The 285960-nt window shown below is 41.4% G+C and overlaps 20 protein-coding genes, 1 long non-coding RNA gene and 1 other non-coding gene across 28 annotated transcripts; 10 read left to right on the top strand and 12 right to left on the bottom strand.

The window, feature by feature from the left end:
- Positions 1–826: 826 nt before the first annotated feature.
- On the bottom strand, positions 827–114051 carry npas1 (neuronal PAS domain protein 1). Of its 2 annotated transcripts, XM_072463691.1 has the most exons (14): positions 114032–114051; positions 33183–33317; positions 32843–32998; positions 25659–25826; positions 24169–24407; positions 17108–17175; positions 15534–15623; positions 7697–7871; positions 6867–6985; positions 5829–6025; positions 5509–5615; positions 4945–5092; positions 3332–3444; positions 827–2443 (listed from the first exon to the last, which is right to left on the bottom strand). In XM_072463691.1, exons 4-14 carry the CDS (start codon positions 25751–25753, stop codon positions 1416–1418), a joined length of 2379 nt encoding a protein of 792 aa, XP_072319792.1. In that variant the 5' UTR covers positions 25754–25826; positions 32843–32998; positions 33183–33317; positions 114032–114051; the 3' UTR covers positions 827–1415. The 2 variants fall into 2 exon arrangements, with proteins under 2 accessions (XP_072319792.1, XP_072319786.1); XM_072463685.1 differs by lacking the exon at positions 114032–114051 and having other exon boundaries at positions 33183–33547.
- Positions 57043–64143, bottom strand: LOC140371044 (uncharacterized). The gene is made up of 3 exons (XR_011928422.1): positions 64040–64143; positions 57510–57762; positions 57043–57428 (listed from the first exon to the last, which is right to left on the bottom strand). It is a non-coding gene; the product is annotated as an uncharacterized lncRNA (long non-coding RNA).
- Positions 65473–113965, bottom strand: arhgap35a (Rho GTPase activating protein 35a). Its single transcript, XM_072463657.1, has 7 exons — positions 113892–113965; positions 79435–83260; positions 76466–76604; positions 71539–71616; positions 70257–70388; positions 69065–69170; positions 65473–68543 (listed from the first exon to the last, which is right to left on the bottom strand). Exons 2-7 carry the CDS (start codon positions 83152–83154, stop codon positions 68045–68047), a joined length of 4674 nt encoding a protein of 1557 aa, XP_072319758.1. The 5' UTR covers positions 83155–83260; positions 113892–113965; the 3' UTR covers positions 65473–68044.
- A 3601-nt stretch (positions 114052–117652) lies between the features above and the next one.
- ap2s1 (adaptor related protein complex 2 subunit sigma 1) lies at positions 117653–121600 on the top strand. The gene is made up of 5 exons (XM_072463530.1): positions 117653–117828; positions 118334–118483; positions 118845–118958; positions 119650–119709; positions 120485–121600. The coding sequence occupies exons 1-5, from the start codon at positions 117826–117828 to the stop codon at positions 120584–120586; spliced, it is 429 nt and encodes a 142-aa protein (XP_072319631.1). The 5' UTR covers positions 117653–117825; the 3' UTR covers positions 120587–121600.
- A 431-nt stretch (positions 121601–122031) lies between these two features.
- rab4b (RAB4B, member RAS oncogene family) lies at positions 122032–125847 on the bottom strand. Of its 2 annotated transcripts, XR_011930140.1 has the most exons (8): positions 125710–125847; positions 124750–124830; positions 124511–124625; positions 124378–124440; positions 123731–123885; positions 123566–123661; positions 123230–123398; positions 122032–123146 (listed from the first exon to the last, which is right to left on the bottom strand). XR_011930140.1 is itself a non-coding variant. In XM_072463545.1 (7 exons), the coding sequence occupies exons 1-7, from the start codon at positions 125723–125725 to the stop codon at positions 123283–123285; spliced, it is 642 nt and encodes a 213-aa protein (XP_072319646.1). In that variant the 5' UTR covers positions 125726–125740; the 3' UTR covers positions 123187–123282. The 2 variants fall into 2 exon arrangements, 1 of the variants encoding a protein (XP_072319646.1); XM_072463545.1 differs by lacking the exon at positions 122032–123146 and having other exon boundaries at positions 123187–123398; positions 125710–125740.
- A 25856-nt stretch (positions 125848–151703) lies between these two features.
- Positions 151704–157293, bottom strand: rhoub (ras homolog family member Ub). The gene is made up of 3 exons (XM_072463584.1): positions 157030–157293; positions 155469–155527; positions 151704–153255 (listed from the first exon to the last, which is right to left on the bottom strand). Exons 1-3 carry the CDS (start codon positions 157247–157249, stop codon positions 152800–152802), a joined length of 735 nt encoding a protein of 244 aa, XP_072319685.1. The 5' UTR covers positions 157250–157293; the 3' UTR covers positions 151704–152799.
- A 721-nt stretch (positions 157294–158014) lies between these two features.
- Positions 158015–165830, bottom strand: rtn2a (reticulon 2a). Of its 3 annotated transcripts, none has more exons than XM_072463564.1 (10): positions 165562–165830; positions 164931–164984; positions 164168–164731; positions 163771–163971; positions 161210–161417; positions 160990–161128; positions 160106–160175; positions 159595–159641; positions 159462–159520; positions 158015–159349 (listed from the first exon to the last, which is right to left on the bottom strand). In XM_072463564.1, exons 1-10 carry the CDS (start codon positions 165590–165592, stop codon positions 159274–159276), a joined length of 1449 nt encoding a protein of 482 aa, XP_072319665.1. In that variant the 5' UTR covers positions 165593–165830; the 3' UTR covers positions 158015–159273. The 3 variants fall into 3 exon arrangements, with proteins under 3 accessions (XP_072319665.1, XP_072319658.1, XP_072319674.1); XM_072463557.1 differs by having other exon boundaries at positions 163771–163974; XM_072463573.1 differs by lacking the exons at positions 163771–163971; positions 164168–164731; positions 164931–164984; positions 165562–165830 and adding an exon at positions 162782–162956.
- Positions 165831–166799: 969 nt separating this feature from the next.
- ppm1na (protein phosphatase, Mg2+/Mn2+ dependent, 1Na (putative)) lies at positions 166800–169641 on the top strand. The gene is made up of 6 exons (XM_072463596.1): positions 166800–167515; positions 167659–168230; positions 168953–169070; positions 169169–169283; positions 169364–169427; positions 169496–169641. The coding sequence occupies exons 1-6, from the start codon at positions 167110–167112 to the stop codon at positions 169526–169528; spliced, it is 1308 nt and encodes a 435-aa protein (XP_072319697.1). The 5' UTR covers positions 166800–167109; the 3' UTR covers positions 169529–169641.
- Positions 169642–171089: 1448 nt separating this feature from the next.
- On the top strand, positions 171090–173515 carry LOC140377974 (amino acid transporter heavy chain SLC3A2). The gene is made up of 9 exons (XM_072463607.1): positions 171090–171469; positions 171613–171780; positions 171836–171933; positions 172011–172088; positions 172166–172218; positions 172285–172486; positions 172553–172664; positions 172908–172972; positions 173042–173515. Exons 1-9 carry the CDS (start codon positions 171094–171096, stop codon positions 173405–173407), a joined length of 1518 nt encoding a protein of 505 aa, XP_072319708.1. The 5' UTR covers positions 171090–171093; the 3' UTR covers positions 173408–173515.
- A 629-nt stretch (positions 173516–174144) lies between these two features.
- On the bottom strand, positions 174145–188327 carry ptgir (prostaglandin I2 receptor). The gene is made up of 2 exons (XM_072463617.1): positions 187339–188327; positions 174145–174773 (listed from the first exon to the last, which is right to left on the bottom strand). The coding sequence occupies exons 1-2, from the start codon at positions 188164–188166 to the stop codon at positions 174507–174509; spliced, it is 1095 nt and encodes a 364-aa protein (XP_072319718.1). The 5' UTR covers positions 188167–188327; the 3' UTR covers positions 174145–174506.
- Positions 188328–198366: 10039 nt separating this feature from the next.
- On the bottom strand, positions 198367–202449 carry calm3a (calmodulin 3a (phosphorylase kinase, delta)). Its single transcript, XM_072463628.1, has 6 exons — positions 202273–202449; positions 201062–201092; positions 200785–200928; positions 200491–200597; positions 200254–200389; positions 198367–199888 (listed from the first exon to the last, which is right to left on the bottom strand). Exons 1-6 carry the CDS (start codon positions 202273–202275, stop codon positions 199860–199862), a joined length of 450 nt encoding a protein of 149 aa, XP_072319729.1. The 5' UTR covers positions 202276–202449; the 3' UTR covers positions 198367–199859.
- LOC140369565 (potassium channel subfamily K member 13) lies at positions 202434–204901 on the bottom strand. Its single transcript, XM_072456943.1, has 3 exons — positions 204565–204901; positions 203412–203953; positions 202434–202505 (listed from the first exon to the last, which is right to left on the bottom strand). The coding sequence occupies exons 1-3, from the start codon at positions 204899–204901 to the stop codon at positions 202434–202436; spliced, it is 951 nt and encodes a 316-aa protein (XP_072313044.1).
- A 1597-nt stretch (positions 204902–206498) lies between these two features.
- Positions 206499–207700, top strand: gemin7 (gem (nuclear organelle) associated protein 7). 2 transcript variants are annotated; one of them, XM_072458347.1, is made up of 3 exons: positions 206499–206582; positions 207162–207596; positions 207635–207652. In XM_072458347.1, the coding sequence occupies exon 2, from the start codon at positions 207175–207177 to the stop codon at positions 207565–207567; it is 393 nt and encodes a 130-aa protein (XP_072314448.1). In that variant the 5' UTR covers positions 206499–206582; positions 207162–207174; the 3' UTR covers positions 207568–207596; positions 207635–207652. The 2 variants fall into 2 exon arrangements, with proteins under 2 accessions (XP_072314448.1, XP_072314439.1); XM_072458338.1 differs by having other exon boundaries at positions 207162–207700.
- Positions 207701–219519: 11819 nt separating this feature from the next.
- bmp16 (bone morphogenetic protein 16) lies at positions 219520–226359 on the top strand. Its single transcript, XM_072463638.1, has 3 exons — positions 219520–219877; positions 223408–223745; positions 224185–226359. The coding sequence occupies exons 2-3, from the start codon at positions 223415–223417 to the stop codon at positions 225204–225206; spliced, it is 1353 nt and encodes a 450-aa protein (XP_072319739.1). The 5' UTR covers positions 219520–219877; positions 223408–223414; the 3' UTR covers positions 225207–226359.
- Positions 226360–236049: 9690 nt separating this feature from the next.
- ppp1r37 (protein phosphatase 1, regulatory subunit 37) lies at positions 236050–252396 on the top strand. Of its 2 annotated transcripts, XM_072463668.1 has the most exons (13): positions 236119–237674; positions 242698–242795; positions 245313–245358; positions 245434–245534; positions 246094–246213; positions 246572–246722; positions 246792–246947; positions 247055–247167; positions 247633–247774; positions 247849–248015; positions 249336–250680; positions 250759–250844; positions 251184–252396. In XM_072463668.1, exons 1-12 carry the CDS (start codon positions 236942–236944, stop codon positions 250833–250835), a joined length of 3249 nt encoding a protein of 1082 aa, XP_072319769.1. In that variant the 5' UTR covers positions 236119–236941; the 3' UTR covers positions 250836–250844; positions 251184–252396. The 2 variants fall into 2 exon arrangements, with proteins under 2 accessions (XP_072319776.1, XP_072319769.1); XM_072463675.1 differs by lacking the exon at positions 251184–252396 and having other exon boundaries at positions 236050–237674; positions 250759–250845.
- A 3014-nt stretch (positions 252397–255410) lies between these two features.
- Positions 255411–256481, top strand: LOC140371066 (transcription initiation factor TFIID subunit 9-like). Its single transcript, XM_072458359.1, has one exon. The coding sequence runs from the start codon at positions 255426–255428 to the stop codon at positions 256464–256466; it is 1041 nt and encodes a 346-aa protein (XP_072314460.1). The 5' UTR covers positions 255411–255425; the 3' UTR covers positions 256467–256481.
- Positions 256482–258977: 2496 nt separating this feature from the next.
- Positions 258978–261545, top strand: LOC140371075 (proton-coupled zinc antiporter SLC30A1). The gene is made up of 6 exons (XM_072458370.1): positions 258978–259196; positions 259707–260189; positions 260380–260559; positions 260641–260882; positions 260964–261148; positions 261239–261545. The coding sequence occupies exons 2-6, from the start codon at positions 259715–259717 to the stop codon at positions 261447–261449; spliced, it is 1293 nt and encodes a 430-aa protein (XP_072314471.1). The 5' UTR covers positions 258978–259196; positions 259707–259714; the 3' UTR covers positions 261450–261545.
- A 1953-nt stretch (positions 261546–263498) lies between these two features.
- trnastop-uca (transfer RNA opal suppressor (anticodon UCA)) lies at positions 263499–263585 on the top strand. The gene has a single exon. It is a non-coding gene; the product is annotated as a tRNA-Sec (tRNA).
- A 288-nt stretch (positions 263586–263873) lies between these two features.
- Positions 263874–265989, top strand: mrpl28 (mitochondrial ribosomal protein L28). Its single transcript, XM_072463646.1, has 6 exons — positions 263874–263989; positions 264397–264712; positions 264805–264957; positions 265030–265164; positions 265550–265636; positions 265728–265989. The coding sequence occupies exons 2-6, from the start codon at positions 264428–264430 to the stop codon at positions 265821–265823; spliced, it is 756 nt and encodes a 251-aa protein (XP_072319747.1). The 5' UTR covers positions 263874–263989; positions 264397–264427; the 3' UTR covers positions 265824–265989.
- Positions 265990–266896: 907 nt separating this feature from the next.
- Positions 266897–271482, bottom strand: relb (v-rel avian reticuloendotheliosis viral oncogene homolog B). Its single transcript, XM_072463703.1, has 12 exons — positions 271400–271482; positions 271090–271176; positions 270998–271018; positions 270771–270922; positions 269474–269716; positions 269062–269228; positions 268893–268984; positions 268687–268818; positions 268506–268610; positions 268175–268390; positions 268010–268081; positions 266897–267898 (listed from the first exon to the last, which is right to left on the bottom strand). The coding sequence occupies exons 1-12, from the start codon at positions 271419–271421 to the stop codon at positions 267465–267467; spliced, it is 1743 nt and encodes a 580-aa protein (XP_072319804.1). The 5' UTR covers positions 271422–271482; the 3' UTR covers positions 266897–267464.
- Positions 271483–272424: 942 nt separating this feature from the next.
- Positions 272425–281623, bottom strand: clptm1 (CLPTM1 regulator of GABA type A receptor forward trafficking). The gene is made up of 14 exons (XM_072463716.1): positions 281531–281623; positions 278378–278508; positions 276768–276891; positions 276517–276675; positions 275894–276011; positions 275705–275790; positions 275480–275600; positions 275160–275404; positions 274404–274497; positions 274147–274337; positions 273957–274052; positions 273746–273881; positions 273408–273575; positions 272425–273107 (listed from the first exon to the last, which is right to left on the bottom strand). The coding sequence occupies exons 1-14, from the start codon at positions 281582–281584 to the stop codon at positions 272710–272712; spliced, it is 2121 nt and encodes a 706-aa protein (XP_072319817.1). The 5' UTR covers positions 281585–281623; the 3' UTR covers positions 272425–272709.
- Positions 281624–282592: 969 nt separating this feature from the next.
- tbcb (tubulin folding cofactor B) lies at positions 282593–285733 on the bottom strand. Its single transcript, XM_072458381.1, has 7 exons — positions 285717–285733; positions 285356–285502; positions 285140–285283; positions 284480–284576; positions 283206–283397; positions 282843–282915; positions 282593–282754 (listed from the first exon to the last, which is right to left on the bottom strand). The coding sequence occupies exons 2-7, from the start codon at positions 285473–285475 to the stop codon at positions 282640–282642; spliced, it is 741 nt and encodes a 246-aa protein (XP_072314482.1). The 5' UTR covers positions 285476–285502; positions 285717–285733; the 3' UTR covers positions 282593–282639.
- Positions 285734–285960: the final 227 nt, after the last annotated feature.

Raw genomic sequence — 285960 nt, forward strand, 5'->3', positions numbered from 1 at the left:
ATCAGGGTTTTTCATTTAAAAGTGCCACAGAGTAACAATTCAATGAATTAAAAATAATCACATTAATGTTACTGTTAATATTATTACAGATCCTTTTAAATGTTAAATTTCTGTATCTACGTTGTTGCTGTAATGTGAAAGCAATTCAGAATTAAACAAACACATCTAAATACTATTTATATTATTTTCTGTCCAAACTTGCAGGAGACTGAAATGTTCAGAAACCCTGATCATAATTGTCAATAAGTAGATTTTATGACCTTTGGTGGTCACTACATCATGACTGCATGTTTATTAGTTTTTTTGTGTTTACTTTTTCACATAAATGACTTCTCTGTCACAGCAGTGGACACATTATGTCTGTTTAAACAGGGTCATATCCAGTGTGTCAAGATCTGAAGTGCTTTTAGTTCATAACACAACACATTTTAGTAAGTGCTCAGAAACACAGCTTTAAAATGATAATAACAGTATCTAGAACGATCTCCCTCTTAGAAAAAAAAAAAACAAAACAGATTTTTTTTGCCCAGAGAGAATAGTAAAAAGTTATTGGGCGAAATTGTGCATCCGTTAAAACAAAGTTATTTTTTTTCTATCTTCAACGTTCTCATTCATTAAGTAAAAACAAACAAACAAACAAACAAACATAAAAACATCGACAAGAATATGGCTTTCTTACACAAACACTTTTGCTTCATTTTACAGAATATACTATCATGAGTATTTAGATCAAAAGAATAAAACAAACAATCAAACTGTTTTCTGACAGCATTGCATTTCTTCCCATAGATTATGGAATGTATGGAACCATGTTATTTATATTCAAGTCCCTCAAAATGTGCTTTAGTTATGGCTGGTTAATGACTACATTATTTTTTGTTCTTTTCCTTATGAATATTTGTACAAAACAAGGGTTATATTTTAATTTACTTTTAGTAAACAGTATTGTCAAATTCTTACCTTGATCTCAAGAGATGATTGGTTGAATACTGCAATAATAAAAACATTCAAAGTCTATTTCGTCTTCCTTTGTGACGTGTCCATTTTAGAGTTAAATGAGTCATTGAGGCGATACTGACGTGATACTGACGTGATACTGACGTGATACTGACGTGTGAGTTGAGGGTCTTTATGGTTCTTTTCTATTTACATTATGGCTTCTCTGAGTGGAAGAGACACAGAATCAACACTAGTAATTATTGTAGCTTGAGTAGTGTAAGGGACATTCAGTCATACGTTTGCTCGGAGAGTCTCACACTTGGATTCCCTATGGCAGCCACTTGTCCGTCACTTTCGATTGTGGTTATTCAGCCGATCATCCAATTAGTAAAATCCTTTGAGGTTTAATGTCTGTTTGCGGCCCATCCTGCCTTTTTAAGGTCAGCACGTCTTTGTCTCTTGTATATTTAGTGGTCTCAATCCTCCTCGGAGCCCGCGGCCCCTCTCAGTCCGTTCATACAGAAGGGCAGTCCAGAGGAGAAGGGGCTGTCAGACGGGGAGAACCCGCTGAAAGGTGGCAGCCCTGCAAGCCTCTGCAGGTGGGGGAAGAAGGACGGAGGAGGCCCTTTGTGATGGTCCGAGCGAAGCTGCAGCCCGTCGTGCGCTGTGCTGTGGTGGTGGGACGGGGGCAGCTCAGGAGGGGCATACCGGATAGTGCTGGGGGCATAGAGACTCTGCGGACCCTGCGGCCCTAGAGCTAAGGGGTGAAAGAGCACACGCCCGGCCGCTGCTCCACCTGCCGCTAGTCTCTGCAACAAGTCAAAGTCTGGGCCCCCAGCACTACCGCGGCAAATGGACCCTCTGTCCTCTCGGGGAGATGACACAGACATTGGAGGGGACAGGGTGGGGGACGGGGGAGTGAACAAACTTTTAGCGGGGGCTTCGCTGCTGGACGAGGAGTCTGGGACGGGCGTGGTGGGGCTGTCTCCGTTCAGGCTGTTCGAGGGGGTGCTGTGTGGCGGCTGCGAAGGGTGCGAGGGGTGCGAGGTGGAGTTCCAGCGGGCGTTCAGACCCTCGTGTTCTGTCTTGATGCTGGGGCTGCCAGGCAGAGTGGCAGGAGTCACCACGCTCTTGAGCTGCTGGATGACTGCCCGGCCGTTGTGCGTCCGCCCCCCAGAGTTTCCCCCTCGTCCAGCGCTCTCTCCTGCCCTGCTGTGTTTACTGCCCCCTCTGCTCTCCTCCTTGAGCCTGTCGCTGTCCCATTCGGCCTCATCGTCCTCTTCCCCCTCGCTCTCACTGGCCAGGTCGGACGAGGCGGACACGCTCTCCTCGGCCTGCCGGACATCTTCTAATCGGCGTCGACTCTCTGGGGGAGCCCCCTCGGGCTCGGGCCTCAGCAGACGCTTCCTCCGCTCTTCTGCCTGGACTGCAGCGACAGGGAACTTTTCCCTGCTTTTACTTTCTGTGTCATTCTTTGCTGTTGGACCTTTAGCTGGCTGCGCACCTTAGGAGAAGATAATCGCAATTAGTCTTTCAGTATTGTATCTGGAAACATCTTTGTCCTAGTTTAGACCTTATTCAGTCCTAGATTATTGGTCGGTCTTTGGTTTAGACTTTAGATCTTGTTTAGTTTTAGTAGATTTATTTCTGTTTTGACCTCTGTATTAAACAATTTCCAGTAATAAGGTAATATATAGCTGTCAAATATTCAAATCTGCAGTACAACCACAACTCAACCTGGGATGTCATACACTGTTGACAAACCGTATCATTATTAGGGCTGTAGCTGTTTTGTTGATTAATCAATGGAAACAAAGTTGACCAATTATTTTAATGGTATTTAAAGGATTTATATGGACCAAAGCAAAAAAGAGAAGGTTTGGAATGAGTTAACTGAAGATGAACATGTCTTGAAAAGTGCACTTTTGTGTCAAATATGTGGTCGCGATAGTTTAGAAAGTTTTTACTCATTTCTCACCCCTTTTTTGTCAACTAATTGATGCACAGGGAAAATCTTAAGTCAAACTAGAAAGTCTTTATTTACATCCCTAATACATTTTTAAAATGTTTTTTTTTTTTTTAACTCTGCTTAAATTCGTCTTGCAATTATCTGTTATTTGGTTGACAGAGAAACCCATATATTATTTGAGCATGTTCACTTCATACGTGGGCAAACTGATAAAAATCACATAAATACTCCTTCATTTTTGTTTTACAAGGCGTTCGGTTGGTTCATATTTCCTCCCGGTTAGATCAAGGTCAGTATAGAGCTGATGGGCTCATTTGAGTTAATTACAGCTCCTACTTGAAAAGCATAATATTTCTTGCGATGTTGTTCAAAACGCCGGAGCATCAGCGCACGTACATCACTGTGGGCATCGGCGTTACTTACTTCGGGCCTGTGGGGAGCTGTCAGTGGGAGAGGAGCTAACGCGAAGCCGCTCAGCCCGAACGCTCTCCGGTAGCTGCAGCAAATCAAGGGGCGTGTCAGGCAACTCTGTCCGACTGCAAAAAAAATAAAGTGGGACGTTGTCGGGTGAGTAAAATGCAGGGATAGAACAACTTTGTATATGCCCAAATGAACACACGCCACTTAAAGCACTTAAAGCTTTCAAAAAACTAGCTCTGCCGGGAGTTGAGTGAATACTTAAATGGAAACAACACATAATCAGTCTAATAACCGCCTCCAATAGCCAATCTGACTCACAGCCTTCGAACCTGAAAGGCAAACAACCGTTCTCTTAACAACAGCGTGATAGGCAAACCCCGCAGACATGGACAATGAGCGCCGCACGCACCGCACGCGCCGCGCTCCTCTCAGCAGCCCACCTATACACAGTTAATCCTCCGACAAGAAGGAGGCAGTGGGACAAGTTAATGAGTTCTTGTAATTACAGCGCTAATTAACTAAAACACTATTCAAAGCCCAAAATTCTGACATCCATTTGTAGTAATTATATAGCTTTAGTCCAATTAGCGTTGAAATTCAGCCTCTTGCTTTATCCCACTCATGGCCTGTTCGGTGCGTGTGGGTTTATGTGGGTTTTGAGTATTGGGAGTGGACGTTTTCTCGTGGATACTCAAAAGACTCAAGTAAAACTGTTCAAGAGCTGACAAAATATTGAACTGTTTTGACGTAACATTGGATTTTATATCATTTGACTGGTAAAACATTAATAATTTGCATGTTTTGGTCAACGGTATATCAGAAATCATATATGCAAAGAACGCAAATGTTCAATTATTTTATTTATATGGAATGGATTTTTGGGAGTTTTTGACCATGTAGTAATTGTACTCGCTCGTCATTCGCGTCATTCATGTGTCAGTAATCCTGTGATATTCTGTATTTGTGTCTAGAGTGCTCAATCAGTGCTTTCACCTACCCCCTAGCTCCTCCCACTCCTCTGTACTTAAGACTCCATATATGTAGAGGCGAAAAGTGTTGCGTAACACTTTTTAAACCCTTTTTTCTAGAAATACTAAATGAAAATCTGCTTTAAACAGTGAAATGCCACTGTGAAGGAGCGGGTTTATACAAAATATAAAACAAAAATTGACATTATGCTCTGGTTATTTGTGTATATATGTTATAGTTAAACTAAATACAAGGAAAGGGAATATGTCTACTTTCATCTTGTAACATTTTTAATCCTGTATAATCATCATTACTTCAAAATAACATTACAAAAAATGGTATGTAAAAATTCATATTCGAGGCACTATGTATTAAAAAAGTTATTTGAGTAAATGTAACTCATCATTCCTCCCAATTAATTAAATACAGTAGATGTTCAATGACTGAAATAATGGCCCAAAGCATTAGTTAATGCAACAAGACTTGAATTAAAATGCTTTTGAATAGTTTCTTTTAAGTCAGAAGAGTGAACGTCTTCTTGTAATCCCACTCAGTTTCATCATCTATCCCTTCAAAGGATCTGGCTGCTCAGTATGGGGCCGGTATATTAAAAGTGCAGGGCGTCACTTTGATGAAGCCGGACTGACCTGAGAACGACGTTGACCCAGATGACGTTGCGCTCATGGGGGGCTTTGTGATTGATGGACACCGTGGCAGTGGACTGAATCCACAAGTAGCCCCCTCGCCTCTGCAGCCAGCGATAGTAATTTGTAACCACCTGGCCTTTCCTCAGCACTGGAAGAGACAAGAGAGTTCACCATGAGGCCAGCAGAGGGCGGCATTTCCAACATAACGCATGATACACTAGACTGGACCGGTCAGCTGGAGACCAATCAAGGACATGATTTACGCAGAGTAAAAAACACCACAGGTAACCAAAAATGACATGTAAAATTATAAAGTTATAAAAAGGAGCAGAAACTGTGCAGATAAAAAACAAAACACAACCAGTAAAACTATTACTTCATCTATGAATGGAATTTCCCCATGTGGGACAATAAAGGATTATCTTATCTTATCTTATGAATAGGCCTATTACTATTATCTTTATTACTATTATTCATACTACTATTGCTCTAGATTAGTAATATAAGTAAGTGCAGAAGTATAAGTTGCGCATCAGTATATTTAGACTTAGACTGAATACTTACAGTCCTCGTGGCTCTGTCGTAGGTTTTCTAAGTCTTCTACATAGACAAAGTGGTAACACGTATGACCCACGACTTCTGCCGGAGTGAGATCCATATACTCGGAGATTCTGCAGCCCAAAAGAAAAAGGGAAGCAACAAAAACACATTTGTTTACTAAACCGAAACAGATGTGTCCATACAAACCACCACATGGCCGAGTGCACTGCCAACTGCTCATGAAAATACATGAAAACAAAAATGCATGACTTGCGGCATTTTTACTCTAACTGATACGAGATGCTTGGGATTTTCCTCACACTCGCTCTGTGGCGCCAACGTACCGGTTTTCACAATATGTGATCTGCAGGTCCATGTTGACTCGGAAGACGAACATGTGACTCTCCATACGCACTTCGTTGAGCGTGGACGGGGGGAGGGTGTGCGCCAACGCCACCAGACCCAGCGGGCGCCTCACGTGCCGCGACGAGCCAGGGACCAAAGACGGACGACAGCGGATCCGGCCGGTCACGTGGATCACCTGCAACGCGGCGAGGGAGTATTCGTTAACGTGCCGATACATTTGAACGGGTTTGTGTCGTGATGTATGGAAAACACTGACGAAGTGAAAAAACGATTGATTAGTTGTGATTGTGACTTAAGGAGTTTTGTGACCAGAGACCAGAGACCGTGCAATTCATCACATTTCAATTAGAATCTTGATTACTGCTCAAATCAATGACAAAAATGGTGTCTTTCGAAATGACGTGACGTAAAGTGTCCAGTTACGTGTCAAGTCACTCGCAGATCGTACGATCTGTAGAGTACGTTTATTTCCATCTCTTCAATTGAGGTGCGCTTTAAATGCCCCGCCCTCTCTCAAAGCAAATACAGTCATTGTTCGATTTGTCCTGATGATTTAAAAAAAACGTGATTCATATTATTTCCCTACGACAAACTAGTTTATATTTTGGCGTCTTCTTGTCAAACTATTGGAATTTCTAATAACATAATCCATTCGCCTGTCGTTACTTATTACATCTACATAAACAAAAATGGGGACGGAGGGGGAAAGTGATGATAAAACAAGCATAACACAAATTCAGATTTTAAAGGCAAACAGACTGCTCAGGTTGAACAGCTCTGGGTGCAGTAAAGGGGCTGTTGTGTGCAGCAGTCCAGTGTGAAATAAGGTCATAGTCATAAAACACGTTGAAACTCGGCACCTCAAGAGGGCCGTTAAACACCGGCAGTGAAAACACGGCGACACAAATCTCATCATCACGTTACTGTGCGGGGAACAAGCAGGTGAGCGACTGAGGGAAATATGCACCGTGACGAATGCGGTGGATAAAGTCATTTGGTAAATCTCATATTCAGACCTTGTATCCGGATGATTTTACATGCAGGCCTCTTTTGGTCAGGGTGGACTTCATTCGGATGAAGAAGCCACGGTCGGGCGGGTCATCGGCCGAGTGCGAGTGAGGACTCAATGGAGCTGCTGCTGTGGAAGGAAGGAGGAAATGTCAAAAAATCTCCAAATGTGCCTTCAGCGGCGCATTATTGAGTCGTGGAGCAGGATTACAAAGAGTACTGAAGTTGGCTTTTGTGCACAGTGTTTTAATGTGAACTGAATAAGTATATTGTGACTCAATAACACTTTGCAACAACATTATGTATTCAGTTATCAGTAGAGATGTCAGGATTATTTGGTTAATTGATAAACGGGTTTATTCAGGTCACAATATAAAGGTAAAACATAATAATCTTGACAATTTTAGTGGCAAATTAAGTATATTTCATTCAATCTATAGTATAAATAAACATCTAAATGTAAAGTACATTTTATTTGGACGTTTTTGTCACTTTATTTTGTCATTCAGGAAGTTTGGGTTCATGAAGCTGGTCCATTTACACATGTAACACAATGGAAATAAAATGAAATTAAACATTTCTCTGTTGTCTGAGTAATCGTGAAAACTTATTAAATTGTGCTGTTTTTTCACACAATAATTGTAACAAACACAGTTATCAGGCCTGAAATAAAATCATAAAAAGGCATATACATATTTTCTGGGAGGGAATAATATCATAATCTAATGAACTCCTCCCCTTTCAAAGTGATTAGTATGTTTACAGCATTATGACATTGACACACACATGCTTTGTCACATGCTTTGTCTGTTTGCATGCTTTTGCCTATGATCCGTACCAGGTTCAGGGGTCCCGGCTAAAGAGGAGGTGGACGCAGAGCTGGAGGCACTCTCGGGGGCCGTGTGGCAGCCCGCCTCCGCCCGCAGATGAGGCCTGATCCCCAGACGCTCGGCCATCTCCACGTGGTCCGCCGGGTGGATGTAGTCGAACACACTGCTGCCGGTCAGCTCCACCTGAAGCACAAACACACGCGGATGTTCACACAGGGAGAAAAAAATCAATGCGTGTTATGACAGAAAAATGAAAAGCGCTGCTCTGGGTTACAACTCAACAAGCACTGTGGAGGTTGTAAGACATTCCCGCAAACACTGACGCACGCACACGCATTTAAGTCCAGTCTCGGGGGCCAAGAAGTGGCTACAGTATTACACAAATAAAACCAGGGCAGATAGAAATCAATTGTATTTGCTGATTAAAAACAGGTGAACTCCAAGTATCTCCAAAGGTCACATTACTATTCTTGCTGTTCCCTCCCTGCTCTTTTCATTCAGTTACCGTGGCAGTCTATCCCAGCAGGCATTAGGGCAGAGCGCAACACCTCATACAGCTCTATATGATCCCATCATCATAATGCATCATTGTCAAATCTCTAATCATTTAAAGGTAATAATAGTGGCGCTCTTGCATAGCATCCATAAAGGCGGCACAATCAGAGCAGGTGTGATTCCATCTGAAGTGGTATAGATGAGTGCGAGGAGCCCAAACCGGGGGAGGGGTGCGCGGCTTCCATTACATCTGTGAATGGCGGCGCGGGACCGTGCTTGTGCGTGCCAATACTATTCCATCTGATAAAGCCGTGGTTGCAGCAGCCTCACACCCTTGTCTGTAGGACACAGCCATTTATTACCGGATTAGAGCCATTTACTGCAGGCTTTATGGGAGCTTCAGCAGGCCTTCAAGGACATCACGGCGAGCAGGGGGAAACAGGGCAGGTGGGAGCGGCTGGACGAATCGGAGACACGGGTGATGAGGGGCGCAGATAGAGAAAATCCCACTGACTGAGGGAGGATAAGTGATGGCAGCAGGTTTCTCTGGCTCGACATGTCCAGTGAATAACTTATGGCTCTTTAATTGGAGCCGACTCCACTGGTAGTGCTGTTATACTGCTGCGCTAAACATTATACATTTAAACATGAAAAAAACATTATTATTAAACATAATAATAAATATATGAACATAAATATCTCAAAATATTTCATATTCTTTGGAAAGTTTTATCTGTTTTTTGATTGCGTTAACAGAGGCGCAGACAACAATTGTGGGGTGAAAATCAAACTTCATGTGTACAGTATTTATTAGGGCTGGACGTTCCTGTGACAATATGCTATTTGGTAAACTTATTACTATTATTATTTCCCCAACCATTTCTCCTATTGATCAATCTCTGTACAACTCTGAGTGACCGTTGCATTTAACCAACCGCGATAAAGAAACCTTCTAAATATAAAAGTTTACATGACAAAAATCTAAATTGTGATCCAGCTTTTTATCATTTTACCCACTTTTAGTAAATATGACGGTGTATGTAAACTAAAACTACACTTCTATTCATGATTGGCATTCACGGTTAAGATAAAAAGTCATTAAAAGTTCATGACCTTTTATCCAAACCAACACAACAGCTTAACTTTTCTGGAACAAAATCATTAAGTTTACTCCACTAATGTCTTCTTTTTCACCCTGATGATGCTATCTTTTAAGCGCCCGGGCCTCGGCGCAGAGACTGGGGCCTGTAATTACACTAGGTGCGACTATCTCTTCAGCATTCCTTTTGATTCTGACATCAAAACTGACTCGTTCATTAATGCGTAAAAATGAAGCGTTTGCATTTACACATGGAGAGGCTGGAGTTTTGACAAGCAAATGGTCCTGGTTTGATTTCACTGAATAAATCTTGCTTTGGGCATCTTTTTGCCACTTATTACATCAAGAAACACGCTGTTTTTTATTTTTATCTTACAGTAGATGAGGGAAAGTGCTAGCAGGGTTATGAATAAAGATCTGACTGCAAAGTGGCCTCCAATATTTTTGATCTTGGAGTGGACATCTAGAAAGAGATCTTGTCGACCACAAAAACACTCAAAGTCAAGTTTAGAATTGTGTCATATTGCCAGATTCTAACACCTTTAACTGTGTCCTTGATCCGCGGTGTAATTGTCAGTACAGAATCATGTCTGCTTTAATGCAATGGCACTGGAACACGTTAATATTACAAGCATGCGCTACTAATAATATTTATGCCTTTCTAAAGTACCTTTCAATTTCGTCATTTTAAAATGTTGCCAATTAATCTAATTGGTTGCGAAATGCTCAGTATACTCACTTTTCTGTGTCTGTTGGTCGAATAACCTTGCCCCATCTTTGTCTTATGCATGTTGTTGTCATCATGTATTTCAAAATGAGTTGGATAAATACATTATTACATTTCAATGGGTGTTTTTTAAATGTTATTTGTTTTATTAAACAAAGCGAAACTGTCCCTCCCCTTTTTTTCTTCACAAGATTCTCACCACAACTTTTGTTTTGAAACATGAGCAAAATGTGAATTGCTTGTGACTTGATTTAAAAGTGTTTATTTAATTGAAAATGTTAGTTTTACGATTATTGTGAGAAAAACACGATTTAACGATTATTCATGATTACTGAGACCGAAGGTGAAACCTTATTTGCTTCTATTCCCATTGTGTAACACGTTTCTATTCCTCAGGTTTGTGAGCAGCTTAGAGAGAAACTTCCTGAATGACAAAATAAAGTGAATGAGACAAAAAGATTATTATTATTATTATTTTTTTTTTTCATGATTTAATTAAAAAGACTTAATTTTGCTTCTAAAATGGTCTCAATCATTATCTTTTGATTCTTACGATTATACTGTGACTTGAATAATCACAATAATCTTGACTTCCCTAAACGTGAAGAAATAAAAAATAAACATTACACAAAAATGAAGCGACCAATGCTTGTTTTTGGGCAAAAGAATTCAGCGTTTTCCGAAACTTAAGTTCAACATCACTCCATCACGGGAAAGAGGCAGGCATCGGGAAAAGATGAGAGACAAATGAGGGGAAGAGAAGAAGACGGAGCGACTCGGAGGACGAGTCAGACATAAAAAACAGGTATAGGAGGGAGACGCGCCCAGATCATTCAGATGGGGCTATGTGACCAGACTGCCACTGTTTGTGTGAGAACTTGTCTGTCTGAAGGTATATGTGCACGTGCGGTGGACGTATGGGGAGAGGGAGCGGGGGGGCGGCAGCGTGCGGGGGGGGGGGGGGGGGGGGGGGGGGGGCAGAGACATGATATAAATAATAGCAGGGGGCTTTAATATGTATGAGGCATCCGGGCAGTGGTCCACAACACAGTCTGTGAGCCCTCAGCCCCTCACTGACTGATGGGAGAGGAGAGGAAGAGAGGGGGGCGAGCAAGGGGGCTGCATACTAACCATTCCCAGATCAATTCTGCCCTCCCTCAATCCACCATCCGTCCTCCCTTCTCTTTACCCCATTTATTCCCTTTTTTTGTCTTTTATTTCTCGGTGTAGTCGCGCCCCTTATACCTACACTTTACTTCCTCATCCATAGTGTCTGCTCGGCCCGCAATATTCTTCATATTCTCCAGTCACCTCGACACAATGGCCCGTTTGACTCTGTGCCCCGGCTCTAGCCCCATCTATTACGGCGCGGGATGAATGGACTTGAGACAAATTGTTGAATTTGAATATAATTGAGTTGGATGAACTAACTGAATCCTCTGATCTTGATGAATGAAGAATTTTCCTGAATGTTTAAATCTTATAAATCTAAGAGTCATCTTTCTAAATGTCTCACAAAGCTCTCTCCATGCTCATTACTATTTCACCTCATTACCATCCAAAAAACATGCTCAACCTTTACAGGGCACTAAATTGACATTCAATATACAACAAAAATAGTAGTCATGAGGAGTGAAGAAATGCCCTTTTATCCCTCATAGGTAGAATATGTGATTGTGTGTATTTCACCAAAACCCTTGAAATGTATTCATTTTGTCATGCCACTCCCTATTCCTCTCCCTCCTTCCCATATATGATATTTTATTTCATGTCTCTATCAAAGAAAGGAGTCAAATCCATAAAACATTTCATTAAAATGATTTAGACAGATATAGCCCCTCCGTTATGATTATAAAAATGTCTTAAGTTAATATGAGTTAATTAATGCTTGGTCTGTGCTTCATTGATTTCTATGACTGTATTTCCGAACACCTGTCTCTACGGAACAGAAAAGCGATGCGCGAGGGCACCGGGGAGCCAGCGTCCGGCTGTGCCCTTGGTCAAGGTGCTTGACCTGAGCTAAGCCGGCTAAGCAGCCCCCTGTCACGGGAGAGAGCGTTGTGTGAGCGGGGCGCGGGGGTCAGACGGGGAGGGGCAGTGCGTCCTCTACAACAAACCACCAGTTACACCCGGCGTTTGTTTGTCTGTCCTCTCTCCCTCATGTCCTCCTCTCTCCTGTGCTTCTTTGTTCTTCTGTGTTCATAGACATGCATTCCTCTGCACCCTGTCCAAAGCCTCTGACTGAGAGCGCCTGTTCATAAACCTCCCTGTCCCACCTGCACTCGTCTCCTCCTGAAAGTAAAGCTGCCATTGTATGTTCAAGGTTTGGAGTGTAATCTTCGATCATAAATAATTTCATTAGAATGCTGATGGCTTAGGCCTGTTTGAGTAGATGTGATGGGTTAGGCCATCTGCTGTGCTGATAAGAACAGCTCTGTTTTATTAGCATCTCCAGCAAAGCCGCGGCTGTCTTGTTTACCTAGGCAATCCCAAGGCGAATTTGGCTCCTACTGCACATTTAAACTCTATTTACACACTCGCGCTGCCACGCTCGTCTCTTTACCACTGTCTCTCTTTCTGCAGCACATTCCGTTTCTCTTTTTTCTGGTAATTGTCTGTCTGCTTCTCTCTGTTCCACACACTTTTGTTGTGACCACCTTTTACAAGTGGCTCTCAACTTTCTCTTCTTCTCTGGTGAACTTTACTTTGATTGTTTGTTGGCTTTTTGTATGTTGAATTGTATACAGTACAGGACACCTTGTTTCTTATTGTAGCATGACATCACTAAGCATGGACACCCAAACTCTTCAGTATTGTATCATTGTAGTGTGTGACTTAATTACGAGCATTACATATGGCTCTTGAGGTGTGTGGTGTAGGGTTTGTCTTTTAGTCTGGGAAAAAAGTTTCTTCCATCATCTTTTATTGTCTTTCATTCATAAAAATAATGTTGTGTTTACATTTGAAGCAACAATGGGTTTTAGGCAAGATGCACACAGCAAAAACTAACAATTAATCTTTCTGTCACGATAATTACTGCATCTTTTCTTTCCTATTATGGAACACATTTTTTTAATATAATAATTGAATAGGGTTGAATAATTAACATAAACGATAAATGGTATAAAAAACAAATTTGTTAATTCTACTCTATGTACTTCAGCTCATGATTTTAACGACATGTTAATTTGGTCTAGAGTTTACTGGGATTTTTCTGCCTTAAAGTTATTGTGTCAGTGGCATTAAGTGGTTTCAATACTATTATTTATTGTGAGACTTACAACGTATTGCACAACTTTGTTAATGTGACAGGCCTACATAGTAAAGGCAATCTAGGTCACAAATTCAGCTAATGCACAGGACTATCAGTGGGAGGAAACCAGAGCATCCAAAGAAAACCAATTTTCTATTGAATTCCTTTAGATTAATTTAGCCCGCAGTTAAGTTAAGGTAAATACAACCAAGTGCTGCAAATGAATTGTTCTAAGATTTGTTTGTGGGGAAAAGCTTGAAATTCTTCAATTAAAAACAATTGTCCAGTTCATGTTTCGACAACTTGATTCTTCGCACTTGTACTTGCTCTTTCTGTAAACCATCTTATCACACCTTCTCTCTCTCTTTCTCTCTGTGCCTGTCTCTATCTATCTTCCCTTCCCCCTTGGTGTTTTTTCCCCTCCCTACAATCAATGTGGCTTTTAAGATGCCTATCGATTTGTTCCCCTAGACAGGCCCAGTGCGCTGGGGCGACACTTTGATTGCTGGGCCAGTAATTACTGTTATTATTTATGCATCTGGGCAAAATGGCAGGACTTAACATTCACAGTACAAGAGGCCACAGGCAATCAACAGAGGTGAGCACCTGGAGAGCACTGAGCGGGTGAGGGACAGCACTCGAGACGGGAGCGCTGAGCAGGCACACGCTGTCCGGCCGAGAGCGGGAGAGAGCACCACTCACACTTAAGAGGCTTTCTGAGGTAGTTAGGAACAAGCAAGTTTATAGGATGAAACTAGCAACAAGGCATTAACAAATATGCGATTACAGATAACGAATGAGTGCAAAGTTTGTAAACCGAAGTAGCAATTATGATGAATGAATGAATGAATGAATGAAAAAAGCTCTCAATAACAACCATTGTGTGTATACAACAATGAAAACACTTAATTTTCAGTAGATTAATTGATATTGACTGTGAGCAAAGTTTTTACTGACTTCTGGGAAAGTCATTCTAGATACACTCAGACTGTCCTGTTCACACCGTTCCTCTAATGTTTCAAATTTGTGATTGTGCGTGATCCTGGTGTGGGACGTTCCCGCTCTGAGCTACATTCTCAAGGTCTATTATCTTTTGTCACAACAGTTAGAAATGAATGTATCCGATCTGAACTGTATGAATGATGTGTTGAAAGAATTAGAGCTGTAAAATTGTTGCTTCAGCCTACTCCTTTTTGAGGTTAGGATTAAGGTTAAGGTTTAAATTTGTCTTCTGCATTTGACCCGTCCTTCAATGCTACAGGGGCAAACTGTCAGGAGCCGTGGTCGCACCCGGGAACCCAGCTCCAGATATTATACTAGGCTTGGGCAAGACTACCATAGCTGGAAGATTTGGGGCTCTGTGTGTAATGTTAATGTAATTATAATGAAATGTAATATAAAACTGGCCAAATAAACTTAATTTTCCTTCAAAAGAATTCCCAACTCAATAATTTGATACCATGATGTATTAGTAAGAATATATATTTTCAATATTTTGCTAGACTTAATATTTAAATCATATCAGCTTTAGGCGCGGACGCACAGATAAAAGAGATAAAAGACCTGAAGGGACTTAGTGCAATACTTTTTTTAATCATTGTGTGTGTATTGTGCATTTATGGTTTTGCAAAGTCATACTGTTGTGAGGATGTATATTTCTTTAAACATAATGGTGCATTGAAAGTAATAGTAGTAGTATAATAGTAATATGTCAGTGTTATAACATTAACCGCATCATGAGCTGTCAATCGATGGTCTTGTGATTCTTAGACATTGACATTTCATCAATGTCAATGTCAAAGTTTATTATTATTATTATTATTTAAGCCCAAAGTGTAATAAAACAGTAGTGACACATACAATATTCTACAGTTGAAGTGAATTCTGAGGCACTTCTGGGAAAGTCCAGTCTGTTTGGCAGATGTGAGGCTTTCCTTTGACCCTGGAGCTCGTGGTGAAGTATGAACAAGTGTCAGTTACATCGAGCCAACTCCCAACTTCACACAGGGGCAGTGACTTGAGTCTTGACCTGCGCCTCATAGACTCCGACTGACGGGACTCAAACTTAATCGTGTGTGAAGCTTTACATTTTTTGAGCACTTGGTCTTCATACCATGACTCGACAATGGTTAACATATCCTATTTTGTCTTTTAAAACATCACCACCAACTATTTGAGAACCAGTGGACAGACTGCGTGTGAAAATATATAAATATGTCTTCCCAAAGAGCTAAAGACATGTGTATTGTCTGTATATAGGGTCTTTCTTACCTGCGAGAGGCCCAGGTAGATGGAAACGGTCTCTGAGATGTAAAGAAAACGTCCCTCCTGGCTGACCACGAACACAAAGCCATCCAGAGACTGTATCCACGCACACACACACGCACACGCACACGCACGCACACACACACACACGCACGCACACGCATACGCACGCACGCACGCACACACACACACACACACACACACGCACACACACACACACACACACACACGCGCACACACACACGCACGCACACGCACACGCACGCACACACACACACGCACGCACACGCACACGCACACACACACGCACACGCACGCACACACACACACACACACACGCACGCACACACACACACACACGCACACACACACACACACACACACACACACGCACACGCACACACACAAGCGCCGGCATGAAGGCAAACAGAAACAAGACAGACAAATTAGAGCAATTAGTGTGTATCGAACAAATTACAATGAGCCAGAGAACAAACATCCCGTCACCCCTCGGCCTCCTCTCTCAATTCACAAGTGCATTTCCCCCCCCCCCTTTTCTCTTGCTCTCTTTTCCTCTCGCTCTCTCATATGCATAAACAGACAAGTCCCATTGACGCAGACTTCTTCTACAACAGCTGTCTACAAGAGCAATGCACAGTCAAAAAAATGCCACACGGAAAACAAACAGAGGCATGTGAAAAAGGCGACCCATAGCCCAGAGCTGTTTCAATCAGATGTAATAAAGTGGAGCTTAGACGTACACAGACTTCCAGACACTGGTTTGGACCAAAGTCATTACTGCCCGCACTGATTCTAATGAGAAGTGAAAGGTATACAGCCAGCCCATTAGGAGGAGGACTGCATCTGAGAATAATATTAATCGTCATAACAAGCGTACACATACACACTGTCTGCCACTTCCGTCCGTCCAGAAGAATGATTGCTATTTTGGTGCTTAAAATGGTATTGGTAATTTATGCCACTGACACATCCACTATGCAAATGAGTGGCCGTGGTCTGGGGTGTCGCGCATGTGTCGCGGTGCGAGGGGCGGGGGGGGGGGAACCAGCCCAGCCTGAACGTCGGAGAACTAAAGTGCAATTATCGGGCTATTACAGATGCAGGCGGTTGGGAAGGAATCATACAGTTTCTGCGGAGCGTTAATTTGATTTCTATCAGTGCGGTGGTCCTGAACTCTCTCCTGTCCTCTTTTAAATATGCCAAAACATCAGACATATGTAAGAGCTTAGGTTTTACTTTTATTCTAACATAATGCAACGTTTTGCCCAATCCAAAGGGTAATCTACAAATGGTATATTTTTGTCTTGACAGCCCATACAGTAGTTCCTCTCCCACCGTTTGAAAAAAAACCCTTCTGAATATATTTATCTGTCAGAGAAAGAGGATGCATTCTTTGGCAGCCAACAATATGACAGAGTTTGACATTTGTTAGCATCCAGGTGTCTGACGGAAAATCTACCAAGAGGTACAGGAGACAAACAAAAGCTGAAGTTATGTTGGAACCAGGCATCCTTGGAAAATGTGAAATAGCATTGTATCAGAGGTAATAGGGCACTTACCTGAAGAAGGTGTGCTCCTAAGTGCAGTTCAAACATATCAGTGGCCAGAGAGTGAGATGATCGTCTTACTGTGGAGAGAAAAAATGAAACGTGAACAGGTTCATTAACCGGTATTCAACAATCTACAAAGGTTATTGTCAAGGAAGTTGTAAAGAATGAGTAAGAGCGTCTATAATTTGCTGTATCACTGGACAGTTGTACAAGATTGTGATAAATACAATATCTGAAGTAATTATTTCACAAAAATAATCACTCCGAGCCAGTTTAACAAAGTGTTTATAAAATGAAGGGGATGTTAAGTAAAACCTGCACATGTCTGAATAACGTTAACTTTATCTTGGCTTTGATAAAAAGCCAAAAACCACAACAGTTTGTGTGAAAAGAAATGAGCATAAGGGGCAGGCTATGTGACGCACAGTGCTCAATCTCCAACAGACACGCAAACACACACACAAGCGCAGCATCGAGCGTCTGCATCGCCACTCTTAATGCATCCCAAACACAAGCTATCAGAGCTGCTTCAGTGCCAAAGTGGTGCTGTTTACCAAGGCAATTACAATACAAATAGAGTTGGAGGTGGTTAGGTAGGAGAGAAAGGAGGGGGGTAGATGTGAGAAGAGCAGAAAGGGTAAGCTAGGGAAAATGAGAAAACACTAAGGAAGGCGAGAGTGATCACTTTCTTCAAGCCAAGGGGAGCACAGGGCCACGCTGACGTGGAAGATTAATTTAGCAATCAGCTGTACTTACTGTTTTATGTCAAAAAGAATATGTGACACTGGGTGTATGTGTGCGACTGCTAGAGGGAGCATATGGGAGAACTAATCTCTCTCCAACAGGGCGCTTTTTTTTTTAGCCCAATGTTCCCCATCTGAAGACAAACTATGTGTGTGTATAAACACAGCAAAATATCACTGCGCGCGTCTGTGTGCATTTGTGCACATTCTGTGCATTACTTTAGGATCATCTGCAGCAGTGTGTGTGTGTCGCTGCAAGGCTGAGGGAAATCAATACACGTTATGACAGGAAAATGAAAGCGCTGCTCTGGGTTACAACTGAACACAGAGGTAGGGTCCACACAGATGGGATACACGCACGCACACATAGTGGTATATATTTAGAAATACATATATATATATATATATATATATATATATATATATACACACACATATATATTTATATATATATATATAAACACACATATATATTTATATATATACCGGCCGTTTGCCTGTGATGTGTGTTTGTTGAATAGAAAAGGAAGGCATTCCATTAGAGCACACACATACACACACTTTAAGAATACACACAGCAATGAATTCTCATGCACAGACTTCACAGTGGCAACATGCCCCCGATTAAACAACACACACACATAAATACAGAGCTGCTGGACAAAGCCACTGTGGCATTGTGAGATTGGGGTCCCCCTGTGTGACAGAGTGTGAATATAAATAAGGCCAGTCCATTCAGGCCTATGAAAGAGGCTCTGGTGCTGGGACCCTTCAGCTTTAGCCAGTCGCTGCCCAGAGGCGGGGGAGGGGAAGCCTCTCTGCTGCCTGTCCGCTCCCTGTGGGCCAGGGGTACACCACATCTCTACCCCTGCAGGCATATGAGGATGTACGTTTGTGCATATCCCTCCCCTAAAAGAGCTGCACACACAGTGAGTGTGTGAAGTTCCCCTGGAGGAGCTGAGGTGACGCTGGGCGATCAGTAGTGCTGAGTAGTGTCACGCTGGTGGTGACATGAAGCCGGGGAGGGATGACAGATGAGTCTACACGCACACACACAAATACACAGAGGACCATTTATTAAAGACTGTCAGGGTACAATAGGGCTGGCCAGGAAACCATAACACTGGACCTGTGTGCGTGTGCACGGATGTGTGCACGTGAGAGAGAGAGGCTCACACTCCCAGAACAAAGATCCCTCTGTAGTGGAACTGTGAACCTCCGCTCTGTTTGTTAGGTGTGAGGACATGGGCACCTTCACATATACTACACACAACACATAATACTTTCACTCAAGCAAATATTTAGTTAGCAATAATCATTTAGTCAGTAAAAGCATATTTTTTTTTGTAAAGTCAGCCACTGCTGGGGGCCATTGAAGCACTTGAGTTTTTCAGGTTCCTATAGGTTCAGTGGCGGAGAGCAGTGCAGTACACATCTCTTACATAATTAGTCCAGGTTTGATCACAATCTGCAAGAAACTGCGTTATCAGGACCAAGGCCAGAGGCAGTGCCATCCGCCCCAGTGTTAGATCCAGTTAGATCTAAATGATGCACTTTACAGAGTTACATCAAGTACATATGTTTTATGGCTAGAGCAGTAAATACATTTCTCACTACAAGATTTCTTTTAAAGAATTTGCTTTAACATGTAAGTTTAAAAACAAATTGCTACAGCCCCAGAGTGGACTTCACAGTGCACCTGAGATCTTGGTTGCTCTTTCCTTTCAAATTCCCACTTCATTAGCTTCCTGGGACTTGCTGCAAGGTTTAATTTCATTGAGGGAATAGGAGAGCGGACGGGACAGGGTGTGATCAGACACGTTAATTAGAGTCTGACTCGCAGGTCAATTCACAGGGTCTCCCTCAGCGCGCCAATGTGAAGAAAAGATAGAAATTTCATTTGAATGATTTTCATTATACCTCTGTCTAATACATAATTTACTCCCAGCAAAGTCCAGCAGTAATGGCTGCCTCAACACACAGCTATACCACACCACCATCAACGTGACACACACACATTTTTCGTTCCACCCCCACAGTTCAACCTTTTTAACCAGGTTAGGGTGTTTCCATGGGAACCAAACAAGCACAGGACCCCATTTCTCCCACAAGCCTCCTCTTTTTGTTTCCTTATCCGTCTTTGTGCCACTAGTTTGGCCGAACCGCTAGAGTCTGATCACCAGCCAACTTGTTTACTACAATTCAAATGGACTGTTTCATGGACACGCAGAAATGGTGACCTAATCGCAGCGTCCTTCTCTGTGGACATTATCATCTCCTCTCTGACATCCATCCCTCCTTCTGTCTTGGCTCTATCTATCCTTCTGTCTCTCCATTCGTGGTCGAACATAATTTGAGTGCAATTAACTTCCCTTAAAAGCTTCAGCTCTGGTTTAAGCGGTTTGAATTAGCGAGGAGGGGCGCGCTGAGGACAACATGAAGAGGTAGGGACAGGCTGAATGTGGTCGGGGCAGAATCAAAGTCACTGTCAGCTGAGGCAGCGTGGAGGAGAGAGGTGTGTTTGACCTCACTAACACAGACAGTAAAACACTAGAGCGGCTCCTGCTGCTGCTGCCGCCACCACTGACATGTCATTGTACTGTACTGAGGAAAACACTCATAGGGCTTTTCCAAATGTCTACATTCATATTTCATACATGGATCAAGTCTCCAATGGACAAACATAATACTTATGATGTATTTTTTTGGTCTGAATGTTTGGTTCTTCTATGTTTAGTTATTGATTTGTTGCTGAAATGTATTGAAGTTGAATTGCTTCAAAATATTGTATTCATGTTTTTCAGATGATGTTACTTTTTTCTTATTTTTTATATGTTTAGTAGATCACAGGTAAGTGCAATGCTAATATTCTCTCACAGTAAAGCAAAGATAACAACAATCGCATATAGCCACAACGTTTCTCACAACGTCCTTACATTTTAGGCAAGTTGTGTGTGAGAAGTTATTACTTTGAGTCGAGTTCTTTGCATTATCTTCCTCATTAATTCAATCACGAAGGTCAAATAAGACAGAAGAATGGTCTTTTTACGACACATTTTAAATGTCTGTTGCTGAAATAGTTACAATTCCCCAAAGCAAAATGGACTCACTATAGAGATGTTTTGAAATAGAAATTATTTCCAATAAAAGGTTGTGCAAATATCTACAACATACACACACCTGAAACCGGAATGAACTCGAAGGGTCATTTGGCGTTTCCTTTTTCCACCCTTTTTTCCTTATTCATTTGCTCCCACCTTCCATAATCTGTCTCTCTCTCTCCTTCTCTCTGTCTCCTCTTCTCTCTCCCTTCTCTCTCTCTCTCTCTCTCTCTCTCTCTCTCTCTCTTTCCCTCTGTGAAGGTCATGCAATTGATTTTCTTCTGTCTATTCATTTTTCAAGACTGGCTTTGAAACGTGGGAAGCAGACAAAAGCCACACGGATCCCTCCCCTTTTTTCCTCTATCAATCCCTCTCCTCTGGCGAGCCATCGTCCATCCAAAATAAAAAAAAATAAAAAGTTAAGTGAGGAGGAATGCACGCCCCGCCCATCTCCCTTGTATCATCTCTTTTCTCTCTCTTTCCTTCCGCTTTAAATTCTCTCTCGGACAAATCTCTGACCACATTCCACTAACGGAATTAAAGCCATGCATCACACTTACTGCCCTGCCAATGCATTGTGGGTAGACTTGTTCAAACAGATGTCCAAATTAGCATTGTGTTTCCAGACTTGGACCTGGTGCGATTATTTGACCTGTTAGTACAAAGTAAAATAATTGCTTTAATGTTTAAGCACATAAACATAAGCAAAGATTGTGTGTCGCTGCAACATGTTGCGACTTATTGTCTCGGGCAGGTGGCATACAATTTTCCATGACCTTCGTGTAGATGAGACACGTGCATTAATCGTTCACATTTGTACAACAAGTGCTGCTCATTGTAGTCCGCTGCACATTTGTCTTTCTATTCCATTCGGAGTTGGAGACGCAGGGATGAACGGATGCTCAGGCACACCTGCTTTCTCTACACACCACCTATTTTTGCTCTCAAGGCCACGAGCGAACCTAGAATACATAAGGAAAACAATTTGCTGCAAGAAGATCGCATCCATGGTCACGGCAGTGAGGGGAGTTGACATACAGGACCGGCTCATTGTTTGTTTGTGCACAGACTATCAATAAATACATCTGTATACACATCCTGTTGCATACATACCAGTAATACATAACTGCTGTTGAAATACTTTTATTGATGGTGAAGAGGTAGAATTTTATTTGTAGTTAGCTCTAGATATTAATGATAAATTATCAATACAATTTAATAAACATATAAATACATATAAATTTAAAGTCTTGGTCAGAAAAAAAATATAGCTATGAACTGTTGAGACACCAAAATGAAAATGTTGAACGTTATCTATCTTATCTTTAGTTATCTTTATATAGTTTAATAGTTCCAGCAGAGGGGTATCTATATATGCATTATGTATGTAGCGGATTTGTAAACATAAAGTGATTTGCATAACACATAGTATTATAGAAAAAAGTATTATTGAAACGAGGGACAACCTTCCACAGATCTCCTCATGTGAGACAAGAACTGGCAGCCGCTGCACACAAAAACAGCTCTAATTGTACTGTAGCGGTGCCGTTTCCCCCCAGTAATAGTTGCAATTAGACAGACTGTTATAATTACACTGTCCTTGTTATGTAGTTAATTTCTGTCATTACAAACCACACCAATATTTCCTCTTTGTGTGGCTCTCATTCACTGGCATACAACACATTCAAACACATCAATGGAAGGCTTTGGGAGATGATGACACACATCATTCAAACAAGCCAAGTGTACCAGCCGAGCTTATTATGGTCACTCAAAATTGTCCTTGTCTGACCTCTGTGTTGTGGCATGGCACGTCTGTATGTGCAGGACTAAACTACTGTGACATAAAACAAGAATGAAAGCAGAACAGCTGTTGGTGTTGTTTCTTAGGGTGTTGATTCTAAGGCTGTACTGTTGGTTGCAGGTTTTTAGGCTAAATTAAAACTTGTCATCTTTGATTTCAATGTATTCATTTGAACTTGTTTATGCAAAACAGGCAGAGGAAAATGTTACAAAGGGTTAGAAACAGCATAGCCTTTTTCTGGTCCAATTCCTGGAAAAAATGGTGATCCAACTTCTAAATCTATTACAAAAATGTGTATCACTGTAGGCTAGCCACTAAATAACAAAGAAGTGGCAATAAGAAGAAATGCCATGTCTCAGCCTGCTTCAAGTCGTCGATCATTGTCCCTGTCCTCCAGAAGCCCCGGATCACTGGACTTAATGACTACAGGCCTGTGGCGCTGACGTCTGTAGTCATGAAGTCATTTGAACGCCTTGTCTTGCCCCACCTCAAGTCCTTCACCTCCTCACTACTGGACCCCCTGCAGTTCACCTACAGAGTCTGTAGACGACGCCATCAACCTGGCTCTCCACCTGGGAACCAATGCCAGGATCCTGTTTGTGGACTTCAGCTCTGCATTCAACACAATCCTCCCTGCTCTGCTCCAGAACAAGCTCTCCCAGCTCTACGTGTCTGACTCCACCTGCAGGTGGAGCACTGACTTCCTAACGGATCTGAGGCAGTGCGGGGCACAGGGGCTGTGTATTTCTCCCCTGCTCTTCTACCTGTACACAAAGTACTGCACCTCCGGCCAAGTTTGCGGATGACACCACCCTCATCGGGTTCATCTCAGGTGGGGATGATGTCTACAGGAGGGAAATGGACCGGCTGGTGTCCTGGTGTCCAATGCCCAGAAGACAGTGGAGATTATCGTGGACTTCAGGAAAGCCACAGCCTCCCGGCCCCCCCTCACCATCACAGACTCCCCCATCACCACCGTGGACTCTTTCCGCTTCCTCGGCACCATCGAGTGGGAGCCCACCATCAGCTCCCTCATCAAGAAGGCCCAGCAGAGGATGTACTTCCTGCGGCAGCTGAGGAAAACCAAGCTGCCAGAGGAGATGATGGTGCAGTTCTACACGGCCATCATCAAGTCCATCCTCACCTCCTCCCTCCTCCCCTCATCCTCACCTCCTCCCTCCTCCCCTCCTCCATCACCGCTCTGGGACGCGCAGGTTGGATCACAGCCGACCCTTCTCACCCTGGTGTATTATGGGTAAATTCACAAGTTCACATGCTAACCAAACAGAAGACACATGCCTCTGGAGGACATAAACATTGGAACATGACTTGGATGACGTGGATGCCTAACCGTGCCCAGATCAAACCAAGGCAAGGCGCCTCGGCTTTGGGATACAGCTATGGTGAATATTTCAGGCTCACCTTTGCTGCAGTTACTATCGCCTTCCAGAAGAGGGCTCCAGGGCGGGTCTCCCTGGCTGGCAAAGGTGCGCATGTGCAAATAGCTGATGGTAAGCCGGATGACAGAGGCCTTGTCCAGTTGGCTGGTGATGGCACCTGGCAATGGCAGCATTTTGGCCAGCTCAAAGAACTCAAAGTTCTCTTTGCCTCGCCGCGAACGAGCTGCATTACGAGACTTCTCTTTTCGCAGGTTCTGGAGACTAAAAACAGAGTGGAGAAAAAAATATTAAGGGCACAAAAATTATGGTAAAACTGATAAAGAACATGGAGCATAGGAGACCACGTGGATCAAATGGTAGAAGAAATGTCTGCATCAGCACAGTGTAAAGTGGTTAAGGGTATCTCATAATTTCCATTTACTGCCCACCTGTTGATTGATTCATAGTCTGTATAAATGACCTGAGTATCAGTCATGAAAAACTCATTTCATAAATACATATAATGGTAATGGTCCCTGCAATTCATGTGAAACAATCTCCATTCTACTCACACTCTGGCACAATGGCCTGGTAATTACAGGCAAACTCCTTTCTTCTGCTGAGCCCAGTCCTAATAATGCCATTTGCTCCAAAATCTATACGTGAACACGCGCACAATATTTCTATCTCTCCCTCTCTCCCCTGTCCCTGTTCGCTGTGCCTCATCTGGTCCCGGGCTGCTGAGCGGAGGCTGTGATTGAGGGATCAATAGGGGAGGGAGGGGCTGTGTGACGGGGAGTGGAGGGCGGGGGGGGGGGGGGGGGGTCCGGGCTCAGGTAGCCTGTCTCTCTGATTGGATATTGACTCTCCTCAATAGGGCCTGAGTGGTGGAATTATGTTGTCACAGCCACTTCACAATTTGTGCCGGTGCCGCGCAGGAAGAAAGTGTGTGCGTGTATGTGCAACCGGGTGAGAGGCTGTGGAGGCAGACGACTGGGCAGTTGTCCCTGGTGTTCATGTTGTTGATTCTTGTCATAAAAAGGCCACCAGCTGAGCAAGCGTCAATGCGAGCCACTATAACACATATGCTCATAACTTAATCAGAGCTCAGTGCATGTATTCTGTCTTCTGTGTGTGCTCCTCCGTGTGTCGTGTTGCTGCCAGACCCTGTAACATCTCATTATTATACCGCCTCGACCCCAGCCACCCAGAGCAATCAATATACACACATTGATTCTGCTTAGTTTTTATATCCGCCTGTAAATGACTGCCCATTAATAATTCCGGCCAAATTTACTTAATCTCCCGCTAAGGGGAGGGTATTCGCCGCTCTGACAGGATTGGCAGCGGGGCAACAAAGCGGGTTATATGTTGCACCGATGAGAGCAATCCTGGCGCGGGTGAATTGTGTATTACTGATGGAGTTCTTCCACGGCTTGTCTGGTTGTACGGCGCATGGATTTTACCTTGTGCACATTAATTCATGGGCATGCACGCCAGCTTAGACAATGTCAGCAGTGTGTGAGACCTCACCATGGAAGGGTGGGAGGCTTGGCCAGAAGTCCTTGTAGGAAATCCCACTCCACGCTCACGCACTTCCCCTCGCTAACAAATGGCATGGTCGCCATCCTTCTCCCAATTACTCGCCAACGCCTGTGTTAACGAAGGCTCTGATTGGCTGGGAATGAGACGGAATCAAACCTGGAAAATAAAAAAAAACTTTGCGTTAATACTGTATATTCCATATTATTTAGAGAAAGCTAAACATTTTTGCAACAAACAGCTGTTATATTGTATGTGACTATAAGTAAAAAGAAAACGGCAAACAATAATCAACATTTCATTCCTCAGAAATAATTAATTTTTCACACTGATATTTAAACCACATAAAAAAACGACAAAAAAAAAACAATGAAAACTTCTCTGGGCCCGACATTTAACCCCCATTTCAGTGTGCAGGTTAAAAAAAAAGTCAGATTATTAACTGAAACAACAAAGATGAAGGCTTGTGTATTTTGTGATAAAAGTTTGTGCTCTAATTGACTCTTGGCACTGATCATCTGTGAGAAAAAGGAAATAATGGTGCCACTGATTCATGATATATAATTTGAAATCATAACTTGAATCCAATCATAGAAAAAAGACCTCCCCATCTATAGTCAATGCCTGGTGGCCTCTTATTGCACGCTAATGTACCAGATCATGCCAATACTCTCCAATCACTGCCTCGACTCTGTGTTGACATTTAAAGGGCTATTGTGGCCCAGAGCACCCCAGTGTCATGCCCTTGGGCCCGGAATGCCCTCTGCCTCTCACTCTTTAACTCTCTCTATCTTTGGCCTCAGCTGGGTCAGCACAATGAAGTCGGTGGAGTTTTGGCAGGGCAGGGGAAATGGATTATACTGTATGTGGACCCTGACCTTGGCTAAGAGGGGTCAGGAGGAGATCAGCAGGTCTGGCACATATCATTTCACAAATCGGTCTAAAACAACACGTAATGTATGCAAAAAACTTGTTGGATCGGTTTCAAAGACAGGGAAGTCAATGGAGGCTGCAGCAGAGCGGGGAAAAGCCGTGATGGGGTCATTCATGTACCTTTGGATTTATGTATTTGAGGATTAAAGCACATTTTCACTCTTCCTTTGGAACATGGTCTGAGGTTGGGGATAAAGACTGACCCAAGCTGACACATTTAAGCTTGTGTATTTTCACTGGGTCATCCAATGAGTGGTTAGAATACACAGTCTGTGTTAACTGGCAACGTAGAACTGGAACTAGATTGGGCAGATTATTGAAATAATCCTGATAACTATGAATTTAGTTTAGACAATATGCACATTGAATATTGTTCATAATAAAAAGAACCTACCGAAAAGAGATTATTAGAAATTAAAATTGTGTAAACTTCTAAACAAGTGTACAAAGTGATAGTTCTGCACCTTTGTGGGTAATTCAAACTTAATTAAAAATTAGTCTGATACTTAAACGTCAATAATACATTTGAAGATTATATTTTAACACATTTCTGGTGACATAATACTGACTGATTATTATCGGTCATATATATTGCGGTATTCATCTTGTCAATATAGTCCACCCATAAATGAAATTAACTATTAAAGGTAAATAAATAAACTGGCCTAGCTATTGCTAAATTTCCTTTACTGTACTGTTTTCTTTATCTGTGTGAACTGCATTATCCTCACACACAAATATCGAGCCTAAAAAGGCTGAAAAATGTCCACAATAATGCCCAAGTTGGTGGTATCTCCATGCATACACCTGTCAAAGCACATGTATGAATGAATTGCCAACTGTTAGAGCTTGACAAAATGTGCTGTTTGCCAGAAAGCAAATAGTCTGTGACCGAATCATATCACATTTTCTTGCACGGATTGCCAATCTGTTCATGGCAAGAAGACATAACTCATAAGTGATTTATTCTGCTCATCCGGTGGCAAACTTCTTCATACTTTGTGTCTAACGTAAAGAAAAAGGAAGAGTATTTCTCAACAAGCTTGAGCATGCAGTGCTGACAGTCTGTTCTGGACACGTACTAAAGAGGAGATGGGGCAGAGCAAAGGGCGCTGCACCTCTGTCTAACAACTTCACCTTTGTCACCTTTTCCAGCTCACCGGGATAACTGCACAACATTTTAAATGAGGGCCCATACAGTACAGGGGATCACAGAGTGTGAGGGGAATCATCTTCTGTCAAATTCTCCCTGTCCCGAAGACACTCTCCCACCCACAGCCGTATGTTTATCTCTTAATTGACCCTATCTGAGCTTATCTAATCTATCCCCCCATCTTTGTGTCTCCGATATCTCTTCATCTCGAGCAGCGCCTCCCTCTATCAGGGCACACACAGGGGCGTAATGGACAGGGGCCTACACAGTAATTATTCAATCAGCTTCATAACCTTGTCACAGGTTGGCCGCTCCGTTAATGCACTCACCCAAATAGACCCAACCACTTTGACTGCTAATGCTCTCACTGGCGACCGGCACAGATGCATGTCAAAAGTGTCAGAAGATGAAGAATGCCCCAATCAAAAGAAGGTTTGGTTTGGGGATGAACACAAATGATCAACCTGTTTGCTGCATGGTCGCAGGTGTTCTCAATGTGTTGCTGCAGTATTGCATATTTATGACTGTGCTGTATGTAGATAAGTGGGACCCTTAGCCTATAGGGCCGTGCTCTCTTGGCTGGGGCTCAGCAGCAGCAGAGGAGGACACTGCAGCGCATACTCAGGCGATACACGCCGTGCGTGCACTCTCTCTCTGGCTGCTCGCTTGGCTCGTGCTCTGTTTATTTTCTGCAGGGACGTTTAATTAGGGCCTCCAGCTGTCAGAGGTTCGTTAGTGCGCCCCTCCTCTTGGCGAACCCGCCCCTCCCCATGGGGAGTCAGGGGCATCAGGCAAATGAACACATTTAAGTCAAACGGCACGCAGATAGACAATAGGCTGGGTGCTGTGCCACCAGCTCCCCAAGGTAGAGACATGCTTGTTTTATGCCTCATCTCCTCAACCCCTGGGGCCCAATACAGAGGCTGGTCCAGACTGTCAATGCGGTCACAGAGGTACACTCATAGGACATGACATCACATCTATGCTACCGTCATGCTAAGTGAAAGTCCAGCTAACTTTTAAAACACAAAACACCTCACTTTTGATTAAAGTAGGATCAAAGAAAGGCATCAGAACACTTAGCATAGACATAGAGTTGGCCATGGTTATCAAAGAGTTTATATAGCCTCATGTTGGCTATTTGGCAATGTTTACTCTGATGATATTCTATGAATTTTCTGACAGTTCTACACAGAGCAGCATCTTTAATTATCTCTGACCAGAGGTAAAAGCAGGAGAGCGCTGATACAACGCCAATCTAAGTTATTCCTGAGAATAATATTTTATCAAACAGGCAGCGTTCAATATCAGGGAAGATGTAGAAAACATGGCTTGAAATAACACGCACAGAATATCTAATGTGGCTAGTTTTCTATCTGGCCTTTCATGTTGTTGAGTAGTTGTAAATGAGTGTCTGGAGCGTCCGGGGAGATGAAGTTTGGTATTCTGGTTGGAGGGCTGAAAACTACTTATCATGCATTACGGCCCTGGTCAGACCTCAGGATTTGGAAGTCAAAAGACTTTAATGTACAATTTTTCAGCCGCTGATCAATCGACAGCTGCTGGACATGAAGATCTCTCTCGCTCTAGCGTTCTATATTCCATATTCTGGCGCACTCGGCATTCTGCTTCCGTATAGGAGCGCCGGCTGCGGTTGACCTTGTCGACTCTGGATCATTCCCAACCCAAGGTTCTCTCCAAGTCTCAAGGGCCTTGGTAACCCCCCACCACCAGCACTGCACATATACTCACTGCCTCCACGCATAACCCTCTCCACGCTCCTCCCTGGCCCCCGCGTGGGTCATTAATTATCTAATGGAATCAATACGCCGTCAGATTGGACCGGCATGACCCCGCCCGCCCCCAGGTACCACCATGTTGATGAAGCGGAAGAGCTAAAGAAATGGCCAGCAAAACTGTGGGAGTGGGCACCGTTGCCGCGTGGACCTTCACTAAACTGAAGGAATAAAGAGATCCGTGATAAATAAATGATTAGTGGGAGATGGCCAGTGGATGGGGGATGGAGGGAGCATAAGAGGAGGAAAAGATTTGAGAGAACCGGACAGTGGAGGGGAAGAAAACAGCAAAGATACTCATAAAAAAGGAGAGAGAAAGAGATTTGCTAATGTTCCTTGGTAATCAATACCTGCTTCCCCCTCCTCTTTTATTACAAGAGCCTTTGGTGAAGTGTGCTTTGATGTGCGCTCCTCACGGGCGTGGATCTGCAAAGAACGCAATCCATGTCTGTCATAATTACCTTCCACCTTGGCCACTGTCCGCACAAAAGAAACTTCACCTACACTGTATAAAACATGAAGCTATGGACGATGAAAAATGTATTCTCTACGGGATGGGTAACTACACTTATCCTGATTTGAAGTAGTGCTTTCTGAATGGCAACACGATTAATAAACTGCAACAATGCGCTTTGAGGTGAGGACAAAAGCACTGTAATTACTGAACAGGGAAGCAAGCAATTACTAGCAAAAATAAATGAATCAAAACAATCACTCTTTTCAAAATGCGCATATGACAAATTAGTAAATAGTTCAAATATTTTTTTTTTTTATTTTTTTGAATGCGAAATTGCACTTGAAGTTAGAAGAAGAATCAAAAGACAACAGAAAATACATTTGAAAAAAAACATCAAATTTAACAAAAAATTTAAGCCAAACAAGACAAGGAAAGAAACACACAACATTCACAACTATATGTTTATATTTTTGGCACCCAACACTGTTCCAAAAATTCCAAAAGTTGCTTGTGAACTCAAAAATCGACAACAGAAAGCAGGCAGAAACGTCTAAATTTGGCTGTACGACCTATAAGACTGAAGATGGTAAATCCACTCCCGCAGGCTGGGACCACATCAGCGCTGACCTCCAAATAACCACAGGCCAGAGCGCAGCACACAGGGTCAGAGACTGCCTCCCATACAAACGCTGCAACCAACATGAGCCAGGAGAAGAAAGCACAATCCAAACAGCAGCGGAGCGATGTCCACATGCTAATGCAGACACATCAATTAGCATGGGGCAGAAGTCAGAGTTCAGACCAGTGTCAAACTGTTGATAAAGAGTTGTACAAGTTGTGTAGGTGTCAGTGGTGCGGACGGGGGGGGGAGCAGAGACAAATACTAAAATTCCCACTCAATGCTCCCAGCTATGACTTTTCCCCCCCAAATACACTGCCACAATTAGACAGATTTCGCTTGATGTGGCGGCACGAAGTGAAAAACAGGGACGGCTCCAAAACGGAAAGTTAAAAGAGGCGGCGAGATGCCTATACATGACATGCACATTGGCGAGCCGCGTCCATCTCGGCGTTTGCCTGCGGATGTGAGCGGGCGAGCCGATCCCTTCAGGCCAGAGTATGAATGACAGCGGGGGTTATGTAAGGAGCCACGCGGGGCAGGAGTGGACAGTCCGAGCGGAGATCAGGTCAGCAGAGTGTGACACTAAACACATCTTCCTGACACTGCACTGACACCTTCTGTGGCTGTCTGTCAGCACGACTCGCAGCAACGCACTGAGACGCACGCCGGCATAGACACCACAGGCATGAGCGCGGCCCGGCAACTGTCTGTCAATGCTGAGGCAGAGGCAGCACAAGAGGGACATGTCTACCTGCGGACCTGTCACTGGCTCAGTAACGCGCCTGTCGGCTCCAGTCTGCTAAATGCTCTTCATTTATTTACTGCGCTTTTGATAGCCGTCGTTTTGCGCCGCGGCGATTTGAAGAAAGTTTACCCTGGAGAATATTATCTTTCATTGTTTTCGATCACAATTAGCTGAAGTCACGTTGTGGGATACGAGGAAAACTATCCAATAAGTTTCAGTGATCTAAAACTACTGTCCGTTTATGAAATCGACAGTATCAAAGTAAGCAAAGTAACACAATAGAAAGCATTGACATTGTGTAAAAATTGGACATGTAAATTTAGGAATTTGAGTTATTCATCACAATTTCCAAAGGCATCTGTAAAACCCCTATGGTATTTATTCTGCAACAAACATTTAAAACCCACAAATCCTCCTAATTTAAAGTCATTATTTTGATTGAACATAAATACAATCCTTGATGTCACCTAAAGACTATAATAAAATCACTTGTATTTGAGGTACAGAGAAAAGACAGTAAACCAAATCAACACAAACCATAGAGTAAAACACAAATAAATGTTGAATTCCAGACCATAAAGATTCAACAGCTCTAACATCCCACTAAACTGAGCATTTATCACAGAATGACTTGTGCAAGGCTCTCACTTTGACTGGAACCGCCAAAGCTCCAGACACTGAAATTTCAGATCTGGGAGCCTGAAATTCACTGGTTTGATGTTGTTATTTACTTTTTCGCACGGCGCTCGACACTGTTCGTTCGTCACAGTCGTTTTGCCGATTGGGACCACCTGCTGAAACGCGCCCGCAGGCACCAGCACTACCGAGGTACTAAACTGTGACCAATTGTGCGAGTGCAGGTGGAGGAAACGCACACACCACATCTCATTTATCCCCGAGTAGAGAGGAGCCATTATTATTAAAGTCAAGCAGCGCGCGAGCATAAAGGCACTTAATTATTTGGCTTATCTGAAAACGCAAAGATTGGAACTTTTCGCCGAGAAAATGTTAATCGGAAAAATTCAGAAGCGGACGGCGGATGAAAGGTGCAAAGCTGTCATGCGGGGATGAAAGGGTGCTTTAATCAGAGAAATTATGTGAAATTAGCTTAAATCAAATAATTAGAACACGCACTATAACTAATGCTACAGCGCTGTAGGCACATTTGCAGATTTTTGCAGATTTGTATAAAAACGTAATAGCTCGAGACTCTCAGAACTGAATTTAAATACTTACAAACGTGATAAAAAAATGAACAAAATCTGGAATTGTGCATCTGTCTCAAGGGCAATGCTCAGTCATAACTAATTAACTTGTATAAACTTTTGCATCTCAAAACACACAAGCATCAACACACTACTGAGGGAAAAAAGCAGTCATCGAAAATCTGATGGGACAGCGTAGTGTGGCACTTCTGTCTGAAGTGAGCGCGACATAAATACTTGTCAAATCTCACTATCTCCACTCACCTGTCTGGCATTTCTTTCCAGACTGCCACTGTTGCTCTTATCCACTTTCCCAGGTTCTTGCTCTGGTCTCTTCAAAGTGCCCCTCGCTCTGTCCCGTCCGCCTTCTCCGGCGCAAACTCTTCAGCAGAGACCCCCACTTCAGCGCCGTCTCTGATCCTAAAAACAGCAAACAAACACTGGACGGATGGACAGAGGAGGCGGCGGTGGAGTGGACCGCCCTTTTCGCTTCACACTTTCACAATGTCCGTCGCGAGGGGCACATGGCAGCAGGCTCCCGGCGGCGAGCCGAGTGTGTTGTTATTGATGTGTGTGTGTGTTTTTTTTCTCTCTCAAGACTCACTTCTCCGACACTGCTCTTCGGAGATGGACTCGGTTTAGGACCCCGGCAGTGTGTGAATCCTCTCTCTCCTCCTCTCCTCTCCTGCTCGCTCCAGCCGGCATCGCACGCCCCAGCTCTCCTCTCTCCTCGTCTCTCCTCTCGCTCGCGCACTCTCTCTCTCTCTCTCTTCCCGCACATTCACCGCTCTCCTCGCCGCGCTCTTTTCATTTCCTCTTGGGAAAGCCACCGCGCGCACCGGTTGTCTGTGCCTTCAGCTGCTCCCTCTCAGTCACTAGTAAATATAAAAGGCATGCTTGTACAGCCCCTCCGCCTCAGTCTCCCTGTGCCTCTTTACGTCCCTCCCTAACGCCGCTGCTGTGTCTCATGCTTTTTCGTTTACCCCCCCTCCACAACTGCCCCCCCCCCTTCCCTTTCCCCTCCCACCCCCCAACCTCCCCTTCTTCCGTCCCTCTCCAGTTTTCCTTTCTCACTGTCAAAGCTGCCTTTCAAATGCTGATTAGCAGCCAGAGCCAAAGGAGGAGGGAGAGCGGATGACTGGAACAAGTGGGAGATTCCATCACACTCACATGTGTAGTAAACTCCTGTCACAGATTCACTACACACATGTTTGTTTTCCGGAGGGCGCCGCGTCGGGATGGGTTATTCTGGAGCAACCTGACGCACACAGAGCAGGAGAAAGTGTAATCAGTGTCCTTCAAATTACATATACACAAAACCACAACAATACAGCTGTGAGCCTTTTAGCCGTTTAGTTGATTAATTGGTTGATGTTGTTGTAGTCGACCAAAATTCATATTAGTCCACTAATTACTTTATTGTGACTTATAAGGATGTATATGAACCACAGCAGAAAGGAGAAGGAATGGAGTGTTGGCTTTACAAATATGCAATTAGCAAGAATTTCTTTTATCGGTCGGTGCACGTTAAGTGAAATATATGGTCGGATCATGGAGATAATTTTGAAAGCTTTTGCCAATTCCACGCCTCATTTACTCCACTAATCAATGAGCCTTTAGTCGACCAAGGATTTCTTTAGTCGATAACAGCCCTCGTTAGAAGGATACACACAGTGTGTTTAAACTTGATCTCGAAGCATTTCTGGTGAAACGTTCTTAAATTGTCTTTGCTTGATATTTTAGGATAGCTGCCAAATCAAATCTACTGACAATGGAAAAACTAAAATATGCTTAAAATAGGACACCTTTAATTAGTAAAACAAAAAGTAAAAGCGAACGTAAAACCAGCAGTGGTGCGTTTTAGAGTATGGATACATTTTTATCTAAACAAGTTTGAACTTTGAGTATAAACAGTAGTGGACAGTTGTTTGCATGTGTGTTAATTCATTGTATTAATTCTACCTTAAAATAGCAATGTAATGTGTATGTTGTGTTGCCATAAACCAGACTTGGTTGAAGTGTAACTGTTATAGAGACAGTCAATGTTTCTGTCAGGCGCCTGAGAGGCTTCAGTGCAACAAGTGCATCAATTGTAAGTACTGTTTATTCATATAGCTTCCTAGATAGATCCTGGCAGATGCTGTCTAATGACAGATGAAAATTCAGTTAAATGTGATCATCACATGCATGGGGAGTCCTTGCCTTGGCATCTGAGCCTCGCCCTATTGTAATCAGTGATACATTGCGATTCTCTGCAGCCTGGTTGTATAGCTGCCATATATATGTTCCACAGCATATCTGCTCACACATCCACATGTGTATATGTGAACAAATAATCACACTCAGACTCACTCAAGTCCCCCCTCCTGTGTTCGTTCCCCTTGCCCTCAAACACTACTCAGAATATTGATACATCAGCCCTCCTCCCTTTTCTCTCCTCCATCACTCACTTTTGCAACTGAATACTGATAGGCTGTCTACTCCGTGGTCTGAGTTTCAAATCTCTCCCTCACTTGCACTGCCTCTTAGAACGCCCGCCACAGAAAGGCAACATAAAGGCGGAAATAACACAAGTTAATGCACTGAGGTAGACATAAATTCACTTAAGGACCATTTCAGATTATGTCAAGCTAAAAATGGGCTTAACATTGTGGGAAGGAGGGAAGTGCGGCGGAGGAGGGAGGCCATTGGCAGCGTGTTGCCAGCGGAAACTGTCCGAGTGGCTGGCAGGGGAAACCAGGGAACGGTCCGGGTCGCAACAAAAGGAGAGGGACGTGTGAAAAGTTCAGGCAAATGAAGATGCATTCAGTATTTTCCGCGCGGCTCCCACCCTCCCTGCTCATTGTTGGCAGTGTGGGCTCTGGCGCGGCTGAAAGGGGGAGAGCCAAGTGAATAAGGTTGTCAAAGTGTCCCGGAGAGCCCCCTTCAGAGACAGGCACACACTCAACAGCTTGAAACAGCTGAGAGGAGGGGAGACAACACACAGAAAATGCCTGTTTTTCTGGGGGACAGCGGAGGGGCCTTCCTGTATATTTTTTGAGTTTAAGAGTGCGAAGGAGGCTGAGGCGTATATGAATGCCGGTCTCTTTGGAGCGTCTCTCTGTCTGCATCAGAAGCGGAGCGCGCCAGAGACACTGGGAGAGGCGCTGTGTGATTTTGTCCTCCAAGTCTTCCCCAGGCGTCCTTGAAGGAGACTGACTGAGTGTGCGTGAGAGAGGAGCTCATAGGCTTAGACTTCACCACCGCGGCTTGCCTGGCGGAGCACTACTACAGGTGTTCTCTTTCAGAAATCGGGGTAGTCTGGGAAGTAGCAATCCGAGCGGGTGGGAGCGCGGAGGAAGCCGGACGAACGGGAACGCTAATGGAGAGGAGGCGAAATCCTTAGTCAGTGTTTGTGGCTTGGCTCTGGCGGGTACACGCTGTGGAGCGGAGTGTGACGGGCGAGCCAGCAGTCACACCCACATCTGACCTTGTTTCTCCACCTGTCTACACATGACAACAGAGCAGACAGGCCGCTGGAGGGATGCAAAAGAGAATTTCCCCCCCAAAAGATATTTGGAAAACTCAGGCAGAAGGGAAATAATGTGTCACAATAAATAATATTCACTCGTGTTCAGTAGATTATGACCATGGATCCTTTTATGTGCCTTCCATCCATCTATTCAGGTGCATGATAGATGTGGAAATTAGTGTCATTGAGTTAAAAACAAAAAATATGATGACAGTTTGTTACTTACTATAAATGAACAAGAGTTAATATTGAAAAGTAATGACTAATTGGAAAAGATGGACCTGAACACTAGCAAAAGACAGCATATGATACAATTAATTAAACTATTATTATTCTGTTTAAAATTACACTTAACACTATTGTAAAGTCTAAAAGTGCTTTTATTCGCAATGTGGTGTTGAAATAGGTGTGTAACCACATCAGCGTCGTAGGGTTAAATCCCAGCTTTGACCACTTGCTGAATGTCTCTACCTTCTCTCCACCTTCGGGCCCGAACAATCTTAAAAGAAAGAAAATAAATAGATTGGCATTGAGCATCGTGCCTTTTCCTTAGTATCAGATCCAGTTTGAGATTTGGGTTTTGAGACAACACGTGCTGTTAGTAGTGTACATCGATGTTGAGGTGTTACTTAAATATATCTCCCTCATTTCCAAAATACCTAGAAACCAACTAATAATGCTGTGAAATAAAACTAAAGATAAAGGCCAACACTGGTCCTGGGTTTATTCTTGGACTGATGCTGAGCATGTTCATTATCTCTAATGAAAAGATATCTTGAGAAAGTATCAAAGCAACAGGCTAGTATAAATCTAACCTTTATTAGCCGTTTCCTCCAAATACTCTCCACATTTGAAGAGGTCAGTAATATTAAACGACAGATACAGTGTTATGTTTGAGGATGAACATATTGACAAGGCATCTACAAGCAGCAGGCACGTTGTTTCTCTTCCTCAGGTGGTGGAGACAGGCAGGCTCTTTACAGCTAAAACTCTCCCGTCTGTGCAGTGAATAGGAATGAAGTTATTCTGCTGAAATGTTTCCCGAAATAACGCTTTGTGCATCAGACGTAATATACATATTGAAATGTTTTATTAACATGCAGAGGGTGAATGTAAAGAGTGCTCAGGCAGAAAGCATCCACAAAGGGTGAGTGAGAAAGACTTTCTACAGCCTTAAGTCCGGTTTAGGTCTAATCACACATAAATACAGTAATTATTCTGTAATGTGTTTCAACAGGGCCAGAACTCTATAGTTAGATTATGAGCTGGGAGTAAATGTTAAAAGAAAAGAGAAAATACAAAACAAAAGTTTGTATTCGTAGAGCTTATTACAACACAATGTGATTAAAGTGTTTTCCACTGTACAATTTTAAGTACTGAAGGTGACATTAAAATTAATTACAAATTCCAGTTGAAATTGACCCTAAAGTCTATACTTACTTTTAATAGTGACTTTTTAGTGGAGGGTCTGAAAAAAGTTTGTGAACTTACAAACATCATGACAAGCACCCTCCACCAAAAGGTTACAAAGTGCACCTTTAACTGCAATAACGTAAAGTGCACCTTTAACTGCAGTAAGTCCACCAGGAAAACTCAGAGGAAGTTCTTGTTCTATATGACTGTCCTAACATCAACCTGCCATGTGAGTACAGATGGAAACTAGAATTTATGGCTAAATCTGGCATATTTGTGATTATGTTACTTCATGTGCAAATAAACAAATAAATAAATACATTCTTCACTACCACATTACTAACAATACAATTCACATTCGAAAAGCTAATTATTTTCCTTGTGTATTAGATTTCCCCCCCCAGTATTAATACTTGAATCTAGTCTCTATACTATATCTAGAATTATTTTTCATTTTGGGTCATTTTTTTATTTTGTATTCGTTTAAACAAATATAATTACTCAAGCAGATTTTTCAAGTATTAAGTTACTTTCCATCCTTGAAAAGTAGATCCAGTGGCATTTAGCCCGTAGCAATTCAACTTGGCAGTGAAACGCTTTATCCTCCGACGCCCTACAGCAGCTCACATAGATGATAAGTGTAAAAGGCTGTTTAAAGATAACTGCCATAGAGTAGATAATATTCTAAATCTTTCAGACAATAACTCTTTGAGGGCATGTGGCCATTAAGGAGTCATTTGGTCTTTTGTTGAGTATGCTGCTCCATATTTCATTGAGATGCATATCGGTCTTTCCACTGTCTGCCCGCGCTGCTATTCTCTATTCAACAGTGACCCATTGCTCCCTGCCATACAATCCTTCACCTTTCTGGGCTTAAAAGTAATTACCACTTTAATTTGCTGTCCGCTTTTGTGCATGCCGGAGTGGACGTAACTGACTGCGGAGCTGAGGCTGGTGTGTCAGCTGACATGTATGTGGACGGTTTTACTCCAGGCCAGAGACAATAAGGCAATTAATTGAGAAAAGAGAAAACATAACAGGGTTTTTTGAATGATTCTAATACAAAGGAAGTCAATTACTTTTTTCTGCTTTCAAAACTAGTCAAATTATCGATTTCACTTTGCCTTTTTACTGTTTTTACTGACAGCAAAAGACTTAAAATAATACAGTCTATATTGCAAAATTAAACCTATAGTGCTCACATTTGAGTTCAATCCCAAAATATTTAGGGTGACTTTTTAGCTGTCCAGGAGATAACAGTTGAAATAAAGCTGTTTAGGTAAATTCTGGTACTTTTCCAGAATGTAAATTAATGTAAATTGTCACTGTTAAATAAACAAATTCAAAATAAAAACATGTGTCACTCATCCACAGGTTACACCAGATTAGTAACGAGTTTAAAATTAATGAAATATAACCAGTGAAAGTGTAAAATGTTCATCAATTCAAGTTCTCCTCTGTACCTTTCCTCAATCTCTCTGGTTTTTAATAATACTTGACAGAACTCCACTATTGCAACTTTAGTGAAAAATCTCAAAAACCAGAAGAGAACTAACAAACAACAACCACATTTGTAAAGGTGAACTGGATTACTAGATAGAACTGTAATTATGTGTTCATGTTTATATCAAATACACATTACAGTCGAAATGAGTACTAATATTAATGTTTGTGGTCATTGAAGGCTTTTGCTCTCACCGCACTCCCCTCGCGCATGATCTCTATTAATATGTTAATATTTGTAATATATAAATGGGTTTGTTTACGTTTGAGCACATTTGAATGCATTGAAATGTATATTTATGTGTCTGTGTTTACGACGCTCCTCCCTTTGGTCCAATTACTCTAGAACCAAACCCCATGTGCTTCCTAAAATCCCTCACCCCTCTCACCTCACGGTCCCAGTGGCCTCTCGACGCACACCCCCACCTCTGTGCCAGCGCCGACAGATTGTCCATCACAACACACGGGACCCCTCAAAGGACCTCTGGCACACCGTCCCGCTGCTAACTCATGCCTCCCTCGCTGCTACCCCTCCCGTCCTCCTTCATTTACCCCTTTCCCCCCCCTCCGCCCGCCGCCCCACCCCTGTGCTTCTGCCCTCCCCAGTCCCAGGTGAGCTGACGACACAAGGCGAGCAGAAACACCAGTCGAATATTAATGGTTTGATCTGAATATTAATAAAGCATGAATCTTAATGATGATAAAAACAAAGAGCCTCACACACACATGATCAAGGATACACACACACACACACACGCACGCACGGACACGCACACGGCCCGGGTGCGTGGCTTCAGTATCTGTCCTGCACAGTGTAGATTAGTTAAAACAAGGCCTTATCCTCCGAGCTGCTGCTGTTAAAATGCTGAGCGTCACATTGAAGACAAATGTGTTGTCTCAACCCCCCCGCTCAGTAAATGAAGACACCTCTCCTTTCCCACGTCCTTCTCCTCCTCTATCTCCTCCTGTTGCGCTCTTGATTTTCTTTTTATCTCTTCCTGCTCGTTTACCCCCCTTCTCTTCCAGATCACACTTGCCCCCCCCCTCCACTCTGCTTATTCTCTCTGCGTGGCTTTCTCACTAGATTACCCAACGTCTTTTCTCCCGCGCAGCCTCACCTACTCGATATTCCAGCCTTGTTCTCTTGCAGTCTCCAGCACAACTTTCTGACCCACTTCCTCTCTCCTCCCTGGCCTCCTGATCAAAGCCTGCAGGACGGCATCGCCTTGGGCAGCGGAAAGGGAGCGCGCACCAGCAATGAGGGGATGAAGGGATAGCAGCTGAAAGAGGGAGAGAGGAAGAGACAGATAGAGAGGGGATAGAGAGTGGGAACAGAAGGATCACAAGGACGGGGAGAGGAGCCAGGTGCCCTCTCAGCCCAAGGACAAAAGCTCTTCCCCGGCTGATCACACAGACGCCCCGGCCTGTCAGAGCCGTCACTCCCGCTCACCGACGCCACGTGTGACGACAGGGATGACATTAATGTGTTGTGTTTTAAAAAAAAAAAAAAAACTGTTTTGTATTTGCGCCCCGGTATCGTAAATTACCCCAAAACAAGTCAGCTTTACAAGTGATGGCCATTAAAATTCAGCAGGATTTGTTATAAATTACACTTTCAGATTACATGTTGTCCCGCCTTGTTATTCTGTTTGGAATTCATGTCGCACAGGTGAGTGGTGCCAATGTGGATGGAGATGGCAGCAGGTGTCAGTCGGGGTACGAACTTACTGTCCATCATGGGTGTCATCTCATCACTTTATTTTATTTATTCGAAAATAAATTACTTAAACTCCAGACCAAGTTTTTGGCCTTGCGGTTTTGGCAATACTTGCATTTACTATATTTAATTCCATGTCTTTATTTGAATGAGGTGACCTCTTAACCCTGTAAGAATTTAGCCCAGAAACCAGAGACCCCCGGACAGAATAGGCCAGTGTGGCACTGTGACAGAAAATGCACATATTTTTGTATAAAACCTGCTTTACTTTTGGACATTTGTTTTAGTTTGAGATGGGCAGTAATAATTAGAGAGCGGCAATATTTCAAACAAAAAGTGACTTTTGTGGGAAACGTTATGGACCATTGGCAGATAATAGACAGATTTGAACACATTTATATTTCTACAAGAAAGACTAAAACAGGACCAAAACAGGGAGAAACCAAGACTAAATTAAGACTAAACCAGGGAGTAAACAGGAACAAAACCAGTACTAATAACATAACACATATTACAATCTGAATCTAAAGTCCCATTCTCACGTAATTCCCAGTAAATGTCCAGATTGCCAGAACACTCAGCTCCGAACCGCATTCACACATGCTTCAGTCCCAGAACATTGCCAGGTTTGCTCTGTTCACACTTAACCTGGCATTTGTCTCAGTGGCCCTGTCCCAATACTTGCTCACTTCAAATGTAACGAGCCACTAAAGTGTGCAGGGTGTCCCAATTCTAAGAATATTTTGATCCGCACTTCACCGCTGCCTTCTCTCCGCACTTCCAGCAAGTGTGGAGCAATCCGGACTTCAGGCGAGTACATTCCCCACAATGCCATTGTCATTTTTTCAAAGCGGCGCATCGCTTCTGCCTCAGCAACTTAGCAGCGAGGAAACAATCAAAAGGAACTGTCTTGACAGTTAAACTGATGATATTTTAACTGCGACTGTCCAGCAACAACACTGTTAAAACGTTAAGCCTGTTCTCATTTGTTTGTGGATTCAACAAAAGATCCAAACTAAACTGAGCTGAGGCTTTGTGATTAATTCAACTCTGTTTAACAACACTAACAACTGCTTTATGCTAGGGTCCTTACCTGCCCAGCCAAATGAAAATGGCATGATGTTTTTGAGTTCACAAACTTTTTCCGACCCTTTTCCGACCCACTTATCTCACCTTTAAAAGTGAGATAAGTATACACTTAAGTATAACTGGGATTTGTAATTGATTTTCATGTCACCTTTAGTACTTAAAATGTAATAGTTGTTTGAACTGGAAAACACTTTGATCACATTGTGTAGTAATAAGCTCTACGAATACAATTTGAATTAAGTTCTGAACTTCTGTTTTTGTATTTTCTCTTTTATTTTGATATTTACCACATTCACAATGCTCTGAAGTGCAGATTGTACAAATTCTCATGTTTATCTCCCTGTGCTCTTGTGCACTTACACACTTCATGCACTTTCAGAAAATGCACACTTCACTCAAGTGTGAAGTGCGTAGTACAAGTATCGTGGCAGGGCTACTGTGGTCTATCACTACACCAATGTGCTGCACCATTTAAATTAAAGGGAAATGGACAGCGTAACCTGGGAAACCAAGCTCGTGACCAAAGAAACAAGCAGTGGTACTGGCAGTTTTCTGGCTTTATCACACATACCAGGCTTATGCTTTAGTCCTGGGAATTTACCAGGGAAATTGCCAGATCAAAAATGCAGGGAATTCAGACCTGGCTTCATTCACACATGTCCCTAACCCTAACCCTGCACGTGTGAATCTGGATACTCCAAAAAGTAATGCTATATTCATTTGGTCACCCACATGTACCTTTAGTGCATTAACTGTTGGTCAGCCAACTCAAAAATATACTTGACCTTGAGCTCACCACCTTCAACCTGAATATGTTGAATTGTAGAGAACCACCTACCCATAATTGATCAGCCAAGGCCAATAACTGAAAACGTATTCCTCACCGCTGTGCCAGTGCTCAAGTCTGCTTCAGGAGAGAAGGCCGTTTCAAATACAGTCGCCAAACACAGCTGACTACATAAGAGTTCATAGATTTTTAACAGCGCCGTCTGGCCTTGGTCTTGGTAGAGTTGTCTGCGAGGTGGTGAATCTAAGGTTTGTCTATCCCAGCGGCCATGTCTGCGGGCAGTCGGGGCAGAGAAACAGCAGCCCATTTGTACGCAGCGAGCGAGGTGGCGTGTACCTTAACATTCCCCGCGCATCCCGACAAAGAGCACTAATTATAAATAAATTAGGGACACGACACGGTGTGCCACAGGGGGACGAGCTGGAGCCGTCGCCGAATAGAGAGACTGATAGAGAGGGAAGAGGCGGCGGCGTAAAAGAGAAACAGCGGCGGGAGGGTGGGGGGGGGGGTGGGGGGGGGGGTGGGGGGGTGGGGAGGTGGCAGACAGGGAGAGATTTGGCAATGACACAGAGGAGCAAGTGGGAGAAGAAAGTAGATAAGAAAATAGAGGAATGGAGCATGAGAGGCCTGGGGATGGAGCAGGGAGAGGCGGGTGTACAAGGCTCAAACCTCAATATATAGCCTCCACGTCTATACATCCACAACCAACAAGCCAGCAAGATTCTCCAGAGATGACGGCAGCAGAGCAATATGTCTGAGTATAGATAGTAAATGGTGGCGGGGAAATTAACCGACGAAATGAAACCGGAAAAAGAAGTACAATCGAACGGAATTTCCCCGCGAGAGAGAAAATGAACGGCCTCTGTCAGAACATTCGCGCTGTTTTACAAGTAAATAATGGTTGCATGATGGAGGGAATTGATCAATAATCTTAATGCAGGGATTTCGGTTGGACTGTAGCTAGCCGCCGCCGCCACTCGTGCTTATCGTAGATGACTTGTCAACCAGGCAAGTGCGTATGGAGTGTGTGTGTGTGTGTGTGTGTGTGTGAGAGAGGAGACGGTGCGTTTCTCTTTCCGTGGGCACTTGGGTTGGTGTGTTTACAAGCCGGTGTGCAGTGTTTGTTGTGCGGCGTGGGTTTGTTGTGCGGCGTGTGTTGATGCGCACGTGCGGTGGGGGAGAAGAAGAAGCGCTATCTAAATGGATCGCACTTCAGAACTGTGCCACCATTTTTCACAAGACGGGCGGGACGGACGGACTGACAGACAGAGGGGAAAAACGGGAGAGGCAGGACGGGCTCGAATCAAGGTTACGTCCCGCCCTGAGAACTGATGAGCGACGCCGCGGACGGGAAAAATAGCCGCGGCGGGGTGTTTTCTGTGATGTGAAACGTCTAGAGCGATAGAAGCTAACGGCAACAACGCCGCTCGATCATTGACATTGTAAAAGCCCCAAACTCCAGACTGACTCGAGCTTAAAGGGTCAAAGGTCAGCTGCCGGTGACACAGACAGAGAGAGGTCAAACCCGCGGCCCCGGATTGACCTTGTGACACGGCGCGGCCCCCGACGTCGCCATGACAACTGAGCCGCTGACAAACATGATGTCAGACTCGCGGCCGGGGTCAAGTGCGTCGGGAAAAGGTCAACTCAAAACTGATCTGAGGTAACAGACGCAAATAAGTAGTTTAAGTTCATCCAGTTCTTTCTATAGTTGGTCATACATGTGGACTATTGGTAAAAACATAGAGGAGCTTCCTGTTCAGTCGCGCACATGTTTCCATATTACACTTATACTTGGATTGTGTGTGCATTTGTTGGTCTTTGTCTAGTTTTCTATTTTATTTTCTCAGCAAACACATTGTCCATACTGTTGTCTCACTGTATAGCATAAGCTCTACATATCTACTAAAGTGATCAAAACAAAATGAAAAATTATTAGAGTTTGGAATGTTGCAATATCAAGTTTTACGGTTATAATTATTGTGAGGAGAAAGATCATAGTTTAAGAATTATTCACGATTATTGACATTCTCAACAGCAAAAGCCGTAGTTTTCCTTCATTCACAATGTGTATTTACGCTATAATGTAACCATGGGACCAGCTTTATCTGATCCATAAAGTATAATGGAGATTACTTAATTTTTTTTTCCGAATATGGTCACAATTTTAAATATTCACGATTGTCGAATTAACATCCCAAGCTGCAACTAATGGTTGTTTTATTAATTAATACATATGTGGTTTATTATTTTTTCTACAATTAATCAATTAGTCAACATGTTTTTCACTAAATTGTGCCCAGATAAATATAAAGTGATGTTCTTTGAGGCCATCCTAATAAACTATAATGTTTACAGACAAACATTGTTTTTCATAAATAACCCTGACATGTTTCTTGGTACATTTATTTCTTTTCTGAGCCATAACAAACCTCTTTTCTTGGCCCTTTTTACAGTCTAAGACCAGATAACAATTATTTGTTTAATAATTTAGTTAGTTTAGTTAGATTGGTAATGGTGATTAGAGCAAACTAATAAAAGTCGTGATAATTAAGGCATGTCAGATGTGGCCCCAGTTGCCATCAGAGAATGCTAAAGACTAAAGGTCGTCTGGCCGCTGGACTGATCAACACAGCTAACCCTGACCTCATAAACACAGTCTAAAGCGTCACTCCTCTGTTGCAGTTGAGCATGAAAGCTGTCCATTATCAAAGTGTGTAAAGTTGGTGTTTGGAGGAGAGAGGAGGCAGAGGAAAGGTAAAGAGGCAGGGAAGACAAGAGAGGAGCAGCTTGTTGCATTAGCATTCTGACTGCACAGGGGCTGTCTGTTTGCCTCTGGCAGCGGCACAGAGAGGGGGACACTGTGCGCATCCTCACTCAGCTCGTCTATCTCTGCCTCTGTCACTGTCTATCTCTCCACCTGTCTCCCTCTCCTCTACACTGCGCTCTGTCTGAGGTCTTCCACAATACATACTTCACCCCCAAGTCTGCTCATATTTCCCAATCACTCTGTCTACAGCTGTCATCAGATTGTTTATGTTTCTTTTGCTAATTTCTGCCTGGCGGCGGTCTCTCTTCACCTCAGAGACCTCTCACAGTCCTTCACTCTCCACAGAAGAAAGCCATATCTTCTGGGAGCCAAGACCACGGAGTCTTTCAGCAAGGAAAATATCATAATATATCATAACATATGCGCAAACCTTCACTGAACTATCCATGTCTTAAACAATGACAGTAAACATTTAATCCTGTTTTATTTTCCAATCGTTTGTGGGTTTATTTTGGAAAAAGCTCAAAAGTGTTCTGAACACATTTTCTACAACAAGTATGGTTGTGTCAGATGCAATGTAGCTGAAAGGCACCTTCACAGTAACTGAAAACAACCATCTTGAACAAAATGTCCCTTTTTCTTTCAGTTATTTTGCATTAAATATTAATAACTCTAAACATTTGCTGATTGACTTTTCTACAACTCAAGGTCTGTCTCTGAAACTCAGAGGAGGTGTAATGCCTTGACAAGAGGTCAGGACTATGACCTAAATGTGTCATTGAAAAGTGTTGAAAAATGCTTTCATACACAAAACTCTGCTTTTAGCATATTCAATTAAAATGCTAAATAATACCAAAGAGTTGGCGCTAATCTGAGATTTAATTTGAAATGCCCAGTGAAGCTGAGTCACACACAGGTCTAAATGTATTCAGGTCACAGTCATTGGACGCCAGTCAAGAGCAAAGAGTTGGCCCCTCCCTCTGTTGCCATGGTGATTTTAATAAACACCAGCCTTGGCCAGTGCGGGCATGAAGATACATAAAAAGCAGTCCATTACAGAGTATCACTTTCACTTTCAATTATTCATTGAATGCATTAAAGGTTATATTTTGAATTAATTATTCAATATAGTTTCTGCTGTAAATGAATACAAGTGGAGGAATGGAAGCACAGCCAACAAGCAAAACATGTCTTTACTTTTAATGCAACAGCCTTTAACAATTTACAGTCTGATTTCAGACTAGTTCACCCAAGGTCTCTGATTTCACAATCTTTTAGAACATATGAAAAACGACATACCATAAACAGTATTTTGAAGATAAAAGGACACACAAGATTTGTTCATTAATAAATAAGACTGGATACATATTGTTACAGACAAACCAGCACACACATTATTGATAAAAAACCTTATATATGGGGTCATATGCCTCCTTGGGTTACAATATTTACTCAAAATCAGAGCTTTAGAGGCGGCTGTCTGAATGCCATTCACAAAACACACCTGTCAGAAAGCATTTTCAACTCAACCCAGTGTAATATATACCATGAATAAATAAAAACAAAAAAGCACAGCCATTTGTCTCAAATAGTACAATAGAGACTTTGGGTTTGTCAGTTAACTGTGAAAGCAGTCGCAGCTTTTAGGAACATCTACTTTTGTCAGCTTTTTCTCCCTGACACTTTAACTCGCCGACTGCACTGCACCGTGAACAGAAGAAGACTTTCCTCCTGAAGCGTGAGCGCCGACTCTTCCACTGACGCTTTTAGAATGTGCACACAGCCTGGTACTGATATAAACTGTCCCATTGACTTTAATGAATGTAAATATGAAGTCATAATTATCAAAATCTAACTTCCAGCTCTATTTTCTAAAGTTCACTCAATGTGCTTGATTAAAGCCCCAGTATGTAACATTTTAGCTGAAAAATATGGAATCATGCAAATAGCATGCCACCTTTACTTAAAACTACAATTTCATTGTCAAACTGTTGTGGCCCAGAGTATTTTTGGGGCAATTTGTCAAATGTGTTTATTTATTACCTGGTTGTTAGCATTTATGCTAATTCCAGCACTAATCGCTATGTCAATAAACTATGCAAAACAGTGCTACAGGTGCTACGCTTCCAAAAGGAGCTCTGCTGTTCCTCATGTGGTCCAGCGCTCGTCAGTCGCCAAAACAGCCCTGTTTTTGTAACTCGAACTCTCCCATTGAAAATGAATTATAGCCAATGTATGGAACGGTACCAGCCTTTAGAATGCAGGCAGTCTGTTTACAAGGTGTTTCCAGAGCAACACTGTATGTGAGCATGCTTTTAATGTATAGGCCTGTCACAAGTGCAGGCCAAACGTGGTCAGTATCAAGTAAGAGCAAATACAGTCCACCTTTACTCCCGACCAAGTGTTGAATAATACTTAGACTAAACACTTCAATTAAAAGTATGTTTTTATTATACTTAGCACCTACTTAAATAAAACACACATTGAATTACAAACACAATCTCACAATCGGACTAGAAAACCACAAAAACAAATGCAGGATCAGATGTAAACATCTAATGATAAGTATTCTGTATAATAATCTAGATGATTATTCGGCTTTATTGGATTAGCTTTGATTATAATGGAGGCTAAGTAAATCATAGGAGGCCAGTGAAAGCCAACTCCGTACCACAGCAACTGAGACCAAAAGCATTCAAACAAATTAATAGTCCATTAAACAAAGCAAGAAAACCAGGGCCTGTGTGCCTTAAAAGCACATTAGCATTTGAAGGGAGCAGAGTCATTTATCTGCTGCTGGACGGTAGGCACAGGCACAAACTCCAGGGCGAGCCTCATGTTTATGTTTTTATATACAAGTGACATCCGGTCGAGGTCTTAATCCCCCAAAGTACTGTAAGTGATGGTCTCACCTAACCCTGACGCCATCAATTGCTGCCTTTCCTATTCCTACATGTTGTCACCGAGACTCATCCTTCTCATTTAAAAGCTACTGTATCTCCCTGTTTTCAATTAATCTACCGGTTTGCACTGTTTGTCCTTCCACTTTCCTTCCTGGTCCTGCAACCGAGCATCCATCTTGTTTTGCTCCTGCCCTGCCCCCCTTCTCTCCTCTCCCTCTGGCCTATAGGTGCCGCTCGGGTATTCCCAAAGTCATCTGCAATCAGACATCTTCAATGGATTAATTACACTGTCCTCAGCCAGGCTTGATTGAGCATCTAACATCTAACAGCCCACCTTCCTCCACCCACTTATACAACACAGCGGTCTTAAACGCTACGCCTTTTCATTGCTTTCATGCCGTTGGCCTCTGCTTTTCCCCCGGATCTTTCTCTACTTTTAACTCCAGACATCACCCCGACCTCCTGCTCCCTGGAATGACCACGGTGCGCGCTCCTTGTCTTTTCCAGATGTAGAATCCCTCTAATTGGACATCGATTGGAAGAGGGCCTCGCCATGATCTCTTTGGAATACCGGGATCACCTTAACCAATGTTGATGTGTGCAACCTAAGTATAAAACAATGAGACGTTTTATACATATATGTGTGTGTATAGAAGTAGAGCATGAAATAGTTACAAATTGGAAGACGTAATGTTAAATTGTAATAAGGTATTCACGGGACAGCACAGCGACAATAGATTAAGAACGTATAAGGCATATGAGTCTTTTCAAAATATTTAAGAAATCACAGTTTATGGCGCTGTTGTGCATTAATAAAGAGGAAAACTGAAACTGCAAAAAATTGCCTAAATGTCACCTAAAATACGTTTGTGATGTAGCAAACAAAAATCTGCAAAATACTTAAAAGCTACAGTTAAAAATACAGATTAGAAGGTGTTTTTTTCTACATGTGGCCGTTGTCTTTCAACCATTTGGACTCCTATTGGTTGCACTTCATACATACAAATATTATGACCAGGTTAAAGAAGATATTGTATTATCTTCAAATGCGTTTGGTGATTTCTTCTTCTTTTTTTCCCTTTTTTTAGCTTTGAATGACAAACGATTATCACAGTCATGTTGATGATTCTTGTTTTAATCGAGTTTTCGGAAAATTGAGCTGTGGCGCGAGTGTAATTAGCACAGCGGGAGCCCTGAGTTCATGCTGTACTTATGAATACACATCAACATCCTGTATGTAGTATTTGTAAAAATCAAGAAATAAATGGAAGTTACAGATACAACAACAATTTCAACAGGCACACACCCAAACTGTAGCTTTGCATGAATCTGAACGCCTGATTTTCTCATTACATATTGCAAATAAAATCATATTTGCTAATGATTGCCACAGTCTCAACCTTTTAGGAACCACAGAGTACATAATAGTTTGTATAGCTGAGCAGCAGCAGAGGAAACGTGCACATCTGTTAACACTCTTTACTTAAACATAAACGCAGTGTATTCTTCACTGTCCTACTCCGCATCAATCACGGGTCCCTGAACATAACCCCAAAAGCCGAGCGCTGCTTTGAGTCATTCTAAAATCATGATGGATGACAACTTCCCAAAGCAATCCCTCTGTGTGCCAGCATCATTTAACTAAAGGCATCGCGCTGCTCCAGCCAATTGCGTTCCTCGTTCTGCCGCTCCAGCGTGCCGGGCCTGCCTTTCACATCCCCCTATAGGAGACGTACCAGGGCCGCCCCGGAAGAATGAGCCTTCCCCAAAGTTTCTGACGCCGAATCCGTATTGTTTTTTTCCTCCCACTAGTCGCGGCGTTGAGATTTGAAGAGGTTAAGCTGACCTCGGGCTGCTGCTTTGGAGCGGGCTTACCCTGGAGTGCGAGATGACAAAACATTTAGTCCGATCTCACTCGCGGCTCACTGACAGGCCGAAACAAAAGAACAGCCTCGGAGGAATTTAAAATCATTGAATGAATGTCAATTAATTTCACAGGACCGCGTTGGAATTGATTAGAATATAAAACGATCTTTCTTGAAAGCAGAGGGGAATTGATGTCCAAGGCCTTCAAACATAAGACAGAAAAATGACAAAATGAAAGAAAGACGGCTCATTTGGCGCGTCTCCGGGGTGTGCGTGCGTGTGTGTGTGTTCAGGTGTGTAAAGTGTGTGTTTGTGAACTCAGCGGTTTGTTGCACGCTTGGCTAGCAGGCTGTGTGTAAAGTAATTAACATGATAGCCTCCCTCTCAGCCTGATAGCCCGTTCCCTGCAGCGAGGTCGTTGGGCAGACACCGGCGCACACACCTGTCTCACGCACACAGCGCCTCGCCGTGCAAACTGACGAACATGTTTAACCCACATTCTCTGCTACAGACACTAATACTGCCAGCCTAGGGGGGTAACGTCACTTATATACAACACAGAGCTGTCAGACAATTCAAACTGATCTGACAAATTATGCATAAACGAGGGGAAAGAAAAGGCATCAAAAACAAAAAGAATCTATATGTCAACGGCCTAAGGGTTTTGTATATGAACTAAAATAATGTGTTAGTGTGTAAGCAGTGGTACAACGTGATTGACATAAACAATTATCAGGAAAAAAATGTGAAAAACCACCGGGGAAGTAAGAAATAAAAAGCAATGGAAAAGGGATAAAAATCGCAATGATTGTCCTGTTTTCTATCCAAACTCTATTACAACAGACATACATTTTGTACAATATTAAATGAGAACTATAACAGTAAGTGTTTTTAGAAGATCTTAAATGTATTATAGTATTTCAATTAGTGGTAATATATCTGAAAGGCAACAAACAGATGAAGCCAATAGTTTTTCTATTACACAGTCAAAAAGCATCATCTTTCTTCGGATTCTAGGTGAAATAGAGACATGATCGAAAGTGACAGCAGATCTGAGATTTCTCACCACTGAGGAAACCATATGGTGATACAATATGGCACATAATCAACATGAGGACAGACCGAGTTGTGTTTCATTTGATCAAATCATTCCACTTAAAATGAGGTAATTCTTCAACCTGATAAGTAACAAAGTGAAGTAATGAGACCACTGGTGGCTGACACATGCTGACAAAATCCTTTCATTATTCTCCAATACAAGCACTGGTTTTATCCGCAGCCTCGCCGAGACCTTTCCTGTGGTTGTCTAATCCTGAGACAGTGGACCCAAACACCCCCCTCTGCCGCACACAGAGCCTCATTTGCTGGAGGATTAGAGCGAGGGCACAGGGGTCAGAGAGTAGCCACCCAGCAGCCCCTAAAAAAGCACAAATGCACGTCCTACAGAGACCAACACACACATTAGCATAGTGTGGACGAGACACTGCTATAAAGTCCCAGCATAACAGCATTATGCATTCACATACTGTAGGTGCGAAGGCGGCGCGAGGCAGACACGCACCAAAACACAGACACACATTTGCATGAACATGTGTGGAACAAAACAAACTGACCTTAACTCCAACTCAAAGAAATACTAATACATTTTGTGACTTTACAGATCAGGGTCAAAGAACTTCACAGGAGGAGAAAGTTAGCTGGTAAAGGTGCTCTGAGTAGAGAGACAGGTTAACAGAGCGAGTGATTGTGAGTGAAAAGAGACATGGTTCTGAAAAGTTCTAAAGGGCCTGCGGAGAGTTTAAATGCTCTCCTCCCTCGATTACTCCCTCTCTCCTAACACTTTCTCTCATGCCTTTCATGAATTAAAAGCACGGCCGGTCTGTGGGGAGAAGCATAGTTAATTCTGATCAGATCTCCTCCTCCCCCCTTCCCGCCTCTTCCCTCCTTCCTCCCTCCTTCCCTCGACGACGGTTGCCGTGCAGTCTGACAGACGGAGATGGGATCTGACAGTAAACAGGCGTGTGGATGCCCGGTACGTGATTGACACGTAGGCATGTCGGTGGGGGCCCGCCCCCCTCCTAATCCTGCCCTGTCAGCTCTAATTGGGAAGGTGGGGCTCTATGTCACCAAGGTGACTGATTGACAGGACCTCAGCTTTGCATAGATATGAGGGAAAGGTGGAGAAGTTCACGCATGGCATAACACTGTTAACTCTACTATACTGCTAATAGAGATATGAGATGGGCGGGTGATGGGCCCAGAGCAGGTGAGCTCTCATGAACATGACTGAGCACACAAATAAACCCACAACAATAACCAGGAACAAAATAGACATGCATACAAGATGTCTGAACGCAGAGTGCATCTCCAAACACACTGCAGCTTCAGCTCGCTCTGATGAAGTGCAGAGGTGTTCTGTGGCCCTGGAGCAGTGATACGGGAGGCACCAGGAGCACCTCCCTCTTATGGGGCCAATGAACCAATGGACAAGAGTCAGACAAGGTGCAATAACGCTCTGACCTGTCAAACTGCTCTGTCTGAGCTAATTAAACCACAACCTATAGCGAGATTTGCATATACATGTGTCCACTAGATACTTGTGATTCTCCATAAAGAGTTCTCTGTTCTGAAGGTCAGGTCTCAAAAGAGCACAAGAACGAATGGACAATCACTGGACAAAAGACTACACACACCAGATCTGCAGGGGCAGCCCGAGAATATTCATAACTTCAAATTATTCTTCCACTTTAAACTATAGCATTGTTGGTAAAGTGTAATTATGTGTGTTGAATTAAATCTTTTGCTCCAGGCATTCAGACAAAGTATCATTAAAATGCTAAGTAACTGCATTTTCCTCTCCAAGTTTTTTATTATAGATGTTTTTTTGCAGATAAATAAAATCAGGGCTACAACTCACAGCAGATTACATTTTTTACAGCTTTATACCTTTTTTGGAAGCTTGGACTGTTCATAATTCAATCATTGGATTCATGACTACTGCGTAATAATTTTGATGAATAACATAATCATTGTTATGAATAATTATAAAATGTTAAACAACCTTTAACACTGTAATAAATGTAGATGTAACTTTTCACATAATTATGGTATTAACCACAGTTCAAGCTACAAGTGTTTTTTTGCTTAGAAATATCTTGAAAAGCATGAGAGACAAGACAGAAGACGCTTTTCTGAGCCCTGGTCCCAAAAACCTGTTCCCTTTGGAGCGGCCCGGGCCCGGGCCCGCTTCTGTTAATGTGGGATTGTGTTTTCATGCTCAGGTCCCGGCTCGCAGCGGGACATAACCTTAACATAACTAATGTTTTCTTGATAAATTTAATTGAAATCAAACCTGGATTATTCTTCATCTTCATAACGTTGATCTTGGCGATGCACAAAAAGACATTTAGTAATTCCATGTACAGTAAGTTCCGGGTTATTGCCAACTTTTTTTGCATTTATTTGACTTCTTTGTGCCATAATTTGGCCTATTTGACAATAAAAACATTCTTGACTATCATATAATTTAGTCCCAAACTAAATATTGCACAATCCTTTCCCTGCAGTATTGTGTTTAAGCACTCTGCAACTATTTGAAATAATTTCAGTATACAGAATATATTTCATATTTTTGGTGCTGGACAGGATTTCCATGGTAACACTGAGGGGCCTAACTAATTCTGACTTGGCTTTGAGTGTTCAGAAGTTTGGAATAACAACACTTACTTTGCAAAGGACAAACGGAGTAAACAGGTATGTACACCTGTCTCCTCCTGCTCTCCCTCCAGTGCACTGCACCTCACTGTACGAGCTGCACAAGTGCCATCTGCGGCTGCTAAAGACACTAATGCTGCTCATGTGAGATTGCAGCTTGCAGTGAAACTCGCATTTACATCACACGGTCTTCCGTGCGTGTAAAGAGGTGTCCCACGTGTAAATCATACACGTGATATTAGATGACTGAGCCCTCATCCTGGTTTATAGACAGACGCTCCAGGAAACTAACTATAACAGGGCATAATTTGTATTGACATTTCTTCTCTCCTCACAACACAAACTTACTTATTTAGTATATCCTAAAAAGAACAGAGTGGTGGCTGCGTTCTGGGGTAAGCGTCCATCAGATCCTTGTGAGCACCAGAGGTGCGCAGCGTGGCTTTGGACCCTTGACCCAAACCTGGCCCGACAAGACAACAGAGTGGGGAAATTCTGGTCTTATCTCCACCTCTGCTTGTTATATAGGTCAATAATGCACATGCCTGACTCTTTGGTGCTTGAAGCCTCGTATGCAGTAACCCCAGTAGCCTACTTGCATACAGTTTTAACAATCCTACTTTCAAACTGTTCGGGTGCTATATTTTAGGATCAGACACAAAATCCATACTCTTGAAAGCTTTGAGGGCTTGTCCGGTCCAGAGGGCTTGTGGTCAAGGAAGCTTACATGTAAATAACCAAAAAAGTTTGTTGTTTATCGCTGTTTTTAATAATTTTCAACCCTTTTCATTTTCAATTTTAGTCATGTTTTTCATGACTCTCTAACAGCCAATGGAAATCCATGGATAGGACCTAATTTCACTGTTCCTGAATAGTTTTAGTTTGGTCTTGATCAATATCAGAACCAGTCCAAGACCCCCTGGTAACATTAAAGAAGGACCTTTTAATTTGTGTTCAAAATCCTAGTCCTTGCTGTCTGGTGGTGGAGTGGTTAAAGCAACAACACATATGCCAGACTCTGTGTGTGCAGCCTCAGTGTTGTGAGATCAATTCCCATAAATGTAACATGAATTTGTCTCTTTTATAGCACGCGATGGCTGATGTTGGCGTCTCTTTTAAAGGCTTCTCTGCCGCAGACTTTACATACTGTTACTGTATATTCAAGCCTGGATTTATTTCAGTAGTTTTAAGTGTGTGTGCATACCAACTACATTTCTGTGTGCACGCTTCTGATTGACAGCTGCCACTGACCTGTGCCAGTCAGAGTGCCATGCTGCAGGGCGGTGGGGTCGATCGCTACGGAGACGACCTTCGCCCTCATCTGCATCCTGCCTTCATTAGCGGAGCCAGGCAAGGAGAATAACAACCCAATAAATTAATAAAGAGAAAGAGAGAGAAAGGGGGAGGGAGGGCCGAGGTGCGAACGGCAGGAGCAAGGGTAAATCGTAAGGAAGCAGGGAGGAGGAGACCGACCAGAGGAAAAGCCAAGATAGATTCACACACGGGAGAGAAGAGGTGTGGAGATGGAGTCAACGGCGATAGTAGAAAAACATAAGGGTAAAAGATGGACAGAAGGTTTAGCTCTGGGGCTGTAGTCGACTTAAGACATTCTCAGGACTAAAGACACGCCTGGTGCTCGCATACTGTCAAGTAGCTCTATGATTCCTGACACAAACCACACTCACAACACCATAAACTCATGTGATTTCATGAGAAACACAACAAAACAATGTACACATAAAGTCACAAAAGGGAGATGTTTCTAAAAAAATTGTAATATCTCAATAGTTGTTTTGAAGATATGCAAAATTGTAATATCCATTATATTCTCTATAATTGAAACTGGTAAAAATGACCAAGAAAAGCTATAGAAATTATTAAGTTATATTTCTGCCCTTTTGTGGTCACGTTTTATGCAATAGGCACATTATGGCACATTTTTTATGCATTGTTAAAATACTGTCTGGCTATTGTTATCGAGATGATACACAAATATTAAGATAAAAAGTACATGAAAAAAATGGATATTTACCGGTACATGTATAAGTAAAGTACATGTAGAATAGATATTTACCGGTACGTGTATAAGCAAAGTACACGTAAAATAGATATTTACCGGTACATGTATAAGTAAAGTACATGTAAAATAGATATTTACCGGTACATGTATAAGTAGAATAAACTGACAATTCACTCCCACAACCTTATACCGATCCCAGTAAAATTATTTATTATTACTCATTAAAAAAAAAAAAAAAAACGAAGCAACTAAAAGTCTACAGCCGTATTAAGCTCAAATCCAAATTCTTGCAAATAAATCCACCAAATGCATCCATAAACAGTTTTGACAAATGCATCTCAGGGGCTGTCATTGTGGCTGGGAGCCCTGCCCAAACAAAACTGATACATTACCATCTGCACGGGTTCTTAAATGCCAGGATGTACAGGGATGCTCTAACCAGCCCGCGGAGCCACATATCGATGGGGCCAAATGTTCCAGATTTTCCTCCCTCTGTATTCATGAACTTGGAGCGAGGCTTGGCGTTCCAACCGCACAGTGAGTCAGTTAATAAAGAATGAGGTTTAATTGTGCTGGCTACATGATACTACGTACAAAGACTTTAGGCCGGGGAGGGTACCTGTGTGATACGAGCACGTCCAGAGAAAAACACACGCAGTCCGAGGAAAGCTGTGTAAATAAATGATGAACAAGGATGTTACGTGAAGATAGACTGTTGGTTTGGAGCTGTCCCTGGAGGGGACTGGAAATGATGCTTCCTCATGCTTTGCAGACTTGTACTACATACCTCCTGCATGACTGTGTGTGCCTTCATCAGCAACAGAATGTGATTGTATTCTTAGTGGAAATACTATATCGATATAAGACATGCAGTTCATGCTTTCACCTTTAAATTTGAATTGTAGACTTTTGGATCTTGATGGGATTGTCTGCAATTACATATATATCTCATAACCATTCTATGCCCTCTTTAGCATTACTAAAATATGTATACATACTTCAGATTTATTTCCCCAAATGCCACAATTGTAAAATACTTGAATGTAAAAGTTCTATGTGTAAATACATTGCGTTTAGCGTATTGATGTGGAGAGACGTTGAGAGGGCGCTTACAGTTGAAGCGTGCCAACAGCAGTCAGTGAACTGCATTTGCAAAGCCAATGGTGCCATGATATGGGCCAGGCCCGTGTGCGAGAAGCGTCTCCCTGAATGAGCTGCTCGGCCTGCTCAGGGTCGGGGAGCGTGAGCGCGTAAGATTGAGGCCTGCTGCGCTGAGGAGGAAATTCTCAGGGCGATCGATGCCGAGGATTAGGGCCGGCTTTGGGGGCTCAGAGGCCTGGATCTGAGCAGTATTCTCAGCGGGGCCCTTGGGAGCGCCGCTGAGCAGAGCTGAAGGGCTAGAGGAGAGAGGGGAGACGGGGCTAACCTGAAACTGTCAGGAGGCTTCACACAGGGTTGGCCAGCCTGGGAATAGGAGGGCGCTCTGGTCCCCGCTGACATTCTAAATGACGCCTGAGTCTGCCACCCACTTGGACAAAGCCACACTGACCACTGGAGCTGAGGGGCCAACACAAGAATAAGTGCTCTGTTGCACATTAAACAACGGGAAGAAAGTTGGCGAAACCATGCTGTACTTACTTTTGATTCCAGACTGCCAAACGGCTAGTTGTCTTTGGAGTTGATGAGCCACACAACAAAAGGCTGGCTGCGCGTGTGTGTGTGTTTCTGATGCTCGTGATTGGTCAGCTCGCCGCTCTCCCCCGGGTGCACGCGGCTGGATCCATGATTCATTTTGCAATGAGGGGAAGAGGGAAAAAAACAGGAGCGCGCATGTGAGAGAAGAAACAGCCAAGACCACTGGGAAATTATACGGTGGAGCAGCGTGGTGGATCTGGAATTAAACGGCATAATTAATCAAGCAAAAAAACAAGCACGTTGCTCATACATTTATTATTTGCATTTTTTCCACTTCAGGAGATGTAATCAGCAGATATATGTCGGGGGCCTGAGCTGTTTCATCGTGACTGCAAGGCCGAGCTCCAAGCACCGGCGCTGACCCTAAGAGTGTGAAGTGTGATGTGAGCTGTGTTTTCCACACCGAGCACCGACTAAAACAGTGGCACAGCAGCAGAATAAGGTGCACAATCCTTCCTGTTCTCTGAGGACTTGTTTAAGGCGCTGTTAGGTAAACAACACTGACACATCTGACCATTACCATTAAGGCAATTTACTTAAAGTGCACAGGTTTTTTTCTTTTTCTAATTATGTCTTTGGTCCATTGATTTACATCGTGATTTACAAAAAGTTGAAGGGGAAAAGTAGAAAATTACAAGAAGTCGTGCTGAGTTCTAAAGCGGAATCCCTCTATGTCAGCGTGGGGCAAAAGGTGTCCAAAATACTCCAATTTGTGTTGACTTTCGGGTTTTCCTGCTAAATTGGCACAACACAAAAACGTATATAATCTGATTTAGTAATTGCTTATGTGATGTGAAGTATTACACTGGTTTCAAGACGTTTCCTACTGGTTACAAGTTCATTTGAAACAAGAAAATACATTTGCCCATGAAGTAAGTAAAACAGTCTTACTCCAGTGCCAAATAATTAGAAGAAATATATTTAAACACGTAAAAAAAATCTGGGTCCAATGAGTAAATACATCTTTACAGAGGAAAAAATTATATTAATATCCTGAGCCTGATATATCAAGTCATTAGAACTTATCTAGACATATTTTTGCAGTGACATTATCCTGATGTCGAAAGTACATTTGTGTGAAGGAGAGGTTCTGTAGGTCTTTCCTTCTGCTGCTGTCAGACTCTACAACAAACACTGTTAGCCCTGAACATGTGTAAGTGTCATACCCATGTGCAATATTGACTTAATCATGTGCAATATTGACTTAATCATGTGCAATACTGACTTAATCATGTGCAATACTGTCATACTCATGTACAATACTGACTTAATCATGTGCAATACTGACTTAATCATGTGCAATATTGACTTAATCATGTGAAATACTGACTTAATCATGTGCAATACTGACTTAACCATGTGCAATACTGTCATACCCATGTACAATACTGACTTAATCATGTGCAATACTGACTTAATCATGTGCAATACTGTCATACTCATGTACAATATTGACTTAATCATGTGCAATACTGACTTAATCATGTGCAATTCTGTCATATTCATGTACAATACTGACTTAATCATGTACAATACTGACTTAATCATGTGCAATACTGACTTAATCATGTGCAATACTGACTTATTCATGTGCAATACTGACTTAACCATGTGCAATACTGTCATACCCATGTACAATACTGACTTAATCATGTGCAATATTGACTTAATCATGTGCAATACTGACTTAATCACGTGCAATTACCGTCATACTCATACGCAATAACGTCATATTCATGTGCACATAACTGCTGTAAATAAGAGTGTTTACTTTTGCCAATATTATTAGGCCCGAGCGCCACAAGCTGGCGAGAGGCCTATTAATCTCGTAAGGCCGTGCGAAGCACGGCTGCGAAAGTGCGCACGTAGTGCGCACGAAATCGAGCGCGAAGCGCTCGCCCACTTCCAAACACTCACTAACGCACTCCTTCACTCATGCACGCCCCGTGCATACTAATTAGTAGTAGGAAAATGGAACATTACCGTTGTAAACGGGCGAAGCCCGTGCAAAAGTGCGCACTAAACGAGCACTTTACATTGAGATGACGACCGCGAAGCGGTCGTCATCCCCATATAAAGCACTCATTTGCGCTAAGTAGCTCACGAATACGTTCCCCATCTCTTGCATGTTCCGTGCATATAAGCATGTAATGCAAAAATTTAACATTATTACTGTATAGAGGGCCAAAAACACAAAGTGGGCGGAGCCCACTCAAAATTAACGAAAGTACCCGTCAGTGACCAGGGACCCACACCATGAGGTAGGAAAGCGCGAGAGCTTTCCGAAAATGTATAGTTTATGACATTTGAAAAATGGGAAACATTGTTTTCGCATCGGAATATTATTCTTTCTTCTTCTTCTTCTTCTTCTTCTTCTTCTTCTTCTCGGGACCAACTCCCCTATTTTTCACCCAGTGAACATTGACGAAAAGTCACAAAAATGTTCACACCTCTAAAAATCGTGCCTCTCTACATTCTGGCTATTTCCCTTTTCTAAAATAAAAAAAGATTGGCGCGTCAGCGCCCCCAAATGTACCAAAAATGCATTGAGAGATGGGAAATGACCCAAAAAAAATCTGATCGTAGAATCATGAAATTTGGCGCAGAGGTAGATGGTGACAAGAGAAGTAAAAAATATTATTACGGCAACGCCGTCCGCCCAACCAAATGTCGGCCATATTGCTTCAAAAATGGCTAAACATGACTTCGGAGTTTTTCCAAACGTCGTACTTTTACGAACTCCTCCCAGGGCGTTGGCCCTAAAAAGCTGAAATTTGGTGAAAATGCTACTGAGGAGTGGGACATCAAAAGTTATCCAAATTACATTGATACCTCTCACGGTCTCTGTGCAGCGAAGCCGCAAACTGTAGCTAGAATTTCAGAAATCTCCCATATTTAAAATTTCTGCCGTTTGCGCAGATAAAGTCCGAATTGCGTCAAATTAGAATCAGTTGTTAAACTCTTTGCCCTAAACCTACTTGAAGTGAAATAAATTCATTTGGCGCCACAGCGCCCCCTACAGATTTTATATGTTTAGTTTTGCGAAATTATATGAAATTTGACACACAACTCAATTTTAGCATCCCCATCAAAAAAGTCAATGAGACCCATGTCATAATTGTTATGGCGTTGCCGTAACGATGACCGAAACCTTTCATGTTATTCCAATGGGGAAATCGCCAGAACATGTTTACACTTTAGACTTTCACAAACTCCTCTCAGGGCGTCAGCCCTATTAACCTGAAATTTGGTGAGACTCATCTTCAGGACCATCAAAAGTTATCCACATTTTCATTCAAAGAGTCACGGTGTCTGTGCGGCAAAGCTGCACATTTTGCCAAGAATTCAAAATAAAATAGCTTTTTGATGGTAAAACAAAGGGGAGAAGATGTGACAGCGTCACAGATTCAGCAGTAGGCGTAATAAAAGGACAATTGGGGCGCGTTAGCGCCCCCTCCTCTTGCGGCGTGGCGTCGGTGTGGCGGCGGCGTGGCGAGGGCCGATCATTGCCGCTTGCGGCTATATTTATCATTATTATTTATCTTTATTTTTCCTTTCTACTCTTTATTAAGAATATGAGAAGTTTTGTCTTTAAGATTTTTGTTTATAAGAGTTGCTCTATTAAGAGTGTTTTTTTAAAGCTTCCTATAAGTTATCTGTTCTTTTACTTCTGTATCTACTTGCGTTGCAACACCAACATTTCCCCATTGTGTGGACAAATAAATGCTTATCTTATCTACATTTAAAATCTTCAGCTGTTACAATTGAATATTTTTTTGGGTGTGAAACAAACTTGATACTAAAGCTTTGAAATTGATTGAAGGTGTGATGGCACTTTAAAACCTCAGATTGTCCCTCCACGTCATCCATGTTATAATACACGGCCCTCGACCTTAAACTGGACGTCCTGCTCTATGTTTCCAACACTTTACTCACAAGGAACACATTTTAAACACTTATTCAGCTAAATTAACGTGTTTTCATCCGTCAAATCATACTATTATGCAAATTAGATTCGCTTTGGGCCTTGTTTATTTTGTGGTTGCTAGGTAACAGTTATGGACAAACCTCACATCTGCTGCTCATGTACCAGCCAGAAAGTACATCTCTAAACATCATAAAAGTGGTCAAACTAAGAAAAACAAGGTAAAATGTTGAGTCAAATCTTAAAGTTAACTAGTATGCGACGTTAACTAAGTAAATCTCGTCATATGCACTTTAAAGGTCACAGGAGGTCATCGTGCGCTCGTCAGTTCATCGCTATTTGACTGCCACGGTGCACGAGTGTGACAACTGTTTCCCTATCAGAAGCTGTTTTCTTTCTGGCGGAGCGGAGTGTGGTTTGGGCACAGATGATTTGGCTTATTTAAAGCTCTGTTAGGCGTCACATGGGGCGTGTACGTCTCATCTATCACGTCTAGGCCTCATTAAAAGATGATGAATGCCTCTGATCGTCGCGTAAGCTACATTAACTTAGCGTTCACGTCTTAAGTCACTTTTATAAATGAGAGTATTGTGGTTACATTGTTGTGTTGATGAAGACCAAGAACTTAGAGTTATTGTTAAGATGGAAATACTGTAAAATTAATGAAACAGTATTTTGGCAAACCTAACTAAACAGCATAATATTACAGGCTTCTATAACTAAGCTTACCCTCATTGTGTGAGGGAGAGGTTTCGCAGGTCTTTCCTTCCTGCTGCTGTCGGACTGTATAACAAACACTGCTAGCCCTGAACATGTGCAATACTTGACTGACTTAATCATGTGCAATATCGTCATATTCATGTGCAATACCGTCATATTCATGTGCAATTACACAAGCAATTAAGGTCATATTCATGTGCATATAACTGATGTAAATACGAGTGTTCACTTACCATTAGTATTAGTATTATTTAGTCTTATGCTAGCTATGTTTACTTTACTTTATCTTATTATTTACTTTATCTTATTAGTTTTGTTAATAAGAGTTTTGTTAATAAGAGTTTTTTGTTTTGTTTATAAGAGTTCTTCTATTAAGAGTGTTTTTAAACTTCCTATAAGTTACCTGTCCTTTCCCCCTTTATCTACTGCAACGTAACACCGAAATTTCCCCATGTGTGGACAATAAAGGATTATATTATCTTATCTTATCTTAAAATGGCCCCACTGGACAATATGGGCTACTACCTATTTGGTCTTTGTATGTTTTGCGTATGTTCCTAGATAGTTCAAAATCTAAGCAATTGCTGCTGATATTCCTTTACACTGAAGTCAAACTTATTTATTTATTTTTATCAACATGACACTAAATATAAAACATATTGCATACACTAAAATGTATCCATGTTCTTTTCGAAGCAAAGGCAGCGACATGTTTTACTTTGGACATCATTTCCATAAGCCTTTTGAGCATGTATGCACGCTCCGTCGTACTCCTGTGGGATCGTAGGCCACATTACTTTCTCTTATCGACACACCGTATGTCTGCCTCTGATTTGTGCTGCTGTGTAGAAGTGGAACTGACTTTATCTTATCCTGGAGGTGGAGATTCACAAGGCTTACAGAAAAGGGCCTACATATGTTAATGCTGTGATGCTGGTGGATTTGTCACGTGATGCTGGCTATAATGTCCACAAGCTAAATATGTCTGTTTGTTTGTTTGTTTGTTTGTTTGTTTGATTTGGTCACTCTGGGGAAGACTTCCTATTCGCAAGTGTATTGTAATTAAATGATTTGCTCGTAGGGGTCGTGGGGCTCTCTTCTGTTTAGGGTGATGGCATAGGTCTGTTTCTAATGCATGGCCCCAGGGCGCGGGAAAACGCAAGAAAGTGGTAATTACAAGACGTGAAGATGATTTTTTCACGCGCGTCTCTCCTGGTCGTGCCCGAGCCCACACAGCCATTATGCACAAATACATCCGGCGGGACGGTTTGAAACGTATCACTTTTCATGCTGGTCAATATGGCTTGTTCCTGGAGCGCCGTCATCAATCGCCTGTATCAATATGGAAATGGCGCGATGACCCAGACATTAATCAATGGGCTCCTCGCTCGGGGAGGCCGGGGCCACCTCAAAGCATCAATGAGACAGATCGGCCCGCAGTCAGGCTCGGACAGTGCGTATTGATAAGAGCGTTTCCACCTGTAGCGGCACGCGCGCGCTCACAAACACTCACGCACGCTGACGCACGCGCGCTCACATACGCACGCGCTCTCTGGCCACATCTGAATTCAATCCCCGCCGCCGCAGCTGCGAGCGCCGAAGCTCCGAGCCCAGAAAGACACGGCTGAGCGGAGATACGTGCCTCGACTCATCATAAGACCACTCTCTTATTCCCCATATATGTCCCCTTTCCTCCCTCCTTTCCTCCCTCCTTCCCTCCCTCCTTCCCCCGCCGTCTACCTCGCAACTTTGAGGCCTAAACAAGCAGCTCACGTACGCCGCTACAAGGACTTCAAATTAACTTCTTTGTCTTTATTCTGAGACTTACTTTACTTTACACTCTCTGGAGTTTAGTCGAACCTATTTCTTTCCTCCAACTTCAAAACCGAGAGGGGAGAGGGGCTTGACATCAGTGCGGAAGTCTTCACACGCCGCTGTCTCACCGCGCGCGGGATTAGCGCGAGTCTCAGCGCGCGAGCCCATCCAAATCCTAATCAATTACATCAGCCGCTGCTGCAATCCTGGAGCCGGGGCAAGCAGACCTCCTAGTGGCCACACGCACGCACTGCAAGAAATAAGACTGACATTCCTGGATGTATTTATTTTAAGTGAATGAAAAACGTCTCAATCTAATTAAAATATTTTAATTTGATGGACTAGGTACTTATGTCACATTCTGCCAAACTACAGAATAATATTGTATGGAAATTAACCACAGCCATATTGACTTGAGTCTGAGGAATAGACAAATTATTGAGTCTCCAATAGGTCGCTGATAACTATTAGATTAAATTCAACACATGACACATAGGCCTTTATTGCCTTACTTAAGATAAGATAAGTTAGGCCTTTATTGTCCACACTTCAGCCTCAATGTTCACAAAAGACAAATTCTTAATAGATCAGATGCAAAACCTCTATTATGTCATAAACAACCAGGAATAATATGCTCCCATCTCTGTCATACACTTTTTTTTCCACCCTGCCTTTCCTAATCCTCCCATGTCAAGCATCTTTGGCCGTGTCCATATTTGGCTTCCGCACAAACCCCTTGTTCTCTTCCCCATGTGACACATTTTAAAGGTTAGAGTTCAAGGGTCGTGTGTTCTGTGTGCACACGGGCTTGCCCTTTTCTCTCCCAATCATCCTCCCTCTCTTCCTGCGCCATGCACCACAAAGGTCATGGCCATGGATTTCCTTTGGTTTGACTCAATGAAAAGGTCGGCCGAGGGCACCAGGAAATGGCACCGAGGCCTTGGTGCAGCCCGCTCTGGGATCAAGGTCTTACATTACCAGAAATGGCCCCCCAGACCACTTTCACCAAATCAGTCTAGGGATGGGCTCAAGAGTCAACATGACCTCATCAGGACCGCCCAGGGGATGTGGTCACAGATGTAAGCGTACAATCAGCCAGAATAATCATCACATTGTCTGGAAAACCTAAATATTCACTGCACTTGAAATCCATATATGATGATCTTCAAGTGCACGCTTTCTACTCTTTATGTGCAACAACGTGCAAGCAATGTGTTAATAGTAAACAGTATGCATTTATAGTAAATATTATTTACATCAAAAATCTGGAATTTTTATATAGGCAAATCATCAAACAGTAAAACATTTGTGTGCTGTGCATGATTCTCCTTATGATGCGGACACTGAAGTTAACATTTGAGAATAATATTGCAGCATCTAACCACAGTGAACTGGCTGGTGATCAATTGTGAGAATCCGTACATTCAACAGAAGAGTCAGGAAGCATTATTTACAAGATTTGTTTTATTAACTATAATACAGATCACATAAGGCCTTGCTGTATACACCATTCCCACACTGCGACAAATTATCAAACTCAGCAATAAGAACACGTTTTGTAAATGCTTTTTTTTTTTTTTTTTAACTTTACAGTACTTCATTTTTTTTCCTTTTCTTTAACCCACATCATTTCATGTTTTATCATCTCTTAAATAGAGTGGTGGAGCCCACAGGAAGATTCATGCACTATATCGGGCTGCCCTCTCAATTTTTCACAAACAAATTGATAAAAAGCTTTGTATTTTCTAAAATGAAAAAACAAAAACAAAAAAAAAAAACATAAAAAGAAACATTTCTCTATCACCACTGACTAAAGGGCAACAGTGTTAGACCCCCTAAGATACCATTAAACAACCATTTGACTGTAGACTTTTGAGTCATTTTAACTTGACAGACATCGGTCGCCATTGTTTCAAAAAGAAAAAAGAAAAATGCTGAACCAAGTCACATTGTATTTTTCTCTCCTTTTGCCATCGTCTTACCCCAAAGACAGTTCAGTATCCATTTACCTTTCACCCCATTTCCCACGCTTTGCTGTGTGTCCCCCTTAAATGTCTTTGATTTTCACACTTCCTGGATATGTCTTTTAACTGCATACCAAGAATGCTACAGGTTCATTAGGGATCTAGCAGCCGTTTAGAGAGCTACAGCCATGGCATTCCTCAAACACACATCTCACATACATTCACGCCAACTGAAGATTGAGTTTTATGCAGGAAAAAGACCTTGAATGAGACTGGATTGGTTAGAAGTTTAAATTGGGCAAAATGAGACATCCAGTCAGACTGTAGAACTAACTTGGAAATGTATTTAAATTGTTTTGTTCAATTGGAATATTTGATTCACTGACGTACCATTAAGAAAACGTCTGCACAGTAGTATCTTCTCATGCCTAATCTCACTGGTTTCTATGGAAACAGCAGTTTGGGCAGAGGAATGGCCCATTCCGGTCATGCAGACACATGAATGAAAGGATGGATGAATGAATCAATGGTCTGTCTGTTCCTCCAACTGTCTCTTGGACAAGGAGCGCTTAGGCCTGAGGGGAAGTAGTGGCATGGCAGCAACAGATGAGGCTTAGTGGTTAAGTTCATCAGGAATGCACGTCTTAAATGTCCAATCAAAATGATGACGGTTGACATAAAATATACTCATTTCAGTAAATATTTAAAGTGGGTTTGAATGTTATGTTCAAAACTATCAATTAATGTTCACAGGCAACTAGGAGTACAATTGGAAAATCTTATTTATTCCCCCAAAAAATCTGAATCTCCTTATTTTTATTTATTTATTTCTCTAATCAACAGGCATGTCAACTTGCCTGCCATCCAAGGAAAAGTACAATGCTACACAGAAAACTACAGGGGAATAAGTTACCCGTGCAGCATTAGTGGTCAGGCTGCAGAACCTAGTTTAGCCTCTAGATGTCAGTGGTGTGCAGCCAAAAAAACGAGGCATAAAGATGGACTGACAAAGTGAACAGTGGCCGTCATGCTATGGCAAAATTAATGTGTGGCTTCAACAAAGTGCTCAGGAAAGTGCTTTTGAACAAGGTCCTTACTATGAAAACTTACATTCAAACAAACATGGTATAGGAGAAACAAAGAACAAAAAATACCCCCAAACACAGGCAGAAAACGTGGTGGTACATGCACACGAGTACATCCAGTGAAGCCAGAACATTTTCACATATAGAACGAAAACATACAATGACGGACAAATCGACGTGATCAACTGCAAAATGTGGTGTTGTGTCGGTTTTGCAATGATTTTCAAAATGATGAGCGGGCAACACACAGCAAATCATGGAATGCCAAGTGAGTGTGAGTACCCATGATGCTTTACTCCAACCTGCTGCCCCGACATATCCAGTCAGTTGACATTCTCTTCCTGTGCTTGGCATCCCGCCCCATCTGTCGGTCTAGTGCGTATGCGAGAGGGATTGCAAGAGAGGAATGTACGAGACGCCAAGGACGGAACATTCCATCCAGTGAGAACATTTTCTTGCTTGAATCCTCAGTTTAGTGGTGCAATGGACAGACAAAAATGTCCAGTATTGACTCTCTGTTCCTCTTGATCCCACTGACATCGCCTTCACAAAAGGTGTTCCTGCCACCAATGTTCAAAGCTAAATTAGAGGCTCAGGGATGGAGGTACACTGGCCAGCTAATGTTTGTGAATGGTGAAAACCTCCTTGTTACAAGTCCCTCCTGGAAAGCTTTTTGCAGTTCCTGGCAAAATCTCTTCATTATTTTAACATAGATTCTCTATAAGGCAAGGAGGGCGAGTTTACATAAAGTGAGAGGCAGACGGGTGACGTAGAGAGGAGCAGAATGACCCTACACAATATGAAGTCTCTTCCCCTTTCTGCGTTGTGCGAAGGTTGCAAAAAATCTCCTTAAACGTACTACAACTTTCTTAGCATCTCCCAACTTTCTTTTATTTTCATTTCCTTTAAAAAAAAAAAAAAAGATAAATCAATCATTTTCACGTTGACCCTTTCCCTTGATCTCTTGGTTCACAGCGTGTGTTGTTCCGCAGGGGGGTGGTGGTGGTGGGGGTGCAGCGTGGGCGGCAGGAGGGACAAGATCGGGGACTGGGGTGTGGGAGGCGGGGAGTTCTGTGGGGACTGGTGTTGTAGGTGGTGGTGATGAGTGTGGTGGTGGTGATGAGCGTGGTGAATGGGCGGGCCGTAGTGCGGGATGACCGGCGGGGTCGCGGGCATGACGTAGGGTGCGGGGGAGGGGGTCGGAGAGGGGGAGTAAACCCCGGCCATGCAGGAGTAGGCGGAGGTCCCACTCCCGGAGCTGGAGGTGGGCGACCCGGGCAAGTCGGCGAGCGGCTGATTGTAGAAGAAGTAGGAGCACTGTTGGATGAAGCTCTCAATGATTGTCTGGTAGGTGCGCGTGGCGGTCAGAGCGTCCATGGTGGTGAAGTCTGGTCGCATCAGCGTGGGCCAAAAGCAGATGGACAGGTTCTCACTGGTCATCAGATTCATCTTGCTGTGCTGGCTCACCCTGAGAAGAAACAGAAAACAGAAAAGCCTCATCTAAAATTAACTTTAAATAAACATTTAAGTTTATGATCAACGGATCCCTGAATACAGATGTGCATTTCCCTATAGCAGATTTATTGTTTATATATTGTATATACTAGAATATACAGACTGTGACCTTTTGGAAAATGTGAACAGTGCCATTTAATTAAGCTTCAAGTATTTCAGTTTAATGCATTACTGGATTGCATAATGAATCCACATGCACAATATGTAATGATTTTAAGTAAATTGGTTTAATTTTGGTTGAAGGTAAAAAACGTCATGCTACAGTTCATAAAGCACATTAAGCAAACAACATCAACCTCACATACGCTGCTGAAACAGAGCTATGAATAAATCACTGAAGTAAACATTTATTGTAGAAGATTGAATGAGTCACGCTGAATAAGCTCCCTGTTGAGCTGACTGTGCGGCTGATGTCACCTCTGGGTGCCTTGACCGCGTGACCACACGTCTGTATGTAAGAAGGGAGGCACTCACTTGTTCAAGTGGCTGATAACATATTTGAAGACCTCATAGTTCTCCTTGGGGAAACGCCGCAGAATGTCCTTCATCGTCTGAAAACGCTGCTCTCTATCGTTGATTTCTTAAAGAAGATAAAGACAACGAGTGAGAGACGAGCAAGAAGGGAGGAAAAATATTACGGGACATCTGGGGAGAGAAGTGCAAGAATGAAAGTGTGCAAAGGCAACAACTTGAAAGGATTTGGTTCTTAAAACTGTCTAAGACCTTGTGTATCCAGTAAATTGAATGTCTGAAAAGCATTTTGAGAAAAAACTAACACAAGGCAGAACTGCTGCAGTCATTATAAAGGACAGCCTCATGAGGAATACATCCTTTACAGTACCCCTAAGATTACAAAACACGCAGGGTGTGTTCTGGATGATGGCAGCTCACAGTGAGTCAGAAAGCTGACGTCACCGGCAAACACAGTCCATCCTGTGTGTGACTGAGGCGGTCAGCACCAGCGAGGAGCAGATGTTCCCTGCTATATTACAAACATCTTTTACAATCACAAACTCTAGGAATGTCAAGATGAGGTCAGCCTGGAACAAAAACACATAACGTGGGAATGATTTAGGTTCCTGCAGCTCATTTAATCAGATCATAATCTGTCTTGTTTTGTTTCTAAATTACGACCAAAAACATCATCATCATCATCATATAACAAACTATCCTCTGAGATTCAAACTGAAGGTGCACTTTAGCCAGTCCAGCACTTGTCCTTTATAGCAGCGCCGCGAGTGTTATCAGGTTTCTGTCACGGCTGAAGGGTCATTGAAGAAACACTCATACACACACATATACATATTTATGCAGCGCTCGGAGTGTCTCGCCTTGTGTGTGTGCGGCTAGAGGCACACTTGAGCTATGCATTAAATCTCCATTCCAGCAGATTACGGTGCATAGGTCAAACAGGAGATGGCAACTGTCTCTCACATATGGTTTATTAATGGAACGTCTATAGCCATTGTGCACCGGTTCAAATGCACCACAAACTCCAGATCGTCCTTTCTTGCTTTGACCTCGTGGATACATTTGGATTGTAAGACTTTTTGCTTGGTATTTTCCGGAAAAAACTATCAATGAGGTCAAAGGGATTCGGGCCAAATCCAAGTCAGTTTGAGTCAAATCAGTGGCTCCTTGCCGTGAGCAACGCCCCGAGACTTACTGAAGGCCTCCACCAGGTCTAACTGCATGCTGTAGGGCACCAGCGGGTCGGGCAGCTCAGAGAAGAACGCCTTCATGGCTCCGGCCACTGTGTTGATGCTGAAGTCCTTCTCTACCAGGTCCAGGTTATAGTCTGGAGAAATTCAAAAGAAAGCCACGTCATAAATACATTTAAGGAGAATTAGGGACAGAAGTCAGCTTGAAAATAAAATATGTCTGGAGTTTAAAACATGCTAATGAGACGTACAAGATAAAATACAGAAAACATTATAAAAAATATTTGTTTAATCTGATGCAACAATAAGAACTGTTCTATTTGTAGACGGACGTTTATTTAAGATAAGATATTCCTTTTTTGTCCACACATGGGGAAATTTCATTGTTGCAACGCAGTAGATACAGAGGAAAAAGGACAGATAACTTATAGGAAGTTTAAAAAAACACTCTTAATAGAAGAACTCTTATGAACAAAAGTCTTATAAACAAAAACTCCTATAGACAAAACCTCTCATTTCCTAATAAGGAATGGAGGGGGAAAATAAAGATAAAATAAAAACAGATATAATAAAATAAAAACAGCTAAACAAGATAATACTAATAATAATGGTAAAATAAACTCTATTTTCATCAGTTATATGCACATGAATGTGACATTATTGCATGTGAGTACGACTAATTTAAGTAAAAAGTATTTATATTCAAAGTAGCATGTATAGAAAGGAGAAGAGCCCTACAATCTAACGTTTCAGAGTTCCCATTTTCTGTTGTGAAAGTTTCCTAAGCGAGTGTGGCGTGTCTGTGGCCAGTTTGCTCTCTAATGAGCTATTTGAATCTTCAGGGAGCTGCAGCTGCCATCGTCACCGCCAGACACCTCCACTGTAGTAATTGTCTTGTCCCATGTGCTTCGGGTTTGGAACCATTCAACACGGGGCTTCACTTCTGATTACCTGAGTATGATTTAACCTCAGCCAGGCGTGGACACACCCCCCACACACATGCGCGCACGCAGCATTTTGAACCGATAGCCATCTCACTGGCGACACGCTTCATTAACCAAACCAATCTGGAGGTAATTAACTGCCCATAGACACACAGACACTTGCTCTGACGCACAGGGAGCACTTGTACATGTACAGACACAAAGGGGTTATGTGGAAGATTGAGGAGGCACCGCCGGGACAAAAAAAGATCTACACCGATATTCAGGTTGCAAAATGAGATCATACTAAAAATTTAGCATGTTTTTTTTTTTATATACAAAGTAAATATGAGAAATAGCAAACCTTGATCAAATTGTCGCTGCATGCTCTCCATCTCCGCCTTGTTCCCACTGACCCTGTAGATGCCCTCGGTAATTAACCCTGTAGAGGAGGATGCAGATTACACTTGACTCATTACCTTTATTTACAAAGTATTCTTACAACAGAGAATATTGTTGTGTGTTGTGTGCGGGGTGGTGAGAATGGAAAAACACTTGATTATAATCCAAAGATGGAGGTGGCAGAGTAAAGGATGTTTGTTAAATGGCTGGAACAATTAATTGACTAAGTGAGACTTGTCTTATTTTGATAATTGTAATCATTATCTGGACTTTACAGACTCAAAACACATACCCAAATATAGTTTTAAACAAAGACAGCAGCATAACTAACTCAAAAATGTAATATTTACATTAATAACTCACTAAAGTCATAACTATCCTCTAGAAGCATTCCCTCACCATATTTCAGCCTTCATTTGGTTGATAACATATTGAAAAAGTAAAAGAATAGAAATACGTAATCATTTAACTACAGTCAACCAATTGAAAAAATAATGTCTGACTAATTGACTCCAAATAATAATTGTTAGTGACAGATTCTTTAGTGGAAACCTTAGAGAGGCGAAACCTTTTGGATTGATATGGTCTGTACAAAGAATTCATTGAATATAATTGTCCTGGGAGGCTGTGGTTGGGCTGCCGAGCCCATAAAACAAAACACATAGAAGACACATGCATCTAATGTAAAAGGACATGGAGTTTGTGAGAGACAAGGCAAGCTGATGCATAGGTCAAAGTATAGATTAGGAGTTTGCTGTGCCAACCCCTGAAGGAAAATGGCCAAAAGGAAGCGTACACTAATATTAATTGACATTGAATGCTGACCTAGTCTAGAAGTCCATTGTAATAGCATCCCCTTGTATCCTGCTCTAAACACACCATTACCACTGTTTATTAAAGTAATAAAGCAGGCCTGCTAAGAGGCCACTTGTGCAATGTGACAAGCTAAACTTAGAGCAGCTACAACCAGGGAAATTCGTCACAATGACGCTTACACTTACTATAAAGAGACCTTTACACAGAAGACTATATAGACCTCACAGAAGCAGTGCACATACCACAGCACCATACACAAAAAAGAACAGTAAATCATTGGCAGGTCTTATTAAAGGAAAGGCCATTCTACTGCCAACGATAAAATGTAAAGAAACAGAATTATTTTATTTTATTTCTCCAAGTAAAAGCTATCCCATTGCTATAAAATTGCCCTTTTATAACTTAATATTGCCTCTATCTGAAAGATAAACTTGCATAGTCTACCTGGTTGCACTGTAATTAATTACTCAAATTATGTCTTGATTGTGGCACTTGAGATAAACAACCACAGCAGCAAGTATGTGAAAGTTCAAACGAGAATATAGAAAAGGGATTTGAGCAGCTTTCTCTACAGCTTAATAATTACAATATCAAAATAAATGTTTGTAAGAAACAGAATAATTACAATTATTTCAAATTGTTGAGTGTCCTTCCCCCATTTCACGCAATTATCTTGTAAAAAAAATATCCTTTAATTTAAATGATTTAAATTAAGCTAAAGCTAAATAATCATTATTTTAGCAGATGTTTTCAGTCACTCCAGGGAGAGACCTTTATGAACTTGGGGCTGTTCTGGTTTAAGTAATCAAAAACACTGCTTTCACTTTGTTGCATGCTTTATTATATATTATGGCATAACACATTGATGCTGGAGTAGACAAGTATTGTTATAAATCAACACAGCTTTGAGCCAGACATATTTCATATCTCTAGCTATCAGGCTGTAATGTTTGGCAACGTCTTACAAGAAGGTAATTTAACACTAGAATAAAACGCACATCGAACCATACAACTACTGCCCCAGAAGCTGCGTGTGATCTTGTGTTCATTCATTAATACATTTTTCAATTTAAGCTATGGCCTGAGGTACTCCAGCAAAAACATTGGCAACTGAGGGAGACAAAGCGTGATCCTGGGGGACCCGGACAGATAGGGAGTGGCAGAGAGCGCCGTGGAGGAAATGAGAGAGCTCTGAGTGAAGGCATACAGCATCGATCTCCTCCTTTTGCCAATCAATTATCCACAAAAGCTTTTCAAGGCAGACAAGGGAAAAGCGGGGATGGGAGGAGAGATAGGCAGCTTGAGCAGTGTTGTGGAGCGCCGTGGAGTGGCAGACTTTAGGAGATAGGGGTAAAATAGCACAGGCTGGTGGGAGATACGGGGAAGCTTGTGGACACGCAGCAGCCAGTGTCACGCCGATGGAAGAGACAATGAGAAAAATGAAGGGATTAAGATAAGGTGGGATATAGAGCAAGATTAAAAACAAAAACAAAAAAAACACTTGAAACAACAGAGCAGTGTAAAGAGAATAGAGCGTAAACCCCCACAGAGGAAAATCCAATCTAAGGATTAAAAGCATTGGAATGAATGACGGTGTGGGGGGCTCAAGCGTCAAGGACAATGACTGAAACTGCCTCTTGTAAAGTAACATCAAAATAATACACTTTTACATAAACTGAAGAGTGGCAAAAGATCCCGGTTTGTAGTGTAATTTAGTTTTAAGATCTATTGGGTGCAAATTTAACAGATACAGGAAATTTAAAGCCCCAATGCGTCAGATTTAAAAAAAAAATTACTGAAATTTAGGCATTTTACTTAATTGACTAAAGACATTTTTGTTTGATTAAAGAAAGAACGCTCTTGTACAAAGACAAACACATAAGATTTCATGTAAAAACATAAATTGATACAGAAAGGTACAAGGAAACGACAAGTTCAAACTCTCAAATCTTCAGTAAACTAAATCCATAGCTTTTCCTTTCTGTTGTTGCCCCATAAAAATCCTTAAAATCTAAATAAAAATACTAGTTGTCTGATACAATTTTTGATGACTAAAGCCCTTGTGATTTCACTGCACTAACTGAATGCCATTTAAGGTGGACTATTGTCTGTTTCACATTCAAAATATACAAATCTGAATTGTATGTGGTCAACTGTGCAAGTTGGCAGCCTTAAAATGTGGTAAATGTAATATGTACACCATTATGTTGGGATATTATCGTTTTTAGTTTTGTGATCTTGCGTGGTTGGATGAAATTTTACATTTGTATTGATACGTAAAATGACACCAGTGATCGTCGTGAACCAAACTGAGGAACGGGCTGGCGGTGGCGCTCAGATTGACAGTGCAGAGCGATGCAGTTCGCAGCACGTTGCAGCGAGACAAAACTCCAGCTGATCCCACATCATCCTCGAGCTCAGCGTCTCTGTGGGGGCAGCAGCAGCCGGCGGCTCATTTAATAGCTCACCATGGAGACAGTGAGGCAGTGGCTGGGTGCTGCCCTTTGCGTCGCTATGGAGGTGCGTAAAGCCAGTAAATATGCCCGCACAAGCTCGCACACTCTCAACACTTCAGCAGCCGACGCTCAAGCCACCAAGAGATAACAGCAGTCACTATAGATTGATTTTTAGCAGTTTCTTTACAGGCCCCGAATGCATAAAAATAACACAAAAAAGCAAATTCTCTCCTATTATTGAGGACAAAGAGAGGCCGCTGCTATACAGATACGACCAAAAAAAATAAATCACAAGGTTGAATAGAATATGAAATTGTGTGTGCAGGGCCACTCCAGAGCTCCTTCAAATGTTTCAGTGTTGCTCCGACTGCCATATTTCTGTATTTCATGTTACAATTCAGCACTGGCTAATTGACAGCAGAGGCAAACATAATGACTACAGTAGTTGCCTTTTGTCTAAAGAGACCACAGACAATTCATTTCACAAAGTATTTTATCCTTGCATTGTACTAACCATTTAATTAATATTATGGCGCATCCTGACGTGAAATTACAGTCTAAATGTTTAGTTTGTATTTTGATAATCACCATTGTAGAATATGTCCACTATAATGCTAAATCTAACTGGACTCTAAATGAATTCAGACATGGCTACCCTTCGATGACGACATGATATGATACTAGATAAACTATTATCTATGTGGGAAAAATGTCTTGTTATTGAATCACCCACATCCACGGAAACACAAATAGTCCAGGAACAAGCTTTAGACGCATCAGGAGAAGCACTGGAGCATGCATTCCTTCAATTTCCTGCCCTGTGAGATCGATCAGAACGAGGGTCTATGAGGCAGAAGAACATTACCTGGCAAGCTCCTGGCTAAGCACACACACACAGACAGACAGGAGAAAAAAACATGTAGGGGGCATTTAGAGAGATAACTGCAGTGTAGTGGATGGTGAGGCGACGAAGAAAGGAGGGAAAAAGATATAACTGAATAGATATATAGGCTGAGAGGAAGATGAGAGAAATCAAAGCTGACAAGTGAAGGCACTCGGAGGGAGAACAGGTGAAACAAAGAAGACACAAGGGTGTATGAGGAAACGAGGCAACAGAAAATCATTCGGATTTGGTTTTAAACACATTAAGGCACATTTTGTGTGCATTAGCTGCTCTAGTTAACATCTGACGTGGGCAAGGTGTAATCTAATGAGACGGAGTGTTATTTACAGCTTGTGCACTGAATGGAAATGTTTGCATAACCGATATTTCAGTTAACAATAAGCAAAAAAATAAATTTTAAAAAACATGATTTTGCCATAAACTTTCTAAATAACATTAAGTCTTGCTCGGATGTAAAACTGTTGACTTGGTAGTGGTGTAACAGCTGGTGACAAAGGCCAGCCAGCAATAAGACACCAGCAGAAGTTCCCTGTGGGGGGCTGCATCTGGAGAACAGACTAACAAGGTTAAGAGAGCTGAGCTAACCACATCTATGCTGCCATTAGTCTCCAAGGAGAAAAGAGGGAAACTGCCGACACGATGACATAATCGATGTACACAGACATTTGATGTAAACGTAAATCAGTGCAAGTGTCACAATGTAGACCTCTTACCTGTTGTTTCAATGAAATGGATGCACTTCTCAATGAAGACTGGGATAGGCCTCTCAGGAGTCACCGTACTGGACAGTGGCATGCCAAAGTAGTTGCTTTCAATAGGTTTGGAAATTGAATGTCTGGGTTTTCGCTGTTTCTGAAACGGTTGGAACAAAACATGTTGTTAGTCAAAACGTTTATGATAATGCCAAATCATTACATTCAGTCAAGACAATTCTTTGCAAAAGAGCCTGACCTCACAAGCATGAGGGTTTGTTTTGAGCCTGCATGAGACACAAACACATGCATACACCCATCTAATCACACATTCCTGTCTTAAGCCCTGCGCACAGATACACATCGTTTTCTTCATGATGCCTCAGCTCTGTTTCCACATTGTTCCTATGGCTCGATCTGCTGCACTGTGGCGTCTAAGTCATTGTTTAATTATTGCCCCAGTCTGTTAAAAGACTTGTAATACACTGCTGCAGTACTCTTTGCCTCATTATGGCACCAGCAGTGTTTAAAGTATTGCATATTTATAGTGTGTAGTGCAAATGTGTGAAGGCCCCTGAGGCCTGGATCTGTAGTAAGTCAGTTGGCCCCCAGAGGCCCTTCCTGGCAGGAGGTGGGTGAGGCTGCAGCATGCTTGGCTGGGCACACACAGACAGGGTGCAGTCCAGGCCTGACAGACACAGAGTACTGCTCATTAGAGGAAAGCCCAGTGCGCCCTCATACTGCCTCGGAGCATCGAACAAACATATTTGTCCATATTCTCACTCACTGAGGGAAACAAGCAAACACTAATTAAGACCGAGCTGGTATATACGCTCACCTGGGCTTTTAGTTCTCTGCCTGAAGATCAACTATTAGATCAGGGAAGTGATTACTGTTTACATTTACCACAAAGCTATCCCAGCAGTGTTGGGACACATTCTTGCATGATGTAGACTGTATATTCCAGAAGTCTACAATGAACTACACATTTTCCTCACCAGACTATATTTAACAAATAATGGATAACTGTTTGGGATGGGCCATACATCTACTCCAATATCGGAATCTGTGACATCTGAGGGTTTTCCTGTGGGTCTGATATTTCACATTTTAGCAAATATTTCACTCTGCATGTGTCCTTCCTAGTTTGTTCTCAGTGCATCAGACTTTTTGATCATTCTAAAGAGTAAAAATGAAATAGAGGGTACATTTCTAAAATATGGTTGTATGTTTACATAAAAAACTAATTATTTTATATCACAAATTGAAACTATTGATTACCCATATTTGTCCACCACTAGTATGAGTAGCTTCTTGAGTATGTTTGTACTGCCAGTGCATTTGAAAACATGTGTCTTGTTGGTTATCCGTCACAAAGCATGTAAAGTATATCTACTGCCGTGAGCTTGGCGTCCTTGACAAGTAGTTAGGAAATGTTTGTTGTTTCAGAATGTGTTATCGCTGCAAAATACTTCCTCTCTACATGTGACTGGTTATTTTCCCCCTCTGTGCACAAAATTATTAATGACAAGACAGCATAAGGCAATTTCTTGTAAAGGACTGTGCCGTTTTTAGTTCCAAGAAGTTATTTATTTATCCGTGTCCTGTCACACTGATTCTTGCATGGTGTCAGATCTCTCCCCCTCACTGCCCTCCTGCTTCTCTCTCCCTGCAGTTTAACCTTCTGGACACTCCTTAGAGGAGGCCTGGGTCTGGAACAAGATATGCAAACACAGTTTTGACTGTAAAAGACAAACTAGACACATTTTTAACAACATGTATATGTCATGTTATCCTGTTCAGCCTGCATTGGGTTTCTGGATCAGATGGCAGCAATAGATGGTTGGATGACAACAAGAGCTTCTTTTGGCAAAAATGTCCTCCCTGGATTTGCTACCTCTTTCTTTGATTGCCCCCTCTCCTCTATAAGGACTTGCACAAAAACAGAGGAATCTTAAGTATTCCACTTTGCTGGCTGAGATGGTTTGAAAAAACACGTCTGCAAGACTGAGAGGAAACATTTCCGGACTCTTGGTGAGGGAAGGAGGGAGCATGCTTGGTCACTGCCTGAGGGGTAACTGCATTTTAACATGGGGTCTTCGTTAGAGGACACAAGCACACGACTCAGGAAAAATAATGCATATATTAAGCCCAACTTCATGAAAGCTGTGTAAGAATAACAGACCTAAATTATCTCATAAATTAAAGTTAATTCTGATTTTAGCATCTATTTTTAGCCATCAGATGGCAGTACTCAATCATTTTCAAACATGCAGCAAAAACTAGCGATAGTAGCAATGTATTATGCACTACACTGATGATTGACAATGTAATGAAACCGTAGCTTCCTAAGCTTAAAAAAAAGAAAAAGAAAAAAAAAACTTGTGTGAACTGGCACATGTGAATATTGTGGATATAGGAACAAAGAAACAAATAAAAACAGCATGTATAGCCAAAGGCCTTTAGACCTCTAAGTTTTACTGAGCTAGCCCTTCTGCACTGAGCCCAAGTGTAAATGAACAGCATACCAAACTGATAAGGCTGACAGGAAAAGGTCAGAGTTATAGCAGCACAGAGAAGTATAGAGGGGGACCGTGAAGAGTGTATAGACAATTAAGCTGAATCAGCACAACTAGGAGAACCATACAAATGTAACATAATTAAGCACAGAGGAGGAAACTGTCAGGAATATTAAATTCCTTAAATTGGACATAAGTGCTAAGGAAAAAAGTCATTGAAATGGATTGAACTCTGATAAACAGAAGTAATTTTGCATGGTTTGTCAAGTTTAGCCTCTTACATGCTGTATTTAATGGCTCCACTTTATTTCTCTCTCTAATTAAGGTGGGCATTTAAAAGCACACAGAAATTGAGAAAGAAAATTGTACATTGAACTGTACTTATATTGTCCTAAGGGAGAATGCTAGTAGCTCAATCACATATGTGCAAAAAATAAAACAAATATGACATACATTTGTTTAGTTTCTTACCTTTGTTCTGCGCAGGCTCTTCAGAATATTTCTTCTTTTTGGGTCTTCATTCTCTTCTATAGAGTCCTTGTGCCCTCCTCCTTCATCGGGTTTAGGTGGACCACCCATCTCATCATCGCTGCATATTGAGAAGCTAGTCCTGAAATTGCTGAATTTTCCGAGTCGTTTGGATCTGTCCCTGTAAAGTTTAGGCTTGATCCCAATAGCGGACAGCTTCCTCCTTCGCTCCAGAGAGCTGCTGTCGGCCTCACTGTCAGATCCGTTCCCAGCACTTCCGTTGGAATGGCCCTTGTTAGCGTTGCGGATGGTGATGATTTTACCCTGTGTGCTGTCGTGAGGAACAGCGTAAATAGTCTCCTCTTCAGTGGGACGTGGTTTGCTCACAGCATCCATAGGTTCTGCATAATCTGAGGGGTCGTACCCGCCTTCACTCCCCGGAGCCCAGGTCACGGTTTGTTGTAAGGGGCGCCGGTTTGTCCCTCCCTGCTGATCCATGTATGGGCCCAAATTGACTTTTCGCACAGGCTTAGGCTTGACTTGTGGAGGAACCTTATTGTTCAGCTTGCTTTCAAAAGTACTGAGTTCAGAAATGACAGAGAAAGTGTCACTTGAATCTAAATCTGGGAGTTTAAATGTTCCCAGGTTGGAGCCAATACTGCCAACCTCTGTGAGGGGAGGGTATGGGGGCGAGGGGTCAATGTCATCCTCGGAGTCGAGGAGAAAGTTAACAGGACTGGGAGAGCCACAGCGCGGGCTGATGCTCTCATTGGTGCATGCCTCTGCTACATTATCATACATGTGTGTGGCTTCAACTATAGTGCGCTTTTCCACAACTTCTTTAAGGAAGGACTGAAAAAGATCTATTTTGTGAAGTCCACCTACTACACCCCCGTGTCCACAGATCACCGTGTTGAATCTGGCCTCTATCTCATGGGCTAATTCCTCTCCCTGACTTACTTGTTCTTTGGCTGAATCCGAGTCCGTCAGCTCCATCTGACTTTCTCCTACAGCTAACAGCTGGACTGGGATTATATCTTGAACATCACACAAGAAAGCACACAGAGTTTCTAGTGAGGCCTTCCGGCGAGCAGAATAAACTGTGATGTAGCCATGGACCAGTCCAGTCTTCCGAAGGGCAAAGGAGGCGTGGAAAGAGAGCAGGGACAGTTCAATATTATGTCTCTGGCCTCCAACATTAAGGTCCAACAGAACTGAGGTGCCACTGCTGAGGCTAAAGGCAGGGCGACAGTGCTGCGGCAGGAGGAAGGGGGCGAGGAGCTGGTCCAGGTCATACGTGTCTCCACACATCATGCACATCACTATTCGCAGGTCTGCCTCCACCCCAGACTGCGACTGAGAGTCTCTGAACACCGAGGAGGGAGGGGCTAAGGGAGGAGAATTGCTGCCTATACTGCGACGTGTCTCTAGGATACCTTTGAGCATCTGGTTGATCTGCCTCTCACTGACATTACGTGCATACCCGATTCCAGGAGATGCCGGATCTAAATAAGCACATAGTAGCTTCCCAGCGACCTGCTGGCCTTGATGAATAAGTGTCTGAGCAGTCTCTCCACCTATATCTCCTATGGAGCCCACTCCTCGCTTAGTGACAAGGAGGAGGGATAGGGGAAGATGCGCCAAGCTATTTTCTCTTTCCCTTCTGCTTATGGTGGATTCCCTAAGTTTCTCTAAACTTTCGACAACATAAGAAAGTGATTCTTTTGAGTTGTATAAACAGAGACAGCCGTGAGGTGTAAAGGTTGGGGTGTGGAATGAATTAACTGGCAAACGTATATTGCCCTCTATGGGTCTAAGGGCTAACTCGTACAATCTGCCATCAAGCACATAGCGGTCATCACTGGTACACAAAGCCCTTATTTCATTTGCCATTTCTCTAGCAAGCCCATCTTTCCCTAGAATGACTAGATTTATCCTTTCAGCCCTTCCCCCGTCTGGTCGGGAGCTCTCGAATGATGGGTATCTAGTAGGGAAAGTGGAGCCCAGTATTTGCTCTATCTTACTGTCGACACAATGGGGACTATTTGGACAAGTGTCTTTTGTTGGGTGGTATACAAAATGGATATGTTTCAGAACCAGAGCATCCCTTTCTGCCTGCAGCTTCTGTAAGGCTTTGAACCTTTGCTCTTCACCCAGAACCTCCTGAATAGCTCCCATTTTCTCTTTACTTGGTTTAGCATCTACTTCTAATTCATAAAAGAGCTCGGAATACTCCAGTAGCAGTTCCTGAAAGTCCTCTTTGGCTCTGTCAATGATCTCCTTCTGGTGCTTGTTGTATATGTCCAGATACTCTGCCTCATCCAGCCACAGGTAAAAGTCCTCGTGCATGATGAAGCTGCGTGCCTCCTCCCAGGGTTTGCCTGGTGTGATGAATGGAGACACACTAAGCCGCTCCTTAAACTCCCATCTCATCTCAGCGCGTTTGCGCTCATTCCTGAGCAGCTCCAGGTGACTCTCATAGATGATCTGAGCTGGAGGGGTCTCCAGCAGATCCTGAGGGATTCGGTCATCCTCCATTTTGTCTATATGAGGAGTTGTTTCCCATGGAGTGTCATCCAACACAACAAACCACTGGGAGAACTCCCTCTTGGTCTCCAAGACCTTCTGAACACCTGACCAGCTCAAGTGGTCAATTTCATCCAACTCTGGTAAGAGCACTGACAGCGCCTGAGGCAGAGTGCTCAGATAAGCCTTCCGCCGCTTCTCTATGTGATCCTGTTTCAGTCTATGCACATGCTGCTGAAACAGCTTCTTGGCTTTTGCTGTTCCCTCTAGGAAGACATATTCCCTGTATTCTTGGGCAGTCTGCATTCTGCGACTGACACTGGGCCATGTCTCATTGTGGTTTTTTGTAATTCGGTTTACTAACCACTCATATCGATCTTTGGCTGAGGCAATTTGTTGACTCTGCTGTTTCAGTGCCTCAAAGTAGGGGATGATCTTAGGTTTTCCTCTGCTCTTGTCTATTAGCTGTACTAGCGTTAGAAAGGCTAGATCCACATTGACATTAGACCGAGCAGAGGTTTCTATCACTTGTAAATTTTTCTTTGCTATGGCAAAAGAGTGAGAGTCTTTAATGTAGCGCTCTACCCCTTCATCACATTTGGTGAGTACAATGACAACAGGCTTTTTTGTTTTGGCTAACTGGTTGTACAAGTTTGTAATAAACTTCATCTGATCCTCAAAACTACGGTTCATGCCTCTGCTAACATCTATAGAGAGTAAGAAGCCATCTACTGTCAACTTTCCCTCAGGCATTTGTTTCTGCTCAAAGTCCTGCTCCAGTCCCAACTGATCTGTGCAAAAATACATTAGCTTCTCAGCGGAAGCCAGCTTAGTGGAGGCTGCCCTCTTAATGTACGGCTGGAGCGCTGTGCTTCGATGTGGCTGAAATGTTTGATCATCAATAAATTCGGTCTGCTCCACCACATTCATGCGGCACTCCTGGCCCTCCTCAGACGTCCGTGTTGCCTCGCCCCAGAACAGGAAATGGTCATTGTTCACCACACGGCCTCCAAAATCACTGGTACTCAGAACGGAGGTGTGATCCAGGTAGAAGTCATCTGCACTAGGCCGGACGAATCGGTTACACAGGCAGGACTTGCCCACTCCACACTGGCCCTTTTCCTTCTCCGTTCCAGACAACCCAAGCACAACCAGGTTGTAGGTGGGCGTCCGGACATCTTGCTTTTTGGCCATCATACTCAGAGGCTCATCCTGCCATGCTGGCTTCAGGTTCTAGGAGAGGTGCAGACTGCCGAGGGGGATGTTTCCATTTAAGAAGAGTTCACTGGACTGGGGCCTGGTCCTGCAAGAAATTAAGAGAAAACCTGTATTAATTATAATGCGTAAACGTCATCATTATAGAGCAGATCATGGGGTGATTAACCTCTGATTGTGCTCAAGATTAAGTAACCAGATTGAATACATTCACTCAATTATTTTGAATTCATTCAAATTAATGTATGTTGTGAATGTAATGAATACATGACGATAAGTGCCTTCGTTCCACACAATAACCTCATGTAAGAGGTTTCACCTTCTGACAAACAGACACAAAAACAGTGTAGTGCAGAGACCCATGACCACACACTGGTGCAAAGTATCACACTGCACTGCAGCACTCTGAATGAGACACTCAAGAAGACGAAAGCAGATAAGTGTTACACAGCTAAAGTTACTAATTGGCCAACTAGGGAAAGCCATCTGCATTTTAAAATGCCATGCTGCCAATCGGCTCAGTTGTCTCTGTCAAATACACGCTTACCCATATGTCACTAATATACACTGCTAATATCTAATAATTGGACAATGCACCATCCATACTGTCTAAATATACTGTAATCTACAACTGATAACACCCACAGTAATGCACATTAAGAGGCCTAATATAATCCAAGACTAAAATAATTGTAAGAGAAATCATTAACAGCAGAGTGGGGTTGAAATAAATGTTCAAAAATGTATTACAAAAACTAGCATTGAAAGTAGTGATACAAAAAAGCAGCACAACAGGAAAGATGTGAACTTTCCTGAACATTTTCAATGATAGAGCTTTTTCAAAATAAGAATAAGACCACAATATTAAATAAAGTACTATTATATTGTGTTGAAAATGTTTAAACACTTGAAAGGAGCACTTTTTATCATTATCTTTATGGTATCAAAATGGATATTAATAATATATTCCTTAGTATCAAAATTGAGTTTAGTATTAGCAGAGTATATTATAATAGCAAAAGGAGTGGAACACTAATGTAGTCAGCTTGCACCAAAACTGTCATAACCCTTTTTCACAAGAGCAGAGAATGTGGTAAAACTGACATTTAAACCACTATTAACGATGAATAGGTCTTTTGACAGTTTGCTCAAAGGGGAGACAAAAGCTCTGCTGACGAGTCTCCAACAGCACCCATCTCCAACTACGATAGGTACACAATCAATAAAACATTATTTTTAGACAGCCTGTCCACTCCATCTCCATCGTCTATAACATTTCTCCGAACAACAGATCAAAGCAAATCATATAGGTTGTTGAAATATCAAAAATAATACTTGTTTTCGTTTGTATGTGCAGTTAAAATGTCTGATCGGTTTGTGATCCCGAGCAGAAGGTAATTCAATTTCATCCATGTAGCAGAATCATTAAACTGATGAATATTTATGGAGATGAAGTCAGTAAGTTTAAGATGCAAAGTGTTGTCTCCATTACCATCTGATGCCCTGTGATAATCCTGCACATCGTAATCACCGCTCATGATACTAAACAGTTTATCATGTATTTTTATTATAGTTTAATTGAACAAGACATAGAATTCAGGTCATTATGAGAAACTTGAGTAACTCTTCACTTTCAACTGCCTCATCGGACTCTCCAGGGGAAGCGTTCATCATCATCTCGCTGCCCACTGAGCCTCAAAAAGCCAAAAAGCCAGGGATTAACAGATAAGGTCTGAACCTGCTGAAAAACAATAGCAGCAACATCGGCCTTCAGTACAAACGGTTCATCTCAAGAACACAAGGTCTATCATCACCGTGTCAGCTGTGAAATACTTTTGGCACCTTGTGTATGTGAGATTCCAAAGGCCTTCTAACAACTAATCCAGCAGGATGCTATCTGCTACGGTGAACTAAGGTTAAGAAATGTGACATCACTTGGCCAAAGTCCAAACACTAATTGAAGCAATGATCTCTTGAATTTGGGTAAAAATGAGTACCTGTAACTTGACTGTAGCTTTTGATACGGTCAATCAACATCATTTTTGATACTTCTAATGTAGTTCCTCGCTACATAGAAGAGAAAAAAATGTGAACTTTTTTTGGCATTACCATATATATATAAAAATAGACAAAACACATACACACACACTACCATACCAACTTTAAATGAACAAACAAGAGAGAATTACCACTAACAAAACCCAAAAAAACAAGTAATTCACCCCTAAAATATAAATGCTATACGGTAGAACTTTGTTCAATTATTTGCTTTACAAAAAAACATTACACAAGTCATAGTTTGAAACTTGTTTGTACAAGTCTGGGACAGAAAAAGTAAAAAGGGTTTGTATCATCAGCAGGAACATATCAGGTTTTCTGATGTGGCAACTAAATGTAGTGCTATTGGAGCAAACATATAAAACTGTATAAAATAACAACTACTGTGGCCGCCTCTCCAGTTGCATAGCAGCTTTTCATACACAATCAATGTCCACTTCCCCTCTTCAAAGTCTTACGCGATCATTGATGTGTGGAGCTAACGTGCTGGCAGTGGAGTTGTAAAGCAATCAGGCCGGCAGTCTGGCTGTCCAGCCTGAGGCCACAGTGTGCTGCGCATGTCCAGCCACATACCAGTGCCAGGAGGCCCAGGGCTGTTTGAGCTGATGCACAAATAGGTTAGGCCTGTGCTACGTGTCAGCCCGACCCTGAAACACGAGAGGCTGAGGTGTCTACACAGGCTAGAACAAGAATCTGATTCCAAAGCATGTTTTCCTCTGATTGGAGGGTGGTCATTTGATATCACAATTAAGACAGTGGCATAGTAGCATCCCTCAAACCCCGATCAAATCCACTTTTAAATCATTACCAATAAACAATAAAGAATACCTACTCACTTTGGATGGATATATTGTGTATATTTCTTTATTACATTTAATACATCGAGCAGCTCTCACACGAGTCATAAAATAATCCATAAATCAAATGTCTGATTTATAGATTATTTTGGTGCTTCGTGCAAATCTAAAAATAGGCCCATCAAAGCTGATCAGCTAGAAATCATGAGCTTGTCATGATTAAATACAGAATCATACAGCAGAAGTGGGTAGGACTTTGTTACAATTACTTGAATAACTTGTAGTTTTCAGAGTAGTTTTCTGACAATACTTATACAAGTTATATTTAGTTTTCGGCCACTCTACCCACCTCTGTAAATGGCCATAATTATGAGATATTATGAAGAGGGAGGGGCCCGGGGAGAAGAGAGAACGGGTGAAAGGATCAGAGTTGGAGGTCATGTGATCTGCTGTTTGATTCCCCTGAGGCGCAGAGAAAGGGCGTGTTCAGGTCAGGGTCAGGCCTGCTGCATCACTCTCAGTCGGATTACCACAAACTGTGTTACAAGCAGACGCAGCACACAAACAACATCTCTTCAGACCAGAGACTCATGAATTAACCTATACTGGTCATATTATACTGAAATGAACATGTATTTTGAAGATAAACATTGAATATCGGGTGTATCGTGAATGTACAGTATCTCTAATGCTGCAAAAAGAGGCGATTCTCAATTAAAATGGGGAAAATATCAGAAAAAAAGATATAACATGACATTCCTGCCATTTTTTGGATAATTTACAGTTCAACTTCACAGAACACATTTATATATATGCGTCTGTTTGAGTGACATAATATGATGTTTAGAAATGGGCATTTGCGTTGCACTGCCATTTCCACGCTCTATTTAGTACACTACGCAGGCCAAGTATGTTTTTAACACAGACTAAAGTTACAGGTTATGAATGTATCACTTATTCAAGCAAACATTACAGGCCACACAGGAGAACTGGCGGCAGAAAGTCCCAAAGGTCATGAAATAGTGACGCAGCTCAACGCGACATGCCAAAAGTCTTTCCCAAAAAATCTCAGAGACTCTGCCACTCCTTCACATTACCCGGCAACAGATTTTTCCACTTGGTAAAATGATGTGAGAGTGGGACTCTTGTGTTATTTCTTTGGACTCGGAGCATTAAACTTATCACAACAGCCAATACTTCAAGTATTTATACTCTGTTTTTCTCTCCATCCTCCATTTCCCACACAACCCTCCCCCTCTGAGGAGACTTGTTATCCATTAGTAAGGAACTTGGATTGTAAGGAGGGGGCAGTGGGTGGATGCATCCCTCAAAATGACACCACTTCCTGCTTGGGTTTTTTTACCACAGTGAAGAGAAACTGGTCATTGGCGGAACCGTCTGCTGAATTGTATAAGAATAATACACGTTGGAGGGGGGGGAAAGTCAAACTACGCAATAAATACCTTCTTAAGTTAATTATGATGGTCAAACATTATGTATTTATATTGACAAAACACTGAGGCCCGCCGTGCAAATCTAGGAAAGTTGGTGAGTTTGGCTGGGATTATGGAGCGTCTGTGGATTAGCCACGGCTAGTTGCGTTGTTCCATTCACAAGCTCACAAGTGTTGTCAGTGCATTAGCATGATCCGATGGTGATATAACTGCATGAAAAGAGAGCGAAGACAAATCCCCTCAGGCCCCGCTGTCACACTGCACATCTGCGTATGATTATGTTCAAAAGGCGGCCGTCACACCAACACTTAAAACATACTCACGGCCATTAGGGATCAAGTGATGACAATTTCCACGTCTGTAATGCACTTTCACAGTACGTCTGGATGACCCTGCAACTTTTGCAATGTATTCTACAAAAAGTAGTCTTGTGGGGTGATGTTTTCCTGTAATCAATGCTGTATTAACAGGCGCAGTAAAAACAAAACTACAGAAATATTGCCTGTAGGCCTGTCCTAATAATTACTTGTGTGTGTGTGTGCTCATTTTCTTTGCAATACTGGGGAAATGTTTGTTGTTATTGTTGTAATATAAGATTTACGCTGTAGAAGGAACCATTTCTTGCAGATTATTGGTTCATTCTGGTATTTGTTTTAATTATACTGTATATTTGAACAACGGTTTACTGGGATTATCCGCTATCCTCACTATTGCAGTATCTGGGACAAGTTATTCTTATTGAGTGAGTGGCATAGTAGCATAATCGCTTCAATAGTATAGTCTATACCAATATCAATATACATGTTGTGCGTCAAAATTCGTTACGATGACATGTGCTTGTCAGTTTTCATTGCTGCAAGGAGTCAGCAAGTATACAGACTCTTTGATAAACATTTGAAGGTAATAGTAAGATGGACTTTACTCCGGCCTTACACCGCCTTCACGCAAACTTCCTGCGGGCTGGCATGGCTTAGATATATAATGAAGAGGAAGGTGGACAGACAGAGGAAGGAAGGAAGGATACGGGCCGAGGGCAAAGAGGATAAGAAAGACAAAGAGACAAACTCCAAACAATGCAGGATATGACACATAACAGCCATATGGAGAATGCATGTAAAACCCCAGACAATAGTGTTTGATGGTAAATATGGTCAATCAACAGAAAAGGGCCTTATTGGGGCAGGATGAGGCTGGACTGACACCAGATATATATGTACTGCACTGTGACAGCTGCGGGTGCATGAATACTGACACGGAACACATCCATCTTTTTATTATTAGTAGTAGCAAAAACAGAAATGCTAAACCTTAATTGGGAAGGGATGTGGTCACATTTGTCACTTCTGTAAGTGACAAATGTGTAAGATATTACACATTTGCACAGTGGTGGAAGAAGTACTTCATATTGTGTGGATATTAAAGGATTCTCTTATCTTATCTTAAAGGCGCAATGGACGATTTTTTCGGCGATTTGAGAACGCAGGCGGAAGTGCGCATGCGCACTCCCTCATGCGGACTGATACAACACACACGTGCGTTTGTTTATTGGTGCGACGGATCGCATCGCATCTCTCGTCTCCCATAGATTTCCGTCTTTTATGAGTCAACTCGAACTGTCTATCTCCGTCTTCATTTTGTCCCGTACACTGAGGGAACTATATTATGATAGATCAATGCGCTTAGACATGCGGAACCATGCTGCTCTCGGGGGACGAGCCACACGCGCTGCAGGTGAGCGGTAGGTGCGTTTTATGATTGATACGTGGCAGGACTAATTGGCAGTCCACGCCACGAGGAAATAAGACTAAAATTTGGGCCAAAAAAAATCGTCCATTCAACCTTTAAGTAAATGTAAAGATACAGGAGCAAAGAATACTGCAAGTGAAAGTAGCAAATACACTTAAATAAACATTTTCAGACAGATTTTGAGAACTGAGAACAAGCATATGTGGTGATTTTGATCATGAAATGTGTTCAATTTTGGTCAACAGTAGCAATTTGAATCAATTTCCAAAATCTTCCCATGAATTTACCAGTATATATTTGTGTATTGTGTATATTAAATACAGATTGGAATATAAAAAAACAATATTAGAGCCCTAAATCTGACATCTCACAAACAAAAGCTTCTAAACAATACCAACAACACAGGACAGCAAATGTGTTTTGATCATCTCTTCGTCATGTCACCAATAGAATAAACCATATTAGTTTGTAAATAATATGTTTAGTGTATGAACTAAAAGAAAAAGGAAAAGAGTAAGGCCCATTGTATGTACTTGTCTACAACTCCCCTTTGCCAAATTTCAACAGCCCATGTTTTTTCCCAGCACCTTGAGCCGAGCCCCGTCAGCCCTCAGACTGTCTGCTGCTGCTGCTATTAGCATCTGATCCCTGTTCCCCTGCTACCAGGCTTGTCAGCATCAGCACAAATGTACACACGTTTAGACATCTAATACAGTTGTCCTCCTGTCTTCTCCAGCCAAACCCGGCGCAACAGCACAAACAACCACTACTGGATCTGTTAGCAAATATGTCCCAGTGGGGTCAGCGGAGGGGCATAAGAAATGCAGACATGTCGACATATCGTACGCTTGTTTAGAGGTTAGGGATGCAGTTACGATTTCATTTGAATGCAATGGTATATCACACTTCAACAGGCTAAAAAGACAATATAATGGTGTTTTTACCAATTCATTATGCCCTGGATTTAATATAGCGACATGTTGTTCATAAAAAGCCAGTGAAGAGTGTACCGACTTTAGTCTCTATATTTATTTACCACTAATTTTCCATCTAATTGACCTAATTGATAATAATGACCTCGATAGCAGCAGAGCGCTCATCCTTAGGTAGCATGGGGCCTCTAACATGAGCAGGAGGTCTTCTCCAGATGGTGAACGACAAGAAAAGCTGTGCACACTTCACAGACCTGCTGCCATCTCCACTTGACCAGTACCATTTCATAACATATTGTATTAATTTCATTGAACAGGGAAATAAATCAGTTTTGAACCAAATAACAAGAAATAATTCTACAAGGATGTTTTAGAAATACAAGACAAGGGTTACATTTTACATATGAAAGTGTGCGAGTTTTACCTCTAATCAGCAGAGACAACACAAAGATGACTGAAGCCATCCTTTCACATGCAACCTGCAGCTTTTGTGTATAATAAAGGTGTTATCAACTCTATGGGGAAATCTTGCATCAACTAGAGATCTGCCCAACTGTTACTAGGTGACAGATGGCCTGCGCACACACCAGCATCCACCACACACCTACACCATATGCTCCAGCATGGTTACGGCACGTTCAGATCCCTCACGCCCTCTAACTCACTTAAAGAGATCAAGTTTAAAATTGAGTGCATTTGTTCAACTGTTTCTTCTTTCTTCCATTGAGAGAAGTGGTCACAGGCTGCTGAATCTTGAGACCAAATGATTAAACGAGGAATTGCATACAGTGCAAGTATTATGAAAAATTAATGATAATATTAACGCATTTCTGGAAGTCAAATGTGTCTGAAAACACATGCTGCACCCTGTGTGGTGTTCACAAAGGTGCTGCTGGGTAGTACTGATTCCACTTTCCGCAGAATCATTCGAACCTGCCAGGAGTGACCACAAACAAACTAGTCAATAGATGCCACATCCATTCTAATCTCCGTCTGAACCTAATAATGCTGCTAGTAATAAAAGCGCGCCTGGACTCTCTCCTGCCAAGTGGATGTGACGGGCTCTCCAGTCACACCTCAAAACAATAGTTGCAGCTGGAACATCGCTGCTATTGTTTGTGTGGATTATTTTTTATTGACCCAGACTTTTTGTTCCCTCAAAAATACAGAAAATCCACTCAAGCACTGGTGACAAACAACTCATTATTTCTAAATGGATTTGAAAGCTACAAATGGTTTTCAAATACAATGAACGCTTGTATTGTTTATCGACACTTCCATGGGGAGAAACTGAAATTCTTTCAAAAACCTGCCAGTTACAATAGAGTAGGAAGAGTAAATGTTTTACACGTTATTAGGAGAGAATTTTTAAACCTTAAATGAGGCAATTAACAGTTTGATGCAAAGTGAAATTGTCCCTGTAATGTGGCAAGCACAGCACAAGGAGGTTAACACAGAAAGCTTCTAGAAAGAACTTAGCACTTGCGGCTGGATAATGGTGCACAGAGAGTAGCTTATGATGGCTCGTCCAGTGCTCATGACAGGCCACTGCAGGTTTGAAGCATTAGCTCTAGTTTTTAAGAGGAAAGACCAGCACTTTCTCTGCCTCCCCGACTCCACCACGCTGATGTCCACTCCTGTGTCAATGGACAATTGTTGTCCCTTTTCGTCAATACAATTAACCCGGCCACAGATATCCGTAAGGAAAAGGATAAGCTTTCAGAGAGGCTAATGCTGAATAACACACACCTTAAATCACCAGAAGGCCACTCCAAAAGAGTTCAGAGAGGTGCGCTCAAAGAGAAGATGACAGTGGGGATAAAACAAGCTCCGGATGAGAAAGAACAAGTGCCAAAGACAGCGGAGTCACTGCGGCGAGAGCAAGGCTAATGATACAATTGAAAACACCTGAAACTGCCACAGTGTCAATTAAACATAATGGCTTTTACTGGTTGCCACAGAAACCTGCTGGCACAAAAGCAGATGGCTCCAGCGTGCAGCTTCTCTTCCACTTCTATCACTTTCAGTTTTTACTCTCTCGCCGCCTCCCCCAGCTCCACCGCAGAACAAGTCCAACGGAGGCAATAGAAAGACAAACAAACACAGCACTTCCCTGTTTTTAAGCTCGAACTAAAATAGCCTTTGCTTTGTCTTGGCTGAGAGTCTCCACACACTGAAAGATTAGCTGGAAATAGCCTCAAGTGCCAACTCTGAGGTCCAATTACAACAGTCCTGGTTAGAGAAGTTGTGCTTGATCATCCACTTAAAATCCCTCCTAAAAAATGTCATTACTGTAGAAGCAACTGAGTCCGAGGCCAAGCAGCCTGTCAGGACAGACATGTTCTCAAACGCTTTTAACCAAATATTGCTGTCATTTTACACCAAAGTACAAGCGGATTGTGCAATTGGCCAAAAGGTTGGCCAAAATCATGTTCAAACCATCAAGTCAGATGATATAAAATATATTTTCAGCTATCCTCTGACTATGAGACCATTAGTGATATGCATGTTTAAAAATGGAGGGGGGGGGGCTATTTAGGACGCTACAGTCCGTTTGTTAAAGTGTGTATCTGCAGCACACCACGTTTAAATACAGCAATACAGCAATTTATTCAAAGTAAAGTTTGATGGATTGGACCAAGTGTTTAGTCAATGTCCACTAACAAATATTAATAATAACGATTATAATAATTGTAATCATGAACATATCAATTTAAAGTTCATGCTGAAGCATCATATGTGTATATATGTATGTATATATACATGTTTAAAACAGTATTGATAATGTGGCTGGTTGTTTTTCTCTTCCTTTTTTCATTTGGAATCTAAATCAAAGTGCATCTATAGAAGGGCGACATTGCTGTCTTTGAGCAGTTAAAGACATGCAAATACAAAAGTCAAGGTTTTTTCCAACAGGGCTCCAGGTGCATGAGGTGATGTGACTTTCACACTGAACAATACAATACAGTGAGATGTGTTCAACCGTCAAAACAAAGTCACAGCAGAGACATCCAAGAATCCTACAGACTTTAAGCTAAAAAAAACTAGAACAATTTCTAGTAGCCCCCGTGAATAAAAAACAAAAATGAATAAGACATCTTTATATTTTGCCTCAACATATAAACTATAAACCAATAGCACTGTAAAAGTTTCTCAAGGTGAACGTAGTGAGACCTTGGAGGCGTTTACTCGCTGGCAGCCAGTTGCCCATATAAACTATTTTGATCAATTTGTGACCTTGACTGACCTCCACCTCCTCATCATTTGTAAAAGTTCCTACATTTATTCTTCCACAGAGTAGTTTGTGTGGCCGGCCTGTTTCGCTGCAGGCGTGGTGAAAGGAACCGTTCAGAAAGGTTGTGAATTTCTATGGAAAACAAGCAGTTTGCATTTTATATCCAGCTGTTAACACAATAGTTCACAGCTACTGACACAGATCAACACATTGTGTTAATGCAATAGAAACATTTCACACTCAATTTATATAATAATAGACCAGAGTCTCGATGCAGATTGAATACCACAATGATACTAAAAAAACACAAAACGATTGCATGATTTTAAAACCCTGTTGCATTAAATAGTTCTGATAAAGCTCAAGATCATTCTGAAACTGTTTAGGAAAGGCCAACATTTGTCCGGTTAAAGATTTTTTCTTGTATCAATAGATTTTTTGTATTAATACTTGCTCAAATTAGTATCTAGTTCGATACTAGTATTGATTAGTATCTGATTTTGAATACTTTGGTAACCCAGGAACTTATTACATTGTTTTAGCACGAGAACTATCTTGGCTAGTTATTTTGTTATTAATTGAATAGATTCTGGTTATTGGGTTCTGTGCTGTATTCCACAACAATATCACCAGAATAAAAAGGCTTACACAACTGCATAAACATACAAAAACTTGCCTTACATGAACACAGACACAACAGAACATGTCTATCAATATATAATGAATGCAATATAATTCTATTCAATTTTTTTATCGTTTTGTATTCTTATTTTAATGCATCTTTTCCTGTTTTATAAAGCACTCAGATTGACTTGCGCTCGACATTGTGCTCTACAAATAAACGTAATGCTCTGGGTGAAATGCACCTCGAGTGTTATAAATGAACTGCCCAAGTCATTTTGAATTCACAATGATTAGTCAGCAGCATCATTCCCGTTTTTGACCTCGCATGATTCACACTCATTTTTAGTCTGACGCGAGCACATGTCCAGAACAACACAAGCCGTACTGCTACTGCATACAAGTACAACACAATAATACCACTTGCAGTAACTTGAGCGAGTCTGCCGTCTTTGTGTCTTAACTGTAGAGACGGCTGCGTGTGAGGGGGAGACGCTTTCTTTTTTACACATCAAAAGATAAAGAAAATATGCGAGCGCCGCGTGCAACGCCTCAACAGGCACCATAATGACCTTGAGCAGGCTCATTCATAAAGGCGGGCTATATCTGAAAGAGAGAGGACAAAACAAACAACAAAACGCGATAGAATCTTTTGGGAAGGGGTGTGGAGGAAGGAGAGGAATAAATGAATTAAGCCAGATAAAGCCATGTTCCTATTGTACTCTGGAGACACGCTGCTGCGGGGTTTGCAGAAGAAAGCCCTTTTGGAAGCAACAGGGAAACCAAAAAGCCAACGCTAGACAGGATTATAAGAGAAGGAAAACATGGACTCTACTGGCAGCTGCAAGCACTCCCCAAAAAACTTAAGCCTATAAAACATCCATTTCAAACTATTTAACTGAAAAAGCACTGTAACAAAATGTGTCTCGCAGCAGGTTTGTCTCTAATCTCAGACACCACAATGATGTTTATGAATTGAACGTGTGCATTTTTACCGGCGCTACTGAAACGACCTAAATCAAACTCTTTGCAAAATCAAGAGCTGGACAGTTGTGAATATTGTCCAGGCAAATGACAGCACTGCTAAAAAAAAAAGGAGGATGGCAGTTGAAACACGAGCAGACATTGTTCACACAAGTGAATACCGCACTGTTTAACCGAGTCAAATATTCTGTCTTCTATTTAAGAGTCTATCCCGTCATCTTCCCATTAACAGAGCTGTCCGGGTGTCTGTTTGCACAAAGACGTGTTTACCTCCAGTCAGATTCCCATTTAGATCCCGTTTTGAGCGGAGGGGGGCGGGGCCGTGCACCTGTCATTGTCCTCAACAGACTGCAATTTCCTCATTATCACCTGAGTAAAGCGTTTTTGAAAAAAGGCACAGTTCACATTGTGCTGCCACGCAAAAAAAGGACTACCGTATTTTCAGGACTATAAGTCGCACCAGCAAAAAAGCACATATAAGTCGCACTGGAGTATAAGTCGCATTTTCGGGGGAAATTTATTTGATAAAATCCAAGACCAAGAACAGACATTTAATCTTGAAAGGCAATTTAAAAGAATAACAGATTAGAGAACATGGTGAATAGATGTACGTATGCTAACGCTAACACCTTCAGCTACATGACGCACAGACAACGAACTGCGGTAAGTGTCTGGTATGTTAATGTAACATATTAACAGTTATTCAGATAACTATAGCATAAAGAACATGCTAACAAGTTTACCAAAGCATCAGTATTACCCAAAATCACTAAATCCATTGAATTCTTCTTCCTCTGTGTCACTTCTAAACAATTCCACAAACTCGAGAGGTAGAGGAAGTGCAGATTCTTCTTCTGTGTCGCTTAGAGCCTAGAGCGCCCTCTTGTAGTTGTCAGTGTGAAAATAACAAATAATATCACAGATAAGTCGCCCTGGATTATAAATCGCACCCCGGCCAAAACTATGGAAAATGCGACTTATAGTCCAGAAAATACGGTATAAGTTGTTTGTATATTCTTTACTGGCATTTGAACTACTTAAATCAAATAAAATCTACTACAACCCACTGTTAGTTTTGACAAGAGATTTTATTTTAGTTTTAGTCTGACTCTTTTAACTAAAATGCATTTGTGTTTTAGTCAAGATTTAGCAGACAAAAATGCTAAACTAATTTAGTTGACCAAATCCATAAACGTTTTAGTCGACCGGAAAATAAATATTTTGAGTTTGATTTGAAATATAATAAATTGTATAGCATTGCTTCATGGGACACGCACCTTGAACGGTGAGTCTGTCCATGTTCTGTTTTGAACTCGGGATTGAAAAGTGGAACGAGGAATCCTTTCAATCATTTATGTTTTTAATTTTGAAAGATAATATTCAGTACCTTTAGTCAAAAATGTGTGTAACTTTAGGTCATTCTTACTTTGTATTTAGTTATTGTCAGCAAAAATATGACCTTGATGAATGTAACACTGCTACAGCCAAATCTCTTGATGTAGGAGAGTAGATTAAGGTCCACGGACAACCTGTAGCTACTGATGTGAAATGTAAGCACAAAATACATGGAAACCTGTTGAAGAACATTCATTGGGTTTGCTTACAGTAATCATCCACCTGCTCCACTAATAGACAACAGTCATTCAGACAGTGACGGTCATGTAACCTCAGAGCTTAAAACTATTACATATTACTCACATGAATTAAAAGAATTACGAAACGCCCAAGGAGTTTCAACATGCGGAGATGCAAAGCAGGACTTGGAGAGAAGTTTTACGGTTGTTGTTACAGTAAATGCTCAGAGTTCTTGGCGTCACAATTCTGTGAGTCTTTCTGGAGCTCATTAATATCAGTACCACAGCAGGAGTGGACCAGCGGACATTCAATAAAGTCTTTATAAGTCTAGTAAAGGCTTTCAAACTCCAGCGTGCTCATGCAACCACAGACCTGGTCAAATATGCAAGACATCATCTCTTAGAAGAAACATAGACTCAGCAAATTACTTTATGATAGTGAACGCTAACAATTTACAGAGTCAAAACTATGACAACAAATATTTTCAATTTTTTTTCAGCAATTGGACACTTTAGTTTAACCAAAATCACTATAAAACTGTCAACAATCGCCATCATGGTCCTGACCCAATGAGTAGTATCCACAGGCAAACCAAGCACATAAAAGCAAATGATTTATTCCTGTTGAGGTAACATATAGAGATGCAAGATATAGTATTACACTTGGAATGGCTGCACTTTGCAAGAATAAATGCAGATTTACCAACAACAAAATCTCAAATCTATTTACGGCCTAAAACCGGCCAACACTGTAGTTTACACCTCTACAAACATGTGTGATACATTTGAAAAACAAGATGATTAAAACCAGCTATAAACAAAGTATTTTATTTGTTTTGAGTCTTTACAGTTACTCATTTGGTCATCTACTACTCTTCATTAATGCAAAGTTAACGTACACATAAAATATCAACCCAAATATTAACCCCAGAATACTGTTCCATCACTCATTTGCTGAACTATAAGTCAATATAATAAGTAGTGTGACAGGTGTAGTCGACATGTTTGTCTCACAATAGTATACATCCATAAATCTGTATTGAAAAGATATTTACCACCAAGACAAACGCTATATTTTACAGGTGACCGCTCAGTTATCTTGTGTAATAAAACTAGTATTTCATTTTTCTGGCAAAGCAAGGGGGGACCTACACTTACATTAGTCTGAACGCAATACATTATCTGTCTGCCTCTCCGACTTGGCCTGATTGATGCGAGTAAACCACAAAGCAAGTACATCATTCTTCATAACACTTCACAAGTCCGTATGTATGTATTTATTTATCTCCAACAAGAGCCCACTGGGGAGACCACCGTCCATAGATCCACGCGGCGGGGGGGGACAAGCGCGGTGAGCAATGACTTTTCTGCGAGCTATGCGTCTACTGCAAAGGAAATTTATGCACACACCTGACAGTAACTGGAGGCAAATGATTCCACTTGTGCTTTGGCAGCGCTTTTCGTGATCCTCTGCTTCACGTGCTGACACAAGCTAGGACAAGTGATGCCTTCACGCCTGCAAGCCAAAGAAAACGCATGTATACATAATTATCTATGCAAATCATATCAAAGGGTCCTTTTTTGTGGGAGAAGTATCCAGTGGAAGTGTAGCGTGTAGCGCAAAGCCACCACTTCCTCTACAGGTGCGGGACAATACTGCAAACAAAAGGAGAAGGGGTTGTGCGCATGGCTCGTCAACATCTCATAACAGCCAACGATTTTAACGCACCCCCCCACGTCACAGTTGTCATGTGCGAGAGGCATTCATTACAGCCGCACACCCACAGTGGATGTGTAAATGAAACAAATGGAGTAACTGGCGCTATAATAGGAGAGCTTGTAGTAGCACAAAGACAGCTGGACCTGACTGGTGACAACACTCCCATTCAGCAACATGCCCTCTGAGAGTCCACAGCTCAGCATAGAACAACTCATGTCAGCAGCCCCCCACCAACACACATGTACTAGTGTTGTGGGGTGTACACGCATTCACATATATTATTCATCTGCCGAGAGCGCATGAAGCAATGGTCTCCGGTGGCACACATAAGACCTCCTTCATTTTAAAGCTTTGTGCATGTAAAAGTTTGTAGTGAATGTTTAATTAACATGTGATCTCTTTTAAGCCGGTTCCCAGCTTGAACAAAGAGAGCGTAGCATTGAGAACGGCACCTGGTCTGATCCTGAAAAATGTACTGGATTTAGGGCTGGGCGATATTGACAAAAATGTAGCTTCATATTTTTTCTGTCTTACACGTTTAGTTGAGGTTTAATCATCAAATGACAAATGTTAGACGTTTGTCAAATAAATCACAAAAAAACTAAATTAAACCTCTTATAACCATGTTCGAAAGATTCATAACTTGCATAACTTTTCATTTTTACTTTTACTCAGCTCTTTTTGTAGCATGTTGTATTATAAATGCAATACTTACATTTTATCTTTAATTATATCTTCAACATTGACAATATTATCTAAATTTCAATATAATGCCCACTTTTAACTGGATGTATGTACATGTATTTATAGATGTACAAAACGTAAATATGGTATTGACACGGTCCGATTTTCCCAGCCCTCAGAAGAACAATACAATCTTCCATCTTGTCACTTTTTGTCATGCATTATGATTAACATTTCTGTTAAATAAAAGCTCAGCGTTCTAATAGCCACTAGAATATAATACTACATATCTACTACATTGTAAAACACAGAGCTGCCTTACTATTATTTACAATAAGCACAATTTCGAATTGGCAAAGCAGAGGAAATGAAGTTCAATAACAATGTTATGTTGTACCCCTGATGTTTGGAAAAAGCAATTTGTAAAAGGAAATAGGGCAAAATGAAAAAAATACTCTGCATGACTGCAAAAAGAAGTCACTCATCACAAATACAAATGAGGCGAAAGTGAGGAGGAAATGAAGGCGTGTCTGTTAGGTGGACGCACAGGAGCTCTGGGGAGCTCAACATTGTCATATTTTCAATTTTCAATCGTATACAACCATGAACACACAATTTGCAGACATAGACTGTGGATTTGCCTCTTCTCTTACTCACTGGAGTCCTCTGTGAACTATCCACAGCATCTTTGCTAACAAGCCCATCCTGTCCACCCTCACACTGGGCTATAGTCCATCCTCCACGCAGTCTGTTTGCACAAAGCCAGACATACACTGTGGCACTATGCACAAACTATTACACCCAGAGCGTAACACTGAAGGCGTCTGGGGAAGAGAACAGACTGCGCAAGGCAAAATGTTTGACTTAAAACAAGAAAGGAAATCAACACAAATTGAACTGGCTCCACTATAAAAGTTGTCTAGATTTGAGGGCGTAAAAAGGGCGAACATTTTTTTTTAAAGCATTTTAAGCAAATACCCAAAGCAAAGAAGACGCCAGTTGTGTTTTTTAGTTAACATTGTTTGGACAATTACAACAGGAAACATGCCTCTTTTCATTTAATGTTTGGGGCAGAGTTAGTGAAACAATTTGAACGTTCAAACCCACAATAAATGATTTGAGTAACAACAATGATTTGCCTGATAAGCTCAGCACTTGGCAGTGTTTAGCTCTATGGCGTACATCCAAGTGCACATTAGCCAGTCATTTTAGATATCAAGATGGCATAAGGAAATTGGATGTGGGACTGTTTATTAATATGAATAGCTGGTGCAGAAGAGCATCAATACATCAGCAACATGCATTTAGAAGAAGTACAAATTCAATATACATTCCCATTACTCTGACGGACGCGTTCTGAATGCAGCGGTGCAAAAAGCATCCGCACTAGTCTTCTGAGATATGGAAAATGGCTGTGACTGAATTCATCTTTCATGACAATATATTCTCAAGTGGGTTTGATGTCGCTTGAGTGAAGAGGATGAGACAAGTTGAATGTCTGACCCCAACGGTGCAGAGCTGTGGTAGTGCAGTGGTAACTTTCTGGTTTAGATTAGATCTCCTTTTTATGATGGGTGAATCAATGCAAACGAATGTGTTATTTTGAACCCACTGTAGACAATAGCTGGAGTTAGGTTGTGCTACAATCGGGGGAGACACTGCAAAAGACAGTTTTGTTATTACAATGGAAGATTGTACAGCATCTGCACCATTTTTTTTTCTAACAAGTAAAGCTATTAAATCCCTTCATGCATGAACTAATGTGGTGCAGTGCAGGGATTCTGGGACTTGCATTGTTTTTACCTTACTAGCTGAAACAAAAGATGCAACCGAGACCATTTAAATATGTATGCAAGAACATACAGTGCGAGGCAAGCGACTGGCTGACACAAATAGGCGCACAAATAAGCATAATAGAAAGTTAGTCAATGAATGGTAGAGGGGGGGGCATGCAGGTTCAGGTGCTGTGTCGGTGGAAGATATGGCTTCTGTCCACCTCAGCAATTCTAAACACTGGCACTTATCTCAGCCCTCCACAGAAGGAGAGGTCATTCCTTTTCGCTGTTCATCTCGGCACAACCATCTTCTCCTGGACTCAATTCTACTCTAAACCTTTTTCTTCTTTCGCTCATTTATCTACTTCACACTTCGCTTTCATGCTTACTCTTCTTTTTTTTGTATATTTTTTTTCTCCCTCACCTCACCTTTCTTACTCCTCGTCGTTGCTGGGTGCTCTCAGTGGAACAGCCCATTCAGCAACTAAACAAAGCTGCCTGCAGCATCACACGTCGGCTAATCAAGCAGGACCAGAATGCAGCGCCGGTGTGATTTAGTCTAACAGCAGCGGGGTACGGAGACACGGGGAGAGGCTCACGGGGCAGGGTCTCAGCTCAGATTGTTTCCATTCTCTCTGTGATGACCCGGGTCGCATGGCTTCCTGTGGGCTGGGCCTGCTGATCGAGTGTACCTGGGCCTGCTAATCGAGTGTACCTGGGCCTGCTGATCGAGTGTACCTGGGCCTGCTGATCGAGTGTACCTGGGCCTGCTGATCGAGTGTACCTGGGCCTGCTGATCGAGTGTACCTGGGCCTGCTGATCGAGTGTACCTGGGCCTGATGATCGAGTGTACCTGGGCCTGCTGATCGAGTGTACCTGGGCCTGCTGATCGAGTGTACCTGGGCCTGCTGATCGAGTGTACCTGGGCCTGCTGATCGAGTGTACCTGGGCCGAGATCCTTCCTTGTTAAAAGAATCGTTGCTAATCACGTCGAGTCCTCTCCGTCCCACGCGTAAGCTGCAGTTTTTGTTGTGGCACTGTTAGCTAGGGGTCATAACATAAATGTGCTTCCAAGAGAAACTTCCAAGGACAGTTTACCCTTCATTATTGAAAATGAGGGCACAATACGAACAACTGTTAAAGATATAAGAGCCACTGTAGCTCGCTGGAATAGACTGCCGTGAGGTGACAGATACAAATCTTGAATAACTTTGCAAACACTGCTGTGATCTCTGAACCAGCTACATATTCAGACTTTTGATTGTCGTTTTGCTGCTGTCAAATAATAATGGCAATATATATTTAATGTTTTATAACTCAGGGCCATGAAGCTGAAGCAGCTATATAATTGGGTAGAGAAAACTGTGCTGGTAACAAGCTACCAGCACACACTCAACAATATGACGAAACACAATAGAGGTCAGCTGCAACTTCAGTCTGGACGGTGTACAGGAGTGAGCATGAGAAACGGAGAAAACGAAGACAAAACACAGAGCCGGCCGTGAAAGCTGACATCACAGGACAGATGTAAAGAGCACGTCAACAGCTCCGCACGGCTATATCCCAATCTCTAGAAGGAAATCTGTGTGTGCATATCACAACCAGACAAGAATGGCCGAATTAACCGCCCTCGTTTTTTGTGCCGCGACACTGCAATTCTCATCAAAGTGACACTCATAATATCAACATCCCATCATGTGGCGCTGTAAACAAGGCAATTACAACAGCAGCTGAAAGAGCTTTGGCATTTTAGTGAGCTTGGATCCTGGAGTTTTATGTGTCCTTCTCCAAATGGGGCACTAGACATTAAATTTATCCTAATGACAGAAAAGCATAAGGATGATGTAGTTTTATGTCAGACTATTCCCGCTTACTGATGCTCGTTTAGCCATTGGAATTCATGCGGTAAAACTAGCTTGGGAAACATTAAATTCATTTTGTGTTCCAGCTTTATAAAGTCAGGTTTAACCGTCCAGTGTAATGGCATTGTGTACAGAATCACAAATTTAGTTTAGTGTAACTTAACCCACTTATTATCCCCTGTTTCATTCAAACCAATGGATTTGATAGTTTAAAATGTGGGCTTTCTGTTACTCTGTTGTGGCCAGATAAAAACTGCAAGCTTCTTCTTATTCTGTCCTCAGGTAATCCCAACAAAGTCAACCCCTTGTTGTTATTGCACCTGTGAATATTCAGGAACCACTCGGAGTGTACACCCTTTTAAGCTGCTGTTTAAATAATCTGTCAGTTTCCTCTCTCCCTATGGCTTTTGTTTGCCAAGAGAAACCTGGACCGGTGTGCACAGAAAAGCAGTGCCAGCAAAGCTCTAATGAAAAACAAATCAGCATTCAAGATCCTGAATGTAAATGAGCAAAGTCAAACTCAGCATTAGTAACCTTTCTAATGGCTTGGAAGACATGTTTTCACAATTAAGCCACAAGTAGCTGTCATTATGCAGGCAAATAGTGGGCGCAAGGATTCAGGTGTAGACTCTATTCATGTGTTCTGGACGAAAGACAAAAGAAATATTAAAAGTTGAAATGAAAAACGCTTGAGTGAAGGAAGTGTGAACACACCAGAGGGGCTGGTGATGGGGCCAGCGGGGTTAGCGGCAGCATGGAGTAGAAGAGAGTGATTCCAGAATGGGATTTTGAGTCTTTTAACTACATTAGTTCCGCCTCTGTCCGGGTCTGTAGATTATGTCCAATTAAGCAGCTTAACATGGCTTAAAAGACACCACACAGAAAGCACAAGAGCCTTATCTGTCAACCTGTTCAAATGATTCTCCGCTTCTCGTTTTCTTCCCGTGACGCTCCAAACGTAAATTCTTTTTGCACGGCCTTTATGCTAGACAGATTAGAGGCTCTGACATGGGCGCACGAGCCGAAGAGTTAGCAGCTTTGGCAAAAGCGTAGAAGGGGGGACCAGGAGAGAGAGATGCTGCATGTGAGCCGAGCAGTTGGGAGGCAGAGGGAGGCAGAGGGATGCAGATGCTTCCTTTCAGGAGTCTGCAGCAGGAGACAGTCGATACAAATGGGTGGGGCTCTCCAAATACAAGGCCCAAAGAGATTTGAATCCATAGACACTATATTAAAAAGGTGTCTTAAGAAAACTGCAGAAAGACTGTTAATTGTGCAGCGTGCAGCCCGTAATTGTGAAATATGATGTTGTTGACAAGAGATTTTCAATGCGTTATAGAAAATTGCAGCAGATGCGAGATGAACTGTAACCTGTCAAACCATCTGTGCATTCCTTGCTAAAAAAGGTAAATTAGTACGCCTGATTTTTACAAAAGCCATACCTGCCGATTATGCAATTTTTACCATCCAGTGGTAGGGCAGTCTTGAATGACATCAGACACATGCGGATTTACATGAATGAGGCGGAGAAGGCTGTATTAAGTCGTAGTGGTAGTCTAGACTTTTTTCAGGATTCAATAAACAACATTCTTCAGCCCACACTGCTTCAGGTATAGACAGCTAGCCTGTTATCTGCTACCGGCACATTATCGACACATCTGCTTTGGCAAAACACTGATGGGCTGCTTTGAAAACCCACAAACAGCATCTTTAAAGGTATTAGAACAGGATCTGTCTGGCATTTGAGTGATTGAGTCAACATATGTAATGACAATAAAACCATTTAATGATAAAAAAAAAAACTAAAATATATATATATATATGATACAATATTAATTCCATTGTCTTAGTTGCAAAAGGTTTTTTTGTATATGTTTTAGACTCTGCATAGTCCATATAACAATCACAATTATCAAAATACGACCATAAATGTTTCTCATAGCAAACTAGTCACAATTAGTCGAGTAATCTTTGCAGCCCTCGTCTTTGCCTGTATTAAACTAGTACAAGAACAGATGTGGTATCAGAATTGGTACCGAGTCTCATGCCTTATCCTTGGTATCGATATAGAGATTGGAAATATTAGTATTGTGACAATGCTACCCCACAAGATGTATAAAAACTATGGGGATGTATAAACTCTTCGTAAAATCTAGCAAGCAGGTTGGATCGGACCTGAACTACATCTTACAATAACATAAATGCTTCGTCACAAATGTATCTCTGACCCATAAAAAAAGCAAAAAGCAGAAACATCTGACATTTGACCAAAGATTGGGCCAAAAACGTTGCTTTTTAAGACCTTGACAGAAAATGGTACGAAAGTGATCAGGAGATAAAGTGGAAGCCTGTGTTGTGAGGAAAGTGACTTGGAGAGGAGGGAGTGCTGAGGAGAGAAGTACCATCTGATAGAGGGGATTTGCTCTTCGCAGGAACAGTAATTTACTAAAGCCATTCTACACAGGCCCATCAGTGGCGATCTACTGACAGATTAGAACGACAAAACCTCATCCCTCGCTTTCTCTCCACCCAATCAGGGACGTGCAACAAACGCTGGGCAGAGGATGAAGAGAGGACGCCAGGAAGGAGGGAAGCAGGGGCTAAATTTCCTGTAACATCATGCAGCATTTTGGCCTTATAAACAAACTCAGTCATTTGCATTTACAAAGGATTGGAATAGAGTCAATAGTTGTTGCTGCTGTAGTTTCCAAGCCCTGGAATACAGCGACGCTGTTGCTGGGTCAGATTTGGCCTTTACAAACCAGCTTCTGCTCTTATTTCCTCTAATTGTGTAACTAAAAGAGTGTTTCTAGTGTTAAGACTCATCAAGTGGACTCTTGCTGTTACCGGTTGTGGAAGCTGTTTACCACTTTTGTATGATCGAGGAGAATGAACTAGAGGGGTTAAAACATAACATTCGAGCACAGACACCTCTGAAACAATTCAACGACTTGAGTGTGGGAAGATTAGGTAGAACATTCCAGCAGACGGGGATTGACATGGCAGTAAGAATGGCATATACAATGTAACTTTATTCTATACCATCTCATACAACGTCATCATTTTAAAGCAACTTTATGGTAACAACTCGTTCATATTTTTTCCTCTCATCCTAGAAAGAGTTTTAATCCAGATGGGCTTCCAGTATAAGATGACAAGAGTGTATCGATAGGTCTATGCAATGTGAGTGAAATGCCTTGCCAATTGACAGAACACCATGTACCGGGGTGAGGTTTGAACCGTTTACTAACCGGTTAGGAAAATATTTAACCCAGTGTTGCTTTGTCACTCCAATGAGTTAATACTAAAACTATATTCAAAAAAATAATATAAACTTAAATCCACCTTGGCTTGTTACTATTTCCCGAGTGTCCATTTTGCACAGACGTGTACAAAAAACAACCAGCTGCTCTTTTCCTCCAAATCTCTGCCATAGGGGCTTTCCATTCTCCCAATCTCACCAGACCGCCAGGGGCCCTCTGGAGCAGCTGACATCACCCACCCATGCTCCACTGTCCCCTTTGACCTCTGGAAAAGCTGATGTCCCCGCTCCAAAACTGCACACGAAGGAGTTGCGCAATTTCCAAGAATCTGATGCATTTTGGACAAACACTGACCGATTGGGACACAAAAATTATACTTCTACATAGCCGAGCGGTTCCATGTTCCAAAACAGCAGCTAAACATAGACAACAACTTTGATGAGCCTAAACAAGAGAAAACATTGGTTTACATGGAAAGCCAGACTTATCTTTAGTTCCATGTTGCAATAGCGTTTGCACATGGTCTGACATTGTTTGACTTTGTGCAATGCTTGCGCAGTGGTTCAAGGGCAGGTTAAACTGGTCCACGGCAGTTGTTGGTCTGTCGAGTTTCATCGCGCACAACAACAAGGAATGTGATGCCATAGAAACAGGATCAAAACGGAATATGAAATCTATGTCAAACCTACAGATTCCCCGTTTCACAGAATCTCTCCCTTTTCTCCCTCATGTCAGTTCTTGCGGCTGGCGTATGATGTCAGTCTCGCGCACACAATTACATATGTACACAGCGGGGGGCAGAAATAATAGGAGCATCAGCTTTCCAAGGGCTGTGTTGGTGTCAATTTGGGCAAAGGTTTGACACAGAACTCATACAGAGAAACTAATAGGCAATTCCCTGACATTCGCCATGTAACTGAAGACAAACGTCATCTTAATTTAAAACATTTAATTAAATAAAACCCATGTTTGTGAATCCCATCATTTTATAGGGATCAAACTACTCCACAAGACCACGGCCGTGACACACTTTTGGTACAATACTGGTAGAAAGTAGAAACCCATTAGAATGTACGAACTATCGTGGCAATTCAAAAGAGCAACTGAAACAACATGTTTGCGCATTCACCATAACCGATGTAAAGAGAGCAGGTAGTTCGTCTTTCGCAGCCATCAACGATTGCGTTGCTTTTTAAGAAGCACTTTGTGTTCCCGAAGAGGAACTCGCTCTCCAAAGAGGATCAATAAATGGAGGCAGCAGTTATTTGAAAAAGTAGCCATCATTGAGCCAAAATGTGAGCTCCAAAAGATGTACACTCCAACAGGCCCGACTCGCCCTGACCTGACAAACCACATTCTCCCTCATTGGGTAAATGGGCCGGGCATTCCCACTACTGTGACTAATTCAAGAGTATTGTGGTGAGCTTGTCCTCTCGACGGCCAATCCTTAAAACCAAAACTCCTCTGGCATGTTTACATTCTTTAGCCATGTTTCTGGTACTTTTATCTGTGCAGTGTGACGTTCAGCGCAGTCACAGCATCTAAAAGCAGCTAGAGCAAAGGTTGTGCTAGCATGCTAAGTGATGAATCATTACTGGAAGTGAAGCACCGAAAAACAGAAGTAAACCGATTTAAAAAGACAAACCCTGACAATTGAATGTACAAACAATTCAGAAAAATCCACAGAGCAGTTGCAAAATCACGTAAAAACAAGCAACACAAAACATTGCATTAATACAGGTGCTGCCCATCACAAACAATGTGGCTGGACTGAATAGACACTACATTTTTACTTCTGCACAATTGGCACACTGTAATCCTCACTCACTGTTCACTCACTGCTCTATTAGTGAATACAACTAATCTGCTCTAACCTTAATAATTTCTCAGCCCCAGTTGAAGTTGATTGCTTCTAAAATATAAACCTTACAGAAATGTATTCTTGGGTAATGTCCATAAGGTGATGAATGAACCGGTAGGTCCATTTCTCCACCAACCCAACTGGAATGTTACAAAATGGTGGATCCTCAGGAGCTACAGAACTGCAGCAGGAAATGAACTCTGACATAAGAGCTATGGACCTTGGGGCCCCCACTGCATCCTGGGAAATAATGGCACTGAAAAGAGAAACAACCCATGTCAACTCCTGAAAACACAATCCTCTAGAATAAAGCACAGGTCTATCCCTAAAGCAGTTGTGTGCGTTTGCTCTGAAGGTGATTCATCCCTGATAATATTTGGTCATAACATAAGTGCTGTTTGCACAACACAAAGATTTTGAGTAACAAGGTCATAAGCAGAGTCTGACACTCTAAAGACTAACAGACGTCTCCACTCATTCACTTCACACATTTGGATTTGGAAACTACAGAGGAAAATGACACCGTTGCCATGGCTCTGGGTGTGCCTCTTCCGCCCCTGAGATGCCTCTGCTGCACACACACTCTTTTATGGCCATTTCCCAGTGAGACAATGGCATGGACATCATTAGCTAAGTGGTGTGAGAATGACAGCGGTGATGCTCGCTGTGATCAATAGGAGCTGGGCCTGGCGTCCTGCAGCTGGGCAGTGCTTACTCATCAGCCCTGGACTCAGACTAGAGCGAGCCTGATAAGAGATGTGACGCCGTGGCACCATCGGCCCCTGGAATAACAAATGACCACGAGCAGCCTTATCGCCTCACCTTAAAGACAATATGACGTCCACAGTCAGGCAGCACAGGGGAGAGGGGACGCCAGGTCAGGCCCATCAGAAGTGTATGGAATTTACCTGCCCTATAACCTCAAATGACAAGCATCCATAGCAGATGGTTAAGGATTAAAGCCACGTTTGCCATTTCTCACTCAGCACCCTAAAATGGATATTGAATAGTCACCTAGACACTTGTGACTTTTTTTTAAAGGCATTTATTGTAATAAGTAAGCTATTTTCCAAAGTAGCAACAACTAATGTTCTGAAACTAAACATGCAACAACATACGCCTTACCACTGGCTATCTTAGAATCCAGGACAACTAATAACATTTGCATTGGCTTTGGGCAAAACAGTTTGTTTTGTGACTTCCTGGTTGCATTCTGGACAGACGTGTCCACTGGAGATGGCACAGGCCAACTCAGAGGTGGCTCCATCGCCCTGAAGTGGCATCTCACACAAACATCTAATGACAAGGTGGTGCACTTCCTGTGTCCTTGACCACAGCTGACAGTAACATCTCAGCGCCGTGGTGTTGGACGGGTGAGTGAGGGATAGAGGAGTCCCAAACAAACAGGAGAGGAGGATGCAGACGAACAGACAAGGGGAAGTGAGTATTTTGGCTAAATGGATAGGGCTTAGAGCAGTTTGCAAATTGTGATAAGTTTGAAGGTCTTAGGTTGTGTGTCGGCTGTTTCTCATCATCTCCCCGTTCATCACACTCTTCAGGTGCCAATTGGACCTGCCAGCTTCAATTAGAGGACCACCCTTCCACCTTCTCAGTCTCTCATTCTCCGTTCAATCCTGCAAAAGACACTTTCCATCAAGTTGTCAGAATCCGTATGCATCAGACGTCAGGATAAATAAACAGCGGTAAAGGGTAATCCAGATGGAGCACTCTGCCCCTGTACTGTCACTGTGCATTTACATCTGAACTGCCTCATCATTTTAAACAGCAACTCATTATTAGCCAGCACATTTATTGTACTTCAGCTAAATCTTGTATTTAATAGCTAATAAATGAACAAATACTTGATTGGTGCTAGAATTGCATCTCCAACAAAGGATGGAGTCTGCTTAACACTGATCCTTTACCAGTTGAGCAAGTTAACCAAATCTAAACATGACTAAACAAATTGCAACATGCTTTACCCAACGGAAAGAAAACATTGAGCAGTGAGTAAACATTTCTTTCATTACTGCCGGCTGGTCACTGTCCAAAATACAAGCCGGCATCGTAGGAGGACTTCCTACAGGAAACCGAGGGGCGCGGAGAAGGAGAATCTCCAAAGCCAGGCAAAAACATGGTGGGGAATTCTTCCAACTGACGCCCAATTTAGATCAGTGGTTTCCAATCTTTTTTGTGGAGTACACCCTAAGCTTTGTCTCATGCTGTCCCTCAACTAGTGAAATTGTGATTCCTAATTGAATATGAATCTGTACTAGTATATTATCAATTATCACTATTGTATTTTCTTGTTTAAAACTATATTGAAGTCCAATTCATCCTACAAAAACATTCTTAAAATGTCCCATTACACACATTTTATATTAAGCAATCGCACCGTAGCCCTGGTTAGGAAACTACAATGTCTAGGCCAGACCTGTGTTAGTGCTTAAGGTTAGGTTTTGTAAATCTGTGCAAACTACAAACTTAAATGAGGATAGAACAGACAAATGTTGTTATGAATTGTCCTAAACTCCGAGGACTAGCCTCATTTCATTGGCTGTGACTCAATCATAACATCTTATCTACGGACATGCTGACTCATGGAATTCAGCCGTGGCCAATCGGGGAGCAGCAGAGTAACTTCTGGCTGTCATTGATTGGTTGATCTCTGAACAGCACTGAAAGGGCACATACCAGGAACACAGCCTGCAGCACAAACTGGCGGCAGGTCCAGGTTTGCTTGCACTTTTTCCTTTCCTCTCTCATCCCTCAGGGCTTTTGTTTGTCTGTTTAATACTCTGCACTAGTGTTTCATGTTCCAAGATTTTTTTGTGCCAGTTCCTCCTCTGCGTCCAAATGACCAAAGAGCCCATTAGTTTTGCCCCTCTCTGGTGTAATTGTATCTGCACTAGCCAAGGCAAGCTGTTCACGTCCAGAGGTCATCGCTCCTGTGCGGTTTACCTCCTGGTCCTTCATCTCCATGGTCACCGCGCTTTCAATTGCCATCTTTCTCTTTTGGTAACGAATCCAAAAGGGCCTTGTAGAAGACAAAGCCCCCAAAGCCACAATTTAAGCCTTTAATCATAACCAAAGCTTTAACTTTACACAACCATTTCCCACTGAATCAATTTGTATTGAAAAACCAATACACTAGAATGGATTGGAGGAGAGTGAGGGCAAACGCAATCTTATTTAAAAAGGGTAATTTTGAACATGCACATTTGTCCTAGAGTAATTGTAATATTTGATCTACTTTTAGACTCTGGGGATATACTTGGCACATTCGTCATATCAGATTAGGGTTTGTTCCCTCATACATAATTCCATCATTCGGGATAAAGAGTTCATCTGGCTCCATAACAGAATAAGGGCCTGTCTATCTCTCACACTGTCCCCATCTGCAAATCAGTAACAAGTGGGCCGGCCCAAACAGCACGCAGTGAAGGGGGATCTTAGTTCAGCCCGAGCGAGCCACACTTTCTAATGGAAATTCAGATACAATCATCCCAGAATGCACTTCTCTCTGCCTAATAAATCGACCACTAGAACAAGGCGACCATTGAGAGGAGAGCGACTGTAATCTGGTCCAACAAACTCCAAAGCTGCCCGCTATAATTAGCTCCTTTCTCCAACACACACATGCTAACAACGACTCACAAGTAGCGCCACAGTTAGTATTCCGGGATCGGGGAGATTTTTTTTCCACGGAGTTCCCCCCGGCGTTGACAGGTACAGCGGCAGTCGACACTTTCATTCATCGACACAGCAGTCTGGGGCAATAAAAGCAGGAGCCGACACAGGAAATAACACCGTACAAGACAGCGCACATTTAATTTGAGTGGCGTCGGAGGCCAAAAACACATCAAAATAAACCACTCAGAGCCACGGATGAGATTACCGATTTAGGGAATTTAACACCAAATTAAAATGACTCATCAAATTAATTATTCAAGTGAAAAATGACAAACTAAACGTCACAAGCAAGGCCTTATTCAAATCCAAATACATCTGGTCAGTGGACCTGGAACACCACATAACACATATTGTGAGAGAAAAGTCCCTGCTTGGGGTTTTTTGCTGCATGTCCCCCCCCCCCCGGGTTTCCCCTGTTGTGCTTTTTCTTTCCTTTCAGCTCTTCCCTTTCTAGTAAAAGCAATATAAAAAAATAAAGACATATTGATTCGATGTGGCTTTTATGTCAGAGGTCCCATTCACTGCGAGTCACTCCTTGCAGTTTGATTACAAAGTCACAAAAACAAGTATAGAAATCCAAAAATAGTTGGGTCATGCAAAATCAGATTCCGTTTCCCATTATGACAAAGTGTTACCGCATCGCCACAACAACCAACATAGTGAATCACTCGTCAGTCTGAGCATGTACAGTCGAGTTTCCACCCAACACTTGAACTCACTGTTTATATCTTGCTATATGGGGCAGAAGCTCTCATCACTGCTCTACATCCCGTGGAGTAAAGCCAGCCGTCGTCTAATCCCGGACACATGCCCTAGTCCAGAGGATCCAGCAGGGCGACACGCAGCGAGACTGAATTTATTCAAATATTGAGTATTTGAATGCTGCTGGCAGTTGCTTGGGTAAATGAGTGATTAGGGTCTAAAGAGTGTTCCTGGAGAAGTGTGACTGTGCAGCAAAGGTCTCAATCAAGCAAAGGACACAAGTGCGGATGTCGGGATTTCATATTTGAGAAGAAACATCGCAATTTAACGATTATGACCAAAACTACAATGAAATCTTATATTTTCTTGTTTTCTAACACATTACAGCTCCTCGATATCTGACCCGCTTTAAGAAATCCAACTTGCTGATTGATTAATTAGACGTAAAAAGCAAGATTTTAAAAAAGCACTTTACATTTACTTTTTTGAGGAAAAGCTGAGCAGAAAGGAAAGTCAGATTTAATTTCATTAAACTAAAAAAAATACCTAATTTAGCTTGGAAACTGTCACTTTTCTACAAACTGAATTCAAAAAGAAACTCTGTGCGATTATTTTGTGCCCTAAATAATCATGATTATCGATGAGCATAATAATAATCCTGACATCGCTTTACACAAGCGCTGACAGCTGCCAATACCATTACCTGATAGCACAGAGACCATCAGAGGTGTCTTTCCATTACATTCTTTCTAATTATTTTAATCAGGGACATGACATTGGAACTGTCAAGAGTGGAAGCACCGTGGGAGAGGTTATGAGTCAGATTTGACACTTCACAAGGACGTACTCGAACAGCCACATGGACATTTCAACTTCTGTGGACTGCTCACAATATTACAACAAAAAGAAAGAAAAGACAAGCTGAGGTTCTTCTGCGTTAAAGTCACAACTAAAATGTCCATTTCAGGGGAAGATCTGTGTCGTACAATAAAACAGGTAGAGTGGAAAAGTCCAGTTAAGGCACTCTGACAAATAGGGAGTGGCTGCGGTGCACTGGACCTTGCAGATCAAGTTATGACACACACCACTCAATTGATTATTAATTCCCAGGGTTAATAATGACTCGTTTTATAGGCACGTAATGGGATTCTTAGAGTGAGCTTTAGCTCCCTCAAAAAAATATTGTCCTTATCACTGTCAAATCGCAGTAGAAACACAACACTGCCTAAACTGTTGTGCATAAACTCACACAGCACAAGTATAAAACGAGTTGAAATCATCACCATTTGCGAGCTAAAAGTATTCCCCTTTACTATAACCATTAGGGCCATTAAAATCAACATGACGAATCCAGGAGTAGAAGAAGCACCCAATGCATTCCATGTGATCAGTTTAGTTTGGCCCTTTCTCCTCTTTAAACTCCATGTTTTAACCGAGCACATTTCAAACCAGAGCCTTCCAACACAGCGCCATATACAACACACCTATGCGTCACCATTTCAATTATTGCCGCTGTAAAACTATTATTTCTGCAAATCTCACGAGCCCCAGGGGGAAACGAGTCGACTCCCAGTTTCTTCTTGTTATTCGTGGAAATGTAGTCGGGGGGCTGTAGTGGAAGGAAGGAAAGACAAGCCACTAAAACAAACGCCCCAGCATGTGTTTTTTTTTTTTTTTATTTTATTCTAGGGCTTGCATAAACCTACAATGAGCGTTTCCATGGCTATGATGTGTCGTAAAGGCAAAGGGTCGCGTACATACCGTAGCATTCCTCGCCGTGTCCAGCCCTGGTCCACTCGTGTGCCTCTTCTTCTTCTTCTCTGGATAAGACACGCAAAACAGACGCACTTCCCCGCAAAGCCTCGCATTGACCACAGTGTTTCTCAAAATCTGTCCATTACTCTCTCTCTCTCTCTCTCTTGCGTGTAAAGTTTTTGCAAGAGGACAACAACAACCCTCGCCCCTCGTTGTTGGGGGAGAAAAAACAAGTATTATTCTCGCACGATGCTGTGTTCAAACTCTGCTCGACGCGGCTGGGATCGTTTGCCTTGTTGAGAAGAGAAAAAAGAAAAAAGGAGGGAGGCGTTGTTTTTTTTTTGTGTGTGTGCAAAGCGCTGTTTCAGTATGTTTTTCCTCCTCCGCCTCTTTGCTTCACCACCACGTTGTTTTTTGGACCAATTATTTCCTTTGTTGTGTCAAGAAATGTAACAGTCCCGCACGCGACACGACGCGCTACACTGTCGCCGAGAGAGAGCGGAAGACGCACGCGCGCGCTTTCACTCGGCCGCCGCGTCTCGCCCCCGAAAAAATGTTTGTCCTTTCCTCGATAATGTGAAGCGCAACGTGTGACGGCGTGGAGAGAGCTGGCTGGGTTTTTTTCAGCTTCCCAATAATGGCGGACGTTCTCCCGAATCCAGCGTCTGCCTCCCGTCCACACCACGCGCGCTCACGCACACGAACACACGCGCTGAGAGTCTCACCCAGCGGTTCAGCGACACAATTACAGCGCATTACGCACATGTTTGTTTGTCAATGTGGATGCTTTTGTTTCATATATTACAGGCAATGTCTGTGTAAATTCATGGAAATACTGATTGTTTGTTTGTTTGTTTGTTTGTTTGTTTGTTTGTTTTTCTGCCAGGCCTAACTGTCACCTGCTTCTTTACACTTCACTGTCATTGGTTATATCCGCCTGTCACTCTCAGAGGCTGACCAATAGGAGGAGAGGGCAATAAATATAAGGCCACAGGATCTACACGTTGAATGGGTCAAAGCCATGTAATTGTCTATGTGTTGTCTATGTGTATCATGTGCAATACTGTCATATTCATGTGCAATACTGTCAGTCATGTGCAATACTGTCATATTCATGTGCAATACTGTCAGTCATATGCAATACTGTCATATTCATGTGGAATACTGTCAGTCATGTGCAATACTGTCAGTCATGTGCAATACTGTCATATTCATGTGCAATACTGTCAGTCATGTGCAATACTGTCAGTCATGTGCAATACTGTCAGTCATATGCAATACTGTCATATTCATGTGCAATACTGTCAGTCATGTGCAATACTGTCAGTCATGTGCAATACTGTCATATTCATGTGCAATACTGTCAGTCATATGCAATACTGTCATATTCATGTGGAATACTGTCAGTCATGTGCAATAATGTCAGTCATGTGCAATACTGTCATATTCATGTGCAATACTGTCAGTCATGTGCAATACTGTCAGTCATATGCAATACTGTCATATTCATGTGCAATACTGTCAGTCATGTGCAATACTGTCAGTCATGTGCAATACTGTCATATTCATGTGCAATACTGTCAGCCATGTGCAATACTGTCATATTCATGTGCAATACTGTCAGTCATTTGCAATACTGTCATATTCATGTGCAATACTGTCATATTCGTGTGCAATACTGTCAGTCATGTGCAATACTGTGACATAACGTCGATCGTCCTGGTGCACTGTAAATGAGTGTTACTATTGTTATTATTATTTTGTTTTTATTAAGAGTATAAGAGTTTTTTAATAAGAGTTTTCTACAAGAGTGTTTTTTGCTTTTTATTATTTACTTCTGTACCTACTCTGTGTTGCAACACTGGAATTTCCCCATCGTGGGACAAATAAAGGCTTGTCTTATCTTGTTTGATGTGGACATCGGGAAGAATAGTGTCTGCGGTAATAACAAGAACAAATAATTAAGACGATCGTGCTTTTGCAAAGTCCACAGTCTAAAATGAAAAGAGTGTTTTAACTTTTGAATTGTTGTGATTAAACTAAACTCGCTGGGCTCTGTGTATATAAACCTCGACATCCAATGCTGCTGCGTGTGCACAGTAATTCTGCAAGAGCTCAAGCCACAGCTTTGTTTAGCCGTTTTTATTAATGTTTGTGTTCCTCCCAGTCTTAATGCTATAGATGCTTATCGTCATGTTTAATGGCCACAAAGAGCTACAACAGCACCACAGGCTACAGCACTGCATTGCTTCTACAGACGCACAATAGAATGCTTCGGGCCTTCGTGCTTGTAATTAAGTGGCTTTATTTTGGTCAATTTATCCTCTTGGCCTCGGGTCTTTACACACACTTCATTGAAACTGTGCTCTATTACTTTTGCATCTATTTATTTTTTGTAAACTTTGTGTAATTGAGGCAAGACATCATATATGTTATAGATTGTGGTGGATTGCACTATATGTCACCTGAGAAAATATCTTGGGTCAAATTGAATATTGTTGGGAATGTGAATCAATACTCATAAATAAATAACTGTGAATTAGTCAGAATATTGAATTTGACAATGCACCACCACTGTGTTTAACGGTATGAACGTTATCTTTTTCACCCACTCATTTCCCTTTTGCGAACTCTATTTACAATAAAGAAATAAATTGGATGGTTACTTTAGAAAACAATAATGCGTGGTGTGTGAAAGTGCATTCTGAATATATAGGTTATTTAATCAGAGTATAAACCTTTTACAAAGCTGTCTGAAGACTGGATAAGACCAGTTTAAATATTACCCTTTATTAAATACAAGTGCAGCTGGGTTTCAGTGACAGTGACCCATGAGTCCACAGCTTCTGTCCAGTGGCATCAGGCCGTATTCTGTGCAATATTTGCATGCCCCCAATTACACAAGGGAAGATTAGTAGAGGTCAAAGTGCCAGATAATCTGTTTTGTGTCGTGCTGTCAGAATAAGTGTTTGTATTAGTATATATATTCATGTAGCTTAAACTCACTTATATGGTTAGGATTCAGTTTAAGCATTGTAAAGTATAAATTATGGTTAAAGTTAGGATTAGAAAAAAAAAAATACAAGTAAATGTGATGCACTCCAAAAGCATGGAAACCCAACACGTGTGTGTTATTATTGTATTAAGCCTATTTATGAAGAATGGAAATACTTAAGTGTATAAATAATACTGCAACTCCTTAAACGCATGTCTCAAACTGCTAACTGCAAACGAACCTGGGACAAAAATAGTTTATCAAAATGTTTGGAAGGGTTTCGGTTTGCATGCTTATCAAATTACGCACATTGCTAGTTAAGTACTGTAGTTACCTTTATTAAATGTCATATATATAAAAAGAAAAAGGATAAATAATATAGATAAAGTATAATAGACTAAGAAGCTATCTTAACAAACGTAAAATAAAATAGTAACTAATTATGTGAAGCAGGTCAATATCATTTTGCTGTAGGCTATATAATGCTTTATTTAATTTCTCACCTTTTTTATCCAAACATACAAAAATTCATAAATTGGTGGTCTTCACAGCTTTTAGGTTAATGTGGCGATTAAAACATATATATAAGAAGACCAAAGGGTTTGAAACACTCCAAATGTAGGTTTATGGTTAAAATGTTAATTCCTTGGACGTATTATGGTTATTTCTCACTGACGTCGGCGGCGTAAGTCTCATGTGATCCAAGTACGTACGTGTTTTACTGGATTCTGGGCATTGTAGTGCTTTGTGTCTCATTTTTGAGGTTAAGACGCAATAACAAACACCAACTCCCATGGTGCAACAGGGCGGGCAGTAGGGTGCCACTTCCTGTTAGCTAGAAGAAGATAGCGGACGAGCGATTGGAATTTTTTATGTTGTTTAAAATCGCACGTTTGTTGAAATACAACTTCTACCGAGTCTGGGGTACAATATAAGACAACAAACATGGTATGTATGGCACAATCTATCCACACTATGTTAATTTACGGTCCATAAATTTAAACGTTAGCCATAAAGCTCGCGAAATAACCTTTTCATTCAGTTGAATCCAGGAGGAGTCACTTATAACCTTCTTGTCACAGTAACATTTAAGCAAGAAGACGTGTTTCTCTCTGTTTTTGTAAGAATAATCCAGAGATTTATTTGGGCGTGGTGTCTTTCCAAATCAATACTCGATTTTAGCTTTTTACCACAGTTTCCAGTAGCTCAGTGGCCCATATTTTACCCGTGATTACGCTGGTGACCCTAACATATCTCCTACCTAAAGACCTACTATCTTTCAATTAAACTCATAATTATTTTCTTGCTGTTGTAGCACAGTGGCCATGACAAAATACGTAAATTGACATGCCATCCATTCACTAATATATGAACTCTTATCAATCTAACTGTCACCTTTTGTTTGTGTGATTTTTTTTTTTTTTTTTTTTTTTTTTTTTTTTTTTTTTAATAGATCCGTTTCATCTTGATTCAAAACCGAGCTGGCAAAACGAGGCTGGCCAAGTGGTACATGCAGTTCGATGATGATGAGAAGCAGAAATTGATCGAGGAGGTCCATGCCGTGGTGACTGTGAGGGACGCCAAACACACCAACTTTGTGGAGGTAAAAAAAAAAGACTGTAGAAGCAACAGAAAGTGTGTCATGTGCCCTACAGTGATTCAACCAGCACGAAATGCACATCTCGGCACTTTCATTCTGAAATACTTGTCCATATTAGTGCTGTAGAAGTAGAAGTAGTCACACATGAACACCTCACCAGCTCCTTTTGCTCAAGTGGAGAAATGGGAATTCTGGGAGAAGCTCGGACAAGGCGTCACAACAAATGTTACTGAATATTTAGTGCAGAAACAGATAAAGAGCGCAAAAGCACATGAACATTCTCCGTCCTTGAGGAACATGCATGTGAAAGCAGCGTTAACGTTTGTTTTGTATGCGTGAGGTAACGTCGTCTGTTTTCCCACAGTTCAGAAACTTTAAGATTATTTACCGACGCTATGCTGGGCTCTACTTCTGCATCTGTGTGGATGTGACCGATAACAACTTGGCATACCTCGAAGGAATCCACAACTTTGTCGAGGTAAATAACATCACATGGTGCAAAGACTTAGTAAGTGAACTGGGATGATTTAGTTGTCATGGTCTGATTGATTGTAGGAATGTCTGTCATTTCCTGGAAGCTCATCTCTTGTTTTGATGCTCTTTTGCTTTAAAATATTTAGAAGTCATGAGATATCTTGCAGGCTTTATAAGTTTGGATTTGTTTTCATAAAACAAACAAATCCACTACAGTTTTTGGTGTAATCCACTGTGCACTGTAATTAGGATTAAGCTTTATACCATCTAAAGCCATTAAATACAACCTGAAATGTGTTTGAATTTGAACAATGATTGAGCAGCATTGTGATGTAGAGATTGAACGTTTGTAATAAACTGAAAAATATCATATGAAGGACATTTGGTTCCTAACTATAGTATTGATCTGATACATTAAGATGATAATTGGATGATGGAAACTAATTCACAAATTAAACGGTAAACAATATCACATTTTATTGCAAGATTAAATATCACTATTTGACAGTTATTCACAATTATCAATATCGTTAATAGAAAGTTTAGTGGGCCAAACATTTTAGCAGGTCACAGCCCAATATAATCTTCTGTCTGGGCCCATTACATGACACAGTCTGCAATACATGTATGATATAATTTTGTAGAGGGAAATATATATGATAATGTACTTAAAATGCTACTTTGTTTCCTTCAAGGTGCTAAATGAATACTTCCACAATGTGTGTGAACTGGACCTCGTCTTCAACTTCTACAAGGTACTCTTCTTTTGTTTCAGTTGATACTCAAAATTACAGTATGAAGTAAATGTTTAAGATAAGATAAGATATTCCTTTATTGTCCCACATGGGGAAATTTCATTGGTGCAACGCAGGAAGATACAGAGGTAGATCCACAAGAACAGATCACTTATAGGAAGTCTGAAAAACACTTTCAGTAGAAGATCTCCTATAAATAAATAAAAACTACCATAGACAAATAAATAAATACCATTGCATGTGATCCCGACAGTAATTGCACATGAATATGTGTCACGACAGCACATGAATTGCACATGAATTCCAACAGCAATTGCACATATGACAGAATTGCACATCAGTAAGAGAGAGCGTTTACACCGGGCTGCCAGCTGTACCAGCGCCTTATGACGTTTACAGTTATAAATGATTAAATTATGAAAGATTAATATGATGATGATAAAAAAATGATTGAAGTGTGTTTTATGCATCGGCTACACAAAATATATCTGTCGTCTGTAACTGCATTTGCTTACTAATTACCAAAGGTGTCAAACAGCCACAAGCTTAACTCAACACGGTATCGCCCACACACGTCAGTCTGTGCTTTACTAGTACTGCAAGAAAAGTACTTTGAATGATATAATTAACACTCCTCACACTCTTTTGTCAGTTGTATAGCTATTGACCAGATATTACTTTTAATTACACAAAGACGTTACACAGTTGAGTTCAAGAACCAGTCTGTTTATATTTCTGGTATAGTATGATTATAATCACAAACGTCTGCTCTCAGGTCTACACCGTGGTGGATGAGATGTTCTTAGCCGGAGAAATCAGGGAGACAAGCCAGACGAAGGTGCTTAAGCAGCTCCTCATGTTGCAGTCACTTGAGTAAACTCATCCTTCAGTACCTGCCCAATCATCTACAAAACTGACCCTTTGAGACCCTAGCTGTCCAAACGCATTTAATTGTGAGATTTTTGTCATGGCATTCTGTAAGTGGCAGTATTTTGACAGTGCTGCTAGCTAAAGCTAACTATTATGACTGGTGGTCATTTCAAAATAAATGTTATTTCCTATTTTGCATAATTACAATTGTACTTTATATTTAAGTAGATATTCTATTCATATCAATGCCTCCCTCTGTATAAAGAAAATTCACTACAATATCTACCAGGCACCACATATTTAAAGTAATCTGCTGGATTTCAGTCAAATTGTATCAAAGACATGGCCTTACATTGGTTCCCATGCATTCTGAAGTCTGCTACACACATTTAATACAAACAATCTCCTTCACTGAATATAGTGTATTTGTGATTCTGACCTTTGTCAAATGCGACTCATGTTGTGATATTGTTGATGATAACGAGCAAGTCTTTAGGTGCCAGCTTGCAAAAAATAGTGTTTACTAGTCACATTTATACAACAAAAGGGGGTGCATTGGTGAAAATATAAAAATATAATACTTTACTCAAGGCAGTACTGTGAAGTTTACTTTGAATTGTGTGTACATAGGTGTATCTTGTATTTGTTTTTGATTTATTCATTCCAGATAGGCCATAAGCCGTAGTAAACAACAGTTAACTGTGGTTTATCCGGTATGACAAAAACTGGCCCCACCCATCTGTCTACCGTTCCATTCAATGAACCTAAATATTTCACTGGACAACCTCAACTGGCCACAAATTAATTTTCAACCATATCTACCTTCCAGGTGTCAAGGTTGTTCAGCGTTACACAATGTTTAACTTTTGTATTTTGCTTTTTTATTAACATCGTATGTACCCTTACTCCTTGTCAACTTGTGTGAGTTTGTGAAAGGAAGATGTGTGTGTGTCTGTATCCACCAATCTAGGAGTTAATTTGTATGTAAATAACCAAGATAAATAAATGAAGTGAAATTATACCTGACATTTAGTTTTTTTGCGTGCTGGCGCCATCTTGTGGTGAGTAGGTTGAGCGGTCTGTCAAATCAATAAATCTGTCAATAATCAACTTTGGCTACATCAATTGGCCTCAGACATAAATCTAAACCTTTTGATGAAGATGGCGTTTACTCTGTCATCCAAGAGCTCAAAGTTAAGTGTTGTGGTGTAAGCCAATAAAAATGTGAATTTGCAGAGTCATACATTAAAAAAAACAAATGCATATAGGCAACACACAACTGAAAAGCATAAGTTCACAATATAATTACAATCAGAGTAACAGTCATCCATAAGACGATAAACACCTTATTTACAGCTTTACTTAATGTACAGTCGTTTTTTAAGGTTTATCATACATAGACATTTGTTACTAAGCAACAACTGATTTGGACAGAACTGAAATACAATTATTTAAATTGCGTTTGCATTTAATCGAGCGTATAAAGATGCAAAGACGTGCGCTACGACGGATGAATTTAAATGATTAGTGCCTCCTGCAGCTCAGGATGTGTCGACGCCCTTTTATCATGACACTCACGTCAGCAGAGAGCAAACAAAGTGCAGCCACTAACAGTCAAAGCCCAGTCAAACATACAAATCAGCTGTTATTGAGTAAGAAATGGTCACAACAGTTATATTCTTTATTAATATTACAGTTCAAGTAAACTAACAAATGTACAATCCTATACTTACAGCATAAAAAAAAATGAACACAAACACGTAGAACTGGATCATGAAATTATTTAAAACGACTGCACTATTTGGATTTTAAGTCGGTCGATCTCGCCTTCAGTGACATTGACAATAGCAGTGCGTTGAACTCGAGTGCCCTCTGTGTTTGGTTGAAAACAATGCCAAGCCTTGATAAAGGGATGGAATGAAGGAGGGATCACTTTTCAAAATGGCGCTGGGGTTAACGTAAATTGATTTCCTTTCACGTACAGTCTACTGTGTTTGCATATAGCATTGAGATTTTTGAGATTTGTCTCTGGGTTTGGTTATAAAAGTGCAAAAGTTTCCAAAAACATCGGTTGGTTCTCAGCAGGAAAACAAAAATTAAATTATTGTGCTTTCGTTCTTCCCTCTTTCCATGATCTTTTTCATAACGTGTTGGTCCAGTGTTTGTGAATTGTCGTGATTAGAACATCTGCAGTTTCCTCGTGAACTGCACTAAACGGACCAATGAACTACTATTAAAGCTATTAAGAGACACGTTTTAAGAAAGTGTCATGTTTTACCTTCTTAGGATTTGTCTTTACTCGAATTTAAGGATTTTAAGACGGGGAGTTTACAGCTCAGTTTAAAAAAGAAAAAAAAGGGATTTGCTAAATGGTTAAGAACTTAATAGAAAACATGTGCAAAGCAGATATGAGCATATTTTTAAAACGTCTGGGGGCTTTCCACACAGCCATGGCGCCCTCCAAAGCCTAGCGCAGGGTGTCCGGGCTGCACTCGTAAGTCCGTTCAATCCGGGTGATCCCATTCGGGGCAGAAGACCCTCAAACCTAGGCCTAAAATCCCCTCGAGCTGCAACGCGAGACAATAAACACAAGAACTATAAATCACAAATGACCTTTAGTTTAACTTTTCGGTCAACTGGAGCCACTGACCTGCAGGGGGCGCCCTGTCTGTACGGGGCTGAGAGGAGGTCTGTCGCCCTTCCCTAGCAACTACACTGTTGTTTATGCTGCGTGGCGGTGTTTCTCGGCTGCCGTAGCTGTCTCAATGAAGCGTCTCCATACTGAATACCTGATCCCATCCTTTCCGGGTCCAACTCACCTGGAAGAATTCATTTTGCAAGTCATTTAGATTTACAACGTAATGGAAATAGCACGAGGCATACAAATTCAAACAGAGACATAATGGCTCCCTTAATGCATGCGAAGATGTCCACAAGACTAAGTACGTTGGACACACCCCCTGGACAAACAAACGGGCGGAGTTACCTGAATCTATCTTGTTGAGAATGGTGCGGGCGCATTTCAGAAAACCCTCCTCCACGTTTTCCCCGGTCAAAGCGCTCGTCTCCAAGAACATCAGCTCTGTGGGGAAAAAAAGTGCCAAGATGTAAATATACCAAATAAAAAAACACTTATTTGTTTGTGTTTTACCGTTTTCCTGAGCGAAGCGAGAAGCCTCGAGGAAGGTCACCTCTCTGTCCGCGTCCAGGTCTTTCTTGTTGCCGCATAAAATAATGGCGATGTTGGGGCTCGCCAGTGTCCGAGCGTCTGTCAGCCAGTTGGTCAAAGCGTTGTACGTCTCGCGGCTGAAAGACACACACACATTGACACAAGTCCAAACACAGATTTTTGCAAGTGCTAGAAGGTGAAATCATGGGTGTTGGTCCACGCCGGGTAATGTTCAACAGCTGTGTTCAGTGGGTGACATCACAACACAAAAAGGCTCTGGAACTTGTGCTGTGGTGGTCAAGGATTTAAAAAACTAGTTAATTTGTATTTAATCTCATATATAAAATCTGACAGTACTGTAGTTTGGGCGAAATAAGTACAATTACATATTCTGAAAAGCATAGGATATTGAATTGAATTAGCAGTTTGTGTTTCAGGCTTCTATCAGCTCTTAATGTAAATGTGTGAATTTAATCTTCAACATACATTTCTAACTCATCACAATAGTAATAGGCTTGCAGTTTTAGGGAAAGGGTAAAGATACAGAGTGGTTTGATGTGCATTTGGAGAAAGTCATAAACCACTTTCTGTATAGTTAATACACCATTTCAACCAGACTGAGTGAATACCTGGTAATGTCATAGACGAGTAGAGCCCCGGCCGCTCCTCTGTAGTAGCTGCGTGTCACAGAACTGAAACACAGACCTGCTCATGAGTACATATTTACTCAGACATAGGAGAAAGTCATGGTAGTGTCTTTACCGGAAGCGCTCCTGCCCTGCCGTGTCCCATATTTGTAGTTTTACAGTCTTTCCTCCAACGTTCACTACCCTGGAACCAAACTCCACTCCAATGGTGTGGTTGGAGTCCTGCTTGACTACAAGAAGTAAAAAATACATTCATGTTTAGAACAAAACTGTTGTGAGCTCTGGGCTTTAGGATGAGAGAAACAAAACAAAACTCTAAAAAAACAGTAGCTTTGTTAGGGAGCAGCAACTTACATTTGCTCTCAATAAACTGGTGGAGAAGGCAGGACTTCCCTGCTCCAGCGCTGCCAATAACCAGGAACTTGAACAGGAAGTCTGAAAGACAATATGCAGAGATCAATACAAGAGGCTATTAGGAGAGAGCGCACTCCTCCTCCTCCAAGAGAGGGGCATTTCCTCTAATCCTACTGGACAGCCACACTTAGACTTTTAATCACCAAACCTTATATCAGACAGGATTATGGGCTGGTTCTGACACAAACAAATCGAAGTATCAAAACTAAATGAGAGACATTTTAGTTTAACAATTAAAGCTAAGCTATTCGTTAATGTGGCCAAAGAGCTCACAATAAAGACTGATGAAGAGTGTGTGTATGTGTGTGTGTGTGTGTGTGAAAACAACAGGTCTACGAACAACCAAAAAGACCCCCATCCTTGCTATTATAGGGGTGCATAATAAATTTTCAACTAAAATGCTATTTTGCAATTCAGTATGATTACTTTTATTAAACACAACAACATAAATAGGCTGCAAGTGCAGCTGCACGGTGCACTTTCGCCACCTGCCTGACTTCCTCCTACTGTAAACTTCACTGTAGTTAGAACAGGAGACTGAACACTATCCTGTGCCATTGTCCGTTCTTTCTCTCTAACCTAACGTTAGCTAACACTTGTGTCAGTGTCTGAAGCTACTGGAGTCTGTTTACCTTAAGCTAACATTAACAAGAAGCATTTCAGGGCGTTTAGGAAACTGTCTGCTGCGCCATGGACAGGGACAGTGAGTGCACCTGCTTATTTATAGATCTGTAATAATGCGATTATAAACACGTTTAAAACACAGTCACCATCACACGTGAGCCTGGGCCACACTTCAGGTTAGCTAGCCGTTACCACAGCCCAATGGTAGCATGTCATCTCTGTTACGATAGCTGCTGTTAGCAACCATCACGTCAACTTCCGCCTTCCAAAACGTACCGTATGTCTCAGACATGTTGGAACTTGTTGAAGAGGAGAGACGAGCCTTCTGTGGCCTCCTGAAATGGCCTCCTGCAATGGCCCAACACACACACCTGTTTAGTGTTTATCTGCTGCTAGATGCTTCTGGCTCTGCTTGAACTGACGCACCGCCACAGCCTACGTCTGACGTCATCCTTCCCTTCCTTCAACTATTTATGTCAAACTGCAAACATGGACCACCACCCATCTGTTTATACATCTATCTATCTACCTATCTATCTATACATCTATCTATACATCTATCTATACATCTATTTATACATCTATACATCTATCTTTCTATCTATCTATCTATATGTCTATACATCTATCTATCCATCTATTTATACATCTATCATCTATCTATACATCTATCTATACATATATATATATATATATATATATATATATATATATATATACATCTATCTATACATCCACCCATCTATTTATCTATCCATCCATCTATACATCTATACATCTATTTATCTATCTATACATCTATTTATTTATCTATCTATACATCCACCCATCTATTTATACATCTATACATACATCTATACATACATCTATATGTCTACATATACATCTATTTATCTATTTATACATCTATACATCTATTTATACATCTATGAACCCATCTATCTATACATCTATCCATTTTTCTATACATCTATCTATACAGCTATCTATCTATACTGGCCACTAATGTCCATTTACTCTGCGGTGTAAGGTGAGTCTCTCTTTACCTCATTTTGTGTTAGTAATTTCTTAAAATGTGTGATTTGTCCATGTTCTGTCCTTATGGCATATTATTGGCATTTCAATGACAGTAAAACATATAAATAAATAGCTTACAGAGCTTTTGACTATACCCGTCTTTGAATCTTCAATAATAACCTTACTGCAACAAATGGCCACACGGTGGCGGCAAATCCTCAGAAACCGTCAAGGCTTAAAGTCATGTAGGACAAAACCATGATCTTATTATATTTACACGGGTAAAACAAACTACATGATATTTGTCTTATTTATTGCATTGTGCTTCGGAGTTTACTGTCAGAATGTTGACTGTTAATAATATTTTTCATCTTTTGAATGTTGAAAAGTCCTCAAAAAGTTGCTTTTGACAGGAAGCTGAAACCCATAAATAGCCTCATAATCATTATTATTATATTATTAGTCACATTGGCTGTAGTTATAATTATTGGCCGACATTTGTCTACTTTGATCATACATCAGGCCTACATCGGAGATATCAGATATAGGCTATTATAACTAGGCATGTTTGTGGAAATAAAGTGTTCATAGGCCACTTTGGCCTCTAAGCCTCCCTTCTTGACTGTTCCAATAACTCTTTTGAGTGTCTAAGGCTCAGGGCCGGCCCAGCCTATAAGCGAACTAAGCAGCCGCGTAGGGCCCCGAGGCGTTAATAGGGCCCCCAATCTGGCAACCCGTTTTATGCGAAGTGCAAGCGCAGCGTGCGCCACTAGTGTAGTAGCGCTGCTGGCGCGGCAGCGCACACAGCGGTAACATAACACACAAACTGCATTTATTTGTAATGACAATCTGGCAACCGAGACACCAAACCTGCGCTGATTGGTCGCGAGCAGAACGAGAGCAAAACATAAACACAACACAACGTGGTCCCTGCGTGGTCCTCATGTCCAGAAGAATATATTTCCTGGTGCCGAAAAACGAAAGAAGAAACTTCTTGACGATGTAAAGAAACTGCAAACTCAACAACACTCTCCAGGTATTGAACTTCTCTTACAAAGAGACGGTTAATGCTGCTGTTTGAAACAACACGATTCTGTCACGTTAGTTCGCTCAGGCTGGAGGCGACGAGAGCTCTGCCCCGCGCACAATAATATGTCTGAATGAAAGATAATAAGCTTAACATTTACACCAGCCCGGGAGTGTTAGCTGCAGGTGAGGCCGGTGAGGGGCCTCTATGCCCCGGGTCACTAAGAGGCGGAGATCCGGTCCGGACGAGCGCCGTCTCGTCCAGAACCTCTGATGTGAAACTTTGGAGTGAACAGTGTGCGGCCCCTGTCCCGGGCCCCTGTCCCGGGCCCCTGTGCAGCCTCAGTCAGAGATGAGCGGGTTTGAGTTTGCGTCCCTCTCTCTCACATCACCATGTGTGAGATCAATCGTGACTCGTGATGTCTGTTTTACTTCTTAACGTGGAATGAGAGGAACGTAAAGGTTTATGCGTGTAAGGTCCATCAGCCAATCACATCGCAGCATTGTTTCACGCAGAGTCCAGTGTGTGATGTTCAGATCAGAACAAACATTTATATTGTAATTCACTTTTAATAGAGCAATAAAACATTTCAATTTATTTAAAAAGCATCATTAGACTATTTGTTATAAATTATAATAAACTGATAGTGAAAAATAACCAGACATATTATAATTACGTCTGTTATAGAATAATACTATATATTTTTATATAAAAGTGGCAAAGCTGCAGAAACACAGTCTCTTCACAATAGCTAGGTTTGGACCTTCACTTCTAGTTCTGTTCATTCTCTGGGAATAACATGTTTGCACTGTTTTATCAGTGTTAATTGTTAATCAAGCAATGCTTATGCCATTTGTTTAATTTAATATAACTTGTTTTGTCACTTTGGCAAGAAGGAACAGTTGGGAGCTGTAAAAGATAAATTAGTAAGGATAACTATTAATTTTACATTTTCAGTTAAAATTAATCAATTTGATCATAATTATTTTCATAGCCAATATTGTATTGAGTAATTAAGTACACTAATGTATTAATAACTGGCTTTAGTCATTTTCTCCTGGCACAGTTTCATCACATCATCATTTTATAGCATTACAACCTCAACATTTTACTCTTATTTTAGCCGGCTGGACCACATTAAAATGCAACAGAATACACGAAAAAGGTCTGAAAATCTCTGGGGGAGGGCCCCCAGACCCCCCTGTTCATTAGTTTAAACTGCTAATGTGCTAATGTGGCTGTCGACCCTTAACGCCCACAAATACGCCCAAAAACATATCTGGGATGTGTGTTATTTGTACAGGGAGTAGAGGTGATGTCAGCGGAATACCAAGTTGCATTGTGGGATTTAAGTTAGCAATATTTGAGCTGTTGAGGTGTTGAGAGTAAACTAACTGGCAAACGGATGCCCTGGAGTTTTGGTGAACTTTGTTTGCGTTGAAGAAAGTTCCCATATGTGAATTGTTTACTGACAATGGCAATAAAACTGATTCTGATGACGTGGTGAGGGGCCCCCAAATTTTTTTCCGCTTAGGGCCCCCTGAAGGCTTGGGCCGGCCCTGCTAAGGCTGTGCTGTAGTCTTTACTTGTACTTATCTCACTCATCCTCCTCCTCTTCATAGAGCTGCACACTTCCACACACCCTGAAAGCTGGACTGCCCAAGGGCAACAGGTGACAAATTACAGAGCCCTCCACTCGCTATCTCTGATTTCCTACTTATCTTTGTTCTACTTTGGCAAAACCCTCGTCCTCCCCACGTCTTGTTAAAAGCTATTTTCACAAGGATTAAAGACACAAGGAACACTGGGCACAGCATCGTGTGGGGCACGGATGTTTTCCTAAGGTGTACTAGAAAGGTTAGCCACAAAGGTGCAGCAGTAACACAAAGAAAATACATTTTAGCTTCCGTCAGCAGCACTGTTTACCTTTGTGAGTGTCTCTTTGTGGCCTTCCCCTTGTACTTTGCAGCTGTCTTAAAACCTCCAGACTTGTGTGAATGGTGCAGGCAGTTTCTGACTTGTGTAGTTAGAGCTTATAATGGGCTGCTTTTTCAGAACCTTTCATCTCCCTTATACATTATCTTTCTTGTAACTAACATCAACAAATGAGTTCATGACTGGGGATCCCCCACAGAATCCCTGAGCATTTAGATCATGTTCACCACAAACAATGAATCATTTGCAGAGAATGGTTTGCAGCAGTCTTTTGGAGCCTATGGTTGGTACAGTTACAGTATAAATACAGAGATGCTGGTCCCATGAGTCACCCTTTAAAACTCAGTGCATTAACACCCTGCTGATTTATACAACACAGAATAGATGATGTGAATACTTTGGTGCAGTGGAAACAGGTTACAATCAGTTGCCCTTATATATACTTTAGGGAATGCGAAGGATAATAAAAACATATTCTCCGACGGGTTGTTTCCATGCCAGAGAATATTGCCCTATATGTATTCAACATTATTCTTCATGTGAACCGAGTCTGTGTCCAAATAGAGGCACACCTCGGGCTGTACAAGTGCATGAACACAGCTGGACTATGAGCTTTGAAATACAAGAAATGAATGAGAAAACCAAAGGGTCTCAAAGTGTCATGAGATAAAAGGTGTCACATGTCAGGTTCCACGGGCTATTCACAAATGAACACAAGTGTTTATACATTGTGGTGTGCAGTAGAACGTATTCATGCATTTAAATGTAATTCACTACACCAATTAACATTCTTTCCTCACAATACATTGACAGGAAAAATGTACAAAAACATTTAAATAGCCACTTTAATAATCTAAATGCATGCAATCATGATTTTTATTGTACAATTTGGGTTTAATGAAGCTTTTAGCACCGGAATTTAATGGAATGCATTTGGGTTTATCAAGTAAAATGTGGGTTTGTAGGTCAGTTTAATAAGCGTGAGTTACATTAGACATGTGTTTAGAGAGGTGAAGGTTCAGACGCACAGAAAGCCGTAAACCTGGGGAGATTTCTGTTGACCTTTCATCTCTATCTCATCTTTCTTCTTCTATCAGTGCAGGGATCTGTCGGCTCAGCGCCACACCAGCACATGTACTTTTCTTTACACCTCTTTCTCTGTCAAGCTGAATCAGGGCGGATCAGGTCTGGAGGTGGGAAAAGACCACTCACACGTCATCAGTGGCAACACCATACAGTTTCTTTGAGGCTCAAAAGGGTTCTATTTATGTTAAGGTTTCTGTCCTTCCAAATAAATCATTTCTATTAAGTAAAATGTGAAATAACACAATATGATGTCCAAAAGCATTGACCTCACCACCCACCTCCACATGCTTCTCACATATTGAAAGATTGACTCCTTTATCATTGGCACGTCCATAACATTTGTGCTGGATGTGACTTGTTGAGGAATCTTTGCATGATGTCATTCCCTATGTGTAGAATTCATATTTGCAGATCATCTTGCAGCACCTCGGGGCAAAGGGCTTGTCCTGTCTTAGAACCAAGCTGCAAATCACAGAGCTTCTCGTTTTGTCACTGACCATTGGTTGTCATTTCATTTTTCATCATGCACTTAAGTAGATCCTTCCAGAAACCTAAGCACGGTCATCTGGGAATGTGCCACACTGCACACACACAGTGGCTGATGCTTATTGAGAAGAACTGATCCCTCACATTGTGTTGTTTGTGACAATAGCTATAATAGCTAAAATATACAACTTTTTTTAACGGCTGATTTGATGTGAAGACACAAACCCCAAGTTATACAAATGTGCTAACATTTATATTCTACTTAACTCGTAATGAATTATATTCAATGTATTAATATTATATTATAATTTGCTTGAATGTGCAAAATCGAATGTATTGATTTATGTCATCATCTTAAATCACTGTTGTTGTGCAGATAATAACACATTTTCTTGGATAAAATGTAGGTCTGTGTGAAATCTGGCAGTGACTGTGTGAACAGGGGCCTCATAGGCCTTCACCTGTGTGTCCACACAAGTTGCTGCTTGTCTTTGAATGGCCCCACACTGTTTTGAGATAAAGAAGCTCCTGAGGAGGAAGGCCCAGGCCCAGGTGCTCAACAGCAGCACCTGTGGTCGGTCCTGTGGTTAGTCAAGTAAGATTACTCCTAATCCATTTGTGTCACTGCACTGTCACATTATTCACAGGGAAACAAAGAGCTGCTGTGACTAACTACAGGCTCATCCTGACCCACCGAGACTAATGTCTGAGTAGTATGGCATAGTAATAAGAAGAACATACACAATAAACCACATTGTGGTGTTTGACATTATTCAAGCAAAAACATATTTGCAGTTTTATATTCTGGTGTTTAATTGCTGTCAGTTAAAATTGTGAGTAGAAAGTGAGAGTGACATTTAAATAGTACCATCAGGACTATGCTATGCAATTCTTTTCATTTGTCATGTTAAATAGGACACTGCTACTCCGGCTCATCTGTTGGTGCATCCAAGCATCTCACTATAAACTGAGAAGTCAATGTAAAGTGGTATCTTGTCTTTGGGCTCTCAGCTGCTGCTCAGTCCTGCTCTCACTTGCGTCCTCTCACCTCAAATAACAGGGACTGAGCAGAGCCTACAGTGGCCTCATTTGGACAGGAGTGTGCCAGGGACTGTTTGTCCAAGCCTCCCTTCTTGAGCCACCTTGTCATTGTCTCCTCCTAATTCTGCAAACACTGCAGACCTACCCTTTCATTTAGGTTCAATTAAGGCACCCACACACCCCCGCCTGCCTCTCCGTGGCTCTCAGGGCTGTATTTTCCCAACTAACCTCTTCATTTCCTTCAAGGGTCACGCCTGGATTGAGTGCTTGAAGGTCTCTAGATCAATAAAGTTGAAACCCTTTCCTTTAGATGCACAGATTAGCCTGGACCTCACCCCTGAGGGCTCAACTCTGTGTAAAAGAAGGTACAGTGGAGCATAAAAGTCTTTTGTGGAAGTGACAGGGCTTAACATAAGAGTGTGGTCCTGTAGAGAGTGTAGGGATTAAGCTCATCTCTTCTTTACTGCACTATCACACTAAAAATGTTTCCCAAAGATGCTTGTTCCTGCGGTAAACATTTAACAGATTTTTGTCATAGCTAAGTGGAGAAGAAGACAATATTGAAGTTGATCAAACAAAAGTTGGAGGAAAGAATAGCTCAAATTCAATTCAATTTAAATCTGCGGTTCTTTATGCACTCAATGTTAGACTGTCATTGTTTTCCAAGTTCTATTTTTGACATAGATATAGAAAAATAATTCATTCCCAGGTAAGTTGTATTTGGAGGCTGTTTGGGGGTTACTCAGCCAGTGTCCCCTTGTGAAGCCGTCGTATAAGTAATAAACTTTGGTCATAACGTGAGATCAACTGCTCCTGTTTTCCCACACTCACTGTTCACTTTAAAACCTGTTCATCCCTGGAGACCTTCAGGCACTTCTCTCCACCGCCAGAGTCCCAGCAGGAGGCAGAGAGGAGTGAAGAGCTGCTGATCGTGTTCCCGTGTCCAAGCGCTGGAGGAGGGATGGAAACCTGCGTGAGTGCATGTCTCCCTCATTATTTAAAGTGTCACAACAGTTTGTCTCAGAATTGTGCTATTGATTACAGCTAAGACCAGAATGAATAGAGTGTGACTCATTGATACAGTTTATAAAGTCACCAGGGTTAATCCAAGGATCAACTGTTTAGGTGAAAGGTCTGATGGTGAGTGAGGGTGGACGCAAAGGTAACATTTAGCTGTAAGTCCATCATTAAGATGATTATCACAATTAGAGATGTCAAGATTAATCATGGATTCAGTTCACAATGTGATTGACATGAATATAATGATCTTGAATATAATATATACTGTATTGAATATAAACTAAATATATTAAAAAAGTTTAGCAAAGTAGCAAAATTAGCAAAAAAATCTACACTAGAATTCAACCTGATGTTTTTATCTGTCTGTGTATGTCACATAAACATAACTTTATCTTTCAGGAAGTTTGATCTCATAAAGCAGGTCATACTAGAGGAATAGTGATCTAGAGACGGTGTGAATAAAACTGAATTAAAGGCGTAATGGACGATTTTTCGCCGATGTGAGAACTCGCGGCTACACGTGAGTTTTCAGTCTTTTCACCTTTCCATCCACAGTGCCCGAGCTACAAAGCATTTTACTCTGATACAGTGAGAAGGGCCACGATGAGAACAAGACTTTACACATATTCTGTGACGTGTTGGGTTACATGCACGATCTCTCTGTTATGTATTTGATTATTACTGATAAGATAAGCCAAACCAACTGGATGAGCAGTGTTTTCTTTGAAGATAAAGGCCAATAAAGCAATGCATTTATACATATTTAATTTGTCATTGACTATAAATCAAAACTAATCATCAACACATGTTTAACATCCATTTGCTAGGGTTAAAGTAAGTTATTGCTATTGACTGTTAATGATTAGTTTATTTTTTGTCAGTGTTTTGTTAATGATTAATAAACAACTATAAATTATTTGTGTCCAGTGTTGCAAAGCAGAACAAGAGCAGCAGGAGAATAAAAAAGATGCAATCAAGAATAAAAGATAAATCAAAATAGACTTAAATCTAACAATTCAATATCGGAATACTTTGAAACGAGTTAATGTACATTTATCTTTTTTCCTATAGAAACACACGGCTTCCACAATGTTGAATTATGATTCTATGACTTCACTGTAAAGTGCCGATGACAGCTTTTTACGATTTTCCAATTTTGACTTTATTTGGTGTATTTGTACTTGTTGAACATATAAATTATAGTAGTTCTGTGATAATATTTTGAAATTATTTAGCAAAATTCAAAATATACCTTTGTTAACTGCATTTTAGTTCAATGAGTCAGTCAAATTAGCGTTAGTGTATTAATAACCTATATTTGCTATGGAACATACAATACCACTGAAAGATCACACAGACATTCAGGCTGGTAATATAATGGCGCTTACAATTTTCCCAGATTTAGAAAACCAGTTTCCGTAATCTCCGATCAAAAGCTCGGATGGAAAATCTCAGAGGGGGTCAGTATCAAAGTGAAGGTGAAATGTACCTGTCAAGATGAGAAATGAGAGGAAACACTTTTACGGTTGTGAAGGAGGTTTATTTAGGCTTTGTAGCTACACTGAATCAGCTACTGAGTGGCAACAAGCCAGGACATGCAACCTCCATGACCTCACAATAGTCTGCAATAGTCGAGTATATAGTTATATTACTCTTTTCCTTTGCACACTAAGCTCTTAATTATAGAGCCCACCTGGAGGCCTCACTCTGCCCCCGCTCACTAATCACTTTCCATGATGTCATTTCCTCTGCTCAAATCTCCTCAAATCACCAAATACAAAAATATAATAAGAATAATAAATGAAAGTTAGTTGACTGCACATTGTATTACACAGGTATTATTATGTATTTATAGAATTGGGACTTATTCATTTGAAGCAATTAAAATGTAAACACATAAAATACAGAACTTGAAGAGAGAGAATGCAAAACACAAAGAAAAAATATATACAAGCAACACATAACATTCAATGCAATCATGAGACAACTTGAAAATGTGAATACGTGGATTCATCTGATACAAGCCAAAATTGACAGACCGCACGTGACAGACACAGGATGCCTGGACATGCAAGCTATTTTTATCTGTTTGTTGTTATGGCTTTCACTGACATAAGACAAACTCAGGAAGTTTGGCCAGGGCTTCCACTTATTGTGTTTGTGCCCCCTGGGTTTTATCTCAGCATAATTCTGTGAACAATTGTGGCCGGGCTAAAGAAGAAGTTATTCTGTTCAGCACATCGTGTCTTGGTACAGGAACAGATTAACACGGTGTTTTCCAATAAACGCCTGAATACTATAATAAAATGTGATGCATGGGAAATTGTTGTAAGTAGCGTTTGTGTGTGTGAAATGAAGTACGAATCTGTCATCACGGGAGGAAGTTGGCTGAGGACAACTATTGCAACATTGTTTATGGGGCCGACCTGGATGTGTTTGTGTTGACAGGGACTGAGGCACACCTGCAAGGACCATGTGTGGCTCTTTGTCTCCTCCAGATTCCAGACCGCTGCCGGCATAAAGCAACCCCAAACAAAACAGTACGTCCCAAATGATATAGGTTTAAAATATGTTCTCCTCCCCTGACTCAAATTCAAACTAAAGATGAGTCTGTCAGATGTTCAACCCCAGAAGTCATTTAATCAAATACAAATGGTTCTGTGTTCCAAAATTGTAGATAATACATCATCTCATGTTTGTCTTCCCTTTACTAACCTGTTAAGAACAAAACATAAATCCAGAGTTTCCGTTGATGGACAAAAAGGAGAGAAAAAAGAAAAGGAAAGAAAAGCAGCTTCATATAAATCACCCTTATCTCCCCCGACGGCCACAGCGGGACAGCACTAATAAATGCTCGGGGCAAGCTACCCTCAGCAGGGAACCAGCAACACTCACAATACACACAAGTAAACTGATGGGAAAGTTGGCATGACTAAATGCTCATAAAACATGTGTTATATTTCTTATATTTATTCTAATGTGCGCTTCAACTGACATTCACTTGAGGTCATTATTGGAAATCTTGAAAATCCATTTGTTCATACGTTTTTCATTCTAAAAGAGCAATGAATCTACACAAACTCACGTAAAAGATAAAATAGTTAAATTATGCCAAAAAATGAACCCTATTTCACAGAATGAATTAAATGGAAAAAGGCAACATATTAAATAAATTGATAGATTTTAAATAGATTATTTCAAAAGTCTAAATCATTTGCTTTATATCAACATAAATGCAATAACTGATGACAAAATATATTTAAATAATGTCAACATTAAATGTTTTTAATGTTCTCTTTGGTGATGTCCCTTTGTCTCGTGTACTACATTAGCCACCTTTAAACTTTGCCATGTCCCAGTTTATAGTATATACAGAGTCACACGTTCCCACACACTGTCAGGGTTCACCCCTGACATTTGACCCTAAAAAATGGGGGGGGTGGCTTATGGGACCACCCAGCCGGGCTCTTATGGGGGCCCCCTGGGGAATGGGATGGCTGTGAGGGGGGTGGGGCTAAGTAAGACGACAGGGGACAGGCTTAGAGCAGGTTGGCCAAAGGAAGAAGATCAGAGCAGACATGTAGGGAGTGGAGGAAGGGAGCGAGAGGAGAGGTGAAGGGTTCTGAATGGAGCTGGGGTCACAGTGGATGAACATGTGGAGGAGTGGAAAATACCACTTGTGTCCCATGTGCCCTGGAGGTGAGAAACCTGCACTGAAGAACTCCTGATTGAAATCCTTTACAGTTCAAGCTGCTGAAGTGATAACACTGACGCTGAGGAACCGGAGATTGACTGATCAGCCCAGTGTGATTGTAAATCTCTCTTTATCTCCACAAAATAATGTTCCAGGACTTTAGACACTGTTCCAATAAAGCAGTCAAAATGAGCGGTGACCTCATTTGAATCTGTACTTACTTACATACTTTCTATTTTGTAAGGGTTGAAAAAGTCACAGATATAGGGCGTTTTCCCACTGGTTCGCTGTGGAGGAGATCGGTACCGTCCTAAAGAGTGTCCTGAGTGAACCATACGAATCTCTTTGCGAGATTGTTCATTGATACAATCATAGACTATCAAGTTTATGGGTACAATATAGATTTTATATATTAGAAAAGGTTTATGTTCGGGTGACGTCAGCTGCAGACCTCTAACAATGCAGACTTAATGCTCTTAACTGTAGTTTGCCTCACTTTGTTTCGCTGTCAGCCAATCACAGCCCGCCAGATTAGCCTCTCACCCAGTCGCCTTCATCTTTCTGCCATTTCAGCTCCTCCACCCCATTCCCCATTCCCCCCACAGCAGCGCCATCCGTCCCCTCAGCCACAATATCCTTTCCTCTTTACCTACAACAGTGTTCTGGTGCCACAAGTTTCATCGGGACAAAGACACAAGGTCAGAAGGTTATGTTGAGCTCCTGTTTTTGTTTTTTTTGTGCCAGTAATTTGTCATGTTTTGTCAACTTCCAAATAGTCCTCCTGGTTTCCTTGATCAGGGCCTCTATGGTTTTGACATGACCTGGTGCCCTGGTGCGCTACGGCTGCTGGTATGCAAACAAAGCACTAACACAACACCACTGGTAAACACGCCGGTGAACATGTGGAAACGGCAACGGAGAATGAGCAGACAGGTAGAACAGGAAGTCAACAGGAGCGGGGTGGGATTAGTTTACCTGCCATTACGTCCCTGCAAAAGGAGCCCAAGGACGTACATCAATGGCCACTATTCATGTCACAATGGCCCCCACGGACGCACACAGTGATGAATTGAAACAAGATAAGAGTGGAGGAATTGCACACACACGGTTAGATAAACAGTGGTGTTTGGAAAAGACGTCGCTGCAAAATGTGTCTTTGAAATGAGCTGCTGCGAGTTATTTTAATTACACCAAACAACATCAGATTAGAGCCATTTCTGGCACCAGTTCAAAGTGTGCATTATGTTGAAATGTGTAGTGAGACTTTTCATTACAGAGAGGTAATGGGCGTGGTTGGCTCAAAGTTCAAGTTGAAATACTGTGTACCATGTGCCAAAATAGATCATTTATTGGTATCCAAACAAATAAGTATGAAGTATTTAGTGGCTAAAGCCTTGTTATGGACTCGAACGCTTAAAAAATCTGCAATGTTTTTTTCATTTTTTAAATTATATCCTTTATTTTTTTTTTATGTCTTGTGCTGCCATTCTTTAATTTGTTCTCTGTGTTTTACGTTTTCTGTTTTTGTTTTATATACTGAAAAGGAAAAGAAAAAAAATAATAGGGAGCATGAGGAATTGTTGCAGTTTTATTGAAATAAATGAATAATATGGATGGATATTTTAGTAGTAGTGTAGTCTAGGCACCAGTTTACCTTCTTAAGTTCAAATGGACATAACAGACAGGTGAATTAGCCAACAAACAACATGGTTACTTACGAGGATAAAGAAGAAGAACAAAAGTTAGTCAGCCCTACAATCAATCAAACTTTACAATCGATGCAACTTTTCATGCATAAAATGTAACACAAAGTACTTTATAGTCCATAAAAACATTCCCACATGCGCTCCCTCCCAACCAGCCCCACAAATGCCAGACTCACACAACCAAACAACCCACCCACAGTGAAATGCACATACAAACACTCGCAAACAGATACTAAAACTTTTACATGCGGCTGAGCGCCGATGGACCAGTGGAGGAAGCCCCATCAGAGGAGCACCAGGAGCAGTTGCCTGTGCCACAGGACACTGACACAGAGCCCAAAGGTGCCACCAAACCTCAGGTGCTGGTACAGAGGGAGGAAGAATTAGATAGCATCAATAAACTAGAGATGAAAACTAGACCATAAATATATAATTGCAAGCCTAAAATAAATAAATACATAAACGTTTATAATATTTTGACTAATTGAATAATTAGTCACTATTACTATTACTATACTATTTCATAGTCGAGGGCCGTAATAGTGGATGCCTCTCGTGTGTGTCTTGACTTATGATTAGGAGCTGACTGCTGGAGGAAGTAGGCTGTCCCAGTGTCTGTAAATGTGTTTTTGAGGTTCATATTAAAATTATTTTTGTCCATTTTATAAATGTACAAAGTTTTTTTCAGTGCAGTCCTTGGCAATTCCTGTAGTTGTTATTGCTTTTGCTGCAGCCAAAGTTGATCCCACATATACCGTACATTGTTTTAAAATCAAATGGAATGTCAGTGTTGAAGAGTCTGTTGTGCCTTTTTGATCTCAATCCAGTATTTATGAATAATAGGGCAGTCCAAAAAAGACTGGTCTGAGAGGTAAAAGTGTACTAAAAGAATTGTTAAGTTAATTGGGTAGAAGTAAGCAGCACAATTGCCCAAGAGTCCAGCACACGGCAGATGCTGTGTGTAACCAGAGAACTGCTGTCCCACCAGATGACCCGCTCCCAGATACAGAGCCTCCATGTACCTCTCCACATGTATGTTTGCACTTGTCTCTGCACATGTTGTGAACGCCCCATACACGCACGGCATATGGACGGGGTGTATCCATGAGATAGCCAGTTGTCTAGGGTTTCCCACGCTAAAACCAGGAGCTCAGGTGGATTTTCTTAGGGACAGGGCTGCACCAAGTGTCATAATCAATGGGCTGCTCTGCTCTGACACTCTGAGAAATGAGAGGAATGTGAGCAGATGGCAGGGGCGGCTGATAATGACAGCAGTGAACACCAAATGAAGTAACATCTTTGTCGAGGCTGATAGTGGCGGAGGTGTACTCTGAAAGAAACAACAGCGCTGGCAACTTAATCTAAATGTTTATACTCTGAAGACATGTGCCTGAGAGAGGTCAAACTTCAACAAGGCAACAAAGGTAAAAACTCAAGGTCGTCAAGGTCGGATAAACAGGAATTATCTATTTTGGAGGATGTGGATAGGGAAATGCAATAGTTTTCCCATTTAAATATTTTCTGTTACATGAGCATATTTACATTAAACAGACCAGCTTAAGATCTAAAATACTTTGAATCAATAATGATGTTTTGTAGTTGGGTATAGAAGAGCCAACCAACTTGTTTTGGCTGTAAAGTCTTGTTCATCTCTTTTGTTTGGTAGTTGAAAGTCAATATGAACTGAGGGAAATGACTCAAAGCAAACATAACTGGGAGAACTTTGATCCGTCACATGCTGCTTATGCTTATGTATTTGTCAATTTTGACACTCGGACAACATGCAACCTCAAAAATACCCCTGAAATTTGGGCTTTTTTTTTGTTATGACGAATAATATTGAACATTTATGCACCAAAAATTTAATTAAAAACTCCAACTTGACACCAATGACACAACCTCACTGAGAAATGTTTGCGTTATGTATCTTTAAATCTGATTTAGCAGCATTATGACTGAGCTGCATAAACCCTTGTGCTGGGCTTTGTGCTGAGTGGACTGACACTGTCCTGGCCCTGGAGGGTGACTAATCTCCCTCTCTCCTTTACACCAGTGAACCACATATAAATGTCAAATGTCTTACTGGAAAACAATGTCCACTCTATGTAGGCTAAACCATTTCCAGTAATTTACCTTACTTTTTCAGTAGCCTGTCACACATATTTGATTAACATTTTATCTTGTTTACACTCTTGAAAGTTTGATATTCACCAGAGCCAACTTGTGTACACACAGTCATAACACACACTTTTACCCTTTAGGAAATGTTACTGTCCAGATGAATGATAAAAAGGTTACATGAGTGTTGAGCTCTTAAGCCCATCCAGTTACAGGTCTTATCTGTACTTCTGGAAACTGTTTTACAAAGGTCCAAAGTTTACTCACACGGCACAATATCCTTTTGAGGCCAGTCTAATGCACCGTGCGCAGCTCTGTAGTGCAGCCTCTGTAAGCAGGTGTGCTTTGTAAGGACTAATCCCCACAAAGCACTTTCCAAAAGGACCCGATATTTACTGTTCCCCTTCTTAGTGAGAGACGGTTGACGTCAGCACGGCCCAGTTACACTCAGGAACCACACTCGATCTTTTGTAGCTATTGACACTTTTTATGGTCCAGACCTTATGCACCACAAGATTTACAACAACATCTCAACTCGTTTCCCGACTTATGTCCTCTTTTTTTTCCCCCTGAGGCCCAGAATTTTCCTGCCTTGGGGCGCAGTCATCATTTAACCCCTCACACCCCCTTGTTATGTCATCCGCCATGTCTGGAGCCCCAGGCCAAAGTCAATCAGCAGCCTCATAAAGCACCTTGTATCGGAGCAACACTTTCCATCTACTCACAAATACACAATAACGGAACTGAAATGTTTCTACAAGAACAACAAGCTCGTTCTGTCAGTTCTGTTTTCAGGAAGAAAATGGCAGTCCATTTCAGTTGCCCTTTAGCAAAGGTTTGGTAGATGAATTAAAATGACAGATTGTAATGTCAAAGAACAGAATATTAAGTAAAAATGGAACAAATCTCTTTTTCGCAAGAATAAAACCATAAAACCAATAAATCCATTTTATTGGCTGGATGAAACACTAACAGCAAAAGAAAAATAATCTACAGTATGTTGGGAGTCGGGACAGCAGTGAGTGAATATGCAATGGGATTTATTTTTAAACTCTGGCTAACTTCTATAACTCAATACATGTAATAAGTACTTTAACATTGTATTGGTGATTTAGGCCAAGGCAGATGCTCTTTTCACTTGGGAGTTGTTTGTATGACGCAACTTTAGCCATTCTGAGAGAGTTCAGTTGTAAAAATGAGTAATGATCAGGAATTATAGAAATTCTGTTGGTTATTTTGAATACTCCTTAAATATTTGCCAACAATAACACCAAATACATACAGACACACACACACACAGACACACACACGCACGCACGCACGCACGCACGCACACACACACACACACACACACACACACACACACACACACTATCTGTATTACCTTTTTAAAATGCAGCTTTACTATATGTCCTTGAAAACTATTGTAAGTCTTAGTGGAGAAGGCTGTATCTGCCCTGGACCCAATATCTCAAGTAGGTCATTGCATTTATATAACACTGCGGGCTCATATATCATTCTATATTTATGTGAGGAGTTTTCGAGGCCCCATTTCTTCCTGCTACTCATAGACGCATCCTTACATTGCTGAATTCAAAGTAGGACTTGTAGGCAAAGGTTGGTGGGTTTGCATGTGTGCCTATCAGTCAGCCCATTGTTCAGCGAATGGTACTTTGCAGAGGTTTTGGGCGGGGGATTGTGTAACGTAGTGGGAGTGATGGAAGGAACGAGTAATGCATATGGGCGGACATACTGTGCACTGTCTTTCCAATCTGCTGCGTGTCAGGACAAGCGAACAGAGCCTCTTGTCTATCTGGGGCTACACTTTACAAACTCATCAATACAGCTTTTTGAACAGGGTGAAATAGAATGGAACGTGCCGCCCTCTGTCAGCCTGCTTTTGACCCCCGTGGGTGCACTGGTGAGTGGGTAGAGATTCAAAAGTGGGGCACAGGGAGTTTAATGAAGGTTTAATGATAATAGTAGAGGTGGTTGTAGCGTGGGTGATGCAGTACAATAGAAATGAATAGAGAGAAGTTTTGTAGTTTGCAGTAGAGGGAGGTGAACTGTAATGACTGTTTGTATTCATATATTGTCAGTAAGGATACTTTTATTACCGAAAGTTACATAAATGGTGAACCTCTGTGTGTGTACCTCTCCATTAGATTGTTAATAATGTTTGGTGGTAACGATACTTCAAATTTGTCCAACCTCTGTACCACCAGATCCAAACCAGGTCTAAAATAAGGCTATTCCAGGACTTGGAGCTCGATTATAAACATGACGACATAATTGCTACTGTATACCAAGACCTTATCTAGGTCAAAGAGGACAAAATGAAGCAACTGGAGAGGACTCCGCGTACCATCAGCATGACCTTGCATCACACCAGTGGTACACGAGCCACAGTTTGCGAAACACTTCAACCTGATGTCTAATTATCATACCCATGCACTTACCATCACACTTCCTCTTCTTTTAGCATTCCCTTCCAAGTGTACAAATGAAAGAATGATGTTCTTTTGCACTTTTGTCTGAACACCACCACCATCATAACCACCCATTTTGGAACTGTGCAGTCACTCTTTAGTTTCCACGTAGAGGAAGAGACACACATCCTGGTGACAGTCCTGTCCAAACACTAGTTGGACTTTCCACCTGACGCATGACACAACAATCAGCTTTTCCTAAATGGTATGACATATACAGTGTGTCTATAATGATGTGTGTATTACAGTCGGATGAAGACAGCTGTCAGACATGTCGGTATGTAGCATGATGTGATTAGAGAGACACGTCCAGTCTAGTGTCATTCTATGTTTGGATTCAGTCTGGGACCTCTGCAGCTGGCTACTGCACTCTGTACACTGGGTAGATGAGACAAGGGCACGAAAAGAGATACAGTGTTCTCTCCGTATTATGTCTCAGCGTGTTGCAGGGCATTTTTCAGTTTTGTATCATTTCACACACAAAAATCATATCAGCTTAAAAGCCTTGAGCAACTGACTGACTGTGGTTTGTCATTGTGTGGGTAGAGTATATTTGAAAAAGTGGTTTAATAGGGCAAATCTTTAAGGCACAGTGATTGACTATAGCGCTATCGCCTCAGTTCACAAGTTTGGGGCCTTTCTGTGCAGCGTTTGCATGTCCGGATTGGTTTCTTCTGCACTCCGGTTTCCTCCATCCACCTAAAACGTGCACAATAATATTACTAATCCTTTAGTTAAGGGATTTCTTAGTTCTTAGACAGCCCTGTCACTATAGCCAGTTAGCATTCTAGTTGCCTCTGTACCTGAGTTTCAGAAGCATAACGTACCATGCTGTTACAAATCACAAAGTTACACCACATGTATGAACCTGTACAGCATATTATGAGAATGCCAGAAGCGTATTTCAATAGTATTTTTATTGCGTTATCAGATATTTCCACTATTGCGCCCAAGGACATATTTAATAACATAATGGCTATGTGAGAGGACTGAGAACTTGGAAGAAGGCATAAAACTATGACGCTATAAAAGCTAAAGTAATTTAACACCAGTTGGAGTAGCAAATGCAGTATTGACGATGTCTTTACGGAGACGGTCAAAGGCATGAGATGGTAAACAATACAGAATAGTGAGTTTGTGTGTCAGTGTGCCTCTGGATCACATGGTCCATTCTGAATCCACTGACTCCCACAAAAGCACAACACAGAAACATTCATTCATACGCAGCGTGAAGGAGAGGGCTTGTTCTTCCTCCTCCTCCTCCTCCTCCTCTTCGGCTCACGGCTCCAAGACGCCAAGTTCTAACATTTCAAAGGCCAAGGTCAGCGTGGTCCACATTTACCAAAAAACGACTCAGTAATGAGAGCAATTAGGAGGCTGCTGTATGGGATAATCTCTCTGTGCATCTACTACTCATATTCCCTTTTTACTTTGCCAATAATAACAATAAATACAACTTATTTGAGATTCCCACCGCAATTCGCACTGCATTGAGTTTACAAAATGTCATAAAATAGGTTTCAGTCTGACTGTAATCAAATTTAAAAGAAAAGCTGATTTTTTATAAGCCTAATTTAGCTTGACTTCAGTCCTGCATACACATTATTTAACGTTTTAACAGTTATTCATAAGTTTTGAGAATTGTGGGGTTAATCACCTGAAGTTATTATGTTTCACCAATAAAAAACACAATCATACAATCAAATCACAACCGTTCATTCGTTATGCTGTTAGGGAAAACAGAAGTATATACCAAAATACAAAAAATATACTTTGTTGAAATGATAATAATACGATTTTTGGCATCTCATATGTAAAGTATTATTAACAAAAGTAAAGCTGACTGAAAATGGGACTCATTTTATAGTTTGTTTTAAGTAATGTCTACTTTTTCCTTCTTACTGTCGAGCTCATTTTGTCTTTCCAGAACAAACCGTCTGACCATTGAAGTGTAGCTATTTGGACTTAGTAAAATCCGGGAGCCTTTTGTTCTCCTTGTGGCGGCGGCGAAAGCAGCTTTGTTACTGACACACAGCAGACGTCACTGACTCGTACCCCACACATTCAAAACCTTTTCGTTTTCTTAGCAACTCCCCCCTTGACGCATTGTTGGCTGATGTTCTGCAGGCACACAAAGAGCAACAATGGACCCACTCTGTTAAAAAAAAGAATCTGGACAAAAACACCTCAATCAAAAGCATCAAAGCCACTAAAATGAATGGGGACGCCAGGATGGAACTTTACAATGATGTGCCTTGAAATAAAAAGTGACTCAAAGGTAAATGGGGAAAGGTTTTCAATATGCAGCAGTGTTCTAAAGACCATATGCAATGACAAACGCCGCATGGGGACAAGGAACAGAGGTTAGATCACTAATGGCAAAAAAACAACAACTCCAGTTTGAAATGTCCTGATAAGAGTTAGTGAGTAAACTGTCTTTTTCTCATAGTGAGGGAGATGCAACCTGCTTTCTGTCGATCATTTATCATATCACTTTTATAGATCATGCGTTGTGGAGATAAACAATATTGCCTGGTGGAGCTACAAAGCAGATACAGCTGATTTTCAATAAGAGACATTTAGTTCTGACTGATAACTTATCTAATGCCACCAAGTGCAGCGACTTTTTAAATGTGCATAAATAAACGTTGTATATGTAAGTTAAAGGTATGACGAAGCATTTTGTGGCTATAATCAGACGTGTTTTGTTCATGATACCGCCTCTTTGAGCACTTATCTGAACATGAAGTATCTTGTTGTCAGCTCTCGCTATCACTGTCACTCTCAAATCAGGCTTTGGGCCGACATGTAGTCTGGACAGTGTCTGGGGTCAAGGCCCCCCTATGGAGCACTCTGTGCAGGTCACATCCTGTCCGAAGGGGGGGCTGCTTGGGCTGCTCTACCGTGGGAGGTGGAAGGCTCTGGGGCCAAGGGTCACCGCAGCTTTCTCAGGTTTCAAAGCATGCTGGAGGCTGAGGTTGCCAGGTCAGAGTGGGTAGTTTAGCTCTAGTTAGGGCCGCATGTCTTTGTGCCCTGCAATAATGGCTTCCGCAATTAAGCACTAAAAATGGAAGCAGTGATTTCCTCAGGATAATGACGATCAACAGGACAGCTAGGGTTTGGCGTCATGTGATCGGTCTCCGGGGTCCCCTTACCTGCGTTGGGACAGAGCACACATTGAAACAAAGTCAGTAAATGTTACCTTGGCAGTCGGTGATGGTGGTAATCAATCACTGAGCGCGGCCCTGCGTTTGGCTTCAGTGAACAAACACAGCCTCCATGTGAACTCACTACAAGAAGAGAAACAGTGCACAAGAATTGCTCCGAGGTTTTGTGATCCATCCCAATGACAGTCTCAAGCAATAGGTCATCTGATTTAGAGGAGAATACACTGAACGACAACTGAGAGTGGAAAAAAACACAAACAACTCAGAAGACATAGGCCAATGCACGTTTAATCTTGTTGTTTTCCATTAGTTGTTCTGGAGCAGGTGCTATTGTGTTGATGATAAAAAGTTCAGTGCACAGTGTGGCGTGAGGAGTGGAGCAGGCTACACGGGGAGACAGAAGTGGCTTACATAATCAGCGATCAGGCTAACGGCTGCTAGCCTTAAAGCGCTCCACTCTCTGACAACAATTCATTCTGTCGGCACGCTGCGTCTCCACAGGCCAACCAGCGCCGTGTATATGTCCTGGACCCATGTCAAAGACTGTGAAAGAGATCAGTGTCAAGTCTGTGGAAATACCCCACAGATCATGGCTGCAGTGTTTTGACAATAGTATGTTGGAAAAATAAAGCAGACTTGAGCAAAACTTTGTCAAAATGGCTTCATCGAGAAATTGTACAATATAATTAATGGGGAAAAAGTATGGTATTTATTAGAGACATATTTATTCAGTAGCAATAAAATGTTAAGAGTCCAGTTGGTCAGGCCACTAATACGTCACAGTGGTAGGTAAATAATAAACCTATACCAGTCAAATCCTGAACCCTGATAGATCAAACCCTACGTTGTAAAACACAAATAAATGTAGATGAATTGAAGTTCCAAAGAGCAAGTGCAGTGCAGAAATATTTGATCTACTGATCTAAATGAAAACACATTCTAGTTTAGTTTACTTTAAGTGCAACGTTGAAAACACAGATTAAGTTGCTGTAACTACCGTAACATGATTTTTTTTTTTTTTTACATTTACTTAAAAAACAAAAAAAAGGAATTTGATTATTTAAAAAAAGATTAACTTGGTTCTGTTTTGCAACGCACCTGAAGCCGACGATCAATACAAAACATGACTTGCAAATACAATTCTTATCTTTAGGAACTTTGTCTTGTGTAAATCAGTTAAAGTGAAGGCTATTGGATTTGTGTTCAAACAGTGGTGAATGACAGGGCCAAACCAGGCCAGGGAAAACTCCTCAAGCTCAAAGACAGAGGACCAGATGCCATCAGCAAATCAAACTGATAAAAAGAGATGAAATTGAGGTAGACAAGTTCACCTTAAAAAGATCAACATGTTTACCAAAATAGGTCAGTAAACCCAGGAGCCATTTCTTTATAAGGGACAATAACCAACTCAGGGCCAATCAGATAACAGAGCATGTGGGCTGAAGCCACGAGCCAATCAGACGACGTGTTTGTGACATCACATGTACAGTTGGACTCTAACCAGAAAACATGATCCACTAGAAACCAAAATCTTATTCAATCAGCGTCCCACCCAATTGTGCTCCAGTTTCATGGTGAGATCACTTTCTGAAGTCAGGCTGAAGGCTTCTTTGACCCATTTACAATTTGGGATTTAGCAGGAAAAGTAAATACAGTACAGGTAACGGCAGAGGGACACATACAGCAGATGTTGTCCGAATCAGCAAGCTCAGAGCATATAGTCTCCTTTACTGCCGGTTATAAATGCTAAATATTTACTCATTTTCTGACATAACCCAGAGTTAATGTTTGACTGTATGCGACGGTAAAGCACTTGTGACTCGCTGCTTTTTCAACAGTGTGCTCAACCATGATAAACCATAAGTTGAAGTCAGAAAGTGAATCATTAGTTATGTTTGTAGGGGCCAATGGTAAAGCATGGCAACCTTTCTTCCATCAGTCTGCCCCAGGGCAACTTACCACCACCAATCGGAAAATGAAAAGTAACATTGAGCACTTTATGACGAGCTTTGTTTAAAGTCTACTTCTAACCTGTGATTGATCTCTGGACATTTGGGTTGTGATGCAATGTCCACTTTTCCATTAATAGTAAAACCAAATCCAATGTGATTATCCAACGACATAATTAATCAACGACAAAACCAAAATGAATGACCCTATGTCTCACTACCTTCACAAGGCTAATTAGACAGGTGTCTCGCTGAATGAAATCATCGGTTAATTGCACAGAAAGTTAGCCCCTAAAACCTAACAAAGAACTGTACATGTCCTGCAAAGATGATTGTGCCCAAATGTTGGCCTGCGGCGCGCACGTGTTGGACAGACCATTGGACAGATGTTTTGGGGCTGGAGATGGGGCTCGTCTCCACAAAACACTGTGATGTTCAAAGAGAGCCTGCTGACCCCGAGACACAGGGATTTAATTAGCTTCCCATAACGAGGGCGCGCCATGGGGGGTTTATATAAGCTTATTACAACATTATCCCACTAACGCCACATGTAGCAATTTAGCAGACTATCATGCTATATATCAGGGGTTAGCTAACAGCTGTTGGGTGGAAATTAATAAATCATTAGACTGCTTATATTAACTTGTTTAGTTTGCAGCATTTCTTTATGGGCTGTATGAGTTAAATACAGAGGTAAGTAAGTGGGAATGAAAAACTTTGATCAAAGGATTGAGAAACCTAATTTTTCGTTCCATAAACAGAGACAAAACAGACAAGCTCAGACCTATTTTGTGAGTGTTCAAACTGTCCTTTTGCATGCACGCCTCAGAGCACGAAGGTCTCAGGTTTTGTAGACCATCTTTGGATCCACCAGTAAACCCATAATAACTGACCACAATGGGGTTCCAGGGTGCTGCTACAGAGAACTAATTATCTCCATGGGACAAAAGGTCTTAAATACTTCAAATTTAGCTTAACACATGCTGAAATGAACCAAATTCTGAAACAAAAATACATTAAAAATCCCTTATATCAAGGCACTTATACTTGTGAGGTGAATTCACTACAAAATCTTTCCCCAAAACCTTTATTTTTACATATTGAAGAAGAAGAATTAGAAGCCTAATTGTTGTGTTTTTAATTAAATATCACATTTGGAAATGCCATGGAGCATTGTGGGATTTTCTTGAATGTGTGTTTTTAATCAGGCCCCAGACATATTGCATCGCATTACAAGAGTTTCAGCAACAGTTAATCCGACAGACAATGTACAACGTGGACCACTAAGTGTACTTAGTGGAGTGATTGGATCGCTTCCCAATCCCACCACTTAGACTTGATTCCAACAGTATTGACAAGCTGAGAAGTCAACATTATAGAGGTAATCATCTTCGTAGTAGTTACTGACTTCACTAACAAATAATTAGCAAGTTCTTTCATGCAGAGTAACTAACTGATTCGTAGAAATTACATAAAAAGGACTGGTTTTGTAACTGTCTGACGGAGTTTTTACACATGGTTGAAGTTAATCCTCTTGGAGCCACCCACTTCACACCAACACACTCAAAGGATTTGCGGATTTTTATGTCATCAAACATTTTTGCCATAGTTCCAACTGAGGAATTTTAATAGGTCTTTATGCAGAATGCAATGCTTGTATTTATTGTAGCAGTGAAAAATAAATAAGCCAGGCTGATTAAAAGTTGACACAAAACTAGGATTACCTCGATCAGGGGGATAACACATATGAGAAAGGGGGATACATTCAACACTAACTTTAGGCACTGCAATCGAGACTGCACTACAGAGGAAAAAGACTGTACTGCTTCAAAGGCCTGTTCCATTCCAGTGTGGCTGAGAAACAGTAAAGTACCTTATATCATCAACATAAAAGTGGTACACGACATTAGACGGATCAACATAAGCTGAGGGTTCAATAGATCCATGAAAAGGGCAACACGGTGCTATTATAAGTATCTTGCAATTAGTTAATTACAGGTGTTTTTATTGCCAAACAAAAACCTTGAAAAACAGTTTAAGAAATAAAAGAAACTTGGCCCACTGAATGCCATATTGTCATGGAATTAGACATACACCGATGCTATTCCGTAACACATTGAGAACACAATTCAACCTAGAATATGAAACGACACAGAAACATCAGACATTTGTGTGGCATGCATGGGAGAAAACGCGGGGACTGTGTCAGCCAGGCCGTTGTAAGGAGCCTGGCTGACCCTCCTGCGTCTCACCCCCGCGTCTCACACCGTTTTTTCCCATGCTGGTTGGTTTTATTAGATATTCTGGAATAGGCGGGTCACATTTCTCATTGGTCAGCCTCACATCAAGGCACTTGGTATTTTTCCGTAGAGATAAAGCCTGCAAGGGGGGGTGCAACTCCCCCCCTCGGGCAACATTCTTTGGCCCATCTTTATGATACCTTCACAAACAAATGCAGTTTGTCACACACCCGTTCTTCTCTTAGACTAATGATGCAGATAAAATATCACTATTATGCAGATAAAATACATCACAGAAATATACTCATATATTCACATTTTATCACATTTATAACATCTCCACTGAGGAGCAGGTAGCAGACCCTCCATCTGAAAAGTTACATAGTTCAGCTTTAATTCATAGTTATACAATATATAGCTTTATAGTAAGGGTAGGGGATTTGTAAAATTTGTATTATGATGTTGTAGATGCTAGATTTGGATTTGATTACATCTCATTCTTGTTATTAAGAGCTAGCTGAAGCCACACTCACTCACTCAGAGCATGTCAGAGAGTGTTTGAGCACAAAACTATGCAAAAACACTGAAACACAGGACCCAAAATCACCCAAATAACATGTAGTTATAATTCATTTTGAGTCGTTATATCGCCCAGCCTTGCTCTATAGATTACCACATTTAGAGCTGCCGTCACCAGACCATCGAAATAACGTCTATTTTGAGCAGACAGGTAAGTAGCACGTTGAAGCCGACTGAAACCACAGTAAAGTCACTGAATGCAAGGCCTCTCCCAAGATGACTGCCACATCAGACATAACAATCGACTTTCCTTCTCAAATAATGGTGGAAATTGGAGCCCTAAAACTAGGATGATGAAAGAACATCTTTGTTTCTCCAACTGTACGTCTGGACAGAATGCTCATCTACAGTCTGCCAGACAACACAGACGCTCTGAGCATGTTAACCTATCATTAGCCTCAGTAAACAAGTTCAGATAATGCAAGTTTTTTATATCGTGGTGGAAACACATAGCTATGAATAGAATGGTCTGGAGATAGTTTGTGATGTGTGTTTTCTGTGTATTATAATGTTTTATGGCACTTACTGATTATATGCACTTAAAAAAAGGGTTATATTTTGCACATACAGTGTCTGCTCTTTCTACAGACCGTTCTCATTGGTCTGGGACTGGAACAAGCACGTTGGCTTATAATTTTAAGTGTTACTGTGTTCACACTGTCCTGTAAAAAGGCTCACCACTATTGGACAACAGAAGAAGGCAGTCTGAAGAAATCTTAAATAGTTTTTCTTTTATTTACTGTTCATTCATACAACTCAGACAGCTCAAACACTCACACAGTTGAGTACCAATTAGTACGGCCATTGATTGACTTATGACAACATTATTAACACATACGTGATTACTATGTAACATACATAACAAAGTGATACTCCAGCTCTGTACCGCTGTTGATCACTTTTTGGCCCTCAAGATCTGGATAAACAAACAGAGCTGAATTAAAGGCTTCTGAAAAATGAGAAGCAAACAAGGAGTCGGCCTCTTTTGGTGATGTGTCATTTCAGGACGAGGACAGACCAACAAAGAGATGCATGATTACAATTTTAGGCAAAGTTCGACCCTGTGATCAGCCAAAGTATGGTTTGTTGCAGCAGGCGTGCGTTTGAACAGCTTCTCTTATTCATATCTACAAATGAACAATTAGCCTCCTTTCTCCACTGAGTGATAAAGGTAATAGCGTGACATGAACGAGATGGTCTGTGCAAGACTCTTTGGTAAGTGCAAACTACTACACACTTATTATATTTGTAACATTTGGCCTCATTGGATCAAAGTAATCAAAAAGCAAAGAACAGGTACTAATATGGTGCATGCAGGCTTTGGAAGAGACTTTTGATCGTATTATTTCATACTGAAATTGGAAACAGAAGTGCAGGAGAAGATTAGATTTTCAAACCTAAAGGGCTAAATGTATAAGAAACAAAATTGTGACATTATTAACTTTTGCCAAAATCAGACAAAAAATATTTTTGGTACACAGAAGCAATTGATGATGTGATCCCGTTGAGCTTGCTCACATTTCCTTTGGATAAATCCACTACAATATGCAGTTCACATGCCAGGAAAGTTCAGTCAATCTTAGCTGAATGCAGGTTATATTCACAGTTCATGTTGGCTTAATGTTGGGGCGGTTGATGGTCGCAGCTTCATGCTCTGCACTATAAACCAGGGAACTTTGTCCGACTGGTCCACGCCCCTGCCATTTTGAGGCGATACTACAATGAAGATTTAAGGCAAGTCCTCCCGAGTCCTCCAAATACAAAGAAACTATCACATCCGGTGTAAGTACAGTCAAAAGCGGTCAGCTCTGGTCACTGGACGCACACGTATTTCTTCCACCAGGATTTCGAGAGCATCTTCATCTTATCGGCCGTACTGCGCACTTTCCTCTCCCGCCGCGCCCTCCTGTCAGATTGTCTTAGTCCCACCGCGATGGCTGCGTCGAACACCTCCTTCAGATTCTTTTGCGTCAGAGCCGAGCACTCCACGTACGTCACCGCTCCGATTTTGTCCGCCAGCGCCCAGGCGTCCTCCTCCTCCACGGGGCTCTCCCGGCGGCGGGACAGCTCGATGAGCACCTTGACGTCCTGCCGCAGGTCGCACTGGGTTCCCACCAGGAGGATGGGGGTGAGGGGACATCGTCGGCGGATCTCGGGCGCCCACTTCTCCCAGACGTTCTGAAAGGAGGCAGGGCTGACCACGCTGAAGCACAGGAGCAACGCGTCCGTTCGGCTGTAGCAGAAGTGACGCAGTTTGTCGAATTCATCCTGGTGGAGACAGAAGAGGGAGATGAGAACATGATGAGTACAATGATGAGAACATGATGAGTACATGATGAGAACATGATGAGTACAATGATGAGTACAATGATGAGTACAATGATGAGTACAATGATGAGTACATGATGAGTACATGATGAGTACATGATGAGAACATGATGAGTACATGATGAGAACATGATGAGTACATGATGAGTACATGATGAGTAGAGTACATGATGAGAACATGATGAGTACATGATGAGTACATGATGAGAACATGATGAGTACATGATGAGTACATGATGAGTACATGATGAGTACATGATGAGTACATGATGAGTACATGGTGAGTACATGATGAGTACATGATGAGTAGAGTACATGATGAGAACATGATGAGTACATGATGAGTACATGATGAGAACATGATGAGTACATGATGAGTACACATTTGAGCCAATCATAAAAAATGTGATTCAATATTTTTCTTTCTTTTCTAACTAACTGCTAGAGCCACATAGAAGGTGGGTAATATTTCAAAATGTAGATAATATCCATATAAAGTTGTTTTGAAAATATGCAAATAGTGAAAAACGCTACAAGAAATAAAATAAAAATGTTAAATTGTAAACTTGCACAACGATATTTCTGCACTGATTCATTTTACAGGCATTTCACATTCATCTAACAATTAAAACTTAATTAATATGTAAAGACCTGTTGGATTGAGATAATATTGTGTAAATATTGATATTGTGATCCTCCCAAAATATATTGCCCACCTCTACTTGCACATTATTTAGCATTAATTATATAGAATTTAGATGACCAGTAATCATGCACTATGTATCTTTTCTGGTGGAAGAGTTTGCAACCTGCTTGTCTCCTAGGAGTTGTTACTGATTTGCCAATAATGTTCCAAAATTTGGCTTTAAAATCCCTATCTCGATGGAGCCAAGTTATAGGTCAGATCTGTGGAGAGACGAGCCCACTCACAGTATGGTTTTCAAGGTTCTTTTTCACAAAATAATTGATTAAATACAAGATAAATATATATAATGCTTTTCTGCAGACCACCTTCAACTAGTAAAGTTATAGTGCACCTTCAAATTAATTGTTTACTGCTGTATATGTTTTATTTTTTGCATTAATTTTCAGGAAATCTCTTAATTCTACACAATGCATGCTACGAGTGCATTAACTAACACAGCCCCCACATCTTCGAGCACATAGATTAAACCCGACCACACACTGCTGCCAGAGTTCCCTAATCTCCATTTAAACCCGAGCATTGTATTGGCTCCATGCTGGTTTTTGCAGACGAATGCGAAGAAGCAGACTGTAATTATAAAGACTAACGAAAAGGTCTCTGGTGTTATTCCTGCACACACTTATCAGCAGACTGCTTGCACATGCTTTGGCTGCGACGACCGGTGAAATGACGCAGATAGAGCAGCAGAATATATACACAAAGCTATCAACATCTGTGGGTAACCGGCAACTGTGTTTATCAGCTTCGGGGCAGTGGTTATCGTTTTTTCTCTTATGAAATTGCATCAGTACAGTTAAGCTCTTGCTCACTTTTTATCTGCCCATATTTGTCTGCTTGTGTGAGTATTGTAGGTCTTTATTCATTAAAAGCGAGTGGTAAAATGATCTATTCCTCTTCATCAAAGCCAAGTTGAGTTCGAGACAGTGGGGAACTGGCAGTGCCCAGTTGACGCGGTGTTCTTAGTGTGAGTAAATGTTAAATATGCGGCTCCAGGGCAGACTTTTATTGAGTTTGATTAAGAAACAACCGCCCTTCGCCTCGCTGCAAGAAAGCATGGTTGCACAACATGTTCCCTCCGAGATAGATTTAATAGATTAGTATTTTTGGCTCCCCACCAGCACCAGCTTTTTCTTGCGTATTCATCTTTGGAATCTAAACTACCGTCATGTATTTGTATAACTTTGGAGCAGCAGATATGTTAGAAAAGGCTGCAACATTTATATTTTGAATTACCCTTTAAATCAACACTCAAACCGACCTTGAAATGCATTTTAAAAGCTACAAGCATGTGTTTTACTGCCACTATTCTGTGCAGGAGTTATATAAAGATATGCGCTTTTGGAGCTACGTAGAAAAAGCATTTACCCCTGAACTAGATTATTTTCTTATTTAATTCTGCGTGAATGATATCTTTCAATAAAATGATCAAATAAAAGCTGAACCTCACCTGTCCAGCGGTGTCACATAGCTGTAGCCGGACTGGGTGTCCATCCACTTGAACAACAGCTGTAGACACACAAAACATAATATATTGTTACTTTTTTTCTTTTCTTTACATGAGAAATCAGCAATGCAGTACAACCATATATGCATTGAAACAATGGGCTGCCCACCCACACCGCCATTAACCGCTGAGACCCTCACACTAACAATTCAAGGTTGTGTAAAAGAAATAAATGAAGAACGGGTGAGTCACTGCTTCATTGTAAAGCTGTAAAGTTCTTCCTCTTCAAAACGATACAGCGCAGCGGGCACATGGGAACATTTACTTTAAAGACATGTGCTTCGTCATAGCACCTGATCAAAGAGCAGCATGAACTAGTCATGTTTGGAGGAGAGGCACCAGCGCACAAAGTTCCCCGAAGCTCAGGGGCCAGTTCGATTCACTTCAGTAACTTTTCGAATGAACGTAGGAGTTTATTGAAACATTGCACTTGTGGAATTTGTTTTTGATGTAACAATATTCACCATGAGCCACAAAAAGGAAGGACCGAGAACTCTAGCAATCTTTCTGACATATGCTCTTTATTAGATGTGTTTGTGTTTGAATTTTATTGTCCCCTCAGTCATCCATATCTGTCACCTGTGTCTTGTTGCGTAATGTCTTGACAGCGAGCTTTCTGCAAAGACACTGGCTGCAGGCACAGGAGGATGACATCATCACCGGGGCCGCCACAATCCCTCTGTGTCAAACGTGTCCCAAAAGACAATCTGAGACTTGGAGCCAATCGCAGCAGATGTGGTCACTCCAGTGGAGAGAGAAAGGGCCGCTGGGTCAGGGCTCGCAACAATAGGCAGAGTTGTGCAATCTAAAAACCCCTGGGCCAGAGACACACTGGCTTTTGTGTGGGAGGGCAGAGCCGGGGCCCCTACCTCCAGGCCACCCGCCTTCACCGACCACTGCTTTATGAGATGTGTCGAGTTGTTAGTTTTACTGCTCATCTATATAATTTAATATAATTGACGTAATGGATGTCGCCACAAAAACAAAAATGCAACAAGTCTCGGCTATATTCTGTGCAACAACAAGGCCTATTGCATTAGCCACTATCTTTATTGTTTGGTGAGCAAAGCATGTGGCTACATGTAAGTCTGGACACATAGAACATAGAACATAGCAACAATAAAAAGGAAAAAAAACATATAGGCTGTGTACAAGAAGGTGATAAACAAGAAATGTTTTAATGAAAATGAGAACATGATGTAAAAATCAGGACTTATGGGAAGTTTATTGATCTTAAAATAAACATACCTGTGTGCCTTGTGGATTAAAATCTATTATAGCTCATATGCATAAGTCAGGAAACCACATTTTAAAAAGTTTAGGCTCTTTGAAATGATGTCCAATGACTTTAAATCACTAGCATGTGCCTATGAAATCAAACATATTCCTTAATTCAGAGCTAAACCTTGTAAGAATATGTTGAAACTTTAGAAAAGCCAAATAGCCCACACTCCACCTTTATTCCTTACGGGCAGACAGTCGAGTCAGGACAGTGCAGACTTACCAGAGAAGTCATCAAACGCCGTGGGCACATATTTGGTCGGATATCCATTGGTGGTGTAGCTGACCACCAGGCTCGTCTTGCCCACCGCGCCGTCGCCGAGGAGCACGCACTTGAGCAGCCTCCCGTGCGCCTGCTGTCCCGCGCGCGCAGGTTTGGGGTTGTGCGGGGGAACCGGGGGAGCCGTGGCCTTCGGGTAATCCATGCTGACCGGGGGTGACATTCAGACCGATCCCATGTGCACTCCTGCTGCCCGCGTCTCTCTGGACTGTGTGGCCGCGCGCGCTTCAGTGACCACCGGCGCCGTTACTCCGAAGTGACTTTCATCCCGTGTGCGGGGCCGACCACTCCGGAGGGGGCGGGGTCGCAGCGTGCGCGGATTTGCCTAGTCCCGCCCACGTCCACGCCCAACTTCTCGAGTGGCGTCAGGCGAGTTTTGAAAGTTTTAAATATGGTTTTAGATCGCCATTAAACACTGCATTTCATCATCAGGCATACTTTATTAAAACTATGACTCCTACAGACTGGCCCAGACTCTTCAATGACTAGAGGTCATCTTTGTCCGTTTTTGTCCCCCTGATGATATTTAAGATAAGATAAGATAATCCTTTATTGTCCACACATGGGGAAATTTCATTGTTGCAACGCAGGTAGATACAGAGGAAAAGAACAGATAACATATAGGAAGTTTAAAAAACACTCTCAATGGAAGAACTCTTATAAACAAAAAAATTCAAACCTGACTAGAAGACTGGTCAGCTCTGGGTAACGCGGGGAAGTAGTAGTAGTTTGATTTAGAACATGGACAGGGCTAATGATGGTTTAATCTATTTAGTTGGTGCAGATCTGAGAACAGCTTGACATATTCAGTGACAATGGTTTTGGAAAAAGTCTTTTGTCGCCCCCTAGAGTTGATTGAGTGCAAGAAGTGATCATTTTCTCTGCAGACTTCATGCTTGGTAAATGGGAAAATAATTTGAATGCTTGCTACTGTTTTAACGGTTTATTGTTTCATTGAAAATAGGTTAAATAACACAAATAAAAAGTAATGTGACATGAGAATCATTTTGTCAAATTTCAGTCTCTGCAAACCAAAAACATAGAGGGAAAGGCCATGAAGGCAAAGGCATTAAGATGTCGTTGCTTCCTGAATCCCTATTGCTTTAGCGTGGTCTACGCATTGAATCAATGTGTGGGTCAGGCAGATGAAGGGTATCTAAAGTTAGTGAAAATAATTAAAATACACAATCATGTCATACACTGTTGGTTCAAAAATAAATATAAGGCATAGATTCCTTTCAGAAGCAGACAATAAAGGCAAAGTGAACCATAGTATCCTAAAACATTGTATTTTTCCTAGAATCATTCTAATCACTATTATAACATACCTGCTAATACACTGTAAATGGTGGAGAGTACACAGTTAAAGAGTTTCATGGTCAGGAGGTTTGTGTTAGATATTGTGATCCATGCAATAAGACCCACTGTTAGAAAGGCACCGTCTGCACTGCACTCCCAAATTCTGTCATGTTTTTCCTTCGGCTTGGATATGTTAAGACCCAATAGAGATCAGTACATTAGAGGATGACATTGTAACTCCCACCACACAAAGTACTATTGGGATTTCATGTTAAGATTAATTTAAATCAAAATGTTTCCTGCATGATCTATGGAAAAGATGCCTTGGTTTTGGGATGAATGCTTCCACTCAGCAGGCTCATGTTCATACATAACATATACTACACACTCGCACACATACGCAGCTACAAACAGTCATGAGGAAAAATACAGTGATCATATTGCACATGTGCATTCACTTAGACACATGCATCCTGATAATTGTAATGTGAATTATGACAACCTCGCTCTTCATATGACCCACTGGTTGTTGTTGGTGTACAGTAGCTACAGGAAGGAAAGTCACACACCTCCCATTCTGGTCTTGTTTTAGTCAATTTGGATAAAAGCTGTCAATAAGACATTTGAAAAAACACTCCATCATCTCTGACGTGGACAACAGTCACATTCAGTGTCCACACACATCCATTTCTCCATACTCAATCCCACCTCTAACCCTAAAACCGGTTCAGGTTGAGTATAAAACACCATGCGTGATCCCGGCGAGTGTCGTCTTTAGTTTGTTCCTGTCCAAGTCTCTGGAGCTCCAAGCACAGACTGCTGTTAAGACCTTTGAGTGACAGTCTGCAGCTCCTCTGGATTACATTGGTTTCATGTCCACTAGTGGGTTTACTGGGCTTTGGGTTTAGCACCACCTGGTGTTTGATCCGGAGGTGGAGCGCCCCCATGGGCAAGTCTCAGGAGACTAAAGAGAAAATACAGAAGTGAGATACACCAATTACACAAAAAACATGCTTTATCATAAGTGAATTTAATGGGTACGTTTAGCATTTAATCCTGCAGATGACAGTACTCACATGTCGGCGATGTTGTCATAATGACTCTGAACTTTAGCAACAATGCTGTCAACCTGATCCTATACGGCAACAAAGAGTGTGAATGCATTTATAAATGAATAATGAAGTTATAATTAACAAGTAAATGTGTAACCTGGTGTCTTTGATAGAACAAAGGCATAGAAAAGAGAGCAATGACACCTAAAAAGAGAGTAAAGAAAAAATATTTGTTAAAAAGACTTATTTTTAACCCTTGATATATAGATGTTCCCTCACCATGAGCCTAGTCAAATTCATATTTTGATTCATTCATGTTTAAGTAATCCTGCATTGCCCTACATTTGAAGCAGTTTTCACCTGCCCTCTGCTTACTTACGATTATTATTATTCAAAATTCAGACTCCAGGTCATGCATATAGCCATTTTCTCAACACTAAAATCACATAAATGAAAATCTGCTGTTTGCAATTGTCAGATGCCACTATGAAGAGGCTTTTCATTTCTGCAGTTTTGAACAAGAAGTCAATTTCTATTAAAATATATGAACAAAATGTAAAATAAGGATCTCATGTTATAGTTGTAATACTAAATACCTGAAAAAGCATAACAATAAGCATAATCCGATATCCTTATTATTGGTCACAATTTTAAAAACGATTACTCACTGACGATGAGCAGAGTAAGGCCGTTGGTCAATTTCCCCACAAATGTCACAAGGTAGAGCAGAAACAGGAACTAAAAAACAAACCTGAGCATTAATTATGACAAACTTGCTGACAGTCAGCAGTTAAATATGTTTGTGTATTTTCACTTTGTTACTTAAATATTAAACTATCTTTAACATTTTTAGTACGTAATCATCCCCACTGAGCTGCATTGATTTGACTGCCATAATGGGTGTGTGTTTCCCACACTGTCACAGAGGGGGCAGGGTGTGGACTGTCCTGATATGGGACACCCCTGCATCATATTCCAGGGGCACTGCTCAGACTGCTGTGTGTTACATACCGGCCAGGTCAGGGTTGACAGCACAAGGATCTAGAGAGGCCAGTGAACACACCCTGTGCATGCACTGTCAGTGTGTTAACTATGGCCTGATATTTACTTACAGACGTAATAAGTTTATTGGATAAAGGTACTGAGTTACGTCAGTGCAACCCCTGTACTGCCATCAGATTTCTAGTTAAAGAAATAACCAATTTGTCTTTTCAAAGTAGTTTAAATGCCTAACAGAAAACATTTGATTAAAATGTACAATCCAAGAAGATGGCAGTGTATGACTTTATCAAAAACATGGACTTTAAAAAGACCATGTCATGACTTACAGTGTAATGCATTTTTATTTTTCCGATTTATGCAGTTCACTGCATAAGCTGCTGAAGATTATCCATTACAATTTATACTAAAATGCTTACATAAATGACCAATTAACTAAACTACTCTGTTTATAATTGATAATCATTGTAATTGACTTTACAGTCATACATCCCAGTTGTGGTTCTAATTTTTAGCATTCACTTACCAGTAATTTAAATATATTTGTACTTACTTTGAGGGAATTTAACAGACTTCCCACAAAAAATAGTCTCTTCAGGGCATCCACAACTGACAGAGCCGTTACAATGGCTTTTTGCATGAACTTATCAGCCAGTTCTCCACTCAAACTGATGTCTAAATCCAGGTATGACCTAGAATAAGTTTATAAAGCATAATTATTGATATGGCAAGAATGAACTAATTAAATCTCTGAGGCCAATCTAGCAACTTACTTAAAGGGGTGCACGCCATCGCCCCAGTTGAGGATGTAGAGGACTTTGTAGTAGAGTCTCACAGAGATGGTGAAACACATGACAGCCAGTGAGAGAGCAGCCAGCACAGAGACGATGCTGAGCTGAAACAGTGACAACAGGCCCACCACCAGCCCGGTCAGCACCATCCCTGACCGCTCCGTGTCCTTCCAGTATATCAGGTCTACTGCTGCAGGAACACAGTGCAATCATATAAGTCATCTATTATGATCATGTGAAACTGCACAAAGGTTTTATACATTCTGATTATTGTATTTGGGGGCAACAATCTACTGTCTTAATACTACGCAGCTCAAACATCCTTAATAAACCGAAATAAAGTTGATGAGGGTTCTAGAGGTGAGGAGTGGGCTTCCATTATCCATCACAGGAACACGTCAGGCCCAAACTGAGGCTAAATATAGGCTCCAGCTGAAGGAGGAGCAAGCGTCAAACAGAATTTAAATGTACCCTTTTACTGCACCTGCTGACACACGTCAGACTGTTCTCCACACCCCTTTGCCTTTTCTCTACCACACAGCAACAGCTGCCATGGAAACTGAGGTGTCCCAAGATATACCAAACAACAATGAAAAACTAAAAGTCACAGAAGTTGTTTTGAATGTTTAAAGCAGCTGCACTAGTATTCATTCATTCATTTAAAAAACATAGTGGTCCACTGGACACCAAGGCATTGCAGGATATCTCCATAAATGCCAATAAACCCTCAAATTGTGTCCACTAAAATAGTAGGCCTAGTTGATGACAGGCTACTGAATATATATGTACAAAGCAAGTAAAAAATGTGCAGAGCATAAAAACATATAGGTGCTGCAGAGCTCCATGAACAAACATTACTCATGTACTGAAGACTATTCACTTTCTTGACCTTTTGCACTCTTGTTCAAGGTTAACAGGAACTTCCATTTTAGCTCAATTTTAAAACGCATCTTATGAAAGATTACATACTGACCACCATCGTAAAATTACACAGCAGCTATTTATACCAGATTAATTTACAGTAAAACATCAGTTTAGCTTGCAATGCATAAGATTGATATAATTATTAATTGAATGAAAGTCATTCATAACAAAACCAGTTAATGTATCTATGAATGCTCAATAATCTCAATAATCAACAATAATCTCTGTGCTACTAAAAAGAGAGCAAGACAGTGACTATTTTAAGTTTCAAATTAAATTTTCAATCTGCAATCTGAATACCAAATATTCGGTGTGAACAGGAAGCACTCTGAAGTTGAGCCAGTTGATAATTGAGACTTCCAATTCAGGCTACAAAAGTAAAAATCTCTTTAAATTCACGCCTGATTATTTATAACATATTAAGATGACACATGATACTGCCTCTAGAGACATAACTCGTAAAATGATACAAAACAAGAAAACTCTAGACTTTAGTACGCAGAAATCCAATCCCTCTCTTATATAGTAATATTAGTCATTTAACATGCTTCCTCTTACAGTGTAGTATGCCATTTAGTGAACAACCCTTTGCTCTGCAGAAAACCACATTTAAAGCCTGTATTATCTCACCTTTACTGGCCATTATGACTGCTGCTCCCGTTGTGTTCCTGTTTACGGCCGCTGTCACTGTCTGTCCCACTGTCTGTGCTCCACTGGTCCTTCTGAGCTGTTTTTGGCTGCCCCCTGCTCACTCAGCAATCCAAAGGCCTGACATCCCAAAATAATCTCATCTACAGCACCACCCACACCCTTAAGATTTGAACAAACTTTAAAAAGTCCCATTTTCTTAAGATTAGAGTCCTATTTCTAATACACATGTGGTATAAAGTAGATCATATGGTAAATGCTGTGGTGGCTTTTCAGCAGAAAGAATATCATTTCATTTATGTCTATTTAAGTGTAATGAAATATGACCACTGCCCGTTTGGTTCCATTGTGTCACTGAATAAAATCTCTCAGTGCGCTACATGACAATACACAGCATTCTTTTACAAAGTGTCTATATTATTGTTGTTTATTATACTATAATAAATGTGTAAATGCAAGTTGGGACTTTGAGATACCTTATACTGGACAATATTGAGTCAGTAATGTGTAATGAACACAACTATAAATCATAAACTGAATGGAATATGATTCTCCAATATGGTGCTATTTATTCTGGACACTTTAAACTCTGTCATCAGCCTGAACACACATCAATCAGAATTTATAATCCCCCTCACAAGCCCACTAAAATACTACAGAAACCTACTGTATCTGATGAACCGCTAAACACAATATGTGTCAGCAATATAGCCTTACAATGTAAAAGTACAGAAACTAAAGTCACCCAATGCCAGAAATACTTCCTAAGCCATAATTAGCCAGGCATTCTTGAGGGGGGGAGGTTACAGTGGAAGTACAATAAAACTGTATGTAGGGTCCTGTGTGCATGTGTTGCCTTTAAGAGGGAAATCTGATATTTTCAGTATTGATTACCAGCCTCATTGAAAGCCTGCAGAAAAAAACGAGGTCAGCCGAACGGGGAAGTTTAAAGACACAGTTCAGTACAATACCTGCTATGTGAGTCCATACTGTGTCAGCCTCTGCTAGGTTCAGTGCTGAGAACCAGTGCTCGCTGACCAGCTGTTCCTGAGAGTTGAGTCGTGCAGCAGCCACAGATGACGCGAGGTCTCCGGGCAGCGCACCTCGAGGCTGCACAGATGTGAGCAGCTTCACCGAAATGGTTTCTCTGGAGACCGGTGACGATGATATTGCTGCTGAAAAAAAACACACACGATACGAGGTCAGCGTCAGCATCACGTCACAGTTTTCATCACACAACGCTTCCATTTTGCAAAACAACAAATTGGTATTGTTTAGCATATTGCCCTGTGACTGGTTTCAGTACACTATTATCATTTGTTGGATTATTTCAGAGTGGAGATTGCAGACAATGTGAACATAACTTACGCTGAAGAGGGTATGAGCTGGATTGGGGTTGGGAGGGAGTAGATGTCTGGACAGTGAAACCGCTGCGATTCTCGTCCCTTTGAAACCCTGTATCTCTCTCCTGAGTTCCCTGGCACTGATGGAGTTGAGTTGTACTTGTGTCTGTTTGTCCATAGTTTTCTCCTTCAAAGTCTGTCCATTCTGTATCGGCTGTAGCTGGACACCTCTCGTGCTCACGCCTTTCAGCTGCTGCCTCTTGTCCCTCCTGCGTGAGAAACTCCTGGGGGTCCCATTCCACATCAGGAGAGTCCAACAGAGTTTCCAGCGTGTCAGTGCGAAACAAAGCGGTACGGCTGCTCCTGGAGGCCCCCCTGCGCCTCTCCCTCAGGTGCCTTGATGCTCCCACCACCTCGGGCTCGGCAATGGCGATGTATGAGAATGTTAGCTCGTGCGAGTGTTGGCGAGGTGTACCCCAGAGGGACGGAGAGGAGGCCAACCCATCTTCATCATCTTCATCTGCTCCTTCATCCTCGGACCATTCCCGGGCAGTCTGCAGCTCACACAGTTCAGACTCCTCATTCCCCCCTGCATGAAGCCAGGAATACATGTAATGAAACATCTTAGATGATTGAAATACAATCTGCCATCAAAAGCCAGTATCTAAAAATAAATCTGTGTGCAAAGGGAAGCTGTGATCAGAAAGAGCCAGTGTTTTCACCTGTGGATTACAACTGTAGAGACACAGAGTTACCCATGTGTGGTCAGAGGTAGTGTTAGGACGTACCATCGGTGCATGGAGGGGTCGAGTCTGGTGTTGAAGCCACTGAGCCATACTCCTCTGGAAGACAATGAAAACATGCATTTCCATACACTATATTATTTGGTCGAGTTATCATTTACTTCAAATCATAAAACACATTAATCGTATGTCTCAATGTAATTCAAGGATAGAGCAAACAAGGCCTTTTCAAGCACATAGCCTGAAAGCTACATTCTTATGCATTATGCTGCTGTTTTTAGGGAATTTAGACAAATAATAAAAGGTCTGTGTGATTGACTATATCTAATAATATTAGTCAATTAGGTCAATTGGACCAAATAGTAAAGAAATAATAGACATTTGTAAAACGAGATGTAGAATATATTTGTTGACTACAAGCAATGTTATATGAGGATATACATTCTCTACAGACCAAGAAAGTAAACAATGACAAATAGATTCACATATCTGCATTCATTCAGAATGTGCTTAGGTTTCTAATGGAGAGGAGAAAGTCATTGGTAGAAGCTCGGAAGAAGAGGAGGGTGAGCTAACACACACAGTGCTCCTCCTAGCAGTTAGCAGAAAAGATGCTGAGATGTGATAACTCAATGCTGAGAAGATGACTACTGTGAGAGAAACAGAACAAACTCACGGCAATGGGAGAATCCTAAAACCTGGCCCATGCTCCATCAAGGCATCGCTGGGCCCACGCAGTCTGGAAGCCCCCCTCCTACTGCGTTTTCCTCTGGTGCGCTCACATCCAGTGGACAGGCTGTAGTCTTCCTGTGGTCCCTCCTGCCTCCTGCTCCGTCATTCAGCCGCCCCTCCCTCACTCAGCATCTCTCCTCCATTCACTCCGGCTGCATCTGCTCCTGGAGCCTGCTGTGCCAGTAGTGGACGCTGCAGCACAAGGTAAACAGCAGCAGAGAGAAGAATGTTGTCATGTACCCTTCACAGCCAATCTGAACCTCTAAAACTAGCTTGCCCTGCCCATTACTGTGTGACTTCATCCAAGGATCTTAAAGAGATAGGCTTTAAGAGCTTGAAGTTATCAATAATGCACAGCACATTTGCAGGCACAGGCAGCGGGCAATAAAGGCATTAGTGCAGCGGAAGATGGAATATTGGCCAGTACAATCTAAACTCTATGATAAAAAAATACATATATTTAATATATACTCAAATTAGTTTTATCAATACACAAATTAGGATGATACATAGAATTGCCCAACATGGAATTTACTCAAGCTACTCTTAATACTTCCTCATGGTGTAAGTAAAAAAAGATTAGTTTCCAAAGTAAATAAATAAAGTCATGCCAGTGTACATCCTGCATCATCCTTTGTGTGTTTATGAACTTAACTGGCTATGTTGAGTGAAGTAAATGACAGGTTTAGTCTACTTCTGGGAAGTATACTGCTTAACACTATAAACCACACAGTTCTAAAGTAAACCAGGTTAGAGGCTTTAAGTCGTAACGAGATTACAACAAGAGTGTTAACCTGCTATCTCAAGTCTGACTGACTTTTACTTCACAAATACAGCTGAATAACTTGTGTCTCATGGGTAGTCCTATATCTTATAACACTACTGTACATTATGTTGTAATAAACAATATACTTCACGTTATCACACACACTGTGATTATGTCTAATGGCAGTTTTCTTAACATATTGGAATAATTCATTATCACATTCAACATGAAACAATTACAGTGGATACTGTTTCTGAGAAGCTAATTATAGGGTGTGTAAAATAACATGAGCCTAATCCATGCATGTGTCCAGACAAAGGTCAATTGACTGCAAGGCCAGGTGATTATTTGACTACATTAGTGATGTGGGGAACAGGGAGGGGCCAACACTTAAGTACACATGATCAAAAATAGATGGACCAATAGAGACAAACCTCACAGTGACAGTTTGAAGGACATTGGAAAGAGTGTCACTTTGGCTGTGTAAAGGGAAGACAAGATGCAAAAATGGGTCTGATTTAAAAAAGAAAGTACACAAACTTTTAGCTGTAAACCTAAAGATTCAATACATTTTGAATTAATCTGTTTATCACCTGATAGGAGTGTCATAGATAAGCTGCTGCACTGGACCTGCTCAGGAAAACACAACACCGGAGGAGGGGCATCCGGAGGAGACGGGGAGCAGCCAGGTCGAGCCAAAGACTCGAGCACAGGCTCCGCGGAGTCATGAGAACAGCAAGAAGAGCCAGCAACGTGGAAGTGCCCTCCTTCCTCCGGCAGCTGGCCAAGGAAACGGAGAAGATGGTCACCTTCTTCTTCAAAGGAGGGTCTAGAGAGCGAGGGTCGGATGAGGAGGACAGTCCGGATGAAGACGACGGCTATCCCAGCCCATACTTGGAGCACCCCATCCTTGAGAAGCATGTGTTTGAAGGGAGCTCCCAGTCTGGACTCAACTATGCTGTGGCCAGTATGCAGGGCTGGAGAGCACAGATGGAGGACGCACACTCCTGCATGCCACAGCTCAGTGGAGACTTCAAAGACTGGGGATATTTTGCTGTCTTTGATGGACATGCAGGCACCACAGTCGCACAGTACTGCTCCAAGAACCTGCTGAACCACATGATGGCAACAGGTATGTTGAATTAATTTATAAGAGTGAGCCTTATAAATATTAATGAGTTTTTTGATTAATTGAAATGGTCATTTCTTGTGGGAATGGTTCTGCATGTCCAAAAAGTGCCTCTATTGATGTATTTTGATTTCACACTTGTTTAGGTGGGATTAAGGCCATTGATGACCCTGAGCTGGTGAAGGACGGGATCCGAGAGGGTTTTCTGGAAATTGATCGGCATATGCACAAGTTGGCCCGCCAGGATAATTGGGATCGAAGTGGGTCCACCGCGGCAGCAGTCCTGCTTTCTCCTGAGTACATTTACTTCATCAACTGTGGAGATTCAAGAACCCTTCTGTGTCGTGACGGCAAAGTTATCTTCTACACAGAGGACCACAAACCATTCAACCCCCGAGAAAAGGAGCGCATCCAGAACGCAGGGGGCTCAGTGACACTGCAGCGAGTCAATGGCTCTTTGGCAGTGTCCAGAGCCCTGGGGGACTTTGACTTTAAAGAGGTGGACTGGAGACCTCAGACAGAGCAGCTTGTGTCACCTGAGCCTGAGATCTATGAGATGGGGAGGGCGCCTGAAGACGAGTTTGTGATTTTAGCCTGTGATGGAGTCTGGGACGCCATTGGAAATGAGGAGCTTTGTGCCTTTGTGCGCAGCCGTCTGAAGGTGTGCGATGATCTACGAGAGATCTGTGCCCAGGTCATAGACCTTTGCCTCTACAAGGTAAAAGAAAATGAGAAAAACAGCAGATTAAACATAGTGTCAGTATGTAATATTCCCATCTAAAAAATATTTTTCAACTATTTGAAATGCTTGTAGCTAAACTGTGCATCAAAGTATATTCATGAATAGGTTTCCTACACAAAGCACAGGGACTTGGCAGACAGGTGACACTGAGAACCGTCTCTGAGTAGGAATTACAGTGAGGTCATTACATAAGGGGATAATGCCTGTTAGTACTACCTGAACCCTTACGCACACGCAGGCTGCCTATAAATAGAGGTCTTAGACAACACAAGAGATGTATGTACACATGGCCTGGATTAAGATTAAATGTGAGAGCTGATCAAAACTAAAGGATATTCTGCGCACCACCCTGTTGATTATCTTTTAACAAAACATACAGCAATTGCACATTATCAATAGATAACATTAAGAGACATGTAACTTGTTTTTACTCATTTCAAACCAACTCATTGGCTGGTAATTAAGAGGTCTGTGCAGAACCGCAGTCCTCCAGGAAGGTTACATAGCAACAGAATTCTGTGGAATGGACAAAAGAGTGAAGATGTTTCGTCCCCCTTAGAAGGAGCTTCAGTTCCCCTGACACAGAACTCACACAAACTAGTTGTTTACAGTCAGGAGTATATGTTGTTAGGTCTTACTGTAGAGATGAAGAGAGTCCAGACATTGAGTTGTTTTGTGTGCTTTGTCTTCCTCTGCAGGGCAGCTTGGATAACATGAGCATCATCATTGTGTGCTTCCCTGGAGCGCCTCAGATGTCCCAGGATTCACTGCAGCAAGAGGCTGAGCTTGAACAACACATCGATATGAAAGTGGAAGGTGTGGTAGTCTTATTGTTTATAATAAGACAATATTATTATACAATAATATTCATTATTATAAAATGAACCCTATATTTTGATCATTACTTTTTCCAGAAATAATTCAAATGATGAGGTCCAAAAATGAAGATCCAGATCTGTTGTATGTAATTAAAATCTTGGCTGCAGAGGAACTGCCTGGGCTTCCACCAGGGGGCGGCATTACAAGCAAGTATGTGTGAATCTTCAACTATTAACCTCACATTTCTAAATCCAACCGGTGTAAATCAGTTGCTTTTGTTTTGCTCGTAGACGTGACTGTATTATTTCAGCCTATCAGAAACACAGTGTGAGTGCCAGAAGCCAGGAACCTATGGTACGCTAATAAAAGTAAATACAAACACTACTGACTGTATGTAATGCCTGATTTTCTACTTTTTTTAGGATGTTGAGGTATCAGAAGAGGACTCAAGATGATCCTTTCACCGTGGGCGTTGCCGGAACAATAAGATACATTCAGCTGGAATTGTCATTGATACATTTGAGTTAATTTAAATAAAGTCATCTCAATAAAACAAAATTAAATCAGCGTACTGTATGTGACTGCAGTCTACACATGCATCCACAGGCCACGTGCATGCAATGTGACCAAGTAATTGGTTTCCACTGAGTTGTTAGAAAGCAAAGGTGACGCGGCTCGTAACGACATGCTTTGGGAAAAAACAACACTGTATGTCAAAGGAGAAGAAAGCAAAATGTATAAACACATAAGGAAATAGCATGCAAGGGGCCACAGGAGCATAACATACACAGGGTCAGAACAAATAACGCTTCCAGGAAATAGCTGCATGCATCATTAAATCTGGTCACTGGTATTTAAGTGTGCATAAGTGAGTGTATGAGGTTTTACATGTGCCTTAATTAAAAGAACAGGCCTATGAATAATCGTTTAAAAATTCTAATTTATTGTAGGCTATAATAAAAGTGACATGGGTTAAACAAATATATATATTATTGTTATAGACCAACTAGTTCCACAAAGGGTTGATGAAGAGTCTAAAAACATCAATACATTAATTTTAAGCAACAGTAGATTCCATGTGCATTAAGTGGAGAGGGCTGGCTCCAGCAGTCACAGGTTCAACAGAATGTGTGGTAAGAGTGTGTAAGATCCACACCTCTGTATTAATTAACCCTGCAGAGTTTTTATAGAACACCATGCCCCTCTCACATCCTCACTCCTCACAACCCGAGTCGAATATCCAGGCTACAAGGCATTCTTACTTGGAGAGACACGTGGAGACGGACCTGAGGAAAGACAACATATAAAAAGTTAGTATGGACTTTGGAAATTAGTATTTTCTTTCAACTGCATGCTTTAGGGGCCACGGTTAGGTCTAACTCCACATGGACATTCATTGATTGTTCCATTTGTGTTCTGACATGGACCTATAGACCACATTATTATACTTAATGTTTTTCTAAATGTATAAACTGTGCTCTATAAACTTGCCTTGCCTTTTGTCAGAAAAAATGTCAGTTGTGAATCAATTACCTCTGCTTTTTAGACAAGGATTGACTGATGTAAAACTATTCTTTACATTTACCACAAGAAGTGTCCCACCAAACTAAGTGATAATTAGAGAAAAACATGAGAACGTGTCACATGCACTTCAAACCTAAATATTTGCACAAACTTTGTAGGACATTGCACTTTTGGGCTTCTTTCAGACAGTAAAACCGCTGAGTCAATGTAATGTTAGGTCAAACTGAAAGATGAAGCCTGGCTGCAGGTAAGTATTTGCTTGTTGGCCAGTGACGCGCAGAGCAGGTTGATTGATGATCAGACGCACCACTGCCGCAGCTGCAAGTTCTGGAGAGGTCAACGCGCGCGGGTTTGTTCAGCACTACAAAAAACACTTTCTGCAGTAACTTGTGGTTCAAATAAAAGAATGAGGGAGACTTCACGGTATGAAAACACGTCTATGGGTGTGGGGTCTTCAGACGGGCAGGTTGCTGAACGTGTCATTATTTGCAACAGGATGACGCTTAACGCCGGCGGCCCGGGATATGGCAGTTTGTCCCATCCCGGGTTTTCGCACAGTGTGGGTGCCACCGAGGTGGCATCACTGATCATCCCAGAGCACGAGCAGGAAGAGCATCAGGACTGGCGGCCTCTGTCCCGGGAGCAGCTGGAAGATGCAGCTGGAAGCCCGGGATGGAGAAGGTTCCGCTTTTACCTGGTGCTGCTGTTCTGGCTCACCTGGATGGCCATCCTCGCCACGGCCGTCGCCATCCTCGTGATGACACCCAAACCCGTGGCCCAGCCGCTCAAGTGGTGGCAGAAGTCCTTGTTTTACCAACTCCAACCAGACAAGGTACTGGAAGGCACGTTGGAGCAGTCTGGGAACCTCAACGGTGAGATGGATGTTGTATCTTGAATAAAGATTCAAGACAGTAGAACATATTTACATGTCTTAGAAACACTCTATCCTTTGACTGTGTGACCTTTTCTTTGAGATGATGGTAAAAAGGCCTTCATAATGTCTGCTGTTTTGTAGCCCTGAAGGAGGAGTTGTCTTACCTCAGGTCTCTGGGTGTGGGGATGCTCATTTTGGAGGGTCTGTTCTGTGGGACAGAAGTTTCCCCTGTGAACATCTCTGCCACGGTCAAAGGCTCTGCAACATTACCTGTGATTCAGTACATTCTCCAAGAAAGCCAAAAAACTGGTAAGAGCTTCTGTCACTTTGTTGTATTATTGTATTGACTCCTTTCTTCTGTCAGATCTTAAGGTCGTGTTGGACTTTTGCGACGTGAACCTGCTGGAACCTCAGACTGGAGGAATAGACAAACAGAATTCAAACAGTTTAGCCAAAGTTAAGGTAATGCAGGTTTCATATAGATGATTTAAACTTAAATATTTGCCACTGTGTTTAAGTTTTTTTCTCTTAAAACAAAGGATGCACTCAGGTTCTGGTTGACTCAAGGAGTAGCGGGGTTTACCATCTGCGACACGGATGAAGCATATTCTGAGAAGGTTAAATATAATATTGTGCGTTGTGGTTTTTAGAATGCCAGTGCCACACATTTTCCTCTTAAACATTTGCCTTTCAGATTCTACTGGAGTGGCAAGTTGTTCTGAAAGACTTTAATGCACATGATGACAGGTAAGATAGAAATTCATATTTGTTGAACATTTAAATGACTTTAGTTATTATATTGTGTCATTACAGCATTATCTTAGTCAAACAGAGAAAAGAAACTCTGCATCCTCTCAATACCATAAACCTGAACACTACTCTGGTGGATGTGGTCATTAAGTCAATCCTGCCCATGTCGCCGGACCTTTTGTCTGGACAAGAAGTTTCCTCTGCCATCGAGACACATCTCCATCTGTGCAGAGCAGATGACAATGGAATATGGAACAGCTGGATGGTAGATCATGGTTTTTATCTTCAACCTTGTCAGCGGTGAGTTCATGTTTGTTCTGTGTCTGGGCAGGTCGGTGGGAAAGCGTCAGAGAAGTTAAAGACACTGCTGCTGGTGCTGTTGATGACACTGCCTGGGTCTCCTGCAGTGGGGCACGATTCAGACATTGACCAAATTGAGGTACATTTGAAATTTGAGTTGTTATTTTGTCAGACGCGTGGACATTATTTGCGATTTACTGATGAAATATGTTTTTATACCATGACAAAACCCTGAGTACATGCATCAATTGTGGAATAGAGCTGCATTTCCATATAATTACATGTAGTTCTGAATCAAATTCTTCCAAACTGCTAAATTGGGATGCTTATTGTATTGTCATTCTTTCCAACACATGACGCTTCTGCAAAATATTTGTATTCTACACCTGATCTGGCTCCAAACATTGCTACATTTCCCAGAGAGGACAGTGAATCTGAACTAGACAGCCCAGTGCCTTCATGTTCTATACCATCAATCACTGAGAGAGTATATACGTCTCACTTCTGTTTCTTGCTCCAGGACAAAACGAAAGCATTGTTCAGCTCTCTCAGTCAGTCCAGGGCCAGAGAGGAGGCCCTACTGTACGGCACCTTCACCTTCCTGCCCTTCCAAAGCTCAAACTCCTCCAACACCACTGCCCCTCAGTCCCTTCCCGTCCTTGCTTTCCTGCGCTCGTGGGGATGTGTCCATTTCCTCATTCTGTTCAATATTGGGCCTGAGACTCGTGGCCTGGACCCTGCTTGGGCCCCCAGCCTGCCAAAAGCGGGAGTGTTTGTGGCCAGTACCGGCATGGATCGCATGGGAGAACTATCTCTGGACAAACTGGAACTTCAGCCACATGAGGCCATTGTTATAAAACTGTTTGAGGCTGGAGGGTATTCATAAAACATATTACTACTTCACTAATGGGCAAAGTAGTAAATCAAAATTAAATTTGTGTTTTATAAATATACATTTTAATATAATTGTTATGGTAAAGCACATGTGTAATATGTAGTGCGTATTGGGTAAATTGGGTCCTCAACTCGCTGAAGTAAAAACACATTAAACACATTATACATAGGGTTGTATAGTCATGTCATCTGCAAACCTCATTTCAGGCTCGGGGAGACAAAATGACCATGTTCATGCAGAACACTTCTTGCTAATAAACCACTTAGGTGATAGTTGTGCACGTTGTTCCAAACATCACCACAGGGGGGTGCTAGGGTTTCAACTTGGCATCAAGCGAGTGCAGAAAAGTTAATTGAATACTGTATGTGAAAAGCCTTTACATCACCATTAAAATGTAAACCATCGCCTTGAGTTATTCAAACAGTACTAAATAAATTCAGCAAACAAACGGATTGATCACACCTTAAAAACACAGGTAATGTTTTCATTAAAAGAAAAATTCACAGTGCTTTTTGCAGCAGCAATTTAAGCAAAAGCATTCACACATTTGGGTTCATGACAACGAATATTATTACTATCACTATTAGAACAGTTGACATGAATGCAAAAACTGTCTGAACAAGCATTTAAGTACATTTTTTTCACAGGTAAAAAAACATCAGGGAAACAACAGCTCAGTTTTTTACTTCATGCATATTAACATTTGTAATAGTGATAAATAACTTAGAACACTGTGTTGTGTTCTGACCATAGCATCAAATTACCAAAGTGTTTCTATTGAAAATACTAAGGACAAGGAAATCACAAACGTACATTCATGCATATTATTAGCTTAATGCATTTACAGCATATTCAAATAACATTTCACAGGTAGTTTTAGCGCAAGTTTCCTCTGGCACCTTAGTTTTGTTTGTCTGCTGTCTCATCACAAGCTAAATATAAGTGCAAAATGTTTACACAATTTATAAATTAATCACACAGAATCTTGTGCCTTCAGTTGAGTTAGGAGTCCATACATTTATTGTCCCATGACCTCATATTAAGGCTGTGGCACGGCAGCCTGGCCCTGCAGAGTGTGTGGGACAGTGCGTTACTCTGCACTACACGTCGCTTGTAAACACTTCGCAGGGATGTGATGGACTTCCAATGGTAACGAGAGAGCGCAGTGAGATGTAGTCTTCACTGCACGTTTACCGAAGGAGCAACTCAGCAAAGAGCGGAGGTGCCGAAACACAGACTTGCGGCAGATGATGAAAATCCATGGGTCCGCGATGGGGTTGAGGGCGTACAACCGGAAGGCCCTCAAGTTCTCCTTATCATCAGAAAATGGGTCGACGGCGTTGATGAATCCTGCAATCTGAGAGAAACAATAAAGTCTTTAATAATTTTGACAAAAGCATTTGACTAAAATTGCTGTATGCCAATAGAAATATATTTCTGGAAAAGCATTTGATACTGTAAACGTTTTTGCCTTTCTGAACATGCCTTGATTTGGATTTAAATTTGCAAAGCTTGCATGGAGTTGTGGCTCCTCATCACTCAAAACAAGACTTTCAGCTTCAGCAGGTTTGAAAATATGTGTAGGTGTGTTATGTGTATGTGGAGGAACTGGCCACAGGGATCCATCTCCACTCTTCACTTCATGTGAGTTTGACCATGCTCTAGTATCTCATCTTTATTGCATGAACAAATGCTAACTGTATTAAAATATATAACATGATTACCTTTGATCATGATGATTTTTGCGTTTGTAAAACCATTTACATTGTTTTAGGCTAAATATCTTGTTCTTGATGTGAAGATAAAATAACTAAGAACTAAGAGAACAAGAGCTGGAAGAATTGGAAACTGCAGAATGAAAAGGAGCACGGTCTGTCAGCAATCGCAGTAAAAGCCACAAAAAAAACCACAGCCTGGGATGTATACAGTGGACAGACATGGGCATCTATTTTTCTATTGTGCAGTGTTTTTGTTTGTAGGCCTATTAACACCTTGAACAAATTAAAACAAGAACAGGTTGAAGATGTTTTTTTCCTTGTATTATTATAAAGTTATTAATGATATGAATAAAAATGATGAACCTAATGCTACTGGAATTATTATTTTTATTGCAACCCAATAAATGACCACTACAAAGCCAAAGTTTAAATCTGATTATACAACGTTTTTATTCATGATACTTTTTCTGTGTGTGAGTGCCAAAGCGCTTCTCAGTCAAATGCACAGCAGACTAACTCCTGACAGGCTCAGCTACTTCACATGCATTACAGTAGTAGCAGCAGCTGGCTCTGGGTCACCGCTTGTCACCTATCTGTTCTAATCCATCAACAATTCTCCATTTCCTCCACCAAATTTCAAACAAACTGGCCTAATTAATGGCTGGTGATGATGGAGGGGCTTTGTCCATTGCACTAAATGTTTCCCTGTTGCTAGGGCCTGGACTACAAACTAATAAGTCTGTTGTTTTGGCATGGGAGAGGCCCGAGGGAGCGAACCAGAACCCATTCCTGTTTGTGCACTTAATTGTTTAAAATGACACAGATGTGGACTCATCTCTAAAATCACACCCACAACGGGTGGAAAGTCCTGAAATGATTAGACGGAAATGTCAACTACTTGTCACTTTCCCCTTGATCTGATACAGAACACATACACGATGCATATCACAGTACTTTAAGCATACATGTCATATGGATATCCCTTCAGACTGATGATAAAAGTTTACTAAAATTATGTTTTGATTATGTAGAATATGATCAAAATATGTAACAATATATAATGAAATGGCATGTTTACAATGCCCTAAAATTCTTTTCAGCCTTAATGCTGTAGTAATCAAGTTAATAAGTGTATAACTCAGCAGTTTTAAATGAGTTTATGTTGTCTAAAGGTATCACAATACACAACTCTGTTATGATATATTGTTGTATCGATATTTTGAGTACAGCCCTGATAGACATATGTACATTATTGTCCAAATGGTTTTGAAAAATGTCCATTTTGTACTTATTCAGTGGCACCAATATAGTATAACCACATATAATAAGATACTATAACGTCTAGCAGCTCATAGGGCAACCACCCACACAGCAGACAACCTTAATCAGATGCTCTAATCTTAAGACAAATCTGCACAGTGTTACAAGTGCAGCTATCATGCACTTTATTTATCATCTTAGAGCTTTCAAACAAAAAGCTTGTGGCATATATTCACTGTCCCTGGTGTGTCTCCCCACAATACCACCCTGACGCTAATGCCCACCGCTGCCTGTTATGGTTCTCTCAGCACAGAGGATCTGCACACAGACAGAGCACAGTGTTTGCTCCCACTGTGTGGCCAAAAACAAGACGAGGCTCAAACAGAACTTTATGAAGACATGAGGTCAGCAAAGAAAGTACAGGACAGGTCAGTGTGATAAATGTAGAGCAGGATGTAAAAATTTGAAAAAAATTTACCTGCTATTTTGTTTATAGAATTGTTTGAATGAATGAGGGAACGTTGGTAAATTGATGGCAAAGTGTCTAAGACCATTTGTGTCTAATGGTCTGTAGAAAAGCTCAATCAATGAAAATTAGCACTTGCAACAAATTGAATCAAGGATCAAACTTGATTGAAGATGCTGCTTAGTTCGGACGTGTCTGTCTGGCTGTGGCTGAATCTGTTGGAATAATCTGTCCCGGCGACCGAATATTTCTACGTGGGAGCAGACATATAATGACTGCATAATGACAACATCCAGTCAGCTAGGAGCATCGGCGCCAGTCCTTGGGCATCCAGGCTCTGGCTCGAGCTCCGCTGGTACTCCGGCTCCGGATCGGATTCATCTGTGGAGGAATCCCGGCGCGAGATAGACCCGATGATTATGGCGGCTTTACAGATTACTGACAAGATTACAAAGACGCAAAGGTAGACGTGGCCCTGGAGGAAATGCGTGATTTGAATTCCAAAAAGGGTAAACTGGACCCCCAAGCCACAGCGGCTGAGGAGGAGGTCTCTGACCTGAGGGACACGTCTCTACTTTACAAACCAAAGTGGCAGAATTAATAAACCAGGTGCATGTTTTGACAGACAAACTGGACGACCTGGAGAACATAGATGTAATTTGTGGATTGTCGGCATTCTAGAGGACACGGAAGGGAAAGATGTGGTATACGGAGACATGATCCCTGAATATCTCAAACTTCCAACAAAAGCTGGGAAAGTAAAGATTGACCATCGCTCTCTAGCTCCCAAACTGGCCCCGAACCAGCTGCCATGTTGAGCTTGTTGCTTTCACTTGTTCTTCAGACATGTTTTCATAAGAAAAGACACTTGTTAGCTTCTTTGTGCCACTTTATTTTTACATGTGTGAAGCAATCATGGAGCAACAACACACACCACGCCTTGACAGACAGAGGAAGTAGTCACAACAGGAAGTGGTAACATAATATGTTACCACTTCGAGGCTGTATTATAGCCTCGAAAATAAAACATTTAAGTACAAATAATAATAATGTGTAAGTGAACACAATTTTAACACACACCCCTTGTTCTCATGCTGTTTACCAAAAACAAAAATTAAACTTGAGTATTCTTGCTCTGCTCACAGGTTTTGTCAATATGTCTGCTGCCATATGTTCTCATGGGCAGTACCACAATCTTGTGATACTCTCTTTGGTTAACAACCCTGACCCTGTTCATTCAAAACCCTCGGGCTGATCCATGAATATTTTCCTCTTCAATAGGACCATGTAAATATGCATCCATTTTGTGAACAATAAGATCATTTTGGGTAATTTTGGCTATATTCTTATGTCACAAATTTAGCTTTAAATATTTTTCCCTGCTCATTTTCTTTAAATGCATATACCCATGTTCCACCCACAGCGGTTCTGACTTCAGGCAATGTAGTCAGTTCAAATGCCTTGTTTTCTTTGAGACGTCATCTCCTCTGACATTGTTTGTTCCCAGCCTCTGGTGACATCAGGGTCTTTAGACGTACTATTTTATCATCACTCTTATTTTCAATGTCAATACCAGCAAGCTATACATCATTTGAAAGATTATTTTTTTCAACAAAACGAATGTCATTGATTTGCATAGAATAATATGCCCCAATAAGCAATTTCTAATAGTTCATGGTAAATAAAAACATTTCTTACCCTTATTCCGGACTTCTCTCCCTCCTTCTTTCTATTTTTTTTTCTTTTATTTTTTTTTACGGTATAGTGGTATAGCGTAAAACACATACTTTGAAGACGTACAATTACAGTGGGTAGTGGTGAATGCATTTTTTTCAGTTGGCTGCTACCCACCATTAAAAGTAACACAACAACAACAACAACAACAACAACAACAATATCATCTACACTTATTCCGGTTCTAACGGACTCAACAGGGTTCTATCCATCAGTAGCTGTACTCATTCTGTCCGTAATAATCCACAGAAAAACAATATCCACTTTTTTACTCTCATTTGGAGAAATAGTCCACTAAACTGCATTTTCTTCAGTGTAAAAACTCACAAATAAAGCGTGTCCAATACTTCTCTCCTTCCATCACAAACATGCAGTAATATTTAGACCAGGGGTGCCCACCCTTTTTCAGCGTGCAAGCTACTTTTAGATTTGGCAAGGCCCGAAGATCTACCTATAGATATATTATATTACTTTTTCATTTCTATGAACAGCTATAGAAACACAATTTAGTGCCTAATAATATTCTATTATGTATAGACTTTACGCACTGCGTTTTCTGATTGTGTGAGCCTTTTGGACACGCATTTCCTTAGATATATGTATTATTATACAAAAAAAAAAATGAATAATGATATATAGTATAATGGAACAGTGTTGTTCTCCCAACACCACAACCAAGTCTTGGGGTGTTCCACTGTGTGTTCCACTGTGTGTTCCACTGTGTTCCACACTGTGTTCCACTGTGTGTTCCACTGTGTGTTCCACTGTGTTCCACTGTGTTCCACACTGTGTTCCACTGTGTGTTCCACTGTGTGTTCCACAGTGTGTTCCACTGTGTTCCACTGTGTTCCACACTGTGTTCCACTGTGTGTTCCACTGTGTTCCACTGTGTTCCACTGTGTTCCACACTGTGTTCCACTGTGTGTTCCACTGTGTTCCACTGTGTTCCACACTGTGTTCCACTGTGTGTTCCACTGTGTGTTCCACTGTGTTCCACTGTGTTCCACACTGTGTTCCACTGTGTGTTCCACTGTGTGTTCCACTGTGTGTTCCACTGTGTGTTCCACTGTGTGTTCCACTGTGTTCCACACTGTGTTCCACTGTGTGTTCCACTGTGTGTTCCACTGTGTTCCACTGTGTTCCACACTGTGTTCCACTGTGTGTTCCACTGTGTGTTCCACTGTGTGTTCCACTGTGTTCCACTGTGTGTTCCACTGTGTTCCACTGTGTTCCACACTGTGTTCCACACTGTGTTCCACTGTGTTCCACTGTGTTCCACACTGTGTTCCACACTGTGTTCCACTGTGTGTTCCACTGTGTTCCACTGTGTGTTCCACTGTGTTCCACTGTGTGTTCCACACTGTGTTCCACTGTGTGTTCCACTGTGTTCCACACTGTGTTCCACTGTGTGTTCCACTGTGTGTTCCACTGTGTTCCACACTGTGTTCCACTGTGTGTTCCACTGTGTGTTCCACACTGTGTTCCACACTGTGTTCCACTGTGTTCCACACTGTGTGTTCCACGTGTGTTCCACTGTGTGTTCCACACTGTGTTCCCACGTGTTCCACTGTGTGTTCCACTGTGTTCCACACTGTGTTCCACTGTGTGTTCCACGTGTTCCACTGTGTGTTCCACACTGTGTTCCACTCTGTGTTCCACTGTGTTCCACTGTGTTCCACACTGTGTTCCGTGTTCCACTGTGTTCCACACTGTGTTCCACGAGTTCCACTGTGTTCCGTGTTCCACTGTGTGTTCCACTGTGTTCCACTGTGTTCCACACTGTGTTCCACTGTGTTCCACTGTGTTCCACAGTGTGTTCCACTGTGTTCCACTGTGTTCCACACTGTGTTCCACTGTGTTCCAGTGTGTTCCACACTGTGTTCCACTGTGTTCCACTGTGTGTTCCACTGTGTGTTCCACTGTGTTCCACTGTGTGTTCCACTGTGTGTTCCACTGTGTTCCACTGTGTTCCACTGTGTGTTCCACTGTGTGTTCCACTGTGTTCCCCACTGTGTTCCACTGTGTTCCAGTTCCACTGATTCATTTAGCCAATCTCTGTTATTGCATAATGCTAAATTGATGATTTATTTGCTGCAGATATTCCTTGAGTGAAATGAAATGTGTGTACATACTCCTGCAATTGAACAAAACAATTGATCATTTAATATTTCTTAAGGTATTATTTAGCTTTTTTTCCTCTTTTCTTTAAAAAAAAGAAGAAAAAACAAAAACAAAAAAACAGCTGAAAAAACCCAAACACAGAGCAAGACCAGACAGACAGTGACCAACAAAAGAAAACGAACACACGTAGCACAGAACATTCACAAAAAAACATTGTCTTTAGTTTGACCATAAGTTTCATTACATTAGTTATTTTCAACTTGGTTCCTTGTTTCAGCAAAGCTACTTTCAGTTTCTGTTTCTTCACCTCATGGTGAACTGAAATGTTTTGGAACCTCTGGTCTACAATACATATTGTCCTTCTTTAATAAATTGAATAAAGTGGATTGAAAAGAGGAGATAATATTAAAGGTGGTATGGACGATTTTTTTCAGCAAATGTTTTATCATATTTCCTCGTGGCGTGGATAAATCATTTGTCCTGTCACGTATCAATCATAAAACGCACCTACCGCTCACCTGCAGCCGCGTGCGGTTCGTCCCCACGTTTCCGCGTGCCTAAGCGCATTGATCTTTCATAATATAGTTCCCTCAGTGTACGGGGCAAAATGAAGACGGAGAAAGACAGTTTGAGCTGACGCAGAAGTGGACAGAAATCTACGGGAGACGAGAGATGCGATGCGCTCCGTTACGCTAATAAACAAACGCACGTGTGTGTTGTATCAGTCCACACGGGGGAGTGCGCATGCGCACTTCCGCCTGCGTTCTCAAATCGCCGAAAAATCGTCCATTGCGCCTTTAAATTCCTATCGACATAGACCGTGCTATTGATCTTATTCTGCCCCGCCCACTTTTTCCTCTTTTTGACACGGATCGGCACTTCCATTGTGATCGCACTTCCATTGTGATCGCACTTCCATTGTGATCGCACTTCCATTGTAATCGCACTTCCGGTCAAGCGGGAACTCCGATGGTTTGATTGGAGAACAAGGGAAAAGTCTGGCCGCTAATTACTATAAAGTAGATTGAGTTGTGTAAATATTTCTTTCATAATATTTTTAGTCTCTGTAGAACCTAGAGAACCTCTCGAGGTTGGTGGCAACCTTATGTTAACTAATATAACTGGAAAAAGGATTCAGTTGTAAGGTGGCCTCTGGAATAAGACTCGGTTGTCATTATTAACTTTTGTCACATATTGAACCAGCAGACTTGAAGTGAGTCACACGGTGCAGAGATGCTTAGGTCAACAGGATGCGTACATTTCTGCTGTGAAGGGGGATTTTTCTGTAGCGAAAGTGTGTCATCTGCCTAGGATAAGATAGATGTGTAGGATGAGCATGTTTGAAGTGACTTCCCCATCACTTCTTGTGTACTGTTGCTGCTGGTTGGTTCTAGGGCTTCAGACTTTGCTATATTTATGAAGTGGAAATGAGCTGTGATGCTAACACAGTCAGTTAGAGCCTTCAGACAGGATATTACTGGGACGTGTCTGAGAGTCCATTAGAGTTTTCTCTTCAAGAGGTGCTGCACTGTTACCTGGCGCCTTCCCGGCTTTACCAGCTTTGCAACAAAATCAACTGCAGAGAGAAGCCTAGGTCAACAATTACTCTGATTTGTTTTCACATTCATAACATAGAAAACAGCAAATAAGTCCTACACAAACTAAAAAGTAATTTTCAGGCTGCTGAGGGAACAGGTGCTTTGTTGACTTGTTGGCCACATTGAACATTCTACACAAATCAGCTTTATAGCATATTATAGCGACAAGACTCCCTAATTCTCCACCCACCGTAAGTGAACTGCGTTCCCGCTCGACCGGCGGTACCTTAACAACGGAAATTCTGATTTGTAGCAAAAGAGGCAAAAGTAGGCAGGCGGAATAAGGCTGTTTGTTTGTTTGTTTGTTTGTTTGTTTGCTTTCCACATACATTCGATCAATCTCACATATGCAAAACATCTTCCTCTTAAATATTCTAAAAGCTCAGATGTAATTGGGGGTATTTCAGGAAATGCTTCTCACCTTCACCAGTTTATTTCTGATTAACAACACTCAAACTGGCTGTACAAAGATGCATCTCATTCTCAACTTTAAACTTTAGCTATTTTTTTTCTTCTTTTGCCCAATTCGAACCGCTTCAGTTTCAATGTTGAAGGCAGCCGTTTATATGCTTGAAATCTGTGATTAATTTATTTGACTTGTTTTTATACACAATATTTTACATGAAAAATGAAATATCAATACCAATGTGTAAAAGAAAAAAGTCTGAATAATGCTTTCGTACATAATTTGGAAGACACAAAGATGAAGAAAACCAATCCATTAATGCACTCCTAGTCAATAGTCCAATAGTCAGTATTACACTTAACTATCATGGAGTATTTTTAGGCCAAAATGGGAGCCGAGGGAATTGTGGGTACTCCTTCTCGCATGTTTCACATTTGATGCACGACAGCTTAAGAGCACTGGGTCTTGTAGCTCTCATCAGGGAATCTGCTTTTATGAGGGATAAACACTGCTTAAAAAATGTTTGAATGAAATGTTACGGTTGTATTTGCCAGCGTCACACCCAGTTAGTGATGTCAGAGTTGGCTCAATTATTTCGATGTTGTGATTGAAAAAACATGAATAATCGTTGACCACAAGATTAGTCACATATCGCACATACCATTCTCATCAAACGCCGTTAACCTATGCCAGATGTTGTTTCCCGCTTTTACGGGAACACGTTATAAATCAATATTGTAGAGAGTATTGAACTAGCCCAGTGTGGCTGGTTGTTTGTTTGGAGTTCAGCTCTTGTATTTCTTTGCTGCCTCTCACAGACAATTTTTATTAAGTCGTAAATCTCATAAAATTGTACCTGTAAAAATAATGCAATCATGGCTCAATAAAGGGTCGATATGACTTTGATGACAACATGTGAACAATATATCTATCTGAGCAAACACGCATGAAAGTTGGTTTATATTCAATGTGGAAATGCTGCACAGCTCCACACACTGAGGCCGAGCAGGGAATTGTCACTCATCACCTAAAGACCCACACTGGATCTTTATACGTGCTGTAAATAATTTCATCAGACAGGTTCTACATGCGTCAGCTCTACATACATCACTATGCACCTAACCAACTTTGAACAGCTACAATATGTTCAAATTTACCTTCTCTATGCATCAATAACAGTGGTGTTTTGATGTAAACACTAAAATTATAGGATATTGTTTGGTGTAGGAAATCTACACCAAATCACAGTGTTTGGTGTAGGAAATCTCCAAACCCAGAATGTGTACCGGTTTATATGATTATACATAAAAGCATCTAGTTCCTATCTGTCACTGTCAATCTTTATACAGCCCAAGGCAATATTCTTTACTCACACCCCAGTATCACATTAAAGTATTCAATAAATAATGGGCCAATCTATAGTGTGGGAGAAGAGAACTGAACCGAGCAGTCATGGGTGTGTGTAAATTCACCTAAAGCTGGTTTTGTCAGTGGACTCAACATAAATGTAAATAAGAGTGTTTACTTTACCATTATTATTAGTATTATTTGTCTTATGCCAGCTATTTTTATTATTATTATTTTATTTTATCTTTATTTTTATTTTCTTCCCTCCATTCCCTATTAAGATATGAGAGGACCTTTTTACAGGAGTTTTGTTAATAAGAGTTTTTGTTTTTGTTCATAAGAGTTCTTCTATTAAGAGTGTTTTTAAACTTCCTATAAGTTATCTGTCCTTTCCCCCCTGCGTTGTAACACCAACATTTCCCCATGTGTGGACAATAAAGGCATATCTTATCTTATCTTATCCTAATAATGTCAGCAACACTAATGTTCAATAGATAAAAATAGGTCTCATTCAAACCTGTCGTCTTAAATTTCCCGTGTAACGTAGCCACTAGAAACGAGGATAAAGCAGCTCATTCACAATCACGAGGCGAATGTTTATTTTACATGAACTCTACCTTAGCATCTCCGGTTGGCATTAGAGGGCGAACAGCTCTGAGTCAGATGGGATATGTCTGGATTCAGGGCTTTCCACTTTATGGCTCAGGGGGAATAATTCAATCTGGATGGGGAATAACCATGAATACAGCCAAAATATCATGTTTCCTCTTCTCAGGTTTTCAGAGTAACCTTTGTGACCAGGCCTACTGTTGAGGGATTTCACTGTTTGAAGTCTGCATGCTCTTAAAATATAAATCTGTATCTTTTCAATACTCTTATGAATCAACACAGGCCATGGAATATCCTTTGGTCACTCAGACACTAAATGTCCTCAACAAATCAAATATCATGACCTTTTGCTAAACTGTGATCGTTAAGCAGAGAAATAGAACTTTTTTTTGGGAGGGGAAAGGTGTCTGTTGTTGTCATTACTCTAATTTAATTTCTCATATGTAAAATGTATTACTCCCACTCTGATTCTGATCCTAACTTTAACCATAAACCAAAAAAACACGCCCTAATCCTAATCTTGACCCAAAAACAATGACCCTAAAAGCCTTCAAGCCCCCTGACCCTCACAATATCCTGACAAAATGCTTACTCATGTCCCAATCAGCTATAGTGCTCATCCACCATCCCCAAGGTTTGCGGTTCAAATCCTGTTTGGACCATAAATACAGTTTTTGTGTCATTGAAAAATCGCTCCCGTGACTCTATTTACTTGTGAATGAATCAATGTTTGTGAGAGAATGCGGGACAATGGATGGAACACACAACTCCATGAAATGCAATCCGTTAAAAGTAGCCAAACTTATAACACCATACTAAATGTAATGTGATGTGTACAGCTACATCGACCCAAGTATTGACCAGTTAAACATGTGTCCTCTGCAGCGTGTGCGGTTCCCATGGGATAGACCGCAAAGAAGAGTATTGACGACAATGTGTACGTACGATGTCACCAAGCAACTTTCATTTATAAACTCCACATGACAAGATGGCTGAAAACACAGAGGGCCTAATGGGAGGAGGAAGACCCTTAATGTCCTTATGCGTCTGTGAAAACAATGAAATGACAATGAAAGATGTGCTTTGGTAAACACACGCTAAACACAACACAAACTCATAAATCTCAGTTATGTCCACCGGAAAAAACATGCAGAGCTGATTTGCATTTACTTTTCTTTTTTTTTTCATTTTAGGCATGTTCAGTTTCTATTATTGTGTATTATGTAGTAATAATGTGCAAAATATTTTACACTTTGCAAAGGAATGTGTTCTTTATTTTTGGTAACTGTACATTCTACTAATCCAGAGGTGATTTATGGTTTTTAACGGCTATATAACGGCTGAGCTGGCATTGTGGCAGGCTTGGGAAGTAAAGAATGATTAAAGTGACAATGGCCAGGGCAAACATTGAAAATAAATTGCTTCGACGTCAGAGTTTAACATAAAACGTCAATAAATCCTTTTGAAAACTGTGCTGATTACGATGGAGCAAGTCAAGGCAAATATTTAACAAGTAATTCTGATTTATGAACAGTTTGGAACATTGTGTAACTTCTTCATGGTGCCACTGCCATTATGTATTGTTGTATGTATTATGTTGTCTTTCAACATGTGTAACCAAAGATTATTTTTTGGACAAGACCCACCCCTCTCCAGTGAGGCTAAAAGGGTTACGATTCTCTTCTGAGAAACCAGTTTGAATAGGCTTAAATGTGTTTGCATTGCAAGTTATTGTGCATTTTGGTTTCTTTTATTCTATGAGAAGAGAAGTAGTTGCTCAGAATTAAAGACACAAAAGTGACGTAACATCCTTTTACCTATTTCCTGAACCGTCTTTTCCATAGCTCACCATACAACTCACCATAATAACTTCAAAACAACCACGACTAGACAGTGAGTGTGTGATAAAACTACTTCAGTAGCAGCAGTTTTAGATAGACATGCCAAATTAGGACATATACAGGTGCATTTTAGTACATTTTGGATGGATTGCAAAAATATGATCTGATTGTTGTAATAGGGATATTATTTTAACTATGCCAAATCGTTGCAAAAGGTAGTTGCACCTTATTGATGGGGATTGCAGTGTTCAGCATTAAGGAGTCTGAGCGCACATACCACATACCACAGCAAACAAAAACATCAACGGTCGCTACACAAGTGAGTCCTCTGTATACAATAGGTTATGCAGTGTGGCAAAGGAGATGTTTTATTAGACATCCAACTGGTGGGAAAAGCCTAGAAGTGTAACATCATTATAGAACTCGGACTTTCTTTGGTTTTGGGTTTTTTTTGGGGGGGGAGAACTGATTTCAAGAAGTGAAAGTCATGACTCATAAGGGTGTCAATCTTCTTTCAAAATTTTCCACAACTTGCTCAATGTAGGGGATGTAGTTTTGAGACACTAAATACAACACGATGAAGCTAATACATATATGACCTAAAAGCAAAATAAAAAAATATAGGCCAAACAGTGTTACAACAAGTCTAATTTGTTTGTTGTTTTGATCTGTGAAGCGCGTTGTGAGTCGTGCTCTATGAAAAACACCAACAAGACCCTTAGGCAGTAACAGTTATTATTCTCATGAAGTGCATAACGTAGCTTAAAATGCAAGTGGAATGTTAACACTGTAATGGAGGCGTATATTCCTAAAAGTACTTACAGTTAGCGGCAAAGAGCAGACAGCAAAGATGAGAGTGATGAGAGCCAGGACCACCAGGTGATCCATCTCCTCTTCCCCCTGTCCGAACCAGGCCAGGCTCATCCGCCTTCGCCTCCCGACGGACCCCACGGAGCCCCGCCGCTTTGCGTGACTCCTGTGCATCTTACACAGGCTCACGATCACGGAGCCGTTGCAAAAAAACACGGTCACGATCAGCAGGGCCATGAGAGACGAGTAGGACAGAGAAAATGTCAGAACCAAGCTGTCGTTCTCTGTCGCGTCCATGTCGATGAAACACCACGTCCCCGGGCAGTACTGTCGAAATTTACCCAAACCGGCATACGGCAGCAAGCAGAACACAACGGAGAAGAGGTATATGAAAAAGAGCATGTATTTGGCAAACCTGCACCGTATGTGGACAGAGTAGAAGTACGGGTGGCTTATGGCGAGGCAGCGCTCCACGGCCATGGCGCACAGGATGAGGGTTGGCGCCAGGCCGAAGAAGCTCACGGCGAAACCAAGAAGGTTACACAGTTTCTCCTCTCCCAGGGCGATGAGCGACATGTTGCGCGCGTAGCATATGAACACGGGTGGGCTGAGGAGGCACGTCCCTAACAGATCGGTGAGGACCAAACCCGTGACCAGGATGCAAAAGACAGAGGATCTGGACCGCTGCTCTTTCTGATGGACCATGAGGATGAAGAGAGCCAGCAGGTTTCCCATGACTCCGGCCAAAAACATGGCAATGCTGGTTGCGAGTTTGCCATCCTTGGTCACGATGAGGGTGATGTTGCTGCTGGTGTTGTGGCATGATCTGTGTGAAATCATGCTTCACAATGAGGCGAATTGGGGAGACGATGGATCAGTGAGGTCTCAGCGAAGAGTAGCCAGACAAGAGCAAAAGAACCGTCTGACCTCGGGATACTAGCATTGGGCAGAAGGCGAGATGTAGATCCATGATGAAGCTAACACATCTTCTTACTGCCTGGACAGGGGCCAGAAAGAGAGTATTAGGCTACACAAGATCAGATGTATTTTATAATGATGTGTATTAATGATGTTTAGAAACGTTGTCCCGGACAGTATAAAGAAAACAGGCTGGACTTTGAATCAAGGTCTTTTTATAAACAATAAGATGAAAGATCATAGAATTTACCCCACTTATCCATTTATGATAAGCTATTAGTCATCTTTTTGGGAATTGCACTATTATAAAAACCTTTTGGAAACACTGTTTACAGTTTATAACACTTCACATTGAATCCAACTTTAGATTAGAATTTGAACATATAATTTGTACAATACAAATGTGGACTATAGCAAGAAAATGGCAATTAACCTAATTCTTATATTTGGCAAATTCTACATCCATAAAAGTACATTTTCATCGTCAGTATCCCTTTTTTCCCTTGTCCTTATTAAACAAATGGAATCATATTTGCTCACCATTTCCAAAAGTTTAAACCAAAAAGCCATTTCTACTTATGAAAACTGTTTGTTTAAATTTGCTTTAATTTTTAATTTGCTTAAAACTTTAAATGTTTATAATGTATACAGTGTAATTATAATTGTGATATGCCCCCCCCCCTGGCATTCCTTTAACTGGTTATTGTTTATTTACAAATTTTCTGTAATAAAGAATTTTGACAATTAAAATTTAAAAAATAGTTTATTTTTCTGTTGTTCCTCGTTTACACAAGCATTCAGTAAATTAGTTGTTTATTAAATTATCACCGCTTGCTTTTTCCATGGAAATGTTCTTGCCTTCAATTAATCAATCTCCATGGAGACAAACAGATGACACCACCAAGCCACGATACAGGCAGATCTGTGGAGAGCTGACCCTTCTCACAGCAACAATTGCAGTTCTGTTTTTAATCGTTTTAACTATACGACTCTGGCTTATTTTAGATGAGTAAATGTTTTTATTCTGTCTGCGAAAATAGGTCTCAATCTCAATGGGTTCTTACCTGGTTAATAAAGGCTAATAAATAAATAAAAATATACGAATTGCATGTTCTTGTTGTAGTTTAATTGCAAGATTAATTTAAATTACACACTTTAAAACGTTCCTTTGTTAAAAGTAATACATTAATTCATTATAGATCATGCAATAACAATAGATTAGGATACATACTACAAGGATACATTAGTAGTAAAAGCCTCAAAGTTCGCAGGCCAAACCCAGCATCTCTTGTAGGTCACCGGAAATTAGGTTACGCAAATTTGAAGCTATAAAAAAACAAAACGTGCTCACCTTATCCTTAACATTCACAATTAAGACAAACGTTTGATTGCGCTGCTTCTCCTGCGGATCAGATGCTTCTGTTGAAATGTCCACGGGCGGTGACACGGAGCAGTGCGCGCGAGCCTCTGCGTGTCCCCGCCTCCTCCGCCTCTCTCTCTCTAATCAATAACCACGAAAAAGCCCCAGAAGAAGCGCAAGTTTGCCCGGACAAGCTTTTTCATAGGAGGCACGGAAGTCTGCAGAAGTACTTTCCTGTTCCTCATGGCGTAAGTAATGATTAATATTAAATACGCCTGTTTTGGTGTGCTGTTGTGGGTGAGCTACTATGGGAGGCACTACATATTATGTAGTGCCTCCCATAGTAGCTCACCCACGACACGGCCACGCGATTAAACCCATCTAAAACCATTAAACAACGTGCATAACTGTATTTATATAGTGGTCTGCGTCTGTGCGCGTCGCTGGGCAAAGGAGCGCACGCAATCAGTCAATTATTTAAGGTGCATCAAGGAGAAAGCATTCTTTAGACCTAAATCAATCACCAAGTTCAAAGCATTGATTTGAAGTTTGCAGTGTTAAGTGGATTTTTCCAGTCGAGGGGAAATGTTTTAGCTCACCACAACCATTAGTCATGTTTGTAAGTTGTTGCTTTTGGCGCAGCGTGTTTAAAGGTGGTTTGAAATCTCAACTGGTTTACATTTCACGCAGCCTTTGCTTTCCAGCTCAGCCGAGACGAAAAAGGGGAACAAGTGCGTCTGGACCTCGAGTCTCATGAGGAAACCTGCCTTTTTGTGTGAATCTAGGCCAAGTTTGTTTTGTGACGCTCTATCTATTGTACTTTGACAACTTGAGTAACAACTTCTTCTTCTTCTTCTTCTTCTTCTTCTTCTTCTTCTTCTTCTTCTTCTTCTTCTTCTTCTTCTTCTTCTTCTTCTTCTTCTTCTTCTTTTTCCTCCTCTGACCTGGAGTGACTCAGGCCAGTGGGAGAGGGGAAGTGCCACAAAGGTCATCTGATGTAGCCACACTTTGCACTTCTCAGCAGAGGTTTTGTTTTGGTGTCAGAAGAAAGAAAAAGCAACAATGCTACGGCATGTTTCCAGCTGGTATGAACAGTACACGTTTTCGGGAAGAGACAACACCTCAAAACCCTGTATGACCGGAGAAGTTACACACTTTCCAAACACATGCTCCCCCAGTGGTTTAGCCCCATTGTGTTGGATGATTCTCCAGTTTCTGATCAAAGGCAGACAAGAACTGCAGACAAAAAGCTGTGCGTCACTAGTCTCAAAGTTACAAGTGAGACGGAGTATGAAGAAGAAACATCTGCTGTATTTAAATAACTCATAATCACAGAAATGATCATCTATTGCAACAGTAAGGAGAACTGTCAACGCAAAGGAAATATTGTCTTTTTTTTAATTATTGATGGATATTTTTTGGTGTGCCTTTGCTTTGCACTGGGAAACTGTTTCTTTTAGCTTGAGAGGGTTAAATAATTAATAAAACAATCATCCATGACTCATTATTGATCCTATGAAGATCAATAGGTGATTGACAGTCTTCAAAAACAGGACTAATCCTTAATGGAGCTTAACTGTCCCACCCCCTTCGAAGACCCCCAAGGTTTAGGAAGTAAATGTCCATATGACTACAGGATAACCATAACCATGTCCATAATGCCAACGTTTTTCAAACACTTAAACCTTAAAACTTGACAAAACAACATAGCGGTTTATAAAGTTTCAAACCTCGAGGTGGCTGCTTAGTCTGCAGCACTAGTATGTAGCGCTCTTTGCCACTTTCAATCCAATGCAGGAGGGAGCTGCAGCCAGCAAACAATAGGATTTCTACAGCCCATTACAGGGTTAGGGTAACAAAGATAGTTTAGGGGGGGACTTGGGGAGAGAGTGCAAACAAATAGATAAACAGGACAGACTATTATCAGGAGGTTCTGCCAGGTGGGCAGGGCTTACTCAGCCCAGAAGGATACATGTTAAAAGTCCTGTGAAAGTACTACACCTCCCATAATGCAACAGGGTTTATTGTAGTTCCCTAAGGCCCGTATGTTACTGTTTGTTTGCCATTACTGTATTTGGAGCGGAGCCTCGTGTCGCTGTCTTTTTCATCTTGCCTATCTTCCTGTGTGTATAGGTACCGTGTGCGTCCATTTGATCTAACCACACACACACACACACACATATTTACTCACACATACACACTCTCAAATCCCATATGTAAATAGACCTCCTCCTCCCAATATCTGCTCCCTTCAATAAAGTAGAAAAAGATTCAGTTGTAGTCATCTGGACTCAGTTAGAAAAAATATACGTTTCGACTCTCATTCAAGAGTCATTGTCAATAAAAGAATTTAGGTTGGGAACTCCGATATTTATACTGTTCTGTGGTAAGTCCAGCCCATTGGGTGGAGCCTTCCTGAAGTAGAAAGAGTTGTTTGTTTCAACAGAAACTCCCCCCTTGTATCTACCGAGCTAGCCTATTCAGAATTTTAATGGGCTATTAGAATCCTCTTTGTCTTTGTGAGACCCTGGCTCAACCACCCTGAGTACCTGATTAGCATCTAAATGTCCTGGAACTGGTCCTCTACCTTTCCAGGGGTTCAGTATACCATTATAGATACCAGGAAGATTGAATCTTAGCCCTCCATTCCTGTTTAAAGAAGGTCTTTCTTTTTTAACAAAAATAGCTTCCTTGACTCCTCTTTCAAACCATCTTTTCTCCCTGCTTAAAACCTTCACCTCACCGTCTTCAAACGAGTGATTAGAGGCTTCAAGATGGAGATGCACGGCACTCTGAGGTCCTGAACTTGTATTTCTTCTGTGCTGATAGAGCCTCTTGTGTAGAGGCTGTTTTGTCTCACCTATGTACCGTTCTTTACAGCTTTCTTCACTGCATTGGATCGAATAAACTACATTGCTCTGTTTTTGAGTCGGCAACTTGTCCTTAGGGTGAACCAGTTTTTGTCTTAAAGTGTTTCCTGGTTTAAAATAAACAGGGACTTCGTGTTGTCTAAAATTCTCTGCAGTTTTTCCGACAGGCCAGACACATAAGGGATAGAAACACCCTTCCTTCTCTGTTCAGTTTCCCTTTTGTCCTGCTTCTTGGTTCTCTTCACTCTGTTGAGAGCCCAAGCGGGGTAACCACAGGCTGAGAGGGCATTTCGGACATGTTTTTCTTCTTTCTTCTTGCCCTCTGAGCTTGTGGGCACACCTTGAGCTCTGTGTTGTAAGGTTCTGATCACACCCAGCTTGTGCTGTAGTGGGTGGTTGGAACCAAAGAGCAGATACTGGTCCGTGTGTGTAGGTTTCCTATATACTTCTATTTGGAGTTTCCCGTCCTCTCCTCTGATCGTGGAACAATCAAGAAAGGCCAAGCGATTCTCCTTAGCGTCTTCTCTTGTAAACCTGATATGTGGGTCCACAGCATTGATGTGCTCAGAGAAGGTTTCCAACTCTTGTTTCTTGATTGTTACAAAAGTATCATCGACATAGCGAAGCCACAGTTTTGGGGCTATGCCTGAGAATGAGGCCAGTGCCTTCTTCTCAAAGTGCTCCATGTACAGGTTGGCCACTATGGGAGAGACGGGCGAGCCCATGGCACAGCCATGAATCTGTCTGTAAAATTGTCCCCGGAATTGAAAGTAAGTGGTGTTCAGACAGATGTCCAACAGTTTACATATGTGTTCAGGTGTCAGTTTGGTCCTTTCCTGTAGGGTGGTGTCTTCCTGCAGTCTGATCCTCACCGCTGCTACTGCATCAGAGGTCGGGATGCAGGTGAACAGGGACACAACATCATATGAAACCATGAGGTCCTCTGGGTCCAGTTGGAGATGTTTCACTTTATCCACAAAGTTGTGCGTGTTTTCCACATGATGTTCCGAATTCCCCACAAGTGGAGCCAATATAGTTGTTAAATGCTTAGCCACATTGTAAGTGATGGAATCTGTGCTGCACACTATGGGTCTGAGTGGAACATCCTTTTTGTGTATTTTTGGAAGGCCATAAATGCAAGGCATGGCTTCACCAGGATACAGTCTGTAATACAGAGGCCGGTCTATCACTTCCTCTTTTTCCAGCCTTTGTAAACAGTCTATCACTTTCTTCTTGTAGCCACTGGTCGGATCTCTTTTCAAGCGTTCGTATGTGGTCGTGTCCTCGAGGAGGGTGTGGACTTTGGCTTCGTAATCAGCTGCGTTGAGAATCACAGTGCAACGTCCCTTGTCTGCTGGGAAGATGTTGATGCTATGATATTTTTCTAGTGCTGAAAGTGCTTTTCTCTCTTCAGATGTGATATTTGAAGGAGGTGGTGTGACACGTAACCTCAGGTCTGCAGCCTCCGATTCAGTCATTTTGTTGTTCCTAATTGCCGTTTCAGTGGCTGTGATGTAGTTCTCTGTAGGGATGTGTTTAGAGGTGACAGAAAAGTTGAGCCCTTTAGAGAGCACCTCCTTTTCTGCCTGTGTCAGAACACGATCTGATAGGTTCTTAATCCAATTGTTTTTGCTGGTCGCTAATTTGTCTGTCTCAGTCCTAATGTCTAGCTCGACCTCACCTGCATTCTTTTTGTTCAAAAGAATGTTGAACTTCTTGATTTGGCGTTCCTTGCTCTTCTTGTGCTGTGCTTCTTTCTTTCTTTACTGAACCCCTGGAAAGGTAGAGGACCAGTACCAGGACATTTAGATGCTAATCAGGTACTCAGGGTGGTTGAGCCAGGGTCTCACAAAGAGGATTCTAATAGCCCATTAAAATTCTGAATAGGCTAGCTCGGTAGATACAAGGGGGGAGTTTCTGTTGAAACAAACAACTCTTTCTACTTCAGGAAGGCTCCGCCCAATGGGCTGGACTTACCACAGAACAGTATAAATATCGGAGTTCTCGACCTAAATTCTTTTATTGACAATGACTCTTGAATGAGAGTCGAAACGTCTATTTTTCTAACTGAGTCCAGATGACTACAACTGAAGCTTTTTCTACTATGGAACACGCCTGGACGAATGAGGGATTACACCGACATACTCCCTTCAATAAATGTTCAATAAGTGTGAACTGGAGTTGTCTGTTCTGATGAATGAGGGATTACACTGATGTATTACTCCTGATAATATAACATTAATATAATTCTGTGTATAATGGCTTGTCGAATGGTTTGGACAACAAACATGAATTAAAATGTTTCCAAAATCCCTGTTGGTAACCATTATTGCTCATACCACTATACCAAAAATAGAAACTCAAATGTTTAACTGAGTAGGGACAGGCTACTGGCAGGAACAAGAGTCAATCTGGATTCAATCAAACTAATCTCCAAATGAATTTTAAGGGCTCTTCTCCCATGAAATCTAAAGTAGATGTTCGAGCAGCTCACCCACAGCAGACAAAACCAAACAACAGCTTCTAGTGCATCCGCCCATATTCATTGTTATGGTCCAGTTGCAGTGTACACAGCAAGAGACAGGGCTTTCCCAGTTCAATGGAGATCACACACACTCCTATAATAGACATAATGAGAGCAGTCTGTTTGGGATTAGCCTTGTTGTGCTTCACTGTCGACAGAACTGAATTTGAAGTTAATTTGTTTTTTTTCCCTTCCAACTATGTGGTGTCCGGATCTGCAATGTCTGTTCAAACAGTCCTAAAAGTAGCCCATAGAAAAAATGGTTATGCAACAGCTGTGTAGAAACTAGTGACAAATTAACTAGGAATAAATATAGGTTCTAAACATGCTGAATATAGTGTTGAAGTATGAACAATATATTTTTTTTCACATATATAGACAAAATATAATATGTATATATAATAATATATATATAAGGACAGCACAGAGGCCCTGATCATGGCAGCACAGGAGCAGGCCCTGAACATCAGATCAATAGAAGCCCAGATCTACCACACCAGACCCAAGGTGTAGGCTGCGCAAAGGGGGTCCTGAGACCATCCCCCACATAACTGCAGGGTGCAAGATGCTGGCAGGGACAGCATACATGGAGCGTCATAACCAGGTGGCTGGCATAGTGTACAGAAACATCTGTGCAGAGTACGGGCTGGAGACCCAAAGACAAAGTGGTAAAAACCTTCAAAGGTGGTGGAGAACGACCGAGCCAAGGTCCTCTTCCAGATACAGACAGACCGAATGGTAATGGCAAACCAACCGGACATAGTGGTGGTCGACAAGGGTCAGAGGAAAGCCGTGGACAAAAAAGGAACATGAGAAACTAGAGAAATACCAAGGCCTCAGAGAGGAGCTGGAGAAGGCCTGGAGCGTGAAGGTATCGGTGGTGCTCGTAGTGATCAGAGCAATTGGGGCAGTGACCCCCAAACTGGAGGAATGACTTGAGCAGATCCAGGAAAAACATCAGACATCTCGGTCCAGAAAAGTGCAGTGCAGGAACAACAAAGATACTGCGCAGAACCCTCAAGCTCCCAGGAGGACCCAAGCTTGAAGGGGTATAAATAGAGACCACCCGCGGAGGGTGAGAAAGAGTTTTATTTATATATAAAACCACCACGTCTAAACCCAGACTTTATAAAGACTAATCATGTTGATGTTGATGTTGGTGATGCATTCGATTTATACAGTGGTTTTATGAACACTCAAATACGCCTTTTTCATTCACTGCACCCTCAGGGGCAGATCGGCAGAAGTGAGGCGGCCTATTGTGCCTATTTGTGCCATCGGACCCGCTGATCACCTCCACTCACTCAAACTTGAAACTGAATAGTGACACGAAAACAGCTCCGTTTATCTTGTCTAGTCTCTTTAAACATTCAACCCAACCATCGCAAGCAAGAAATGTCATTCATTAATTTAATTTTTCATGCAAGAAAAATATTTAAATGTATTTAATCGGGCTGGACACAAACACACAATATCCACACACTTGATAGTCAGTGTTTACTTTTTTTTAAATGGGCTTCAGTACTGCTTGACCGCAAATAGAGGGAGATGTTTTTCTAGAGCCTGGTGTAGGTGTGGAAGAATGACCTCTGGCCAAAAGTGTTCCTAAAGAAGATCACAAGCTGCTGTGAGTCTGTGCTAGTGTTCAAGCATGTGTTTACAGAGGGAATTAAAGCTGGCAGTGCGGTTATTTCCTTTCATAAGTCCACCGGCACTTCCCCTTGCAATTTCTAGTATCGATCCCAGAGCATCATTTGTGTGGCTGACTCATCCGTAATCCAATTTTAAAGCATATTATACTTATACATATTATACAGCTCGTGTGCTATGCTACCACCGTCATAACCCAATCCCATTATCACTGAAGAGACCATTCTGTTATTTTGGCTCACCATAATAATCTCTTTTATATTGTCAAGAGACAGCGTAGATGACTTGGTGAATTCAATCAAGTGTAAAACCTGTGTCTAAATTATCATTGTTCAGAATATAGTTATTTCTGCTGAGAGAATGGCGGTACCACAGGGCTCATTTGAACTGTATTGTCATTTTGTCACTTATTGCCTCTACTCTATTTAAGCGCTACTTTTGTTTTTGTCTGGCCACTTTTACTGTATATTTGTATGAAAATGCCACACACAAAAAAGGCAATAAGAGTAATCACATTTTCAAGTTATAATCAACTAACTAATGCACTATTTATAAACCTTCAAACATTAAAATTCGGGCTACACTGAAAATCCTGTTTGAGATCAAAAACAATCTTCTGTCAAACTCATTACAGAATATATTTAGCATCAGATTAAGAGGAACAGAGAAGTTTTTCCATAAAAGTCTCTGTAACAGTTGCACTGATTAACTTAAACCGTGTGTCACTCTCTCCCACTTTAAAAAGTTTAAATAACTCTCAGCAGATACATGAATTCGTAGTCTGTGACAATAATGTACTTTCTGCATGTGTTAATGTCTTTGGAATAATGTCTGAATGTATGGGAAAATAAACTAATACATGAAAATAGTACAAGAATAAAAGGCATAATTTCATGTGCCAATATACTTGATTAATAACTGTGTCCACAATTCAAGGCCTCTTCAGATGTCTCAACAGGCAAAATGGCGCCCTCTAGTGTTTAAAACTGTAGAGCGCTTTGCTGTTGAAGAAGGGCCAGGGCAGCCTGAAGCTACTTCCTGAGGTGACAGACTGTTTGTTTGTTTGTTTGTTTGTTTGTTTGTTTGTTTGTTTGTTTTGAGAGCGGGGAAGACTCCTGAGAACCTTCTGTGACTTTGTGGTAGCATCAATCTGGTCTAATAGAGGTGCGGCATCACAAAGAGAAAGAGGAAGATGTCTTGTCCCTGTTCTCACATCTGTGTTGGACCATGAGTCTTCAGTGACTGATCCATCTGTGAGTGAAGGTCAGGTTACACTGCTCTTACCTGCTCTAAAGCTCTGAACATCTGAGTGAAGGTCAGGTTACACTGCTCTTACCTGCTCTAAAGCTCTGAACATCTGAGTGAAGGTCAGGTTACACCGCTCTTACCTGCTCTAAAGCTCTGAACATCTGTGAGTGAAGGTCAGGTTATATACTTAGACTGGAGTTTTTTTCTTATGTAATGTATATTGAAAAATATGTTCATATTTTTTGCATACTAGTTATTATCTGATACTTTTTCTCTTTTTCTACTGCTGCTCTTGTACTTGTGTGTTATAACACAGTAATTTGCCCTTTGAAAAAATAAAATTATAATAGAATAATATTCATTCACTCACATGTGAAGTTCATTTAAATTTAGCCTCAGGTGAAAGTTTGTGACCCTTGATGAAAAAAACATTACTTTTTGTTGTACTCCATGTAACAAAGAAATAACAATTTTCAGCACACTTTAATTTATTTTCATTCATTTCAAAGCAACACTTGTAACAGAGTATTGAGGACATGCACTTTTGGTTAAGCATGATGGGGAAATATAGGTGAAGTAAAGCTCAGTCAATTTATTGGTGCATATAGAAAAAATACAGACTGCCATAACTTTACAACAGTCCTTAATAACTTACTGTCAAAGTAGCCCCCACACAGCGACCCTATTAGCCAACATTTGGTTTACAATAATATGGCCAATATCTGTAACGCTGAACTTCACTGCAACTCCATTTCTACTGCATAGCCCAAAGACCCCCCTGGCCAGTAAGATAGTGTATATACACAGTATGTGTTCTTGAGAAATAAACAGCAAGCAGACAGTCACTTGACAAAAGAACTTGGACACAAAATAAAAATAAGTTACTTCAACAGCAAAGTATTTTAGAATAAACCATATTAATATCCATATAGTGCAAATGACTGTTTTTACTGGATTTTATTTATAATATATTTAAATTAACTACAGGTCCTGCATAAAATCGAGACCTTTGGGAGGATTATGGCACATTTCAAAACCAAAGAAAAACTGATCACAGGTGTTGTACTACAACAGGCAAACTTTACAATACACTAATATATCGAGATATACATATTGTGACCAAAGTTTGTCATGAATAGATATATAATATATTTATAACACAGTTATAAAGCAGTACATCAATATTATGTTATTAGGATATCTGTTTGCAGAACAAAAGTATTAACGGCAGTCCTGATGTGTTTCCACAACGAACACCTTGACACAACCCACACGACTGCCTCCAACATCCAAAACCCAACGCTCAACACAAAGCCAGAAAACATCCCCCAGAGGGAGTGACAGACTGTGCAGACATGGGTCTGTCCAAACTCTTCAAGACTTTACAGTGCTCTCTTTCAACTGAGGACCCACAAACACCCTAAACATATTTGCTCTTGCAACACTCAATAGTTAGATGTATTTTACAGATATAGTTATATAGTAATGTATATACCTGCAGAGTGTACACAATCTGACCACTAGTTCTGACGGGCTCTGAACCACCTCCTGACAAGAGACCGCCACAGAAAGGGTGCATGCAAGAAGAGAACAAGAACCCAATTTAGGATGAGGAGAATCACTACTGCCACTGGTGCAACAAAGTCTATATTCTGTATTGATATTGCAAAGAGGGGGTGACCATCTGTCCTGTAGGAACTGTGGCCTGGGTCTTTCTCTGTCTGTTCAGTTGCTATTTCCTCTAAATAATTCAGGAGCTTCTTGGTCTGAAGTACAGGGCTTCAACCCTTTAAAATCTTGGTCCATTTGTTTGTCTATTCTGCTGTTTGCTAAACAGAGACCTTAAATTAGCTGTAAAAGATAAATTGCACATTACTATACTTGAAAATGTTAGGGGTCCTTTTTGTTTTAAAAGACAATCTTGAGAGGACAAGCAACATAGATAGAAACGTCAATGCTCTTCTCACTTGGCAGTCATCATTTGGACAAACTCTGAAAAAAAGAAAAAGTCTTTATTAAAATACATACAAGACATTTACAATTCAAAATTCTGCCAAACACTGAGACATTAGCACTACAAACAAAACATTTTTCGGTAGTGTTATAAAACACTTGACACCTTGACTAGACTTGTCCCTTGAAATATCTTATAACAAGTCCTTGTATAGTATGTATATTGTATATTGTATGTATCCTTGTAGTACTCATTACAGTACAATTCAATGAAACTCTGCTTGCAACAATAGTGAATTTATATACAAAAATCAGGGCTGTGTTGCTTTTACTACTTTTTTATGACTACACAGCACAACAAATTGAGCTTTTAACCATTTCATATTGGTTGTCCTTCATCTTACCTTCATAATTGACCTGACCATCACCATCGATGTCAGCCTCACGGATCATTTCATCCACCTCTTCGTCAGTCAGCTTTTCCCCGAGGTTGGTCATGACATGCCGTAGCTCTGCAGCACTGATGTAACCATTCCCATCCTGTAGAACAGAGCAGGAGTTTCAGCTGTACTTATGATATGTGCAAACTAACAACGTCAGCAAAAAAGAAAGAATATGACACAGCTTTAATAGTTCAGCACCTTGTCAAAGACTCGGAAAGCTTCTCTGATCTCCTCCTCACTGTCTGTGTCTTTCATCTTCCTCGCCATCATGGTCAGAAACTCAGGGAAATCAATAGTGCCATTACCTAATTACAGAAAACCATTCAACAAAATTGGAATATCGACCATAACAATGCCTCCACATAACTTAATATAATGTTAGCCATGTATGTAAACTATAACAACACACTGTATTTAACCTTTGAAAAGTGCTTCCTGAAGTACGAGGAGTGAGATTAGAAAAGGACTTAAACATGTGTATTTGCTGCTCACCATCAGCATCCACCTCGTTGATCATGTCCTGCAGCTCTGCTTCAGTGGGGTTCTGTCCAAGAGAGCGCATGACTGTTCCCAACTCTTTGGTGGTGATGGTGCCATCACCGTCTTTGTCGAAGAGTGAAAAGGCCTCCTTGAACTCTGCACAGAACAAAAACAACTAATGGATGCATTGTACTATTACATATGTACATGTACGTAAACATGATGTCACATGTTCTGTGACATCATGTTTATGTACAAAACTAAATGATTCTCTGAACAATTAACCTACCAGCAATCTGCTCCTCGGTCAACTGATCAGCCTGAATCAAAAGAAAAGACAATATAAATGGTTGGCAGATAAATAGGTATTAAATACTTGTCAGTGATTGTGCACAGCATTTCAACTATGAATCCAGCAGGTTTTTCTAGACCCTTGAGTCCTTCCACACATGGCAGCTTCAGACAGGGAAAGTATAGTGAGGGGCGGGTATAAATACTCACAGCCAGGAATACACATGGCTGCTATAATTAGTGAGAAGCGAACAGGGTCGTCAATGTAGCACAGAGATGAGTGCAACAATTTCCTTGTGTTTAAGATCCAGATGCTGCATTTTCAGACTCTGAGGCTGTGGCCTGTGAAAGCTGCTGCTGCGCAGCTCTTTAATGCGACCCGCGCACAGCCATAAAGTTGAGCTTTACGTGCAGCTTCTGTGAACAGTCTGTCTCCTTCAGCGTTAACGTGAGTGATCTGGAGGGTGCATTGCGGGCGCTGGCCGCCTGCTGCACGCGCCTGCTGCACGCGCGTGGTTCACTGCGGGGGGAGGGGGGAGGAAAGGGGGGGTCATTCAACAGAATGCGGCTCAACGTTGTGACGCAAGACGCCATCATGGCCATATCCAAAGTACTCATATTTGATAAGAGAAGTATAAATGTTGCGCGCGGCGCCACAGGCCGACATGACACAGGATGTGCTAATTGTGTGACATGTCATATGCAGATCCCAGAAAGCGTTTACAAGAGCCCAACACCCGATCTGCTATTTTTACACAGCCCACACCTTGACCACAGTGAAACACTAATAATGATTTAATGATTACATTCCCCATGTCCACATTTCAAGCACACGACCTAAAAGAGGTTTACAGTGAAACGTGCTCGCGCTCGACGGGTTCCGCCCATCACCGGAGCTTTGACGGAGCACAATCCTTTTATATTTAAAAATGAATAAAATGCAGCGTCACTAGGCAATATTAACAGGGCAACTGCTTATCAATTATTCCACGCATTGTCTTCACGCTGTGGCACAACGCGTGGCCCTGACACGCGACAGCAGCGGCTCGCGGGCCTGGTCAGGGGCATTTGGGACAGATGGACGTGTTTAAATGATTAATAACGGGAGGATTAGGAAGAGCAGAAACAATCGCACGGAAGCTAACGTTACCGCGTCTCGTAAGGCAACGCGGGCTAATGCTATTCACGGCTACAGCCTCGTCTACTCACCATTGTCCTGTTTGAAGTGGAGTCTCCGAGAAATCTCTAGCGTCTGTACGAAGAAGCGCGTTGTATTAGATGTGCAACGTGTATTTTCAGGTGTGTTTCTCGTTGGTTTTGTAAAATGTGATCAATAATGTGTGTAATAACGCCGTATTGCCGCAGAGGAGCTAGAGACCTCTGTGACTCCGGGTGCTGAGTGCTACGTCTGCTCTCTGCGCGTATCCTTCCGCTTCACGGCTCTATTTTACGCACAAAAACGGACTGTATGAAATATAATTCATAATAATACGACTCCTACTAATGATTGAAAATATATACTATTATTATTGGATTATTATTATTATCATCATCATCAGTATTATTAGTATATGCTTGAGCATATTTCAATGTTTATTTTATGTTTATGTTACACTTCAATATATCACAGTCATCATTTATTTATTTAGATTATTTTTACTTCTCTTTTCCCTTATTCTTTATTTACTAAGATAGTTCTTATTTTGTGTTAGTGTTGTTGATTTGAGGGAGGGGAGGATGAATGGGTATGGGGGGGTTAGCCTGATAGGGCAGGCTGGAGTGCAAACAAAAAAACATATACTCTTCTCGCACACATTTTAGTTCAGTTTGTTTTAATTGCACAAGGCTTCTCTGTGTAAATGAATAAAGCAAAGCTGACCTTCTTATACAAAGTTGTACAACAGTGAATAGAACTCTCTGTGTCAAAGTGGTTTTATTAGCCATGTCTTGTTTACTAAAATTAAGACTAGGCAATTTTTTTATAAAACCTTCTCAAACAAGAAGAAAAAAAAGATTAATATTTTTTCATTACACAGAAAGCCATCTGGCAAAACATACTAAAAGATAGAACAATAGGTCTGATAAACAACAGTGATATTATTATCCTAAGTTGGTCTAATGCAAATACTTAACACATCATCTTCTACAGAGTTTTCATGTTGCTTAAAACATGCTCTGTCCTCTTGACTTCTACCAGATACTGTTTCCACTTTTGCATCACTACAAAAGCACTTACCCTGGGAAAACCCAAAAGCCAATGGTTTTCTGTACTCTGACCCATAAAACGTTTGCTTGCTAAGTCTTTTTTGGCACGGTCTGAAAAAATGCCTGAATTTGACCTGTTTTACCCGGTTATACACGACATCTAGGCATTTCAATAGCCAGTTCAGACCCTGTTTGATGATGACTGATATGGCGTTAAACAAGGAGTAGGTGCAGCACACCCCCATCAGCATCAGTACACAGTTGGCTACCTGGTACCCACGGGTCTCCCCATGCTGCTCCCGTTGACCACTCACTAAGTCTCCAAAGCCTACGGTGCTGAAAGCTACAAAACAAAAGTACAAGGACTCCAGGTAGCTCCAGCTCTCCATGACAGAATAGATAGAAGATGCACAACAAGCAACCAGGAGGACAGCAACGAGCAGGACAAGGGTCACTTGGGGTATTGATGGTTTCCAGTTGTTTTCATCGTCTTCATTATTTGTGTCTTGCAGTCTGCGGGGCTGGGGCCTCCTTCTGCAGCACCAGAGGATAGCCATGCTGAAAAAAGTGATGACTCGCTCCAAGAAGAGGTTGAAGAAGAGGATTGTTGCAGAACAGCCCAGAAGACCATAGAAAACAAGCAAAACCTTTCCTGCGACAGTGGATGGAGCAGACACTCCAAAGCCTAGATTGCAAAAGAGAATTCAAATGTGAGGTTTTTAATGTTTTTAGATGGTTGTCTTTTTATACTTTATGGGGCAGTATCAATGTAAGAAATGAATGACGCAAATATTGCCACCACATGGTTGAGGGACTCATTACACATATTAATTCCCTTAGTTTTCATTCCAAATTCATAAGCACTGGAAAGCAGGTGAAGTGTGTCTTGCTCAAGGACAGAATAACAGAATGCCCTGGTGGGAGATTAGTAATTTTATCCAGATCCATTCCTTTTACACATTTTTTATACAGTCTCGGACATGAGTGTAGTACTCAGAGTGCATAGATAAACATGACACATGGAAACTTGATGTATGAGATGTGCAAAACAATCTGGTTTTCATTTTACATAAGAATTCAACATTTTATTATTTAACTGTAAGAACCTGATGCAATCGTCGAAATAAAAGACATTCTATAAATGAAATTGATCAGCTTTTCAATGTGATAATTTATCGATACTAGATACACACACATAAATGTGCTTGTAAAATTTAATTTACTCAGAGCATATTTTTTAATTTATACCCTTTCCTCTCTAAAAAGCCTGTATTTAGCGCTGCTACTGTTACTCACCAATGGTTGAGACTAATGTTCCCACAAAATAGAAAGCCCCTGGGAAGTCCCACAGGTCTCTTCCCTGCTGGGCTCTGATTCCGGCTGTCCTGGCCTCTTCATAGTGGTATAAAATGGCCTCAAGCTCTGCCTGGCTGATGTTATGCTCCTCACTGAAGGTTTCAAGTCTGCTTCTCCAAAGACGATGGGCCTGAAGCTCGGCCGGTCTCTCCAAAAAAGAGAAGATGGCTGCTCCAACCAGCATGTAGAGGCCAATAAGTACACCCAGCAAGCAAAAGCAAGCGCTGTCCCTGCCAGCGGTCAGGGATGTACACCAGCAGCACGCCTCCTTCTTCATATCGACAATAGGATAAGATCTACTTCAGCAAATCTTTACTAACTATGACATATTTAGTTGCAAGTTAAAAGCTAACTAACCCTTCTTCTCTGTGTGTAGTGCTAGAGCTGTGTGTCTGTAAACATGAAAGTAATCATCTCTGCTGCACCTTATCTTCAACTCAATAATCTATCTTTGCTTTATTTTTATGAGCCTAAAACACACTGTGGCGCTGAACCTCCCTAGGGTGAAATTGCCTCTCAGTATTGTCACAAACAAGTAACGTTGGAATAAAATCTGTGAAATGTAATATTAGAGCTGTGAGCTTATACCATTGATGCATTAGATCAGAATCAGAATCACACTATTACTTGATTACATGTACATTTATCACAATAATAACCAAATGGAGTGACACAAGCAACACATTATTAATTTTATTGAAGATTTAAAAATAACTGAATACAATACAATCATCTATAACATTTGGCTAAATGTCTGCCAACAATCACAAGCTGAAAAATATATAAATACTTTTAGCTGAGCATAGTATGTGTGATATGAGAACACAAGTCAGTGTAATTTAGACAAGTAATAATGCAATTGAAATATAATTTTGAAATTTCACCTTTCATTACCATAGCTTGGTGTATGAGTATGTAATCTTGACACATGGTTACAATGAAATAAAGAGCCTCATAAATTGACTTGTGATCTTGACATAACGTGACATGATCTTGACTTGTGAAGATGACATAAATGTCAGTTCCATTAAAGAAATATACTTTACTTTACTTTGAGATTGTGTCATGTTGGGGTTGAAAATAAACGAGTCGTCCTTTGGCGTGGACCACATTGCTAAACACAAAGCTGTGCAGGGAAACGCTCTCTACTTTGACTGCACACAACAATATTAGCATTTAGGAGCAGTTCATATCAGGCGTGGTACAAAAGACGCAAATCCCATAAAATGAGAAAAAAGCTGGTATCTTCCTCTTATTGCAAAGTTTCCATTCCTTTTTGTTATTTATGGACACCAGCAGATAAACTATAAAAGAGGAAATATGATCTTATATTATGTACTTCAACTAAGATCTCAATGTGGCACTGTTCACACCAACCTTTAGTTTTCTTTTTGCTGCTGGTTTGGTTTTGCAGTCGCGGTGTCAGTTTCCCTCAGCAGCAGGACCACAGAGTGATGTTGTAGTAGAGATGACCACAGCGCTGAAATCCTTCCTTTGCAGTGAACAGAAACTGCTTTTTCTCACTGATGCAACGTGTTTCCTGGTGAGTCAAATGTAATAGAAATATTAGTATGATTATGATCAAATGATAATATACAGAATTATTCTGTATGCCAAATTAAAATGGTATTAAAATACTCCTTTCAAAAAGTGTTTCTAAAAAAATCTCTTCATTTGAAATCTCTTCTGGGAAATGACATAATTTAATTGGACTCATTTTTGGTGAGCCCTTCAGACCTTCTGATTATAGCTCCTTCTGACCCTTGTCAATGATGCACGCGCCCCCTCTGTCCAGTAGGTGGCGGTATTGCCCCGTTAGTTGGTTGACAACCGCCAAAAAAAACGCACAAAACGAAGAAAAACCAGCAGCAGAAGCAGAAGCAGCGGAACCAGAGGCGTGCAGCCGACACCACGCGTTTAGTGCTATTAACAATAACAACTAACGCCACCGTTTTGTCGTGAGTGACATGTTTTAGTCTCTGTTTTGATTAAGACGTTGGAAGACTCATAGTATTAGGCTAAAAGCCTGTACTGTTCTGCCAAACGTCACCAGAGCATTCAGCGCCACTAGTTTGAGTAAATGGCTCTTCTATGTTGACTTTATAAACGACAAAGATGGTTAGCAATCCAGCCCTCTAATTCACCTAACTTTAAAAACTGAATTAATAACCAGTGTTGTGCTTTTGTTACACAGTTGGAAGGTTTCAGACACTTTCTGTTTACTACCATGAAGCCAAATTGGTGTTTTAAAAGGCAGATGCTTTTGTACGATGCTAATTGTTGTAGTATTAATGTCATTACCACTGCTGACAATAAAGGTTAGGACTTTTCTGATGTTTGAGAAGTTTATACTGTTTTTCTATGTAATCATTATGTTTACATTTGGATTAGAAACAACATGGCCGCAGGTGGAGTTAAGTTCACGTTTTGTGAGCAGACTTGGGCAACTGGACTAGATCATCTTTTTTATGGTTGCGTCTCAAATCAAAGTAACAATCTAAGTGAGGATCTATTTCTGTCTTGCATGTGTCTCACAGGTGACCAGGGGAAATGAACGTGGCGATGCCGGTGCCTGTGATGCGCCTGCCCAGAGGACCAGACCCACACAGTCGTGGCTTTGACCCTCAGTCCCCGCGCTTCATCGCCCTGTGCCGGACGTCCATCCCCTGTTCTTTGACCTCAGACATGACCCCAGAGGAGCTGCAGCAGGAACAGATGACGCGCTCCGAGCTGCGGGAACGCTTCCTCCGGTGTCTCCTGTCCATGGCCAACAAGAAAGTGCGCTTCAGCATGTACGAGAACGTGAAGGTGGAAGCCACGTTTGGAGCCTCGGACATTGACGTGCTGAACTTTCAGGTGTCGGATCTGCACACCCCTATTGGAGTTCAAAAAGAGGCACTGATCCGGAGTCAAGATGTCATTTCACTCTCGTTTGACTTATGAGCACACTTTTGTACGGATTAATTAGGTTTGTCTAACGTATTCTAACAACAGTCTGGATTCCATATAGTTTAAAAGTGACTTGGAGATGGGTCGGACTTCTGTGGTAGAATTTACTGTTTAACTTTCACATTGCTGTTTTGTAGTCTTGTTTTATGATTAAATAACTGTAATTATCTGTGACAGCATAAATAAACACAAATGAAATAATTCTTTGATGGCATTATTCAACCCCCAAAGATATGGTTATGGTCAGTTTAAAGGGTAATTGCCTATGATTCATATTTGTGTTGCCAATCCCTGATAAATAATCTTAAAGTAAATTTCCTATAGGATTTTATGATTTATATTCATGAGTTTTAGAATTGTGACACTGACTTTTTAATGGTGAGAAGTCCTCAAAATGTCACTTAAACCCATGAATAGAGCTTGGGATGGAACGTCAAACTGCCACGTCACCATGGAAATCCACCACTTGCAGATGTGCAAAATGTCCCTAGAGATACATTAGCCCTAACAATGTAAAGGAAACATAAGTGCTGTGGAACAACCTGACAAACTGCTGGATTGCTACTGGTAAATACATATATCTACAATGTAAGAATATGTTTTAGTGACTGCTAAATGTAGTATTTTGCATCTTTGTCCATTGGTTTAACTCAATTCTACTGACGTGTGACACAATTCCAACCTGGATTGGTCTCCATCTTCACCACTAGATGGAGACATGAGACTAGCTATTGTTTGGTGTTTTTCAATACAAATGATTTATATTAAAGCACCAAATCCCTATCTGTCACATATTATGGTAAATGGGTTGTTTTCAATTTATTTTGAACGTTATTAGACCGACAACTTTCTTCAGTCCTGACAAGAAGAACATCAGTGACTGAGTGAATAAACAGTATACAAGTATAAAAACTAGAAGGTTTACACCGTGTGTGTGTGTGTGTCTGTGTGTCTGTCTGTCTGTCTGTCTATAAATTATTGCAACTAAAAAAAAGGTAAATTTTTAAAAATGTATTTTAAATGTACACTCAGCTGAGCACGAGCCAAGCGAGCCGCGGCTCGTGCTGTCGCAGAGGCAAAAACCCGGGCCTGGGAGGAGTTCGGGGAGGCCATGGAGGAGGACTATCGGTCGGCACCAAAGAAATTCTGGCAAACCGTCCGGCGCCTCAGGAGGGGGAAGCAGTGTCTCACCAACACCGTTTACGGTGCGGGTGGAGGCCTGCTGACCTCAACTGGGGATGTCGTCGGACGGTGGAAGGAATACTTTGAGGATCTCCTTAATCCCTCAGTCACGTCTTCCGAAGAGGAAGTAGAGACCGGGGACTCAGAGGCTGGCTCATCCATCACCCAAGCTGAAGTCACTGAGGTTGTTCGCAAACTCCTCGGTGGCAGGGCTCCGGGGGTGGATGAGATCCGCCCTGAGTACCTAAAGTATCTGGATGTTGTAGGACTGTCTTGGTTGACACGTCTCTGCAACATCGCGTGGCGTTCGGGGACCGTGCCTCTGGACTGGCAGACCGGGGTGGTGGTCCCTCTGTTCAAGAAGGGGGACCGGAGGGTGTGTTCCAACTACAGAGGGATCACACTCCTCAGCCTCCCGGGTAAGGTCTATTCCAAGGTACTGGAGAGGAGAATCCGACCAATAGTCGAACCTCGGATTCAGGAGGAGCAGAGTGGTTTTCGTCCCGGTCGTGGAACACTGGACCAGCTCTATACCCTCCATCGGGTGCTCGAGGGCTCATGGGAGTTTGCCCAACCAGTCCACATGTGCTTTGTGGATCTGGAGAAGGCTTTCGACCGTGTCCCTCGGGGTGTCCTTTGGGGGGTGCTCCGGGAGTACGGGGTCCGGGGCCCTTTGCTCAGGGCTGTCCGGTCCCTGTATGACCGGAGCAGGAGCTGTGTTCGCATTGCCGGCAGTAAGTCAGACCTGTTCCCAGTGCATGTTGGACTCCGCCAGGGCTGCCCTTTGTCACCGGTTCTGTTCATAATTTTTATGGACAGAATTTCTAGGCCGTTGTGGTAAAGAGGGAGCTGAGCCGAAAGGCAAAGCTCTCTATTTACCGGTCGGTCTACGTTCCTACCCTCACCTATGGTCATGAGCTTTGGGTAGTGACCGAAAGAACAAGATCGCGGATACAAGCGGTCGAAATGAGTTTCCTCCGCCGTGTGGCTGGGCGCTCCCTTAGAGATAAGGTGAGGAGCTCGGCCACACGGGGGGAGCTCGGAGTAGAGCCGCTGCTCCTCCACGTCGAGAGGAGCCAGCTGAGGTGGCTCGGGCATCTGTTTCGGATGCCTCCTGGGCGCCTCCCTCGGGAGGTGTTTCAGGCATGTCCCACCGGGAAGAGGCCCCGGGGAAGACCCAGGACACGCTGGAGAGACTATGTCTCTCGGCTGGCCTGGGAACGCCTCGGGATCCCCCCGGAGGAGTTAGAGGAAGTGTCTGGGGAGAAGGAAGTCTGGGAGTCCCTGCTCAGACTGCTGCCCCCGCGACCCGGCCCCGGATAAAGCGGCAGAAGATGGATGGATGGATGGACTCAGCTGAAATTGAGACATTTTAGCAAATTTGTTCAAAAAGAAAAACTGAAACATCACATGGCCAGTATTCAGACCCTGTCCATTTCTTCTGATCCTTCTTGAGATGGTTCTACTCCTTCATTGGAGACGTGTTTAATTAAACTGATTGGACTTGGACAGCTCACAGTGTCAGAGCAACTGCCCAAGGAGCTCAGAGACAGAATTGTGGCGAGACGCTGATCTGGCCAAGGTTACAAAAGAATTTCTGCAGCACTCAAGGTTCTTAAGAGCACAGTGTCCTCCACAATCCTTAAATGGAAGACGTTTGGGACGACCAGAACTCTTCTTTGCCCTGACCCTCCAGCCAAACTGAGCAATCGTGGGAGAAGAGCCTTGGTGAGAGAGGTAAAGAAGACCCCAAACATCACTGTGGCTGAGCTCCAGAGATGCAGTAGGGAGATGGGAGAAAGTTCCACAAAGTCGACTATCACTGCAGCCCTCAATCTGTCAGGGCTCTGTCAGGGCTTTATGGCAGAGCCTCTTCTCAGTGCAAGACATATGAAAGCCTGCATAGACATGAAGGACTCGCAGACTAATGAGAGCAAGACTGAACTTTTTGGCGTTAATTCTAAGTGTTTAATTCTATTGCGCATTACCTGCCCAATACATTCCCAACAGTCAAATATAAGATAAGATATTCCTTTACTGTCCACACATGGGGAAATGTCATAGCGGAGCGTTTCAGCAGGCTGCCAGCAGGGCCGGCGCCTTTATGACGTACAAACATGATGGTGCAAGCATCATGCTATGGGTGTGTTTTTCAGCTGCAGGGACAGGGCGACTGGTTGCAATTGAAGGAAAGATGAATGAAAGATGAATGAAGTACAGAGATATCCTGGAAGAAAACCTTTTCCAGAGTGCTCAGGACTTCAGACTGGGCCGAAGGTTCACCTGCCAACAAGACAATGACCCTAAGCCCACAGCTCTGTGACCTTTCTCCATTGGCCCCACCAAAGCCAAAGCCCAATGGAGCATCTCTGGAGAGACCTGAAAATGGCTGACCACCAATGTTCACCGTCCAACCTGATGGAACTGGAGAGGAGGCGACATGTGGAAATCAGCCTCTTTCGCTATAACCTGGTAAACGTCAGTGTAATGTCAATGTTATTTTATCAGTATAATCATCTGTGCATCTCAGCACAGGAAAATACACCTACATGTACCAGGCTGACTTAATATTAACATATCTATCTTCATGAAGACAGAAATGTAATGCTGTTCAGGCCAAGTACTTTTAGCAATAAATACCATAATTATAGTGGCGGACCCCCACCAGAAATCTTTATTATTTCATGTGATCTAACAATCAAATCTCAATAAAAGGAGCATGGCATAAAACCTGAATTTCAACTAAATATGAGCAAGCAAAAATAGCAAAAAACTTAAATAAATGTTTTGCAGATTTGATTTTATTCCTACTCTTAGTAGTAGAACCAGTAATATTTTAACATCTTTAAACATTCATTATAAAGAAAGTGAAATGTGTCTCTTAGAAAAAGGAGGCAATTTGTATGTAATCTTCCTAAAAGGTAAATTTCCCAAGTTCTCTATAAGCCATTTCATTTGAGTGCCATTAGGCAACCAGGCTGTGTCTGTTTCTTTTTGTACTCGGATAATCTGTCCACTCAGTGAGACAGTCATCTCAGGGGCGGTGACTCACCCTCTCTCTCTATGGCCCTCCCTAATCCAAAATTTGACTTAAACCTCACATGACGTCATTGAGCTGTGATTGAATCAGGAAGCCTTCAAGGACAACCAATGTTAATTTCATACACAGCAGCACACAGTAGTGAGTAGCAGCCTTGAACTCCACAAGTTCTTGCTGTCCTCACAGACGTCCGCTTAATTCACAGTGCACAGTAATAATAAAGGTTCACTGGAATATATTTTATACTAAAGAGCAAGTCACAGTTCCTGTGCCCACTTTTATCAGGTTGTGTCACTTTCCTCTCTGATTACTTATCTCTGATTCATCCGAAAGTAGATGTTGATATACAGTGTTTGCAGCAGTTAGTGCACGTTGGCATGGTGATGGGTCCAGAAATCGAGCCTTAAAAAGCCGCCAGCCAACAGGAAACACATTCCTCTTCTTCCTGTTTGTGGTGCGCTCTCATTTCCTGAGAAGTGTCTGATAAGTTACAACATTCTTAATCATTGTTTGACTAAAAATATATATATATTTTTGTCAAAAACAGTTTTAAGCGTAAAAATGAATAAATACATCCAAATATTCAATGCAACTTCATGTAACTTTCCTGTTGGAGGGTCCAGTACAGTTCTGCTGAATGGTTTCATCGTATGTTACAAATACAGGTATTTGTTGTTGTTGTTGTTGTTGTTGTTGTTGTTGTTGTCGTCTCCTTCTTCATTTCTTTTCAAAATACTTGGTTTGGTGGAGTGTTAATGAATTTGATGGAATATTCCACCATGGCAAAGGTACACACACGCCACCCAAAAACTTACATAGCGCAGCTTAAGTGCCACAAAAGTATCAGCAATAAATACCTATAAGTCATACTTTCTCATGTTAAAAACTGCTTCCATTAATACTGTTCCTCAAAGTTCAGAATTGACCTATGATTCACAGAGAAGAAGCTCCTGTTATTGTGAGAGCCAGTGCAAGCCTCTCTTTCTCATGTGGCCTGAGACTGAGACACAGACAGATGCTCCATCTTCAAACACCGAGAAATATTCAAAGATGTAACCGTTGACTGACCCCTGGTGGCCTGTATACACAATGACATGTCTGTAGATATGGTGTTGTACTGTATATATAAAAGGTTACAGCAAAAAAGAAAAAAATCTCCTTAAACTATTTTTAATATGTAGTGGCATAAACTTCTGGTACATAATAAAAACAAAATAACAAAGCACTTGGCTATTACTATGACATTAATGAATCAAAATATGAGGTCCCTATAAAAGTATCAGAGATAAACATTAAGATGGAAGTTATCTTCATGTATCTGTTAGTGGTCCACTCCCTTCCCATGAGTAAACACAGGAAGATGTTATTTGCTGTCTGCGATGTTCAGGACTCCTAATATAAGCACAGGATAATGTCTGTGAGAAAGCTCTGCTAATCTGATGCTCCTACGTTAAAATTTAGATTTGTGTAATTGTATATGAAGAGTTGTAAACGTAATGATAGTCACAAAATAAAGCAAATTAAATAGTTAGTCAATTTTGAATTCACTGACCACAATGTCAAAATATGTAGCAGTCTATAAATAATGATCACAAATGTAAAATACATTGATTATTCACCGGTAATTTAACTTAGTGCAACTGTTGCATTAGTGGCTATGCATCTTGTAGGTTCTTTTAAAGTTATATTGGAGGACTTAAAACACTAATTTGTTCATATTTGCCATTTCTTTCTCTTTCTCACAGGCTTGTTGTTCACCTTAAAATGAGTGCCAACCTGTTTGTGGAGGAGCTGGTGCAAACATCACAAAGTTTCAGTCAGTGTAAGTTAATCAGAACCTGCAACATGCACTGGGACGGTTTGCTGCGAGTGTGGTGCGACTTGGATGAAAATCGGCACCTCCAAACCCAAGTCCATGGACCTCGACTGGAAAAAAGGAGAGTGGGGAGTCCCTGCTTCAAGTGAGGGAAGGATGGAGTGTAAGATTGACAGGGGAATCGGTGCATGACTCGATGTCAGGTAAGAGGAAGACGACGGATGGATGTTTGTTCTCCTCATTCTTGACTCAAATCATCTTTTTAATAGTATTTTTTCTATTTTTATTTTGATCTGAAGTACTATTTACAACTACTATCTTTTCCACTTTTTTGGCTCATGTGTGTGACCAACTTTTGAGTGCTGACCTTTATTAAAGTGAGCAAATTTGTCACAGGAAAACCGAAAGTAATTGTGTTTAAATTGTTAAGTGCCTTTAGGTGTTTGCCATTTGGATGAAAGACACTTGTTCTTGCATCCCTTTTTTTTTACTTCTATCACTTTAGCTCACCTGCTTGCTCTCTCCAGTCTAACTGACGCTGACTCACTTCACCTTTTGGTTTGCCTACATCTAAACAGGCTTTTAGTGAGCCGAGCTAATTGCTTAGAATTCCACTTGGACACACACAGCCCTCGCTCTTGCTTACTTGTATCCCTTTTATTCCTTTCCCCGGGAGACATGATTAACTTGTGTCACGGACAAGGACATCTGCCTATTAGCGAGGGCCGCTGACGTAGGCGCACCCCTCCCCTCCATATCTACCGTCTTGAGCCGATCCTCCTCCTTTTGCCTTACCCAAATTGGGGTCACCAACCTCCTCCATGCCGCCTGGTGAATCATCAATATGAGACCACTTCCGTCCTCCATCCCAAATGATCAGGGTAACCCGACATTGTCTGCTCTCTACTGTCACATTAGTCAGGAGGCGCAGTCGGAGGGGGAATATGAATGAGGGACGGGGTGTTTTTGTGAATGATTGTGTTGTGATACCAAACGGCTCTTCCGCGCTTCATCAAACTATAATTGTGTAGTTATAATGTAGTCTCACTATCAGTGCAGCAGGTAGCAACAAAGGCTTTGTCGTTTCTTGTTCTGGACAGTTTTTTGCCACGTTTAAGTATTTTACAACAAAATGAAGCATGTTGCAGAATGGTGATATATCATATTTGCCAGTATTTCCTTCATGTGCCAGTTGTACTCTACTCATTGAGGGCCTCACAATGACAACAACAGTGTACACATCATCAAAAATGATACTTTCACATTCTTACTAAATCACTCTTGTGTGTTTTGGAGAGGTCATAAGCCGACTTCTGACTTGTAAACCCAATAAAAAAGTTTGACATTCCTGCAATAAACTACTCTCCCAATAACATAACCTCAATTCAGATGATTCAACATCTGGAGATGATGGTCCCTGAATGTTTCTAACGGAAAGAATGAATAATTGGCCTTCTATTATGTGCACATAGTGAAAAATAGAGTTTAGTTTGAAATCAGGATGTTTTGTTGTATTGACACACTTACAAATCAGACCTACAGTGTCCCCAGAGCACAGTCAGAACACATTATTTGTTCAAACTAAATATAAGAATCAAAATGAGAATCAGAAAGGGTTTATTGCCATTGCCAATGAAAGAAATTCACAAAGATAGAAACTTGCATATATCAAATCAAAAAGGGCATTAACGAAAAACAATTAAATCTACCATAGGATAAAAATAAAAATAGGCTTATTATGTACACAAAATGTACAGTTAAATTTACCAATTTGTTTTAGGGCTTATATACATATTTTGGACATAACGTATTTTGTAGTTGAACCTAGTACCAATATCTCGATTGCATTGTGAGTGCAATTATGTTTTTACAATACCTAATACTTACAGGGCATTGAATTTCTGCAGTCCTAGTTTTTCCACAGTTTTTAGCTGCTAATGCTGTGTGCATACTCAGTATACATTGGTTGCGTGCTTGCTCGCAGAGGCAAAAGGTCACATCTCCCTCAGTCTAACTGTGAGTCGACTTGGTTATTTGCTGATACTATCAGTGGGCAGGAATCTGAGTAAACACTTACACTCGATAAGCAAAGTAGGCTACATCTTCATTCTTCAAACTTTTTTTCTTCTAAAACAGCTGTTACTTAACACTTTCTACACTTCTGAGTAGGGATGCACCACTAGAGACACTGGTATTGCTATCATGCCAATCCTGGTAGTTTTGATGGATTGGGTATCGTTCAAAGATATCGGTTTAGTCGATATTCTGGTTGGGCCTTTGAATTTATGTAATCAAACTATTTACAAGCTGGTGTTTCCCCTGAATGTCTTCCCCTGAATAAAGTTAGACCTTTTATTTATACAAAGCAGTTCCGTACTTACTGAAAGGTTTGTATGGATGATTTTTATGGGTTAATATCATTTATCAGCAGCAAATGCTTAATGCCAAAGCATATATATATATATATATATAATATCACAGCTGATAAAGCTCGGTGCGTCCCTTCTTCTGAGTGAAATCCTACATAGCCACTATTCTTTATTTATATTTTCAGAGTATCTAGAACTTGAATAGGCCTTTCCTGTTGTAAAACTGCCAGATCTTTGTCCTTAAACCTGTTCCTCTTGCTCAACATATCAACGGACACAGCTGTCGACACCAGATAGACAGACACATCCTCTGAAGATACTGTAGCAATACAAGATGATTCACTCGATTATTCTATCCAAGATGATGTTGTTTTTATACTGTAATGGGCCCCTAAAAATCCCCTTAATACTTCAATAATCAACTCACTCACTGCCTTTCCAACAACCATTCATCCTGTGGCTGAAGTGTCGGGGGTGTAGTGTGACCATTTGCCGAATGTCTCTACACTCTCTCCCATTTCACCCTTCAGATATTGTCAATACTGTAACTGAGGACGCCAGTGCAGGTGGTTCTGTTCCTTATTTTAGCCCCAAACAGCTTATTTGATCCTGGACCTCCTAAATGTTAAAGGTTAAAGAGAGTCAACCTCCCGTTCTCAAATCAGCTTTAGTTGTTTAGTTGCTTAATGGCTCATTCACAAAACTCTGCCTGTAGCTGGATTTTTGTACTATTTTGACCACTGCGATACTGAATGCATTTGTGTAGAAGAGCGCTATCAGAGCATGTCTCAAAGAAAGACAAATCCATCCTTGTTTAAATGTCCTTCGCAAAGATAATGCATGCAAACACGCCTTTCACAGCACAACACGCACACAGCACACAGTGACCTTGATTTTAGCATTGGCAAATACAGTATCGCTAAAATGAGCACTGACAAGATACATTTCCTGTTAATCTGCCAATGCTTTCGCTGTCAAAATGCAATATACGGATGCAAATGTTTTGAAAGGTTGCAGTATATCTCGGTCCATATCTATATCTTGGTTAGTGCTGGCAAGACAGAAAAGAGTCCAACTGTGACTTAGAAGGACAGAACTGAATCTTATCATTGCAAGAACTTTATTTTGAATTCCTTGCAGATGCCTACAAAATGCCTGCTTGGGTGTCTGTAAGGGGGATGTATATGTCTGACTTCCTATGTGTTCATGTACAGGATGTCTGCTCACGTCAGCTCTTGTCCAGATAGTGTTCACAATCTATGCTTTGAGATTAAACGGGGAAAAAAAACACATTTGGTAAAGTTTTATATGGTTAATTTTATAAGAAAAATAATGCTCACTTTGTCATCCAATGTAAGCAATAAAGCAAATTAGCATATTAATTAATTATGTATATAATTGTGTGTAAACCCTGTGCGACATGGGTGTTTTAGCTTGACAAATGGTCATCCCATGTCGCAAAGGTCATCCACGCCATCTAGTTTGTCACAGCATCATCTAACATTATGTGCCTAAGCAACAATCTCATCTTTTTTATTTTCCCTACCCTAAAAGTTTACTAATTTCAAGAGTACAATCTAATTTAAATAAAATAAGATGACAAATCTGTATCAATCCCTTGCACGCTGCACAACTGAATAACAATTGGAGCTGTGGTCTCAGTAGACTGGTATTTAGAGTCGTTTAATTTGTGTTATTCAATAAGAAATGAACCACCACAGTCTTAAGAACCATGTGAACGATGAGAAGTGACACAATTTTATGGCTCCTGTTTTTAAACTCTCGACAGTATTTGTGGAGCAAAGACGAATAGTGATCTGCTTGTGCCAATACAGAAGCAGAAGTGTTTAATGGCCTGTAGGTGGGAAGACTGGGATGTAGAAAAAAAAGCCCAGTTTGGATGGTAGGGAGGTATCACTATATGGGTCTCTCCACCCCCGTCGGAAGTCAGCGGGACAGACAGCCGAAGGATTTTCCGGAGGATGGGAAACCTGGAGGTTGGAGTTAAACCTCATTTGAACTGAAGGCTGTGACTGAGCTACGGATTAAGTCTAGTGTTTGACATAAACCCTCCAGATTTGAAAATGTATTTTTCTAAACAATAAGGATATACACTTAACTGTAATGTAATTGTTACTTTTTCAGAATAAACAATGTTATGTCTCAATTCAAGTTTGAATAAAAAAAAAAAAAAAACATATCGGTTCAATATTTTTCAAGTATATATTGAATTCAAATATATTGTCCATCCATCTTCTTCTTCTTATCCGGGGCTGGGTCGCAGGGGAAATTGTTGTTACAATAAATTGCAATTTATTAGAGAAACACTCACCCTAATGATGCTGCAGTGTTTGTAGACTAGAATGAAGCAAATCTCTCAGTTTGACCAAAATTGACAATTTTGCACTGAGACTGATGATATACAATGTAACACGATCATGACCGTATTTTTCAAAGTCACCTGTGTCATTGTGTTTTAAAATCATGCACTGTTTGAAGCCACACTGTCCACTGAGACACAACCTGCTCCATGTGAACAAATCACTGTCAGAGGCATCCATTCACAAAGATGCCCTGGACATTCAGTGAGTGGATGAATGAAGTCTGCGACAGTAGCTTTCTGAGCACGTAACTGGCCGGGTGGCTGGGACAGACGAGCGTAGGGGACAGAAAGGAGTGATTTTCCAGATGAGTCCTAATATGTGAGACGGTGCATCCTAAAGAGACGTTTTCTCATGGGTCCACACCATGAATACAAATTCCTCTGAGCTGGAAGGACAAACGCACCTTGCTTCAAACCATAGTACATTTTTTTCTAGTTCCATCCAATCACATATCACAAAACTGGTGACTTCATGTCAGAGCTTATGAGTCATCCATTCACAGCTTTCCCCTGTAAGTGATTCAGTTTTTCTTTTGTTGTGGCATTGTCCGGCTGACTCAATGTCTGCAGAAACATTTAGGAATATGAAAGCGATTGTTTAAAAGAAGTTAAACATATTTGTTAATTGAAAGGGCCCCATAGGACTAGTTCTGGTGCACTACTGAGTTCTAGTAATGCTTTTTTTTAAATGACAAATGGCCTCTCATAATGATCAAACAAATGATGAACAATTACAATGCGATAGAATTTTAACCCTATTTTATCCTCAATATTAAATCCAACCCTAAACCTTCGGAGTCTAATAATTAATGAACTAATGAATTGTTATTTCAGATATGTTAGCAAACAGGTGCTGAACAGGTGCTGAATATCATGAGTAATGTAATATAACCTAAAGCGCATTGAGTGCCTTTGAAGGTGAAAAAACACTATATAAATCGTGATCATTTATAGCAGTAACAGTATTTGATGACATCACTTCTTGGGAGACTTTAAGTGAATTTTTTTCAATTTTACTGAAGCCAATTCGACCACCTAGACAAACAAAAAAAAAAACATGTGTCTAGCTGCATGTGGGAGAGAGACTGGGGTGAGAGAGGAAAGTGGGAGGAGATACAAAAGGCAGACCAGAGCAGAGAAGACGCCACAGACTTCGCAGGAGACCTTGAGTTAGTTACCGCTGGTGATGCCAACAGTGCTCGTGTAGTACGGCCTGGCGGATGATAGGTGCAGAGCCAGGGAGAGGGAGGTGCTTGCAGAGAGGTCAGCCAGACAGGAGGAAGCTGGTCAGGAGTAGTGTGACAGCCGCTCAACTGTAGGGACATGGAGAAAGCAGTGATAAGTGCAGCTCTTATATCCAGGAGGCACAGAGAAGGCAGATAACCAGAAGAATCAAAGACCACGTCAAAAGTCTACTTTGCTCTGTCCGGACGAGTAGGAGTGAGACGAGGGATCTTAACACTGGATCTCAAGGAGAAACCATGGACTCTGCATACATCCCAACACACCTGGACGTGAGTAGTACATCCTTGTCACACGCGCACATTAAATATGCACACGCTCATACACCTCGCCGTCTGTCAAAACCACAGGCCACAGAAGCGGTGCTGCTCGAGTTATTAGACACTCTGGGGACAGACGCACACACACATGCTGCTGGCACACAGTTGCTCAATCAAAAAATCCTGTCCGGTAAACAAATTGTCCAGAAATAATGCGCCTGTTGTGAGTTCAAAGAGCATAACGTGAGTCCGCACACAGCTCCCGGCCCCCTCTGAATTGGCCCTCAGTGTTAATGCCGCTCTAATGTAGAAACCAGAGACATGTTTTTGTTCTGTATTTCACATTGAAAAGTACTGCCTTTGCAAGTGTCATGATTTCCACTTAAGATTTTCTGGTGCTTTTGTGACACCTACACAACCCTGTAGATGACCCTGAGACCTGCTAATATGAAATGACCGGCTGGTCCTTTGCAAAGGTCCAAAGTTGTGTGTGTTAGTTATTACCTACATTATTAAATTGCCATATACTTTTCCACAGGTACACACAGTACTCATGTCAGCATATGAATGTATTTCATATGGGTTATTAGCCGGTTAATTGGTCCATATGGGATAAATTAGACTGCTGTTATAATAGTCTCCAATAAAACTATACAGTGCCTATACCTGGAAAAGAATGATTTCATCTGTCACCCCTGAGTGAGCAGAATCATTTTGTATTAAGTCAAAGCCATAGGTTAGGGGAAATAAAGTGCAGTAACCCCACAGTTAATTATAACAACGGTGGTGCTGGATGCATGGGAAAAAGTTTGTAATAGTGAATGTGCAGCTGCAGTCTACTGTGCTGTACTGTATATCATATAGGGGGCCGGCTGACATGGCATATTATTTGCTCACTGGGAGAGAACATGAACCCTGTGGCAATGAGGAGGAACACATCACATACAGAGAGTTTTTTATAAGTTAAGCATGAGGGAGGAGAGAGAAATCGGCGAGAGTGAGAGGAGGAATTTGGGAAAAGAAACACGGGAAGAACAACAGGAAGGGAAAGTGGAGGGACCAGGCGTAACATGAAGACAGCAGCAGTGGATAAATCAGCCCGCTGTGGTGACATTCCGGACCCTCTGGCCCAGTCACACTGCTCCACTCTCTTCCGCAAAAACACCATTCATTTACAGGAGAAAAAAAATTGCTTTAACATGAAGATATGGACGCTAAAATGTGAACATAATAAAGGTAGATGCTGATAGAAGTCATTAGAAAACAAGAAATAAATTGATGGTTTTACAAAAGGAAACAAAACCAAAACGCAGGAGGAGCAGAGTTCAAGGAATGTTTGAAGGAAGTAGGAAAGGGGAAATTGGGTTTGCAATAGATAAAAAGCTGGATCCGGGGCAACGTGACAAAAGCAGAGGTGACATGCAGACATTTGAGGTCAGAGGTTTTAATTAGTAAAGATCAGTCACCCATCCACCACACTCCAGAGTCGCACTACTGTCTGCTCACACAGGTCAAGTCAAAACTAATATGTCTAATAGACAGAGAAAGCCCCTAGCCTTTGCCTCACTGTATGTCTCCAGTTATGATTAATCTGGGGATTTAACCGCAGTATAGTTTAGCTGTAGCAGTCACGGGAAAAAACCCATGGAGCCACAATAAAAGTGTCAGACTTTTGGACCAACAGAATGAGTCATTGTATTACCTTGATCCACAATAACAAAAAGTGAAGCTTGTTAGAGTAACTGGGCCCAATGTGTGTTCAGTGCTGCACATAACTCCTTATAATAGTATAAGTTACCCATTTCCCAAAAAGGGGATTTATAGCAGTTTATTGTTGGGAAGAGTAACACTGACAGCAATAATCATTAAATCTCACGTAGTCCATTAACCTATGCATAGTGTATAAAAATGAATCATAAAAAGGACATCCAGACCCAAAAGCGGCCTCTTCCTAAAGAATCACTACTAACTATTCTTCTAGTACTATTATGCATCCTCATTAATTTCATTATTAGTGGTTATTACAAAATATTTGTGCATATGTACAATCTTTAGGATATTTAGGATGAAAATACTAAATGAACCCCTCCACAAAATGCTTTCGGGTCCATATGAACATGGCGCACACAGTAACAGCTCTGGCCAACTATAACATAGACCTCCAGTGAGAACAGCTGTAAGTATGTCAAAGAGAAGCAGGGCCTCTGTCATTGTGACAGTTGAAGGCAGGACACACCCAGGGCCTGTTTGTGTGAACCTTTGAACCTGGCAGGTGGTTTTGTACGTGAGGACAGTCCAGGAGACACACCATGCTGCTCCTTAATACAAGGCAGTCCTTAGAAGGAGAGGCTGTCCACGAAGTGTACTAATTTGCAATAGTCCTCTTGTGGAATGGCCTCAGGTGAAACAGCCCAGGGTGTGGCTCTCAGTTTAATGGACACCCAGCAGTAATCCCACGCTTGTTTGCCCTTTGAACGCCTGCTCTGTTTATGCAATGGCACATAGACATAAAAATACACACACCTTCCCACCCGTGACCTCTTTTTCACCTGTTCTCTGGCAACAGAGATGATTAACAATCATTTAGTGTGATTATGTGTTTGCATGATTGTAAAAAAGGTGTTATCAGGCAACATTGAGACTAATCGATTCAGAGTCCCCTACAGAAAGAGATAAAGAGGAGTGAAGACAGTAGCACAGCTAGCACTTGAATAATGGGAATACATTCAAACAACTATTGGAGTGTAATTACTGCTCTTATGCTGGTTATGTGCAGCCTGAGAAATAGTGAGATAATTACGTTAAGCCTGTAATTGTCATGTTCCTGCACAGAGCAGAATCCTAAGTACAGATAAGAACGTCACATGCCTTTTGTCAGCTGTGCAGTCACTCACTATTCTGCCACATTCTGAAAAAAACTTTATTCTAGCTGTTAGTCCTGCAGCTGAATATTACTTGGTTGATCATCTATTAAGCAGTTTTAAAGGAAAGAAAACAACAGTGTTTGGTATTATCTTAATGTGTACTGCGACAAATGCATGATTTGTGGTTCTGTCAGGACGTTGCAAGTCCATTACTGCACTGGAGTACTCAAAGTTTGATTGATGTAACTTATCTTTCATTGCTACACTGTGATCTTCTCTCTCTACAACATGTTAATATTACTGACAGAGACAAATTTCTCAGGCTTAGCTTCACAAATGATATACTGGCCGTGGGGAAAATAAATAAATCATATTTTCTCTAAACACAGAGGCAAACTTGTGCTGTTACTACAGAAATTCATAACAACAACTTCATATGGATATAACTGGACGGTAAATTTCCTGAGCATATGCTACATGAAGGCTGAAGACTAATGAGAAACTAGTGTGTCCAGGAAGAATGAGACATCCTCATGATATGATATACAGTCTCTTGTGAGCTATGCCTTTTGCAGATTTTAAAGCAGTAATTCACATTGTGTGGTTATGTCTGCACATGACTTTATTATGTGTACCCTGTCATATCCTCATTTGACATTTGTCCTTGGGTCTGTGTAGGTTCACCATGCTCCCTGCTAACCTGCTGCTCCTCATGGTCCTGCTGCTACCTCTGCCCTCGTCAGGTCGCCACAGCGGACAAACTAGCCACATCGACCATGGCGAGTCCAGCTCAGTATTGGAGCCCAGTGTGGTTCACACAATTCAGAGTTTGCTGCTGAGCCGCCTGGGCCTCAAGTCCAAACCTGAGCCCCGTTCTGGAGTCCAGGTGCCCCGCTACCTCCTGGACCTGTACCGCTACCACCAGCAGCAGTTTCACTTGCTGGAAGACCCGGCCTTCAGCTTTCCCTCTCACCACATCCAGCAGGCCAACACAGTTCGCAGCTTCCACCACTCGGGTAAGTCACTTATTGGGTACATTTAAAGATGATTTTTTTGTCTAAATAGTTAACACAACACTATGTTGACCATAGATCTTAACTATTTTAACTAACGCGGTTAAAATAAAAAAAACTGAATGCACTTTTTTGTCTCCAAGCTTGGTCTCACACTTCGAGTGCCCCCTTACTTGGGTACCAGAAAAATACATTTGTTTACTAGAGTGAATTATTCCAGTTGTTATTTTTTTCTTTTTAACGATATTGATGTCCTCCAAAACATTTTGATGGATGCAAACCTTAAACATTTGAAAGCATTCCAAGTTCTTTCTGGAAACTGCTCGCAGCCCCAGGCAAAACACTGCGCTATACATCAAAGTATCCTAATACCTTTTGACATTCATTGTACCCTGTCCTGTTTGCATCAAGCATTCCTTCATGTCTTTGCTGTCTCTCGTAGAGCCCTTTGCTGACACTGCAGTGGAAGACCATAAGAGAGCGCAGATCTCCTTCAACATTTCGTCCATCCCACATGATGAAACCCTGCTCTCTGCTGAGCTCAGGATCCTGCGAAATGACAGAGCCACTCTGGGCCCGTGGCCCCTAAGACTCAACCTGTATCTCTCTGAAGACCTCAAAGATCCGAAACCTGTCCTGATTGAGAGTCGTTTACTTGGCCGCAGTCAAGCAGAAAGTCTGTGGGAGGCATTTAGCCTCAGCTCAGAGCTCCTCTATCGGGCCCTCTCTGGGCCAGGCAGAGTGGGCTTTGTGCTGGAGCTCCAATCAGACAATAATAGCTCATTCCACCACCATAACCTCAGATCTGATGTCAAAAAGGGAATCAGAGAGGGTCATCTGAGGGTACGCAGGTCTGTGGAGCAGGATGACTATAGCTGGACTCAAGAGAGACCCCTGTTGGTGACCTATAGCCATGACGGCCGAGGAGAGCCTTTAGTGAAACATGGTAGAAGGAATTCTAGCATATTGAAGAAGATGAGAGGGAGAAAAGGAATGAAAGAGAGGAATAGTAGCATGGACCATTATAGAGACTGGGGTAAGACCAAGAAAGCAAGTCCAAGCTGGGCTGGCAATAAAGGAGGGCTTAGCTGGGCTGATAGAAGAGTAAAACGAAATGGTGGCCGTGCTTCCAAACTAAAGCGACTCTCTCGCAACAGATGCCGGCGCCATAATCTCTATGTAGATTTTAATGACGTCGGATGGCACAGGTGGATTATTGCTCCAAGTGGCTATGATGCCTTCTTCTGCCTGGGCGAATGCCGCTTCCCATTGGCCGACCACATGAACTCTTCCAGCCACGCCATGGTGCAAACCTTGGTGAACTCTGTCAATGGAGCAGTGCCCCGGGCCTGCTGTGTTCCCACCTCCCTCAGCCCCATTGCCCTTCTCTATCTGGATCCCCAAGACCGAGTGGTACTGAAGAACTACCAGGACATGGTGGTTGAGGGCTGCGGCTGCCGATAATGAGCATCAACTCAGAACATTAGTGGTAATAAAAAAGGCCTATGACTAATTCAACTTCATTCAACGAGCTAGTGAGAATGAGAGCTGAATGTAGCAGTGAAGTAAAAATTGAAAGTGATGATCAAGAATAAAAGCCAAATTGAAGGACATAAAATGGATGCTGAAAAATGACCTTTAAGACTAGTGCAGACGTGCAAGAAGACAAAAATACAAATAGTATTGACAAAATATATTACTAACTTAAGTAGTGATGCATTAGTTTACATATTTATAAAGTTCATGGTCATGGTTCATGGCCACTGAAAAGAAGCCAGGGCCTTGATGTTAGAGTCTCTAATATTTCTTCAAGAGCAGCCAAACTGCCAAGCCTTAGCAGCACCGAAAGCTTTGCAGTATATTATTGTTTAAAGAACCTAGCAATTATCAACAGCACCAGCAATATGACAATGCCACCAGCGTGGGATCTAACACAGTGTCTTAACTGAAGGTGAACAACTAAATATAACAACAGAGTTTGTCAAAAGCACCCTTAAATACAAGCTATTTAAAACACAGCGATATTTGAATACTGAAGAGGTATTATGCTATTGTTTGAATGTACCACTATCTTATTATTTAAAATGTTTTTGTACATTTCTGTTGCAGTCATTAGATGGTTGTCTTGTGATTATGTATAATTTAAAAGACACATTATGTATTTAAATATTATCAATATGTTGTATTTAATCTAAGTATTTAAGATACCTGCACTCAACTTAGTATATGGCAAATCTAGAGCTTCCAGCTGTTATGGAGACCACACACCTGTATACAGTAGATGCTCCGTGTATTAAGTCTGTGTAACATAATAATCACTGCACAGTTCAATGTTCAACATGATAGCAGACAAATGTGGTGTTGTCATTAGAAGCTCAACTAACAAATAAAAGGAAGGCTCTGTGTTGTAGCTGCTGAAGTGTAAAACAGGTGTCTTTGCTTGTTGTGTGTGCATGTGCTAAAAATCAGACTTAGTAGTGCCTTTTAAACAGGGGGCTATAAACGTGTTCTCTGCTGAGCTAAATCATTCTTTTGTTGTGTTTCATTTCTTTCCCAGTGGAAACAGCTTGTAAAATGTTCAACAATATACCTCTATTAAACAGAGCAAGCAGCACGACGTCACGACTCTTTATATCATACCTGTTTTTTCAAGTGTGTACAATTTCAGGTGTAAAAAATACCTTAACTTTCTCTGAGTGAAGAAACCATCTCGATACAATAGAAAACTTACTTTGACATTGTTTTACACAAGGTACTTTCATTTACAAAATACAAAATCACCTTTGAGCAAAATATACCAAAAAGAGTCAGGCAGCATAGTAATGTCAGACAGCATGATAAAAGAAAAAAAGAAGAATGTCTTTGTTAGAGGAAACAGTGTTATACTAAATATTAAAAAAAAAAAAAAAATATATATATATATATATATATATATATATATATATATATATATATATAAACATAACGGTAAGCTACTTCTTGTGAGTTGCTAACTAATGCAACACAGGGCATATATCAGATATCTGGGAATTCAGGGCCATACTGTATCTATCAAATGGCTGTTCCATCAATGTAAGCGCTTGAAGGTCAAAATCATCTAAAAACAAAAATGATTATTTTGTGCAGTGCTACTACCATACACATGGAAGGTTTCTGACACTTACAAGCAATGTTTCAGTCATTTGAAGACGTCTTAGAGTCCATTATATTTGACCTGTATGCTAATAAAAACACAATAAAGCCCTTGTGCTTTCTTCATGTCCGGATAAACCACAGGCGTCTTTGTTTCTTTTATGTTTGTTTTTGTTATGTAAACTGAATAGTGGGGTTTATGCTTAATTAAACCATTTTAATGTTTCAAAATTTCACTGTTCTTTTGTACAATGTAATTTGTTGTTCAAGAAATTCCAGCACCACAGCTGAAGATTGGAAAAGTTGTGATATTTAAGCAATTTGTGCCTATTTCCTTTAGAGTTTACGTTTGTTTACTTTAAAAAACAGATGCAACATGGCAGATAAGATAGCGTAGTCTATTTGTCACATGACTGACAAAAACTGGCAAAACTGGCTTCAAACATCAAAACCAGTTTTCAATCACACAAACCCCTTAAGTGCACTAAACCACAGTTATATGTGTATATAGTGTGTCACGCAGTAAAATAATAGTGCCCCAAATGATTACAACAGATGTCAATGTATCCTCCTCCTGAGCCTTGTTGCTGCTGAGTTGGTGGTTTCATTCTGAAAAAGTAGAGAGCACAGGTCTGGAGCTTCACCTCAAGAGCTTTAACAACAAACAGATCTGATGCAGAAACCAAAGAGAGGAAACCTGGACCAGGACCTGTGCGGAGAGGCAGGTGCAGTGTGTCAGAACTGTGCGATCTTCCGGAAGTGTCCTAAGCCAGAAAGGCTGTCTCACATGTGTATTTCATATGGACAGTTAAAGACCAGATGTTAAAGGCAATTCTTTCTACAGTCCAAACATACCATCCATAAAATCTAATCACATGGCAATCTCTCTTCATTTATCCACCAATTTAGTCTCCGCTCCAGTTCTCCCTGATAACTTGAGAATGAAAAACGATGTTTTCACAGGTGTCCTGCAATGTGGGCGCTTTTTTACCCCTCAGTAACATTTTCATTGTATCCTTATTACGCATTCGTTTATCATTGAAATGCTGAAAAATGTGTGCTATGCTCCTGTTAATAGGTTTTTTGACCAAAACTAAATAAGAAAATAAACACCTACAATTTCTCAAATCAAACAAAATCCACCGTCATAGTATTTTTGTTGAATTATACAGCTGTGGTCATGGATTTGCTCACTCTATTCCTACAGCTAATAAAGTGAAAAGCCTCGAGTGAAAAATGAAGAGTGATGCCTAAAGCAGATGTAATAATGTTAAAATATCAACCAACAAACTTATTGTTGGTATAATAACTATTTTGCTTATAGTTTACACACTTTTATGGCATAGAAGTTCTTTTACTCTATTTTTTAATCATAAACAGCTGGAGTTGGTGCACTTAGAGAGAGTTAGAGAGAGTTAAAAGTAACATTCATGCTGTAGAATAGACGTAACTTCATGAAAAACAGTGCATCGGGGCTTATATAAATTTGTCACATTGTTTTTACAATGCCCCGCTTTATTGTGAGCATATAAAAGCAATGTATCTGGAAAATAACTGTAACTGTAAGGAGCTGTAAGGCTGAGTGAAATAAAAAAGAGTCAGCCAAAGCAAAACATCCTAGCATTGATAATAACCTCATTATGATGATGATGTTTGTGCATGTAACAAATACGTTGTTATGGCACCTTTTTTTTTTTTTACTTGTTTTAATGAACAGCAACTATGATTAATTGTGCAAAAACAAACCCCTCCGCATGAACACTGAAGAGAGTTATTCCATCATGTGCCTCCCTCTGCATGCGTTTGCTGTGTCCTTAATCAAAAGGCTCATCGCAGCGTAAACACATCGATCATTTGCATGTGTCGACTTATTGGCATCGCCGAAGAAGAGACGACGGGACCCAACGACTGCAGCAGAACTCGCGTAGAGATAGAAGGAGGACTGATCAAGTGATGAAGGAAGAGAATGATGGTGAGAGGAGGTGGCACAGCTGCTGCACTGTTTATACGGAGGACGTCCCTCTTCTCCAGATGTTGAACAGTGTGCGGAAGCGGTGATATGGAGCAGAGGAAAGGGGAGAGAGTCGTGTGGAAGTGCTAAGGCGGCTGCCAGCTTGGACTCATCGTAGCATGTTTTACGAGTTGCTCAGTCAAGGTGTGCGATCAAAAATGCCAAACAAAACCTATACGGACAGGAAAGCATGCACAAGTTGGAAACGTGACATGAAAACATTAACCGCTATGAAGAAGTAATAGAGTAACATGACAAGTCTGCATTTATTTTTAGATTTCGATGTATTTGTTTCTTGTCTTGTACAAAAGGAGGATGATAACAAGTTTGGTGAGACGAGCGCCCACTCACTGCTGATGTATTCAACTTAACCGCCTCACCAGATTGAAATATGAAAAACCAAAACAAGAATGAGGATTATCCGAGAGTCGCACATTTGCAGCACATGGCTTTAGCCGAAACATTTCGAAAAGCAATAATAGAGTAAAGAATGTATGTTTGTTGTTGTATTGTAGATGGAACAAATCATTTTCTTTAAAAAATGGCTGATTAAATAAATAAAAAGACAAATCTTTGTTTCCGTGGACACATGTAAATGGATAGGTAATCTTTCTAAATACAAAATAACTTTTTTTACATTGTATGAATGTTTATCTAATGTGTGAGTTGCGCAGCTGGATTCAATTTGACTTACACTTTTGAAAACAGTGATTTTACATACATTTGTATAAAGAAAGTCAATGTTGCATTAATAGCTGAGGTTTAGTAAGTTCCACACAGAACCTTTGAATAAATGGCGCTTGGATCAGTGCGTCGGAAGAGTGTGATCACTAGACTTGATGTATAATCGTCATGGGTGGGTTCCCAAAGAGAATACACAGTCCCTACTTCTCTTTTATCCTTTCTAACAGACTGCTTTCCGCAAATTTATTTTTCAAAATACGGATTTGGTGCCAAAGGTCTCTATTACTATAGCACATGTGTCTGAGTGGAAACAGGGTCGATAACAGGCTTATGAAGAAGTGGTCCATCAGTGAGCCGTGGTACACAGTGCTCCGGAGATACATTAATGGAAGAGGAAGACGAGAAAAATCTGAAAGTGGAGAGGAGGGGAAGGCCTGGCATAAAGATCAGATTAGCGCTTTTAAAACATCTGTGAAGTTGTCTGTTCCAAACTACCCTCTCCCCAAAGGTTTAGGTCTGATCTAACTTTTCTCTCTTAATCCTCTTTCCTTTTGTACAGACTTTTTTCTCTACGCATCATTGTGTTCAAAGGAAATATATGGGGAAATATATGGGCAAATGCTTAATTTGCTTATATAATCTAATCTAATGATTCAGCTTTGCCAACTGCTATTGTCACAAGTCCTGTGAAATGCTGGCAGCTTTTGGATGATCATAAACAACATACAGCCCAGTGACTTTGTTTCTTGGAAAAATAATAATTCAGGGTTTAAGGGGTTTAATAAATCCAATGGTCTATCATAGGTGATGAGGTCAAAGTGGCCATGTTTGTCAATGATGTGTTCCTCCTATGGAGCGATGCAGTGACTATTCTCCCCCTGGGGCTAACTGTGAGGCTTGATAATGTGTCTTACATTAAACACTCTCCAGTCCATCCAACGCTGGCTGCACAGAGATTTTCATGGCTCTCATGGATAATTTTTCTGAGGGTCCTCCAAGCTGTAGGCCCAAGGAGAGAGAGGATGGGACCTGCACAAAGAATGACAGACTGACATTTGCCCTTAGGCTAGTGCTGCTGCTCTGTGATGGGCTGTGGCCCTTGAGAGAGCAAGAATGTGAGCATTCAAACTAATAGTTGGACCATACAAAGTTTGTAGCAGAACAAACGTGAAAACAAGGGAAAACACGCAATATTTGCTTCAGTTGGACACTTGGACAATAATGATAATAATAACCTTTGATCTCTCACAACGGCGGACAGCAGTCAAACAATCCCAAATGAAGACTATTCTATTCTATTCCACATCCTATTCCTATTCCACACACCTGTATACGCATGTGGCATCTTTCCATTTTACTTAATTAAAATGTATTTTGCTTCATACACAAAAGCATTTGAACAAAATGCACTCTTAAGTACCAGTGTAAAGGTAATAGCACATGACGGCAATAAACACAGGGTCCTCGCTGCACACTCACAACACAGGCATTGACCATTTTTTATGGCGCATCAATGTGAAGTGTGAAATTAAGGAGGAATTCAGGCCTACTGTATGTTTGTTTACAGGGTAGATGAGACATAGCAATTTCAAAAATACAAAGAGAAACACAAGAAAAGAAACAAAATTATGTCAAAAATAAATGTCCCATTTGGTCCAAAGTTGGTCAAATGTATGCCTGTCATGATGTCAGTCCAGTCCTTGATCATTGTTGAGGTTTGTGTCAGCCATTTCTTTGTGATGGCCTTTTTTCCTGTCACCGATAGTGCATTAAAAATGTAGGAGGATGCAGGAGTTCTGAGGCCCATAATTCTAAAATTGAATGGGATGACAATGTTAAAACAGCAGTTACCATTTCCTTGTGAATGATGAGCAGTTTCCTTCCAAACACGTGATGAGCTCCTGCACTTGTTTTAATGTATTTAGTAGAGTAGCTGTGCAGATTAGAAATGCATTGATATAATTTTTATTCCCCTTAAAAGTTCTGATTTATAAGCCTTGATAAAATATTTCAGTCAGAGGGTTATAGTGGTCATTACTTTGTTTAGTGTTTTATTTTCTTTGGCACCAGAGTGTCCGGCTAGTTCCGGTTGCCATAACAGTGTGGATCTTCACTTCTTGTTCCATTCATTCTTTAGCAGAGTTTTGCTCAAACAGCATAAAATAAAAATATTTCAGCATAGTGAGCTACAGATTGATAATCACTGGCCAGCGTGTTAACACTTTTGCATACAATGTAAATATGTCACCGGAGGGAAAATACCGGTAAGTGTTTCCTAAAAGTAAGTGTTTTGTCTCAAAGCTAAAGGTATGTGTGTGTGTGGGTGTGTGAGTGTGTGTGCGTGCGTGTGCGTGCGTGTGTGTGTGTGTGTGTGTGTGCGTGTGTGTGTGTATGTGTGTGGTATGGTGTGTGTAGCTTAGAGACAAAACCACTTACTTTTATAAACATATAGTTGTCCTCAGGTGAAGTATTTACATAATACGTAAAGGTCATAACATGCTGCTTGTGTTTATCCATCTATAACTCGCTCTCTGCTTAATATTAATTAATTATCTATTTATTTTAGCAAGACTCGGCTAATTCCCCTTAAGGAATGAATGGGACAGGAAGTGGAGCTCAGCAGTTTTAAGGCAACCGGAACTAGCCGGTTTTGTGAAAAGGGCCAACGGCGTCTTGTCTGCAGGAGAATAAAAAGTCAGGTCCCAAGTTTAAGTTTACATGTGTGCACATGAGCTAAAGCTAATCTGGTTCAGATAAGACGGGAGAGTATGTGGTTGTCACACATTTAATTTTGATGAATGTATAAATAACATGTTAAAAGGGTGAATATCAGTTAATTTGTCAATGTAAGTCAAGTCAATGTAAAAACAGTCCATACATCTAATTCATAGTGCTAAAAGCAGTAGTTAAAAGCAGTCTAAAATGTTGTTCTTGTTTACACAGAAAGGCTGTTCAGATCAACCCAAATATAAGGTAATTGCGCTTTCAAAATAGGGTTTTATTTATTTTTCTAGTATTAGTGGTACATTTATAAGAGTATTTAGTTCTACAAAGGGCCAATTTTTGTACTTTGTATTGAAAGTAAGATGTCAACATGGAAGAAAGGCATGATGGGAGGTGAAGGAATGGCAAATGAGGAGGAAGAAGAAAAATACAACTAACTAAGATAGACTAGGTAACAAAGTTACCACGCAGAGATAGCGCTGTGGCCTGTATCTACTGAAGTACCGGTACATGGACTTCATCAGTTTTTTTTTAATTAATTCATACAGAGTATAGTTTTATTTGCACTAGGTTCTTAACCTTCCCTAAGAGAAGAAAGCCAGCTGGGAACAGGAAACACCCCCAAAACACATAGACTGAGCTATATTGATTTGAATAAACAAAGTGTGCAAAAATGTCTCCATGTAAGTGTGTGGGCCGATGAGGTTGAATGGGTGAAAGTAAGGGAAAACCAGATATTTCTAAGACTTTAAAGTATGGAGGAACAGGTGGAAAGAACCGATGGGTGGGTGTTGGAAAATATGTTTGTTTCCGGCAATGACGTGGCAGCTTCTTTCCTTCTTGTTGAAACCCACACACGATGGTGTGCAACGCCAAATCAAACTGCTAACATTTATACATCCCAAGGTTCAATCCTGTGTTTTGATAGTGTTCAAATGGGGAAGTATTTTACTGGTGACATGTGTTATGGACATATGGGAGCCATCACAGCTGGACCAGGAACACAATGAAAGATGCGTGGGGTGCTATGGGATATGATGCAGAGTTGGGACAGGTGGAGGAAAAGCCTCTGCGGACCGATTAACAATCCCTTTGTTGACAGGTCAGACCATTTAATATTCAAGAGCTATCACAACAGGGGTCAACACAGCAACACTAGTATTATATTATTACTTACTTACTAATAATGATATAAATTGATGATCCAGCCAATGAACCTCAGTGTTTGAGATTTGGCATTCTACCCCTTGTTACCTTTCGGGGTTGCGGGTGACTGGAGCCTATCCCAGTGACTTTGGGCCTTAGGCGGGGTACACCCTGGACAGTGGCCAACTCGTCGAAGGTCAATGTCATGTTTCCACACTAAAATATAATGCAACTCTATGTATTCAGAATAAAATATTCTGATTGGACCATGTAACAATATACATTACAATATATTTTAATGCACGTATTCAGGATTCTGTACCTAAATATATTTTCAAAGTATTATTTCCAACACTGCAAATAGAGAGGTAATGCCAGATACTATACTGTTAATGTTCAAGAATGGTTTTAGTAAGGATTAGATCATCATCTTAACAAAATGTTATAGCACTCCAAAGTGTCTCTCATGCTAGTATACAAATGGTGGGCCAAATATTGAATCAAACTAATCTTATTAAAGAAAAAACTCATTGAGCATTTAGAAAATTTAAGAAGTCAATTCACAGACGGATGGGAACCTTACCAAGGACATGGCAAATCTCCTGAATGTTTCTTCATTATAGGGCACTATGAATGAATTGGGCCATCAATCACTCACTGTGACAACCTTTATTAAGTTAAATAAGACATATTGAGACTGTTACTGCCTTGAGAGCTATTATCACTGTCATTATGAAGAAGTCTAATGATGAATATGTTATTATCTTCTTTCAGTTTAGAGAGTTAGAGTATGAGTTGTGTTAAATTTCGAAATGTGTCTTCTGCCTTCTCTTGCCATACTGTCTGCTTCGAGACCCTTGCTTACATTAAACTCTAACAGTGAACTTTGAATACAAGATAAATGGCTTCCGAAGATCATTCCATAAGCTCATGTGGCCCTCTCCTGACAACTGAATATACAAAACCGAACAAAGGGAAAACAAAAACTTGAGTAACCCACAGTGATACAGAAATCCTCGTATAAGTCACACAAGAATATATTTATGACAGCTTTGGGAGAAGAGACAAGGATCCGAGTATCAGTTACCCTCAATAGATGCTGTTTACTTGTCTGGCACATACAGCGATAGAAAAATAACGACCTGTAAATTCAACAATCAGTCATGACATAGTGCATGAGGGAAAGAGAGCACTGCTGCTTAAACCATATGGCACTGAATGATATAAAAGAAATATTGTAAAAGATCTGGTTTTGCTTTCAATGGTAATTATGATCGGCTCATTTGATGACTTCCTCTGCATTTACTTTCATGTCCATCCCTCATTCGGCAAAAGACTGCAAAAGTCAGAGTTACTAGCTACTGTTGCTAATAAATACAGAACGGTTTTATCCAGACAAAGACTCTCCAGAGGACTGCGCAGGATGAAATACTTGGCATTACCTACAAACAGTCAAGTGTTTTGGAAATGAACAAAGAGTGCACACTTATGGTTACGATTATGAAGGAGGGCATTTAGAGGGAACAGCTCTGACAGCTCTGAGTCCAGGTCTGTCCTCCCTTCATCAGGAGGATTTGGAGAGGTGGAACAACCTGCTGGGAATGCTGTTATTTGTCTGTTTTTATACTTTAAACTTCATTTAAAATGGAAATTCCTCTTTGTGGTGAATGGCATAAGGTAATTTCCAGTCGCTACATATAAAATATAAGGCTACACAAAGTAGCATATTTATCTGCCGAACAATATGAGCATAGAAGTGAGCATGAACTACATGGTGCTTGACAATTAGAGTTGTCAATTAGAGTTGTAAGAACTGGTTTGGAAATATAAAATTGTAACTTGTATCTTAGTGAGTATCATGATTGATTGATTGATTGATTGATTGATTGATTGATTGATTGATTGATTGATTGATTGAGGCATATAGGAAGCATATTAGAAATGTATAGTACATGAAATTTCCCCATGTGTGGACAATAAAGGATTATCTTATCTTATGTGCAACGTTGGAGTGTGATAAGTATTATTTAATACAACTCCATTTTAAGTAGAAGAAACGTTGCTAAAATGACAAACTTGAAAACGTGATGAAGGTCATCCTTTAAATTCCTTATATGTACATAAAAAGAAAATGGATGCTAAATTATCTCTGATCACTCCCGATCACTACCCTCATAACTTAAGTCTGTGCTGCCCCCTGTTGTAAATATCGTGCATAACATTCCAGGTGTCATCTTAGTTTTTCCTTGAAGCACTAGAAATTGTATCGTTTGCCAAAACTTCCATAAAAGTATGTCAAGTCTGCCAGAGGCAGTGGAGCTCACACTCTCGAGGTGGCCGGTCATTCTATGAAGCTGATGAGGCTAGTTAACTATTTTGAAGCACAAAATTATTTTTATTATAGAAATACATTTTAATGATAGGTATAACTTGTAAGTTATGCGTTCAACTGATTTAAAATATTTCTGTTAATTAAGAGGTATTTCTGGCTTTTCTGTTCCACGACTACGCAGCGCCGCGTCTGCTGTGCGTGACTCCGTGGGTAACGACGTGATGACGTAAGACGTGTGAACAACAAACAGTTGTTGGACTTCCACAAGCTGCTAGCGAAGGGAAATGGACAAAAACAGGTCCGACATACTTTTTCTGAATCGGTAGAAACCTTCGTGAGCTGTAGCGCGTGGATTGCCTTCCTGTGGGGACTTGGCCGGGTGCAGTGGACAGGTGTGGGAACAGTACGCATCTACCGCGGCTGTTAGCCTTGGAAACATGCTCATATGTGGAGAGTGACGCCTGTTTTTTTCCCTCGCTCCCGCCGCTCCGAGGCTGTGATGCACGACAGAGGCTGAACAAGAGCTTCAGCTGGACATCTTTGTTTCCCTCTGAAGAATGGACTTGAAAGCTGGTGTAGGACGAGGACCGGGCAAAGGGCATGTGACCGTCTGCAGGCCTGGATTTGGTTGGAAACGACTTTAGCTCGCTAGCATCGGCTCGCTCATTTCATGCAGATGAATCGGTTTGTGTCTAGCCGTAAGCTCACGTCGCTAGCGTAATGGAGGTGCCCAAAGCTACCTGCACTTTGTAAATGAACTTCCCTGGGCTCATACATTATTGTGGAGATGTTATGACAGTCAAGCAATCATTTGTGGTTCACATCTGGAGCAAATTGGTAGTGTTTGATTAACTTCTACAATTAGGGGAGAGAAAAAAACATTGACCAAAAACTTGTAACGTGCCTTTGTACTTTCTGTTTTAAGTTTTATCTTTTGGCTCAGTATTGCTGATCTATAAATGTGAGCCATTTCCCACTGTTTCATAATGTGTTGGACGATATTTGCTGATGTTTTGATTAAAGTCGAATTGTAAGGAGCTGAATGCCTGCACATCAGTGACAGAGGCAGACGATAAGGCCCTCAGGTCCTGTTAGTTCTTAGTTACTGTTTAACCCAATTTGCTGCCTGTCTGGCACAGTCAAACAAACCTTTTTACTGGAAATGAAACTATGAATATCGAAGAGCAGTGTCTAGATGTGTGCAATATTAAGACAAAAGCAAATGACCAAGATAATGACAACACTAGCAATCATTCAGAAGGGGTCATGCCCTGCATTTCAGAACTGATGATGGACATTAGTGGTGATAAACAAACTATCGTTCCAACTGATACCACCAAACTCTACCCAATGCCTCAGCTTACGGACAACCTCCAGGCTACGGAGGAGGACAATTACAAGGATCCAGATGGACAAGAAATAGATGAGGTCAATGGAAATAGTAAAAGCAATACACAAAATACACCTATGGTAGAAAATCCCTCTGATATATCAAATGAGGAGCCACCGATGGACAGTGGTGGAGGGACAGTAATAAAGGAAGAGAAGGAAAATGAGTTAATATCGGGGGAAAGCCGTGATGGGGACATGGACATTGGTTTGGATCTTAGTCTGAATGAAAGTGGTGTTTTGGAGGCTGAATCGTCAGACGTGACACCGTCTAATATTGCCTTGGAATCAGAGCTCTCTCCACTGGACAACCCATCTTTGAGCACGACCGAAAGTTTACCAGACGAGGACCAAAACGGGGGCACGGCACTGCCCACCACAGAGCAGACCAAGGAGTCACCTGCTGTCGACGAAGCAGAAGACAAACTCAAAACCAGTGGTAAAAGAGTGACATTTCCTTTAGACGAGGACATCGTGTCTGGAGCTGTGGAGCCAAAAGACCCCTGGAGACACGGTAACCACTTTTCTCACTGTTTTCTATGAAGAGCCCCATATAACGTTGTGCCTGTCGGAACACGCTTCACTTCAACACCCACAGCTAAGATAATGTGATTGGCCGTCACGCTCTAATGTACAATATGCCCAATGCAGCTGTGTGACTTTCACCACTCCTTGGGGTGTGCCTTCTTCACAGTGGCTACCTGTTTGTTAAGTCAACAGACGGCTCTACAATGCAAAGTGGCACCACAATATAGTGCCAGTTGTTATTATTTATTCATTATAATGGTTTCAATCATCTTCAACAGCAAACATACAATATTTTAGTTGTATAAATTAGGTGAAACTGTGTCGAAACTATAACACGGTACAGAAATACTGCAGGGTTTTGGTACTTCCTTAATTTTTTTTTTTTTTTTTTTCATGATCCTGATTTAATATTTAAACGATGTATAGAACAAATTGTATCTTTTGGCTGAAGTTTAAAGTGTATATCACATGTTATTAGACCATACATTTCAGTAAAATGTATTTACCATGATTTTATTTAAGGATTTACCAAAAGAATTGTCTGGGAAGAAGTTTATAATTGTACTTCCTGGTTGGACATGAGCAGCAGCATGTGACATTGATATAGGTTATTCCACTACTGCTACCTAGCAACCATACTGTAAATTACAAGGACCAAAATGTAAAAAAAGTTGTGATTTCACAAGCAATAAAACCTACTAGTAATTTTTTTATTTAGTTAAATGAATGTTTAAGCTATTTAAATTGGATCAGTTATGTTGCTTCACTGAGGGATTCTGTTTTTCATTTAAAAAAAAAATCTTGACAAACTGTAACTTGATAATATTTAGCACAGACTCTGCCCCCAAACAAATTGTGATAATCATTAGATGCTTGTCGTATGCACTTTAAATATCACACAAAATATGAATGGACCGTATTAATATGCCTGCTATACCACTGTTCAGAAAATTACACCGCAAGATACTGTTCTTTTATTTTTTTTTCAATTGCATTTATTATAAAACATATACTTGACATTCTTATTTTGGATAACTCCAAAACAAAAATTGCAATGATATTCATGTTCCATTTTGGCAATAAGTATGGATCATTCCGTGATAAACAATACCAGTTAACTGTGTTATTAACTGTGTTAATTGACAAAAAGATGGGCTTGTCCAGGGCATGCACCTTAGGAAACAGTGGTAGCTTTATTTTAGCTTTTCAACTGCTTATCTTCATGGACATCAGAATCAGAAAAGGTTTATTTCCATTACTAATGAAAATAATTCACAAACATAGGAACTTGCTTTGGTGATTCAGTGCAACATAAAAAAATGAACAATGATAAAACAACTTGTACAAACTCAAAAAGAAAAACAATATAAATCTGCTATAGGATCAAAATAAAATAGGCTTCTCAGATAGCAAAGGACGTTGTAGTCTCTGTTTGTCCCTGGCTGTGGCTCCAGCGTACCAGACGGTGATGGAGGAGGTGAGGATGGTCTCAATGATCTGCGCTGACAGCTTGGACATGCAATTACTTTGTCTGGAATGTTCTACAGTATGGCATTAAGTTTATCTTGCATGTATTCAATTACAGGCATTTTGCTGAAAATATCCTTGAAATACATAAATTCTTATTCTAAGTTGGCTCTCCTCTCCACAGATCACTCCAGTAGACCTTTTTATAGCATTTCCATGGAGTTACTCTTCTGTGCAACAAAGCAATTAATTGTCAGTACTTGTTTAATAATGAAGGATATAATTGCTGCTTAATTGCCCTATTCTTATATTGAATATCATAGTTACAGCATTTTCCTTCTATGGAAATGCACAGTGGCACAAACACATTCTTTATCTGTGCATCAAGTGTCTCATCTGCCCTCTAATGCCATCAGCATTTAGCCGCTGTATTATACAGTTTATGAAAAGGTCAGAAGTTACTTTAAAATGTGCAATAGAATACCTTTTTAGAGACCTCTAGCAGAGGTGAGTATTTTCATGGATAAAAATGAGCCAAGCTTCAGGCAGCAGAAGGCTCTAAGGAACAATAGGAGGCAACTGAGGTGTTGTATTTCCATTTCCAGCCACTCTCATTTCATAATGCTCAACGTTGTCCAGTTGATTTTTGAGGTACCTGCCATTGGCACACACTGTTGTAAGTAACACTGTCCTAAGTGTTAACTAGTGGCAAATAAAATCATTGTCCTGTGAACAATAAATGGGAAGTTGTAAAGCCAAAGATAACTTTTGTAGTTATCCCATTGTCTTTGTCCCGACATGAGTGTTGGCTGTTCTGGGCACATTTACCTCACATCCAGTTATTCCTGGACTTCTCAGAGTGTGGCTTTGCTTCATAGCATTAGTCATCGTGAATGATCATTATTCATTCTAAACAGTTGTTTACCATCGCTATTACCGCTATATTACCATTGCTATTATAATGATTGATTTTCCTTGGAAACCCGGTGCTTCTGCGGACGTGTCACAGCATCCAACAAAAGCTCTCTTGGCACCAGGTTTTGTGGCTCTGCGACCCGTGACATGTTGTGTACAGTGGCTCCGGACCAAGTTACACACTGATAAGTCTAGCCTCAGAGAATGGACAGAAGCCATTTTGCTAAAGCAGGGCTCCAACTGTAAAATAATATATGATGGTTTTCATCTTGTATGTATTGAATCAAGTGCAAAATGATTAGATGGTATACTTCAGAGTTACTGTGGCCGTTGTGTTTTGCTACATGTCGCTGATGAACAGAGCCCAGTCCTTCTCTGACAGTCAGCTGTCCTGTGTGAATGACGCCGCTGTCACTGTCCAAAACACTACAGTGTGAACAGGGCCTGTGGTATTTTAGGCTCTGGCACTTGCATGTCAAATAGGAGTTGGCTGCATTTGCATGTCATATCTCCAGATTGTCTGCCCCCACATTGAGGGGTCTGCATAAGACCAAGCTATAGATTTAATTTCAGTAACATCTCTATGGGTCTTAATTTTTCCATTCATTGCAATATATTGCGTGTGTAAATTATAAATTGTATTTGGGGGGGGAGGAAATGACGTCATTTTCTGGAGTGGATCCAGGACTCTGCCAGACAAGACTGCCACAAAATAAATTTGATTAATGAAGTGACAAAACTGTTAGATTTGTGCAATTCTACAAGCTATAAACCCCCTGGTACTATTGACTATTTTGTATGAACTAATAACTCTTCTCAGTAAGATGTCAAAGTAAGTGTTTGTAATTAGTTTGAACTTGTTCAGACCATTCTGCTTCCTCCACTCCCTTATCACGGCCCTTTTACCTACCACCTTTTGCTCCTCCCATTGTACATGTGCGAGCAGCAGCAGGCTGGGCAATGAAACAAAAGAGCGCACGCAAAGCTCTGCAGCAGAACATGTCCCAGCTCTATATCGAGGCTCAGGCACTTTTAACTACAATAAACTGCAATAAACTGGCTTTTACTATATTCATGTACAGTAATGTGGCTGTTCCTGAGTCACTGGTCTTTCTCCTTCTCCTCTTAAGCTTTCCTTTTAAATGAATCACCTATTTACACATCCTAATCTTGTGTACGGTCCCGTCTTAAACCCCCCGCCCCCCAAACCTCACCTTCCCTCAGGAAATGTTTACAAACTTGCGCCACAGTAACGCTGTACAATAACACTTTCCAAAGACATTGTGTCCAAATGAACACACTGTACTGACCCATCCACCAGGCCGGCCCAAATATTGGAATCGCACACAGCAAGAGTTTATTCCCACGTTTGCCTCTTTATAGTCCAATGAGTCTGCGACGTGGTATAGATAACATATAGGTATGATCATAAGTTTAGATAGAACCTAGATCACATTTGATCTTTTAGAAGTGGAGAAGCCAGACACTGAACCTCATTTCATCTCAAACTGAACCTCTTTCAGATGAAGTGATGATGTTTCATTAGTGCATATGAGTTTTCTGTACGTTCACTTATCTCAATATCAATGTTCAGGCAATAATTTACTGATCCATCATCGCACGGAAAAGAGATCATTCACCTCAAAGTGCCACCCAAATAAATATTTAGCTTTTTCACACAATACAGAGTTTCTATGGTGTAAAATCCCAAACTAATAGTCATCTAATACTTTTGAGAGATTTGCCACTTGGACTGTGAGTTACATATTTTGATGCACATTGTATTATATTCAACCTACTTTATACCACTACTACAATAACCCAAAAGCAGGACAATTACACTTTAATAAAAATAACATCAGAAGGAAAGTAGTTGGTATTATAAATGAGTTCAAGTTAATTATTCGATCCTCTACAGCTCAAATGTGCAGTACAAGAAACTCAACACATTAACACAATAATTATTGAGCCCAAAAAAATATTCTTCCAACTTTCATTTATTGAGAGGCAAGTTAATATAGTGACAAGCCTATTTGCCACGCTCCCTTTTAGTCAACGAAGTTCTGCACGAAATTATACGTTATACACCGTTAGGATGATTACACTTTAAACCACTTAGTGGTCAGGTCTTTTATTAGCTTTTATTATAACTGAGACAACAATTGCAACATTTTTTTTATATTTTCTCCACCTTGAGAACCCAAAATGTTCAGAATGTTTCACTAGCTGATGTCTGAGGTGGTGTTGACTTGTTCTGGTCATTTTCGTGTTCAGTGGTCTTTAAACTGCTCTACTCCACTTTGACCTGTTGCTTCTAGATTATTGAGTTTTAAAACATGAAATAAAAAAAGCTGTTAATTGGACCGCTGTGTATCACTATTGAGAAAAGCGTTTGTTAAGCTGAATATCTTGTACCTAACTTTATGTCTCACAAAGTCTCTGAGCTGAAAGTGTCCAGTCATCTGACAGAAGTTAGGCCCTGCAGCTCTGGGATGGTAAAGACACAACACACTCTTTTAGTGAACTCCAAGAAAGTTCCTACGGGTCACGTCACATTATGGATGAAAACGATAAACGAAAGCTTCAATGACTTCACAAAATTCACTTCCCTGTTCTGTGTTTTGCAGCTCAAAATGTGACCGTGGAAGAGATCCTTTCTGCGTACAAACTGGCCTGTCAGAAACTCAATTGTAAACCTCTGCCAAAAGTGCTCAAACAGATTCAGGTAATTCACCTCAACAATTCTGTGCGTTATTCAAGGTAATATTTGTGTTCTGGCTGCTTTGTCTTCTATTACTGCTCTCAACTGAAATGTACAAAATACTAAATGTATAAGACACAATGATGATACTAAAGCATGTTCTAGTCACTTGTAGCTCCGGGACCCTTATAACCTCATATAAAATGTTTTTTGTTGTTGCATAAACTCTAAAGGGATCTTTTCTTGTCGTGTGGATATTTCTGTCTTATTGTGCTTTCAGCCAGTTAGCCAGAATAGTCATGTGCTCAGTAATCCCTCTGTGAGCACTGCCTCAAATATCACACAGACTTGGCTGTGTTATGATACTGCTCTTTTGTAGTCTTCCCGCAAGATGCATTTGGTGGTTTGTGTGCATGTGGTAATGAACTGCTTTATTAACCGCTTTAATCCCACTTTCTTGCTCTGACAAATTTGGCTTGCATCTGAATGAGAATAAGTACTAGTAGGAAATAAACCCACCATCAGCTTAAAGACCATGGGTGAAGTTCACTTGTCGATGTGTGAAAACTGCTGCACGGCCAGTCCCCATGTTCAGAGCATTTAAACTCATCGGCTTAAAGTATTTTTTTCTTTCGAGGCCTCGACTTAATTACTACGATCCATTGTTCACAAAATGAAAGCTGGAGCAATATTTTTTTGGGCTCCATATCATATTATCAGCAGAATAAGAGTTACTGTAGTTGCAGCCCTAGTTTAAATGTAATAGTTTATTTCTATAACAATATATCACACTTCAAAATCTGTTCCCATGACAGGCCTATCACTGACACATCCAGTCATTTCTGCTTAGTCATTTGCTGTAACCGCCACGTACAAGTAAGTCGTAGCAAATGGCTGGAAGCTGAGGGCGACTAGGCACGCTGCGTTTCCAGTTTTTCTAAATGCTTTCTTTATGAGCCCCCCTCCACTGTACAAGTGGTGCCTCCCCAGCCCCCGGCACGCAGGTTATGCATTGGCTGGCCACTTGTTTGGTTGTGTTTATGAGACTGGCTCTTTAGCAGCTGTGTGTTGAATGCTCCTTTGCACTGACTCCTCTGGGAGTCTTGAAGCCTGGAACTTTGGAAAAACTGTATCACTCCTTCAGCTCCCTGAGCCGCTGGCGCTGGTCTTCTGGGAGGACATGGCACCTGCTCTATACGGGCATTTATGTCACTTCACTAGGTCTCCTGAAGGGTTTGGTTTACATATTATAATGAGCGTATTGGTACAAATCACATCTTCTTAATTCATTGAGTTAAATTGTGAGCAAAGATTGATCAGAACTCTTGGTTTAGGCTGGTGAAGTCATGGAGGGAAATGTCAGAGCCTCACGGTAAATACACAGTGGCACGAGACTAAAGGTCAAAGGGTTTACTGTGAATGGACCAGACAGAAACCCAGCGACACGTTTGGCCTTTCCTAGTGACTGGGCTGTTTTCATATCTAGAATAATACTATAGATAATCCCACCTGCATCTGATTTATTTTAAATTACAACACTTATAAGCTTCTGTAAAGGGTATAATTGTCAATATTTGAATTCTCTATATAATGTCCTTTTTGCTTTTGTATATGTATTGGTCCCTTGTCAAAAAACAATACCAGAAGTAGTGTTTTGTTTGATTTATGCACATTTATGCATTCCAGTGTATTTAATCTATCTGTTGGGAACTCCAAATGTTTGTCTTTCACCTTGACGCCATCTGGTGGTAATCCAGGAAAAAAATACAATGTACATTGTACAATTCTTCGAGCAGGGGTGTCCAAACATATCTGGAGCAGAGGGCCACAGACAACATGACAATGAAGGGATGAGCCTCCACAGGTTTAATACAGGCTTGGAAGATAAATATTAGGCCTACATCACAACAAAATGGTTGTTATTTTGGTTCTGATTGCAGAATTTTTAACATTTCACAGCAAAAAGTACTACTTTTGGCCCCTGGCTTGTGAAAGTGAATACATTTGGAAGAAAAAGCTTTTGCACACTTCCTGATTTCAGAATGTTTCGCACATTCCTCACCCCTAAATATTTTCATCAAACTAATTTCAACAACAAAGACCAAACAAGCAAACAGAGAATGCAAATTATTGAAATTACTGTTTTATTTGTTAAAAGCTGCCCCCAAAATTGCAATTACTATTTTGAGAGTAAGATATAGATTCACATTTTTTAAACTGCATTTTATGATTACTTGTGTTGTCTTTGTAAAATATTCAAATTAGTTTGTCAAATCGTTGTATCCCTCGTTCGTCCAGGAGCGTTCCAACAGATCGAGTTGTTGTCATCTGAACTATTCAGTCTCAATCTGTGGCTCTAGTCTGAGAACTCTGATCTTTATTCTACTCTGAGCTGCGTAGGAGAAGTTTGACAATCTGAATCATTTACGTATGATTAATGTGCGAAAATTCAGAAACCATGAAGGGTGCAAATACTTACTGTGTGTTCTAAAGTATTTGAATAATGTATATCGCTGACTCCCTTACTTTTGGTTTCTGCAGGAACTAAACGACCTGACACAGCGGAATGAATGCTTGGATCTAAAAGGTGAGGGGTAAAACAGTCCAACTATGTACTGAAATTAAAAGAATGTATTGACTTTCTGTGTGTGTTCGTTACTAGGCGAGAAGCTGGACTACAAATCCTGTGAAGCTCTCGAGGAAATCTTAAAGCGGGTCCAGTTTAAAGTGATAGACCTTGAACAGACAAACCTGGATGAAGACGTAAGAAAAATACTATGTCTTTTATTCGGCCCAAAGTACCAGACTGCATCGGATGAATACGTACTGCCTTTTTATTACACTGTAGTGCTTTTTTCCGTTGAACTCCTCTTGTGTAAACACATTTAGGAATGTCTGTATTCAGGCAGAAAGATACTGCTATTTGCTGGCCCTCACAGTATCTCTCAGTACTACGCATGTACAAGTCTAAAATCTGGTTCTATTGAGAAGGCAGTTACTCGATGTGGTTGAATTGATACAAAACTTGCACAACTGTTTTGGTTTTGTTTGCATGAGTTTCTGTGACGTAAATGAAGCTGCAATTCAACAATGATACAACGATTTCAAACTGTTCAATAGTCCATATAAGGCAAGGTAGACTGTAAGATTTCACGTTCTTTACCTTTTTATTACTCCGATAAAGTCAACAATTAAAAATCCACATTTTATTTGGTTTGAAAAGTCAACTTCAAACCTCATCCACAATATATTTAGTCCACCCTGGTATTCAAATGTATTGGCCTTTCTCCTCAGCCTTATTTCTGTTCATCTTAATTTTTAGGGTGCATCCGCTTTGTTTGATATGATTGAGTACTACGAGTCCGCCACACACCTTAACATCTCCTTCAACAAGCACATTGGCACACGGGGATGGCAGGCTGCCGCTCACATGATGAGAAAGGTAAGGATTGATTAAGCGGACATATTATAACTTGAAGAGCTTTAACCATGCTATAGTTGTTCTTCTCACAGTTGTATTCAGATCGAGTCGTGCGTATTTTAGTAATTGTTTTCACCCTGCAAATGTAGCATTCAGCAGCTTCATGTAGTCAATTTGTCATTAAATCATCTGCTTGCTATAAGTGCGACCACCGGGGGACTTGTTACTTTTTTATCGAGTCTTATTGGACCAGTATTGCCATTTAAAATGTCCAAAATATAAAAATGATCCATGAGCGTCATAGAGTACAGCTATATTGCAGACAAAAGCATTATAAATTCTGGATTCCACTTACTCGTTCACTGTGCTTCTCTTTCAGACGAGCTCTCTGCAGTATCTGGACGCCCGTAACACGCCTCTCCTGGACCACTCTGCTCCCTTTGTTGCCAGAGCGCTTCGGATCAGCGGCAGCCTGGCTGTGCTCCACCTGGAGAATGCAGGGTTATCGGGCAGGCCACTAATGTTACTTGGTAAGAGGAAAACTAGAATGGGTTGTTTTTGGGTAGCTTTGGTGCTTACGACCTACTCTTCACTCTTAGCTACGGCTTTGAAGATGAACATGAATCTGCGTGAGCTTTACCTGGCTGACAACAAGCTCAACGGCCTCCAGGACTCGGCTCAACTGGGAAACCTGCTGAAGTTTAACTACAATATTCAGATCCTGGACTTGCGCAATAACCATATCCTTGACTCTGGTGAGCAGCTCTGTCATTTTGTTTAATGTTGTATGTCTTGCATGTCGGTACAGTTTTAATCCTGTTTTGGATTCTGTGTGTCCAACAATGTTTTTGTCTTGTGACAGGTCTGGCCTATATTTGTGAAGGACTGAAAGAGCAAAGGAAAGGCCTTGTCACTTTAGTGCTATGGAACAACCAGCTTACCCACAATGGCATGGGTTACCTCGCTGCTGCACTGGTGCGCCACAGACCTGAAGCATTTCTCACACATTTGTTTTTAGATGGGATGATTGGTTTCCCCCCAACATTTAGTAGACTTTATCTTAGAAACATTTCCGTTTCCTCAAAGTACACAGCCCTATTAATGTAAGTGACTTGACAGCTGAGTTATACTGCTCTGCCGAGGGCAATATACTGACAAGATTCAGGCTTGTAATTACAGTGAATTAAACATTACATCTTCTATTTTAGAATCAAATGGTGGCTTTGCTTTTAGGCCATAAAGTTGTGCAATTCCAATATTTTTATCTTATAAATCTTGAACTTTGTACTCTACGGAATTGATTACAATAGCTATTAAGGTTGTTGATAAGTCACTCAAAGGCGTTGTCATTTAAACATTCTTGTATAAATGTCATTGTGAGTTTTAGATTCATACAAAAGTGTTAAGGCTTAAAACTTAGCACATCTCTTTTGTTTCCAGCCATGCACACAGAGCCTGGAGACTCTGAACCTGGGCCATAACTCCGTGAGTAATGAAGGCATCCACAAACTGAAAGACGGACTGATCGCCAACCGCTCCGTGCTCAGACTGGGCCTGGCTTCTACCAAGTTGTCTTGTGAAGGTACAAGCGTGCGTCTTTTTACTTTCTACTGTTCACTCTATTTTTGGCAAACTTTTTTTCATCTTTTATTTCAGGTGCGGTAGCTATAGCGGAGTTCATTGCAGAAAGTCCTCGGCTGCTGCGTCTGGACCTTCGGGAGAATGAGATTAAAACCGGAGGACTCATGGCTCTGTCTCTCGCTCTAAAAGTCAACACCTCTCTGCTGCGCCTGGACCTGGACCGAGAGCCCAAAAAAGAAACGGTGAGAGAAAGGGAATTAGTCGGTTTAACTCCAGACATACCCACTGTAATGTTTTACAGAGCACATTTGACATATTGAATGATCGATAGAAGAATGATAGCATAAGTAACAGCCAAACTACTTTGAGAATGCCCAATGTCAGAAGCTCAGCAGGGCTCACACTGCCCGCGGTGCCGCTCCAACATTCCATTGGATTAAAAGTACAAGAGAGACTCGAACCACACGCTGTGCAGTGTGGTGGTGCTCAGGATTCTTTCTGTTGGTTTGGAATTTTCGATGGACGCCAAAGCCCACTGCAGCCTTCTTCCTAAATCAATAAATAGATCACGCAATTGTCCGATTAAAGCTGGTGACCTCACCAATTTGTCAATCCACGATCTCTGAACCTAATCAGGGATGGGCCTGGTTAGTACTTTGATGGGAGACCGCTTAAAGGCCAGGTGTAACGGGGGGTGGTGGGCTTATTGTTGCTATGTCATTGGACAAGACACTTCACCCTCCAGTTTCCATATGTACTGCTGTATGAATGAGTGTATTTTTGCATGCAGGCAGAACAATGGTGCGTGTTTACAGCATGTATATCATGTACCTTCATTAACATGCACTGTCCTGACCAAATAAACATAAATGAATAAGAGCACCACAGAGCTTCAGTCCTAATGTGAGCCATCCACTGCGAGAACACCACACCCACACTGCAGCAAGTTGGATGGGTGACCGCTGGCATCAACAGGTGCCACAGGGGGGCAGCAGTGGCTCTAGAGCAAACTGTTGTTGTGTCCTTGGGCAAAACACTTACACACCACATTCATGTAAGGTGGGTTGAGTGAGTAATAAGTGAGTGCCGATGTCACAGATTTGTAGTCTTTCTTCTGTCAGTCTGCTTCTGGGCAGCTATGGCTACAATAGTAGCTTAAAAATAGAAAAAACTCCCACATTCAAACTGGAACAGAAGAGGAGGACAGCTCGTCAAACTGAAAGAACACCACTCTCGTGCACAGTCTTCCTTGCAGAGAAGCTGGATGTAAATACTACAATTTACAATTGCATTACTGTTGTAGGTGCGCTTATAATGGCACCCTGTGGCAGAACTAGCCACGCCCTATTTAAGATGGCTTCTCTTCTACATATAAACCTGTTGAAGGCCACGGGCTGAAACATTGCAATGTAAATAAAACTGGTGCTGCAAGGAAGGCAGTTTGGATTGAATGAATGTGTGGATTGAATGAAGAATGCAATTGAAAGTGCTTTGAGTGTCATGACAAATGTGCCGTATAAACCTAGTTAATACGACATGTGTTTTATGTTTGTTTACAATAGGTAAAAAGCTTCATTGAAACGCAGCGTGCTCTGCTGACAGAGATCCAGAATGGATGCAAAAGAAACTTTATTCTGGCTAAAGAGAAAGAGGAGAATGAGCAGAAAATGAGGCTATCTGCCAGTATGGCTGAGATTGCCACTGAAGATGGCACTGGAGTAGAAGAAGAGGAGGGTCAGAGTTCAGCGGACCAAGGTGAAGGACCAAAGAAAGAAGAACAAGAAGAGAAACCAGAAAGTGGAGCAGTGGCAGGCAGCCAATCAGATGAGAGCACTGATCCGCCTGCAGTTGTGGACTCAGACTCAGATACTGAGGATGAGGAGGAGGTGGTGGTGGTCTGTAAAACTCCCTCTGCCCCAGCCATAAATGACCCTCCTCCTCCTGCCCCACCTGCCCCTCCTCCTGCTGCCCCTCCTCCCGCCCCTCCTCCTGCCCCTCCTGCTACAGAGGGCCAGAGCAGCATCTGCAACATCACCATCACCGAGGCTGCAGTGCCCACCGGCACCCCACCTTCTCCAGGCCGCTGCATTTCAGTGTCCAGTCCAGGTCGAGGACATAAGATCTTCATGGTTACTCGAGTAGAGAGTCCTCCTGAGCAACAGCAAGCGCAAGCGCAAGCTACCAGCAAGAGGGAAAACCTCTCAAAGACATCTGTTAACACTGACACAACTTCAATCACAGAAAACATGAGAACTTCTGCTTTGAACTCGGAGCAGAGTCCAGAAGCAACACTAAATGCGCCGCAAACCAACACACTGAAGGAGTTGTTAATTCAACCAGCAGAGGACACAACAACAGGCACTTTAAACACTAGAGATTTAGAACCAAGCGCACAGGGGACAGATTCCCCACCAGAGCACACTTTACCTCAATCACTGACCAAGGACACAGCACAGAGCACTAAAAGCCCCCAATCTGACCCCCCCTGTGAGTTGGATAGTGACGTTGGTAGTCTTCTAGAGGACAAAGAGAAGCATGAGCTACAACAGCCAGTCACAGAGACGTTACCAGAGATGGAGCAGCCAGATGACAGTCAACTAATGACTGCTCATGAATCCAGTGCAACGGTAGCAAGTCAAAACCCGGAAATGCAAAGAGTGGAACTGGAAGCTGAACAGAGCAATGAAGAGCAGGTGCCAGCGACAGAAATGCAGGAGTCTAACCTACAACCAGAGGAAGCTGACGACGGCTCAGCCGAAAGCTCTGCAGACGAGTGTTTCAGTGAGGCTCTGACCGGAGAAGAAGAGGACATTTCTGCCGTTCTGCCCAACGGTCTGAAGACGGAGTTCTCCCTCCATTTACTGGACTCGGACAGCCCCAAACCTGGCAGCTGTGTCATGGAGCACGGTGAGTTGAGGTCAGAACACACGAGTCCATCTGTTTGTACTCAAAGCGCTAAAGTGGTTATTTGATGTCATTGTGCAGTGAGTGTCAGCTGTGGACAGGACTTGGAGGAGCTGCTACTAGAAGCCAGTTTAGACACAGGAAAAGATGCACCGTGAGCTTTTAAGGTAAGACAAATATCCTTTTTATACCGAAGTTCCTCCCACAAAAGTTACTGTTCGCAATTAATGAATGTATGTCATTTAAATGGAAATGTATAGTGTAATGTTTTCAACTATCACTGCTAAAGTTTTCAGTTGTATGATCGATATATGAATTCAAGAACTAAATAACAAATAATTGCTCCACTCAATTTCACGGCATATCTTAATGTAATTCATAACTGGAAAGAAGGGGCAGATTAGTTTCGATAGTAGTTTTGTGTATCTGTGAACATTTAATAGAGATATTCACTGAAATACCTTCACCTTTTCCCATCTAACAACTCCTTTACTTTGTGACCACAGGGACGATAAGGATGAAAGAGAACAATGCTGTAACCGCACCGTGACTGGTTCCTCTCAAATGTTTCTGACCTTTTTCTGAATAAAACTTTCTACAATAAGGGACTGAAGTCAAGAAATGACAAACTGCTTGACTGACTCAAGCAAAGTGTAAACTACAGCTACAACGGAAACACTTAAACACTGGAGACAAAAGAAGAGGGCAGAGAAGAGTTCAAAAACTGACAATAAAAGCATCTGCATCGATAAAGAGCAGCCATCAAGACGCAAGTGGACAAAACACTAACCAAAGACAGTCTGCACACTACCACTTGCTCTTATGGAACATTTTAACTGTCATCGACTTAACATAGCCGAACGCTTGACTCAGAGTGGGCCTGTCGGCTTTAAACAGGACTAAATCTGTTTTTAGATCTGTCCGTTTAGACATCCACATTTCCATCTGTCTCCCTTCCGTTGGACCTCCACCAGAGTAAACGGGTTTTGTGTTTTGCTCACTTCATCCCCCTCAGGAATTAATGTCCCAAGCCTCCTAGCGGCTGACGTCTCATGTTGATTTGCCTGGAAAGTTAGTACAATACCGATGTTTAAACCGCTATAGAAATTCATAAAGAAACTGGTTTTTGATATTTACAATTTAATCTTTGCTGTCTTGATCTTGTGGTTTCCTCCTCCGGCCGTCGTTGTTGTTGGCATTATATAGAGAAAACGTCTTGATCCTTGTTGTCCTTGCTCTGGTCATCCATTGGTCCTATTTTTGTTACAACTCGATCTGTTGCCTTCAAAACACCGCAAATGTACTTTTTGTTCGGTTACTTTAAAATAATCATTTATTTTTTATTTATTTAACTTTACCTTACTTTAGACCTTTTCTTTCCTTTTTCTTGGGGTGAGGGTTGGACAGAAAAGTTGTTATTGAATGGTTAATTGTTGATTGCATTGGGGTGCAGGTACCAAAATAAAGTCAATTTTTTGTAATAGAAACTCGTACAGGTGGCCACAAGGGGGTGCTGCCGTGAGAGCGCCCTGTTTTACTGTACCTGAAATCAACCTCGTTGTGCTGCCACCCCCCCACTCTTTGCAATGCTTTAATTTTTAGATTTTCTTTTTTTTTTTTTTAAATAATAATTTGATAAATTAATTGAAATGTGCTGGTAATCACAAAGAAATGTATGGCAAATTTCTTCCTCCAATAAATGCATGTAATGACTAATAATGTGACTAGATCTTTATTGAGTTTTGGAGAACGTTGGCACCAGTTTTTCAATGGCTCAGTTGTCGAGGGTCATCTACTGCTTTGTTCTTCAATTCCAGCTATGACTTGTGTTTTGTCCTAGGGCAGGAAATGTTACTCTCCTTAATTTCCCGTGTCCATTGCGCAGTGCGTCATATTGTCATAAAATCTGTATAGGACAGATTATAGGACAAAAATCAGATCCCTGTGATGATGAGCAATATGATTTAAAAATGAGAAATCAGTTAAAATGGGATAAAGTTAGGAAAGTAGAGTCAATTGTCCCCAGATAACATGGGAACACAACATGTATTTTTGTGAGTATGTGCACGATGGGAGCGTTGTTTACAGGTGACGTTCACATCATTCTAGACTTCATAATTTAATGGTGTGTAACTGTATGGGAGATTCACTGTTACTGAAGTAAAATCTTAAAACTAGCTGTAAATCCACAAATCTTCAGCCTTGTTATAATTTGTTGGCCATCGAGTCCAGACTTGCTATATTCATTGTATGTCCTTTTAACTGAAAACAATGAACAATGCGGACTATAACTGAACAATGCTTCCACTTTTCAAAATTAGCTGAGCGCATGTTCCCATACCAGTACTTTTCACTCTGAATACAGATATGAGGGACCAGAGGGAAGGCCCATGAAGCATATTTTATACCTGTGGCATTTTGACATTTTAATATGCCGTACGTATATCATTTCTGCCAATACCCATGTTTTAATAACCTACCATAAGATTAATTTTGTATTGAATAAATGTACCCCATTCTTAGCAAGAGTTGATATTTGTGAGTGAAGTGACCATGCCCGTCCAAATTGAAATTAGGATGCCGTCCTCAAATAAATCACCAATCATTGATGTTGTTGCCGGAGCATTTCTATTCCACATTATGATCCCCCATTATGTGTTCAAGACAGCTTTTATTCACACTCGCATTATAACAGCACATCTCTGCACAGTTGGCTTGTTAATGGGCTTTCTGGTGTTTGAAAGGGGTTGGTGATATGTCATGACATTGGGGGATATTTGACAATTCAAAAATATATATTTTAATTTGTTATGCAAGTTGGACTGAGCTTTGTTTGGGAGAATCTGACACAACAAAAAACTGATTTAGTTGAGAAACTGGTGAGCTGATGTGTGCTGTTTATCAAGTCCTATTCAAATAACATTACAGTCCAAAAACATGTTTGTCACTCACTGAAATGTAAAATGGTCTATGGACATATTCATCACAAGCTCCATAAAATCTGTTCCCAAACCCATTTCTTGAGTTTATACTTTGTGTCCGCATGGTCACTGTGGACCCAGTGTCATGTCGCTGAAAATATCTATATTGAACTGGAAAATATTTTAGTTTGAGGATAAAAATGTGTCTCCATTGGTACTGTTTTGTTTTTGTTTTCTCATGTTGGACAGGGTCATCTGAGCCTTTCAGTGCGAAAGCAGCAGCCACGGGTGAAGCTCAGAGCTTTGAGTTTGGCAGTAAGCCTCAGAAGGAATGTCCAGCTACCCAAACCTGTCTGCTGCTGTAGTAAAAATGTTAATCATAAGTATGTGGCGTTTGCAGCTTTTGGGACTTTGGTGTACAACGTTTTTCTCATGTAAAATATGCTCCATCTGTCTGGTGTGACCTTTTGTGTTTCATCAGGTTGAGAGGTTAGAGCATTTTTCATAAATTATATAATATATGAATCACAATTCAGCGATGTGAAGTGATCGCTCATTCACAAGTTTGGGTACTATGTGTAAGTAGTAGAAGCAGTAGCAGCAGTATAGTTCTAGCCCATGTGTACTTTCATATACTAATACTAATTTCACTTCCACATGAATCTTCAAAGAGACCTGTAGTCACTCCCAGTAGTCTACTCATTGGGCTTTGTGGGTCTCTCATCGTAATGTGAGGTGATTATGTAATTCAGCCAATACAATGAGGATCTGATCAGATAGAATTAGCCTCAGTCTGAAAGTGGGTGGGCCGAGCGATGTTCCTCTGAGGTATTTCTCTCACCATGGGGCTTAAGCAGGGAATGCAAACAGGATAAAAGCAGACAAGAGGATGCTGCACACCCATCACATGACTCCGATCTGAAAGGGGACGGGCCCCAGAACAGAGGGAGATGTGAAGCACCCTAAAGACCTCTTATCCCACTGAGGGTTGGGTTTGCAAGCAGAATTGATCCGATTTAAAAGGTAATGACCGTGGATTGACCGTTAACTAAGAGTAGGGAGGCTTGCGATACTCGGTCTTCCTCGATCAGAAGGAACAGATGACTCCAGTTCACACTTCGAACATTTATTGAAGGGAGCAGATATCGAGAGGATGTGTGGTTATCTGAAAAGAGAGAAAATCAAACTATGTCAGGAAACAGTCACAAACAGGTTGCATTGAATTATTGTGTTACACTGAATGACCACAAGTGGGAGCCCTAAGCTTATAAATATAGTTACAAATAAACCTTTCCAAGAAACGTGTCATAAAAATACAACGTAAACTGCACAATATATACATGAGGCACTATTTACAATGAAATATACAGGGGTAAAGGATTGAATTATGGACTTATATATAACACGTGGAGCCCAGTCGCACGCTATAACTTTAACAGCAAAACATCTGCGCTCTAACTTACAGAACTTCGACATTTATACACGGCCACAAACAATACTCACATCCAGGACTTTAGGCAAGGCAAAAACACTGGCCTGCCCCTTTAAGAGAGAGGGGGGCATTGTGGGTAACCGGAAGTGCGCTATTGGTTTCCGGTTGTGTTTTTTCGGTGCGCACGTGTGCCTGCCGCATGGTCTGCCGCCGCTGGTCCGTATGTCCCGCGTTCTGCTTCATTTACCCAAAATAAAATCGTTTTGCAGCGAGTACTGTGCCCGCTCTGCCTCTGCACCGCGGTTAGGAGTTCACTGGGGGAAGAAAGTACCACAGCGCAGTAACACACGGGCCTCGGCAGTGACGCGGTGGCCCAGTCCAACGCAGCCAAGAGGATGGTCGCCAACTGGTCAGGGACGGCTACAAACGTCACTTCGGCGAGACCGTCTTCACCGTGTGGCCGGCACCAAACTACTGCTAGAGATGTGGGAATGTGGCTGCCATCTTGGAGCTGGACGAGCACCCACTCATCATCTTCGAAGCGGCTCCCCAGGAGACCAGAGGCGTCCCCTCCAAGAAGGCTGACTACTTCCTCTGAGCAGGCTCGTGAGCACGTCCTCTGGGAACATCCTCGCCCGCCCCTCCATCTGCTACAGGGCACTCGGACTGAGAACCTGCCTCCAGCTCTCGGACCGCAGCCCGACCGAGCGCTCGCTGGGAGAGGCGGCCATCTTGGGCCCCCTTGTCGGCGCCAAAAAAGCGTCCCCAAAGACGCTCAGGCGATGATGCAGATCCTCAAAGACACGGGCGTCGCGGACTACGAGCCGCGGGTCATCAACCAGATGTTAGAGTTCACCTACAGTTACGTGACGACGATCATCGAAGACGCTAAAATCTACTCCACTCACGCCAAGAAGTCGACCGTGGACGCCAACGACATCAAGCTGGCCATTCAGTGTCGCATGGACCAATCGTTCACCTCGGCCCCGCCCAGGGACTTCCTGTTGGAGGAGGCTCGTCAGAAGAACCAGACTCGTCTCCCTCAGATCAAACCTTACAGCGGACCCAGACTGCCCCCGGACCGCTACTGTCTGACCGCGCCCAACTACAGGCTCAAAAGGGTGCAGAAGAAGGTGATGCCCTCTGCTGGTCGAATATCAGTACCGCGCCTCAGCGTCAGAGCAGTGTCCAGCCGGCCCTCCACCCCCACTCAAGGGTCCTCGGGGGTCTCGGTCTCTAAAGTCCCGGCTTCGGTCTTGTTGGCGTCTCAGAGGTTCACGGTTCAAATCCAGAGCGCTCAGAGCCATGCCCCCAAGACCACATCGGCCACGCCCCCCATTCTGATGAGCTCGTCTCTGATTGGACAGAAGACTCTCCTGATGAGCAGCAGCCTAAAGCGCAAACACGAGGACGACGACGACTACGACGCAGTCTAACTCGAACTCTTTAAGCTTTAAATAAAAGTTCCAGACTGGTACTTTTTGGATGATCGTGGCTCGTCTCCTGCATTTGAACTTTCACTTTTATAATTCAAAAGAAAATGTTTGTAATGAAAATACAGCGACACGAGGCTCCGCTCCTAACACAGTAATGACAAACAACGCACCTTGCACTCACTGCACTCTTCACTTTTTATTGCACTACATATTTTATTTGCGTACATATGCCTATTTCTAACATTATTTTAACTTGACTTACCTATTTTTTTATTCGGTAGCGATTCATTGTCCATTGTTTTGTATTCATTGTTTAATGTGTGTTTGTGTTGCATCGGATCACCAGGACAAGTTCCTATGTTTGTGATGTTTTGTTCAGTGACAAATGGCAATAAACCTCGTTCTGAGTAACATACTCAATAGGGAACTACAATAAACCCTGTTGCGTTATGGGAGGTGTAGTACTTTCACAGGATTTTTAACAGCCGTCCCTGTGTTAGCAGGGCAAATACACACATACTAAAGTCTGCTAGTCTGGAGAAATGCCAACAGATACTGCAGGAAGCTCTACCAGTTTGGTCACAGGGCGAACGTAGGTGCTGTCATTAACCTTAACTTCTGTGGCAACAACACCGTCTGATCCAGGGAAAACTTTAGTGATGGTGCCAACTGGCCATAGTCCTCTGGGGAGATTTGCATCCACTTATAACCACCTGTCCTACTGCAACATTGTCAGGAGATTTACGCCGTTTCTGTCTCAGCTGAAGGCCGGGGAGGTAGTTCTGGACAAAGCGCTTCCCGAAATGGTCACTTATCACCTGGCTGTGTTTCCATCTCCTGTTGGATAGAGCATCATGAGGCCCGTAGACAGCCTGTGGTAGTGCTGAGTCACGCCTCCCATTAACAAGAGATTTGATGTGAAGGGGTCTGCGTCCGCTACATCGGAGAAGACCTACACAAGAGGTTTAGAGTTTAAGATGCCTTAAACCTCTATCAACGTGGTAAAACAGGGCCTCTTCTGCCACAACTTAGTCCTTAGTCAGAGCCGACTTCAGCAACCTTATTTCCCTCTCCCAGCCTCCACCGAAGTGAGGAGCGTACGTGGAATAGTTGATTGTATGCTTGGCCAGCTGTTGCTGTAGTTCTGGGGTCATATTCTCAAAGGCGGTCTGGAGCTCGTTGTCGCCACCCCTGAAGTTTGTGCCTCGGTCTGACCACAGCTCATATGGCTTTCTCCTGCGTGCAATAAACCTGCGCAAAGACATAGAAGAGTCAGTGTCACGGTTAGGCAGGAGATCCAAGTGCACACATCTGGTGGTGAGTGGCACTTTCTCCTGCGGCCAATCTTCACCAGGTATGGGCCAAAACAATCCACGCCTGTGGACCAGAATGGTGGTTTGTACAGTCTCAGGCGAGATGAGGGAAGATCAGCCATTTTAGGAGTAGAAGGAGAGCACAGTACCAGTCAACACACTGGTACTGATGTTTCTTGATGGCCTGGCGTCCTCAGATGATCCAATAGGTGCGACGTAGCTCTGCATAGTCTCTCTGCGCCAGGGTGGAGGAGTTGACCATCATAGTGTTTAATAACGAGCATAGACAGGATGATCTGCTGCCAGCACTATAGGATGAATGCTGTCTGGGTCTACATCGGCTGCCTGATGTACTCGTCCTCCAACTCTGATTAGTCCGCTGAGGCTGTTGTATTCAGGAGATAGAGCACTCAGACGGCTGCTGGAGAATACAGTGTGGACTGTTCCGAGGGCTTGAACCTCCTCAGGAAAACTGTCCGTCTGTGCCTTGAGACGCTCGGCTGCAGTGAAGGGAGTGGCCTCCCCATGCAGGGACTGCTGAGTGGCCAGCACCAGGTTATCCAGCGTTGCATACTGTGCTGGATCTGGGAGGCTTGGGAATGCAGCGGTATGGCCACAAGATGTTGCCTTCTTGAGCTCCTCACTGCCACAGTCTGTGAGCTCTGTCGGGGTCTGTGGCCACATGTTCGCTGTTCGAGTCGGAAAGTGTGGCCCGTCAGACCAGCGGCTGGAGACAGTCAACTCTGCCAGATGTTTGCCTCTAGTGAGGTCAAAGTTCACATAATGTCACTGCTCTGGGGAAGTCAGCTCGTGGATCCCGCAGATTCGAGCCCCTACAGTCTGTCTGGTGTGACCTTTGTGTTTCATCAGGTTGAGAGGTTAGAGCATTTTTCATAAACCCTCAAATTATATAATAGATGAATCGCAATTCAGTGATGTGAAGTGATCGCTCATCCACAAGTTTGGGTACTATGTGTAAGTAGTAGAAGCAGCAGTATAGTTCTATCCCATGTGTACTTTCATATACTAATACTAATTTCACTTCCACATGAATCTTCAAAGAGACCTGTAGTCACTCCCAGTAGTCTGCTCATTGGGCTTTGTGGGTCTCCCATCGTAATGTGAGGTGATTATGTAATTCAGCCAATACAATGAGGATCTGATCAGATAGAATTAGCCTCAGTCTGAAAGTGGGTGGGCCGAGCAATGTTCCTCTGAGGTATTTCTCTCACCATGGGGCTTAAGCAGGGAATGCAAACAGGATAAAAGCAGACAAGAGGATGCTGCACACCCATCACATGACTCCGATCTGAAAGGGGACGGGCCCCAGAACAGAGGGAGATGTGAAGCACCCTAAAGACCTCTTATCCCATCGCTGAGGGTTGTGATTGCAAGTAGGATTCATCTCACTTAAAAGGTAATTACAAATGGCTATTTTGTTGGATTGACTGTTAACTAAGAGTAGGGAGGCTTAATGTATTAGTTGGCAATGCAATCATGATAACTTTCTGTCCTGAAAGTTAAAGTAAGAATAGACTTGCATGTCACTAAATATTTCAGATTTTTTTAGCATTTTGATGCTTTGATCAAGGCTTGTACATATATATTTTATTGTGGGTCTAAGGGCTCCTGTAATGGCGTGTTTCTGTTTTGGTTTCACTTTTAGACAGCATCCCTCATTTATTTTGTGATACAAAAAGCAAAACAAAAAGAAAGGAGCACCAAGTCTGAATTGAATTTATCTAACCAATTAAGAATATGACCAATAGTAGCCAAGTCCAAGTACTTTAGGCTAAACAAAAGTGTGTTCGTACATATGCTGAACTGGCCTACAGAGTGTGATATAAGTATAGTTTAAACCTGGGATATGCATGATCATATATTGCCTACATGAAACCTTCATTCTGCACTGTCTGTTCTTGCCCAGCAGTGACCATGAGGGGCCCTCACTGGACCGAGGTCGGGGTGACCACTGTGCTGCTGCTGGGTGAAATGGTCACCGGTCAGCTGTGCAAGTCCCCCATCATTGTACTCGACGGCTTCCACACGTTGTTCATGCTGCTAAACACACTTTACAATTCAATATTAAGTTTTTATCGTGAGAACCCTCTGGATCCTCGCTCTGCTTCTCCATCCTCTCACGTCTGTGTGGATTACAGGGCAATGAGAGCACAGCCCGTGGGAACCTTCATCTCCAATCTCTTTTTACTCAGCATAAATACAATATACATAACTGAACTGTGCAGTTTTGTGTTGGAACCGGTTGTGGTACGGCGCCCCCTGCTGCTCGTGGCCACGGGTGCATTTAGTCTAACTTTTAAGATGTTCCTGCTTGGACTCCAGTGGCCCCACGAGCAAAGAGGCCAAAGAGATCTGACAGGAGACTCTCACATTGAGATCAACCACAATGGTAAAAACACTGAATCTACTTTAGTCATTGCGAGTAGGCCCAGATATGACAGTATGATCATGTAGCCTGATAACTAACATCATTGCGTCGACTTAGTTCCATTTGAGCGATGAATGTGGTTGCTATGTCCAACTATAAGGACAGTGTTATACAACAACTGTGTTTATCATACCTCTTTTGGCTCCCACAGCTCTGATCGAAGAGGAGACGGCCCAGACGGAGCAGGGTGGAGCGTTAAACAACAATAAACCCAAAGGATGCGAGAGCTCACTGCACAATGCTGCTCTTACCATCTCTAACCCAAATACTGTCAACATCTCTGAAGACGTGACAGAGCATCACACCAATGGTACCTGTAGACAACACTCAAGTATGACTTCAATGAATGAAATGTTCAACTTTACATGATGTTGCCTTGATGATGTATAAAGTGGCACCTGTTTTCTTTTAGATAGTACAAATCCAACCACTGTCCAGCCGCCTCTGGAAAAGCCAGTAGCACACAGCCTGTTCTCATCATGGCTCCACATCGGCGAGACTCTTCTCACTCCATGTTTAGTCCTGGTGAATGGCCTGGTCACACTGAGCGTTGGCTTCACGTGGCTGCACAACTCAAATGGCCTTCTGGTTTACTTGGACTCGATGCTTTCCTTTTTGGCTGTTGTTTTACTCATTGCAAATACAGTACCACTGGTCAGTTTGTTGAACACGAGGTGCAAATGCCAAACTCTTTGAATCAAAAGCTGCGATACAAATGATGCCTTTGTTGTACAGGTCTTTAGACATGGACAGTTACTTGTGCAGTGCGCTCCTCGGCACCTCTCTGTGGAGGAGGTTGGGCAGAAGATTGTGGACATCCCAGGAGTCGAGGCCATGCATGAGCTCCATGTTTGGAAACTCACAGAGTTGTTTGTAGTGGCCTCAGTCCACGTGCAATGCTGCGCCTCTCTACAAAACAGGCACGGTACTCCTTTTAATGTTTTCATTCATTACTGTTTATGTTTAACTTGTGCTCTTGTGCTTTGTTTCTGATTGAACGCCCTGTGCAGATGTGCAGATGTGGTGTTGGAGGTCACCAAAGTGTTCCAGAGTGTGGGAGTGACCTGCAGCACTATTCAGCCTGAGTTTACAGAGGTAGCGACCTCCTCACGGCCCTGCAGCCTGGCATGTGGAGAGGCATGTGCTGGTCACATGTGCTGCTCTCATCTTGAACAACAATATAAGATCCTGATGACTGTGAGAACAGATGAAGAGCCCTGACAAAACATTATCCACACGAGACAATTCACTTCTGACACTGCAGCAATATTTCAACCGCATGTAACGCGTCGAAAAATAATTAAAAGATCCTGCATTAAAAAAAAGCAAAGTTTAAATGTGTTTTTTATTTGTGCAGTAACCTAATAATAAGAAAAACATTTAAGACAAAGTATCAAATACTAATTTTATCTTGCATATAATATTTGTGCTTTTTAGGCCTATAACATTAGAAACAAAAAGTGACATTTTAAACATAGTTTATTCCTGTTTATTAAACACATGTACTGTACAGACTCAATTTCTTTGGTAGCCTTTTTTCTGATTTCTGAGGAAGGCTACATCTAAATTGTTTTGAAGATAATAGAATACCGAGCAGTGATATTTCTGTACTTTGTGTGGTTAATATTCATATGACGGATGGTATGGTTGCTAATATGCAAATAATAGGGAATATTCTCTCAATAGTTAAACTTAAATCATACTTCACAATTATATATCCAATAATATATTAGCTAAGCCACAAAATCTTTGTTTTGAGCTAGGTAGGTTCAATGCGTGAGCTAAAACCTGCTTGAATGAGTTGGCTCATTTGTATTGTAAGAATATAACCTGCAGTGCAATGTTTATTACAGACTGCAGAGGGAAAATACAGTAAATCTAGAATCAGATGTAAATATCCTTGAATATGACCTGAACTGGACATAATTGCACATTCTCCTGATGACTAAATGAAAGAACAGAAGTGTGCTATAGGCCTGTTCAGTCTCCTCCAGGTTATTATCATCACACCTAGAGTTTAAAATGAAGCTGGAGCAGGTCAGAATTACATTAGAGCATTTGTTGTTTAACTGTCAAATATCAGACGTTGACCTGGTTTATGATAATTACTTATTTCTCTTTAACTTATTTCGAGATAGATAAAGTGATAGTTGTCAGTTTAAGCCATGAGAATAACATGACACCTTCCCATTTAAATGGCAAATTTGATCCCTCAAATATTTATAGTTCACCATAAAGATTTGTGAAGGAAAAACTATGTGCCTCATTTTTCCACGATCATGTAATCTTATAAAATATTTAATTCCGTCAAATGATTGAAACTTGTAAAAAGCCCACATTTAGACTTAATTTGACATTTGACAAATTTGACCGACTTTGGACAAATGGAAGGTTTATTTTTTAGTTTGTGTGCCCGAATTTTTTTTTCTTTGGATGTTTTCTGTTTGTTTTTTTAAAATGTGTGTGAATGTCTCTGGTCTTGTTTAATCTTTTTATTTTTTTTGAAAATAATTTAAAAAAGATAGTAAATCCAACATAGCATTATTATTCTTCTTAGGTGTTTTAGACTTTATTCCAGAGCTGACTCTTCTTCTTCTTTGGCGCTTCCGCCGTACATCTTAGGCTTTATTCTTTCGTATCCAAGTGTTCTTCTTCTTCTTTGGTGTTTTGTCTTGTCTTCTTTTCTTCTTCTTCTTCTTCTTCTTCTTCTTCTTCTTCTTCTTCTTCTTCTTCTTCTTCTTCTTCTTCTTCTTCTTCTTCTTCTTCTTCTTCTTCTTCTTCTTCTTCTTCTTCTTCTTCTTCATTTATTTTTTTTATTTATATATACTTTATTCACCACTCCACCGCCAACCATCTGAGAGTATGACATCATCAAATTCTAGAAACCTTTTCTCCCTCTTATTTCCCTTTTCACCATGATCATATTTAGGCTTTGGACTAAGTTAGCTTAGGTTAGACCAGAACAGTTACTTACAGTAGTTTACATAGATCTGTAGACTTGCTTATTGATATTAGAAAGGTGTTGACAGTTGACTTCCTACTCACCAACCAATCATAGCTTACCTGTTTTGCATAGACACAATCGAAAGAACAAACGTAACGATTGCTCGTGTAATTTAAACTCTTTTGTACAAAATTTAAGACATAAACATCTACTAACGGTTTACACTCTAATCTTATAGATGGTGGAAGTATTAAAATAGTCACACCATGACTGACAAAGCAGTTATTCAAGCTTGGTATATAAATGATGACGTACCTTTGTAAAGTGCCCGGATGAGCCTCGGTGGTCCGGGGTGCAGGCTTCAAACCTGTAGCTGCCTAGCGGCAGAGTGGTTCGATTCCACCTTTCGGGCGAAGACCACGACAAATTTACATTATATATAATTAGATACTGCATCTTGTTTGCTTTTACCATCTGAGCCAATCAACAGGGAAAGACATTTTGAACCAGAAGTTATTATTATAACAGCTTTATGTAATAAACAATAACAGCCACGCTAAGTTAGATTAATATATAACAAATACTTATTTGGCTGAAGACGCTACATCCGACAAGAATTATTGACAGCTCCTGGGAGCCAATGAACAGAGCAAATTCGGTGTGATTCAGCCAATGACGTCACATCCTACACTAGTGTGGGCGGGGACACTAAGCGGAAGTCCGTGTAGGCATGCGCGTGCCCTTGTGTAGCTCAGCCACGATCTGAGGAAAAACGATAAACTGCACAACTTTAAATTATGATCTAGTGTCATTTCTGGTAAGATCTGTTGTTTGTTTATGTCCTCTTACTTTTAAAGTGTCTTGTTCTTATCCAACTCGCTCTGCGCATGCCGCCGGAGTTTAAAGTGTCAGTGAAATATGGGCTTTTTTGGGTCTATTATCGATACATTTTCATGCATACTCATTTCATGTGTCGTTGACCACTTATTTTTCAGTTTTTTAAATGATTGTTAAGGTTAATCATTCTTTGGCCTATGATAAGTCAGGTTTTCACTGCATGTGTCCTCTGTATTTTGTTGTATTTGATCATCTGCATCTACAATCAACACACCACGTGACATATACCACCACAGAACAAACTCCTCTCACCTCAACACATGTTTTCAGCCCAAAAATGTGCCAATGACTTATTCTGAGATAAATGCTGATTTTATTTTCTTCTAGGATATATCTGCTGACAAGTCACAAACTGATTATGCCACTTCATAAATACCCTCCAAAAATCTGGAATGCATTAAAATTGAAGCAGGGCATTTATGCCCGCTTACCTAAACATTACATCAACTCCTTGGAGTCGAAGGAGCCTTCACCTGTCCACTTCAAGGCCCTGGGCGTAGAGTACAAGCTCAACCCAAAGACGGGGCAAAGAGAACGAGTGCAGGATGTGCCGATCCCTGTCTACTATCCTCCACAGTCCCAGGACGCTCTGTGGGGCGGAGAGGGCTGGATATCAGGCTACAGATATGCAAACAATGATAAGGTGATAAATCAACAAAATAAACGCATGAATAAAAAAAAAACAGTACCAACAGTCTTAAAACAAATGGCGTGCATATTTTGTTCTGTTTGCAGATGTCAAATCGTTTGCTAAAGACATGGAAACCACAGCTGTTTAAGCGAGAGCTTTACAGTGAAATCCTTGACCACAAATTTACCATAACAGTCACAGCCCGCACTCTGGACCTCATCGATGCAGCGTTTGGCTTTGACTTTTACATTCTCAAGGTAGTACAATATTTTGAGTTGAACAAAACATGCATAATTTCTCTTCTCAAAGTGGATAGTATCCTGTCACAGACACCAAAAGAAGACCTCAACTCCAAGCTGGGTATGGATTTGAAGAGGGCAATGTTACTTCGCCTGGCACGCAAAGATCAAGATCTTTATCCCCAAGACTCTGTTAAGAGGAAGAAAGTGTACACGAAGTATAAGGTAGGAATATTTACCCTAAACCAGTCTAAACCAGTGGTTCTTAATCTTTTACACCATGTACCACCAAAGCTTTATCTTTCCAAGGACCACCAGAACTAAACCCAAGACAATATAATTACTAATCTGGGGCTAAATAAGGGCTAAAACATGATCCAAGTCGTTTCATCCTAGAATTAACCCAAAGGAGGACATCAATGTGGATAAAATGTACTCAAAATGAAGCAAACACTAGAGCTGCAGAGGAGTCCTTGTACATGGTTTGAGCACAGTTTGAGAACCACTGCCCTAAACCGTAATCTATCTAAGTGTAGCTAAAATAAGTTTAACAAAGATATCAATAAGAGTCATTGTAGAGTAACTATATTTATCTATTGTGATCGAGCAGCAGTTTGAGATTCCCGCAGAGGAGGCAGAGTGGCTGGGTTTGAGCCTAGAAGAAGCTGTGGAAAAACAGCGGCAGCTGGAGCACAAAGTAAACTTTTCAGATTAACTGCTCTTATTCAAGAGCATAATGGATTTAGTTTAACCAACACACTCTTTGTCTTTCTTTTCTGGCGTTTCAGGAGCCTGAACCATTATTCAAAGCCAGTGTGGAGAAACTGGTTGAGGAGCTGCAAATTCAAAAACTGTCTGAGCCACATCTCATAGAAAAGAACTGAACAGACTTGCAGCGTTGTTGTGTCTGAAAGACGAGTTGTAACAAACCATTGCTTTTACTGAAGCTCGGGTGATTGGCTGTTATTGAAATATGACTTTAATTGTAAATACACTGTTGGATATTTAATAAAATCTGTATTCGTTTTTATTTAAACCCTCTCACCTGAACATATTTTCTGCTCGTTTGTAAATGGGTAAATAAATTACTAAATTAGCATTGCCTGCATCCTTGTGTAGTCCCAGAATAACTTAAATATAAAAAAACAATTATGAACTAAACAACTTAATAGTGGACATTAATTGAAGCTTTTTCCAAATCTGTTTTTGACCTCAAACCTAGAGAAAACCGTTATACACAGGACGTCGATGCAGTTGAAGTCTATGATGTGGAAAGATAAGGTTTTGGAGCCAACTGAGTTTCATTTTCATACTCAGCATTGACAGTTTTGTTGTACTTTCTGATGGGGAATCCCTCCTGGTGCAGGGGACTCCCGTGGGTGTGTTACCAGGCAACAGACAAAAGAATACCTGAGGCCTCAAACAAATAACTTTAAAGCTACACCACAAATGAACATCATAATTCCCCTGATTGAACATAACAATAATTAAAGTAATAATTCACATGACGCAATTCTGTGTTACGAGATTATGGGTTTGTATGTTGACAGTGCACTCTGCTCATTTGACAGTGGCATAATCATTTCCTGGAAGAGGGAATGAAAGTAACTGGAAAAGAATACTAGACATGTACATGTAGAGTACACACATATAAATAAATATAAGGTTATTGCCGTACTTTCATCCGTTGCTACTCCAATATTTCAAGTAACATGCTGAATAAAATAAGTACGACCTGTTTAAATGTAAAACTAAAAAATAAAGCAGGATTGTTGATACATTGACTGTTTTAAACATTTTATTGATGTTTTGTAGTTTCAAACAAGTACAGAGCAATAAGAGATACTATTGTTTTTTCCATGAAAAAGCTGAACTAGTGTTTCCACCACAAGCAGCAACAACAACAAAACAACAGACATTTAAATTACAAGCTTTGAGTTAAAGAACACTTAACTTTGTAAGCTTGAATATGAGAGACATTTTATAAGACTTAATGTCACCCTTGCAGAGTGAAAATGAGCCGATTAGAAAAGACAAAAAAGTACACTTAAACCTTCAGGCTGATAAGACAAAGATCATTGACTGTAATAAAGCAGGTTTCACTGAGTTTTAATGCACTTCATCAGCTTCTGGAGACAGCCTGGTTTTTGTGTCACGTTTCCAGATTAAAATAGTCTCAATTCTCGTACTGGCCAAAAGTCCGTCTTGCAGTGCCTACACAGAACATTGTGTAGTAGGAATGTTGTCCTGGTGCTGAATGGCAAGACCTTGACCAGCAAGGCTTGGTTTAAGTTAAATGAAAGAAATACAGACATGTGAAGGACTATTTGCAGTTCAATGGGTATAACATACATTTATACAGGCAAAATCCTCTTATAAAGTGCTTGCTATTAATCTGGAAGAGCGCCGTTTGCCCGTTCATCTTCGTTGATAGGTATTTAAAGATACTAGCACTATTCTCGAGTACTTATACATAGTACCTTTTCTTGAGTGTAAGGTTTGTGTATGTTTTGAGTGTCAGTCCATCATAGCTCATCTTCAGTCTTCACCTGAACCATTGGGGCGGAGCTGTCCATCTCAGATGAAGCAGTCTGATTCTCATTGACCAGCATGTTAAATTGTAAATCATTATAATGAGAAAAGTCCTGGAAATATGGGCCAGAGTTCATGTCCAGGTTTGTGAAAGTGGCATTGGCATCAGGCCCCTGGTCAAAGCCAGCGGGAAGAGAGGAGGAAAAACTTGGGTCAGACAATATGTCGATAAATCCAGGCATCTCCAGCAGCTGATTGATGAGTGAAGCCTCTTCAGAGGCCATGTTGGAGCACTGGGGCTCCATATAACATGCTTCTGCCTGAAAAGGACCAGGCTGAGCCGTGCGAAGGAGCTCCTCTGACGACAGAGTTGATGCAGGAGGGTTTGGTGAAATCTGGAAGGAGTCAGCAGCAGAAGTGTTGTTCTCTAGAGGGGCAGGGAGGCATTTGGTTACACCATCGTGAAAGACTTACAAACCTTTAAATACCAAATAAAAAGTGAAGTGAAGGAAAATGAAAAAAACGTGAGTGACTTTACCTGATGTACATGTCCTCTTTGTAAAGCTCAAGTCTGACTTAATCCTTGTTTTACGCTTAACCTCATAAGGATCTGTAACAGAATTACACGTGTAATTACTTTATAAATACTAATAGTACCTTTACTGTGAGTGTATGAGTTTATTATAACAGGAGTAGGTCTAACCTGGATTGCGGGGGCTGTATATAAAAGTTACGGGTTCACTCTCCATCTGGTCAGAGATGCGGCGCAGGCTCAAACTGACCTCCACCTCTTCTGTGATGTTCTGGTCCTGATACGGAGGGGTCTTAAACACGATGCCCACCTGGCGATGGACGTCTGTTTGGGCAAACTCTCCATTTGCTTTCCAAGAGTCTCGCCGGAAGATAATTTCAATGTCATCTGTGCAAGACAAACACCAGTGTCATCGAGCAACAGCATGGATTTTTTTACACCAGCCACAGAAGCTCCTTTTTCAAAACCAAACCATCTTTACACAATATTCATGAAGGTTTACCTTTCTGCACTTTGTCACACAACATGTACACTTCAGTCTTGCCAGTGCAGGGCCCTCGGTCCAGGTTTAATCTTGTGATCTTTAGTTGGGATGTGGTTGTAGCCTCTGTAAAATGCACAGCAAAAGTGTAAGTGTGAAACACCAAAGGAAACAGCGTCAGGGCTTCATAGTCGGTAGTTACTTTTGTCATAGATGGGCTTCGACACCACTGGCTTGAGGCAGTCCTTTTTGCCATCCTCCCACTCAAGCTCACATTGGAAGCATAGACGCACTGCATTCATGTCTATGTCTTCAATGCTCCTCGAATGGTCAGCTAAGAATTTAAAGAGGCATGGTGAGTGTTATTGACAGTTACATCTCCACTTACAGAACACAGAGAAGAGCTACTTTGAAATGGGTCGATGTTCAGACTTCTCCTCTTTTGGAGCGACGCCTCCAACTCTTTCCGCCGCACACATTGAATACCAAGATTGGCAAAGCTGAAATAGTTATGAGTTTGATTATAGCACAGAAAACATTTAGAAAGGATTGTGTAGTTGGTTTGAAGGTTGTTTACCTGTGTCTGCGGTTGACGTTAGGATTAAACGTGATGACGCAGATCCCGGAACCATGCGGACAGTCTTTTCCGACGAGGCAGTGAGGATGGGGCCGGTGTGGAATGTCTTTGGTCACCAGAGAAGCCGTAACCTTCACCCTCTTGATGTGATCAATAGCACCCTGAATCTAAACCAACACATGAGCATGTACGTTAATTATTGTGATGATGAGCTGAATGTGCATACGAGTGCAGAGCTGTGTGAGGAGACTGTCCAAACTACCCAAACTGACATGAATCAGACAAATAATACAACCAATGACAAAGGGAAACCCATTCCAATAAGGTTAAAAGCTCATTTAAGTAAATTCTGCATGGTACATCTCCTTAAAGTACCTTGTATCAAATCTCATACAGATCAGAGTGGACAGACCTCTATCGCAGGCTGAGTCTTGCTGGAGTCGGTGCTGGACGCTCCCAGGATGCTCCCGGCTGACCGGCCCTCGCACTCGTAGCGGAACCTCATGCCCCTGTCTTTGGGCTCCTCGACCACCACCAGAGCAGGCCTCTCCAGAACACGCTCCAACAGCTCGGTCCCAGGCAAGAGGCAGGAGGAAGGAGCCGCCATCATGTCTCTGCTGGAACCAGTTAAAGGCTGCGCCAAGTCACACGGGGCCTACAGGTCAAAAAATAAAAGTATAAACGTATGTACAGCTCAAGCAATTCTCTGTTAAGTAAAGTTGGTAACACATTTGAGTCTGGTTCACTACATTGTTTTAAAATTGTTGAAGTGAGGAGCCATTTGTCTCCCTATTACTGACAGCCAGGGTTCCGTTACACCACAGACTCCACAGAGCAAATCAAACAGCTTTCACTTTATGGACTGCTGTTTGTTTCCAAGATAGTACACAACAGCGTTGAGTAAGATCGTAAACAAAAGTGTCCTAGACACAAGCTTAAAGAATAAACCAGTATGGAAAGAATGAAAAAAACAAACCTCTAACTTGTTGTAGAAGGTTACAAACTTGTTAGAGTCAGTCCCGAGAAGAGCTTCTGGAGCTCAGCAAAGCGTTGCTTTGTGCATAGGAGCCATTCTTGAGCTATGAGGTCATACTTCACACGATTCTTCTAAACCACTGATGTCAAGCAGCCAAAAAAACAGTCAGCCTGAGCATATATGTTAGCTTTAAAGCTGAAAGCTAAAGAACAGCTAGGCCGACTGAACAGCAAACAGGAAATAGGAAGCCACTCTCACTAAATGTGAACTGGCCAATTGGAGAAGTGGAACGAAGAATGCAACCTTTAACCTCCAGTGGGTTTGGCTTGTAAACAAAAGGGGAAGACAAACCGAAAGTAGGAGTCAAATTACAGCTTGCCTTTAGAAGAGACTGTATTCTCCTGTACAGTAACTATAGAACGTGCAGTGTTGTCCAAACGCATAACACTATTATTCCCTCACACTGAGCCCTGCCTCTCCTCACCTCTCCTCACACTGCTGACAGTAAACCATGTGGTTTGTGATAAATACCAGGCAACTGTTTAAATGTACTCTGCCACAGTAGTCCACATGGGCTACTGTAGACGTCAGCTCAGCATACATGACAGGAGTTTCAAATAGAGAACATACTTATTTTGTCAAGTTTAACTTGCCTATCCTTGACAGAACACTCAAACACAATGGTGGTTCTCCCTGTCCTGGCACATTTCACTTCAACAACAGAAATACGTACACTCAGAGGACATGCGGTGCCTCGGGCCACCAGCCTGGGTTTGGGACTGTGGGACTCCTGGACGTGGCCCCCAAGAACAGGAGGAGAGGGGGGTCTGGGAAGAGAGGGCATGGGCTGCTCCCTGTGCTCACTGATGAGTTTAAAGAGAAGATCTGTAGGGAAATGGTTACAATTGGCATTAAACACATGACATAAACATTAGTAGCAGGTGACATAGTTCTTCTTACCAATGTCAGACATACCATGATCTGTGGGGACAAAAACAAACTGGTTAGTACAAGGGAGGACAGACATGAAACACAGTGAAGACGTAGTCCACCTGTGAGCTGCTGGTCAGGAGGGACACCGGCTCTGGACAGGGACAGTGCTGGATCCACTTCCCATGGCAATTCCTGCTGCATAGTGTCTAAAAGGAACAAAAAAAAGACATTAAAATGAATCATCTTGGTGTGACATTAAGCAAGACACAGCTTAAATGTATTCATGTATGGTCAAATAGACGTCTTTAATCATATTAGTGTAAAACAGTTTGTGTGGTATACATAAAAAGGGATTTAGCTGACAACTGAGCAACAATATTGAAGTGAGGTCTGCATTTTAAAGTCATGTTAAAGTAAAAATGGACGTACCAGATGTGCCGTTTGCCTTCATCCCTCATCACACACTTCTTCACCAAAGTGTGTCGTTTGTTCAGAATGATCTGCGCTGGAGCTTCATGGAACAAACCACCGACTCTTTGACAGCTCCGCCCGGGGTTTGACAAGTAAAGAGCCGTGTAAATATAGACGCGCTTCCACCGTGACGGGCAAAAAGAACGGATGGAAATCCCCGGAGCGCGCAAGCCCCTCCCGCGCGCGAGACTCCGCACTGGACCGCAACAACCGCAACCGCTTTTTATCTCCCCGTTTCTTCTGCACATTTAGGTTTAGATGTACAGGGTTTGTAGCCATTTTAAGTCTTTGACCCAGACATAGTGCATGTTGGGGCCCCCGTGCGTCCCAGTGACCTCTGCTGCAGGCGATTCAGGGAAATGAAAAGTGAAACTAAACTGGACTAATCCCACGTGCAAGTCATGACCTCACAAACGCATACAAAAGACGCATTTAAATCACACTTATTTTAATATAAACATGGATGTTATAAATTTAATATGGACCAACATTAAACGCTTTGGACTCCAGCGCTAGACATAAAAACAGACAGTTTTTTTTTTTTTTTCACAACAGCCCTGAATATCATGTCCATATTTTGTTGGAGTTTAACCAATGGAAGAGAGATTAGGTTTGATGGACTATGGTAACTATGGTGAAATCTTCCCAGGATCAGGGCATCTATGACGAGTAAATGACAGTATTAATGTCTGCACAGATAATAAAAACGCGTTTAGTTTTGTCCAAGTTTTAAACATGAACCATTTATTTTAAAAGAGAAGGTAGTATTCACTGTATGATGTCGGCTGTTAGGAGAACTCCTCATTTTGGCTCCGGACATTTCCAGTTTCTTCCAGTGCAGCTCACTCACTCAACTTAAGTGTGCGTGGAATGAAAAATATTCACGATTAATCTACATAAGGAACATCTGCCCTTTGCCTCTTTCTTCCAAGTATAAAAAAAGTGGTCAAACAGAAATCGTTGCCCTCTGGACCGATATCTCAACGCTGCGTTTCTCCCTTGAAATCATACAAACAACAGTACATCATATTTTACTTCACTTGAACTGCAAAAAAGAGAGGGCTGGATGAGAACAGAATTAAAAAAAAAAAGTATGGAGTCTACACAGATTATGATTCTTTGTGAATCAACACAGAAGCCACTGGAAACAGTTGAACTGCTTTTTAAAAATTGGAGTTGACCACTATCTGCACTTCCCTCCTTGCCTCGTATGAGTCCTCTTCACTCCCAGCACAACCACGGGAGGCAGATCAAGTTGTAGTAATGCTTTAATCATTCTTCTTCTCTCCATCTGATTTGTCGGCGATTGCTGTGTCGTCAGAGGATGTTATCTCTCTCTCTCCATCTGATTTGTCGGCGATTGCTGTGTCGTCAGAGGATGTTATCTCTCTCTCTCCATCTGATTTGCTGGCGATTGCTGTGTCGTCAGAGGATGTTATCTCTCTCTCTCCATCTGATTTGCTGGCGATTGCTGTGTCGTCAGAGGATGTTATCTCTCTCTCTCCATCTGATTTGCTGGCGATTGCTGTGTCGTCAGAGGATGTTATCTCTCCTGCTGCAGTGTTGTTCTGGGACGGGTCCACTCCACTGGTGCCAAACTCATTGACTCTGTTTGGATCCACGCGATAGATCCAGCGCTGATACAAGTAAATGAAAAACACCACATCTGCAGCAGGACAAACAAGTCAGTCAATATACATTGTACAAGTCAACAATGGCAGGTGCATTATGCTTACAATACAATACATTAAGTAAAATGTGTTGATTTCGATCTGGCTAATGTTTCCCATTATGATGGTCATGGTTTTGAGTAGGGATGTAACGATATGCAAAACTCACAATACGATATTAGATATAATATATATGCTGCAATATTGTGTGAAGGCTCACAACTTTCTAATATGCTAAAAACTGACAAAGGAGCCCCTAAGTTTCTGGCAAAAGAATGTAAGACGTTGATTTGTACCGTCTCTGAGGCATCCTATCCTGTACATCATGGGCATCTTGATGACAAAGGCGAACAGGTCATCAATGAAGGTGTTGAGGGCTTTGTATGTGAGCATCCTCCATGGGAGGTGTGCCACAGACTTCATTTTGTAGTTGATGAAAAGCTGTGGCGTCATGGTGATAAAACCTAGGACATCAAAGTCAGTTAATAGCAGCTCGTTCTACAAGAGGCGACTGGAAAAGAGCCAGTATTTGAGCTGATGAGGTACATTTAGTCACATTAAACAGAGGGAATTTAATTTTCAAATATGTGAATAAATGAATATTATTGTAAAGAAAACTATTAACAGCACTTACCAAAAGTTAACAAGAACCCATACATCATACTAAGAACCCAGGAGTACCAGCCTTTGTGCTCTACATACAATAAACTGTAGATGGCATAGCAGCCAAACAGGGGATAAAGAAACCAGGACAGATATTTAAACGCCATCTGAGGAAAAATAATACAACAATGATTATTATAAAGATTTTTAAAAACGAAAACACAAAAGACCTATAAACTCACATCATCATAGATCTTGGTGGAGGACTGAACATATGTCGACTTGTCGTTAAACACCAATCTTGGAATCAGCCCAGCGATTTTGTTTTCCCGGTCCAACTGGTAAGGAAATGGTGTTTTTTTTTTTAGATATAACGGATGACTGGCATTAAAGACATAACTGACATACTTCATTATTTTAAATGCCACTTACTTTGACGTCCATGACCTTGGTAATTTTCCATAGGTCAATCAGAAGGCCGATGAAGACGCTCACTTGAACAACAAAGTTCGTTTCGTTGTCCAAGATGTAGAGCAGAACCACGAGCGACTGGAAAACCCCAAAGATGATGGAGCGCACGGACAAGCCTTCCAAGGACTGTCGACTGTTCCAAAACTGGATATCTGAAAAAGCAAAACGTATTACAACCAAGCCCCGCCCAGGATAATGATCAGACCTGAAGAGCTTACCATTTTTAAAGGCTAAAAACTCAAAAATGCTGTGCACAATTGAGACCACGATAGTCAGTCCAAGGAGATACGGGTTCGTCTCCAGGAGCGCCACCTTCATATAAAAAAATCATATACAGTCAAATCATTCAATTGAACTTATGTATTCAATTTAACAAAGACGACTAAGGCCGCAGTTATTTTATTACTTGGTTTACGGATTTTTAAATGAAATATATTGAACAGGCGGGCGAAATATAAATATAATTTCAAAAGATTTTTTCTTCCGGGTTTTCCCAAAAAGGCACCACGGGAGGAGGATGGGGGGAGACGCGGCGCGCAGGTGAGTGTAACAGTAGATTTAGCGTGTTTTGCATTGGTAGAATTGAGGCTTCTAAATGTGAAGCCTTAGTCACAGCAAAACAGAGAAAATGTGGTAAACGGGTTTAAAATGTGTATTTGCGATATAAAAAGGAGTTAGCGCTGCATCTCAGTCACAGAAACGGGCGCGCACGTCTTTACACGCTCTCCTGGGACCGCGCGCAGGGACAGACCCGCTCCGTCACACAGACTCCAGCAGGATTTTGACGAAAATTGCTTCACGCGCTCTTATCTTTTGACTTAATACCGCCATTTATATTTCATTTAAAGCTATTTTGCGTTGACGGCGGTACTTATATATAAATTTATTTTATTTTATTTATACTGTAGAAATCAATAATCTAAGTGCGGCGGATCCGTAAACCAGGTAATAAAATAACTAAGGCCTAATCAAACCTTGACAGAGTCTTGATCTTCGTCAGACTGCTCGTACGTGTCATCGGGGAGGAAGTTCCAGGGCGAGCGGGCATTTTGGGCTGCGTACAACTGCCACCTCCACAGAGAGAGCGGGCAGAAGGTGAGACGAAGCGGGATCGTCAGCAGGGTCTCGTTGATGGGGTAGTAGTCCTTTTGCAGGTTCCAGTAGTCATTGAAGTAAACGATAGGGTAATAGTCCCCGCTGACTGCATCGAACTTGACATCTGAGAACAGAACAAACGAGTGGACATGAGCGGATGTGAGCCGTGTGTGTCTCTGGTTTGTGTGTCGGTCCTTACGTTGATCTAAAGGCGGTGGAACGGAGCCTTTGACCCAGGCGGTGTGGTCATCAACAATGTTAATGGTGAGGTTGGGATGCCAATGGGAAATGATCTCTACAGGTCCATGGCTCTCTGCCCGCTTAAAAAACAAAAAAAAACATCTTAAAAAAATGACATACATTTTGACGAATGCGTAACACAACGTGATGACAATGTTGGTTAGAAAAAGTATGAACAAATTACCTTAATCATCTCAGGATCTGCCTCGGTTTCCCCCGTTAGCAAGTTCTTTGTCTTTAGAAACTTCCTTCGTTTGAACTTGTTTAGCACTGCAAAAGTACACGCAGTTTAGACATTTGAAAGTAAAAGCAGTCCTTATTCACTTCATTTCAATACGATGTGTAAAATGCGTACGTGTTTAGAAATACTCACTTCTTGACGCGTGAACTGTTGCTAGTCTGCGATACTGTCCCTTGCGTTTAGGGTCTGGACTGAACCCGCTTTTAGTGAAGTATACGTGTATGTAAAGAGAGCCATTGTTCTGTAATGTCTGAACACATAGAAACGAAAGTCAGAGGAGGACGACAAAATCACCATCTTCAGAACAGTAGAGCTACACAAAAACAAAACTGCTCAACCGATTACCGTATTTTCCGGACAATAAGTGGCACCTTTTTTCATAGTTTTGGCGACTTTTACTTATACTCCGGCGCGACTTATACGCCGGCGCGACTTATACGCCGGCGCGACTTATACGCCGGAAAATACGGTAGGTAAATATGGCACTGGTTCAGGAAATGTGTGCACTCAGAACCCCTGAAACCACTGCACTACATATATCAGGCCTAGGTGTGGCGCTGTGATGCTGATTCAGAGGAGTCTAAACACGGACTTTATGGACACTATCATTTGGTGGATTTATTTGTGCCCCCTGTGGCTCGAGGTGCAGCGGAGGATTATGCAATAAACATACACTAAAGGTCAGTAAATCAGACAGAATACATGCAATGCTGGGGCTGTGATGTCATGAGGTACGGCGGGGTCTTGGCGTTTACCTCGGGGATGTCCATCTCCTTATCGTGATAATAGCAGCCATCTCCATCGTCCCCCGTGTTCCAGTCTCCGTAGACCAGATCCCTGTGGAACCAGAACAGGGCATCCGTGTTGTTGAAGTCAGTGAAAACCTCCTCCGGGGAAATATAGACGTGCATGTCCTGCAGCCGAGTGGAAAGAGACATTTCGATTAGAGCACATCATTATCATTACACTTATGAATACATTAAAGTGCACGTTAACAAGGTCTTACCATGAGAGTGTCCTTGGCAAAGAGGTTTCTGCTGGGAACTCTCGGGGCCCCGGCTGGAGTGCTGGGGTCAGGAGTTGATGGACCTCGTCGAAACCAACTACTAATGGCCCATATAATAAAGATTCTAGAGGAGGAAAATATGTTGTCATAAACGCGGCCTGCACTGGAGCACGAGTAATGGCCCATTTAACGCTGAAAATTGAATTCACCGTTAAAGTATTTCATGTACTTGTATGCAGTAGTACTATTCATCTTCCTAGAACTGTCAATCGTTACTGACCATTAAATGCTGCATTACACAATGTTCAAACTGCGCTCACAAAATCTTTTAGCAAGTATTTATTATCACAGGCACCCATTTTTACACAACAGAGCGGTCCCAACCATAGGCGCAGATCCCATGGGTGCTGGGGGGCCTGAGCACCCGGGAGAATCTCCTCCAATCTCTACCGGTATATTTCTGAGTACAAGAGGTCATGTCTCGCTCACTCCCTCATCCCTCTCTCAGCGCTGACCGGTCAGTCGTTTCAGACGCCCCCCGCTCCGTGTGATAATGGTTTGATCCACAATAGTGCACAAAGCGGGAAATCAGGGACATTTGAGGGGCAAACGTAAACAATGACTATTCACTAAACCAAAGAGTCTATTTTATTATAACAGCGGACACCTGAGGAGGCAAGACGAGGATGTGGCGGTCCAATTGACAAGTCAAGGACGGGCAGAGAGAGACGGGCTACAAACGGTCATCATTTTAGACCAGGCCACAGGCACAGACCAGGGGGAGAGGAGAGGTGTGCAGGGTTTGTTCTCCCCAATCAACCCAAAACATGCACCACAGGTAACATCCTCCAGCGAAGGCCTGACCGAGACCGTCACAACATCCGCAGATGGGTCCCTGGGCACTGCTCCTGACAGGTTGCCCCCGGGACACTGAAGGATGGGTCAAACGCAGAGGACACATTTTCCTACAGAGACAATAACGTGTACCGTAGCCTTATGATGGCGCTGTAATATATTGGCAATGGGTCTGCTGCTGCGGGAGAAGAGCGCAAACGATGTCCATTTACGATAAAAAAAAACGCTTTATTATTAGCTGTAGACAGTGCACAGCGATCTTCTCTTGCCAGGAGAGGAGAAGGAAGAGGAGGAGGAGAGGAGAAGGAAGAGGAGGAGAGGAGGAAGAGAGGAGAAGGAACACGTCCATGAGAGCGCGACGGATCAAATACAGACCAAAAGACAGAAAGAAATTGTTTTGTTTCTGTGTGCATCTCCAATGTGAAGGGCCTGGTTCTGTCTTGGTTCTGTCTTGGTTCTGTCTTGGTTCTGTCTTGGTTCTGTCTTGGTTCTGTCTTGGTTCTGTCTTGGTTCTGTCTTGGTTCTGTCTTGGTTTAGAAAAGCTTTATTTTTAGTTGTAGACAGTGCACATCATCTCTCGATCATCTCTTGCCATCGAGTTCTGCTTTAACAATACAGAATACAGTCAGATACCGCCACGACTGACATTTGTGTTCATATTCTAGGAAAGTACACGTGGACATTTCGGACCAACTCCAAAATAATCACGCTTTTATTATGTCAATGAAGTGTTGCATGTGTAAGGCGCGTCTCACCTAAAGAGGACTCCTTTTATGACTTGCCATGCGTTTGGTGGTTGCTGTGGCGGCTGTTGCTGCGGGTCCAGTGCATTGTCAGCTGCTTGCACAGCCTGGCCATCTGTTGTTGCAGAGCCATTTGTACTGACCTATAATAAAAGCGAGAAATGTAAGTCGTAAAGTTAAGACAGGTTCGATAATGACTTGGTTCGCTCTGCGTGCGTAATTGAAATAAAAGCTTGTTTTTACTGCACTGAAACCCTTATGGGAAAAAGGTAGAAACACATTTTTTGGGACATAAAATTTTGTAGAAAAACTGTTCCTCTTTTTGTCAAGTACTTAACTGGCACGTTTCATTTTGTCTCGTTTTATACTTGCGCAACCAGACGGTGCTCTCGCGCCCTCATAAATATGTGACGTCTCACTCAAAGTGAAAAAACTGAAGACTGAGCAAACCTGCAGTATTTATGCACTAATCTTAATCACACACAGTTTATTTAACATTCATGTTAGTGGCGCAAGATTAGATGGAAACTATGGATCTTTTATCTGCACAAGCTAAGGTAAGCTGCTATTGTTAGAAACTTTACAACTGACTCTTGAATAAGAGTGTTTATTCATAATCACTACGTGTGTCGAAACAGCGCAGTGAAAACTCATTCAGCCCCACTACGCCATCTTGTGGTCAAATAAATACTGGATGTAAAGTGTGACAGCTTCATTAACTAAATAAAAAGGTGCATTTAATTACAAAAAACACACAAATAAATTGATTGATCAAACTCCTTGCTTGTTATGAAATAAGACTTGGCCTTAACAGTGTGAGCTGAGGTTCAGAAGAGATGTATTAATCTGTTTAAGCTGAGCTGATGCAAAGCAGGAGCTAAAACTTGAGTACAATAAAATGTGAGAGCCAAGTTTAGTTTATGTATAAGTTTGCATAGAAATCCACAGTGTGAATATTTTGTTATAAATATGTAATTTTATGTTTCACATATACATAATTTAGTTGTTTAAATAAGCTAAATTAATTTGATTACATACATTTTATTGGTGGAATTCATTTGTAGTCTTTTGCCTACTCTAAGTTACTGACATTTTAAGAGAGATAGTGCTTTGGGGGCGTTTATGGAACACACAAAAGGAAACAGCTCAGGTGAGACAGCGCAAAATACAGAGCCAAATGGTTTTCTTCCCGTAGTAGTCTAGAGAATAGCTTTATTTGATTACTCCAGTAAGAAGTTTGACAAAACTGTGGATAAAACAATCGTTGTTTTTTTTTTTTAATCGGAGTCTTGTGGGAGTTATTTATCATTAATTAAAAAAAGACAAGAAATACCTCAACTGTTATTTTTGCTCACTGCTTAGGGAAAGCTTTTATTTCACCGTATAGATTACACAAGCTCAGCAGTGCCCTTTGTCAGGGCAAATATTATTCTGACCAAAACAGAGGTGTCCAAACTATTTTCATCGAGGGCCGCGTTTTGAAACTTAAAACAGATCAAAAGGACCACAAAACATCCTGCCTGTGTCGAATTTGTCAAATGACAAAGTGAATGATTCGAAATGTTGCATTTGACATAGTTTCTATGCCTCCAAACCTTTAATAAGATTTGGAACATTAATATAAGGTGGGTATGATTTAATTTTACAGTAAAAAGTACTACTTTTCCTCATTGTGTTCCACCACAGAAGTGTAGTTTGGATAGTAGATATAGTAGATGTGCCCTTGTTTGTCCTGGGATGCTGTGTGTGTCATTGTGAAGAGTGCAGAGGTTTAGGGCAGGGCTCCCCAAACTGTAGATAGGCCCCAGAATGAAGTCACAACTTTAAATACAGTAGAGGGGAGATTATTCAGCCCATGTAAACCTTAAATTGCATTACCGGTAATATGTTTGAATTAAAGAAAAATTGTAATTTTAACTAATTTGATAATAATGGACATCAGAGTACGGTACATATTTTTGTCCACTTAGAGCACTGACAAAGGGCATGTTTTAACCAGATTGAGAAAATCAAATGAGGGGTTTATTTTTTATTTTTTTTAAAGAAAAGTCTGAACTTTTTGCCACCTCCAGAAAGTTAGTGTTGCTTCAAGTATTTGTTAAATATGAATAATGTGTCTCGGTTCTGACCATCTGCACAAACAGAGCTCATTTCTATTCTGATAACACAATGAGGAAGCATGAGCCAAGTCATGGGGCTCGCCACTATCTAAACAGCTCATGTCCTCTGTTGTCACCAACACAGGGCCTCAGAAACAATGACATCACAACCAAGGCTATACTGTGTTTCAGTTTACACTGTGGTTGCAGTGGCATTCTTTTACAAGGTCACAAACCCTTGGATATTTCGTTGTAATGTTGTTAAATGTTTGAATGAGCATAATAAAATGATACAGGGCCTCTACTGTAGGTGACACTTTTCCAGTCAGGATAATGATTTACGGTTTATATCACTAAACAGAGATTAACAATTAACTCCAACTCAGTTTGTAGCTTTTGTAGGTTAGCTGTAAATGTTTTGTTTTAAGCATAAGAAAAGACTATTACTATTATATTATACTGACATTTATCCAGGCTGCAGTTACAGCTAGTGGCTGAATGTCAGGCAAAACAGGTTTACATTTCATCAAAACCACTGAAATGTCCAACATTGTGTAAATGCGTAGAGGTGGACAGCTCAAGCTAATGGAATGGTTATAATAAAATGTAAAATAAATAATAATACTACATAATATAATAAGTGTTCAAAAGACATCAAAGCCGACAAACCATAATGAACGTAAACATAAAAGCTTCAGAATGACACAGCTTGGTGCTGGCCTGATTTTAGCTTTAGGCCTGGTGGCTCACTGAGAACCGGCACAAATTCACCCGGTATTATCAAAACACCAAGCAAAAACTATAGAGACCAGATGAAGTTAAAGAAGCAGGGGCATTTTACACCCTTTTAGTTGACGATTCATTGCCTCGCTGGTCTCAGTAAGTCTCAGTAAGTCTCAGTCCACAGACCGTGAGGGAAGCAGCGGGTCGTGGTGAAGAAGCCCTAACAACCTCGAGAACCCGCATGTTCCTCCTCGTCTACAGACAATTCCCTCACGCTATAATGTGGAAATGTTTGCTGCGGCTGTGTAAGTGCGTGTAGTCACAGGATAATCGTTGACATTACCTCGCCGTTGGTCACGGCAGCAGCCTTGGTGGGCTCTGTCTCCTGCGTCGCCATCTTTCCTCGTCCCTGTGCGCACAGCCAGGGAAATCACGCGAGACTTTGCGAGAGGAGCGCGTGAGGCGCACGTAAGCATGACGCGCTTTATCATGTCGTTAATTTCTATGGAGATTCTTTTTGAGCATCTCCATCCAAAAAACAAACACATAAATACAACTCACGTTTAACTTTTTATTGAGGGTGAAGCATTGTATAACTCGCATAGAACAAAGCATTAAAAGTAAAACCCACATGATATGAGTAGACAGTGCTGAAAGGCAGTTTATAAAAGAACATAACTTGGCCACGTTGTAAACATAATTCTAATGTAGTCTCTGTATGACGTGAAACTGTCACAAAGTAAAACGAGCCAAAGGAAAAACAGACAGAATTTTAATTCCAAGAAAACGTGTTGATTAAAAAAAAAAGATTCAGTTGTAGTTGCCTGACCTGTTTTTCGAAAAACAAAACGTTTTGACTCTCAAGTCATTCTCAAATTGCGAATTGAGCCGGGCATCTTCATCTTTAAGACAAAAAACACTATTGAAGAAAGTGAGGATATTTTAAGCAGGGAGAAAAGATGATTTGAAAGAGGAGTTAAGGAGAAAATCTCTTAAAAAAAAGAGAACCCATCTTCTTCTAGTGTTTCATGGCAGCTGGTATCCAATTGTTACATTACCACCAGACTTTATTTTTATAGACTTTACCTTTTAGGCTTCATTCTTCAGTTCAAAGAGAACCCCTCTTTAAAACCGAAATGTAGGCTTAAGATTTAACCTTCCGGTCATGTATAACAGTGTGCTGAAGCCATGGAGTGGGAGACACCTCAGGGCATTCTGATGCTAATCAGGTACTCACCGAGGAGGGAACGGAAGTCAGTTTACAATATGTAGATAGCAAGCTAGATAGATAGTTTTTAGAAAAACTGAGTCCAGACAGTTACAACTGAATCCTTTTCTACAATGAAACAAATGAGGGTTTACACTGATGTGTTGATTTTATATTCACTGATGTGGTTATTCGTGACATACATTTTGTTCATACAGTTGAGTCAGCTCTCCGAGCTGACAGTGTTACATTTCATCCAAATCATAATCTTCTTCAGGAAAGTCTCCCACAGTCACATTTGATGGCTTTACAAATGCACCGTATTTATTTGGACATTCAAAGTATTGTTTTCCATCAACACTGAAAAAAAAACCCACCAACAATTATTTCAACATTGACTCATCTGCTGAATACATTTAAGATGAATATAATGACAGTGCTACTCTACCTTCCATTATTTTTCCCCAAGGGTTCATCATACTTCACACCCACCCAGTGGCCAGGCTTGAAATCTGTCATGCCTGTAATCAAAGAGACCCATGTTATGATTTATTATGCTTGACCAAATATCCACTTTCAGACAATCATTTTCTGATATGGCCAGCCCAAACAGGTTACATTTTGTTATGTGAGATTACTACAGAAAGTATTCAACTTTATCTTAATCAACCCAATTAAAACCACCCCTAAAATCCTGTATTGGTATAAATGGGCATAAATGGGTATTAAAAGTCACTGCATAGGTAAAAAATCTATCTATATCTACAGAAAAAAGTTTTGGTCCTAAAAGTGCTGTGTCAAACACACTTACCAACAAACATGACTGAGCCAACCTTGGTGGGCTGCCCAGGGACCCGCACTTCACACCGACTGCCAACGCTAATAGCCTGTGCTGCAGCTTTTTGTTGCTCTTCCAGAGCAGCAAGTTCAGCTTTCTTTAGGGCCATTTCTTCTTCGTTGTAGCGCCCGAAACGTTGTTTCTTCATAAAAGACCTTGCTGTGTCTAAAGAGAATCTTAGATGTTTTGATGCATTTAATCAAAGAAACATTCCTGATTGACTATTATATGATATTGATATACACTGCTTGTCTAAAAAATGCATCACAGCTTGAATATTTTGATTACAGGCATTCACTGTGCCATTGTTTCTGCTTCTACAATGTCAAAATATTAATACCGGTATATTTTTTGGCTTCATTAGACAGGATAGCTGAGCCTGAAACGGGGATGAGAGAAGGGAGGACATACAGTAAATTGTCAGAGCCGGGATTCAAAATCACGGCACTGCGGCCGGCTGCACATGGAGCCTGGTATATGTGTTGCTCAACCACCGGGCAGCACAAACGATTAATTTCATTCCATTGTTTGATTTTTTTTCTTTAAGGTCTCATATGGATGAAGGGAGATAAAAGCCTTCTCCAGCTCGTCCCAAACACTCTCATTGGGGTTCAGATCTGTAGTAGAGTAGTTTCTGCTTCTCCTTAGATGTTTTCTCTGCTTTACGCCAATGATTTGACCCTTCTCAAACACTGACATTATTTTCCATGACCAGGGGATTTGTCTTTCCACATGATTGTTTCAGAAATGAGAAGCCACCAACAGATATGTTGCTAGTTGAAAGACAATCACCCATGCAGCAATTATCCAAATCCCTATTCACATGGGCAGCCTCACCTGGGAATTTACCTTTTGCCAGAGCAGGGTCATGTGTGAATGAAGCCAGAACTGAATTCCCTGCATTTTTGATCTAGTAAATCACCAGGACTAATGCAGGGAACACCTTCACGCCCCCTGGTGAATAAAGCCAGAGAATTGCCAGAAGCACAGTTCGTTTCTTTGGTTACAAGCTTGGTTTCCCAGGTTACGCCATGCAGTTAAGTTCCATTTTCCTTCACCAAAGCCAGGTTAAGTGTGAACAGAGCGAACCTGGCAGTGTTCTGGGACTGAAGCATGTATGAATGGGGTTCAGATGGACATTTACTGGGAGACTAGGAGACTTGTACCTATTTGCTTAGTTGAATCCAGGCGCTGACTTTTTTTTGGACATGCAGTGTAGTTACGCATCTCATTAAGATCAAGCCTACCTGTTCGTTTGTCATAGTCTTCCTCTGGAAGTTCAAACTTTTCTACTTTGGAAATATCACTAAACTCTCCCAGGAGTCCTCCAGTTTTATCAATAACCTGTGTACAAACCAATTAAGAGAAAATTAGAGATTATGACAGAAAAATTATTAAAAATGCTATTAACGATTATTTTGACCATCAACTAATCTAGCAGTTATTCTTTTGTTTAACTGCTTAGTTGTTTAGAATGCAAAAGACCCGTGAATATTAACTTATTTTTTACTAGATAAGATTAAAATTAAGTCAAAGTGAATCCGCACGAGGACATTCTGGTGGAATATATACAAAAAGACGACATTTATTTCCATGTAATAATTACTGCATTGTCTGAGTCATAAAACCTCTACTTTTGGAGCCCAAGTACAGACCAGTGTATTATTCCATTACTAAATAGATTGATTGTGATTAATTGTTATTCCATGTAATGTTAAGGTATTACTTTGTACTTCCAATGTACGGTATCTGATTTTCTAAACCTTTTTCACCCTCACACGGTCAATGTGTTGTGATTAAGATTACATTTGACAGAACTGAGCAGTGTATTAAATCAGTGTGTGTTGGGAGCCAAAATAGGGTATTATTAAACTGTAATTATCAAGTGGTCCGATGGCAATGCTTACATGTATCCTGCAGTCATCGTCCACAGGAAAAGAACCCAGCAAAGCTTCATTATCATCGAGTTTCTGCAGGAACTCGTCACCAACACTGAACAACTCCAGCGTCATGCAAGAGGCAGACGCGCCCACAATCATCTCCAGCTTTCCCTGACAAAACAAAAACATGCACCGTTAAAACAAACACAGTGACAAATAGCAATGATGTATATAGCGTGCTACCTTTAATTCTGCTATAGTTAGGCTTCTTTTAAATCTCCCGTTCGACTCAAAAGACGACACGGTGCTCGTGAGTCGCACATTTACGATGGGGTCGGTAATAACGGCCACGCCACTGTCCATCGCGACGGTGCAAGAAGAGCCCGATGTCTGAAAGAGACAAAAACATGTTTATTTCAAGCGTGTCATGACGAAACTTAAAACACCAGCCACGCTCTTCAGTTAAATACGTTTGGAGATGTCAGAGCGCGATTGAATTGATATGCCAATGGTTTAGCTTGCAGTAAAATAGTGACGTTAGCTCGTTTAAAAGCCGGGCCGGGTGTAGCATCAGTGATGTTGGGCTGTTGCCGTAATAACTTACAACTGTTTGCCTCTAGTGATCGTTTTATTCCTACGTGACTTCAACAAATCCAACGTGAGTCCAATGTGGAAAGGGATATGACAGCAACAACTGGAAACGAATGATGCTCGTATTGAAACCACAGGCGTTTAAGCAGTTTCTACTTCCGCCTTTTCTTCTTCTTTGTTTTTTATTGCTATTGGTATCCAAGTGTCACATTACCGCCACCTACGGTAGTTGTGCGTATTACACTTTATTCCTTCGA

This window comes from Eucyclogobius newberryi, unplaced genomic scaffold, assembly GCF_026437365.1.
Source record: "Eucyclogobius newberryi isolate DKJ021-1_F unplaced genomic scaffold, fEucNew1.0.hap1 SCAF_10, whole genome shotgun sequence".
In the NCBI taxonomy this organism is placed as follows: Eukaryota; Metazoa; Chordata; class Actinopteri; order Gobiiformes; family Gobiidae; genus Eucyclogobius; species Eucyclogobius newberryi.

What these genes read in the sequence shown, in the direction of transcription:
- npas1 (XM_072463691.1), bottom strand. Translation starts at nt 25,753, where the DNA reads ATGGCGACCATGCCATTTGTTAGCGAGGGGAAGTGCGTGAGCGTGGAG. An exon ending in ATCACATATTGTGAAAACCG is followed by an intron (nt 5,616 to 5,828) that starts GTACGTTGGCGC and finishes TTTGGGCTGCAG; the next exon opens with AATCTCCGAGTATATGGATC. An exon ending in ACGACAGAGCCACGAGGACT is followed by an intron (nt 5,093 to 5,508) that starts GTAAGTATTCAG and finishes TGTCTCTTCCAG; the next exon opens with TGCTGAGGAAAGGCCAGGTG.
- arhgap35a (XM_072463657.1), bottom strand. Translation starts at nt 83,154, where the DNA reads ATGATGGCCAAAAAGCAAGATGTCCGGACGCCCACCTACAACCTGGTT. An exon ending in AGAGCCTGCGCAGAACAAAG is followed by an intron (nt 76,605 to 79,434) that starts GTAAGAAACTAA and finishes CAACCGTTTCAG; the next exon opens with AAACAGCGAAAACCCAGACA. An exon ending in CCATTTCATTGAAACAACAG is followed by an intron (nt 71,617 to 76,465) that starts GTAAGAGGTCTA and finishes CCTCCTCTACAG; the next exon opens with GGTTAATTACCGAGGGCATC.
- ap2s1 (XM_072463530.1), top strand. An exon ending in AACACACCAACTTTGTGGAG is followed by an intron (nt 118,484 to 118,844) that starts GTAAAAAAAAAA and finishes GTTTTCCCACAG; the next exon opens with TTCAGAAACTTTAAGATTAT. An exon ending in GAATCCACAACTTTGTCGAG is followed by an intron (nt 118,959 to 119,649) that starts GTAAATAACATC and finishes GTTTCCTTCAAG; the next exon opens with GTGCTAAATGAATACTTCCA.
- rab4b (XM_072463545.1), bottom strand. An exon ending in CCAGTTTATTGAGAGCAAAT is followed by an intron (nt 124,626 to 124,749) that starts GTAAGTTGCTGC and finishes TACTTCTTGTAG; the next exon opens with TCAAGCAGGACTCCAACCAC. An exon ending in CTCGTCTATGACATTACCAG is followed by an intron (nt 123,886 to 124,377) that starts GTATTCACTCAG and finishes TGTGTCTTTCAG; the next exon opens with CCGCGAGACGTACAACGCTT.
- rhoub (XM_072463584.1), bottom strand. Translation starts at nt 157,249, where the DNA reads ATGTCACCCCCGGTCAGCATGGATTACCCGAAGGCCACGGCTCCCCCG. An exon ending in GGCGTTTGATGACTTCTCTG is followed by an intron (nt 155,528 to 157,029) that starts GTAAGTCTGCAC and finishes GTGTGTCTACAG; the next exon opens with CTGTTGTTCAAGTGGATGGA. An exon ending in TATGTGACACCGCTGGACAG is followed by an intron (nt 153,256 to 155,468) that starts GTGAGGTTCAGC and finishes TGTCTCCACCAG; the next exon opens with GATGAATTCGACAAACTGCG.
- rtn2a (XM_072463557.1), bottom strand. Translation starts at nt 165,592, where the DNA reads ATGGGCCAGGTTTTAGGATTCTCCCATTGCC. An exon ending in TTTAGGATTCTCCCATTGCC is followed by an intron (nt 164,985 to 165,561) that starts GTGAGTTTGTTC and finishes ATTGTCTTCCAG; the next exon opens with AGGAGTATGGCTCAGTGGCT. An exon ending in TGTTCTATCAAAGACACCAG is followed by an intron (nt 159,521 to 159,594) that starts GTTACACATTTA and finishes GTTGCCGTATAG; the next exon opens with GATCAGGTTGACAGCATTGT.
- ppm1na (XM_072463596.1), top strand. Translation starts at nt 167,110, where the DNA reads ATGAGAACAGCAAGAAGAGCCAGCAACGTGGAAGTGCCCTCCTTCCTC. An exon ending in GAACCACATGATGGCAACAG is followed by an intron (nt 167,516 to 167,658) that starts GTATGTTGAATT and finishes ACACTTGTTTAG; the next exon opens with GTGGGATTAAGGCCATTGAT. An exon ending in TAGACCTTTGCCTCTACAAG is followed by an intron (nt 168,231 to 168,952) that starts GTAAAAGAAAAT and finishes CTTCCTCTGCAG; the next exon opens with GGCAGCTTGGATAACATGAG.
- LOC140377974 (XM_072463607.1), top strand. Translation starts at nt 171,094, where the DNA reads ATGACGCTTAACGCCGGCGGCCCGGGATATGGCAGTTTGTCCCATCCC. An exon ending in CCAAGAAAGCCAAAAAACTG is followed by an intron (nt 171,781 to 171,835) that starts GTAAGAGCTTCT and finishes TTCTTCTGTCAG; the next exon opens with ATCTTAAGGTCGTGTTGGAC. An exon ending in AATCTGAACTAGACAGCCCA is followed by an intron (nt 172,973 to 173,041) that starts GTGCCTTCATGT and finishes TTCTTGCTCCAG; the next exon opens with GACAAAACGAAAGCATTGTT.
- ptgir (XM_072463617.1), bottom strand. Translation starts at nt 188,166, where the DNA reads ATGATTTCACACAGATCATGCCACAACACCAGCAGCAACATCACCCTC. An exon ending in TCTGCTCTTTGCCGCTAACT is followed by an intron (nt 174,774 to 187,338) that starts GTAAGTACTTTT and finishes TGTTTCTCTCAG; the next exon opens with ATTGCAGGATTCATCAACGC.
- calm3a (XM_072463628.1), bottom strand. An exon ending in CAACGAGGTGGATGCTGATG is followed by an intron (nt 200,598 to 200,784) that starts GTGAGCAGCAAA and finishes TTCTGTAATTAG; the next exon opens with GTAATGGCACTATTGATTTC. An exon ending in TGGTCAGGTCAATTATGAAG is followed by an intron (nt 199,889 to 200,253) that starts GTAAGATGAAGG and finishes TCTTTTTTTCAG; the next exon opens with AGTTTGTCCAAATGATGACT.
- LOC140369565 (XM_072456943.1), bottom strand. Translation starts at nt 204,901, where the DNA reads ATGAAGAAGGAGGCGTGCTGCTGGTGTACATCCCTGACCGCTGGCAGG. An exon ending in AACATTAGTCTCAACCATTG is followed by an intron (nt 203,954 to 204,564) that starts GTGAGTAACAGT and finishes TTTGCAATCTAG; the next exon opens with GCTTTGGAGTGTCTGCTCCA. An exon ending in TAGATGTCGTGTATAACCGG is followed by an intron (nt 202,506 to 203,411) that starts GTAAAACAGGTC and finishes TGCGTAAAATAG; the next exon opens with AGCCGTGAAGCGGAAGGATA.
- gemin7 (XM_072458338.1), top strand. Translation starts at nt 207,175, where the DNA reads ATGAACGTGGCGATGCCGGTGCCTGTGATGCGCCTGCCCAGAGGACCA.
- bmp16 (XM_072463638.1), top strand. Translation starts at nt 223,415, where the DNA reads ATGCTCCCTGCTAACCTGCTGCTCCTCATGGTCCTGCTGCTACCTCTG. An exon ending in TCGCAGCTTCCACCACTCGG is followed by an intron (nt 223,746 to 224,184) that starts GTAAGTCACTTA and finishes TGTCTCTCGTAG; the next exon opens with AGCCCTTTGCTGACACTGCA.
- ppp1r37 (XM_072463675.1), top strand. Translation starts at nt 236,942, where the DNA reads ATGAATATCGAAGAGCAGTGTCTAGATGTGTGCAATATTAAGACAAAA. An exon ending in TAACCATATCCTTGACTCTG is followed by an intron (nt 246,948 to 247,054) that starts GTGAGCAGCTCT and finishes GTCTTGTGACAG; the next exon opens with GTCTGGCCTATATTTGTGAA. An exon ending in CAGCTGTGTCATGGAGCACG is followed by an intron (nt 250,681 to 250,758) that starts GTGAGTTGAGGT and finishes GTCATTGTGCAG; the next exon opens with TGAGTGTCAGCTGTGGACAG.
- LOC140371066 (XM_072458359.1), top strand. Translation starts at nt 255,426, where the DNA reads ATGGTCGCCAACTGGTCAGGGACGGCTACAAACGTCACTTCGGCGAGA.
- LOC140371075 (XM_072458370.1), top strand. Translation starts at nt 259,715, where the DNA reads ATGAGGGGCCCTCACTGGACCGAGGTCGGGGTGACCACTGTGCTGCTG. An exon ending in CATTGAGATCAACCACAATG is followed by an intron (nt 260,190 to 260,379) that starts GTAAAAACACTG and finishes TGGCTCCCACAG; the next exon opens with CTCTGATCGAAGAGGAGACG. An exon ending in TACCTGTAGACAACACTCAA is followed by an intron (nt 260,560 to 260,640) that starts GTATGACTTCAA and finishes GTTTTCTTTTAG; the next exon opens with ATAGTACAAATCCAACCACT.
- mrpl28 (XM_072463646.1), top strand. Translation starts at nt 264,428, where the DNA reads ATGCCACTTCATAAATACCCTCCAAAAATCTGGAATGCATTAAAATTG. An exon ending in GATATGCAAACAATGATAAG is followed by an intron (nt 264,713 to 264,804) that starts GTGATAAATCAA and finishes TTCTGTTTGCAG; the next exon opens with ATGTCAAATCGTTTGCTAAA. An exon ending in TTGACTTTTACATTCTCAAG is followed by an intron (nt 264,958 to 265,029) that starts GTAGTACAATAT and finishes ATCCTGTCACAG; the next exon opens with ACACCAAAAGAAGACCTCAA.
- relb (XM_072463703.1), bottom strand. Translation starts at nt 271,421, where the DNA reads ATGAAGGCAAACGGCACATCTG. An exon ending in TCCTGACCAGCAGCTCACAG is followed by an intron (nt 271,019 to 271,089) that starts GTGGACTACGTC and finishes TTGTCCCCACAG; the next exon opens with ATCATGGTATGTCTGACATT. An exon ending in GAAGCCCATCTATGACAAAA is followed by an intron (nt 268,611 to 268,686) that starts GTAACTACCGAC and finishes TGCATTTTACAG; the next exon opens with AGGCTACAACCACATCCCAA.
- clptm1 (XM_072463716.1), bottom strand. Translation starts at nt 281,584, where the DNA reads ATGGCGACGCAGGAGACAGAGCCCACCAAGGCTGCTGCCGTGACCAAC. An exon ending in AGGAGATGGACATCCCCGAG is followed by an intron (nt 276,012 to 276,516) that starts GTAAACGCCAAG and finishes CTATGTGTTCAG; the next exon opens with ACATTACAGAACAATGGCTC. An exon ending in AACAGTTCACGCGTCAAGAA is followed by an intron (nt 275,791 to 275,893) that starts GTGAGTATTTCT and finishes GTACTTTTGCAG; the next exon opens with TGCTAAACAAGTTCAAACGA.
- tbcb (XM_072458381.1), bottom strand. Translation starts at nt 285,475, where the DNA reads ATGGACAGTGGCGTGGCCGTTATTACCGACCCCATCGTAAATGTGCGA. An exon ending in AGACTATGACAAACGAACAG is followed by an intron (nt 283,398 to 284,479) that starts GTAGGCTTGATC and finishes GATTCTCTTTAG; the next exon opens with ACACAGCAAGGTCTTTTATG. An exon ending in TTGGGGAAAAATAATGGAAG is followed by an intron (nt 282,755 to 282,842) that starts GTAGAGTAGCAC and finishes TTTTTTTTTCAG; the next exon opens with TGTTGATGGAAAACAATACT.